The sequence below is a fragment of the Dermochelys coriacea genome, chromosome 7, assembly GCF_009764565.3.
Source record: "Dermochelys coriacea isolate rDerCor1 chromosome 7, rDerCor1.pri.v4, whole genome shotgun sequence".
Classification (NCBI taxonomy): domain Eukaryota; kingdom Metazoa; phylum Chordata; order Testudines; family Dermochelyidae; genus Dermochelys; species Dermochelys coriacea.
In genome coordinates, this window is record NC_050074.1 from 65,325,949 (window position 1) to 65,555,365 (window position 229,417).

General features: G+C 41.5%; 1 protein-coding gene across 2 annotated transcripts; it reads right to left on the minus strand.

The window, feature by feature from the left end:
• Nucleotides 1-5,982: 5,982 nt before the first annotated feature.
• On the minus strand, nt 5,983-191,684 carry DLG5 (discs large MAGUK scaffold protein 5). 2 transcript variants are annotated; one of them, XM_038409298.2, is made up of 33 exons: nt 190,550-191,684; nt 117,670-117,738; nt 93,123-93,288; nt 76,074-76,217; nt 72,214-72,397; nt 65,134-65,393; nt 59,563-59,875; nt 54,604-54,834; nt 51,131-51,315; nt 50,413-50,538; nt 49,198-49,330; nt 48,395-48,522; nt 46,745-46,920; nt 46,174-46,277; nt 45,115-45,207; nt 43,067-44,074; nt 39,222-39,360; nt 36,463-36,607; nt 34,971-35,092; nt 33,694-33,783; nt 32,121-32,289; nt 28,708-28,870; nt 27,681-27,814; nt 26,049-26,213; nt 25,509-25,692; nt 22,650-22,798; nt 22,083-22,253; nt 20,616-20,812; nt 19,997-20,140; nt 19,635-19,762; nt 18,656-18,765; nt 10,433-10,542; nt 5,983-7,615 (listed from the first exon to the last, which is right to left on the minus strand). In XM_038409298.2, the coding sequence occupies exons 1-33, from the start codon at nt 190,863-190,865 to the stop codon at nt 7,512-7,514; spliced, it is 6,060 nt and encodes a 2,019-aa protein (XP_038265226.1). In that variant the 5' UTR covers nt 190,866-191,684; the 3' UTR covers nt 5,983-7,511. The 2 variants fall into 2 exon arrangements, with proteins under 2 accessions (XP_038265226.1, XP_038265229.1); XM_038409301.2 differs by lacking the exon at nt 54,604-54,834 and having other exon boundaries at nt 190,550-191,471.
• Nucleotides 191,685-229,417: the final 37,733 nt, after the last annotated feature.

Consider the following 229,417-nt stretch of genomic DNA (forward strand, 5'->3'; position numbering starts at 1 on the left):
TGAGAGACTAGATACACAGGAGTTTGGGTCTTCACTTCTGCTCCTAGCAAAGTTTGCTCCAAGACTGGTTTGGGCAATTGTTGGTATAGCTGGTTACATCTACTGAGAGGGATTGTGGAGATAGACCTCAAACTGCATGCTGTTGGGGGTTAAAAGTGAGAAATTGAGTCAAGTCCATGCAATTTAGCCTTAATCAATTTTTGCCTTCATACAATTTGTCAGAATTGTCCCATAGTGTCTGAATCCATAAGTATGCCAGACAATAGCAAGACAAAACGGAATTGATAGGGGGCCCAAATTACCACATTCCAGAAAGTTCTTCCACCTTCCATGATCATTGTTGCCTCGTCTGGTCTGGTCCTTCAGCCCCATCCTGCAGTTTCTATTCAGCATTTCTCCAGGGCCCTGTTCACTTGAATTTTTATACATTTCCACATTTTGTATTACTTAAACTTTGCCCACTTTTGCCAGCTTTTAGCACATTACCCATTTATTTTTTATGTAACCTGTATATTACACACGTGCAAGCTTCTGCATTTTTTGTTTCACGTTTCTATGTCATGTCATTTTGTGCCACTCTGGTCCTGGCTTTTCCCAGTAAAAGGCTTCTTGCTGTTGTGTTTTTACTTTAACTTCTAGCACAACACGTTACCTTTGTTCTGTCAGCAATATCATTTTAAGCTAATCAGAATTCTATGTAAAAGAATTGGCAAATTGCACTTATGCCAGCAAGGCCTGGACCTAACAACTTGCCTCATTTAAACTCATTCACTATCCATAAGGTGGGTATATAAATACATATAAAACATAGCTATCAAAGTTTTTACCCTTACCATTAACGATTTTCCATTTGTATATTTCAATGTCATATTCAGTGTGTATAGATCATACCTCCTTAACCTATTTGAGGGGGGAGTTGTGGAAACATGGATGACCCTTTTCTGTCAAGATTTATCATATTTAAACATGGGTTTTCAAAGACCTTTTTCATTCAAAGTCCAGTTTTGTTGGTGAATATTACAAAAAAACATTAGAAATATATGTTGCGTTTTGAGGGATGTCTCAATTTTTGGGCCTTGATATTTAGTTGGTTTTAATGGTACCACAATACCTGCCACACTCACCAGACACCACAAGGAGGTCTTTGTCTGAGATAGCAGGGCTGACAAACACTCGACAGTAAATTTTGATTCCACTGAGAACTTGCCACATAATTGAGGCCAATGTGGACAGTGTGCAAGGGAGCAAGTATTTGTGAATGGATTGATAGTGGATTAAGAAAGGGACACAGTTTAAAATCTAGTCAATTTGGGGCAATGTCTTTAAAGCAGTTTCACAGGTGCTGCTCCTGTCCCAGATTCCCAACCACATTTTTTACAACCACATTTGAAAGTTTTCCTTCTCACCCGTTTTCTGTGTGAAAGGGGGAACTGAGAAACTGACTCAACTCCAACAGCTGCCAACTTCACCATGAAAACAAGCAGGGGAAAAACTGGAATACTTCTCATCTCCAAACTTTTGGTATTATTGTCTGTGCTGCTTTTTAAGTTAAAATGTTTCCAAAAAAAATAATTACCCTTTAAGAAAAATGCAAGCTTTTTTCCATAAGTAGCTTTGAAAAATGGTGAGTACCACTTGTTGCCATCTCAAGTACAAAAGTAAAGAAAATATTTTAAGCCACAAAAGAAACCCAGACCTATCAAGGGTAAAACATGCACTGGTCATTCCCAGAGAAAAAAGATTATGAAAGGAAGAGCATGAAATACAATATACTCCAAACCAATCTGTGTCTACAGAATAGTGGTTAAAGCACAGGATTCTGGTTCTTTTCCTAGCTCTGCTACTGACTCAATGTGACTTTCCAACTTTCTAGAGGAAACTGGTTAGGGAGCAACTAGAAGGGGTCTGATCAAGGTGGACTCCCTCTCCCCCAAAACAGAGGAAGTGTCAGCAGAAATGGGTGTGGAAACATAATCCGGTTTGTAGCACTATTAACTTTGCCTAGGACTACAGGACCAATGGCCAATAGCTGAAGAGCAACCAAGCTGGCTATACTACTCATGCAAGGAGCTGGGAGCCTCACGTACAGAAATATAGATAAACTGTCCAGGGTGCAAGGTAATTAATGTCTTTCTGTCGAGATCTTCTGCCTCTTGATGCTTGTTTGGCATCGTTTTTCTAGGGGAAACTGCAGCAGAACAGCTGTTTAGTGGTAAAGTCTTGTCCAAGTGTCTTTACTCAGAAGAAGATGCAACCTATGACAGCGGGATCTATATGCATCACATCAACAAAATACTATACACTGTAAAATTACTTGGGTATAGAGTTAATACAAGAAAACTGTTCTGCAAACATTTACCTAGTAACATTGGGTGCAGTTCCTGCAGATGCCAATGGCAAATGGTAGATATAAAGGTCTGACTCTGGTATAGGCAGAGCATATTTGGATCCTAGAAATTTCATGTCCACACAACCCAGACTTGCATATGGTACTTGTAATGGTGCAAATTAATTATCCATAACCTTTCTAGGAAAAACTTGAGATGTTTAAGGAGAACTAGACCATACATAATTTTCTTTCCCATATGCAGCTGCATCAGAAAGATAATGCTTGACTATATTGTGAATTATAGTAAGGACTAGTTGAAGTGTTGATGGGGAATTTAGACCCCTCTTTTTGATGTATGAATCATGACAAACTGATCCCAGTTTCTGTGAAAATGTTATTTGTAACTATTTGCCAGATGGGCTGGACAATTTGACTTGACTAGTCACTGTGTTGATGGAATGTGATTGGTTATCCACTATATCATGTGGGATTACGTCTGTGCTCTGGTAGGATGGAACTTTTAACACAAAATGAATAGAAAATACTTTTGCTCACACATGCAACAATCTCCTGAGTCTAGGTGAATAAGGTCACTTGTATGAAGAAAAGTTCTTACCCAAAACATTAGCTCAGTCAAAAACTTGTTCACAAATGGCATAGTAAAGGGTGTGAACAATGCCAAACCAACTTGCAGTTTGGAATCTGGGTGAAAGTTTAAACACTCTTTTGGAATATTCACTTGAGTACAATTCTCTCTCCAGTTTAGTGTAGACTGTCAAGTTCAAAATGATAAACAGGTGAAGATACAATAATCACTTAAATAAAAATTGCTTTTTAGTGTTATGTATGAAACTCAAACTTTTTGATGAACTATTTGAGGGCAGAGAGGCTGCACATCTTACTTTAAAACAATCACACAAATATTCATGTTCGTTTCATGCATCAGAGGGGTTATTTCCAGAACTTGATGAAGCAACAGTAAAAATGACCAGATAAAGCAAAAAGGAATGATTTGTACACTCCATGCTACTGGACTCCATCTGAGAAGGACATCCTACTAACAGCTAAGAAAAGTCTGAAATATAGTAATATTTTGAAAAGGTCACTAGGTAAACTACTGTGCTGTATGACTGACTGCAGGCCTATAGCTGTGCACTCAGGCATAAGATTTTAAGAACTCACTTTCTAACTACTACAGTTTTTAGAACAGGCCTATGTGTGTTATGTAAACACTGGGCCAAATTTATTTTTTCTCTGGAATTACTGGCAAATCTAGCCTTAGTGTGTTGTGTATGGCACTAAGACTCTCTCAAATTAAGCCAAAAAGCCGACAAAGATTTCAGGTTTTGTTTTTTTTTTTTAAACAATCAGAGTACAGGGATAGTGTGCTCTACTGCTCCACAAAAGTTCACTGATTTCTCACATACATAATTCCCTGCTTGATAATAGGACTTTTTCCCCCCCCCTCAGGAACTGTACAATATCATGTAAATTCCTGTATTCTGACCAGGGGCCATAATTAGGTATTCCAAGTATAGGGATGCGATAGGAATTTCCTTACCCATCATGCAGTCTGAGCATGGGAGGCTGAAGTTGGCTGCCTGGCATTTAGAAATTAAGTGACTACTGATGCAGGAATATTCAGATATGATAATCTCTACCCTTTTAGCTTCCAGATAAATCAGTGAACAGAGTAGATTGTGTCTGGCTATAATATAAAAGCTGGGGTACAGAGTTGCATGATGGGGCTCAACCTGATGTTGAACATTCTCATGTGCCATCCTTTCACACTTCCCTCTCTGGCAAGTAGCCATGATAACAGTAATGTTAGCTTGATCTGTAGTGCAATTAAAAGTTCTGTCCATACAGAACCAGTACTGAATTTTTCATGCTGATAAAGTGCTTCTTTGGGCAAACCCAGAATTCATGCCTCAAGTCAACTGCATTACCTAGAAGTCTCATGAAATTGCACTATAAATCTGTTCCAAGCCATTGCACCCAATGGATGCCTGCACAATGCTAAAAATAGACCTAGACAAAACCAAGGCATTCATTCAGCTGATCAAGTTCACTTTGTCCTTTCACATGGCTTTAAAGGTACAAAGTTTTATGTGTTGGATGCACAAGGCAAGATTTTCTTCTGCACTCAGGCCACACTACTTAATTCCTGTTCTCCATGGATTTAACATATCTAGTACCTGAACATCTTGCATGAGGTGTTGCTAGGGGATGGTATTAGGCTAGTTTCCAGATGACTGATGCATGGTATTCATAGGTTCTTTTTGCTTACATTAGTCCAAATGGTTTTGCTGTCCTTGCTATACACTTCTGAAAAATTACCAGTGTATGAACTGGGACACTCACTATGCAGAAGAATATGTTTGTGCCACCCCAAAATTTCCTTTCTTCAAGTAGGAAGGGACACAGATCCTGTGCAAGCTTGGGTAAGGATCACCAATTTGGTAGACATGTGACGGCCTAATGCAGAACATGAAAACTTGGTTAGATTCATTGATGTTTTATGCAGGGCTTGGCTACACTTGCAAGTTAGAGTGCATTAAATCAGCCCCGGATGCCCTAACTCCTGAGGTGTCCACATTGGCAAAGCACTTAAGAGCACCTGGACTCTGCAGCTGGAGCACTCCTGGTAATCCTCCTCCACGAGAAGCATAAAGCTTGCTGTGCCCTGGCTGAAATGCCTGGGTGTCAGTGTGGACAACATGTTGCATTACTGCGCTGTGACTGGCCTGTGGAAATGTCGCATAATCTCCTGAAGGCAAGTGGCCATTCTCCTCGTTGTTTTGAGCTCAGCGGCAGGCATGCAGCTATCCCCTTTCAAAGCTCAATGTCCGACAGCCGGAATGCTTATCTGCTCCGGGACTAAGCAAATCAATACTGTAGAATAATGCTGCTGCCGCCGCCGCCAAGGCAGGAGGTGTGTGTGTGTGAGAGAGGCAGGGGTCTGCTGCTGTCTGAACTTACAAGACAGCATGCTGACACACTCTCTCTCCCCCCCCCCCCACATACACACAACACATTCCCTGTCACTGTCATCCCCCACCCCCCTTTTGAAAAGCATGCTGCAGCCATTTGCACACTGGGACAGCTACCACAATGCATTGCTCTCTGTGGAGTTGCAAGAACTGCTAATGTGGCCATGCCACTGCGCTTGCAGCTGACAGTGTAAAAACATGGCAGCATTTTCCCTGCTTCTGTCTCCGAAAGCTGGTTTAACTCCCAGCGTTCTACATCTGCAAGTGTAGCCAAGCCCTTATAAAAATATAGGTAAGGGACAGTTTATCAGTTATCTCAATTGGCAGGCGCTTCAGAAAGGAATGTATCCTTGAAACATCTATTGACAAGTCTGAATTCTGCCAACACCCTGAAAACCCATAGACCTTAGGTGAAGAAAAAGTGGAGGTAAGTGTACAAATTATGCCTGCAGAATCTATTTTGTAGAGAGCGCCTGTGTGTACAGAGCCCACATGTCAATTTGTCTACAGAATGAAGATGTGTGCAAATGTTATGAGTACAAGAACTAAAATTGGCTCCAGTAAAGTAAAAAGTGAGAATATGCAATGCATAAGTAGTTCTTATGCACAAGTCAAGTTCTAGAAATTGACTTATTTAACACAGTAATCAGCTTCTTTAACTTTTTTTATACAAAGTGACTTTTATTTTTAGTACAGAAAATCCAAGTCAGAACTGTACCTGTCTGTCTCAATTGTACCATTGGAGTCCAACTCTGACCTCAACTTAAAAAAAATATAATTGCTGTCCCTCAACATGTAAAGTATTTTTACCAGTAATTCATCAATATATTTCCTATATTTATTTTTTTTAAGTATTTTGAACTATAAAACAGAACTTAAAATTTAGGACCAAATTTTTCTTTGAAGAGCTGTACAAGAAGAATCCCTTTTTTAATTAAACTGCAAATAAAAGCAAAACTACACACTGTTGGGTAAAACTAAAAAATACTTCTTGCTACATAATGAAATGTTAGGAACAGTCACCGAGAAACAGTTCTACTTCAAAAGAACAACTGAAGTACAGCATCTACAAACATGACATACAGTTAGAGAGACAAAAACAAACTTTGTTAAGAACACAGACTCCGAAGTGCAAAAACAAAAAAGGAACTGATGCAATGGAGTTTGGTACAATGGGCACACAAGTCTTGTAACCAAAACTAAATGATTGCTTATTTGTTGACAGTGACAACACTAACAATTATGGTACCTCCCTACAGGCTTTTAATCAAAGCCCTAAAACTGTGACTGTTCTTATATTAAATAAAAATCTATGTGAATGCTACACACTGAAGTACAATGCTTAAGAATTACCCTGCAAATTGCACCAACATAAGCTTTCAATATTTACAGTCTCTAAAAGTGACAAACACAGCATGCTAGGCCTAGCTATTGACTCTCCCCCTCTCAACTTAATCCAGGCCCAACAACCAAAAATTATTTCTCAACACACTAAGTTCAGATTGATCAGATATATTATGATGTTTAAATATTCGCTCCATGCATAAAAACGAAAAACAGTATCTTTGACAGACAAGCATTTGTATTTTATCATCAGTGGTCTGCCCTGTAGAGGAGTGCACTTCGTTCTGAGCTCACTCCCAAAATGTACCGTTCACAAAACTCGTGTGATTACCAGGTAGTCATGTCAACAGTGTGCTCGGAAATGGTCAGAATTGCAAGGTAGAATCACACTGCCCACAACCATTCATTCATATGTAAAAACATCACTCCATTTTGGAGATATGCCTCATTTAGGGAAAGGAAAAACTTTAAAAAAAACAAAAAAAAACCCAAAAACATTCAAGTAAACATCAACAACCAAATACTTGGAAAAGGATTTTGTAAACTTGTCATTCTAAAGGGTTTTTGTTTCGCAGCATCACTAAATTAATCTTATGAAAAAGTACACCTACGTTATATCCCATCCTGTTTTGTATAAAAGCACACTGTAAAATACAAGTTTTTCTGATAAAGTGATCTCTCTCTCTTCCAGCATACCTTGTGGATGTTTTTTTTAATTCAGTGTATCAATCCCCTTCATGAAAATCAATTTTTATATCTCTAGAGATATAATGGCCAGTGTCCATTGGACAAAAAGAAAAGCCAACTGTTTAGTTACAGCTGTAGAAGAGTTTCACAGCAAGTATCTATAGCGGGCCAGCTGGAATCCACAGGACTTTATTTTGTTCTTGATCAACAGTTGTCATAATCTGAGTGCAAATGCTTGAAAGGGCTCCTCCCTGGACAATACCTACAAAAATAAAAATAAACACCGCAATCACACACATTAGGCACCGGAAAAAGCAATTCTTAGTCAGGTATTTTCCTACATAGTATTTGTCAACAGACCATGCATAAATTAACCACTTGGCTATCTGGCAGATACAAGAATGTGTATAAAACAATAACAAGGATAAATAGAGCTGAGAGGTTAAGTATTTAATATGCAGACTCTCCTGCTAACCCTTAAAATGACAAAGGAAGGTAGTCAGAGCCCTGGCTATAATCAACAAAGACAACTGTTTTGTTAGAGTCCTTTGCTTGCTATTTTCAGAAGCATGTGGCACAATTTGTTCATTATCCCTAAAAATGGCCAGAACCCCATTATATCATAATAAACCCATACTGTTGAGCAAGGGGTGGTCGAGGTTTAATATTTATATAGTAATACACACAGCAACTATAGCTGTAGCAACTAGGTGCTGTTTACAAATATTTAAAACTAATTGTATAGGGCTGAGCTAAATAAAACCACCATTGCTGCTACCACAAATTTATTAAGACAACTATGCGGGGGGGGGGGAGAGAAGAGAAGCAAATAGGCATAAATACACCTTGCATAGTGTTCATAGGCATGCCAAACTCAGACGACGGTGGAATGCCAAGCAGAACAAGTTCAAAAGGCAAAGGCCTTCTTGTTGAGACATCCCTGATATATCTGTCCTGGAGTGCTCAGTTTGAAGAACTAACAGCAGGAGTTTTGCATCATGGTGTTACCCACTAAAATAAACTTTGCCCAGGACCCTCAAACCATTCAAAATAACTAGTGCAGGCAGTTAGGAACAGGAAATGGGACTTAATCAAAATAATAATAATCATCCCCAAAGCTTGGGTCTTGCCTGTACTGACACCGTTCTTAATGTCTGCCTGCTATTCCTTGCTCTAGCAGTTGTTCAGCTGCAACAGCACTCATGTAGGAAAAAAAAAATCAGTGTAAACAAGGGAGAGCAGACCATAGGAGCTTTAAAACATTAGAGTGCCTTTCATATCTTAACAGCTGTGCCTGAAAAAGCCCTTGACCACAGCTAACAATTCTCTCGAGTAATAGGAAAAAATAGCAAGAGGCAGACTTTTTCCTCATCTGAACCGAGAGAATTGAATACCACTTAAACAGAAAGGTATTCTAATGGACACAGCACACTGTGCCGCACCAACACCATGAGAATTTGGAAGTAGAATGCACTGACGCAAAAAAGGACAAAAAGGGGCATTTAAAAGGCAATACAGATCAAACCAAGTGTGCAGTCTCTAAACTGAAGATGGCCTGAACGGGCTATTAGCCAAAAAAGTTGGTTACTGAAGCAGCCCCAGGGTTCAGATCTGTAGGTCTGCTGCACACCAGGGAGAAAAAGCTATTGCGTGCAAGATTATATATCACTCTATGCTTAAAACTACACATTTTTCTCAGAATCCTGCTATGTCAGTTAAGCACTGAATCTTAGCTTGGAATTTTTAGTATGTCAAAAGTATAATTCAGTTTCAACACAGCTGTTTTGGTTCTGTCTGTCTCAGTAGCATCAAATTGGGGCCTGCAAACTGCTAGGCACCGTACAGTGAGTCCATGCCTCAAAGAACTTACACTTTAAGGCCCCTCATCATGCGATGAGTCTCTGGTCACACACGGTTTGTTGCAGGATTGGGCCTCAATTAAGATAACATGCAACAAAGGGGTGCAAAACCCACATACAAGGAGCAGAGGATAGCATGCAGTTATATAAAAAACTAGTTATGTGCACATTTACAAGGTTCATGGTCACTTTGAAAATGGAGTACTTCTCTTATTTAATAAGCTAAAAAACTGCCATTGTTAATGATTTGTGACTTTTCTCAACAAGTAATAGGACCTTCTTATGGAGAGACAGACCTGTCCCTAAAGATACTGTATATTGTGTGTGTATGTAAAACCACTTCTGTAAAAATCGCAGTAGAATTTCTTCTAAATTAAAAGAAACATTAAGGACTATAGCTCTATATAAGGGCAAGGAATTATTAATATTGTTATAAGGACTTCATGCTGTGTTCCTAGGCACTGTTTGTGTAATGTTGGGGCCATTTGCTTCTGTAGTACTGAGATTTCAGCCTGAATGTTATGAGTTTATGCAGAAGAGTTTGGTGCTGAAATGAACTGAAGTATCTTTTAAGTACTGCAGCACTGTCTCGGGTAAAATATGTTTGAAAACATTCCTCAGATGTTCAGTGGCTCATATTATGAATTGTGCCATTAAAACAGACCTCTGATACGATTATGTATAATGGTTCCATTCCAATGACTGTGTACTCGCCTTCTTAAACCTCCCTGTAACATGTCATATCAATATGTATTATTGCAAAGCCATTAAATCCCAGTATAGCTTTCTTATATTAGAACTCTGAAATACACCACACTATGGCAGGAATAATAATAATAAAAAAAATCAGTGCATGTTGTAACATTATGACAGTCACATCATTCCCATCAATAACACTTACACTTGATATAGTTTCACCATAATGCTCCCAATAGTGGATCATTTGTGCCAAGCCATTTTGAAAGATGTCATTATACTATATATAGAAGATACTCTAAATCCTAAAACTAAACATGTTATAGACTAAGCAATTGTGATTTTTTTTTTTTTTAAAAAAAAGTGATACTCTCTTTAAAAAGAATCAGAGCACAAACATGACCAGAACCAAAGGAGAGAAAAAACACAAAAACCCTGCTATGTACGAAAGGCTCTTTTGAAACATAGTTTAGGTGGAACAACCTGAAACTGTGTTCTCACTAAAATGATGATTAAATACTAACCTGTGAAGTACTTGCTATATTCCTGTTCTATTTTTTGTGCTGTCTCAAATTGTTCTTTGGAATGTTTTTGTGTAACTTTGTCCCTCAGAAAGACTGGGTCTTTTTGCTCTCTGTAAGAAAAAAATAAAACGTCTGCTTAACAGTTATTCTTTCAACAGACTCTAGATGAATTACATACAGTTATGGTAATGTCCAAGCCTCTGATTAATTTTCAGGCATACAGAAAGCGCCATCTGGAGATTCAGTGTAATATTACCAGTAATATGAGGATTAAGTGATAGCCAAAGCATATGCTTTGCTGTAATAGGAAACACAGCATAACATTAGCCGAAATTCACTCAGTGAAAGCAAAGGAAAAAACCTCCAACTTCTCCAGTTTTAAAGGATATCTTCAGAAGTCTCAGGTCATCCTACACTTTGGAAAAAAAACACTTCTTTATCAAAAAAACACTAAAGAAATTGCTCTATCAAAGGACTTAAAATGTAAATGCATTTATTAAATTTTACAAATAAACAGAGAATCTTGTGATACAAATTGGGGGGGGAGGGGAGGCAGCTAGGGACAAGCCGTAAAGTCCTCCTCCAGATCAACATTTCTCCAGTACTTGGGAGCATTTAGATCCATGGATTTGGTTCAAGTCCATCTCTACAAAATGCTCTCATAAGTATGAAACCAAGATCCGATGTTTAGCTATCACACTTTGGATACTGTAGCAATTGGGCTAGATAGGTACAGAGCCCTAATGTAAACAGAGGCTCTTTGAAATGGGCCATCCTGATTATCACTATAAAAGTTTTTTTTCTCCTGCTGATAACAGCCCACCTTAATTGATTAGTCTCAGAGTTGGTATGGCAACACCCACGATATCTATATATCGTCCTACAGTATTTTCCACTGAATGCATCTGATGAAGTGAGTTTTTGCCCATGAAAGCTTATGCCCAAATAAATTTGTTAGTCTCTAGGGTGCCACAAGTAGTACTCCTAATTTTGATGAGCATTGAGAAATCAGGACTTCGTGTCAACAGTTCAATCTTTCACAATATTATATTTAAGTCGGTTTTCAAAAACAGTAGCTGTAACAGTGCTCAACAGTAGCAGTTTCTTTATATTTTGAAAATCTAGCCAATAGCTAGTACAGCTTTACAGAGAATATGAAGCGTACAGTGCTCACTTTATATTTTTAATTACAAATATTTGCATTGTAAAAAATGAAAAATAGTATTTCAATTCATCTCATACAAGTACTGAAAGTTGAATTTAGAAATGTAGAATTATGTAAAAAAAATAACGGCATTCAAAAATAAAAATGTAAAACTTTAGAGCCTAGAAAGTCCGCTCAGTCCTACTTTTTGTACAGCCAATTGCTCAGACAAACAAGTTTGTTTACATTTACAGGAGATAATGCTGCCCACTTCTTGTTTACAAAGTCATCTGAAAGTGAGAACAGGCATTTGTATGGCCCTGTTATAGCCAGTGTTGCAAGATATTTATGTATTAAATACGCTAAAGATTCGTATGTCCTGATGCATGTTCATTTTCATCATCTGAGTCAGATGCCACCAGCAGAAGGCTGAATTTCCTTTTTGGTGGTTTGGGTTCTGTAGTTTCTGCATCAGAGTGTTGCGCTTTTAAGACTTCTGAAAGCATGCTCCACAGATTTTGGAAAGCACTTAAGATTCTTAAACCTTGGGTCGAGTGCTGTAGCTATTTTTAGAAATTTCATATTAGTACCTTCTTTGCATTTTCTCAAATCTGCAGTGAAAGTGTTCTTAAAATGAACATATGCTGAGTCATCATCGGAGACTGCTATAACATGAAATATATTGCAGAATGTGGGTAAAACGCCAGGAAATATACAATTCTCCCCCAAGGAGTTTAGCGCTAAATTTAATTAATGCTTTTTTTTTTTTTTAAAACAAGAGTCATCAGAATAGTAGCATGTCCTCTGGACTGGTGGCCGATGCACGAAGGGGCATACAGATAGTTAGCATATCTGGCATGTAAATACCTTGCAATGTCAGCTACAAAAGTGCTGTGTGAAAGCCTGTTCTCACTTTCAGGCCTTGTCTATACTATGAAATTAGGTCAAATTTATAGAAGTTGGTTTTGCAGAAAGCGTTTTGATTCAGTCAATTGTCCCCACACAAATGCTCTAAGTGCATGTAATCAGCGGAGTGTGTTCACAGTACTGAGGCAATCGTCGACTTCTAGAGCGTTGCACTGTGGGTAGCTATCCCACAGTTCCTGCAGTCTCCGCCGCCCATTGGAATTCTGGGTAGAAATCTCAGTGCCTGATGGGGCTAAAACATCATCGCGGGTGGTTCTGGGTACATATTGTCAGGCCTTTCTCTCCCTCCGTGAAAGCAAGGGCAGACTATTGTTTTGCACCTTTTTTCTTGAGTTACCTGTGCAGACACCATACCATGGCAAGCATGGAGCCCGTTCAGCTCACCGTCACCTGAGTGCTGGCAGACGCGGTACTGCATTGCTACACAGCAGCAGTTTATTGCCTTTTGGCAGCAGACAGTACAGTATGACTGGTAGCCGTCATCGACATAGTCCAAGGTGCTCTTTTAACCGACCTCGATGAGATCAGGGCGCCTGACATGGGAGTGGCTCAGCCAGGTCATTTCCCTTTTAAATTTATCTCATGGCGATTCAGTCCTACCGGCAATGCACTGTCTTTTAATCTGCAGCCAGCAGAAGACGATGGCCAGTAGTCATACTGCACCATCTTCTGCCGAGCACCCAGGAGATGATGACGGCTAGCGGTCGTACTGCACAGTCTGCTGCCAGCAAGATGTATAAAGATAGATGAAGTAGCTCAAAACAAGAAATAAACCAGATTTGTTTTGAATTCATTTTCTCCTCCCTCCCTCCGTGAAATCAACGGCCTGCTAAACCCAGTTTTGAGTTCTGTCCTTGAGGGGACCATTCAGTTTCTCACAAAGCCACTCCCTTTGTTGATTTTAATTCCCTGTAAACCAACCCTGTAAGCAATGTTGTCAGTCGCCCCGCCCTCCGCCATAGCAACGGCAAACAATCGTTTCGCGCCCTTTTCCCTGGATTGCCCAAGCAGGAGCAGATGCCATAGCACAGCAAGCATGGAGCCCGTTTAGCTCACCACAGCAGTTATGACCATTGTAAACACCTCACACATTATCGTGCAGTGTATGCAGAACCAGAACCTGAAAAACCAGGCGAGGAGGCCATGGCAGCGCTGTGATGAGGACATGAACACATTTTTCTCTAAAACTGCGTTCCCCCGCAATTTGGAGATCATGGTGTTAATGGGGCAGGCTCATGCCGTGGAACGCCGATTCTGGGACCGGGAAACAAGCACAGAGTGGTGGGACCGCATAGTGTTGCGGGTGTGGGATGATTCCCAGTGGCTCCGAAACTTTCGCATGCGTAAGGGCACTTTCATGGAACTTTGACCTGTTTTCCCCTGCCTTGAAGCGCGAGAATACCAAGATGAGAGCAGCCCTCACAGTTCACAAGTGAGTGGCAATAGCCCTGTGGAAGCTTGCAACGCCAGACAGCTACCCGTCAGTCGGGAATTAATTTGGAGTGGGCAAGTCTACTGTGGGGGTTGCTGTGATGCAAGTAGCCAACGCAATAATTGAGCTGCTGCTATCAAAGGTAGTGACTCTGGGAAATGTGCAGGTCATACTAAATGGCTTTGCTGCAATGTGATTCCATAACTGTGGTGGGGCTATAGACGGAACGCATCTCTCTATCTTCGGACCAGACCACCAGGGCAGCCAGTACATAAACCGCACTGGGTACTTTTCAGTGGCGCTGCAAGCACTGATGGATCACAAGGGACTTTTCACCAACATCAATGTGGGATGGCCAGGAAAGATACATGACGCTCGCACTTTCAGGAACTCTGGTCTGTTTCAACAGCTCCAGCAAGGACTTACTTTCCAGACCAGAAAATAATCATTGGGGATGTTGAAATGCCTATAGTTATCCTTGGGGACCCAGCCTATCCCTTAATGTCATGGCTCATGAAGCCGTACACGGGCACCCTGGACAGTAGTCAGGAGCTGTTTAACTATAGGCTGAGCAAGTGCAGAATGGTGGTAGAGTGCGCATTTGGACGTTTAAAGGGTCACTGGCGCAGTTTAATGACTCGCTTAGATCTCAGCGAAACCAATATTCCCATAGTTATTGCTCCTTGTTGTTTGCTCCACAATCTCTGTGAGAGTAAGGGGGAGATGTTTATGGTGGGGTGGGAGGTTGATGTAAATCACCTGGCCGCTGAATACACGCAGCCAGACACCAGGGCAGTTAGAAGAGCACAGAAGGAAGCGGTGCGCATCAGAGAAGCTTTGAAAACCAGTTTTATGACTGGCCAGGGTACTGTGTGACACTTCTGTTTGTTCTCCTTGATGAAAACCTGCCTGCTTGGTTGACTCTAATTCCCTGTAAGCCACCCACCCTCCCGCCTTCGATCACAGCTTGCTTGCAAAGGAAATAAAGTCACTATCGTTTAAAAAACATGAATTCTTTATTAATTGATTATACAAATAGGGAGAAAGAAAAGGAGTACTTGTGGCACCTTAGAGACTAACAAATTTGAGCATCAGCTTTCGTGAGCTACAGTTTATGCCCAAATTTGTTAGTCTCTAAGGTGCCACAAATACTCCTTTTCTTTTTGCGGATACAGACAAACAGCTGCTACTCTGAAAAATAGGGAGATAACTCACAAGGTAGCCCGGGTGCGGTGTGGGAGGAGGGTAGGAGGGAAGGAAAAGGCCACTTTAAACTTGTTGAATGCCAGCCATCTGTTGCTTGGGCTGTCCACTGGAGTGAAGTGGTTGGGTGCCCGGAGCCTCCTCCCCCCACTGCGTTCTTGGGCATCTGGGTAAGGAGGCTATGGAACTTGGGGGGACGGAGGGCGGTTAAGCAAGGGCTGCAGCGGCAGTCTGTGATCCTGCTGCCGTTCACGAACCTCCACCAGACACCGGAGCATGTCCATTTGATCCCACAGTAGCCCCAGTGTTGCATCAAGCCTCCTCTGATATTCATGGCGCAACCTCTTCATCGGCCACCATCCTGTACTCTGCTATTGTGTCCCTCCACACAGCTCTGTCAGTGCCAGACGACTGCATGAGCTCAGAGAACATTTCATTGCGCATGCGTTTTTTTCGCCGCCTTATCTGAGATAGGGCCTTTGGGACAGAGGAGGGAGGCTTAAAAGATTTGCAGCTGCTGGAGGAAAAAAGGGAGTAAAGTATTTTAAAAGATACATTTTACAGAACAATGGCTATACTCTTTCACAGTGAATAACACTATTCACATTACATAGCACAGCACATGTGATTTTGGTACAAGGTCGCATTTTGCATCTTATATTAAGTGCCTGCGGCTTTGGTGTTAGAGATCACACACTCAGGGCTGGGCAACAGAATTCGGCTTGCAGGCGGCCATTGTAAGCCGTAGTCTTTTGGCTTCTGCAACCTTCATAACAGCAGCCCCCTCCTTTCCCATACCAAGCAAAGCCCGTTGAGTTGGCCATTTAGTGCTGCGGTTTTCCTATTAACGTGCAACAGCAGAAACCAAACTAACCCCCTCCCCCATCCAATTCTCTGGGATGATCGATTTTTCTCTCCCCCCACCACCTGGCTGGTATCAGGGAAGATCACTGCTAGCCTAATGCGAACAGCTCAGCGCCAATGCTCCCATCCCCCACACCGCGTGGCTAACTGCGGGGAGGATTTCTTTTCAGACACAGGCAAACAGCCCAGTACGAACGGGCACCTCTGAATGTCCCCTTAATCAAATTCCCTTATTTCAACCAGGTTACCATGAATGATATCACTCTCCTGAGGATAACACAGAGAGATAAAGAACGAATGTTGCTTGAATGCCAGCAAACACCGGGATCATACGCTGCCAGGCTTTGTCATGCAATGATACCAGATTACTTGCTAGTAGCATGGTGTGGTAAAGTGTCCTACCATGGAGGACAGAATAAGGCTGCTCTCCCCAGAAACCTTCTGCAAAGGCTTTTAGAGTACCTCCAGGAAAGCGTCATGGAGATGTCCCTGGAGGAGTTCTGCTCCATACCCAGATACGTTCACAGATTTTTCCAGTAGCTGTACTGGCCACGAATGCATCCCAAGTCCTCAGGGCTACTTAATCATTAAAAAATGCTTGCTTTTATAACATGTATTATATTTTAAAAGGTACACTCACCAGAGGTCCCTTCTCTGGCTTCGTTGGGTTGGGAGGGTATTTCAGGCAGGGTGATAAAAAGATCCTGGCTGTCGGGGAAAATGGTGTGCTGTGTGCTCTCCCTAAGCTCGTCGTCGTCCTCCTCATCTCCCCCACCTGCAAAATCCTCAGCCATGGCGGAGAGTACCCCATCATCCACGGACGGGGAGGGGTAGTGGTGGCGCCCCCCCCCCCCAGAATTGCATGCAGCTCAGCATAGAAGCGGCATGTCTGGGGCTCTGTCCCGGAGCATCAGTTTGATTCTTTGGTTTTCTGTTATGCTTGTCTGAGCTCCTTAAGTTTCACGCGGCACTGTGTTGTGTCCCTGCTGTAGCCTCTGTCCCTCATGGCTTCAGAGACTTTTTGAAATGTTTTGGCATTTTGTCTTTTGGAACGTAGTTCTCATAGCACAGATTCCTCTCCCCATACAGTGATCAGATCCAGTGCCTCCTGTTCGGTCCGTGCTGGAGCTCTTTTTCGATTCTGGGACTGCATGGTCACCTGTGCTGATAAGCTTGCCTGGCCAAACAGGAAATGAGATTCAAAAGTTCCCGAGACTTTTCCTGTATACCTGGCCAGTGCATCCGAGTTCAGAGTGCTGTCCAGAGCGGTCACAATGGTGCACTGTGGGATAGCTCCCGGAGGCCAATACCTTTGAATTGCATCCACACTAACTCTAATTCGAAATGGCGATGTCGATTTCAGCGCTAATCCCCTCATTGGGGAGGAGTACAGAAATCAGTTTTAAGGGCCCTTTATGTTGAAATAATGGCTTCGTTGGGTGGACGGATGCAGGGTTAATTCAGATTTAACGCTGCTAAATCAGACAAACTCGTAGTGTAGACCAGGCCTTAGGTGATGTAAATAAGAAGTGGGCAGCATTATCTCCCGTAAATGTAAATAAACTTATTTTTCTTACATCAGAGGGGTAGTCGTGTTAGTCTGGATCTGTAAAAGTGGCAAAGAGTCCTGTGGCACCTTATAGGCTAACAGATGTATTGGAGCAAAAAAACTTCAGGACCAGACTTCAAAGAGAAACTGCTGAGCTTCAGTTCATTTGCAAATTTGACACCATCAGCTCAGGATTAAACGAAGACTGTGAATGGCTAGCCAACTACAAAAGCAGTTTCTCCTCCCTTGGTGATCACATCTCAACTGCTAGAAGAGGGCCTCATCCTCCCTGATTGAACTAACCTCGTTATCCCTAGCCTGATTTTTGCTTGTATATTTATACCTGCCTCTGGAAATTTCCACTACATGCATCCGACAAAGTGGGTATTCACCCACGAAAGCTTATGCTCCAATACGTCTGTTAGTCTATAAGGTACCACAGGACTCTTTGCCGCTTTTATTTCTCTTAGCTATTGGCAGAACAAGAAGTAGGCCTGAGTAGACTTGGAGGCTCTAAAGTTTGCTTTGTTTTGGAATGCAGTTGTGTAACAAAAAAGAAAACTACATATGTAAGTTACACTTTCACGCTGAAGAGATCGCACTACAGTACTTGTATGTGGTGAATAGAAAAATACTATTTCTTTTGTTTATCATTTTACAGTGCAAATATTTGTAATAAAAATAATATAAAGTGAGCATGGTACACTTCGTATTCTGTGTTGTAATTGAAATCAATATATTTGAAAATGCAGAAAAAACATCCAAAATATTTAATAAATGGAAATTGGTATTCTATTGTTTAACAGTGTGATTAATCACAATTAATTTTTAAAATCGCAATTAATTGAGTTAATCATGTGAGTTAACTGCGATTAATAAACAGCACTACTTAATATACTTTCTATCAAAATATTATAAGTTACAGAAGTCCCTTCATTTTATCCCTCTGTTGCATGGTGATAAGTCTTCCTGTCTCACAAGAGAGTTGCAAGGCTTAACTGATTCACATTTAAAAAGGTTTTTTGAGATACTACAATGAAACAGGCTATATAAACTATTATTGTATAACAAAACAAGTGGCTGTAAGCTATATTTCTCACTTACTTGATTTGCTTAGCGTTTTTGTACCGAATGAAGATGACAATAGGGTAGATATGAACACTGTGAAGCCGTTCAATGGCATGAGGAGCAATGTCCAACAGACAATGACAGTCCTAAAAACAAATATTGGGGTAGAAAGCATAAGCAAACTTACATTTATATGACAGGCCATTCAGCATATTTTCAAAGCTTTTTACACATAAAATATGTTGTAGCAGTAACTACAAAGTGCATTGTATGTAAAGGATTTATCAATCCTCAGGATGACAAAAATACCTGAAACAATAAACCCTATTTAGAGTACAAAAAAAAAAAATCTATCAATAAGAAAGGCACTTATTTGAGGATATTTATATTAAATTGAAAATTTATCTTAAGACAGATGGAATCAACTAATCTCAAACCTATTGCAATAAAAGATTTAAGTATTCATTTATTTTTATCTTTAAGAACAGATTAATAGTCTTTCATATCTCCTAATGAGACCAAATATGCAGCTCTACTCCTTTAGCGGTAAGAGTATATATATCTGGTTTGACAGAACACATTTTAATTCTGTTAACATCAGTTTAGAGGTTTCTTTTTTGCAGTGTTTATGCACTGGCAATTTTCATGCACTCTGAGCAATGTCAAGAAACAAAGTACTTAACTTTTTATTTTTCAAAATATTTTTAATTCAAACTATGCAATGCACAGAATTTCTATTTTTAACTAATATTAAGATGACTTTAAAAAGAACCACTAACACAAACAATTTCTCTACATCTAGGATTATAAGAGGGTCTTTAAATAGCGACATGATATAACAAGGTAACAGCGTTTATATTAAATTACCTTGTTTTTCTCAATAAGAAAATGCCCTGGGAACAATTCTTTGATAATCTTTTGAAACAGAATACTAGTACAATTTTTTTCAGGAAACACATTATATAATAATTATCTGTACAGTGAACTGGAGAAGATACCATAAAGAGACAATCACCTTCTCTGTTATCTCTTTTATTGAAGCTACTGTTGTCACATCAAAATGTCCACTCCTTCGTTTGTAATCTATAAACAAACAGTCTTTCACTCCCCGTTCGATGGCTTGTTGGGAAGCTTTCATCACTTCTGTTGTTTCAAAGAACAAAAATTGATACTTTGTTCATTTATATTTCTTAACCACAGAACAAGATTTACAGGATATTATATAGAATTTCACGGTCCTGCTTTTTCCTACCCCTCCTAGAAACTTTGTGCTACCCTTTAATCTAGTTGTTAGGCCAGATTGTGTTATTTCTACAAGTACAAATAAACATTACATGGCAAAACACACAAAGTTGCTCTCAATCTTTGTACACTTACCAAGGGGACATCTGCAAAATTTTCCAGGAGATTCTTTGACTAACATGTCCTTCACAGCATCAGGTAATGGTCCTAGAATGAGTACGGGCCTGGGAGAGGTACAATCCACCTTCTGTACACGCTGATAAGCCAGACTCACAGAATCTAAAAACAAAAAAGTCACTTATGCACAATTTAAAATGTTTTTGCAGTATCGTTCAGATAATTAAAGGACACACATCTAATTACAAAAGGTTTGAACATAAATCTTTGGCAATGGACAAAGGGCCTGTAGTCCTGTTATGAGAAGCTGGAATTAAAGGATTTAAACCATGCTGGAGGCATAAATGTCAAAAGGCTCTTGGGGGGGGGGGGAGGGGAACCCTGCTTAAAAGGTTAAATTTAAATATTCATACGTCAGGGGATGGACTTTTTCTTTTTAAATTAATAAATTACAAGCACTAATTTGAGATGATGATCTGGTTTGTTATTTAATGCCTATGTTGGTGCCTGAGGACAATGAGTGTCACAGTACACAGATGATTCTCCAGTGTTTATATGTAGACCAAACAGAAAACCACACTTTTCTCAGGGGTTTTTCCATAGCCTTAAGAAAATTACATATAACAAAGGCACTTGCCATCCAAGAAAGGAATGGAGTCTGTACTGATTGTATCGAGAGCCAGTAAATCTTTTCCATCTTTGGAACCACTTCGCTTGTGTTTATGCTTTCTTCTAAAGAATGATCTTCGAGCTGCTGCTGACAGAGTCTTAGTGGAGCTGTTTTCATCTTTAGCCTCAGACATACTGTGTCTCCTATAGAACTCCTGGTCCATCCTACAGTGAAATGGGTTGAATAATTGTATTAGGTTAGTACCAACACATAGGGATTTTAAGAGCCATTCTTCACAAAAGAAAAGAAAAATATCTAACATCACTAAAGAAAACTTGTATAGGACAATTGCCAAATGATCTCAAGCAGCATCAACAGAATATCCATAATCTGAAAAGCTACCTGAAACTACTATTGATCAACATTGGAAGAATATATCCCATGTATTATATATCTTAAATCTGACTTTCTGGGCTTTTCTTCAGGAACACTAGTATGTGGGTAAACATAATAGCGCTGGAAAGAGATTGACAAGTTCTGGCTGAGAATTTTGGGGAAGATTTTTAAAGGTAATTAGGAACCCAATTCCCAGTGAAAGTCAATCTCCGCCTACATAGTCAGAATGGAAGGTACCACATTTTTGGTTATAAGATGCTGCACATTGTATTGCCATTATTGTTTCTGCAAACTAAGTGATTAGTTTTGTTTGACATTCTAACACAAAATTACTATCAAGCAGTTGTATTTAAAATGGAAGCAAACTTACTGCACACATAACAGGTATCTTTCTGTTTGCAAAGTGGGGTCAGTTCCTTACTTATCTCATAGGAACAATGTGAGGATAATTATGTCTATACTGTGTTTTCAAAATGTTATGTAACAGCTAGCCTACGTATTAGCATAGCTTCTATTGTCAAGAATTGCTTACAAGTTCTTATGAGGGAAGAAGAGAAAGGAAGTGCAGAAATAGCAGTGGTCTTAAAAAGGTGAGACTATTTGCCTGCTGAGTGATACTGAATGTGACTGCATTAAACAGCTGAAAATGTAATGGCTGAATAAAGATTATATTCTGCCCTTGATCTTGGTGAATATTTCCCTTTGGTAATAGTGGATTGTTTTGGGTACATAGTCCCCAATTTACACATATCATAATTCAAAAGGCAGTGACTGTCTAAAAATGTGTCTGACACCCCCAATTTAAATGATATTTCTGTGTAAAGTCACTTAGGTTACTGTCTGAATCTTCTTTCACAGCACAGTACTGTGTGTCCTTTCCACTTTTAGGAGGTTACTATTAGCAGCACTAAAAATGACTTGACAGAACGTCTTATTTAATTAGATGTTATTAAAACATGCCACCCCTAAAATAACCCTTCTAGGAAACTAATACCTCACCGGAATCATAAAGCTTTGAAGACTCAAACCTGGTTCTTTTTAGTTTACAGCTCATCATTCAGGAACTTTAAGAAGCAATTTTTCACTGAGGTCACTTACATATATTTGCTGGGAATCTGTCCTCTCTCTAGCTTTTGAGCATTCTCATCCAGCTGCCAAGCCATCCAGCAACCAAAGTTCCCCTGTGGTAGAGTATCATCAACATACAAAATGTCATCCTTCTTAAAGTTTAAATCCTGCTCCACTTCTGCCAGCCGATCATAAAGTGCTCTGCAAAGAGAGACATAAATAGAGTCTATAACTGAAGCTCCACCATCTCAAGTGAAGCAAGTGATGTAGACATTTAGGAAAAATAAATGACTCTACTGGAGTTGGCCTCTAACATTACTGAGTACATGGGCATTTGGAAAGTATGCAGTTACACTTGGGATACAGGTTGCACACTTTCAGCAATTGCCAAGAATCAAGGGCTAACTGAGATATGGCATTGTGATTTGAATTTCCAAAATACACCAAAAGACTGATTTGCTGCCTCTCTGATCCCTTGCATACAATGGTCAGCATACTATTCTAGCAGATTTGTATGGACCTTTACCTTGAAACTATTTGCAACTACATGTGATTCTTGCTGGCAAAATCTAAGCTATGTAATGGACATGTGAATACCTGATATAGAATCCATCTCCAGGTAACTCTTTAATCTTGTTGAATTCTTCTATTTTGTACTGAGTCTTTACTCTGATATTTTCTCCTGGCTTCAGCATTTCAAGGTAGGCTTCCTCAGCTGTTTTATTTCGCATATCAACAGATCCATACTGTAAAATACAGAAAAACCCAAAACTCATGAGGTCTCAGAGCTGATGCTGTGTCTTAATAGATTGTAGGATTAGACTGGAGCCTGAGGAAGCATGTGAAGTGGGAGTTTGGTTCTCCTAATGGCAGATGTGTGTAAAAGGAAAACTCACCACAGCATGATACAACACTAATATAGGCACCAGTTAAAATGTCCAGTACTGAGAGAGAGAGAAGGATTTAAAAATAATCCCTGAAGAAAACGCAGTGGATATACACAAGAAGGGAAAAAGGCACCATATTCCCTTAGCTGTTCTGGACACAAAAGCAGAAAATCACAAGATTCCAAGGAGATCTTATTTAGGATTCCTAGAGAGAAAAAGTGGGTGAAGTAGGCCTGATCTACACAACAGGGTTAGGTGCACCTTACATCAACCTAGCTATGGAAACATCTTTACTTAAATTTGGCTCCCGCTGACGTCAGCGCATCTCTACGCTGATTGTAACACCACCTACCCAAACAGCAGAGAGTCATGGTTGATGTAATTAGGTCGACACAGTGTCAGTGTATTGCTTATGTCGACTGTTATCGCTTTCAGGAGCCATCCCACAATGCGCTGGATGTATGTGTACAGGTTGACATAATCTTGTAGACAAAGCTGTAATCTCTTTTATTGCACCAACTTCGGTTGGTGAGAGAGACAAGCTTTTGAACCACACAGAGCTCTTCTTCAGGTCTGGGAAAGGTACTCCCAGAGTCGCAGCAAAATGCAGGGTGGAACAGATTGTTAGCATAAGTACAGGTTTCAGAGTGGCAGCCGTGTTAGTCTGTATCCGCAAAAAGAAAAGGAGTACTTGTGGCACCTTAGAGACTAACAAATTTATTTGAGCATAAGTTTTCATGAGCTACAGCTCACTTCATTGGATGCATGCATTTGTTTTAGCATAAGCAGTTAGCACATATTGTAAGGTACTATTCAAGGTTGAGTGACCTGTTAACACCCCTGCAGTCAGAGGACAAAAAGAGGGGGTTAATGGGGTACAGATTATTGTAATAAACCACAAAACCAGTGTTTCTGTTCAGTCGATGATTTTTATTTTAGGATTCCCTAGGCAGATCAAGTGGTCTGAATCAAGGCGTAAACTTAAAAACAAACCCTGCATACCTCCTACATGTGGACCAGTATCAAAGAGTAAGCAGGTACAATGGGAACATCTACCGAAGTACTCACCTGGACTCCATCACAGTAGTAACTAGGCATCTCACAATATATTTATCCTCCCAATACCCCTGTCAAGTAGGGAAATATCCCCATTTCACAGACGGAAAAACAAGGCACTGAAAGATTAAGGGGTTGCCCAAGGTCACCAGGGAAATCTGTGATACAAGACCAACCTTCACTGTAACATGGAACCTCCCTTCTTCTTGCTTCCATCACACGGGGAGAGGGCTTGCAGTCCATAGGGGCTATTGTATCCCATCTACAGAGTCTGGGCTCAAGATTTCCCAACTAGAGCCTACTACCCTCTAGAGCACTAATTCTCAACTCCTAGTACATGTACACCAACACTAGTACTTCAGGCTTGTGTGTGGTTTGTACTCTAAACTCCCTGTCTTTAGCAAAGATAAGCCTCCGTGTAATGCCAGTGATTACCAACTATTTAACTGTGAGAGTTAAAACCAAGGCCTTGAGTCCTCAGTGGTATATTAGGCCCAAGCTAATGGGCAGGGACTCCAGAATCATGGGGTACTCCCTCCCCTCCTCAACAGTCTGTTCCAATCACAACAGAGTTTTGTGCAATTTAGGATTTTCATACTAATCCAATTTTTTGTATGCTGCTGCAGTTGTTACTCTTTCAGCGTGCTGCAAATTTTTGTACTGACAAGGAGTAAGTGCAGAGTAGGTCATGGGACAGTTTTTGTTCTGGGAAGTGGATGACTCTCCTCAGAGCAGTCTAAGGTCTTCTCTGCACTGAGGGTTTGTCCTAATTACAGCCATCTGTGTGGCTGTATCACTGCAAACCCCTCCTGCAGACAGATGAAACTGTGGCTCATAGCAGTTTACCACATCTACACTAGGAATTATACATATGGCTGAAAGAGATTAATTTCCGATAATGGTAATTTCACATTTCCCAGCAACTAGTTGCCCCACAGCACCCTGTCCCAGTTGCCACTCCAGCCAACAATGAAATATAAGCACATTTCTACTAAAATGATCACCTTTGAAATAGTTCCTGTTAGCATTTAAACACTTATGAGACTTACATCTTAACACACCATTGAAATGATGGGGACAGTTCACAGATCTCAGAGCTCTTGTTTCAGACAGACTCAGAGTTCTCATATCATCACTTAGACATTTTTCACACTTGGAAGGGCCATCAGTCTGCACTAGGTTTTCCAGGCTTACTAATACTGGTGAAAATGAACCAGTCTTAGTCGGGGGGGGGGGGGACTTTTACCGAGTACCCCTAGTGTAAGCAAGGCCTAACATGAAGTGGAGAAAAGAATGCTTCAGGATAGAAACATAAAAGCGAACAATGTAGTTCCTACAGGCAACTGCATGTAGCTGTCAAACCTACCAGAAAGTGCCCTCCTGTAAGGAATCTAGTAGCAACAACCAATTTGTTGGACTACCATCAGGCATGCTCTCAAGCTACATGCTTTTTTAAAAATTTGAAAGGTTAGAAGGGAATATGTCTTCTATATTTTGTATCTTCACAGTTTACCTCAAGTATCATGTCTCCTGTTACTAGTCCATCAGGTCCTTTTGCTGGGCTATCATCTTCTATATCAGACACAAATATTCCATGCAGGTTTCCACCACATATCTGGATTCCAAGCTCCACTTGGGATTTTTTAATGACAACATTTCTTGGTTCAGGGGCCCTCTTGTTTGTGTCCACAGGGACCCTTTTTATAGCAATTTGAAAAAATTGTATTAGTTCCTCCATTTACCATTCAAGCGCAACTAGTCATCTGAACAAAAGCAGTCTATTTCCCTCCTTATTACATCTCTAGAGCATAAGCATCCCAGTTTTTAACTTCACCTTCATGCTTCCTATATTGTTTTTAATTAAACTAATCTTGTTGCTACATTTGTATTTGAAGTGCTTCTCAAATAGGTTTGCAAGAAACAAGGAAATTGTTTTATCTCAAGCCATGTGCTCCTGTCTATTGAAAAATGTCAGTGCACTTCAGGAAGCACATTTGATTTCCTGTCTTGTCCTCCCCCAATTTTGGAAAACAGAAAATGACAGACTACTAACCTCATGGAATTCCGGGGACTAGTTGTAGGTGTGGTTTGTTTGGATGGAGGTGTCATTGTTCCTTCATCCTGTTCACTCACAGTATCAATTATGGAATGATTGTCAGGGGTTGCAGCTCCACTGCCTTGAGGAGTGGAATGATTGCTCACTGGTTCTAAGCGAGAACTAAACAGAGAGTGAAAAATACACTGATAAATGTTAACAGTCCAACAAATACCAAACTAACTTCAGATATCAAGGAACATTCATAATTCAGATACTGGTTTTCCCTGGAATCTCAATCTGGGCTAAAATCAAGTTGAAATCAGATGAGAAATCTCAAAATAGTGCAACAGTATAAGCCTTCTAAATTTCTTTCTAGGCAAATTTGCATTACCGTTATAGTTAATGTCTTTGGGTTCTGTTCTGCAAGACTTCTCTGTGCAGATCTCCCAGTTAGGTCCTTGGTTTCTATAGGGAACTATACACCTCACTAGTATATTTTTGCTTTTTATTGCCATTTCTGAATAAGTACCGTATATACTCGTTGATTAGCCCATTTGTTTATAAGCCGGCCCCCCAAGATGGATAGGTAAAAACTGTATGACCCTTTCATAAGCTGACTCTATATTTCAGGGGTTGGCAAACTTTGGCTCCTGGCATATCAGGGTAAGCTGCTGGCGGGTTAGGATGTTTTATTTACCTGCAGTGTCTACAGGCATGGAGTTACCTAGCTAGCATTTATACTGAGGGTTTGTCTACACTTACCAGGGGACCGACGCGTGGTGATCGATGCATTGGTAGTCGGTCTATTTAGCGGGTCTAGTGAAGAGCGTAGTGTGGACCCCACAGTAAGTAGATCTAAGCTACGTCGATTTGAGTTACGCTATTCATGTAACACAAATTGCATGACTTAGATCGACTTCTCCCTGTAGCCTAGACAAGGCCTGAGCTTATCACAGTACGCACCTGCTACAAGCAGAGGACATCAGTAACAACTAAAGCTGACCAAGGAATGTGGCTGCTTAAATATTGAGGGTGTCATTAACTTGTTTTTTCCCTCTTAAGAACACTACAGTTCACCTCTATGAATGTCCAGGTAGTCTCTGCAGAGGGTAGATTTTTTTGCTTGGATCAAAAATCCAAGTGGATTCTTACAGAAACAGTCCCTTATTTTTTGATATATAGTCCGGAATATTTTAGATAAAAGTCCCCTTTTCAAAGGCCAGTAGGTTCTTTCCCCCACAACTCTGAGAAAATTCCTAAAAAAGCCTATATATAATTGCACAGACTTTGCAAAAAACAAAAAACAAACAAAAAAAACCCCAAAAATTTCAGTACTCTTTTGACAAAGTGTCAATGCTACTAGCGCTCCTAAAGCAAACCAATGTGTGATTACTGTGGTAGAAAAGAACACATTTTTTGTTTTTAGATTCATGTTTCTGAAAAGTAAATTTTTCCTTGTTTAGTCTTAAACAAAATAAAACAAATGCCTTGGTTTTAAAATGGATGCTATATACCTTGTTTTGTTTTTTCTAAGCACTCATTTTTTAAATCAAAACATCTTTAATAGTTTCAGTTTAGAATGTTTTTAGTATCTTGATAAATGACATAGACTTGACAATAGCATTTTCAAGGTCTAGCTACTTTTACCTCGATCGTGAGTGATTGCCAAGTTGATACATATGTGGGTTGTACTGAGCCAGAATAGTTATGGTGTCACATTGCTGTCCAATGATCAGTCGAGCCTGCTGCTCTGTAGCATTTCTCAGATTTATTCCATTAAACTAGAATGAATAAATAAGACATTAAACATCCAATTTTCAAAGGAAAACCGGCACAATCATTATAGGACTTACAGCATCCTGATTTGTTGATGCTGTTTTTTGAAATACGAGTCTCTCAATCTGTGGGATTGCTGCAAGATGGTTGTCTGAAGAAGGGGAAGAAAGAGCGGCTATAGAATTATTGGTTTTTCTTTTACTATTTAATTACTCCTTTGGAGGAATCAATACAACTTTAAAATTTGACAACTTGATGACAATCCTGAAATGCTTTTCTTTTTGGATGACAGATAGCATTCTACTGAAGTACTGCAAAGTTGTTTTTTTGTTTGAATATTTTCTAGTTTACATTACACCATGATAAACAGGGTTGCTAACCCGCCAGGACTGGCCTGGAGTCTCCATGAATCAAAGATTAATATTTAATTAAAGATTATGTCATGTGATGAAATCTCCAGGAATATATCCAACCAAAATTGGCAACCCTAATGAGAAATGATTTTAAGTACAGATGGGTTCAAGACACAAACTTTGGATCCAGCTTCGAATTTCGAACACCAGGTTTATGGTTGTTTGGCTCTATGGTTTTGCTTCAGATACATCTATCTTCCACAAACACTGCAGCAGAAGACTTGTCCCTTCTACACAGCCACCTTCAAAGCAGCATTATCCTTTATAAAAAACATACTTAGTAAAGTAAAAACTGATGAATAATTTGTGATGAAACTTCATATAGAATTAAAAAATTGTAATTTATGATCTGGAATATCCCTATTATTGTATCATTTATATTTTGAGAGACAGATTCTCATTCACAAGATATTTTGTATTATTTTTATATTCACACAACTGCATTTGTTTACTAAGTAGTAGAAATGTTAAGCAAACAAAATTACCTCCAGTAACTGATCACCATATTCAAGGCCAGCTTGATGGGCAATGCTCCCACCAGTTACTTTAGACACAAATATCCCACCGTTTTCTCCGCTCACAATGGAAATCCCTAGTGGCTCAGAACCCTTTTGTACTTTAACATGGCGTGGTTCTTCCATATATGGCCTTTAAGAGGAAATTGTTAAAAATTGATTTGGACAAAATGGCACTTGAAGCATAATATTGAAAAGCAACATGCATTATGTATCTGAAGTGGAATATTACGACTGGTTTAAAAAGCTACTAAAAATACTGTAAACGGCCTATGCATTCCTTAAACACCATGCAACGTATAGTGGTGCAACTAAATGTATATCAGACACACAATTATAGATACATGACTGCACAAAAAAAAGTTATGGAAAACGTGAATTATAAATACTAAGATGGTGAAATAGGTAGGAAATAAACCTGCACATTCATATTATATAAAAGTAAACCACTATATATAATATGCAATTTACAAACCATATTCCAGAAAGGTGCCTTTCAGTTTATAAATGCTAGGAATCTTAATATCCAGTGAAAATAAACATTGTAAATAATAAGGTGCTGAACCAAGAGAAGCCAATACACAATATCAGTTTTATACTTGTACACAGGGAAACGGAAATTAGTAATGACAATTAAGCAGTTGCAAACTCAAGCTTTAAGACAGCAGTTTGCATGGTAGCATTACAATTACCATGCAAATTCTCCTTGAGGGAAATTATCCAAACGTAAAATAGCACAAGGTGCACAATGCTGCTTGAGAAGGACAACCTTATATCAGGCCAACCTCAAACTCCTTAGTGATGAGAACCTAGGCCTAGGAGCCAGAGGGATTCTCAGAAAAGACCTATTACGGAACAGATATCTGAAAGATGCAGAAGATTTGAGAAGAAAAGAACACTTAGACACACAATAGTAACAGACACTAATATGTATAATGAGAGAATAGTCTATACACATTATTTTAGAAGGAAAGCCTGGTGCAGTTTCCTCCCCATCATTTCCTCCATTTACAGTACTGTTATCTGATTTGTATGTCTGTTTCTTGTTGAATAGCAGTGTTATAAAATGTTAGGTAAAGTCTTTCTGTGAGTTTCCTAGCAGAATGTGCAATTTCTACTCCTTGCTCCAAAAGGCAGAACAAATCACAACTGCCTGGGACCTATAATTTTTAATATGGTGCCCAATTCTAACCCCTTAAAAATGGCAGATCAAGACACACACTCCTGTACCACTGGGGACTTTCATGGTACATGCAAATAGAAACATTAACCTTCTAGAGAAGCAGTTCTCAACCTGCGGCCTGCTTACGGCCCAATCAGCAGTGTCTGGATACGGCCCCCATAACACAGAGAGCTGCATTTGTGGTCCACAATGGTAAATAGGTTGAGAACCACTGTTCTAGAGAGTGCTTATAAAATGGTGCTGCCGGCTCCCTGGGTAAAATTTTCAAACGCACCCAAGTGACTGACAGATAGCTTTGGAAAGGGGGAGGTTGGAGAACAAGGTGGACCTCTTTCCCCTTTATTATTGTAAAAACAACATTTATGGTTGTATTCTCTCTTTCAACATGTATTATTACAAGCACACTTAATCTACTTGAAACCAAAACCTAAATGTTCTTTTATATGCTGTTATATTAATTGAGATGTGCCAAGTGCCAGAAATCTGAAAATTTTTCCAAGACAGCATTTAAATGTCCACTTCTTTAGGACACTTAATCCATTCTGTAGACAGATGCAGCTTATCTCATATCATATTCTTAGGAATAGGGTGCAAATCACATATAATACGGCAATGCAAAATTTAGTAAATTGGATTCTCCCCCTAAAGCTCCAGTCATATCTTTGGCACCTTTATTTACTACCCCTTAACCTGTTCTCTAACCTGTTACTGCATGTATATATGAATTTCTCCATTGTGTGGGGGAAGGAGTGTTGCTGAAAACATATGGTTTTGCCCAAATTCCATGTTTTAAAATATATTTGGAGTGCATTTTCTTGGAAATGCAATCTGAACACTTCTATTCCAGTAAACAATTTTCAAACAGATAGAACTAGCATTATCTTGGGATTCTACTAAAAGCAGATGGAAATTAATTAGTAATGCACAGCTAGCAAAATATCTATAATAATAATGGAAAAATTATAATGTTTAAAAGTTATCTAACTTGATCAGTAATGTTATTAATCAAATGTAACACTTATTTCTGCTGTAACATTCACTTTATGAGGTTACAAGAATATTTTAAACTGATTGCTTCTTTTTGGTCTGCTTTTAAAAGTTAAATTGTTTTTCGTTAACATCATCGTAAATAACGTTGATATTTTTGATTCGTATTATCTCACCTTGAAAAAGTTACAGCGAGTTAACATTTTTGGGAGATCGGGGAGATGACTAAGTCTTCTAAAGCACACAAAACTTTTAGAAAAGTCCCATTTATTCAGGTCATCAGCTGTCCTCAGTAGGGATGCTTTCATGAACTGGGATCATAACGTGAAAAATAAAAACTGCACCTTCTTACTCCGCAGATCCTTACCCTACGTTTCTGCTTTTTCCACAAGCCCAGCAAAGTCAAAATGGCTAAAAGCGAGCAGGTTTTTACTCTTGCTTGTACATCAACAGAATTCTTTAAATTCCAAGCACTTATACCTGTGTAGCCCCATTAACAGGAATATGAGATTACACAGGTGTCACCGAACATATCATTTGTGCTGCCAAACTACTCTCTCCATTAGGTTATGTGCAAGAAGGGGAAAAACCCAGCTTGATCTTCAGCCCTGCAGGCTTACCATTGAATCTGACCATTAGCAGAAAGCATCTTTTTACTTGAAAACTGAATACAGTTGCGCTAATCCTGAATTTTAACCTTGTTGAAGAGATCTGCTTGGACTGAATCCTGCCAAATCAAATACAAAGCAAATACAAATGATGGTTAGGCCTGGTGGCCAGTCACATTAAAAAGTTTAGTATTAACCACAAACTACTTTTAGGGTCTTCATTTTGTTTTGACTCCTAGTGAAAAGAATCCACCAGGGACTGACATCTGAGCACACCTACCAGGAGGAGGAGCAGTCCATTTTAGGAGCTGTACCTTTTGATGAGGCCATTAATCTAACAGAAAATACCCTACCACACACATCAGTCTCAGTTTCTGGAAGCTTTAACACTACCCTAAAACTTCTGAAGAAAGAGCATGTTACACAAGCTTTTCACAACACATACATAATAATAATAAAAAAAGTAAATATTTAAAGTACACTTCAACACATATAATATACTCCTGATTTTGCACAGCCAATTGTTTACATTTCTTCACTCTAACTATCAAACAAGATGATCTCAGGTATATTTGTATGAAAGATGACGACAACTATCACCTTACCTATCTTTTCTACGTTCCCCAATTGATACTGGGCTAATAGAAATCCTAGGTAACGTAGAAAGGGAGTTCTGTGACTGGCTGCTGGCAAAAGATGATGTTTCCAGGTTCAGTGGTGACTGTGGAGGGGTTATCAGGCTAGGACTGCTACATTCAGAATGAGACAGTGAACCTGTAATAATACAAGAAAGAGATTCAGTTTTTGTATGTAATGCTTATTGTAAATGTCTTGCAATGGAGGAATCTGAAGACACACACACCCACAATACAAATGTGATACACAGTTTACATAAACATGAGAAGATATTTACACATGCAATATCCTTCCAAATGTGAGTTGATTTTACTGCTCTAGAAATTGAGAGCACTGGCTTGAAGCTATATCAGTGAGAACCGGTCACAGGCAAGCTCCTTCAACTGAATATATAAATGCATTTGAGTAATGGAAAGTCCTGACACCATAATGAAAAAGAAAATCGAGGTAAAAATGAAATAAAGATCTGAATGTTAGGGATAGTCTCAAAGGATCTGTATCTACTCTCCTGGGTTCTGGCTATAGAATGCCTTATGAAACGTTTCAAAACAACAACAGAGTGTAAGCAGCACAAGTCCATGCACATAACCTACAGGTCAAATAGTGAAAAAAATTATTTGTGAACATCTACAGTTTTAAATAAAATTTGCTTTGACTATTTTTTCTCCCCAGGAATATTTGACTGAACAAGCTGACCAGCAGATCAATCATTTGCTGCACCAGGGAATGTTGCAGATGGTAAATTTGAAATTAGTAATCACAAAAGAAACTTGTTTATAAGAGCCGTGTTCCTTCAGTCAGGGTACAGTAACATAACACATGACCTATATATGACCAATTAAAGCATCTTTAATATTTAATTATGTATACAAAATACTCAAAGCAATAATGGCAGTCAAGAACTTTCAAGCAATTTACAGGCTGAATTTTACTTGTGTAAAATATTCTCTGAAGAATTAAAATCTGTTCTGCTGTACAGTTCATTACCTAAAAAAAGGGTTAAATGAGAATAAATTGTTTCCTGAAAATAGTTTGAACAATTCTATACATTTCCAATAATTCAATAAATTTGTAAAATGTTTAAGTCCTCTAATGAAGAATGCTTTATGTAAGCAAAATATTAATATGTAAAATCCTTTGAACTGTAAATTCACATCTCGTTTAGAAAGACTTCAATTTGCCAAAGAATACAGTGTTCTAGAGCGAACAAAATTATGCATACATCTTTTATGAGTCATTTCACCGCCATTATAAAATTAGGAAATGACTTCATATGGGCCTAGAACTCTTACAGAGTGCTGTGTTGACACACTTTTATCAGGAGACTTGTGATAATTGATGTTTTCCAAGCTCCTGGAATCAAGTGCTTTCATTTGGAAAAGTTAAAAGGAACTTTCTACTCTTTGTAGTTATGAGAAAATCCTTGAAAAAAATAATTTTAAAATCCGATAATTTTTAAAACCATCTTTTGGAGACCTGACTCATGAATTTTTAATGTTCGGGGTTGGCAACAAATAAAAAGTTAAGAATAGAAGACTTTACCCCTGTCAGAGCCCAGGATGGACCTCGGATACCTTGGGGTTAAAGGGATCTTAATTCTTTCCGTCCTGTATTGCAAGTTGCTGGAAGAACCTATTTTATAACAAGAAAATGTCACAATTTATGACATATGTAAATGCAAATGGATAAAACACATTTAGGCTCTGATTCTTCAAAGACAAGCTAAATGGTCTCTATGTAGATGCAAGAGTCCAGTTCTCCTAGCAGAATCAAGGCATTACCAAAAAAAAAAAAAAAGTCCCTTTATAATCCCATTTTCATGGCTGGCAAGCTTCCGAGTTCACACAGCTAGTACAGCTATGGCATTGCTTAAAATGTACCATTACTGGGTACTACAAAATGACTGAGCTATTTAATACTTATTTGGGCACCAAAGAACGCTTTAAAATATTTTTTGGCCAATTTACATGACTGAGATGCAAGACAGGTCCTGATCATCTGTGGTCATTGAACTTCCACTGGCACATTCTGAAAGAATTTATTTGTATTCCAATTACCTACACTAGTTTCAATGGATAAGATATTTCACTTCCTGTCCTAAACTGACATGTAGTTTTTTGTTGTACTGCTAAACTGCTACCATGTTCTGCCAGAGACGTAGTTGTATTTCAGTGATGGATCATGAGATTCCTGTTTATACAGTTTAAAATATTTCAGAATTAAAAGGTCTATGTAACGTTAAAGACTATTGCCATGAAGTGTGTGTATATATTAGTTTTGCTGGAATAGATACAGACCCATACGTAAATATCAGAACTGTCTAAGGTGGACATAAAACAATTTAATACACTGTTATCTTTCCACAATGTAATACTTTGTTAGGTAAGCCCTACACAAGAATTTGATCAGTGATAACATCTATGCCTTCCTTCTGGAGCTACCTCCTTTCTCTCTTCCCATCTCACTTCCGAATCTCAAAATTATATTTGCGAAATCCTTCTAGCTGCTGACGACAGTCATCACACAACTGCCTTCCATACGGCAACAGCTGAAAGAAGTGTCTTGCACCACTCAGCTGTGACATACTAAGGAAAGGCAGACAGGTTGTAAAAGGGGTTTCACCGAAATCTTCTCAGTGAGGAGAATGGAAGCTTAAATTGTAAGAGCCAGAAACTTGAAACAAGGAAAAACAATGGACCCTTAAGGTTGACAGCTATGACGGATCCCTGAAGGATGCTTTGAGTAGGGTGGCATTTTCTCTGCTTTGTCTTAGATGTAAACAGAGTATTTTGCATGAACAAATTTGAAATGTTAATTACCAAGTCTTGCACTGGATGGTAATGAATTTGAACCATGTGATGCTCTCGTCCGTGAGTTTTCAGAATAATCACTGGAGTGTTTGTGACTTAGGTCCAAACTCAGGCGACCTTGGTGCTGAGCACTGCATCAAAAACAAAGTAGGTTATAGTGTCTTCAAAAAACACTCCCTTCAAAACTAACAGGAAGAAACCCAACCCCGCCGAGCAGTGAAAGACTACCTGAAAAGTGTATCTACAGCAGCACATTGTAGCTCAGTGCCATTGCTACTTTGCTTTAATTCTCTCATACTTATTTGGACAGCAATTTAATCCATTAACTTCACTGCAATATATCCTTAAAATCGCTGAGCCATAGCCAGCTGTATTCTACAAAGTATTCCATAAGAAGCACATTGAAGCACAATAAAGATACTTTTATTATTCAGAGAAAACATTTTGTTTTGAGAAGACATTCATACAGGCCAGTCCCAGACAATACATACCTAGGACTTCCTGACATAACACTGAATAAACGTTTGCCAATGTCAATATCAGCTACCTAGCATATTACTGTACACCACAGACTGCAATCTCCAAAAATTGTTCTTGAGACTGAGTTATGTATATTATGAGAAACATATCTCCTCTTCATGAAATATGCTAATAGATTCTTACTTAGATGGAAGTCAGAGTTCAGTGCTCATATATCAGATTCTTATAAAGACGGTGCACTGACTCTCAGTTCAACAGAAGTAATTTCTGTGGGCTTTAATTCAGCTCCCTATGCTTTCTACAGAATAGGTACTTCATGATAAATTCACTCTTTCTAGTAAGCTTATGGGTACAATTTTAAATATTTGCAAAATATATACTAATATAACCTAACCATGAATAAGGTGTTGGTTTAATAATTCAAGTAGAGAAACAGGAATTGGGTTTGATCTTTGACTTTGCCAACAAGAGCAGAGTTGGGCCCAAAAAATCCACAATAACGGTTAATAACTTTGCTCAATTATAATTCATCATCTTCAAACATAGGTAGGGTTCAAATTTTCAAAGCCATTTAACTATGGAAATTCCAAATGGATCAAAGAGTTGAGCCAGTGGGAGACAACAAAACATCAGTAAACGTTTCTGATCAGGGTAAGTTTTTAATTACCTTTAACTTGAAGAGCTGGCTGAATTTTCTACAGTCTTTGCGGTCACTTTCTCCTTTACTTTCAAAGTAAATCATTTTTAGGCAAAAATGTCCAAGCCAAAGTTGCAGGGCTCTCTCAGGGAAGCCCGTAGTAACATTACATGGGAAGAAGTCATTGCCTTTACATAATGATTGTAAAGTGCTTTGAGATTTTCAGATAAAAGGTACAACAGAACTATTATTTTACATTATGCTCCACTAGTATAGTGTTCTCCTCTGTGGGGACCAAAGTGCACAGCAAGAAGCAGCTTTCTCTTATTGATTTTATTTATAAATAAATTAAAGATCTAAGGTTGTGAAGTTCTGAATATATACCTGGGATGCAGGTGCTGATGGCAGATTTGGCTGGCAACAGATGGGCAATTGTTGGTGTGAACTCTGTGGCTCCAAGCAGTATAAACTGGATTTCTCATGACAGCAGTTACTGCAGGACATGGTGCTAAACTTCTTGGTACAGTACCTATTTTAAAGTGGACAAAATATATGGTACGAGTTTCTCCTAGTTAAATCCATACAAATATTCTAGGCATACTCAAGATGCTGGGATAGTCATTTGCCTGTAACAAATGTATGTTTATGTAAATCCCTAATAAAGTGGGAACCTGAATACCTAGCTCCAAGGCTCAAACCCAGATTGTTTTATTGAACAAAATCTACTTGCCCACCAAAAAGATGTCCTCTCCCTTCTCAAAGTCATGATAGTGTCAAACATGTAACTGAAATAGTTCCATACTTTTAGCTGAATAATAATTAGCAAGAGGTCCAATTTTAGTGTGGCGCACAAAAGATTGATCTCAGCTACAATTGTTCTTTTTCCTCTTCAGTGGGCTTGTGCACTTCCAACTTCTATAGCGTCCTATGACCTTGGACTTTAACAATTCACAACTCTGTGAAACTGATATTTATATGTGAATCTCACTATTTAGGATTTTTATAGAAAGTACACTCATACTTTACTATCAGACAAAATGTTGTTCAACAAAAGTTTTGGTATCATAGTTCACAGTTGCAGAAACATTTTGCAAGACAAAGAATGAATATTTACCGTCAGATATACTTTGATGAGGTTTGTTCTAAAATTAAGGGCACTATTATATAAAAATAAGGAAACTACTTTTTTAGTGAAAATACTTTCCAATAAAGTTGCAGTTATTAATTAATAATAGTTTTATTATTACATTTTACAATACTTTGGATGAGAGATGCTATAGGGATAAAAGAACTCTCAGTTTTACTCATTCATTAAATAATATCCTCATTTACAGGTGGGTACCTTGAGGCACAGAGGTTGAATGAGTTTTCTGCTGTCAGTCAGTAATTCAGTGACCATCAGGATGATAGCCAAAGAGGCTCCAACAAGAACTGTGAACAATATTCAAATTAAACTTCACACCTATTTGAGCTGGACCTTGGCTTTGAGAATTGCTGAATGGACATGCCTCAGACCCTGGCTCACTAAACTCAGGCAAATACGTATTGATACATTTTTTTTCTCCCAGATCCTCTATGCCAGTTCAAATGCAAACCATACTAAACCAGTATTTTGAAAGACACTGGGGAGATATTTCTACCTACCAACGGCCAGGGGGATGCTCCTGCTGGTCACCACATCAGCCAGTACCTCTACAGCAATTCTACAGTGTGGTTTTTGTTATTGTTGTTTTTTAAAAAGATAGGCAATGAAACTCAAATAGCTGCTTTTTAACATTTCCCGCAAGAAAACGCTCATTTTTGCTATTGATTTCACACAGTCGTCTCACACTGTTTTTTTCATAATTAAAGTAAACCTCTCGGATGAGCAGTTTCAATCTGATTGGAGAAGGCAGACAGTATTTATATTAAAATTGCACCCAGAGGCCCCCATGGGCTAGGCAAATATGAGCCGTGAAGACCTTACAGTGTAATTTGTCAGATCAAAGGGTGGGAAGTGAAAGAGGCACAGAAAGTGACTTGCTCAAGGCTATACAGCAAGTTAGTGGCAGTAACAAGATTAGAATCCAGATCTATTAAATGCCCACTCCAGCGCCGTATCCATGAGATTATGCTGCCTCTCCACTTAGCATGAAGACCTTTTCCGAGATCCTTGTCTGAGTCTCTAAATTCATGAGTTCTCTCAAAATAAACTCCGAGGTCTCTGGTTAGGTCTGAACAGTGCAACTTGAATCTTTTGTGATCTTTGGTGTATAGCACCCACCACAATGAAGTGCAGCTTAACGGAATGGCAAGACAGACAGGAATGCCCAAGGGACTGTCTGTGACTCCATGGTAAGACTGTTATAGTGGTTTAGGAGTTCACATTTGTTACTGGATTGGTGAAATCTAATTAAAAATCATACCACTAATTTAGACACCAAAGTGTCTAACCTGCTTTTCAGGCCCTCCCTGATTGAGCTAACCTCATTATCCCTAGCCTGATTCTTGCTTGCATAGTTATACCTGCCTCTGGAAATTTCATAGATTCATAGATACTAAGGTCAGAAGGGACCATTATGATAATTTAGTCTGACCTCCTGCACAACGCAGGCCACAGAATCTCACCCACCCACTCCTACGAAAAACCTCACCTATGTCTGAGCTATTGAAGTCCTCAAATCGTGGTTTAAAGACTTCAAGGAGCAGAGAAGCCTCCCTCGGGTGACCCGTGCCCCATGCTACAGAGGAAGGTGAAAAACCTCCAGGGCCTCTCCAATCTGCCCTGGCGGAAAATTCCTTCCCGACCCCAAATATGGCGATCAGCTAAACCCTGAGCATTTCCACTACATGCATTCGACAAAGTAGGTATTCACCCACGAAAGCTTATGCTCCAATATGTCTGTTAGTCTATAAGGTGCCACAGGACTCTTTGCCCCTTTAACCTAATTTTTGACAGTCTGCCCTGAGGTTGGCACTCATGGTCATGAACCACTCCAGACAGTGTGACAATCATAATGGTCACTTTTGGCCTTCACATCTACAAAGGAATTCTGCTTTGAACACAAAACGAGTAAGTCTAGCTTGCTGTCAGAACATTAAAAATGAAGAAAAATTATCGCTATGACATTACTGACATTACCGTTCAGGTCATAGTCACTAACCTGCCGACATGGCTCCAGTGTACAAGGAGGAAGACACAAAACCATCGCTGTGCCTAGTGGAACGTTTTGGTGAATATGGCGCCCACTCCTGGAGCTCCGGAGAGAGATGTTCTTCACTGGCTGGAGTGTATTTCGGTACCTGTAAGCAAAGTGCAGAATTCAATCTGCAACTAATCCAGAAAGCTTTGTATAAACTAGTACAAAAATAACTTGCTGGCTATCACTTGATGTTGATTATTATGCTTTGATCCCACCACTTCGCTGATATCACTCCCCTCCTTCATTATTCTTCACTGTTCTTTCATGCTGTCTTCATCTTCAAGCTCCTCTCTGCCTACATCTCAGCTCTCATTCTCTCCCATAGGACTCTCCCAATCTGTTACCTATGGCCCTCCAGTCCCTCTTGTGGACTCTTTGTCCTCCTCATGCCTTCTTCCCCCTTTACGGCCTTGATTCAGTAAGGTACTTTGGCATGTGTGTAACTTTGAGCATGTCAACAGGGGTGACTTCAAGGGGCTTGCTCAAACGCTTAAAAGTTATGCTCCTGGCAAATTATGTTGCTGAATTGAGACCTACGTTGGAACTCACTCCCTCTTCATGCATGCAAAACATCTACCCCTCTATTCAAATTCTTTCTTAAAATCCGTTGGTCCGACATGGTTTCAACAATAAACCCCTCCAAAAACAGATGTTTAAAAACAAATTCTACACTTGTTTTTTTCCCCTGGCCATTAGAGCACATGCCTGCCTAAAAAAAAGACTAGTTGCTGGGCCTGAAGGTATAGCACTCAGTCTCAGCTTTCAGGTTCAAGTGGAGCAACTCATTTTCTGGCTGCTTTAACAGGTCAGCTGAAAAAGCTGGTTTGGGCTGTGGATACACATTTCTACATTGTCTGCTTTACAAAGAGTGAACAGGCATGGGCGAGTGAGGAAATCTGATGTGCACTGAGATTTCATTAGCCAAGAATGCCAGTAACTGTAGGCAGCTGCAAGCACAGTTTTTTAAAAAAATGCATAGCCCTCACAATACTATTTTCAAGATAAACAGTACAGCATAAAACCCATGATATTAAAAACATAATATACCGAATGTGAATCACTAAAGGCTACTCGTATTTCTTCATGTGAAAGGAAAGTTGTGTTACATAGTGAGAGAGATGTAACACACACAGTCACACATTCTTACTGCCATGCCCTCCTTGCTGCATCAGCAGCAGACATGACTGTTACCCAACCATGAGAAAAGCCATTTGTTCATCTCTCTCTTTTCTTTTCTTCTCAGTCTTATTAAATTCTCTATTACACTCAGTCACCTTGATACCTGGGCACATTTCACAATAAAAAGCACAACAAATAAATATACCCATAAACTGTGTCACATTGCACACCCTGTATATTTTTTACATAAATTTAACATTAATAGATTCACATTTACATGTAGGGCAAGACTCTGTCTTTCAACTTGAGTAAGGGGTAGTGCATAACCTGCACCAGCATCAACCTAAGAGTAGCTCCAGAAGACATTGTTCTTGGTGACACTCCTTTGCTCACAATGCTTCCCTTGCTCCTTGGCATTTACCAGCTGATCGGTTCAAAGGCTCTGCTCACTTGTGGGGAGGTTGGGGGAGGTAGCTGGCACACAGCATCTGCACAGCTACCTAGTTCAATTTCCAATCTAGCCATCAGAACAGAAAAACATCCTCTACAATACTGCTATTAGCATTACTATGAAAACTAGAACATTTTCATTTCTGATTTTAAGTGTATAAATTTGTAACTTTAATGTAATTTTTTGTATTTTAAATATCTTCATTTTCCACCACTAACCCTTCTCAAAGAGCCCAATTTTAGCTTAAGTACAGCCCCTGCAATTATTTTAGCTATGATAGTGCATAAAAGGCACTGTTGTAAATGCAATTCTTTTTAAAAGACACTACACAAACCCGAATTTAAACCCTGCTCTGAACCTCACAGCTCAATTTACAAAACATTCCAGAGAGAAATGTGTGCACTCTTGCATCTTCAAGCCTGAAATTCTCTGACATGGGCATTACTCATTCAACATGTTCTTTAAGGTTGCAAATGAGTAAGTTGCAAAATTATGCTATGTTTTCATTATCTGAAAAATATTTGTTGGGGGTGCAGAAACTATAGATCTATATCTATATTGTAACTCCTAGACCCCGTGGAAAGTATTAATGACCAACCCTGACATATCCTGATAAGGTTCACCTGTTCCTATCTTGGTTGGTAACAAAGATATTGGCTTTCTATCCAGAAAATGCCCATGTCACAAATGAGAGTCCTTCAAATTTCTTGTATTAGCATAAAGATGACAGGCAACATTTGTTTAGACATTAAGGACAATATAAATGTGCTGCGCTTACAGTGACTGATGACTACCGTTCAAAGAATAAGCATACAAGTAACAGTGCACATGGATCAACTTGACATTCTATTTAAAGCAAATTCCTTGCACTCAAATGTGGAATGGTTTGCTTATATTTTGCTGGGTATGTGCCAAAAGGCAGCAGTAGCCTATATATTAGTGTCTTACAGTGCAATTCTGTTTTGAAAATGGCACCTTCTAACAGGCCACATCTGCTTCCTGTACTTATTCAGTAATAATCTGCTGACTTCAGTTACAACAGTAAGCTGTTATTACTTTTTTAATGCTGTCAGCACTACAGAGTTAGCTGGATTCTATTCGGGTTCAGATAGAATGTTTAATTAAAGGCCCAATACTGAACTCCCACTGAAGTCAAAGTAGGAGCGGAAGGAAGCAAAACTGGCAAAAATTGCTAAATTTTCATTGAGAAAAATTTTAATTAAAGTTTTCCCACCAGCTCTAATACCGAGCACCTTGCAGAATCAGGCCCCAAATCCTGCTCTCACTTATACCTTCTACTCCATTGCCTGCTCTCAGTTACATCTTTGCAAACCCACTGAAGACAGTGGGGCTGTTCATATGTAACGGAGGGAAAATCTGACCCACTGATGTGTAGGCCTTGGGAACACTAACTCTGCGGCCATTTTTACTTTATCTCCCAGTTAACATCCTATCGACCTTAATCAACCACCTGCAATCCTTCTTTTGTCTAGTTTGGTAACAAATTTCCCCAGTATCTCCATGGAGGGATTTTTCATACATGCCTTCTACCACAGCAAAACCAAGTGTTTTCAGGTCCATATCCTCCTAATAAATAGTGTCAACATTTACAGAGTATAACTGCACTTTAACCACTATCAACTTCAGACCATGTTTACAAAGGTAAACATTTAGGCACCTAAAGATGTAGATAGGCACCTAATAAGATTTACAAAACACCAAGTAATTCAGGAGCCCAACTCATTGACTTTCAATTGCTTTTGTGAATCCCACTAGTTGCCTATCTGCATCTTTGGTCACCTAAATACCTTTGTAAATTTGACCATCATAATTCAATTTTTCAATCAACATACACGAGAGAACCTAGAATTATTACTGAGAACATCTGACACTAAAGAGCCTAAACACCACGCAACGTTCATCAAGCGAGACACCGTTATCCCTCTTTGTAACCATCAGTGCCTTTTTGATACTGTAACTCTGAGAATTACTTTTGTAATTCAAGACACAAGAATTTTAATGAAGGCGTCAGGGGCCGATATTTTCATTACTATCAATTTTGGGCACCGAATCTGAGACACCCTGAAGGGCCCTGATTTTCAGAATGTGCCGAGTATCCATCCTCTGAAAATCAGGCCCCTTTGAAGTGTATCAAGCTGGGCATCCAAACTTGAGTCACTTTTGAAAATAATGGCCAGCATCCCTGCTTTGGTGCTTCCGTATGTTTAATTTCTACCTGAAGTGAAGGATTAGGAATGGGCACAGGGGTCAGTTTGTGTCTCAAAGCAGGTGCTGATTTTGGTCTTGGTCTTTTTATCTCTGGCTCTTCAACTCTTTGAAAGCCAATGTCATCTTCACAAGATTTTCTTGAAGATAGATGAGTGCAGTCGATCCCCTCCTCCCTGTAATAATGCCCAGCGTTCCTGCTGCGCCCCTTGTGAGTGTCTGAGTCCTGCTTAAGTGGGGGCTGGGAAGTAGCTGGGCTGGTAGGCGGGGATCCAGTCATAACAGTAGAGTCTGATGCAGAACTCGTCTGCTGTTTATGTTTAAATTTAATAGAGTCACTTCTCTTGGGAGGGGTTGGAGGAGTTGAAGCCACTTCAGCTTTTGAGGGCTGAGGTGAATGCGCTGACACCTGATTAGGGGAGAGATAGTCCATTTTGGGAGGAGTCTGTGGTCTTTTGAAAGTGTCAGGGTCGAAGATGGACTTCCTTTGTTTTGGCTTTTTGTACACAGAGAACTTTTCAGTTTCTGCTGTTGAAATATTGACCATCACTTTAGGCCACGTACCACCACTATGCTTAGCTCCTTGCCCTTTGTCTAGCATGGTCTCAACCATGATGCAGTCAGCTACCATGGGCTCAAACGGCAGCCTCCTGCGGTCCAAGTCAAGCAGTCCATAGCCTCGTTCTCCGAACGTTTCTGGACTGAAGGAACTAAGACTGTGTTCTGAATTACTGTGGTAGCCGTGCACAGCATTCCTGCGAGAGTCTGCCCGTAAAGCACAGCTGGAAGGGGGCTTGTGATCACAGAACGAACCACTCCCCTGGTCATTCTGGTCCTTCTTGCCATCCAGGAGGTCTGGATTGAAAATGTCTGTCTGTGTTGAACTGTTGTGTTTCAAGTTTCTTTTATTCTGAACTTGTATCTCTGATGTATGAACCCTGCAGTTCGATATTTTCTCTGAATCCTTCAGGTTTTCAAATATGTTCTGACCACTCCACGATGAGCTCTGAGGAAAAACCTAGGAGGAGAAAAATATTTAATCAACTCAAGATTGTAGCAGATTTGTGTTATGCACGTGACAGCCTCACTTCCCTCTCCTCCCCCCCAAGCTCCCAATTTACATGGAGATGAACATAAAGGAATAAGCCTATATTCTGGGGAAAACGATGGACAGCGTGTGGGTGGGTGGGGAGATTAAGGGGCAGTTTAACAAAATTTCACAGATTGCTGGTACAGAGAATCAGATTGAATAAAGATTGATAAAACAAACCTTTTCATTCTTTTAAAAATACTTTCACAGAGGCAGCATGGTTTAGTGGATAAGGCCCTGGACCAGGAGTCCAGAGTTCTAGATTCTGGTTCTGGATCTACCACCATGCTGAATGACACCAGGCAAGTCACCTTTATTGTCTCTGTTTTCCCCTCCCACCTTTTGTCTGTCCTGTCTATTTAGCCTGTCAGCTCTCTGGGGCAGGGACTCTTATGGTGTGTATGTGGCACACCTAGCATAATCGGCCCCTAACCTCAGTTGGGGTTTCTAGGAACAACCGCAGTATGAAATATAAATGTTTCTCTACTGACAGCCCTTCAGAATGAAGACTTCTGTTTAATCATTATCTGGGGCAGAGTCTGCTTTCCCACCAGTGACCCTCAGCCCTGACCCAGAGGGGACCCTTTCTGGAGGCAAGAGGACAGTTCAGTTTCCATGTGCATGCAAACTTCCTGCACTTGATGCTAATGAGGGGGCTATATTACCGGTTCGACTGATAGGTTTATTTTTTTATGTGAACAGCAATCTGCTGGGAACTGAACTGAGAGCAACCACTGAATTTCACATACTGTAGAATACCTAACAGCCATCCAAAGGTGGTAACTACCCACAGGGACCAATCACTACTACCTAGGGCAAAGCCATTTCATTTAGTTGAGTTTTCACATTACAGTATTCATTTTATCAATGTGCTCTTCTGTCCTTTACAATTACAAAAATATGTATCAACTGAAAAAAAAACCTCGCAGCTTTTGCTTCACTTCCTCCTTTCCTGTCCCCACACTCACCTTCATCAATGAGAGGGTAAGGGAATCCCTACAGTTTCGTAGCAAAGCTTCACATTCAGTCAGTGATTTATTATCTAGTGCAATGCCATTAATCTGCATAAAAACAAGGGGAAATTAGCAAAACAAACCTAGCAGCATGCAATTGTCTTAGTTTACCTTCTATGAGATAGGCGAATAGTGGTTACACCAACAAAAAAATTAAAGCAAAAAGGAAAATGTCAGTATCCTGGTAAATTGGATCATTTTTTGCATATCAGGGGAATGTGTCTTTTAGAGAGATTTGCTCTAACCAGAACTATAAATACAGACTTCCTAATTCACTGGAGCTGGCATTTAATGTATGATTTCTCCACTGCATACACCTCTATTTATCTTTATATATTTGCATGAATCTACCTTCCCTAAGATCCGTTCCTTTTAAAGATATTATTCAGCAGATCACACACCCCCAGCAGTTACCAGAAGAGATAAGTAGCATCCTGGAGGAGACAAGAATCTAACCAGTTTCTTTAACTTGGTTCTGGAAGAGCAGGTATATCAGAGGGAGAGTCTTCTTAAGTTCAGAGGAAGTCTGAAGGTAAAGACAGGCCTTCATGGGATTTTGCAAATTGCAGAAGCACTTGTAGTTTAATCAACACATCCAGAAATGGAATGGAGACATAGGTCCACTTTTAAAGGAAGAATAGGCATAAGGTCATCCCAGATCATTTCTATTTCTAAACTCTAATGGAGGTGTAAAGAAGATTCCTTGAACTGAAGTCCTCGTATTAAGTCGTCTTACCTATCGTTTATTGTGAAAAGGGAAGGCAGTGAGATTGTCCACAATATGTCTGAAGGATGAGTTACTGTAACCATACTTTCAAAACTTCACCAATGAAACTACTAAACGTGGCCCATATTTTCTATTACTCACCCAACCTACAAACACCAACATGTTTGTTTATTCATTAGATCATTAAATTTAAAACGGAGAAAAACATGTAAAATGAGTCAAATAAAAGGAAATTTCTTTTTCATACTACCTGTGGTATTGAAATTACATTTGTTCTTTAGACTTACGGCAATTATTCTATCTCCCACAGCAAGGGACCCATCTTTGGCAGCAGGGCTACCGGGCACAACAGCAGCAGCAAATACTCCATTTTCTAAACTAATTCCACTATCTGAAATCCATAAAGATAAAACATAAGTTCATTCCTGCAGTTCAAATAATTTAGAACATATCTGACTTACCTGCATGAAAAAGAACCACGTGTAATAAAAATGCAGTTGGAAATAAGTTAGCTTAACTTCTAATAAAGTTTAAAAAAAGACAACACACAAAAACAATGGGAAAAGGGTTACAGATAACGCAAAATTTAATATAGCCTTACAAGCACTTTCTAGTGGAGAAAAAGATTGTAGGGATTTGCAAGCTTATTCAGCTGAACTCCTATAAACTTCCTTATAGAGGACAAACTAGAGGTGAGAAATGATACATTAGCAGTATTCATGCAAGAAATCTATCCTTAAGTCACTACTACTTGTTCAGTTAAAAAAACAGCTAATGAGAACCCTTATCTAGTAAGTCAGAACAATTCAAGTGAGTGAACTAATAGCTTGCCCTGAGCATTCAAATGTAAATAATTACCTTTATGCCCAGCAAGATTGATGTGCAGAGGTGTTATCACTTTCCCGCCTAAGGACTTCCTTCTTCGAACCACCATGTTAATAACGCCTCCTCCATTAAGTACAGCTTTTATAACTTGCTTCTTATCCTTATTAGCTAGATCCACATCATTTATCTTCAGCAACCAATCATTCACTCTGGCAGTTAAAGGCATGGAAGTCCAAGTTATAAGAATACTTTGCTGCACATTGCAAATATGCAATAATTAATTAAAAGGACCATAATACCACTAGCACAACCTTGATATGTCACCCTCAATTGTTTAACAGTCCCCATTTCTGAAAAAGGATGATGTTTCCCAGCATCTCTTACTGACACTGAGTAAGACCCAGGTCTTCCTGGTTCCACTGCCATTGCTTACTCCACTAGCCCTCAGCATCTCCTAGTCAAGTTACTGATCCTTGGACAGCTCGTAACTAAAAATGTGGTGAGTGGCACTGCTGCGCAGATACATTAAGCATTAGCAACTCCATGTTAGAGCTGGTCTAACTAAACAAGATATTTCAAGCAATATTCATAAGAGGTAGGTACTCTTGTAAAGTGAATAACTCATGGTTATTATCTCAATAGTCAGGGATCTAGCACAGATTTTGGCCGTTAAAATTAAATTTGCCGTTCCTCTGTTACCGCAAATATTTCATTGTTCTTGAAAACTGTCTCGTGCATGAGCCAATCTCAAAAATCTACCTATGTTTCAAGTATTCTGATGTAATTTTGTTGGGCAGACATAGCATATCATTAGACACTTTCAAAAAATTTCCAATGGGAGCCCTTTAATATCAGAGAGTATTCCCTTAAGTTAAACAAAAACTTCACAGCGTTCCAGCTTTATTGAGACCTCAACTATAAAAATCTGAAAACGTGAGTTACAAGGTAGGTGAAAGCCAGCCTTATAACAGGACTGTGGCTGCAACTCTAACTATGGAGAAGCTTCTTTCCATAATAAACCCTACATACATCTGCAGAGCCTGGACAATAGCTCTGGTTCTACTGCTTCAAAACACAAGCCTCTACCACATATGCAAAAAGAAGGTCTCTTCTAGCTTTGTGGTACAGACAACACAATTTTCCGTGAGCTTGACCAATCAAGAGAGAGCCAGATGCTTGCATAATCCATGATTCTACTTCCACTTAAGTAAGAGGCAAAAAACTTGAATTGACACTATGGCACCAGGATTGGGTCACAAACTATCCATAATCTTCGCCCCCCCCCCCCCACTCCATGCCACTATAGCTTACCCACAAATTCTCAAGAAGATCTAAATAAATGGAAAGTTTGAAGAGACAAACAGGTTAAGTGTTGGAGGCAGACAAAGCAGCAACAGACAAATGTCTACATTGCAAATTGAGATTTTTTTTTTTTTAACATGACCTGTAAATCAAGCATAGCTAGATTTCCATAATGCTTTGCAGACACCTTATTGCAATTTTCAGATCAAACCAATTTTTCAAGCCTAAGTTATTAGGGAGCTAAAACAGAACCCACCTAAAGTATAAAGAGGTGACCAATCATCCATAATATTTTTAATTTTTTTTTCCTTTTACAACCAAAGCAAATTAAAATAAGTGTTTCCACGTGGCATGCAAATGATTTACCAGTTAACATTGTACCTTAATCGACCATCTGCAATACTTCCTTTGTCTACTTTGGTGACAAAAATCCCACAGTCTCCAGGGAGGTATGGTTCATTCACACCTTCTGCCACATCAAAACCAAGTGCTTTCAAGTCCATATCCTCCTAATAAACATTGTTAATGATACAAGCGATTCAACTGGAATTCAAACTAATTTGCATTTGTATGTACATAGAAATTGTAAACTGAGTGCTTTTACTATGCCCTTATTTTATATCTTTGGTGCTTTAACAATATCTCAGATGTATAAATTATTATACACAGATTTCAGTTCCTCCCCCAAGTATTAAATGTATTAATACAACCTTGTTCACGGTCTTATTATTAAGATTAGCATTAGGAATTAATCTCCTTGTTTTAAAAATTATTATATATATTTTTTGTTTATTTATTTAGATATTCACACACACACACACACACACACACACACACACACCATTTTTTTAATAAAGGTAACAGTTGTGTTGTTTACAAGATATGGCAAAATTATCTATGGTTTGTACTCCACAAAAGGGAGTAGATTTCCTGTAACAATGGTCTATTTTGATAATAGTCTATAGTGCTTTAATATGTTAGCTTTTCATATCTGACTGGTATGATATTTGTTGTAGATACTGCATTTATGGTATGTAACCACAATTAAAATTAATAATGTTTAAAAATACATATTCAACAATCAGCATTATTTTTATAACCCATTGTACAAGGGATGTAATGATGAAATATGAAACAATTCATGCATATAAAACACTAAAGTCTTCAATATATCTTGGGCTTACTCTGTCTTTTTCAAATTCCACCACTTCTGTTTCCCATTCCAGAGAATCTGTGTCTATGGCTGAATCATGAGAACTGTGGGCTATCAACTGCCGAAACCTGGCTTCCTTTTCCAACTGGTTCTCCATCTTCTCTCTATGGAATGAAAGACGTGTATTTATAGGTGATTCAGCAGCTCTCTTGTAAAGAAATGAATGAATGAGATTATGTACTTCACAGTTCCTTCTCCAATTTAGCAATACAATCTCTGCTCAGTCTATCCAATCCCACAATTTAAGTAGAAACCTGAACTTAATAACCTTCATATTGTAATAATCTTCCCTTACATTAACTGTAGGAAACTTACAAACAAAGTTCCATACATGAAGATATAGAAAATGCCTCTCAAGAAAGACAGCAGTAGATTTGTCCCCCCAGATAAGCTGCTCCTAATACTAGGGAAGAAGTGGATGCGATTTCGTACTGATAATAAGATATTCCTACCACTCTGAAAAATTATGTGATGCATGTTTTCTCTTCTTATTTATAATTCAGTGCGAATCTGGATGTAATGAACAAAGCTTTTGTGAAAGCGTGGCTTCAGTGCATTTCAACAGACACATTTAGTATGTAGACATGCTCAGAACATATTACACTTCTGACTGAACAGTCTAATCAGAATGGAGATTTTCTGTTTTCGTATTTCCTGGGGGGTAACATGACGAACCAACCAGCTCCTTTTGGCCTTTGTCAGACATTTTACACAATGCCAATCTATAAATTCATCTACACATGAATCCTGTTGTGTACAATAGATGTTTAAGATCCATTTAATCTTAACGGAAATGATGGGTATATTGCAGGCAAAAGCTTATGATAAGCTGGGGCACATAGTAATTATTTTGAAATCTATCTCACCAGTAGAAAACTTGAAATTCTCTTTTTCTAACTGAATAGCTTTTTTAAAAGCATTAGAACTAATACAGTTTCTTAAACCTCAAACTGCAATAGAGCTTTTGATTACGGTTTAAGCTGAGTAAGTTACTGAAGTTAGCTGAACCAGAACGAGCCCTGCTTTGTGTTGGGGCAGTGCATCTACACTAAGGGGTTTGTGTACTAGGGTTATCTTAGTCACATGAATGCAGACTTCGCTTAAGTAGACAGGCTTGAAGAATCTGTTAATTAAAGGTTTCTAGTATAAAAAGCATTCTATGCAATGAAATCATTTTATGACATACTTTAGTTCCTTCAGTTCACGCACAGCATCATTTTTTTGCTTTCTCATGTCATCGAGATTGCGAAGAGCCTCTGCCAAGTCACTCACAGCTCTGTCTCGCTCTCTCCTCAAGTTGTCACACAAAGTCCTTTGAAAATAACAGACGTTCAGGTAAAACTTTAAAGCTGCAACTTACATTTACTAACTTAAAGAACCCTGAATCCTTATACCCAGTCTTGTCCTTTAGCCACTACAAAATCCTTCCGTTAGAAATTCCAGTTTTGTACTTCGTGTTTATCTAGAACAAAAGAGGTATTAAGTGTTTTAAAGACAGTAAGATGATGACTAGATCCTCTGTAATCAGGCTTCAGATCCCTTGCTTTTTTAGACCATGGGTACTACAGAGTTGGCTACTATGTGTGGAGGAAGAGGTACCCTGTTACTACTCCAACCGCTGTGCTGATGGGCTCTGGAGGGATGTTTACCAGAGAGAAGTTAGTATGGTGATGAAGGGGAAGGTAGTTAAGAAGGATGTTTTGGAAGACCCTACCAAGTTAAAAAGGGGCATCCCTCCTATTACTTAAGTACACTGTGATAAAATCATGCATTGCCGCAAAAAAGTTAAGATGCGCTATCAAAAACTGTCAAACTCTGAAAGAGTCAGCTGCACTACAAGAACACCATTGCCATTTAGCCATTGAGATTATGAAGAGCACTAGCATGTCATCTAACATATTTACCGTATGCTCTCTCTTTCCGCAACTATCTTGTCCCGTTCTTGAAAGGCCCAATCTCTCCGACATTTGGCTACTTCTGCTTCCTGGACGGCTTCCTTTAGCTCCTGTGACATGGCCTCATATTGCTTCCGAAGCATTTCAATTTCTTTGTTAGCTCTTTCTATGTCCAATGAAGCAGAATCTTGTATCTATGAATTCAAATATACAGAAATATTTATTTTATGTACAATTCATAGAATAAATATGCACACTAGGTTTTGTAACCCTAACTGCAGGTTTGTTATACGAAGGGCTCAGTCCTGAAATCCTTCCACAAACTAAACTAGCATTCAGTGAGAATCCCAAAATCTGTGGGAACTTTGCCTGTGTAAAGGGTTCAGGGTTGGCTCCAAGTATTTTAGTCAATAGGAACAGAGGCCAGTCAGAAACTCATAGGACTGTGATATATGGTAGAAGATTCTTCATCTTAGAGCAAAATCAATATACACTTCATATTTCAGTGACACCTTGCTGATTCATTGATCTGTTTTAGCACACAGTCAGAAGATGTATAGGGACAGCTAGAAACAAGATAAACACAGTGAACAATCATGGAACAGACTGGCTGTTTTAGTGTCTACGACTGATCCTGTGACAGGCAGTAAAACCATCAGACATAATGTTTACAGTATGCCTACCCTTGTGATTCATAACCTCCAATGTCCAAAGGAGAATAATGGCTCTCCAAGCAGTTTTTGTTTCAATTCAATGTTTTAGAAAAGGTTTTATTTCTCCTTTAAAAAAAAATAATCCGCACCTCTCTACTGTTGCAGATTTCGAACACCAAATGAAATAATGACAATGACAACACTTCCATGTGTGCACACAAGAGAAACAAGCTTATTTTAACACAACCGCATTTCAAGCCCTAATCTTGCAGATAGTTACAAGTGAGCTTAACTTGACATGTGAGTAGTCCTGATGAACTCAAAGGGACCACTCTCTTGAGTAAAGTTAAGCAACTGTGTGTTGGCAGCAACAGAGACTAAATACACGTAGATGGGTCCTACCAGTGCTAGGAGAGTCAATACACCCAGGACACAATGCTTTTAGGGATGTATGCCTCCCCGAATGGTTTTAATTATAGCCATTCATGCTTAAAACCCCCAGCCACATTCCAATCCACCACTCCAAAAAGTGTAATATTAATTCATGAGAACTAGCAGAAGCCACAAAAATTCACATCTTGCCTTTTATTGTGCTATTTCCCTTCCCGCTCTTCTACCCCACTCCCCACCTCATCCCTCAAAACCCCCAAATCAACCCACAACAACTGAGATTTGACCCTATGTACCATGTATCCATCAATGATATCACAGATCTCCACTCCGCTTGTTCAGGATCCTCCACTCCCCTTCATAAAACAAAGATAGACCTTAAGAAATCACATTTCACTACTCTTGAGGATCTTGTGTTGGAGCCCTACAGTTCCTTCTCTGTGCCCTGGTATACACTTGGGGGGAAGTGGGGGGGGGAGAATCGATCTAAGTTGACTTCAGCTACGTGAATAACGTAGCTGAAGTCAACGTACTTAGATAGACTTACCGTGGTGTCTTCACTGTGGCGAGTCAACTGCTGCCGCTCCCCCGTCGACTCTGCCTGCGCCTCTCGCGGCGCTGGAGTACAGGAGTTGACGGGAGAGCACTCGGGGGTCGATTTATCGCATCTAGACTAGATGCGATAAATCAATCCCTGCTGGATTGATTGCTGCCCGCCAATCTGGCGGGTAGTGAAGACATACCCTAAATCTCCCCTGCTGTACAGGTCCTTAAAATCCGTTGTCACAGCCATCTCTCATTCAGCAGAGGATTTGGTAGGGCTCCTCCTTTGGAGTCCATCAAATGCAACTCTTTACCTATCTGGGAGGTGGGAGCACAGTGCTGAGTGACAGGTCCTGCCGGTCCTGCCTACATGAGGTATTCCCAAACTCACGCTGATCCTCTGAAGAAGGCTGCAAGTCAAGCCAAGGTCTCCCCATATCAGTGGCTTTTGATGTGGGGAGATGGAGGAAAGCTTTCTGCACAACCAGACAGAGGCATGATAGCCAACTGAAAATAAAATGGTTCTGCACAGTCCAGCTGAATTCCTAGTTTTATTGCTTACTCGGATGCTGGTTCAAGATTGACAAATATACATGGCATAGAAAGCTGAGGATGGGGGGAGTTTTTGTGGTAGAAAAAAAAAGTCTATTATGATCAAAGATTGATACTATAATGAAATTAGATAAATTAAAATATGCCTTTCTCACACACAAAAAAACCCTTCTGAAGGATCTTCTCTAATATAAATATTACTGTAAATCCTGTAGTTCTTTCTCAAGAAAGAGAAGCAGGGATAATGTAGGATTTTACATACTACTACATTACAGTATAATTATGTATGTAATGTATTACATACAATAGATCTACAAACACACAACACTGCAAGAATATTTTAACTCTTCTGTATAATCACTAACAGCCACATCTTGATGGACTCCATCCATCCCCTTTAATGATATGTATATCCTAGTGTGATTGAATGTAAAGAATTTATGCAGAACAGAGAATCTTTTTCGTCACACTTCATATTGTTTCATTTATAAATTGCTTTATAAAGGTTTAAATTGTTGGAACATATAATAAGCATGTTACAGACATAAGAAGCTATGTAACAGATATATACGAGCCCACCAGCAGAAGGTATTACAGATTGTTTTAAGTGACTGAGACGGAGCACAGGGGACCCATATCAGCAAAGAAGGGGTTAAGGAGTGCCTTTAGATCCAACTAGCCCCACCCTGTTAGACCTGCAGCCAATCCCAAGACAGGAGGGAGAATAAAAGACTACCACCTGGCTCAGTTCAGGGCTGACAGGCCAACAGCCAGACCCCAAGGAGCGAACAACACTCAAATAAGATACTAGTGGAGGAACCAAGCGCAACGGAAAGGGCCAGGATGCGCCGCCCTACCCTTCTTCCCACCAGAAGATTGTGGGACAGCCTAGTATTTGGGGACTTTTTGTTATTGAACATTTTAGGGTTTGAGCCCCTCAATTCTACCCAGAACTGGAATAAGACTGACAGGAAAACTAGCTGATGGAGCCTGCCTCAAATGGTGTCCTGGAACATCCACAAGAGGGCGATATTCCAGCCACACTACTACTGTAACCTGCTGAACTATTGGGCTATAACAATCCATTAACCCATATATTAAAAACATCTATTAACCCTTTATAAATGAAAACTTAAAAACTGTGACTGATTGATTTATCTTAAACAAGTAGCCTAGTCACTCCCCTCTTAAGGAGTGCATGCACGCATGCATATGAAGCATTCTTCATTGAATTGAGGGGGGGGGGGGAAAGCAGCTTTGTACCAAGACTTTTACAAGCACGCCGAATGGCATTTACTCTCTTCGATCTAAAAAGAAAAAGCTATCTACAAAGACAGCCAGTACCTGACGAGCTTGGTAATATTCCCTTAGCAGATGGTCTCTCTGGATGATAGCTTCTGTTCTCTCTTTCCTGGCAACATCTCTTTCTTCCTTCACTGTCTCTATATCCTTGCAAGCTTGATCAAGTTCCTTCTGGGCCTCAGCCTTGTCCTTCACTTCATGACAGTACTTTTCCAGCAACTCATTCCTCTCACAAATTGCTCGATCTCTTTCCACTAGAGCTGAGTTTAGCTCCTACAACGAGACCCATTGTTTGCAGGGTGTTAGGTACAGAGCAATATTTCTTCTTTCCAGTTGAATACACATAGACACCTTAAAAACTGGGGATATATAACGAACATTCTGCAAAATGGGGAACTGTACAGCTCTGTCTCCATATTAAATACAAAGAAAAAATAGCTAACAACATTCAGCAAAGTGTTAAAACTGCCATACCACCACCTTTAAACACCCTGCTGTCTGAATAATGAAGCACAATCTAGGAACACTCATGGTTCTGAGAAACCTGGAGAGAGCACATTTGTTGCAAGTCCTCAGGAGTCCTGGATAGCCACTCAGATTTAACACAAAACAATCATATTACATATTTTAAACATATTTTTATTCAATGTTGTAATTACATAGTTCTATACAGCTCTCCTTTGCAGAATGTGAGCACAAACCTTTCCCTTTTGTGTTATTTCAAAGCAATGTCCTGAATTATTGCATGGCTGAGATAATGTTTTCCAGCCCAAGTGAATGAGTGCCCTGAAGCTTCACATTCGTTTTAAAGGGACTTGAGAATCTTACAGCGTAAGATACCAATTGTGTGTACATGTACTGTGAAATGTTACAATTATAAATAAGGGTATGATGCGTCATAAAATACTGCAAACAATACATTATATCGAATGTAGCATACGAGTCAACTGCAAGATGTGAACATACTACTTCATGGGCCTGTGCGATACCATGAAGACAGTGTTATTCTTAGGAGACTTTAAATAGAACTGTTAAGATCTTAAAAAAATTCTGCTGTTATATTATACCAGAGATTTTTGTATAGTTGTTAGAGTAGGAGACTTGCATCAGGGCTCCTGGGTTCTATTCCCACCACTCATGCAGTCTGTGTGACTTTGAACAAATCACTTGTCCTAATTTTCTGAGGTGCTGACTTCAGTGGGAGCTGTGGTTGTTTAGAACCTCAGAAAAAAATCAGGCCCAGCACATCAGTTTGTAGCATGGCTTGAATAATTCCTCTGCAGAAAGTGTTTCGAAATCCTTGGATAAAGGTGATATAGAAGTAATAAAGGTTCATCAGTGTTCAACAGAGCCAAAAGGCCAACAAAGCACTGGGGCAGAGGAATAATTCCTGATAAGGTTTTTAAATATTAGAAAATCATACTTTAAAAAACTTTGGAAAAATTAGGCATTGCCATAATTTTCTGAGAGGTGCTCACACTGACATAAAATAAAGCAACTGGCTGATTTAGAACAGACATCTCTTCTCTTTAACAAATAGTACGGCCTGCTCTCCACTTTATTTGTTTTATGTGGTTTAGACGGAACAGCAACCTGACAATACAAGATCAAAACAATACCCGACAGAAAATGCAGCACTCTGGTCTGAAGAATCATTCTGCATGGCCCCAGCACGATGGCTGAATAGGGTAGAAGGGTTAAATTCCACACAATGCTGGGAAAGCAAGACTTCTGGATATAAGTAGGTGAAAACAGAGACTACCAGTGTGGAAGGGAAGATTGCTAACATGGATCACCAGAAAATTCTCTTCTCTTTAGCAAACAGAAATGGATGCTGTAAATATTAAAAAAAAAAAAAAAACTGGAACTTCAGTCCCAAATCCCAGCTGAAGAGTTTATACTATTCTCTTGGTAAACAAGAACTGCCATATTGCAACTATTATTTACAAAAGGTACTGCTACAACTTTTAGTGTGGGACAGTGCTAATAATGATTGGGCAAGTGTTGCTTATTCTTGCTCAATTTGCTACAGCATACAGGTATATAAAACTCAAATTACACTGTTTCATTGTTATATAATCAGATGGAGAATGTAGATAGTTTCCAGGCAGAAAGTGAACTGCTCTTTGCATCTGTGATAAAAACTCTTACTCTTGTAGGAAGTTTTCAAATGTGAATACATTTGTGATGAAGAGCCCTGTAAGATACAAGAGTGAAGACAACTTGTTCGGCAAAGGAAAAAGCCAACTGAATTGCTGAGATAAAGTATCATATACCCAGGTAGTTGCTTGTGCACCCCCATCCTAAAAGTAAAATGGTATGGCAGGCTACCTGAGCCTGCAAAAACAGACAAAAATCCCTTATTGAGAGCTCTGTGTATGGCTTAAATCACTGGGCTCTTGCCTGAAATTGTCCACAATAAGGAAGCTTAATTCAATTTTCCTAATTTTGATTTGTTCTATCACCTGTGTGCGCCATAGATTTCAGAAGTGTCTGGATATGCTTTAATCCATTTGCGTTTGAGCATGTAGGACCCCATGAAGATTTAGAAACTAGGGAGTAGCACTAGATCCGAGAGTTCATGGCTCATTTAATCTTTAAAAGCTACAATTATAAAAAAACAAACCCTAGCTTTGATAGTTTTTACATTTTAGAATAGCACAAAAACTGCATCACTATACACAGATGTACTGCAGAATGAACATTTAAGACAGTTTAAATTGATGCAGTGCTGTTTTAGACAAATAGCTATGACCATAATACATGACCGTCATAACTGCAACATATCACTAGGTGGAGCTACACACAATAGGCAGCAATTGCAGTACGAGATGTAGTCAAACTCGTTGATAGGACAATCCCGTTTACGTGTGATTCTCATGCATGGTACTCCAAGCGGAAGTGTCACTTGATCAATAAACCACCTGTATATCCCTCTCAAATTCCTACCCAGGTACTAGATCCAGTCAGAACTAGATAAATGCAAGTTCAGATGGTCAGCATTACATAACAAAGGAACACCCTGATCAGAGGCAGAATATCCTCATAATTATAAAGAAAAACTGAAGTGCCAACACAGTAATGTTATTTATATTAGTGGTTCTGAATTTTTTTTTTTTTTACTGGTGACCCCTTTCACATAGCAAGACTCCGAGTGAGACCCCCCCCCCATAAATTAAAAACTATTTTTTATATATTTAACACTATTATAAACGCTGGAGACAAAGCGGGGTTTGGGGTGGAGGTTGACCCCTCGCGACCTCCCATGTAATAACCTCATGACCCCGAGGGGTCCCGACCCCCAGTTTGAGAACCCCTGATTTATACAATTAAAAGAGCTGTTCAAGCAAAGGCTACAGCAGCAGCCTCACTATACAGACACAGGAGTTGTATCTGCCCTTAAAACAAAACATTCATAACATTTTATTTTAAAAAAACATGTCAGCAACTAGCATCTTGTTCATCAGGATTATCTCCTTCTTCCTGTCCCTATTCAACTACTCATCCAAGTGCTTTCAAGATTGTGATCTAACTCTCTGGGAATGCTTGTTTATTTTATTTTTAATCCTATGCTTAATAAGCACCCATGCAAATTGCTGTAGGAACTGTGTGGATTGTTAAAACAAATTATGAGCGTTCAGACAACTTTGGGTGAGATTTACAGAAGTTACCCTTACTCTGCTATCACTGACGTTAATGGTAAAACTACGATTGTCTTCAATGGGATCAGAGTTAGGCCAACACTGAGAGCTTCTGAAAACCCCACCTTTTAGCTATGTCTATGGTGCTGCAGCTGTGCCTCTGTAGAGCCGTAATACGGACCCTTCCCGTATCAATGGAAGGGGTTTTTCTATCAATGTAGTTAATCCACCTCTCTGAGTGGCGGTACCTAGGTCAACAGAAGAATCCTTCTATTTACCTCACCATATCCACACTGGGGGTAGGTTGACCTAACTATGGTGCTCAGGGTGCAAACATTTTCACAGCTGAGTGATATAGCTAGGTCAATTATTTATTTTATTTGTTTTTAAGTGTAGGCTAGGCCTTATTGATTTAGGTTCCAGACAGCTAGCACCTACCAAGTTCAACGGTTAGGCCAAAGTTTTTTTTTTAACTTGATTGTTTGAGTGTTGGCTACATAGCTTAACCCATATTTATGTACCTACGTAAGAGAGATCTGGTTTTCAGAAGTGCTGCAGTTAGATCATTTTATGTAAAGGATTATTTGTGATCAATGACAAGCGTGTGAAAGAAAAGCCAAAAAAAAAAAAAAAAAAAGGATTTATGGGCACTAGAAAAATATTTGGTCACATGTGAAACACCTAAGCAAAATATTTGAAAACTGAATGACCAAGTGAATATTATTTTACTATTTAGCAGCACGCTGCATTTGTAAATCCTACTAACAGCACTTGTGTTTTAAACATTAAGAACATATTGCTGAAGTAATACCGGTTTGGGATTAATATGATTTATAAAGCAGTGCCTGCATTTTTGTAAATCACAGTGCCAAATATCCTCTAATTTTGAGAGCTAAACGGAAAAGAACAGGGGGCATAATTGTAGTCTTTGAGCAGATGTTAAAATGAGGCTGAGAGTCTATTTTATAATGCTAGGTTTTTTTTCTTAATAGATAATACCCTAGATGTTTCTCTCTTAGCTACAAGTTAAAAATGAAAGAAAAAAATTATATATCTGAGTTCTATCTATTGTTATACAGTGCATCACTAGCTGGATACAAAAGGTTGGCTTGTTAAAATGAGGAATTTCAAGTGAACTGAACAGAACAAGTCAAGTGCATAACAGATTGCAGCTGACAGGTACTCGACTGTATTCAATAAAGAGTGCCGCCAGGAGAAAGTCAGCCAGGAATTTCCCTTTCACAATGAAGGCACGTTTCCCATGTATCGGGCACACTTTTTTTTTTTTTTGCACAGCTGCAAGAAGGCACTGGTAAAACCGCTTTATCCTCCCACACACAACAAAATGGTCCCTTGGTACCTGTCTTAAAGCTTCCATCTCTTCACTAGCCACTCTTTTCTCTGAGGAAGTGTTTTTCAGTTTGGACTCTGCAAGCTCTAGTTCAGTTTGAAGCTTATCCACCTCTTTGATCACTTGGTCTCTCTCACTCATTATGAGGCGATACTCATTGAAAACAGAGTCTCTCTCTTCCTTGTACTTCTCTGCATCCTTCAATGCCTTCAGCTGCATTGTTTTGAACCGCGTCACTTCTGACTGTAACCGCTCCATCTCTCTCTGCAACTCCTTGTTCTGCGCAGTTGCTTTGCTTAGCTCTTGCTGAATTGACTCAAACCTAAACAACAACAAAAAGAAACAAAGACGCTTCCATCATTCTGCATTTTCCTTTTATAGAGCTGTAGAAATGTAGGGCTGGAAGGGATTCAAGCAGTTATCAAGTCCAGCTCCTGGCACTGAGGCAGGGCCAAGTAAACCTAGATCATCCTTGACAGGTGTTTGTTCAACCTGTTCTTAAAAACTTCCAATGATGGGGACTCCACAACCTCCCTCGGAAGGTTATTCCAGAGTTTAACTACCTTATAATTAAAAAGTTTTTTCTAATGTCTAGCTTACATCTCTCTTGCTGCAGATTAAACCTATTACTTCTTTTCCCACTTTTAGTAGACATGGGGAAGAATTGATTATTATCCGCTTTGTAATAGCCCCTTCACTTATGTGAAGACTTACCAGCTTTTCTTTCTCAGGACTAAACATGACTTTTTTTTTTTAAAACCTTTCTTCATAGGTCTGGTTTTCTAAACCTTTTATCATTTTTGCTTCTCTCTTCTGGATAATCTTATTGTAGTGCGCATCTATACAACTAAATGCTTTCTACATATTCAAGAGTTTCCATTAAACAGTGCAGTAAATAGCAAAACTTTGCAGAACACTTTTTTTTTTTTTTTTTTTTTTTTTAAAGGGCATCCATCCACACTACAAACTTACAGCGGTATAACTGCGTCACTCAGGGTGTGAAAAATCCACACCCACGAGTGACACAATTATATCAACCTCACCCTGGCGTAAACTGTGAACATTGAAGGGAGAGCTTCTCCCATCAGCCTAGCCACTGCCTCTCACAGAGATGGATTAACTTCACCAACGAGAGAAGCTCTCCCATCAGCATAGTAGCATCTTCATTAAAGTGCTATAGCAGTGCTGTACGTGCAGACAAGCCCTTAGTGTACTAGTGCAGTCCTTTTCAACCATTTCTGCCCCAGAAGCACCCCCACCCCCCATCTCCAGAACTCCTGTCCCACCTGGCCAGAACCCATGAGAAGGCTGGGTGGTTGCAACTGAAGATTTGTAATTAAAACAGGAAAAAATGCACTTGATGCACAGAAGCAGTAAAAATAAAGCAAATAATTTTTTATAATGTATATAAAATGTGATCAATAATAATTCTGAAAATACACCATTACAGAAATTGATGATCTGTTTTTGCCTGAAATAATGTGTTCTGTTCTGGGCACTCCATCCTGGAAAGGATATAGCAAAGCCGGGGATGGGGGGAAGAAATGGGCATCAGAAATTACCAGTGCCATTGTTTAGAAAGGAATAAATTAGAGGTGTGGAAAATGTGGGGGATAAGGACAGTAAATTGGATGCTCCCCTTTGCCTTATTCTGATAAGAGAACAAAGGGTCACCAGCTAACTTAAGGACAACGAATTTAAATTTGATTTAAAAAAGTATTTCTTTTTAACATAACATGTAGTTAATATGTGAAGTTTATTGCCACAAGGTATAAGAGGCCAAGAGCTCAGTGAGATTCAGAAAAGACTTAAATGTCCATATGAATAATAAGAGCATCCACAGTTATATTGATAGAATTTATAAAATAATGAAGAATATAAATCCTCATGCTTCAGAGCATAAGCCAACCACTAACTGATGGGAGTTCGGAAGAAACTTCTCCTAGGAGCATATTCTTCCATAATTTTACACAAAGGGATTTCTTTGCACCTTTTTTCCTGAAGCATCTGATTACCACCAATGGCAGAAACAGGGTACCTGCCTTAATGGATCTAGTCTGATCCAGGATGGCAATTCCTATATGCCTCTGGCATATTTTGTATTCTCACACAAACACTTAGTATGATCTAGACATGGTTCTTGTGCAAGCCAGTATACCATGCTTTGACCCTGGAAACCAGAGCTGTAAGCCTGATTGTCAGGCTGTGCCAGGCTTTGGGTCTATCCAGTAAGCAGGGAATACTACCTAAGATACTTAGTTGAGGGCACCTGCAAATTTAAAGCATATCCATGCCATTAATGAGACATCTGTTAGTAATTTGCAAGCATCTCCCCTGCCATTAGTGCAGATTAAAGAATCTCCTTACAGATCACCAGTCTGTAGAGAACAGAAAAATCTACTGTTAAATGCTTTATTTTATTTTATTTTTCTTTTGGAGTTCTGGGCAAACCTGAGGATGAGACTGTACCTTACCAGGCATGGATAACACATTAAAAGCCTGTGAGAGACACATACGTGATATATAACCTTGTGGCCGTTTGCATTCCAAGCACCATTACGGTCACAGAGAAGGGAATGGGGAGAAAAATTAAATCAGCATCTGCCGAACGGAAACAGGGCATCAGCTATGAAGAGGCTACATGATATAAAGATTGTTTTTTTAAGCAGAAAAAAAAAAACTTGAGCCATCAGGAAGTATCTAAATGGGGGGGAGGAAAATCATATCTTCTGTAGAGGATTCTTCTATCTGTTAAACTATTATAATACAGATAGCTGAGTAGATATACAATGAAGTTTCATGTGGAAAACCTGGCTTCACAACTGATCTTGAGCTGACTGCTCTCTGCCTCCAAGGAGAAAAGAGCAAGAGACAGCTGGCATCACACTTTCACAGCTCAGAGGCTTCCTATTCTATCCACAGGTCAGTACTACCAGCCACGTTTTGTTAAACAAAAACAAAATGCAATTTAGACTCTGCTTAAACATGTTTTTAAACCAAACTGCAGTTAAAAAGTGCTGAAGTTTGCAAGTTTTGTAGCGAGTTAGTCCTTAACCTAAACTGCAGGTTTGGCACATTTGATACTCTGAAAAATGATTTTTGAAAAGAGCAATATTTCATCCTTAAAAACAATATACTGACCATGCACAAGGATTATTTTCAAGCTGTTTTTAATTATAAATTTACCATTCAGTTACATATATTTTTGATTGAATAGTTATGAAGAGGGAAAAAGAAGTCACAAGCAAAGAGCTAACAGGTTAAAACCCCATAACTATGCACTCACCAAAAAAAAAAAAACCAACAAAAAAAATCACCCAACAACAACAAGCCCCCCATACAAAATGAATAAAAAACACAATGAAATAAGTTCTTCAGTTCAATTAACTTGCTTTCTCATATGCTTCTGAGAAACAGGACTGCAGGTCCTCAAATTCCCCAGACTTCACATTCCAGTGCTACACTACAATGCCACACAACACAATAGATCTACTAAACAGACTTCATTTCTTCATGGGGACTCTTTCAGTGACTATACAGTACAAGCCTTGAGCAGAGTATTCCATATGCCTCGTTAAGAACCAGTATATTATGCAAATCCCCAAGCAAGTACATTCTAGAATTTAAATAGAAGTCTGCGTATAAAATTTACTTCCTCTCTAAAGAGGAATCCTATAGAACAGGACCATAACATCGGTCACCAAGGCTTTGTCAATACAACCAGAGTTCCCGCACTGCTCACGACCGCACATTAAGCTTTTGCACACTTCCAGAAGTCAACAAAGCAGGTGCAAAACGTTGCCAGTTTAAACTTCTGATGCATCACAGATACATAAATGGCAATGCAAATGTGTCCATGCCGCAGCCCTCATCCCAGCTAAGAGAGAGTTCTGTGTTCACAGGATGATGGGAGGAACTTGGAAAACAGTGAGAGAGAATTTTAGACTTTCAGCTCTGACCCTCATAAGGTTATCCCTAACTTATGGCCAGAAAAACCCACGGCACCCCCAGTGGCGGATTTAGAGTTAGTGTGACCCTGTGCTCAGCTTCATTTTTGGGGCCCCTCCTTGGGACCCAGCCAAGAAGAAGAACATTCTCACATATCTCCCCCCACCCCTGTTTTTCACTCTTTTTTTCTTCATTCTCCTCCTATAAGTAATAGGAAGTAAATGAAAATAAAGTGAGGTACCTTGATTGTTTTTGTAGTCTAACTTATTTTTCCACAGACCACTTGAAAATCACTGAGGGTCTCAGCAAACCACTTAATGATCTTTCCAAATATTGTTTGTACCATTAGCTTAATGATTTTGGAGGGGAGAAATATGTGCTGGGGAGGTGCAGGAGCCCCGCCTTTGCTCTGCCTTGCCCCAATTCTACCCCCTTCCCCAAGGCCCCGTCCCTGCCTCTTCTCTGCCTACTCCCCTGAGCGCATTGCAGCCCTGCTCCTCCCCTTCCCTCCAGGAGCGACCTGAGCACTGGCAAACAGCTGTTTGGCAGCAGGGAATGCACTGGGGGGGCGGTAACATGGCACGCTCAGGGGTGGAAGCGGGAGCTTGGCTGCCCGTGGGGTGGAGCCTGCAACAGGAGCCCCAGGAGCTGGCAGGACCAAGCTTCTGCCCCCACAGAGCCAGGCCCCGTGCCAGGGCACCCTGTGTTTCACTGTAAATCCACCTCTGGGCACCCCCAACTCACCCACACACATCCTTTTCAGGTCTTCTCCACACTTGTACATTTCTTACCCCCTTTTAAGCAGTGGTGTAAGCCATTCAAGATCTAATGTAAGCCATGCGCAGGGTAGAGTTAGATGATATGATGCTAAAAATGCCTGTGCCCACTCTGCTGGCATTTACCCAGCTGGTAGCCCTGCTAAAGAACAGGTCAGAAGTTTCCTTGTGAAGACACACCCTCACTGGCTTCTGTTCAGCAGACTGTAACCCATGATGCCGTCAGGTTGCAGCACCACTGGAGATCAGCATACAGTCTGATACCATACATGGCATACAGCATACCATTACAGCACCATGAAAGTTTTCTCTAGGCATGGGGCCCTCTTCATTAGCTAAAACTCCAGTCCCAGAACAAGAACTCTACCTGGCAGCCTATGTTTATTTTACAATGGATTCATCATCTATTGAGTCAAGTTCATTAAACCTGGCAAACAAAACCCCAAACCTTTCAGGTTTGACAACAACTAATGTACCCTTGAGTGTACATTTGACTCCCCTTAGATAGGAGTCAAGTACCGCTGAGAGGAAAGAATAAACCCCTATGAACCACAAGTTTTCTTAGATGAACTGAAGGACAGTTTTTACAGGATTTTACATAGATAAAAACATAATCCTGGGAAAGGTTGGGCAAGACAATAATTTCCTCTCCATGATTTTTAGTCTCTGAAGTTGTGTGGGTGTATGTGGAGTTCTTTTTGTTTTTTGCATACTCACTAAAGGTGTCTTCCACTGTAGATACACAAATGTTTAGAAAAATACTGGTTTATGTTGCCATCTCTTTAAAATGCCACTAAGCAGCACAACTGGTATCGCCTACACAATGTACATACAAGTCACCAAAAGCTGCCTATACCTTCTAAGAGAGGAGGAATACTGCTGCTGGACATGTATTGCTGTATCCCTCTGTTTCATTAACATGTCAATCTGCTTCTGAAGACGCCTGTTCTCCTCCTCAGTCTGTTCTAGCCGGCTAAGGTCTGTATTGTGGCTTGCTATCTTCTCATTGTACCGTTTCCTTAACGCATCATAATCCTTTTTCACAAATTCTAGCTTGTCCATTGCTGTATCATAGAGTTTATTTAGTATCTCTGAGGATCCATTCTGTTTCATAACCTAAGAAACAAACAAAAAGGATAATTTCAGTAAGAGGTACACATAAGAGACTTTTCCCTTGTTTTTAAATAGTATGAATATCTTAGGAGACCTGTTAATATATGAAAACTACTTAACATTTTTTGCTTACAGCTACTTTTCTCCTCAAACTCAATGTCCATGAAAAACATTTAAGTTGAATTAGGCCATTTTGAAAAGGAGATCTCTACATACAAGATTCTTAGCTTCAGGCTGATAATACTCACAATGAATACATTTAGATGGAAAAACATGACTATATCAATAGTCCTATAAAAATTGTTTTGCTATAGACAAGCAATCTAAATAAAAGGGCAAAAGAGGTACCAATAGTTAGTCTTAACACATGGGTCTTAAAAAAATAAATAAAAAACCACAACATTAGACAAGGAGGTATCTAACTTAGTTTACTATTACTAGTTGAACAAATACCGATAATAACTTTTCCACATTTCAGCTGCCAAATTATAAAGCACTCCCCCAAAACATAACTTTGGAAGCTGCGATAACAGTGATTAATACTTCATTTTACCAGTCTCACTCACAACGACACCTCAAACTCAAATAACTTAAGTTTCAAAAGATGAAAGGCTAGTCTCGGTAAGATTTACCTGCAGTCATGCATTTCAATATTCATCGTTATTCCATCTTAAAAACATCTAGTAAAGAAGCATTTGTTAATGCTACCCATAGTTAGATTGTTTTGCTCCCAAAAACATTGAGTTTTATGTTTAAAAGGGTCAAATCTAGCCTAAAGTTTAGATGCATCTGAGGAGGGTACTAGAGAAACTTAAAAGGAATACTTTCATAAAATACTTCCGGCAGCTCCCATCGGCTGGGAACAGCGAACCATGGCCACTAGGAGCTGCGGGCAGCCGTGTAAATGTAAACAAACTATCTGGTGGCCTGCCGGCAGATTACCCTGACAGGCTATGTGCGACCCCCAGGCTGCAGGTTGCCCACCACTACTCTAAGGAGAGCGTGCTGACAGTTTCATTGCAAGGACCACCAATACAGAGAGAAATCTTGTGGATCATTTCCCCTCCTGTTCATGATCACACAGACTACTAGTTACCATTTGCAATTTCCCAACACTTCCTTGGCAATTATAGTTAAGCTACGATTTAGTCATGAGTATTTTTTAGTAAGAGTCATGGACAGGTCGCAGGCAAAACGCACAAAAATTCACGGCCCTTGACCTGTCCTTAACTTTTACTAAAAATACCCATGACTAAATCTTGGGAAGGGAAGTGTCGCTGCCCAGGGGTGGGCAGTAGCACCAGCTGCCGGGGCTGATGAGTAGTGGCTATTCCAGCTTCCCCTGGGACCGCTGCTTAAGCGGTCCCCAGGGCCAGCTGCCCGGGGCCACCCAAGCAGCAACCGGAGCGGTTGGCTATGGGGCCGCCAGAGCATGTGGCTGCAGAGCTGCTCCAGCAGCAGCCGGTTTGGCTGTCCCTGGAGCCAGCTGCTTGGGAGGCCCTGGGGTCAGCCACACTGGCCGCTGCAGAAGTCACGAAGGCTGCGGAAAGTCACAGTATCCGTGATCTCTGTGACAGACACGGAGCCCTAATTATCATCATTGCTGGCTCCTTAATTCCTGCTGCTTCTACACACACTCAGGCTCTTCTTTACACTGAAAAGCCTAGACACTTGGAGAAGGAGCTGGAAATGAATAGCAGCTACCAACTTTATGTGACTGCCAGTTCTCTATAGATCACCAGTAACCAACAGACTGGATAAAGCTGATCTTATTCATCACAACCACATAGGTCAGAGCAAGGTTCCTAACAGTATGATTTTTATCCTGGACACTGTCCCCTTTAACAAAGCTAGCGGTACAAAAACCCAACTCTGAGCTGTTTGGTTCCAAGTCAACTTGACAATTTGGACATAACAGAGCCCCAGTTTAGCAATGACTTAATCAGGTGCCTAACTTCAAGCTTGTATGTTGTCCCATTCACTTCTGGGGCACTACTCATATGCTTGAAGTAGGCACATGATTCAGTGCCTTGCTGAACTGAGGCCTTAGGATGTGATTCAGGAAATAACATCAGCACGTTCTTTTGTCGATACATATTTAGGGGAGCACGCTTTTTAAATAGCAGACTTCAGCATGTGTTTAAAATTAAGCATGTGCTTAAGTACCATTACTGGGTAGGGATGGGGCCTTGACCATCACTGAACTGTCTAAGAAAAACAAAGTTTACTGAAAAAAAAAAAAAAAAAAAAGAAATGGTACTGAAACCAAACTTAGGAGCTTAATATCTGAAACTCTCAGACAGAAGCAAACATTTTCTCACAGCCTAAAATGTCTGGGGCCCCTTTTCACTGACAGTATCTTGAACAACTATCAGATTAAGTAAACTGAAAGAAAAAAAGACTAGACCAAAGACAGCAGGAGTTTGACTAAGTTTAAAATAAAGGCTCTAAAATGCAAATGGCGTTTGGAGGGAGGAAGGGAAGAAAAGAGAAAATGCCACAAACAGGAAGCATAGTAATAAGGAAAATCTCCCATCCAAATCCCCAATATGAGGAAGAGAAAATAGTCCAAGCTGGACCCAAGGGTACAGCCATGGCAACGAAAACCTCATATGTGAGCAATAGAAACTTAAAGGCCAGTCAGCTGCTGTACAGGAAATCAAGGACAATCCCACACAGTAGGAGTCATTTGATTAACAGTTTTGTTTCTCAAGCAGTTGGGCTACGTGTTTTGCTACAGTCTGGTGATAGCATGACACGTCAGAGACCATCAAAAATAGGTTTAGATTAATCCAGATTCAAAATGACAAAGACTAAGATAAGACTGCTGGCATTACTTCAGGACAACATGATTCACACTGACATACCAAGAAAAGGAGCCACGCACGTTTCTCATTGTCTGAATGTAACAAAATTTCCTTGAAAAGGGTAATGATGAAGTTCGCACAATATTAAATTATTTTGCAAAAACAGATAATAGCAATAACACTGACTTTATGCCTTGCTTCCTCTCAAAGAATCTCCAATTGCTGGACAAACATTAAAGCTGAATAGCATTCAGTGGTAGAAAGAAAACTTGTGGCACCTTAGGTTTCACATCACCATTTTACAGAGTGAGATACTAAGGCACAGAAAGGGTAAGTGACTTGACCAAACTCGCATAGCAAGTCTGTAGTATAGCAGAGCAGGGAATAAAAATCCAAACTTCTGCAGTCCTAGTTGTTTCACATATACAGATGTATAGGAGCACCCCTTCAAGTTAACATATCAGAAGAAATGAGCAAGACAAAATACCAAGTTAATAAAACAAAAACAAAAAACCCAACAAAGAAACAAAACAAAACAAAAACTAAAAACACTGTTAACACCTCAGTCTCTATAGCTTATTTTGACATTTACCCTTCAAGCCTGGCAAGTAATTATTTTTGTTTGTATCGACTTCGCTTCTGAAGCTTAACCATTTTACTTTAAAGGTGTCTCGTGAATCAACCCACAGAGTTAGGCAAACCTACCTATTTGGCCAATCCACATGTTACTGTAACTGTTCCAACTGAATGATCCCTTTTCTGTAAATGAACGGTGGACTCGCTGCCACTTCCAGGTTGTTTTTTTCTGCCAGCCCTCTTGCCTATTTTTATCCCTAGCGTGTGAACTTTATTACAATTAAAACACCAAGCACCTCGGTGTTGAGACTGCTTAATTGTTAGAAATATCCATTCTTTCATCCTTCCAAAGCTTTTTTTTTTAAGTTTGAAGTTTAAAAGCATTAATCAACCTGTAGCATTGTTCTAACTGAATAGTGTCTGTGAACCTAAATAACCAAACTTTGTTGAATCATTCCCCTAACCTTTAAAGGTGTTACTGGGAGAAAGAAAAACTGCCACTCATTTTTTGTGATACTTTCCAAATATAAACACAGGCTGGACTTTTGCATGCCCACAGCTATTCCTGTCCCAAGAAATACCTAAAGATCAAGGGACAAAAGCCATTCTTTTTTCATCATCATAAGCCTTTAAATTAGATTTAGCATGACTAAAAATTATAAATTATCCAGAGTTCTTTCTTCATATTAGGAAAGGGTCAACTCTGAACAATTTTATTTAAAAAAGCGCTCAACTGTATTTTCCACCAAATGCATCCGATGAAGTGAGCTGTAGCTCACGAAAGCTTATGCTCAAATAAATTTGTTAGTCTCTAAGGTGCCACAAGTACTCCTTTTCTTTTTGCGAATACAGACTAACACGGCTGCTACTCTGAAACTTTGTTACTATGAGTATGATGTGATGTTCAAGAACGATGAACAAACAAACAAAACAAACAATCAACAGTTAACTATTAACAATGTGCCCAAAATTATCAAGTCAGTGCAGATATGCTTTGATTCATTGTTTTTCTGGCAGAAAGCAATGCTGTAACTTGTGTTACGTTTTCATTGTAAACCCTTAAATTCAATAAGAAGTCTCTTAAGACTGAAATTTTGCCTAAGGGTTGAAATGAGGTTATGGTAACATTTATATATAAATTCCTATTCCAAAAAAAAAAAAAAAAAACAAAAAAAAAAAAAAAAAAAAAACCCCACACCAGACCAAACCAAAACACCTCCACCCAAAGTACTCATGTAGCCAAAAGTAGTCATATCCATTGTCTTTTCAGGATAGGCTGCAATCAGTATTTCCACTGACTCAAAGGGCTTTGGAACAGATGCACAGAGCTGAGTGCTCAGCAATTCTGAGAATTGGGCCTCTCTTATTTAGGGGCTTAAATACGAATTTAGGAGCCTAAGTTTAAGCACCCATTTTTAAAATATAGAAGTTTTAAAATGACCATGTCTCTTCAATGTATAAATCAGTGTTGAACTCAGACATTTGGGTCTGTTGATGTCAAACTTCCTTCTTTTTTAACAGTTTATGTAATCCCAATTCCTCTCTACGATTAATTGATGCTTCAAAAAAATTTCCTACCACTACAGATAAATTAACAGCCAGTGTTTTTTTAACCAAGATCCTAAGGGACAACTCCCTTTTATTTTACTGGCAAACAAGAAGGGGAACATAGAGAGCAATTATAAACAAGGTAAATCCACAACTCACTGGTAAACAGATTTTACACTGGATTCTAAGGCTACACAAAGAAAGGTACTTGTGAGGGGCATCCAATCTGTAAGAGCAAGGATAGGCTGGTAGGTGCAGACAAACAGGCACTCTGAGTAATGTCTCAAAGGTATATTTAATATATGCCTCTGGCTGACTGAGGGGAATTTAAAAGAATGTGGACTTTTTTTTAAACTGATAATAATCCATATATTCTATGTCTAGATCATCTGTGCATAGGAGAGAAAATATCTATTAAATGAAAAAAATGTCTTGGCAAGTGTTTTCATATGTTCCTTAAGTTGTCCCTCAGTCTAACTTGTCTGTAATGTGTAATAATGGATTCCCTTGCTTTCCTACTCTCCCTATTTCTCTCTTTGCACAGTGTTTTCTTCTTCCTATCCTCACAGTCTCTCCATTACAGAATAAATGCTACGGAGGGAGAGGAGTTAAAGTTAAGTGCCAATGTGGACACAGGAACAAATGGATATAAACTGGCCATCGAGTTTAGGCTGGAAATTAGATTAAGGTTTCTAACCATCAGAGGAGTGAAGTTCTGGAACAGCCTCCAAAGGGGAGCAGTAGGGGCAAAACACCTAACTGGCTTCAAGCCTGAGCTGGATAAGTTTATGGAGGGGATGGTCTGAGGAGACTGCCTACAGTGGCATGTACCAGTCTGCAACTGCTAACAGCAAATATCTTCAATGGCCCGTAATAGAACACTAGATGGGGAGGCTCGGAGTTACTACAGAGAATTCTTTCCCAGGTGTCTGGCTGGTGGGTCTTGCCCACATGCTCAGGATCTAACTGATCGCCAAATTTGGGGTCCGGAAGGAATTTCCCGTGGTCAGACTGGCAGAGATCCTGGGGTTTTGGTTTTTTTACCTCTGCAGCATGGAGCACGGATCACTTACAGGTTTAAAAACTGGTGTAAGTGGTGGATTCTCTGTAACTGAAAGTCTTTAAATCATGATTTGAGGACTTCAGTAGTTCCGCCAGAGGTTAGAGGTCTAATTCAGAAGTGAATGGGTGAGGTTCTGTGGCCTGCAATGTGCAAGTGGTCAGGCTATATGATCACGATGGTCCCTTCTGTCTTTAAAGTCTATGAGCCTATTCATCTCTTCTATTCCTTATTCCCCCTCACACACACACTGTTCTCTCCTTCCCCGCAAATCCACTCGTATATAACCTCAATCCACACCGATCCATACCCTTCCTCCCCCTTGCACGTCCCCTACCAAAATTCCCCCCCCCCACACACAGTCAATCCCAGCTGACGCTGCTAAACTACCGGAAAATAAGTAGTCTCCTTTTTGTTTTTTTGGGAGAGGTAAGTAGTACAACTCCTCATCCTACTAGATGCTGAAAGACATTTCATATTGCAGATCCAAATTTGCGGGGCTAGCAGGTTTTAAAAGTAACGAGACTTTTCTAACTAAAAGACATGAGATCCAGAGAGTCACTAAAACACAAGGAAGAAGGAAGCCCACACAAGGTCAATTTTAGAGTCACTTACCAGAGAACAACAATAATTAAATGCACACACTACCACTGTGTTTTAAATGGCAGTTTTGTGACTTGCACTGTCAGATATATGGTGTATAGGGAACATTACTCCAATTGGTTCAAAGGTAAAAAGAAAGGTAAGTGGTAGGCCAACCATGCAATGCTTTACATTCCATGAAAACATTAAACATTTGCTCATAGCATTCGTGCCAAGAGCTGCAGCCTACCTGCTGTTGCAGACTGCGTAGGTCTGTTATCTCTTTCTGATCCTCATCATGAAGTCGCTTCATTTCCTCACATGATTGCTGGAGATGGTTATGCTCTCGCACCAACTGTGTATTCTTCCTCTTCAAGGTATCCATGTCCTCCTTCAGCTGTGATTGGTCACTCAGCAGTCGACTATGCAAGGTACTAGAATGCCACAAAGAAAGAGCACTTAGATGCAAACTTTCCAGGAAGCCCTCTTCATGCCAATGCACTAATCCATATCAAATCAAAGTTTCAAATTAAAAAAGGCAGATGAAATTAACTGACTCATTTCTTGAGATCTGAATATTCCAAATGCCATGCGCCAGCTAAATCCTACTGAAGAAAGACAAGCAGCACAACCAGAGACCTTCTGGAGTTAAAAGCCCTGTGCAGCATTAAAACAGATATATTATAGATTTATGCAGAACAAGCAGCCCCCGCCCCTTGTAGACCATTTCAACAAGCAAACTGCTCAAGAGACACAGAAATTGTGTCACTGGGCATACAAGATCTTCTAGGCAAAATAAATTAGCAGCATATTTGAACAACACAATACAATAGAAGAAGATATCAATAGAGTAGAAAAAGCTTTCTGCTTGTTTGCTTTTTGTTTGCTTTTGTTTTTTTGTCATAAAGCTACCAGTTGTTATACCAAATTGGGTATATTGCTTGTAATAGTTGACAAGTGTATATTCACATTTAAAATCACAACCAAGTCACATTATTGAGGATATAATTCAAACTCTAATTCAGTGCAGCAGCCCAACTTTAGAGCAGATTGCTGTTGGAGCAGACCAAGAGATATAATTAAATGGTATTAAGTTGCAGTTTAGAGAAAAGAAGGACCATAGAATATGGCCAGGTTTTATTGTTGAAACAAAGTGATTCAGACCTAACTCTCACACCTACCAGGGAACTGTTCAAAGTCCCTGGAATAAAATTGCTGCTGCTTGTAGTTTCTCTTTAAAAAAAAAAAAAAAAAAAAAATTGGAATCAAATTTACAATTTAAAAAAAAAAAATCTGTAGCACTGTTCTATATTATAAGCGCACCTTGTACTCCCACTCCTTTCATAAGAAGTGAGCTACATTTCCTGTACAAAATTATCCAATGGAGAGCTTACAGAAATCAAATTAAAAAAATGTGGAAATAACTTGGGCAAAAAATTAAGCCTTTGGTAAATTATTTTTACAAGACTAAATATATGCAATCCTTACACCTGGGACTGACTGATCTCAGCATCTGCTATTCAGATTTTACTTGGATTGCAAGTTCTTTAGGGCAGGCTTGTTTTTTGTTCCGTATTTATACTCCACCTAGCAATGGGGTCCTGGACCATGACTGCGGCTCTGAGATGCTACCACAATTAATACAATGTTAAAATCAACCCCAACTAGAGAGCTCAACCTACTCTCTTCCAAAATAGCTTCAATAATAATTCATAGGAGAAACATGATTTTATGCATTGGCCTCAAAATTGTGCATCTTGGATTAGACATCCAAAATTACTAGTCACTTGAAAACACACACCAACTTGCATAAATGTTTTGTTGAAACCAGGGTAGTGCCAAACTTTCAAGGTTTTGGTTCAGCATCCAGAACTTGCTAAACTCAAAAGTTTGCAGGATACATACTAAGATAAATTCATAGAGCAGGTGTATCTATACTTGAGTAAGGCTTGGTTCTAAACTCAGTAAATTCCTTGGCAAGCCGTCGTTCCCTGAAACACCTATCCCTAACACCCTAATAACAGGCCTCTAACTCCCCACTAGTCTTCATTCAAACTTAGAGGAACCAGTCAAAAAGTGCTGAAGAGACATGGCAGACAAGATTCCTGCTGGGCCCTAGCTGCCATTGCACCCAAGATGTCTCACATTCCCCACTTGGGAAACACTGCTGAGCACACTCTATCCTGAAGTGTGAGATTTTTAAATGCAAAGAAACCAGGACCCAAAAACACCACAGGATTTGGTGGATCCCACAATTCTTATTCCAGTATTAATATCTTCAAAGGAAGGAGACGTGCAAAGAGGCTGAAGGGAGCAGGAGGAAAAGAGATGAGATGAGATTGCAGAAAACATGCCCAAGGATGTGTTTTTAATTTGAGCTTCTATGCGGGGAGGGAGGGGAAACCCACAGGTCTATTTGAAGTGGCAGGTAAGGAGTCTACTTATCCAAATCTTAATAAAAGTTCATTTTGGGGAAAAGTGGGCTTACCTCTGAGACAATATGAAATGCTGTTTTTTTGCTGGCCAGATAGTCTCACAGAGTACCTAGTCTTATAGAATACTTAGTGCAAGCATAAAAGTTTGCTATTGCCTTGTATTTGTCTTATGTAAAAACCAAAATTGCTGTTCTTCAGAGAAATATTCTTAGTTGCTTGTGTACGTGAGTGCAATTACAATAGAATAATCACTCAACAATCTTTTGCCACCAACAAGTAAAATTTAAATCCTTAAAATCCCTTCATACAGATATAAAACAAAAACACCACAACATTATAATCACACAAATTATACAACTGTGGTTTGTAAATAAGGGAAATAAAACCCTACTATCACTTCAAGGAGTGCAAACATTTTACATTAGCCTTTCACATGCACAGAAAAAGCAGCTACGGGAATCTGACTAAAAATAAAGACATCTGTAGCTTCGTCTAGACTTTATTAGCAGGCAGAACAACTTGGAAAGAGCACTAAGGACAGAGTCTCAGGCTTGTGATCTCGTGGAACTGACATCTAATAAATAAGAAACAAACCACCTCTGAAGGATCCTGAGATAACAACAAAGGTATAAAAGGGTAAAATAGTGTGTTGCAAGGATCTTCTATTGTTCCTCCATAGCAAAATCTAGTGGACAGACAGGATCAACAAATCTCCCCGGCAAATAGCCATGCAGCTCTCTTAGTTTGCACATGGTGAATTTTCTTACTAACATTTTTTTTTTTTCAAATTTTGCCTGCTGATGGTGTAAGAACTACAGTACTAAGCTAGCCAAATCAGACATCATTCCCAGATTGTTACAAACTTGCCAATTGTGCATTGTGCGCCATTAGAGAACAGTAGCCTTAAAGCTACTTCCAATATTATATTTGCCTCATTTTTTTCTCTAAGCTTAATACCTTTCCAATTAATAAAAATTAGACTGGTCTAAGATCACGTACATGTCACATTCATTGTTGCACCAGTACCCAGTTTCAAGTCCAATATCTTGATCATCATCAGAGCTAGAAGCAAATGCTAACAACTTCTCCCCTCAACTTCACCACATTTTCACAAGTACTCATTGATGGTCTAACTCTGCTCTCAAAGTGTTAAAACTCCCACTGACTTCAATGGAAGCAGAGTCAGGCCAATGCAGAACCCATTTAAAAATCCCACCTTTTATTTCTAGACTGGCTGGGTCATGAAATATCCAATCTCAATCACACTTTAGTAACTAGTTTGCCTTGCTCCACACCACTAAACCACAATTCCATCATGGCTTCAGAAGTTGATACTAGAAGATCCCTAAAGATCAAAACCAATGCTTTTCCCCTTCTGAAATCACGGGAACTTAACTTTTCAATGTAGGTGAAATAAAATAATAAAAACCTTTGACTGTAGAAGTTCACAAAATGTTGCAATTAAAACAGAAAGAAAAGCAAGATGGTAACAAGAATGATGTAATTTAAAACTGCCATATTTTAAAAGATCCAATTATCTCATGATCAACCAGAGTGAAACACTTTTGGCAGACCAACACTAATACTTACAGCACTAGTAAACTTGTCTAAGCACCGCTGCTGAACCAGTGAGGAGAAAGAAAGTTTTCACCCCTACCTTTTGTGCGTTACTTACTGATAAAAATCTGCCTCTTTGGCTGCTTCTTCACATCTTTTTAGCGTCTTGGTATGTTGATTCTGTAGAGACTGTAGGTCCGACATGGCTTTCATACACTGGATCTTCAATCGTTCATAATCATGACTTGGTTTTGGACTAGGCCTGCCACGGAAGGGAAAAAAAAAAAGAGACTTCAATTATTACATCAGTGGAGATATTGTGAAGTGACTGTCCAGTTACTATTAGCAAGTAATCACTCCAAATCTTGAGATATTGCTTTAAGAATCTATTACAGCGACAAATCAATTATTCAAGACTGACCCTTGGTCAATATGCTGCAACTGAAAAAATGCAATTCTTCTGCACCATTAATTTCTGCATACAGAATACCATTACATGTTTAGATTTTGAAAGTGTGCTATCAGAAGTCCCTTAGGACATGCACGAAATTTTTTTTTTAATTGAACACAATTACAAATTGATTCAATGCTTCTTGCAGCAGTCACTTCTAAAACCCCACCCAGCCAACCCCCGGCCCTGGAAAAAATTAGGATAGCAACTTACCCTGAAAGCCACCAATTCTAGGGTTTGGTGCACTAGAGGGCGAGGTGTACACTTGGGACTGGAGTGCACCTCAGTTAAAACACCCTCTAGCAGCCCCATGTAAACCAGAGTTCAAATATCTCAAATACTGTGGAAACGTGAGTAAAGAGGCAGCCGCAAGAACGTAGGAAAGAATTAAAACAATTCAAGAAAGCAAGTGGTAGTCAGTATGGATCACAGAGGACAGGTTTAGTGAGCTTGCTATGGAATATCCCACTTAAAAAGCCAACTATCACATTGGCACAAGCTGTATTTTTGGGAAGGTTTATGGTTATAAGGTCCTACGAAGAACCGCAGCAAGATCTGCACCCTAGAAGAAAGAAGGTTCTTAAGTACTTATAATCCCATTTTACCATAATATTTAAACACCTCTCAGTCTTAATTTATTTATCCTCAATACCCCTGTAAGGTAGAAATACTTATCTCGGTTTTACAGATAGGAAATGGAAGCACAGAGATAACAAGGGCTTATGTACACTTACAGGGCTGCAGCTCCCTCAGAGGTGGTAGCTATGACGACAGGAGAAGCTCTTCTATCGACACCATAGCGATATCTACACTGGGAGTTGAGTCGGTAGAATTGCATTGCTCGGGGCATGCATTTTCTACACCCCATAGCGACGTAGTTATACGAACGAAAGTTCATAGTGTAGACCAAGGCCAAGTGACTTGCCCAAAGTCTCACAGGCTCTGTGGCAGAACAGGGACCTGAACTTGGCTCTGTAGAGTCTCAGACTGGCACCCTAACCACTACACAATCTTTCCTCGCTATAAAACAGTGCGAGAGAACGCGCGCACACACACACACACACACACACACAGTAAAGAGATGTAACTATTATAAACAGATTATTTTCTTTAACAAGAACTCAAAGTTATATTAACAACCCAGATACCTCTCCCAGAGACAACAGCATTATTTTACAGAATAAAAAAAACTTTCCTGCTACATAATTCAGTCAGTCACAGTTGACTCTGCTTTCCTGGATTAGCCTGCCAGCCCTGATCTCCTCAGTGAATTTCAAATGGGTAACAAGTGCATGCATCTGTGACAGGATAATTTATTCACTTCATGCTGCTAAATTCAACATCAGTCGAAGTGTTATGATCATATTTTATGATATTACAAATGAAGGATATAAAGATGTCAAAGTCTCAAATTTAAGTGTGTACATCAGATATGCTTCTACTAAATACTCCAGGAGTTTTATCTTATTCACATAAAATATCCACGATTATTTTTAAGAAAAAGACAGTTACCTTCTCCGTAACTGGTGTTTTCGAGATGTGTTGCTCAAGTCTATTCCACAATAGGTGTGCGTGTTCACCACGTGCACCGGTACCGGAAATTTCCCCCCTAGCAGTACCCATAGGGGGAGCACTCCAGCGATCCCTGGAGTGGCACCTCCATGGCGTGGTATAAGGGGAGCTGTATGCTCCCCCCACCCTCAGTTTCTTCTTGCCAGACAACTCCGACAGAGGGGAAGGAGGATGGGATATGGAATAGACATGAGTAACACATCTCAAAGAACACCAGTTATGGAAAAGGTAGCTGTCTTTTCTTCTTCGAGTGATTGCTCACGGGAATTCCACAATAGGTGATTCCAAGCTATATCTGTTGGAGGTGGGAGGAGTTCACAGAACCCCAGGGCCAAGTATGGCTCTGCTGAATCCGGTGTCATCCCTGGTTTGGGAGACAATCGCATAGCTTGAGGTAAACGTGTGAATCGAAGACCAAGAGGCGGCCCTACAAATATCCTGGATAGGGACGTGGGCCACAAAGACAGCCAACAAAGCCTGGGCCTGAGTCGAGTGTGCCTTTACAGTTGATGGCGGGGGAACACCCGCCAGATCATAACCGGTGCGAATGTACGAGGTGATCCAGTGGGAGAGGCACTGGGTGGAAATCGACCGACCCCGCATGTGTTCAGCTGAGGCAACGAACAGTTGAGAGGACTTCCTGAACAGCTTAGTTCGTCCCAGATAGAAGGCCAGCACCCTACACACGTCGAGCTTGGGGAGGCGACGTTCCTCACTGGACATGTGTGGCTTGGTGCAGAGGACAGGCAGAGACCACCTGGCCCAAGTGACAGGCAGAGACCACCTTAGGGAGGAACGCAGGGTGTGGGCGGAGCTGAACCTTATCCTTATGAAAAACTGTGTACAGGGGTTCAGAGGTCAGGGCCCTGAGTTCCGAGACCCGCCTGGCCGACATGATAGCAACCAGGAAGGCCACCTTCCACGAGAGGTGAGACCAGGAGCACATGGCCAGAGTTTCAAACGGGGGCTCTGTGAGACCCCCCCGTGAGACACCCCGTAATACCAAGTTCAGGTCCTACGGCGGGACAGAGGGCCTAACATATGGAAAAAGACGGTCCAATCCCTTAAGGAATCATCCAGTCATAGCAAGGGAGAACACTGTGTCCCTGCACCGGTGGATGGAAGGCTGATATGGCTGCAAGGTGCACCCTGACCAATGAGGGCGCCAGGCCCTAGGCTCTAAGGTGAAGGAGGTAGTCCAGGATAAGCTGGATTGGGGCGGTCACCGGGGAAACCTGCTCGACAGCCCATCTGGAGACCTAGGACCACTTTGCCAAGTAGGCACGGTGTGTGAAGGACCACCTACTTTCCAGAAGGACGCGCTGGACCCTCTCCGAACACATCCACTCATCCCCGCCTAGCCATTGAGCAGCCACACCGTGAGGCGGAGAGCTGCTAGGTTGGGATGGAGGCAGCAGCCCTGTTCCTGGGAGAACAGGTCCGGGCGGAGCAGCAACAGCTGCAGCAGAGCCACTGCCAGGCCCATGAGGGTCCCGTAACAATGCTGCCGCGGCAATCAGAAGAACCCGTGTCTTGTCCATTTTTACTTTCTCCAGGATCCTGCTGATGAGAGGAAATGGGGGGAAAGCATAGAGAAACTGGTCTGACCAGGACAGGAGGAAGGCATTGGAGATAGCGATCTTTCCCAGAACCCCCTGTAGCAGAGCCGGGGGCAGCGCCGGTTCTGTTTCGTTGTGAATAGGTCCACCTGGGGAGCTCCCCACACTCGGAAGAGCTGGTGAGCCACTTCTGGGTAGAGAGTCCACTCATGGTGGGAGGAGAAGGTGGAAGGCCCTCAGAGAGATGTCATGGGTTATGCAGAAGTCCCACAGTCTGAGGGCTTCGTGGCAGAGGGCGGAGGATCGGGCCCCACCTTGCCTGTTGATATAGATCATCATGGCCGTATTGTTCGGGAGGACCCTGACCACCTTGCCCTGCAAGTGCGAGTGGAAGGCCATGCACGCCAGACGCACTGCCCTGAATTCCTTGACATTTATGTGTAGGAATAGCTCCAGGCCGATCACAGCCCTTGGGTCTGAATGGTCCTCACATGGGCCCTTCAACTGAGGTCCAACGCATCGGACACCACCTCCAACGATGGAGCCCTGTCTCGAAAAGGGACCTCTTGGAACACGTTGTTCAGGGTGGACCACCACCGAAGGGAGGAGATCAACAACGGGCACAGTGAGGACCTTGTCCATCCTGTCCCAGGCCTAGAAGAATTCTGAGGCCAGCCAAAGCTGGAGGGGCCTCATTTGTAGCCTGGCGTGGCGGACCATATATGTGGACACCGACATGTGACTCAGGAGCTGGAGGCACGCTCTGGCCATTTTCACAGGGAACTTTGTGACTGTGTCAATGAGCCCTTTTAGGGTCTTGAATCTGTCCAGTGGGAGGGAAACCATGGCTGACGAGGCGTCCAGAAACTTTATGTGCTGGACTGGGACTAACATGGACTTGGTGTCATTTACTAACAGGTCCAAGGCAGCACACATGGATAGTAGAAGCGTCACGTGATCCTGCACCTGCGACCGGGAGCTGCCCTGGACCAACCAATCATCCAGGTAGGGAAAGATCTGGACCCCCCAGGCGCCTGAGGTAGGCTGCTACCACCGACATAAATTTTGTCAACACCCTTCGAGCAGTGGATAGGCCAAATGGGAGGACTGTAAATTGGTAGTGATTCTGTCCCATCAGGAAACGAAGGAAGCAACTGTGCCCCTTGAATACATGGATGTGGAAATAGGCATCCTGCAGATCCAGGGCGGCGTACCAATCCCCTGGATCCAGGGAGGGGATGATGGAGGCCATGAGAAACTTGAGTTTGACCGTAAACTGGTTCAGATCCCACAGGTCCAGGATGGCCTGAGTCCCCCTTTGGCCTTCTGGATAAGGAAATAGCGGGAGCAGAACCCCTTGCCTCTGAACTCCCTGGGACCATTGCCACTACTCCAAGTTCTAGGAACTGCCCAACCTCCTGCTCTAGCAGGGCTTCGTGCGAAGGATTCCCCCAGAAGGAACAAGGCTAGGGGATGGTTGGGCGGGGGTGAAACAAAATGCAGCATGTAGTCCCGGGAGACCATGTTGAGGACCCAGCGGGCCGAGGTTAGTCACGACCACTCTGGGAGGAAAGCACACAACCGATTGCAGAAAGGAAGCTTTATTGAGGGCGGATCCCCTTCAGGAACCGTCAGGGTCGGTCTCTCCCCTCCCCCTCGCAGCATCCCATCAAAACCGCCTTTTCCCCCTCCTGCTTGCCCTTGGAGGACCCAGGCTGCGGGGCAGGCCTTGACTGCTGCTGAGAGCACCTCTTAGCCCTGGTCTACACTACGAGTTTAGGTCGGATTTAGCAGCATTAGATCAGTTTAGCCCTGCACCCATCCACACTACAAAGCCATTTTTTCCGACTTTAAGAGCTCTTAAAAACAGTTTCTGTACTCCTCCCCGACGAGTGGATTAGCATGGAAATCGACCCTTCTGGGTCCAATTTGGGATAGTGTGGACACAATTCAACGGTACTGGCCTCCGGGAGCTATCCCAGAGTGCTCCATTGTGACCGCTCTGGACAACACTCTCTCAACTCAGATGCATTGGCCAGGTAGACAGGAAAAGCCCTGCGAACTTTTGAATTTCATTTCCTGTTTGGCCAGCGTGGCGAGCTGATCAGCACAGGTGACCATGCAGTCCCAGAATCGCAAAAGAGCTCCAGCAAGAACCGAAGGGGAGGTACTGGATCTGGTCACTGTATAGGGAGACGATCCGTGCGATCAGAACTCTGTTCGAAAAGACAAAATGCCAAAATATTTGGAAAAAAAAAAAATCTCCAAGGGCATGAAGTATAGAGGCTATAACAGGGACCTGCAGCAGTGCTGCATGAAAGTTAAGGTGCTCAGGCAAGCCTACAAGAGAGGCCAATGGCCGCTCCAGGTCAGAGCCGCAGACTTGCCGCTTCTATCATGAGCTGCATGCCATTCTAGGCGGTGCCCCTACAACTACCCCAGCCCTGTGTGTGGACTCCATCAATGGACTCTCACACAACAGGGATGCGGATTTTGGGGACGACGAAGAGGAGGTTGAAGCACAGCAAGCAAGCGGAGAAACTGTTTTCCCCAACAGCCAGGAACTGTTTTTCCCCCTGGATCTAGTACCTTCCCAATCCACCGAAGGCAGGCTCCCGGACCTAGAAGGCAGAGAAGGGACCACGGGTGAGTGTACCTTTGTAAATATTACACACGCTTGCTTTTAAACAGTGTATTATGATTAATTTGTCCTGAAGACTTGAGATGCATTCACGGCCAGTACAGCTACTGGAAAAGTCTATTAACGTGTATGGGGATGGAGCAGAAATCCTCCAGGGACATCTCCATGAAGCTCTCCTGAATGTACTCCCAAAGCCTTTGCAAAAGGTTTCTGGGGAGGGCAGCCTTATTCCGTCCTCCATGGTAGGACACTTTACCACGGCAGGCCAGCAGCTCATAGTCTTGAATCACTGCATGACAAAGCATGGCAGCGTATGGTCCCAGTGTTTGCTGGCATTCAAGCAACATCCATTCTTTATCTCACTGTGTTATCCTCAGGAGAGTGATATCATTCATGGTCACCTGGTTGAAATAGGGGAATTTTATTAAGGGGACATTCAGAGGTGGCCATTCCTGCTGGGCTGTTTGCCTGTGACTGAACAGAAACCATCCCCACTGTTAGGCACGCAGTGGGGGGAGGGGTATAGTGATCATCCCAGAGAATTGGGTGTGGGTGTGTGTGCAGGGGGGTAGGGGGGTTACTTGGGTTTGTGCTCCACATTAACCAGAAAACCAGAGCCCCTCCTTTTAAAGGGCCAACCCAAAGGGGGCTTGGTATGTGAAATGAGGGTGCTGCTGTTTGAAACCATTCCCACACGTTAAGAAGGTTAAAGAAGCCAAAAGACTGTGTTTTACCATATCTGCCTGCAAGCCGAATTCTGTTGCCCACCAGCCCTGCGTGTGTGATCTCTCACACCATACCGGCAGGCTCTTGATATAAGAGGCAAAATGCAACCTTCTAAAGAAACTACACATGCTATGTAATGTTAACAGCTTGCTTCACCATGAAAGAGTCTACCCATTGTTTTCCAAAATGTCTCTTTTTAAAGACTAATCTCCCTTTTTTCCCTCCCGCAGCTGCAAATGTTTCATCGCTCCACATATCTCCATCCCAGAGGCTATCAAAGATTAGAAGCCGAAAAAAAACGCACTCGCGATGAAATGTTCTCTGAGCTCATGCAGGCCTCCCATGGTGAAAGAGCCCAGCACAGTGAGTGGAGGGAGACAATGTCGGAGTCCAGGAAAGCACAAAATGAACGTGAGGACAAGAGGGACAAGCGAGAGGAGAGGAGGCATCAGCGTGATGAGAGGAGGCAGGATGCAATGCTGAGACTACTGAAGGATCAAACTGATATGCTCCGGCGTATGGTTGAGGTGCAGGAACGGCAGGAACACAGACCACTGCTGCAGCCCCTGTGTAACCAACTGCCCTCTTCCCCAAGTTCCATAGCCTCCTCACCCAGACGCCCAAGAACGCAGTGAGGGGCCTCCGAGCACCCAACCACTCCACCCCAGAGAGCTGCCCTATCAACAGAAAGCTGGCATTCAATAAGTTTTGAAGTGCAGTGTGGCCTTGTCCTTCCGTCCTCCTCTCCTCCACCACCCCACCTGGTACTTCGCTCCTTCCCCACCCCTCCCAGGCTACCGTGGCAGTTATCCCCCCATTTGTGTGACAAATTAATAAAGAATGCATGAATTTGAAACAACGACTTTATTGCCTATGCAAGCGGTGATCAAAGGTGGGGAAGGAAAGGGAGGGCGGCTGGCTTACAGGGAAGTAGAGTGAACCAAGGGGGCAGGTTTTCATCAAGGAGAAACTAACAGAACTGTCACACAGTAGCCTGGCCAGTCATGAAACTGGTTTTCAAAGCTTCTCTGATGTGCAGCGCGCCCTGCTGTGCTCTTCTAACCGCCCTGGTGTCTGGCTGCATGTAATCAGTGGCAAGGCGATTTGCCTCAACCTCCCACCCTGCCATAAACGTCTTCCCCTTACTCTCACAGAGAGTGTGGAGCACACAACAAGTAGCAATAACCATGGGAATATTGGTTTCACTGAGGTCTAACCGAGTCAGTAAACTGCGCCAGCGCACTCTTAAACATCCAAATGCACATTTTACCACCATTCTGCACTTGCTCAGCCTATGGTTGAACAGCTCTTGACTACTGTCCAGGGTGCCTGTGTATGGCTTCATGAGCCATGGCATTAAGGGGTAGGCTGGGTCCCCAAGGATAACTATAGGCATTTCAACATCCCCAACGGTTATTTTCTGGTCTGGAAAGCAAGTCCCTTCCCACAGACCAGAGTTCCTAAAGATGGGAGAGCCATGTACCTTTCCCGGCCATCCCACGTTGATGTTGATGAAACGTCCCTTGTGATCCACCAGTGCTTGCAGCATGCTTGAAAAGTACCCCTTTCGGTTTATGTACTGGCTGCCTTGTTGGTCCGGTCCCAAGTTAGACGGAACGCATATCCCTATCGCCCCACCACAGTTAGGGAATCCCATTGCAGCAAAGCTATCCACTATGACCTGCACAATTGCCAGAGTCACTACCCTTGATAGCAGCCGGTCAGTAATCAGGTTGGCTACTTGGATCACAGCAGCCCCCACAGTAGATTTGCCCACTCCAAATTGATTCCTGACTGACCGGTAGCTGTCTGGCGTTGCAAGCTTCCAGAGGGCTATCGCCACTCGCTTGTGAACTGTGAGAGCTGCTCTCATCTTGGTATTCTTGTGCTTCAGGGCAGGGAAAAGCAAGTCACAATTTTCCATGAAAGTGCCCTTACATATGTGAAAGTTTTGCAGCCATTGGGAATCATCCCAGACTTGCAACACTATGCGGTTCCACCAGTCTGTGCTTGTTTCCCAGGCCCAAAATCGGCATTCCACGGCATGAGCCTGCCCCATTGCCACCAGGATGGCCAAATTGCCGGGGCCTGTACTTTGAGAGAAGTCTGTATCCATGCCCTCCTCACTTACCTCACTTCGATGCCGTCGCCTACTCGCCTGCTTTTGCGGGTTCTGGTTCTGCATATATTGCTGTATAAAGCACGTGGTGTTTAGAGCAGTCACAACTACTGCAGTGATCTGAGTGGGCTCCATGCTTGCCGTGGTATGGCGTGAGCAGGAGAGCAGAATGCCAGCGGAAGCAGCGGGTGGATGACTATGCTAACAGCAATATGGCGCCGGCATGGAAAAAGGCGCGAAACGATTGTTGGCTGTTGCTTTCACGAAGGAAGGGGGGAGCAAGGGTGGCAAGGCTGGCAGCAGACTGCGCAGTACGACTGCTAGCCGTCGTCATCTCCTGGGTGCTCGCCAGCAGAGAGTGCAGTACGACTCCTAGCTGTCATTGTCTCCTTGGTGCTCGTGGTGCTGCTGGCTGGGAGAGCAGCCTGAGGCAGTGAACCCCACAAGCTGAATTCGTATCTGCCTAGGAGAGCCTGGTGGTTTGCCACCCGCAACTGGAAACTCGAGGATGAATAAACCTTTCTGCCAAAACAGTCCAACCTCCTTGAGTCTTTATTTTTCAGACTGAGGGTTGGTTGGCCCTGCCGCTCCCTGTGGTTGACCGACTTGACCACCAGGGAGTAGGGCGTTGCGTGGGTGTAGAGGTACTCGTGCCCCTTGGTGGGTACAAAGTACTTGCGTTCTGCCTTCTTTGAGATGGGGGCCAGGGAAGCCGGCACTCTGCCCGGTGCCGAAGATGACAGTACAGTGAACAGGGAGTCCAAGGACTCCTCCAGCTCCTCTGCCTGGAGGTGAAGGCTCGATGCCACCCATTTTAAAAGTTCTTGAAGTCTTCCGGCGGGGGGTGAGGGGGCGCGTGCTATCACCTCATCTGGGGAGGGCGAGGAAGCCAGTATAGTGCTCTGGATATCCGCCGGCACTAGAGGGTCCACCACTTGGTCGGTCTCTGGGCACAGTGCAGAGGACATATGTCCCACCAACCCTCTCCTCGGGGGCCTGGAGAGAGAGAGAGAGGCCAACAGCGTCTCTGAGGCTCTGGCTATCAAGCAGGTCCCCACTGGCCTGTGCCGGCCACTGGGCCCGGTGCCTCTGCACCTGCTGTGGCACAGACAGCCCCAGCTGCTTGGCCTGGCCCATGGAAGGGGTGTCGCCCACAGGACCGTGATCTCGACGCGGAGGACGAGTACTGCCTGTAGCTGCTGCTCCGCGATCTGCTCCAACGGGCGGACCCATGACGGCGTTGTGCCGGCGATCGGTTGCAGTAACCCCTGTGAGACGAGGGCCTCTGGCGATATCTGCCTTGGGCCCGTCAGTAATCGCTCCGTGGCGTGGAGTGGTGCCAGGAGTCCCGGTCAGACGGTACCCAACCAGATAGTCTGGTGGGAGTCAAGGATGAGCCATGTGGACTGCGTCCCGAATGGTCACTGGGCGGAGAACCGAATTGGGAACATTCCCACGACCGAGACAGGTGCCGCACCGGGGGCGACTGTGCAGAACCCAGTGGTGGCTTACCTCTGGAGTGGGGGACCGACACCGGCAGCGCTCCTGGTACTGGCATGGTCATGTCATCTCTGGCCGCCTGCAGGACCTCCAGTGTGGATGGCATCTGGACATCCGGGGAGGCCTGGTCCTATGTGGCTGGGCTACTCTGCTCAATGTGAGTTGGAGGCCTAGAGGTCGGAGGGGATCGAGGACTGCCCGACATGAGTCTAGTCTCTGCCCCGGTTTACCTCAGTGCTGCTGCGAAGAAGGCTCTTTCTTAGCCTTCTTATGCCCCATAGACGGGGAACGATGCCGACTAGTCAAAGGCACTGGGAGGTCACTACACACCGATGCCGCAGTGCCTGGTGCCGACTCGGAGCAGCGAACCGGAGCTGGGATCAGCACCGACTCCATGAGAATGGCCCGGAGCCTAATGTCTCTTTCTCTCTTAGTCAGAGGTTTAAATGACTTTCAAATTTTGCAACTATCACTGATATGGGTCTCACCTGAACAGTGTAGACAGTCAGTGTGGATCACTCCTTGGCACAGATCACCTAAAAGCGTCGCATGCCTTAAAACCCAGGGCGTGGGGCATGCCCCAGCCTGGGTACTCTAACTAAATGAACTAACTGTAACAGCTAACTAACTACAGGTACTAGCACTGAACGAACGAAAAAGTTCTGGGGATGAGCTACAGCAAAGCTGGAGCAGCACAGTTCCGATGCACCTTCACTCGGCAGCAAGAAGGAACTGAGAGTGGGGGAAGCACGCAGCTCCCCTTATACCGCACCATGGAAGCGCCACTCCAGAGGTCGCTGGGATGCTCCCCTACAGGTACTGCTGGGGGAAAACCTTCTGGCACCGGTGCACGTGGCGAGCACGCACACCTATTGTGGAATACACGAGTAATCACTCGAAGAACACCACACCACTAATAGCCTTTAATGAGATGTGCAAATTACAAGCCACTCTAAATCAACGATTACTTCAGAGACCGGAATTTAAAATGATATCAGAATGACTAGATAAAAACAACAACAACTAAAAACATCTACCTTGGCTGGCACTTGGACTATTTATCATGAACTCTCACACAACTCATTTACTGAGCTAAGGGGCGATAGGAAGTTTTTGTTAGGAAACCCTCTTGTTGTGTGAAACTACTAATTTTAGTGTTGGTAACAAACCAAACCAGCAGTATTTTGTCCTAATGTGTTTTTGGCCCACTAAACTTCCATAGAAACTCTAAATTAAACTCTTTGCTATCTCTGGATAGCCACAATGTGTTTTTTCAAACTGAGTTTTCTGGTTTCACAATGAAACATTTGATAGTCACATGACCTGTCTCCTGGGTCCCCTAAAAATGAAACTAACCAGACGACCAGCCTTTCCCAAACTGTGTTCCGCGGAACACTGGTATTCCACACCATGTGAATAGGTGTTCCATGAAAAAAATCTAGAATTTAATTTTGACTCTTGCACTTGATTTTTGTACTACTTTATACACGCTTTCCAGTTAGAAATTGTTAGTTCAAATTATTTTAAATTTGTATTTTTGCTTTGTTTTATAAAATAAAATATATTTGAGCATAAATAACGCAATTTTTAATTTGAAAACCAAACGACTACAAAATAATATAAGTGTTCAGTGGCCAAAAAAGTTTGGGAAATGCTGCAATAGGCAATGAAGGGAGCTGAGTGAAACTCACTGATTCTTTTGAACCCATTTAGTCTCCTATCAAATTTGCTCAGTTGCCAGTTTAGAGCACATTTCCCCACCCCTGAAATACCAGCACCGCAAGCTCAGCCTGAAAAGTAATCAGGATTCTTTCTGCTTCAGATATAAACAGCAGTAAGGATTCTGGAACTGAAATTTAGCTGGCAGTTCAATTGATGAGGAAGAATGGAAGTGGTCTTTGCACAGCTGCAGTGGTGAGAGTAGTAAAAATAAAATACTGATCACATAAGGTTCACAGACTAACAAGGAGTATGTGAGCAATACTAACATGCCTTTTTATTTTATTTGTTTATTTAAGGAATAGAGCTATATTTTGACTGAAGAACTCAAAGTGAGCAATTGTGTCTCAGCATCTAACTCCCCTCTCCGAACATGAAACTGGTCTTGGGAACAACCATCTTGCCTGACAAATCAGAACAGCATTTAAAACTCAACTTCACATTACAGATGAACTTCCAGTAACGAAGCCAGACTTTCACAAACACTATTTTTACATGTTCTCCCATCAAGAATGCCAAGCAGCAGAATACCCCTTTATTAATAGTGCTGTATGAGTTATCAGCATTATCAACTGTTAGAGAGTATTTCCTTTTCAAAATGTTAATCCAAGTTACCAAAAATAAAAGTCATTCTACATTTATCCACCACCCTGACAGAAGCATTCAGAACCCAAGTATGACTTAAATGAGGCTTTAGGGTGAAATTATTGAAAGCAGACAACATCTATCCAACAGAGTAATTAAAATGATGTTAATTGAAGCACAGTTTAAACCCCAGTGAATACACTATGCTTATTGAGTCCAACACACACATGCTCATATTAAGCTTGTAATCAGAAATGTACATTCGGCAAAATATTTCAGTGTGAGAGATTCAACAAAAAGGCAACTGATAAGCCTGTCTCAAAGGCAAACAAACATTTTTTTTCTGTAAAGTGAAGAAAGTGTCCAATGTCTCAAACTCCGCTGAAGTTAATATTTAGAATCCTTACCTTATAAAGTCTCAGCTGGAAATAAACACACAAATACTGCAGGTGTACACAATCTAATCTACCTACCCAAAGGTGGCGCTAACCGCAATAAGAAAAGGAGGACTTGTGGCAAATTTGTTAGTCTCTAAAGGTGCCACAAGTCCTCCTTTTCTTTTTGCAGATGCAGACTAACACGGCTGCTACTCTGCTAACTGCAATGATGCTGGTACTTGTATCCTAGATAGTTGGTCCAGATGTAAACAGAAGAATGTTCTATATTGCCATTTTAGAGGTTTAAGCCCCACCAACTGAAGGCAATGTGGAAATGCAGATGGAATTATATTGTAGATCAAAAAATCGAAGATCAAACTGTTACAGCAATACACATCCTTTTAAAACTATACAGCAGTCAGATCAGAGTTCAGATTTGGGCAATTTTACTTTGCCCCAAGTTGCAGAACTATGTTCCCTAGAGCAGAAGATTATTTTAATTAAAGAGATGTGTTATATTTTATAGAAATGTCAGGTTCAAAGAATATAAACAAATCTATAAATCCAAAGTGTAAGAATTACAGGTCAAATCCTGCTTTGACTCATATACAATAGAACCTCAGAGTTACGAACTGACCAGTCAACCACACACCTCATTTGGAACCGGAAGTACACAATCAGGCTGCAGCAGAGACCGGGGGGGGAGGAGGGGGTGCAGAGCAAGTACAGTACAGTACTGTGTTAAAAGTAAAATACTAAAAAAAATAAAGTTTAAAAAAAGATTTGACAAGGTAAGGAAACTGTTTCTGTGCTCGTTTCATTTAAATTAAGATGGTTAAAAGCAGCATTTTTCTTCTGCACAAGTTTCAAAGCTGTATTAAATCGATGTCCCGTTGTAAACTTTGAAAAGAACAGCCATAACATTTTGTTCAGAGTTACGAACATTTTAGAGTTACAAACAACCTCCATTCCCGAGGTGATCATAACTCTTAGGTTCTACTAAATAACCCCCACTGAAACTCCCACTGGATTCCAATTGGATTGCCTTCGGTATACATCACGGCAAGATTGGAATCTGGTCACATTAGCAAGGAAATACAAACTAAATTCAGCTAGCACTCGCTGGCATGGCAGCATGCACCCTACTTTTGAAACGACTCCCCTTTCCCAGCATACTCCACTCTGATAGAAGTGTTTTTAATCCCCCACATCATGACACGCCAGGATCTCAGTTTGTCAATACTACCTGTGTACACCCAGAAACAAAAGGAAAAAGCACAAGCCTTTAAGTATAATAAAAGCTAACAAAAAAAATTTAGAGCTGGGGGAAAGTTTAAGGACAAAACATTTTTTCATCAAACACGCACAGATGTGTTGACCAAAACATTTAAAGAATTTGACAAATTGTTTCTGTAAAAAAAAAAAAAATCTGAAAAATAAAATATTTTGTTTCAACCTTTTCAAAACAAAATGTTTTAACTTTTTCATTTGAAACGTACTTCAAATTTTTTAATAAAATCTAAAAAAAGAGGCTAAACTACAAAAACGCGTCCTTCCGGGTCAAACAAAATGTTATAATTTTTTACTTTTTCTTTTTGGTTTGGGCACCGAAGCCCGGGGGGAGGGGGGGACACGAGAGGAGAGATGTGTATATCTACACAGCTCTACTTACAATACCTGGGCCCAACCCTATGGTCCTACAGAGATCAATGGGGAAGGACTGCAAAATGGAAATTAAAAATAATATGAAAAAGTAATATCAAGGAGTTTATTTTTTAAAGAATGAAAGTGAAGTCAATTCAATCTATTCATTTTCTATTTCTAAAATCCCTCTAATCGTTTGGAAACTATCCCTCTTTAATATAGGCTGTTTAAACATTGGTCAACCACAATATTTATTTTCAAAAAGTTGTTCTTAAAAAACTGTAAAAAGCTTATAAATATATTTTCCATTGCTCACATTTCCTGCAGCAATAGCAGTGGATTGATCTCTTGTTCAAAGAAAAAAACTTGGCACTCTAAAAGCTCACCAGAACCTTATAATAATATCCTGATTTATGTTGCAAGAAATTATTATTATAAAATACTGGTAGCCAAGCAGCCAAATCCTTAAGTCAGGCAAACTCCGTCTGCTTCAAATGGGAGTTCTGCCTAAGTGAAAACTTAACAACTTCAGGATTTGGCCAAATGATGCACAAAAATGCTTCGGAGATCCTTTGATAGAATACGTGACAGAAGTTCAAAGGGTTTAATGCTCATTAAGTAAGTCTCACAGCACCCCTATGAGGTAGGTAGAATGGCTGGCTCAGTGATTGATCATGGCAAACACAGCCTTTCAACTCCAGTTCACTGGTTCAAATCCTGAAAACGTTCAGAGGGTCTGAAAGTTCATAGTTAACAGTCTTGCTTCTAATACTCAGGTTAGCAGAGACCCCATAACAATAGGCACCACTGACAAATGGGGAAACTGAGGTGCAGACCAAGAGTTGCCTCAGGCCTCCCCAGGAAGTCTGTGTTTTGTAAATGCATTTCAGCATCCAGTGGCCGTGGGACTAATTTACTCCGGGGCTCAACATATTTCCCTGACAAGTACTATGCCAACAACTGAGTCTACTAGCATTGGTAGAAAATACCTGTACTAGCATAGCCCCTCAAACCCATGTTTCTATAGGATCACATCCTCACTCCTCCAAAATAAACCAACCCTTTCCCCATCTCCACTCACCTCCCTTGGAGGCCCCCACACTCTGAATTAAAGCTTCCCACCTAACAGATTGCAAGGCAGCCCCTTCTTCAAATTAAAACAATGAATATTGGTGTTGCCCAGGCTTAGTTTATTGGGGGTGGCACTAATTATTTAAATTTGTGGGTGTCCAGCATTACTCAGTGGACAGTTGCACATTAATAGTGTGCAGCCTCCACAATCAGAATATGCTGTATCCCCAGTAAGTTAGTGCTGGGGAGCCCCCTTTTCCTACAAGACATTTTATGCTGGGCCATATCCCTATGCAGGGCTCTATTGCTGCTGCTAGTCCATTTGCTCTGCTCTCGCACAGAAAGCTGTTGGTCTCCTCTCTTATTCCCAAAGAGAAGTAGTTTGGAGCTTCCTCTGCTCCTTGGCTTCCTCTCCTTTGTAAACAGAAGCAGCTCTATCCATTCTGCTGACTGCCTTGCCTTCCCTTCCCTTCCCTTCCCCTCCCCTCCTCAATAACACTAGCCATGGCTTTTCCACCCCTCCTCTCCAAGGAAAGAGCCAATGACTTTCCAGCCCTAAGATACCCATTCACTGTGGGCAAGTGGGTTTTGCAAGTGTTTTATATACTCTCGCACCAGAACTCTTGGAGTGGAAGAGCTGTTCACCTCTCTCTTTCTAATCATTAGCTCAGAAACAATGGGCAGTAATAAGTGGCTCTTAATCCTACATGTGAATTAGTTTCAGTTTCCCCTGCGGATCCCAGGAAGAAGTTAGGAGAACACTGTTCCCCAAAAGACATAGGACCCTGTGATAGGTCTCAATCCCTCCAAAAACTCCAAAGGTAGGAGGAGACTCGGGTCTGCGGAGAATGCACTCATACCCAATGACAAATGAATTTCCATGGACTGGAGTGCTACCAATCCCCATTTGAGCCTAACAGCAAAGTGGGTTTGAAAAATGCTCTACTAAAGGAGACATTTGTCTTCTGTTGAGGTAACACCCAAGAACTACGAAGTTATATCTTATCAAACACATGAGTCAGCAACAAATATTAGTGCCAGGTGTATACATTCTGGGAATGGTATAAACATATTTTGCAATCTACTTGCTAACAGCTTTAGCTATGAGTGGCAATCCATGTAACTCATGAAAACCAAAATACATACAACACTCCTTACCCCTTAAAGACATATTCAAATATAATATAATATATCTATTTTTACCTGCAGTCATCAAAGGTTGATCCAGGAGATGAAAGTGCAAGACGCTTGCGTAACTCATCCCTCTCACGTGTAACCTGGCGGAGCTGGAATAAAATAGTCTCTAGTTTCTCATTCATCTGCCTTGTGTCTAAGACAGGTGGTGGAGATGATGCTTTGCCTGTCGTACCTAATAAGAATATAAATATTTGGATTAGATTGTCAGATAACTTCTCAAGACTTGAACGAATAATATATTTTCATTATAATTAGCCAGGCTAAATGGATAAAAACCATGCATAAGAATTTTGTTTAAAAAAAAAAAAACACCCAAGCTGCAGTCCTGTATGCTGCCTCATGAGGCTCCAATGAATTCACTCAGACTGTGACAGGGTGCAGCGATCTGACAATGCAGACTGGTTTGCAAGATCGAAGCCCTTACATACTTGTCAACCGAGTCAAGGTGCTAGAAGTGGAAGACATTTTATGAGAAATAAGTATCAGCAAATAGAGAGGCCTTTGTCTACACTGGATATTTGTCTCAATTACAGACATTGGTTGCCAGCTGCTACTGTGGCTTCAGTGTTGCAAATCCCTACTATGGGCAAAGCTGTTATTGACAATGGTGGAGCTTATTGCATGGATGAAACTGGAATAAGATCCATCAGTGCACGAAACAGCTTTGCTAGTCTACACCAGGAACAACAATGCAGCTGCTCCAGAATTCCGCCCCTCTTCCCCCAACACACACACACTTAACCTAACTATATACATTCACTGTTTTGCAAAGTATTACAATTGACTCTTTTTAAAATAACTTGACATTTAGTTAACTATTTGCCACCACAGATGATGCAGGATAAGCCCAGAATAAAACATGAAAAGCCTGAGACATTTTAAGACAGTCTCTCAAGCTTCACTAAATCAGCTGCCAGGATAGAATCCATGCCCAAACATTGTGGATCAAGATGGTACAAAAATTCATGAAGACATTAAATATCATGTAACAGCTTTGACATTCAAAAATAATCTGGAATGTAATACCTGTAATGAATGGCAAAACAATTCAATACCCCTTGACACATCACAACAGATCAATCCATTACATTTGAAATATGCCTTTTAAAAAAAAAAAATCAAAGGTACATATGAAAAGCATCTTGCATTACATTTTGAATATTATTTTCTAAAATGAGTTAATCACATTTATCAAGCTGAATTACACAACAGTCTCCTGAATGGGTTGTCACACATGAGGTTTATGTGGCTGAATCACTGTTTTTTAAATTTCAGCAGTGACTGATGGTGCACATTCCCTCAGACAGCTATAAACATCCATTCATCAGGTCACTGTAAGAAGAGGTTAACTTCCAGCCAAGACTTGTTAATTTGAAGTATTTTGTTTCAAAACATCCTGGCATTAAATCCAGTTGTAATTTTAGCTCTGCCAGCTAACTGTCAGATTCTAATCTTAGATGCAGGTCACAGAACAGAAGTTATAATCTAGATCTATGCTGAGATTTGTAATTCTGTAATTTTCTAATGCGGTTTTCCACAAGAAAAACAAAAACTGACAATTTGCCTGAGGTATAATTTTTTAAAACAACAACATAAAGATGAAGGATTTTAAAGTGAAGCCTTGTTAAGACGTGATTTTATTATAATCACACCTGCTTTCATCTAAGGCCCTCAAAGCACACTAACAAGGTAGATAGTTATCTCTATTTTAGGACAGGCAACCTGAGGCACAAGGATAGGTAACCTGAGGTGCAAAAACTTCAAAAATGCTACTGATTTTGGGTGCATTACTTGAGACATTAGATTTCCAAATTTTCAGAATTAACCACACAATTTCAAATGAATCAACTGACTCCCAGTACTTCTGAAAATTAAGCCCTACGTCTCTCAAATAAGGCGCACAAAAACTGAGGTAAGCAAAATCAACGGCAATTTGAAAATGTTGGTTTAGGTCAGTGGTTTTCAAACTGTGGTTCGCAGTGGGTCGTGGTGGATCTAGTCAGCAGTAAGGCAGTGGGTCATGGCAGATCTTGTCAGTATCGCCAACTGTGCCATTTAAAGTCCCGTCAGCAGTGCTGCCTGGCTAAGGCAGGTTAATCCAGCAGCAGGTCCACCTCCTAGGTGAGGACAGCTCCACATGCTTCCCCTGCCCCGAGAACCGGCTCCATACTCCCACTGGCCAGGAACCAGCCAATGGGAGCTAGGGGGGCAGTGCCTGTGGGCAAGAGGTGTGCAGAGATGCTTGCGCGCCTCCATCTAAGAGCCAGACCTGCTGCTGGCCGCTTCCAGGATGCAGCGCAGTCCACAGTGCCAGGACAGGCAGGAAGCCTGCCTTAGCACCCCCACTGCACCGCTGATGGGGAGCTGTCTGAGGTAAACCCATGACCCTATCCCCTGCCCCAGCTCTGAGCACCCCCCCAAACCCAAAGCCCCGGCCTCCATCCCAAACCCCTCATCACCAGCCCTACCCAAGAACCTGCACCCCCAGCTGAGTCCTGACCCCCTCCTGCACCCCAACCCCCTGCCCCAACCCTGAGCCCCCTCCTGCACCCCAAGCCCCTCACCTCCAGCCCCACCGCAGAGCCTGCACTTCCTGTCCAGAGCCCTGCACCCCAACCCCCTGCCCAGAGCCCCCTCCCATACCCTGAGCCCCTCATTCCCGCCCCCACCCTGCAGCCCTCACTCCCACACCCTAACCCTCTATCCAGACCCTGAGCCCCTCCCACACCCCAAACCCCCATCCCCAGCTCCGTTGGGTCGCAGGCATCAACAATTTTCTTCAACTGTGGCGCCAGAAAAAAAAGTTTGAAAACCACTGGCTTGGTGACTTACCCAACACAACATAAGAAACAGTTGAGAGCAGAATCAATACAGGCTTATACATAAAGAACAATCCCTTTTGGTGTTCAGTAAGAAAGCCTGTGCCTACCACAAGATAAACCATTACTTTTAAAAAAAAGTAAGAAGAAATCCAATGCACAGTAGGGTTTTGCTAGGTTAGAGATAATAAGAGGCAGATGTGTTTGGCTCTACATGAACCCACTGTGTCTTCTTTCTCTGATATTTTTAGGTCAGAGAGGCTACATATTCTAAGCCAGGGGTTCTCAAATTTCATTGCACTGCAACCCCCTTCTGAAAACAAAAATTACTACATGACCCCAAAAGGGGGGACCGAAGCCTGAGCCCTGCCACCCTGAGCTGGGGAGAGCCAAAGCCAAAGCCCGAACCCCACTGCCCTGGGCGGGGGGACCAAAGCCAAAACCAATGGCTTCAGTCCCAGGCAGGGGGTCTGTAACCGCTACCCAGGGCTGAAGTCCTCAGGCTTCAGCTTTGGCCCTAAAAGGTGGGGCTCGGGCTTCCGCCTCGGGCCCCAACAAATCTAAGCCAGCCTTGACAACCCCTGTAAAACATGATCATGTCCCACCTTGGGGTTCCAGCCCACAGTTTGAGAACTGCTGCCCTAGGCAAATGGACTGAACTGAATGCATGTCATTGTGGCCCATATTCCTATACTGCTAGGACTTCACCCATTGTCCCTGTGTATTGAGTATCTGATCCCCTTGTCTTTGATTACCAAACAGCTACGTCATGGGGAGTGGCAAAACAAGTAATATGCAAGTAACCGCTACAGAGGTCATTCCAACTAGGTTTTTAAAATATTGTAATAAACCAGTCAACTAATTTCATTGGACTGTGAACTCCCTGAGGTAGAGATCACCCTTCTGCTCTGTGGCGCAGATAGAGAAAGGTACCTAAATACATGTGTGACTTTACTACAGTGTGACAATTTACGCTTTGAGTTACGCATGCAGAAGGAACTTCCTGGATCAGGGCCTATGTTTGTACAGCACCTTGCTCAATCAGGTTCCTGTTATTGCTGATGTGTCTAGATGTTAATGCCGCTGCATGTTTATTAATATACGGCTAGTTCTTCAGTCTAAATATTTCAGGTAACGGTTTAGTATTATCACAACAAAAATGGAAGAACTAGTAACCATGAGAACTGTTCTGAAGTCAATCTAGGGCAGAAACAGATAGTCTAATGAGCATTCAGTTTAGGGGTATCTTCAACCTGATTTGCCAATGAGCTCCTTCACGTCCCTACCTCAACCCATAAGGTTTCCCCGATTCCTCTTCAATAAATTCACACGTCACCACTGAGTAAAATTAACGCCCATCTCCTTGAGATGGTTTTTCCAATCCGATGGAAAGTTCAGCATCATTTTGGTGAAGATAACTATTCATACACAATATTTTTTTTACTGGACCAACTTCTGTTGGTGGAAGGTGCAAGTGTCCAAGCTAAACAGAGCTCTACCTAAAAAGCTTGTACTATCCACCAGCAAAAGTTGGTCCAATAAAAGATATTATCTCACCAACCTTCTCTCTCATATCCTGGGACCAACACGGCTACACCAATATTGCAAACATGTATAAAGTAACAGTTGTAAACTGCATGCACACTGATGATGTGTAATACAAAGAAATGGTGGGGAACAGTATTTCAAGTTGGTGGTTTGCTTTAACTAGCAGCGGATACATAAAATGATCTAGATGGGATAAACAGAGATAAGTAGGAAAGGAGGAAAAAAAAGATCCGGAACTATTTCTTCTTTGTAATTATGTGGACATACGCTGAGAAGCAGCACTGTTTAATGGATAAGCACAGACCTAGAACAAACCTGCATTCTAATCCCATGCTACTGACTTGCTGCATGGTTTTTAGGCAACTCACGCTTTCTACAGCAGTCTACGTATCTGTCTCCACACTTGCACTGGAATATTAGAAGATCTATGGGAACTGTAACAATAATAACGTGACGGTCCTTGAACTGCTTGGTGACAAATGCTTACTCCAGAGGCGAAAAAAGGGAAAACCTGAGTGCTTGATGTTGATGAAAAGCCTGTTGGTCAAGAACAGTCCATTGTTGAGTAAACATTAACCCCTCTCCTACTTCAACAGCCAATTTTTGCTTGGGATATCAACTGTGTAATCTCTGAGCAAGCCCAGGAAGACTGCTCTGGGGACTTAAGCATATGAGATGTTGAGTTCTCTATTTCTTCACCTCATTTTTCTTGCCCCCTTTGTGACACAGCAATCAATGTCCCTGTGCCAGTCTCCTTTGACTAGAAGAATGTCCTTGTGCAGAGTCAAAAATCTAAGCCAAGGAACACAAGTTTCATCTAAGTAATGTGGTATAGTACCTAGCCTTATATGACAAGTTCTCATGATATGCAGCCTCAAAATTGGAAAGCAATTACTAATTTAGTAATTGGTCACTTCTACAAATACCTTCAGAATAAGAGTTTTGATCTCAGTGTTTTAAAATTAAATATACAGAATAAAACTATCCTGTTTTTCACATGGCTCAAATAACATCATTAATTTTGTCACAAGTATTTATAAAATAAAGGAAAAATGATCATAATGGAAAATCTAGATCAAAAATATGTATGCCCTTTGCCTTGGGTAAATGCATATTTATAATGCATACATCCCCTCCCATCCCTACAAAGTAGTAAAAAAACAAACACACACACACACACACACACACACACACCCACCCCTTGTATTTGCCCAATTTACTAACAACTTTACATTTTCAATAATGCTACGAGACCTTTTGTAGTATTATGTGTGACTTGTATATACTTCAAAATAACTCAAGTAAGCCTATAGCTCATAAGAAAAATTCAATACTCTTAATTTCCCTTAAAGGGAACTTTTCTAGCTGAATGCTAAATGTCTTGTATTTCATCCGACATCCTGACGTACTGTAAGGAAAGTGACCTGTGCTTACTGGTCTGTATTCTTTTTCCACCTGGCTGCACGCTTTACACAACAGTGTTTCCTTTCTGTACTTTAGGCAATCAAATTGGTTTTAACATGCACAAGTTTAAAGGCTAAAGCTCTATTATCTAAATAATGTTGCCTTTCAGTAACTTACCTGCTTTTTCAGATTAACCAGATTTGTCAAAAAATATTTATACAATTGCTGCCAAGTGCAACTTGTTTGTCTGCTTACATAAGCCTCACATCTAGCCTCAAGAACCAATGAATATGCTGGTCACCTTTTTTGGCCTATCTCCAGGTAAACTGTATTCCATTCTTACCACTGAAATAGCCATATTGTTCTACTAGGGAATAGTTTGTAAGCAAAATTAATTTTGCTTACGTTATACTACATACATAAAATCTACGTGACACATGAACACTAACACCATCAACATTACATTTTCACAAAACAATCACTCCATATCTGACCTTTCAGTCCTCATCCTCAAAGGAAACCTGCACAACACCTTCAAAAGATGAGCCTGGGAGCTTAAAAGCATAAATTTGTTAGAGACTAAAAATCATGGACTCAGTAAAGACACTGCTGTAATGAGCCATAAATCCAGTCTATCACCCACTTCATCCTACAACTGCAAACATAGCAACTGCACACTTCACATGTTAACATGTGAACTCCTTATGCTAAACAAACTGTTCCACCTTTTATTTAGTTGCGACACCCAAAGAACTCTGTGAATGAGACAAGCTTTCGAGCTTACAAACAGAAGTCGGTCCAATAAAAGATATTACCTCACCCACCTTTTAACATTAATATTTGAGCAGGAAAAGCAAAATTCAGATTTTGCAGGGTATCCTTCATAAATTCTTTTACAAAGAGTTGAAGTACTCACACTGTAAGTAATTAGACATCAAATGTTTGAGTTTACAAAAATCTGCAAAAATCCTTTCCTTTTACATGCAGAACATACAATCCCCAATGATTGATCAAATGACAGTAGTGCATGCTGACCTCAGAACTTTGCTCAAAGTTAGCTCCATAGATTGCATACTTTGATATTTCCTAAAATGACAATCTCTGATCACAGTTTTTAAACAAAAAAGAGGCCAACTGCATGAGTGAAGGATTGGAAAACAAACTGGCCAAGAAACGCCAGTCCTGGATAATTTTGCAGTGCAATTCTGAATGTAATTGATGGGTGAGGAAGAGTAAATCTAAGTGTTCCTGAAAATATATCAACTTATTACAAAATAGGACAAACCAGTCATTCACTCTATGGAGGTTACCTATCTGTATGGCATATTTGTGATATCACGAGGGACTGTGTGATCTAGCTAAAATATAATCTGAGGTCATCTAACAGAATGCACACTTCAGGTTTTACCACAAATTTATTATAAACAAGTGCCAGCTGTTACATGCAGATACCAAAACAAAAACAAAACAAAAAGCCTATTCAGCAAGTTTTACAAATGCTGTGCATCCTCTACTACCTGAATAACCACCAGGGGAACGCAGAATATCAGAATATTCTTATGGTCCTATGAATTATGACTTAGAACATTTCAAAGATTCTTGCCAAATGAAGACAAAAGACAAGAATCAGAAGTTATTAGTAGCCATTTATTTGTATAGTATTTGTTTTAAGAAAATGTTTACAACAAAACAGCAGTTCACTTCAGCAAGAGCGAAAGGAAACTCGGACCATATCCTAAAGACAAAGGACCATTTGAATGCATATATTAGTAGTAGTATAACAAGATGACAGCAGGCAAGCTGTGAGAAATATTCCAATAGAAAACTACTTTGAAGGTAAAGTAAAACATTATTAGTGGCAAGCAACAGTCCGTTAAAAAAAGTGAAAGTAAAAGGTACAATATTGAACTGTAGAGGCCATTTACTGTGACAGGCAGACCATAATGAGCTGTGAAAACAAGGAGGATCACGTAGTTTATGCACAAGACAAAAGAATGTGTGGCACCTGCGTGCTTGTAATGCACAGTGCAATGAACCAACATTACCATTGTGTAAAAAATTCCTTTAAACTCAACTGAAAATAACTAAACTTAACATTTCTGAAAAGCTAAAGGAGGGAGGGGAGGGGCTTTGGAAAGATCCATGCAAAGATAAACACTGTCTAAGCTCACTGACCTCATGCCCACAAAGGCCACGATGAAGAAATAGATCTGTCAGTCAGTCCAGAAAGAATTCCTAGATCCTTGCTAGCTATAATAAGCGGAGTAGAAGCAGGCTGTTTTGGAATGTGTGCAGCTGAAACTGGTGCTTCTGATTCTGTGGGATCTGACCGAAGGGGAAGACAATGCATGGCATTTTCCTGACCCTACAGCCCTGACCATGGGAAAGAAGCAGAGCACATACATAGATATCCCATACGAATTCAAGACCAAAGAGAATCAGTGATTCCTTTTGTAAAGTCTTTGAAACAGGGAGCCATAAAGCAAGAAAGCCCTGGGCACTAAGATAGATTCATCTACAAGAAAACAGCTGACAGCAAGAACGGTCACTAGGCATGTGAATAGTCAAGCTGACGGAGAAGTCTGGGGGAAAGAACTCTTCCAGAAACAACACTAAAGGTGAAAAAGATGGAGACACAAAGACCTTGGATCACTTGCCTTTATTCAAACCAAGGTAGAGAAGTTCTGTCTAGACCTGCAGATTAGACTTTCAGGGACACCAATGATGAGCTGCCAGAGGACACCAAGATACTAAATACGAGAAAGGGAAATGGAGGAACCAGAAAGGGATGAGCAGGGATCCTCGTTTTCCAGGATACAAAAACAAAAATCTACATTTTTCTGTAAATAAAATGAAACGCTGTTTCCCGCAGCTCCCATTGGCCTGGAACAGCGAACTGCACAGGGTCAACATCAGCAAAATGTCTCGCAGCCCGCAATCAGATTACCCTGATGGGCCGCATGCAGCCCACAGGCCGCAGATTGCCCACCACTACTCTATACGCTGGAAGTAGGTTATTGAAGTAGTGTTTTGCAATATAAATTTAAAGCGCATTCAAAAAAAAATCAGCCACAAGAGGGAAAGGTTGCGTGCATTGAGTAAGTGACACTGGTATTTTCAGTAACATTTAGTTAATAGTTAATATGGTTTTTATTTTTTCACAAAATGTAAAAATTAAACATCTGTAAAAACTAAATTCTGCATTTTTCCGTGGCAAATGAATTTCTAGGATCCCTGGTGATGAGACACCAATACTGATTGGAGTATGTTCTGAGACATACACTACAGACATAGATCTGAAATTAATGGGAATATACAAGGGGATAATTGGCACTCAAGGTACTACTTATGTGACAGGCCAAGGCAACTGAATCTGGCCTTTAAGGAACACAGTGGGAATGAGGCCAAGAAATAGAGAACTCATCCCAGAGAGGTCACAATGGTCTGTGACACAGTAGAGATCAAAACACTCCTAGGAGGCTGGGGGAACAGTGTTATTATACAAGTTAAAAAACACTTTTCGGTAAATTAGCCAAGTACCAGAGTGAAAGGCCAACAACCTGATGTTATTGTATTTGGCTATATAAGAAGTATTCTGATGTGGTATACTGTTAGCTTTCTTAATGACTAAATGGTTTCCCCATTCATTTGTGGGCTTTCAACAAGTAATGTAAATTTTAATACATGTTGACAAAGGAGCAAGTGACAAACGTGAGATAGCTTTACCAAATGTACATTTTGTCCTTGTGTTGCCATAAAAGAAAAAGATTCCCAGGGGCTGACCTGGAGAAAGAATGAGGATAGTTATTCTAAAAGCCAGAAACAAAGAACGTTTGCCCTTGATTGAAAAAACAAGTCTTGCAAAGCATGTTTATGGATCTGTTAGCACTAAATGTTCCAATGGATATACACTGGACCCTCACTAGAAAGCGCATCTATATACCGCCAATTCACATGTAACGCGGTCACGGCCATGGATCCCAAATTTAATTACTTTAATTGCAATACATTTTAACGCAGTCCCCGCGTTAATGCGGTACCGCGCATGGATCCCAAATCCCGTGTTCTAGCGAGGGTCCGGTGTAGAAACAAGTCACTCTACTATGCACAGATATAGAAATATTGAGGAAATAAAGTGAAATGAAATTGATTAAAAGATCACTGTTAAAAATAATGCATATAAGAACATAAGTAAGTTGGACACTGATAAATGTAGACTAAGATTGTGAAAAATAAATTATCTGATCTTTATTGGAAATAAAGTATTTATTACTTTGGAGTAACTAAGATTTAAGGGCCCAAAATTAAGCAGCCTCAATGAAAGACTCTCTCAAAGCACATCCTGTGGCAGGCTGGTTAAGTCCACAAAATGGTGGGCAGGGTAGCACTCACGATGGGAATCATGTAGTTTGGACAAGCCTGGTATCAGAAGGGAAAAGTCTTAAAATCATAGTGCCAGTCGTGGTGGTGGTGGTTGTTACAGAGTGGAATGACAATCGTGCTGAGAAAAGCCAGTACAATAAAGAGTGAGGAGAGAGGCACCTGTGGCCAAGGGAAATGGAGCCAGTTGTGAAGAAATTAGAGAATGTGAGCAATATAATGGAATGTAATTAATTGATAGATAAGGATGGCCACACAACAGGAAATGGAATAAAGGAACTGTGACACTATAGACAAGTCAGCATTCAAGATAAAGGAAGGAAGCAAAGATTTAAAATTTTATTAAAGCTAATGTTAAAAAAATTATATAATACATAGGTTGAGAAAAGAGTGTCTGTACATCTGCGTATAGTGCTTAGTTTATCCACAAACAGAGAGTTTGTTTTTGAAAGTCAGATGATGCATAATCAGCAATAACCCAAATTTAGGTCAATAGATTTAACAATACAATTTAGATATTAGAATCTGAATACTCAGGTACATCACTCATGAAAAGTTGTGCAGAGCAAAATATATGTGGAAAGCAAAATATATCAATGAGTGGAGATTGTCCATCAGTAATTGAGAATTAGGTAGGTTGTCCATTTAGAAAATACAATCCATGAGGAAAGTATGTGTTACTTTGACTGCTACTACATCAAGAAGGAATGACAAGGGACCCAGTGGAAGAGTGACAAGGTCAAAGTTGGCATACCATGTAAAGAAAATCTGAAAATAGGAAGAAATGGAGTTAAAAGCATGGGAGAATGTGTTTAATGCCATCATGTTAGAGTTTATTTTTATTCAGAAATCTCTTAAAATACTTACCAGCAGATTATCCTCAGAGTCAGTCACTGCCCTCTCTCTGTACATGAAATGCTGACTTATGTTAACTGGAGCTTCCATACAATGCTATGAAGAGGAGGAAACCAATCTCTCTACGCCCTGAAATACAGCCAAGATAACAGAGCTAGAGGCAGGTTCTGTAGCTATAGCAGGGTAGAATAGAGGAGGGCAGAGGGAAAGAGTGCCGGGCAAGTAAGTTATTGAAGAGTGTAAGGAGTCATAGGCCAGTGACCAGATAAGTCTTGAGACATAATGTGAACTGTCAGAGTTAATTAAGAATGACTATTTCAGAGGGTGTGGGGAGGGCAAAAGATCTACTCTATTTTGGAGAGACAGAAAGACATCTATTTTGGAAAAAGACTGAGAACAAAGTAGAGACTAAAAAGAGGAAAAGTGGGAAGAGAGAGAGTCTGATTATCAGAAGACAAGAAGCCAGTGAAAAATGGAAAACAGAGACACCGTGCTTCTGTTTCCAGAACAGAGAAAGAAGATACAACAGTGGTGGTTTAAAAGTAATGCATCTCAGAACAGGTAATATTTTGACAATGCAGATAGCACAATATAACATCTGATAAGGAGACACGCATATCATAGTATTCCAGGGAGCTACTACAAAGACAGGTTCTGGAATTCCACCTTAAAAAACAAACAAAAAAAACCCCACAACAACTTTGTTAAACCCCATAATTATGGGGGTTATCAAGGCTAGTTGGGGCAGAGGGAGTCCCTTTTGGCCACAGATGTGGTTGCTTCACGTTCTTTTGAATGCACCCCTTTCCTCCTACTTCCAGGTCCAGAATGGTAGCTATTGGGAGAGGAAATACTTTATCCGCAGCCCTTGTTAATGAGTGAAAATTACTAGTATCACATGATCCCAGCTAGCTCCAGAGGTAAAACATTTATCTGCACAAGTGCTGCCCTGTTCTTCCCCAGCAGCTTATTCCAGTTGTCCAGCAGAGGAGGCTAGCAACGTGGGGTGGAAAGCTGGGAGAATAGATAGTACCCCATTAAGGAGCATTCCACGTATGGTAATGGGGGAAGGGGAGAAACACCATGAAATTACTATTTTCAATCCTCTGGATAAGGAGGAAAGCACACATATGGTGATTTAATACCCTGACCCTGTAAACACAACTGTGTGTAACTTTATGCACTGGAGTAGTCCCAGTGAACTCTGTGAAACTGTGATTCTATGTAAAGTTCCTCAAGTGCACATGTGTTTACAGGAGTGGGCCCATGGATGAGTTACCATCCATAAGAGGAGCACCATTCACAAACCTAGTTAATGGTCTCAACATTTAGGACAGACACCAGGTGTCACATGGATTTGAATGGGTCCAGGATTTCACCCCTAGATTTTAGCCTGGCTACACAGATTCACTCAAGATGATCTTAATCTTGAAACTTTCAGATCAAGTTAAAGAGAATTTCCTTTCACTTTATTGAAGTAAGTATTAAAAGGTAAAAAATTCTTAAGTGGATCTCTCAATATGGCAACTTTTTTTTTTTAACTTGACCTTTAAAAATAGCTTTTAAAAATCTTCAGAGGGGTAGCCGTGTTAGTCTGGATCTGTAAAAGCAGCAAAGAGTTCTGTGGCACCTTATAGACTAACAGACATATTAGAGCACGAGCTTCCACTTCGTCAGATGCATCCCACAAAAGCTCATGCTCCAATACATCTGTCAGTCTACAAGGTGCCACAGGACTCTTTGCCGCTTTTAAAAAAATCTGTTTTTTAAAATATGTTCTCTCCCCCCGCCCCACCATATTCCATTCCTTGAACCAGCACCTCCTTTTTAAGTCCTTTTCCAAGTAATTTCTCTGGTCACTGTATCCCTTCCCTTTGGCGTACCTGCACGGGACATCCGCCCCGCATTTACAGAATGAGCTGCAACCTCTAGCCTAACTGCCTTCTCACCTCAATTAAAGCCCTCCCTGAACCCACTGTGGGAAAGGCAAAAAAAAAAAAAAAAAAAAAAAAAAAAACTAGCACCACTCCACCTAGGCCAATCTGGTGGTGAGGGAAAAATTCCCTCCCAGCCCCCTTAGAAAGGAGTGGCCATCACAAAGCCCACAGCAGGTCCTGAACAAACCTGGCATTTTGTCACCTCAAAGGTAAGGAGGGTGGAAAAAAGGACTTCTCATGCCCAAGCGTGCCCCTTTTCAACCCTTCTGTTCCCAATGAGTCAATGTCACAACATAGATCCACACCTCCATTTTTGCAGCAGCTTCTGACCTCTCTGCCTTCCTCCCTGCATCAGCTAAGCACTGTTACCTTTTCTTCTGCAAGTCAGACAAGGTTCTTCCACCCCGCCTTCCTGGCTTAAAAGGTCATTATCTGGACATTAATAAAAAGCATTTTCAGAAAAATTATGCTCTAGGAGTTATTCTTTTAAGAGAAGTTCTCTGGCCTGTGTTATACAAGAAATGAGACTATGTGAGTGGCTCTCAACCTTTCCAGACTATTGTACCCCTTTCAGGAGTCTGACATCTTGTGTACCCCCAAGTTTCACCTCACTTAAAAACGACTTGCTTACAAAATCAGACCTAAAAATACACGTGTCACAGAACACTATTACTGAAAAATATATACTACTTTCTCAGTATTACCTATAATTATAAAAATCAATCAATTGGAATAAAAATATTGTACTTACATTTCAGAGTATACTATATAAAATAGCATAAAAAAGTCATTGTATGACATTTTAGTTTGTACCAACTTTGCTAGTGCTTTTTATGTAGCCTGCTGTAAAGCTAGGCAAATATCTAGGTGAGCTGATGTACCCCCTGGGAGACCTCTGTGTATCCCAAGGGGGAAGCGTACCCCGGTTGAGAACCACTGGAGTACGTGATCACACTGGTGTTTAGCATAAGGAGTTCATATGTTAACATGGCCTTGGAATCTATGATCCTCAGATTGAACACACATTTTAACTATCCAGAATTATATAGAGCTGTAATTACTTCTTGAAAAGTTATCATTAAAATACAGTATTTCTATGAGCTCTCAATTTACTGCTAATCTGAACCAAAAGTTTACAGGTATTTCCTTTTTTCTGGGTTCATGACAATACAACTTAATGTGTCACGTTAGTGAGTTTCACTCTTCATGAAGACTTCCTTGCTTTCTCATTAAGGATCACATGATTTGCTATATTGCTATTTTAAAATATTCATTAACATGTAAATGTATAAATAATTCTTAATTGGCATAATCAGCATCAACACCCAATATAGCAAAATATTCAAAACATTTCAAAATTACATGCAAGAAAAAAACATGCTTAGTCTTTATTTAGTCTTTCATTCAGCTTGCTATGCCACACTATTAGGTCAGCTAAATGTTAACAGAACTTTTTCTTCAAGCATAGAAAGAATCAATTCCATTTAAGACAACCTATACACATATGTATATGAGAGAGAGAGAGAGAGAGACAGACAGACAGACAGACAGACACACACCCACCCACCAGCAGTTTTCATGTGTAAACATCTGCAAACTACTCCTGTAGTTGAAAAATAATCCGATTTGCATGACAAAGTGCTCAAAGCAATTAAATTGTCTAAACAAAATTATTTTAATAATCTGGAGAAACTGCTGCCTACAAGTTTCTAAAATCTTTTATCTGGAGCCTAAAAAAATATGCAGAAAATAGCATTCACTGTGAATACTAAACAATTCCCTCTGAAGTTGCTGGGGGAACTGTTCCCAGAATCAACAACTCCTTCTCCAAGCCATGTATTAACTTTTTGGATTTGATTATTTTCAGGCACTGCTACAAACCATGTACCCATACAGTTCAGTATATAAAACCTCCTGTGGCGAATCAGTAGAGGAAAAAAAAAATATTTAGACTAACATGTTCAAAATGCAATAATGAGAACAAATTTAGGGCTAGCTTTTAATTTTACAACCTGCCCTGAGTAAGGGGAAGCATACAGCTGCACCACCTCAGAAACACACATTCCCTATTAGTTTTCCCTCCACCCCCTTTGCTCTAGGGTTAAAATCTGCTGTGGCTTTCCAAAAGGAGTAGATTACTCACCCTTTTGTGCAGACTCAACTCTGCTAGCTGGCGTAACTGATTACGGGTGCGGAGCCAAGACTCCGACCACTTCTCACCCCTGCATGCCCACCAGTGCAGCAGTAGTGGCATCACAGAGCCTGCTCTGCTCATTGCTCCGGTGTCCACTTAATGGTAGTTCCATTGAGCCCACATTTCTCCAGCTTACTTATCAGAATGTCATGTGGGACTGTGTCAAAAGCCTTGATGACATCCAAGTACATTATGTCCACCACACACCCCTATCCACCAAACCAGTTACCCTGTCAAAGAAGGAAATCAAGCTGGTTTGGCATTATTTGTTATTAAATCTGTGCTGGCTGCTAGTGATTAACCCTTCATTCTGAAGGTATTCGCAAACTGAATGTTTTGTACATTGCTCTAGTAGCTTCCCAAGTACCTATAACAGGCTGACTGGTCTATAGTTCCCCAGCTCCTCCTTTCCCCCACTTTTAAAGATGGGCACTACATTAGCCCTTCTCCGGTCTTCCGGGATCTCTTCTGTCATCCATGAGTTTGCTAATATTATTGCCAGAGGCTCTGAGATTTCTTCAGCACCCTGAGGTGAATAGCATCAGAATTCATTCAAATTGGTCAGAAGATCTCTGATGCGTTCATTACTTATCCTGATCTGCATCCCTTCTCCTTCATTGTCTATGGTAAACTTTGCTAGTTGTACAGTCACATTTTTTGTGAGAAGACTGAAGCAAGTAGTCATTGAGGAGCTCTGCCTTCCTATCATCTTCTGTTACCACCTCACCTTCTTCACGGACCCCACCATCCCTAGTATTTTTTTTTGTCTGACATATTTGAAGAACCCCTTCTTGTTGTCCTCCTTTGCCTTGGCTTTCCCGATTTTGTCCCTACACACTTGCACTATTCCCATATTTACTTCCTTTCTAACATGCCCTTCCTTCCATTCCGTGTGGGTCCTTTTTAGTTTTTAGATAGCTAAAAAGTTCCTTGCGCAGCCACAGTAGCTTCCTGTGGCTCTTCTTATCTTTCCTCCGCATCGGAATAATTTGATACCGAGCCTCTAGTACTACATCTTTTATGAACTGCCATCCCCCTTTGACTCCTGTTCTTCCTAATTGACCTTTCCATGGGACCTTGCCTACCATTTCTCCGAGTTGGTTGAAATCTCCCTTTCTCAAGTCCAGTGTCCTTGTTTTGCTGTTCTCATGTCCTCCTTTCCTTAGGATCTTTAATTATGTCAGTTCATGATCACTTCCTCCCAACTTCCCGACCACCTTCGCGCTCGCAACTAATTCACCCTTGTTAGTGAAAACCTGATCCAAAAATGGGTAGCTTCCTAGTTCAGTGGTCCCCAAACTTTTCATGGTTGCACTCCCTGTTACCCGTTTGCCCCTGCCGCCCTCGGAAGTGGGCCACAGCTCCTGGGGGTGGGGGAACACAGGCAGGGGTAAGGGGGTTGAGGCTGGGGGCCAGGAGCACAGCTGTGGCCAAGAACAGGGAACATGGCTAGGGACAAGGGCTGAGCCAAGGTCGAAGCAGAGCTTGGGACAGAATGGGGCTGGGTGGTGCTCCCACCCCACCTCCTGTGGGGGCTAGCCCAGGCCTCGCAGCACCCCCACCCCTGCAAAGATTCCTTCACTTCACCCTAGGGGTTTTCAAAAGGAGGCTAGATGGTTTAGACCCAACAAATCCTGCATCTTGACAGAGGGTTAGACTACATCACCCTTACAGTTCCTTATAACCCTGTCGTTCCGTTCTATGATTACTATAGTAAAAACTCTGAACATTCAAAATGATATGAGCAAACAGAATTACAGGGCACAATCCAAGAACCATTCCAGAAGGATGCATAGCTTCTACCCAAACAGAAATGCGACATCAAACAGAAAAATATTTAAATCAATACTTCCTTAAAAATTAGTTGTGCCTACTTTGTTTCCTTCCCCCATCACTACTACCTGCCAACAGGAGAGGGTGACCAGAAACTGTTAGCTACATGCTCTGACACTGTTTTCTGCCCAGTTCTTCAGTGACGCAGCATGCTCAGTGCTTGGTGCATAAGCACTTATCTCCATAAAAATTACTCTGATGTCACAGAAGCTGAATTGTGGCTCCTTTGATTGATTCTGCCTGGTATGGGGAGCAGGCAGACGAAGGAACCTTCTATTCACACACAAATATCATTGTGATTAGCAGAGAATACTGAGAAAGGAAATACAGCAGGAGTATGACAGCTTAATGAGGAGTTGTTCTTTGGGGGCAGGGGGGACGGGTTTGAAGCACAGTGGTGGGTGCAGTGAAAAAAACTATTGCAGCTTGTATCACAACTATTCTATGGGTAACAGAGGATTTCTGCCACAAACACTGTCAAAACAACACCTTTCATGTGCACAGCACGAGCTTTATCACAAAAAAACAAAAAGAAAACAAAGAAGAAGAAATAAAATCATCTGCACAGGTTTGGTGTATAATGAGCACTTGTACAGTAAAATGTCTAAGGGATTAGTGACAGTAGCAGAACTACACAAGTAAATTTTGCATATATTTTATTTGCACACACGCACAGCCAGACTGTGACCCTTACTGCACACAGGGGAAGAAAAGGGGCAATAAAGAGCACCCATTCCTCCCCTAAGTATGCTACCCATATTGCTGGTAGCAGCACAGGTGGGAGAAAAGCAGCTGCCCAGTTGCTAATTCCCACTCTGCACAGCTTGGTAGGAGAACATGCAGGCAAGGTGGGGAAGTACACCACTAGAACACGTGTCTATATATAACGCGAATTTGCATATAATGCGGTCGCGGCCATGGATCCCAAATTTAATGACTTTAATTGCAATTCATTTTAACGCGGTACAGCGCATGGATCCCAAATCCCACGTTCTAGCGAGGGTCCGCTAAGGTACCACCAGCACAGGCAAGCCGGCATGGAAGGAAAGGTAATCTGTGCCAAGAAAAGGGCTGAGGCAGCTAATCATGGAGCTAGAGATAGGCAGGCTCTGAATTATTATGAGACACAATTCAGTCTGTACTCTGCTCCAGGGACAGCAGAATGATGTGCAGCCCTTCACTCAGGGAAGACTGTAAAACTGCAATTTAACTCACGCATATATCAATATATAAACATAAGCGAGGGGGGGAAACAATTCTTGAACTATTTCCCAGAAATATTATACATAAACTGGCTCTTTCCAAAGCCCCAGCTATTTATGTGCTTCAGTGGAGAAGCAGAAACCCTGGTACCCATTGACCAAGCTGCTCAGATAAAAGCTCATGTTTTTTGCATTTTACCCTGAAGGCCAGTGATGTCAAAGGCCTATTGCCGAAGGATAGCAGTTATCAAGCATGTGTCTAATCTGGATTAGAGAATTAACATGGAAAAGATCAAGGCAATTTTGACAAATTTCAGAAAATAGTCCAAACCTTGTAAAAAATCAAAATATGAGTACTCGGGTTCCTAGCTTTCTGAATAAGCTAATGTGTATTTACAAGCCAGGCCTATCATTCCCAAACAACAATAGCTACATTGCCTAATTTCATGGTTCACTGATATTTTCATGGTCAGGAGGGTCAGTTTAATTGTCCTGGGCTCCACAGCATTGATGTGCATGGATTTTTCTCACAGGGAGCACCTTGTTTGTACTGTTCTGTGCCCTACAGGCACGCCATTGGTGTAAATGGTCACATTAAGGGCCACGAAAACCCAGGCCAGCATCATCAAAACCTCCCAATGCCTAGAAGAAACCAACAGTTGTGCGAAGAGCAACTGGCTCACGCACAATGTAGGGAAGGAAAAGGTTATGTAGTAGGAAGGGAGGGGTGGGGAAATGAGGCCATTTGCTAATGCTCTATTCCTCACCAATGTTTGTGTCATAAATATAAAGGGAAGGGTAAACGCCTTTAAAATCCCTCCTGGCCAGAGGAAAAACCCTTTCACCTGTAAAGGGTTAAGAATCTAGGATAACCTCGCTGGCACCTGACCACAAATGACCAATGAGAAGACAAGATACTTTCAAAGCTGGAGGGGGGGAGAAACAAAACTTCTCTCGGTCCATGTGAGGCATGTGCCAGGAACAGAAAAGGAATGAAGTCTTAGAACTTAGTAAGTAATCTAGCTAGATATGCGTTAGATTCTGTTTTGTTTAAATGGCTGATAAAATAAGTTGTGCTGAATGGAACGTATATTCCTGTTTTTGTAATTTAAGGTTTTGCCTAGAGGGATTCTCTATGTTTTGAATCTGATTACCCTGTAAGGTATTTACCATCCTGATTTTACAGAGGCGATTCTTTTACTTTTTCTTCAATTAAAATTCTTCTTCTAAGAACCTGATTACTTTTTCATTGTTCTTAAGATCCAAGGGTTTGGTCTGTGTTCACCGATGTAAACTGGTGAAGATTTTTATCAAGCCTTCCCCAGGAAAGAGGGTGTAGGGCTTGGGAGGATTTTGGGGGCAGGGGAAAAGACATTTCCAAGCGGGCTCTTTCCCAGTTACATATTTGTTAGACACTTGGTGGTGGCAGCAATAAAGTCCAGGGGCAAAAGGTAAAATAGTTTGTACATTGGGGAAGTTTTAACCTAAGCTGATAAAAATATTCTTAGGGGGTTTTTCATGCAGGTCCCCACATCTGTACCCTAGAGTTCAGAGTGGGGAAGGAACCTTGACAGCTTGAGAACATCAGACCCCAGATCGTCAAAGGGTTATCGAGCTTTAGGATCATGCTAGACTCATTGCTACTTTTAGACATGCAGACTCCGATAGTGCCAATGACCTAGCCACAGCAATCCCTGCTTTCATCTCCTCCAGGTTAGCTTATTGCAGCTCACTCTACTTGAGGCTGAATACAACCAAAGCAGCTCAAGTTGATAAAGCATGTAATAGTGTGTCTCATAATGTGAATACATAATACCTGTGCATCCTAAACTCCACTGCCTCCAATTCATTCAACTGTGGAATTAAAAATCCTGGTCCCTATCTCCAAAGCCCTTAACAGACTGGGATCTAGCTGCCTCATCCTTCATAACCTTGCAATATAGCTACTCTTTTCACGGACGACACAGCAGGAGACACCCTGGCTAAGTCTACTAGCAACTGAAGGCAGAGCATTCGAGGCAGCAGAACCCAGGCTTTTGGACTCCTTGTCAAAAGAGATCAGTTTAAGTCTATGTTCAGATCAAAGTTCTTTTTCAGTAGACTCTTCCCCAGGAACAATGTCCATAAATAAAAACTAATTAAAAAAAGGCTTGTACATATAAATGCACACATCCCTGTAACCCCAGAGGAATGGATATTTTTTTCTCCTTCAAACTTAGTTCTGCATTTAGATATCAAGGTGACAGGCATCTTATAAATATAGATAATTCTCTTTCTCCTCCAGGTTCTGCTTTTCCTCTGAAAAATCTCACTGAAGACTTCTCCTCTGCTGAGGATTCCCAGAGCCTGGCAGGCTGCTCATGGCCTCGATACAAAGTGACATTGCATGCATCATTATGGAATGGAAAATCATTTAGGGCACCAGGTAGAGCAGAAATAGCCTGTTCTGAATCCCTACAGAGTGCCGCTTCACAGAGTGCCAAATGCCTTCCCCCTCCCCTCAGTTATTGTCCATCCAGAATGCCCATTGTCCTTCCCCAAGTCTCCTGGAAGAAACAAACAGTATTCTCCTCCCTTAAGTAAATTAAAAAAAAAACAAAACAAAACCCAGCTAAGCAACAAACCTGAAATAAAACAGAAATCTGTGGTAGAGGAAAGACATGTTCTCAGTGAAGGGACATCTGCCATGGGTAGGAGAGAACCACCAGGCAGTAACTGCAGATGAATAACTGAGAAGAAAGAGGTGGAAGCTCTTTCAGGAGACATAAAATTGATTTGTAGAGCTTTGCTACCATATTCCTGACAAAAAGGAGGAAGGGTTGAAATTTTCAGTCAGTACTGGTGACCAAGATTGCAGAGTATACACATTTATATACCAAGTTATATTTGGTTCTCTCCCTTCTCCCCACCAAGTATTTCCGGACAATCTGTTCATGCAGTTTGCAGAGAGATACAGCACGACTCAGCAATTACCAGCTCAGTTCCATTTGCACACAGATTGATGCTACTGCAATGCACATAATTAATATTACAATAAACTTCAGCCATCAACCAGGACCATATACTAGTCACTGTATGAACTCTCACCAAAAAAAAGACAATCCCTGCCCCAAAGTGCTTAAGCAGAATATTTATACTATCATCATCATGACTTGTAAAAAAAAAAAAAAAACTAAAATTTTGTAAAATATTGATAGAAACAGGTGGGTCACCTGAGATTATCCACAGGTGAACAAATGAGATGGATCCTAGGTGAACCTCTCTTTCCCACCATGAAAGAGAAACAGGTGGATTGAAGAAACATACAGAGACAGAGAGAGACACAGAGACATCCCCCCCCCCAAACGGATGCCAAAGTGGATCTGTTTGAATATTTACATTTCATCCAGAGGAAATTTCTAACAGATTACTTTTCCCTTTCTTCCATGCAAAAATTGTCAATTTCATTGCACAGAATCTTCTATTAGAGAAAATCTATTTCAGTATACATTTTTGCATGTAATTTCCGAAACATTGTGGCAACTTAGCAAACAGTTTCAGTTGTGATGGCTTGACACTCAACAAATCAGTGTTAAAAGAATCTGGCTGTAGTTGTGAGGTGACTTGCAAACAAAGAGTTTCCCCCCCCCATATGCTGGTTATTAAGAGTCAAAAATATCCACTGTTACTGGGTTCCATAAAAATACAATGAAAATATTAGAAGCCTTATTCTCTGCTTAGAGTGGGGAAAGTGACTGGATACAAATTACAGTTACATAATGAACAGAATGTTGTGCCCTACAGTCTGGCTGCAGAATTAACAAATGTGAGCTTCAAACAACAAAGTGAGTTCATTTACCTGTGCAGGTGCTATATACACTATTACTAAATTATTTCAAGGAAGCTGAACTCTGAAGAATCCTAAAACTACAAATATTGATCATTCAACATCCTTAATAGACCACCTTCAGTCCATGTTAAGAGATGTTCCATCATTGCCAATTCTTAACAGGATCGAGGCATCCCCTGAAGAGGTTTGTGTCCTTTAACTAAATAAACAATTAAAATTATCACAGAACAAAATGGACTTTAGTGTCATAATGAAAGTAGTTTGCAAGAACTCTGCATCAAGACCCTGGATCATATCTTGGACCACTGGATAGGTAAGGAAGATCTTGTCACATTCTGAAGAATTTTCCTCTGGATTTTGCAGAATTTAGGAACAATCCACTGTATTTTTAAAAGTAAGGCTCTGTTCCAAAGTACATTGAATTCAACAGAAAAACTCCCATTGAGTTCGACAGGCTTTGGATTGGGTCCTTAATTATTTATACTGCTGAGCTGTTTTACATATTAGCTTTATTTACCTATTCTTTTTTTAAATTCTTCCACCTAATGACCTCTTTCACTCTCCTTTCCCCCCCAAGATTTACCAGTTCCTACCTAATTCTACTCCCTCCACAGTGGGAGTGTGAACACACAAAATATTTAACAGACAATATGAGTATTTGTATCTAACATTTGCAGCCTCATTCTTGTGAAACTTCCTGTGAAATGTCTTGCAAATGAATCCAACCACATTGGGTAAAACTAAACAGCTGCTTAGTTCTGTTAAAAGCAAGCAAGCAACACAGTGAAATAATTAATATGTTGGCATATGAGATGCCACTATTAAGTTTCAGTGTTAACAATTGAAATGTGGCAGTTCATGACTCAGGACTATTGTTTGTGGTTAATTACAGACTTTAGATGACAGGACTACATTGGTCCATATTCAGCAGAAGTACATCTTTCTATCCAGAAGAGCTAGAAAAAAAAAATAATTTTTGAACATAAGCCTGAGTTCTGCAAAAAATATCGGAAAGACCTGAAGTCTACAGACATTCCCTAAATCTGCACTAAAGCCTGGAATTTCTGCAATGCATTTTAAAAGTGACAGTCAAATCCAAATAAAATGTGTTGAGTCACAACAAGATCACAAAGATCTCTTTACTGTAGGCACTGAGTTAGTGGCTGGAACAGTCATTTCAAAGGAAAACAGCTGTATTTCACAAAACACTTTCATATGATGATTGCCAGGTTTGTATGACAGTATAAACCACAAGATGACAAAATTATTTAGAACGGAAATGAAAAAAGAAAAGAAAAGATGTGGTTGCAGCTGCATCAAGGCCAGTCACACAAGTCTCCCCCCCCTGCATTTTCAGAAAATACGCACCTGACAGACAGGTCATAGGAAAATGGAAGGCACATTATCTATAGCTTTCAGGGATGCACTACTGGAGAAGGAGTGACATAAAATGTTTTTTTATTAAAAGACAACATTTAATCCACTTATCTCTTCTCTATCAATGATCAAAATTGCAAAAATTTAAATTCTATTCCAACCATTTAGTATGTCCATCTACAGTACTAAAAGGTCTCTTTTGCCAAGAAACAGGTTGAATATATGTTTTTCTTTTTAACTATAAACATGTATGCATCTTCCATATGCTGGCAGCCACCATACAAGTTTAGTCTTGAAAAAAATCTGCAGTGTCACATCTTTCCATTATTTCAGCAAATAGTTTTAGTCAAGACTGAAATCTTGTTCTTGCGTGTTGGAGTTAAAGTTCAACCCGATGTCTAAAGACATCCTTTAACAGGCAACTGACTTGTCTTGTGCTGTCAGAGAAATCCACAGATGTCTGATGCAACACTGGAACTTTAAAACGCAGGAGTCCATGACCTCTATTTAAGATTAATCACTTTTATGCAGATTACAAAAATTTTATTTGTATACGTGGAAAGCTGAATAAACTGGTAGCCAAGCTTGCTATTTCAGCTTGTTTTTATTTTAGACCACACCTCACGCCCTCCAACTTCCTAAATATCATCTTCACCCCCACTCTCTTAAAAACATACAAGAAAGTAGAGTAACCAATCTTATTAAGAACAAAAGGAATATTACAAGTCACTCCTGAAGTTCTGCAGCAACTGGACAAAGTTTAGAGTTGGATAAATAAACTATTTTTCATTCTCTTTTTTGGGGTTTTTGTATCTGATTATGACCTACAAGTTAAAATATACAGGTATCATTGTAACAATATTGCTGTTATTATGGTCATTTAATATATATAAACTTAGTTATATCATGTAACTCAGCGCACTTTAAACACAGATTTTATTGGCTGCTCATTGCTAAGCAATTACGTTTAGCCATAAAAATGTTTAGCCCTGCAATACAAATGAACCATATGCTTTATCATTGTGCAGTTCACTCTTATAGTTCAACCTACATTTACATTTGTTACTATGCAAAACCTGGAGGGATCCATTCATCCTTCCAATAGTGACTATTTAAAATGTATACCCCACTGAAAAGTGTACACATTAAACTCTTCAATATAATACTTTACTCACCAATGCTACTGAGAGAACTGCTACTTTCGGAATCAGATGGCATTATGGACAGCACACTGTAAGTGGACCCTGGAATAAAAAAACCCCAAAAAGTTAGTTTTCTTGCTTCGCTGCCCACCCCACAGCTTCCCTTCAATCCCTCAAGAAAGCATCTGTTCCAGTCTCTTAACAGGTCAAAGAGGTACAGAACAGAGGCATCTCTGCTGAGATCTGGAAGACAGTTTGTTATTTACCGAGGCACTTCTACAGCACATCACTAGAATGGTATCACAGTAATCAGAATACCTGTGGTCACTGGCTTCCTTTTTCATTATCCATTCTTATTCAGCTGCATTACCCCTAATCAAACAATTACTTCTCCCAGAACTTACGAGACAGTAATGTCCAGCATAGTTCAAGACTTCCAAAAGGAGGCTTACACTACAGGTACTTTCCTGTTTTTGAGACGCACCAGATCTTCTATCTGGTCATGGCTCTTAATTAGGATATGCTGACCCTCAAGAAGCCATTCCCAAGCTTAAAGGACTAATTTCACTGCCTGGGCTTCAATTAATCCCAGCTTCCATTTGCTTCTTTCAAGCAGCCACTCTTACAAGACGAGAGCCTCAACACTATTTTGCTGATATTGGAAGATACTGAAGGGTGGAATCTTTTATTATTATTATTATTATTATGAAGAAAGTAAGCTAGAATTTATTTACAACAACAGAAAGACAGGTCCTAATTGAAGAGCTGGCTATCAAATAGAACTCCATCTCCACCCCACTCGCCCCCCCAAAAAAAATCCACCACAGAAAAAAGAGTGAGGGAAGGGGGTTATCAATTATCAGATAAGTGGCACAACAAGGGAATTTCCACTGGGATATGAAGCCCATCCTCCAGGAACCTGCCCTTAGGCTGAACATGGCTGTGAAAGACTTCTCTTTTTTTAATTCTCCCAATTCTTTCCTCTCATGCTTTAAGGTTTGTTTCTTCTAGGTTCCTTGGGATTAACAGCTGAAGTACTGGAATCTATGTTTCCAGTACAGGAAGCAAAAAAAAGACTAGGAAATAAGAGAAAGTTGGAAGTCTCTTGCTTTCCATCCTTTCAGATATGTCTCAACCTACCCCCCACTCCACCCAAAAGACCAATTGGTTATTTGAAGGAGGAAAGAGAAGACATATGACAAACAACAGAAGCTTCCTCTGTCACATCTCTGTGCCCCCATCCCCACCTCACAGCACAAAATAAAATTAGTATCAAAAACGGAGGCCCAGATCTTCAGCTGGAATAAATTGGTGTAGCTTCATGGATTTCAATGCAGCTATGCCAATTTACACTAGCTGAGGATCTGGCCCTGAATTTGATAAAACAGGAACAAATGCTACAAAGATGAGAGCAATGTCAGAAAATATGGTGTTGCCACAATCAATCCTTTGAAGCAGACTCTCTAGCTTCAACAACAAAAAAAAAATACACATAAAAGAAACTGGGTTATTTTACCAGACAACTTTTTGCAAAGAAAGTTTCAAAACGCACTGGTTATTGAATAATTCTAATTCTATTATGTCACTTTGATATAATGTTTTCAGAGGACATTAGTTATCTTTTTCCGCCCCCACACACACACTGCAAGTTTTTGATTTGGTAAAATGAGTTTTGTTTTTTGTTACTGCTCATTAAAAGTAAGATGCTCTGAACACCCACTAGAATCAATCAATCAGCGTCTCTCGGCATAAACTTCTTCCACACCTCCATAATGACCTTCAGCGTGTCTTGTAGCTCAGATCTGGGGCATCTGAACAAAAATTGGCCAACACCTTATTACATTAAGTGGGAGCTTTTACAACCGACAATGTATACCAGGGTGAGATCAAACTAACATAGTACTTGAGAAGAATCTGAATGCATGTCTTTAAAAGTGAAAGCTAATCAATCACCTTACAAAATCACCTACCCTCATCACCTGTTTCCTTTTAGGAGTACAAGAAAAAAAAACACTTGTCACAGGCATTGAAAATGGCTTCTGGCCCTTTCCAAGAGTTCCTGATAAATTAAAATCCAGGAGTGCTCCAACTCCTAAAATTCAGATTTTTCTCTAGAAATCATTTCATTGCGGATTTGTAGATAGCTAAATTTACTACTCTACAACGTGTCACAGTGACACAAGGGACTGACTGGTAAGTGGAGAGAAAAGATGTTCTTGTGATTAAGGCTGCTGACTTGGACTCACAAGATCAGGGTTCTGTTCCCAGCTCTAACCATGGCAATCATTTATTTTCTGTAGCTCAATTTCCCAATCTATAAATATACTTCCCCAGGAAGGTTAATAGGATAAGTTAATAGATGATCATGAAGCACTCAGATATTACAATCATGAGCACTGTAGAGAAGTCAAAAAATAATAAAAATTAGCACAGACTTTTCTCCCTGTCACCCCAGTAGGACATCCTATCAACACTCTCACTTAATACTCAGCCTGAAATTTGTAACAGACACCAAAGACACCATGATTGTCCAGAATGTCACTTGTCTTGAGCTTTAAAAAAAAAAGCTGACCCCTTTAGATTTTGGCTGAGATTCAAACACTCCATCTTTCCTAGCTAATGATGGCTGACAGATTCGCATACAATGGATATGCTGTGGGAACATACCTTCAAGCAGCAGTCAAAAAGTGGATTATGGGTATAGCATTTATTATCACTTACATAGTGCTAAAAGCATGTTAGGGAATTTATGAAACGTGATGAGACAGGTCCCTTCCTTAACCAGCTGATAATATAAGGCCCCAAGCCTGCAAATGCACCATGGTACTGCATGTGCATAAGACTCTTCTTTTGCACATGCAGTACCAGGGCTTAAGTAAAGAAAAGAAACCATACATGGGAGAAAATGTTTGTACCCTGGTACATATCTTGCGGGTCCAAGATCATCATCATCATCTCCCGCTCCCCACATGCCCAACCAATATTTTTTCAGCAATAGAAATTTTGTTCTGCATCCCATCCATCTGCTGCAATCTCTCTCTCTAGAAGTGCAATCTTTAAAAGATGGGCATTTTTAAAGAGGTGCCCTTTGGTAGCTGTGGCGGTGCCCCCCATAAGGCTTTATGGAGCTATGTCATATATACATTCATAAGCATAACTAGAATATGTTTTATGCTACATATGCAATGTGACGTATCTCTGTAAAGGTTATGATCTACCGAATCTATTAATCCTATTTGTATGCATGTGTCATTTTTGTATTTGAAGTTCTGAATATTGGCTGTGTACTGGCTTGATTTTTAAGTAACCTTTGTAAAGCATTTGGTCAGCTTCTTGAGAAAGGAATGTGCAAATCAAGAAGTACTTAAAGTACAATGGATCTTAGAATACTCCAATCCACATAAGAAGTCTACTTGAGGACATTCAAGGTAGCATGTGACCCATGGCTGTTACCTGGTAAGAAACTGTGAGTCATGTATGGACATGTGACTTGCCCAGGTGACTCCAGAACTCCATCTTGGAGCTGGACTTTGCATATGAGAGAGGACGGGTCTCCACCCACAAGAGCAAATCTATTTAAGCCCATAGGAAACCCCCTCCATTTTGTCTTCAGGTGGCTAAGGAGATGGCCTCTCCACTCTCAAGGATACCAGTAAGAAACTGGAACAAAAGACAGTAACTACAGGGGGTGAGTGATTGCTGGACCCAGACTAGAAGGAGATTAATCTGTAAAAGGAAGATTACTGGAACTGGTGAGGTTTTGTCTGTATTCAGTTTTATTAGGCATAGGCTTGCAGGTTTTATTTTATTTTGCTTGGTAATTAACTTTGTTCTGGCTGTTACTACTTGGAACTACTTAAATCCTACTTTCTGTATTTAATAAAATCACTTTTTACTTATTAACCCAGAGTATGTATTAATACTGGGGGGGGGGGGGCAAACAGCTGTGCATATCAGTGTTATAGAGGGCAAACAATTTATGAGTTTACCCTGTATAAGCTTTATACAGGGTAAAATGGATTTATTCAGGATTTGGACCCCACCGGGAGTTGGGCATCTGAGTGTCAAAGACAGGAACACTTCTGTAAGCTACTTTCAATTGAGCCTACAGCTGTTAGGGGATGTGGTTCAGACCTGGGTCTGGGTTTGCAGCAGGCTAGCGGGTCTGACTCAAACCAGGCAGGGTGCTGGAGTCCTAAGCTGGCAAGGGCAGAAAAGCAGGAACAGAAGTAGTCTTGGCACATCAAGTGGCAGCTCCCAAGGGAGTTTCTGTGATCCAACCCGTCACAGTAGGTTTTATAGGAATGTACAACTAAACACAAAAGTAAAGCTCTTACTTTTGATATTGTAAGAATGTGACCAAAAAGTGAAAAATTTGGTCTGCTGTTGTTGAACTGATTTTAAACATTTTCAATAAGACAGTACAGGTTGTCTCTCAAAATCCACAGTAGATTCTTCAAGAATGGATAAAATCTCATTTTGTTAGATCACTGTTTTTATTCATCCTCAAAAGAGTTGAATTTGCTCGAAATAAGCAAGCCCAGTATTTAAAAAGGAGGCAAATTCTCTGTAATAGAATTAGAATTTCATTTTGTGAAATACACCAAGATGGTCTAGATAAGTAAAGCGTAACTTCTTCCTAGAGATAGTGGGAAGCTGCAGTATAGCTGCTGGTGAAAATTATAGGGGCAAAAATCTGACAGACGGCATACTGCTACCTGAACACCTACATCCAAGAGGAAGGGATAAGTATCTATTCATTCATAGCTCTCATCACACTGCTCCTCCCCCCCTTGCTTTTCTTCTTCATGACAATACCTAAGGAAAAGAGTTAGGCCTGGTCTACACTACAAACTTAGGTTGACATAAGTCACATTAAGTCTATCTAATAATGTTTGTGCACTACAGAGTCCCTTCCGCCGACCTAAGTGGCCTGTGAAGTGGACTTCTGTACTCCACTTCCACAAGAGGCATAGTGCTTGATTTGACATCCATGGGTCAACATGGGGATAGTGCAGACACTGTGTTGTGTAATTTGGCCTTCAGGAGGTGTCCCACAGTGTTCTCTAGAGTGGTCACAGCAGATCACTTTCAACTCCACTACACATCAGCCAAGTTCACAGGAAATAGCTGCTCCTCTGTTAAAGCCCCTGGGAACTTTTGAATTTTTATTTGCTGTTTGATCAGCACAGAGAGCTCACCAGCACAGCAGATCAGGGAGACAAAGCTGCAAACATGCTCCAGCATGGAGTACACAGGACGCGGTGGATTGGATTGCTGTGTGGGGAGAAAAGTCTGTGCAGGCAGAGCTCCGATCCAGCATAAGAAACACTAGCATCTATCTCAAGATCGTGCAGGGCATGGGGGAGAAGGGCTACTCCAGGGACACCCAGCAGCGCCACGTGAAAATAAAGGAGCTTCGGCAAGCATACCAGAAGACAAAGGGGGCAAACAGTCATTCTGGTTCTGTCCCACAGACATGCCACTTTCATGAAGAGCTGCATGCAATTCTCAGTGTTGACCCCACCATTATCCCTAAATGCTCTGTGGGTACCTGCCAGAAGCCCCTGGTGACCTCAAGCAACAACCAGGAGGACACTGTTGATGAGGAAGAGGAGAAGAATATGAGGCAGGCAAGCGGAGGATCCATTATGCCTGACAGCCAAGAACTAATTTTAACCCTGGAGCCCATCCCTTCAAAAGGCAGCGAAGCGTGATGCCAGGGAAGGCACCTCTGGTGAGTACACATTTGCAATCAAACTGTAGGGGTTACCTGCTGTTACGTTTAATCTGAACAAAAAAAGTAGGGGTAGTGGGTATCAGTGGCCACTCCAGCTACACAGAGAGTGCTCACCAAGAAAAAAAAAAAAAAACCTGTTTATGTGCATGGGGATGGCCCTGGAAGCCTCCATGGAGATCTCTAAGAAGCTTTCATGGAGGTACTCTGCAATCCTTTGCAAAAAGGTTTCTGGGAAGGACTGCCTTATTTCATCCACCACGGTAAGACACTTTCCCGCACCCCTCCAGTATTAACTCTGCTGGTATCATTGCAGCACACAGCATAGCAGCGTAAGGACCAGGTCTGTACCCAGATGCTTGCCGCATCTGCTCCCTTGCTGCCTCCGTTACCCTCAGGAGAGTGATATAGCATAATGTCACCTAGGGGAAATTGGGGAAAGTTTTGAATACTAGCCTTTAAACCGCCAACAATTCAACAAGTAATCCACCCCCCATTTGGGGATTTCTGGGTCACACAACCATGCTTTCCCAAAAGTGCCATGGTTGGAAGAGATCACAGTGTATTACAAGCAGCACTGAAAAAAAGGGGGGGTGGCAACTTCCTCTGTGTCTCCCACACACAACTTGGTGCTGCTTTTGTAAAAAAGAAACTATTTGCGGGGCTTTAAACACTGGTGCCTGTCCTCAAGGACAACCCAGGTTGCTGGGGGAAAAGGAGGCTTTTCTCAAGTTCCAACCTGAAATCCCAAGTATGTCTTCACAAAAGCAGCAACAGCACAAGACCTCTCGTCCATGCCTCGTGGCCTTACCATGGCTGGAGCAGCAAACTGACTCTTGCAATAGCCAGTGGTTGCGATTATGTTGTGGCTTGCAGTGAAGTGTATGGGGGAGGGGGGGAGAGAGGAGGTTATAAAAAAATTAATCTTGCACCAGAAACAATGTATGCACTGTCAATGCTACCCTTGTGCTTTGCATTCCTTGTAGCTGAAACCTTGTCCGTCGGCCCATTCTCTACACCAGGACAGAGATTTTCACAGAGTAGAAGGTGGAAAAAGACGACTGGTGAGCACATGTTCAGTGAGTTGATGCATGCCTCCTAGAGTGACAAGACTGAGATCAGAGCATGGAGTATTACACTGTCCGAGAACCTGGACTGGGAGGAGAGGAGAGCATGCAAGCAACAAGAGAATGTCACGCAGGAAGAGATGCTGCAGATTATGAAGGAGCAACCAGATATGCTGAGGCATCTGGTTGAGGTTCAAGAAAGGAAGCTGGATGCCAGAATCCCTCCACAGCCTATGCTGAACCTGCTGCCATCACCGTCCAGTTCTACATCTGCCTTCCCAAAACACCCTATGAAGGGGTGCAGGAAAGTTCAGTATCCCTTGCACTCAGCACCAGGGGAGGATACAAGGACCAGAAGGCACCCATTCCCACACCTTTGATTGTTACTGCAGTGCATCTGTAAGCAAGCTTTCCTAGTTTCTCCCCCCCACCCCGAGTGTTATCAGCCCTTTTGCCCCAAGTTATTTTATTTTTCTTTGCCGTCTCTGTTTGTGGGCATAATAAAACTTAACGGATTGAGGAGAAAAGGCTCTTTATTCATTCACCACACAATGGTTGATGAGGGTGGAGTTTACAGGGGAGAAAATGCAAAGGAGGGGACAGTTTAGTAAGGAACAACATAGATAAGTGTCACATTATTCTGGCTCATTGCTGAAACTGGTTTTCAGAATCTCATGGAGACACAGAACTCCTTGATGTGCTCTTATTGCCCGGGTGTCTGGCTGCTCAAAATTGGCTGACAGGCAATCTGCCTAAACTCCTCATCCCTGCCGGAAATGTTTCTCCCTTTGTTTCACAGATATTATGGAGCACACAGCAGGCAGCAACAACAATGGGGTTATTGCTTTCACTGAGGTCTAACGTAGTAAGCAAACACCACCAGCGACCTTTAAAACATGCAAAGGCATGTTCCACCACCATTCTGCACTTGCTCGGCCTATGGTTGAACCAGTCTTTACTGCTGTCCAGGCTGCCTGTGTACGGCTTCATGAGCCATGGCAGCAAGGGATATGCTGGATCTCCCAGGATCACGATTGGCATTTCAACATCACCAATGGTTATTTTGCAATCTGGAAAGAAAGTCCCTGCTTGCAGCTTTCTGAACAGACCTGCGTTCCTAAGGATGCATGCTTCATGCACTTTTCCCAACAATCTCACGTTGATGTCGGTGGAATGACCCCTGTGATCCACCAGGGCTTGCATCATCATTGAGAAGTACCCCTTTTGGTATGATTCCAAGATAGGGATGCCCCACATTGCCCCACTGCAGTTAGGGAACCCCATCGTAGCAAAATCATCCACTATGTCCTGCACATTGTGCAGAGTCACTACTCTTCTTAGCAGAAGTCTGTTAATGCCCTGCAAACTTGGATCACAACAGATCCCAATGTAGATTTACCCACTCCAAACTGATGCCCCACTGACCAGTGGCAGACTGGCTTTGCAAGCTTCCACAGAGCTACCACCACTCACTTCTCCACTGTCAGAGCAGCTTTCATTTTAGTGTTGCTGTGCTTCAGGGCAAGGAAAACTCTTTACACAGTTCCTGGGAAGTGGCCTTACACATTTGGAAGTTCTGCATCCACTGCTCATCATCCCATAGCTACATATTAATGCAGTCCCACCAATTCTGCATCCACTGCTTGCCATCCCATAGCTGCATAACAATGCCGTCCCACCAATCACTGCTTGTTCCCAGACCCAGAAAAGACAGTCAGCCGTGTCAAGGTGATGCATGACAGCCATCAACAACTCCTAATTGCTCCACTCTATACGTTTTCCAGCTGGGCTGTTTGCATGGCATTACATTGTTCCACGAGGTGGCTCCTGTATCGGCTGTGTAAATACTGCAAGATAAGGCGCGAGGTGTTTGCAATGCTCATGACAACAGTGTACAATTGAGCGGGGTCCATGCTTATGGTGCTATGACATCCGTTCAAGTAACCCAGGCTTACCAAAAAAAGGCACAAAAAAAAGCTTGGCTTATTTGCCGTTGATTTCAGGGAGGGAGGTAATTGCATCATGGGAAGCTAACTCCATGTTCCCATAACCACCTGCGCCAATATTTTGGTCCCATAAAGCATTGCAAGCCCAACCCCATGCGTACCTGATGGGTTTGGTTTAGTTTTAATGTACTGGAGGGGAAATTAGGCCATTGTCTGGAACTTATGTCATCTTAATATTCAGTATCAAAAATTGCTGGTTTGATAAGTGCTTCATGGTGTTGGAATTACCTCTATACCAGTGTTTACATATTGGCAAAATAGTGTCTTATGTGAAATACTGTACTCCTGTACCACTGCCTGAGACTAGTCAAAGTGATCCAGCGTTTAAGCTATTGTTCTAACCTGTTCCTATTTAATTAGCCTGGGAATAGAGTTGTACTGGAAAGGGGTGGGAAATGTAACAAAAGGCAAAACTACACAAATGCTGAATTTTTTGGCATTTTATCACTACTTCTAACAGATGTTTTGTAAAGTATTTGACAAAAAAGTGGTTCACTTTCCATAGCAAACAATTTCAAAATTACAATTTTCAGATTTTAAAAAATGGAAATGGCCACTTCATCAAATTTCACAGCAAATCTTAAATTAGAGGAACACAAAAGTCACCCAACTGGGAACAGGGAACATTTCATTAAAAAGATCACTACATTTTTCAACAAGTTGGCTCATGCAGTTCCATTTTCACACAGACCGATCAGATGGATGCAAATGCTGTTCTGATTCTTATGAGGAGTTTTGTTTTTTCAATAAAGACAGGAAGGATTATACTAACAAAATTCAAATAGGCACTCAAAATTTTGTTTTGAAAAATCGAATTGACATTTGCACTTTTGGAATCATCAACACGGCAAAAAGGTGGATTATTACCCAGAGCAACTCTGTGGTGTTAAGAGTTAAGTATATAATGTAAAAAAATTAATGAAATAAAGTGGTGATTAAAGAAGTTTATGCTATAATAAAGAAATACTGTACTCCACACTGTTACTTGTCTTTCAACAGGTCATTTTGTTTCCTTGTATTCCAAGATACAGTCCCTTAGTACAAAACTTTGTTACACTTCATTTCAAGCCACTGACTCAGAACAATAACCTTCCCTTTCAACAAATTTCAAGATTACATTTTGATAAACACAGTTCGAAATGAACAGTGACTTTTATATGCACACTCTCTCATGCATCCAATGAAGTGAGCTGTAGCTCATGAAACCTCATGCTCAAATAAATTTGTTAGTCTCTAAGGTACCACAAGTACTCCTTTTCTTTTTGCAGATACAGACTAACATGGCTGTTACTCTGAAATCTCTCACTTGTAGTTTTCGTAGCTGTATAAAGACAAACAAAGATGAAGACAAAATATCAGCCATTTTTTCCTCTGTTACACAGCAGGACTGATATATGGGGCAATTCTTATTTGCTATTCCATGTCATGATTTAGGCCCTAATCCTGCAATATCAGCCTGTACCAGCATTCACTGCACTTCCTATTTTATTAGGAATTTTAAAATGCTCATTTACAACTTGCTCCAATCATCAGATTTCCTTGAACAAATCTTATATTTATTGGTCTGGCAAAGCAGCGACTTAAGTACCTCAAATGCAGCTATGGATTTAGTCCCTGAACTCTGAGCCAACATAGAACAGGATTATACCATGATTTATTATCCTCAAAGAGCAAACCTGCGAGGTAGTGGACTCCCATTTCCTTCCTTCCCCTCCATAAACCTACAACATTGAGCCATTCATTTCCATTTGAGTTTAGTATGACTCGTTCTCCCAGTTTAGGAAAGATAAGGGGGGAGAGGGGAAGAAGAGTAATACATCCAAAGAGAATGCCAACTGTCAAATGCTGCTAATTCCTCATTAACAATGCCAAGTCACAGACCTAGCCACCAGGCAATGCAGTTCAGGCATGCAAGTACTCAGTACAAGCAGCTGATGCCACAAAACTCCATGTGGGAGATCAATGGAGGCAGTTGAAGAGGGTGGGGGGGAAAGACAGGGATGAGATTAGAAGATGGATCCCACAGTAATTAAATGAAAACATTTCTCTTCTTCTGTCTCTCTAACCACAAATCGTCAAGCACCACACAATACTAGGCATCAGCTGCATTTGGAATAGACATTAAAATAAAATAAATGAAAAGAAAGACAAACAAACCAACATTTTGCTGTGCCCAAACAGACATGATTAGATCTTTCAGCAAGAAAGTGAGCATACCGAGCCAAACCAGGGTACCCCTGCAACTGACTGCCAAGTAGCCAGTTGACCAAAAGTCTATCCACATTACACAATTTTGAAATAAGGAGGATTTCAAGGCTACTAGCTCCCCCACACACACATACACACCCGGCCACCTGTCATAACTACAACTCAAACTACCATCTTCACACCCACACACACACCCACACCCACGTCACATTGAACTGGGCCATGCTCACAAGTAGGTGTCTCCATTACACAGACTGGTAACTTAAGATACAGAGAGCTTAAGTAAACTGCCCAAACTCTGTCAATTCTACGTATGCTGCTAATGTCATTACTGTTGAAGGAATTTATTGCCACATGCTTTTTTATAGTCTTAAACATTCGTTCACAAAAGCACATTAAAACTCCAATTAAAATAATAGGTTTAAACCTGTAATTCAATTCAGAACCTCCAAATTAAATTCAAACCACTTATTAACTCTCACCCTCTCCAATTTCCTAAAATCTGCTGTAGCATCTGACAGTTATTTAGAACTTAAGAGGGCAAGCATTCTCAATTAGTAAGCTTTGCTTGATGAAATGAACATTTACTGTGGCATGCTCCTTTAACACAAGAGGTTCTGTTTGAATGAATCAGTTTGCTTCAGATGTAGGAATTTTGAACAACCAGATACGCACAAACATCTTCAGAGCTCTATTTGAACTTCAGAGATTCTAGGGGGTCAATCCTACAAGGTACTGAGCACTCTGGGCCAAGTCCTCCAATCCTTAGGTACACACCTAACTTTAAGCACGTAAGTAGTCTCAGGTTTAAAGTTAAGCATGTGATTAACTGCTTTACTGAATTGAAACCTGAGAGCTTAACACTTTACAGGACTGAGCCCAAAATGAGCAGCTACTTTTCATATACTCCTTTCACTACACTTCTGAACTACAGTGACATCAAGCAACTCTCTTTTCATACCCCCCTGCTGTGAATTTCCATGATTAAACTCCACTTTTCCCTGCACTGTGTCTGCTGCCCAATTCCCCACAGGCACCAGCTAATTCAACTTCTTGTCAGCAAACACTTTCTGACGGAGGCCCAATACGCAGGATGAGAAGGCAGTGTGACAAACATTTGTTTATCCACATCTCAGTGCACAAAACTAAACTGACTTTGGCAGGACTCCCACTTGCTGTGGGGGAGTTAAAAAGTTTGACTGAAACTGGAAATGACCCAGATTACCATGTTCCCTTTGCCTTTCATATTACAGGAAAAACTGACCAAGGAGCTGAAGAATCACATGGATCTGCCATGCTTTATCTCTGAGGCTATTCTTTTCTTAGAAGCCTGTGTGGTAAGGTTTGTCAGAAGCCGTAAAATATATAGTCATTCAAGTGCTAAGTTCTTCTTGTAAGTCATGCAATGCTTACACAAAGCTCTGAATGTACTGCACTAGTTCAACAGGAAGTTGGCTTCTGTCTGTGCCATCTTTATTTCAGGTGTTTCACAATCACTTCACGGCTGACTGGGATTCCTAATAAAAAGGCTAGAACTTGCCAGTGAAGGAAAGAAAAATCAGGTTTAATTATGCAAGTGAAGCTAACTTTCCTCCTCCCTCACCGCTCACACTTTTAAAAACAAACACTTTTACCCAAAATTTTAGTATGTAAAATAATTTCAGATTCCTTAACATTGTGCCTCACAGTATAAAATTCTAACGCAAAATAGAACACTAAATTACTTTATAAAGCACCAAATGACTATAATTACCTTCCAAGTGCTTTACAGACTTTAAACCCTCAGTGTTTCTGCGAGGTTGTTAAGAACATGGATTTCCCTTTTACAAGTTACATTATAATACTATAAAAATATAGGCTAGCTGCTTTCGGGCCGACAACATTCTTTAATTATTGGAGGTTAAAAAGTAAACTTTTCCTGGGGGCAGGAATTTCCATAACTCCAAAGTTTCTTGCACCTTCCTCAGAAATAGTAGAGATTGCTACTGGTGACTTCTGGTCCGATTCAGTATTGCAATTCCTATGTAACCTGGGACATAGAAGGGTTAAGGAATTTGCACAAGGCCAGAGAGATTAGTGCAAGAACCAGGATTCAGATTCTGGAGTTCCTAGCGCCCCATCGTGTACGCAGACACAGCATCTGATTGTGAAATGGTAAAAGGTAAAACACAAACATTTATCTGAGAAAGTGTTAATTTCCTAGTCACTTTTTATTGATGTAGTTGGGTGGAGGATGGGGAGCAATCAATAGACTGAATCAGGCAGGTACAAGGAAAAAAACCCAGGAACCTCTCAACTCTCCACAGCAACAACTGTGCTAGATCTATGGACTCTTCTGAAAGATTCAATTGCTGGTAGTGAGTTATATTGAAAAGATTTTTTACAAAAAAGCTTTCCAGAGGATCTGGGTCACTGGAATATTCTTGAGAATCATCTGAAGACCAGAAGGCAATAAAAAGCAAGGAGAGAGAATAGTAGAGAGAAAAAAATAAGGGGGGGGGGATAAGAGGGGGAAGATCGCTTCCTTTGCCTTTTGTGTAACATGATCTCTGTCATTAGGATACGCTTGCTATTATCCACATATTTTCTTATTATTTGTCCTTGTTTGTTGCATTCAGAACACTGGGCCAAACCATCCCCTTTTCATACAAAAGATGCATGGGGAAATTATGTAAAAAGCTCCACAAGTTAAAATTTACCAAGTTTCTGGCACCTCCTGTCCACAGGGTAGGAGGTTAGTGCCAGTGCTTAGACTGAGAGCATACAAGCAGTTCTGCCATAGCCTTGTTACTTTGTACTCTGGCTTAGATGGGTGGGTGGGAAAATTTTTTGTAAAAAGCTTAAGTTACTATAAATTTTGTAGGTATGCCACCGTTTTACCTACATTCATTTCAACCACCATTCATGCCAGGGGACGGAGTATCTTACATTTATGATCGCTAGACAAACATACATCAAGGCCTCCACACAGCAATGAAGTCCCCAGTGGCCATGATTCTCCACCACTTTTCTTTCCATTCCCTGGACAATTGATAGAATGACTCAGTGATCAGCCTTGTCCTCCGACTGTGTCAGTACTCAGTGCCCCTTGTGATGGGGCTTCACAAAGAGAAAGGGAGAAGTTAGTATTTCAAGCAACAATAACCTACGTAGTTATTACCTGTGCAGAAGAAAAAATCCTGCAACATTCCAAGTTTAGAATGGAGTATAGCACTGAAAAGCAACTACTTTTACCTTTGCCTACTTGCTGTTGGTTTGTGACCTTTTATTGTCTACTTTACTCAGTTCATTTTCTACTTGACAATCCGTAGGACTTTACACTACCATAACATTTCAACAGATGAGATCCTACCTTTATGACAAGACAGCTTTCCATCAGGAGTCTGATTTCCCAAGTGTGGGTGAGCTGACCTTTCTGAAAATCCTTTAAGGCTGGTTCCCAACATGAAAATACTGGCGTACATGCTGTGCTGTAATCTACCACATGTATGGTTGTATAACAAATTCCCGTACGATTTATAGCATGTGCTGCCTTAACTGGGTAATTTCTTACATAAAGAAACCATATTTTACAGGTATAAACTCAAAAGGGAAGAAATTAAGTAAAATTTTCAACCATATCCTAGCCTTTGAATGTTGATTCTTTAACCTTAATGATTGATTAACATGGGGGGGTTCCACTGAAAGCAACATGTATAGGATGTAACATGCGTTATGATTTACAAATGCCATGGACTACAAATTGAGACAGAATGCAATTTATGTAAATGCATATGGAAATTAAGTGTGGTCCTTGGAAAATCACTACTGCCCCTCTGTGCCGCAAAATAGTGCAACATTGGAAGTTAATATATCAGAAAAATATCCAAATCATTCTCCCTGGTGATTCCCTAGTGATTTTGAAGAATAAATTAAGTTTTAAATACTACTAGTCACCTTATTATGGGTAATCTTAATCTCCTGCCTGCTTGTAAAGTGTCTAGCAGGATTTCAGTGCTACATACACTTATCATAATTTTCATCACAGCACCCTTGATTTTCAGTGTTCATTACCACAACCTAAATTGTTTAAGATAATCAATTTTAAGTTTGTCAGCCACCATATTACCAAAAACAGAACATCTGTAGTATTGGTAATTATGGAGGTGGTCTAATGTCACATCAAATGCACTCCCGACTCATTCATGTTTTTAAATTGCTGTAAGTAGCAAGGATCTGACTAAATCAATGTTTAAATAAATGCTAAAATGTCTCAACGATAACCATATTCTAACTTCTTGCATTAAACTGTAGACACAAAGAGGTACGTTACAAAGGATGATATTTTAAACCAGTGTCAGGTCACTCCTCAGACATATGGGGGGATGCTGATTTAAGTTTTGTCTTTATTTTCAAATAAAACTCGGAGTTTATTTAGGGAAAATGTGTTTCACCATGTGAGCTTACAGAACATTACAATGACAAAAAAAAACAACAACAAGTGAGGATTTCTTTGAAAGCTTTCCAATATTCTTAACAGGAAAGCCTCCTTAGCTCCCACAGGAGGCTGGGAAGACTAACCCTCCTAGCATGCTGCAAGAACTGCTCTTAACCCTCTTAACATAAATCACATTGCACTCAATTTACCAGAGTAGCAAACACTGCTTGCCAGGTACATACAAGTAGCGATCATTTTCTGGAAAGCTTAAGAAATGAGGTCTTGTATGATGCAACTCATCAAGAACCATTATGTTTATTTACTGGATAATGCATGATAAGCCAAACCAAAGAAAGTAAATTTTTTTTTTAAACCAGCTTAAAATAGCGTTAAAGTAACTTCTCATGCATTAAGGACCAAAGTAACAGTGATCCCCCTAGGCTTTCAACAAGATGAAAAGTAAAAAGATATTTGCAAGTCAGTTTCTTCGCTACACAGATGAGATAACATACACTGTCAACTCTCTGGGGCAGGGTCTGACGTAAGATCCCTCTAAACTGCGTAGCAGGCTATTAAGGCCAGTGCAGGTGCACAGCAGGGAGAGGCTCCTCTCGCCAGGCACTGGCCCCGGCTCCACCGGAGCTGCTGCGGCTGGTGGAAAGGCTCCTCTTCCCCAGCCCCAGGCTGCTGCGGCGAGAGATGGCTAGAAGAGCCCTCTATCCCTGCCGCAGCCCCAGCCAGCCTGCATCCCAAACTCTTCATCCCTGGCCCCACCCCATAGCCCGCACTCCCAGCCAGAGCCCTCACCCCCCCCCTTGCATCCCAGCCCTGAGCCCCCCCACACTCCGAACCCCTCATCCCTGATCCAACCCCAGAAGCCGAATCCCCCCTGCATTCCAACCCTCTGCCCTAGCCCTGAGCCCCCTCCCATACTTTGAACACCTCAGCCTCACCACCGCCACACATCACCTCCATATTGGTGCACATAACAAAATTCATTCCACATATGGATGTAAAAAATTAAAGGGAAATTGGGTCTGACCCAATTTGTTATTTGTTTGTACAGCATTTGGCACAATGGGGCCCTAATCCTTGACTAAGCTTCCCAGGTACTACTGTTATAATAAATGTAATCCCTGGGAGGCGAGGGAGGGGATCCTTCCGCTCAGTATATTATAAGCAGCTGAAATCCTGGGGCAATGGAGACCCAACCCTTCAACACCCTGTTGTGTTTGTTCTAAACTGGTGGAGCTGGAGACTTAACACGTCCTTTAAATTAATACTGCTAAGTAAAAAGGGACTTCCTCCAAACAGACTCTTGGAGCACCCCTTTCTCTCAAGGTTAGAGGGGGCAAGACTGTACTCGACCTGGCTAATGCCTTTGGGTCCATGCCCCACCACCACATCTTTGCCACATTCCAGGAGTTTGGGATGCCAGAGATCCGAGAGGTGTACGAGGAATACGGCACCACCATTCGCTCGGTCGAAGGGGAGACTGCCGAGATCCCAATCCAGAGCAGAGTTAAGCAGAACTGTCCCCTCAGCCCCATTATCTTTAACCTCATCATGGAGCCGTTGATGCAAGCCATCTCCAATAGCACAGATGGCTTCAACCTCCACGGCGAGAGGGTGAGCATCCTGGCTTACACGGATGACCTGGTCCGGACTGCAGATGACCCAGAGAACCTCCAACGTATGCTAGATGCCACTAGTCGAGCTGCCGACTGGATGGGGCTCTGCTTCAATGCAAAGAAGTGCGCAACTCTCCACATCGACAGCAGCAAAAGGGACTCGGTGCAGATGACAGGTTCCAGATCCAGGGCGAGCCCATCATCTCCCTGGCAGAGGGGCAGGCGTACCAGCACCTCAGCACACTGATGGGTTTCCGTGTCCGGCAGACACCCGAGGACACCATCCAGGAGATCTTGCAGGATGCAGTCCAGATCGACGCCTCCCTGCTAGCACCTGTGGGATTGGTCGACGCTACACACGGCTCATGCGGTGCCTCATGGTCTCGGACACCATCTGATGGTCCAGGGACATCTACTTCGAACACAGCACCAGCCACTGACAGTACCAGGAGGTGTGAGTCGGTACGACATCATGCATCAACTATGGGAAAGAGACTGAGAAACTTTTTCCATTGGACCATATGAACTGGAACCATAAACTCACTGAACATTAAATCCCACCAAATGAGGTAGATCCATCCTCATCATCGTATCCACTCATTATATTCCACACCTGAACATAGCCATTATATGGACAACATACCCCCATATATCTCAATGTCTGTACTTTGCCCCGTTAAACTTTCACCCCCAATCGGGTAGATTGCAGATTATGTATTCCTTTGCCACCCATTCTAAACCAAATTTGGCACCCCTTAAAAATCTGTACCTTATTCCCTGATAACCAGAAACTTCTATGCTTCAACTCTGTACCGTTTTCTTTTTACTTCAACATTATCTTAATAAAATTATTAAAACCAGTGTTCTAGACCTTAACATAAAACCACCTTGGCCAAATGGTCCACACAGGACCTAAGCAAGAGATGCTTTCTGTTGAGGACTTGAATTAAAGCCTACAACCTTCTCAAACCATTGTCAAAGGGAAATCTCTTTTTCCAGTTGAACGCTGAGTTGGGGGAAGAGTTTTCAAATGAGCTCTCTGAGACTAAATGACCAAACCAGCATGCCAAACAGCATGCTCACAGACTTTTCTGCTTAGAGCGACTGGGCCCTGGTCAGTCAATGAAACCAAACATCACACCAAGAGTGCACTTCTTGAAGCAACTACTTGTCAGCTTGATGATTTGGGTATAGGTCATCAGGCCAAAGTGTAGTGTGGAACTGGAAGTTAAGGGACCCACAGTGAACCTTAGAAGCCTCTGGTGTCCTCAATATGCAGATGAACATCCTCAAAAGACAAGTTAGTAAGAAAATTGCCCAAGAAAAATGGCTGCTATCATTACAAGAATGATCTCCATTTCCAACAATAAGCACTTCTAACCCACCAAGGTTCAGCACCAGATTGTATTACAAAGAGGCAGCATCGAATTTCTTCGAGACCTGAATGGGAGGACTTGGGCAGCAGACCCTAAGGAATCACAGATGCAGCTTCTGAACACAGGTTCCTCCTGGGTCATAAGTGAAGGAGTGCAGTGCTCACTATTTTTGGAGCAGGAATGTGGAAATGAAAATTTGACAAGCAGCCTAGCAGTACCAATGAGACAGCATGCTTGTGTACTAACGTTGCCTCATTCCACCTGACCCAAGCCAGTCTCCTCATCTTCATTTCTCCCCACCCAGTAGCAGAAGATGCCAAAGGAACCTGAATCTAATCACTCCTTTGATTTCTGTTGCCAGGCAAGTAATTTATGAGCAAGGGTGCTCTGTCAAGTTGATATGGGTCTAAGACGACACTATGCAGGAAACAAGGATGTTCTCATTGGTTGCCAAGGACACATTTTTGATCACTAAAAGCTATCACCAACCAGAAAACAAGACAACCTCACCACTTGGGCTGCATCTTCTTTATGCAACATGCATTACATACAGCTTCTGCAGAAGCTAAGCTTTCATGTAAAAGAAAAATTAAGTTTCTAGCCTGCATAGTGGTACCGACACACACAAAAGAAAAAAAACCTGCCAAATGTGAACCAATGCAGTAGTTTCTTCCTTAGTTTGTAACGAGCGGCTCTGAGAAGTGTAAACTCTCCCCATTCATCTCACTGGGATGTTAAATTTAAAGTCTAATAATTTAAGTTTAAATATCCGCTTCTGATATTAAGGAGCAACAATATTTTGGCCCTATACATGTATTTTCAATCCACTGACATAAGGTTTAGAAAACATGCAGGTGTAAAAAATTCATAAACCAATATATCTAGATTCACCTACTTAGTTTAATATATGTTCACACCAAACAGTGTTTAATAGTATGTCGCTTCACTGAGAAACTACATTGAGTTAATGAGAACTTCAAATCAAGTAACAAGTTTGCCCTGAATTTCACTTAGTGCTAACTATAAAAATAAAAACATTTAGTTTTAAATCTTAATACAAAAATTAATTAAAGTCATATAGCAGTTTATCCTGTTCGTTGAGTTGCCATGCTACAATGTATAAACTAGATAGACAAACAAACGAAAGAGGCGATCCTGGCATTGAAATTGCAGACACTGACATTCAGGTGCTCAGAACTCTACTACGTAAGCAGAGAAAGTGAGCTTTAATTCCACGAGATTAGCCTTTTAAGGCATCCAGTCCTTTCATTAACTCACTAATGCTTGGAACTGGGCATTTCCCACTGCAAAACACACAAAGGGCATGCCTGTAACTGCTGGTAACAGGAGATTTATCACACATCTATTTTCTAGCAAATCAAAGTCCTTACTGAAGGAAGGAACGTTACAATTCAAACCTTGCCAGGTCACTCACTCAGATGTACATATCAACCAAACAAGTTTCTACATCCACATGTTCTTAGGCACCGTCTACACATACAAGCTATGCTGCTTTAACTATATTGGCACAGTTAAAACAGTACAATCCCCTTTTGTAGGGACAGTTATACACCAGTTTAAAGGGGCTTAATATCGGTACAGTTTATTCCCATACAGGAATGGGACTAAGCAGTACTGGTATAAGGCACATTTATACCAGTATAACTGCATCAACATTAAGGGTTGTTGTATTGCTATAACTTTTTTTTTTTGGACAAACTAATTACACATGTGCCCAATTCAGCCATACCAGTAATGACCAGGTCTGAGTGATCAGAAATAGAGTAGAAACTATTGGTTAACTTCCCAAAGTCCTTGTTAGGATGGCCCAGCATGACTGCATACAAGGAATTTTGGATATATGTTAATACATATGTCAATCGCCATGACCACGCCTTTGATAGACCTATCAGACTTCTATTAATAGCATAAAAACTCATTTGAACAAATAAATTCCCAAGGAAACTGCCTTAATTACACAGCAAATAAAAAACAGCTTCCTTTTGATAAATAGGATTATCTCCTTGCATGGCTGCTCTCCATATGAAACAGGGTGGATAAAAATCAATGATTTAAAAATTTTTTTTAAAAAATCGCGTTTTTTTTATTTAAATCAGATTTTTTTTGATAGAACTTGCCCTCAAAAAGCATTTTATCTAAAGATGGTTTTAATTAAGATACATTATAGCTCAAAGATATCTCATCATGGAATAGGGATTATAAATCCTAGTTCTATAGTATGAGACAATATATTCATGTTTAAGAATGTAATGTTTAAGAAAAAGTTCGTAATGAGATGCCATAGTTCATGGATTAGGGACCTAATTTTATGGAGTTCCAGGGGCTTCTGTATAGATTATTAAATTAATCTTTCTATCTACACAATGGGACTCCGTGCTCGTCTAGAGATACTATCAGAGATGCTTAGTTTTGCAATTCTCAAACTGTGGATTTGTGTCTCCAGAGATAACATGCTCATTAACAGCAAAAATGTTTTAAAATAAACAAACAAACAAACAAATAAATAAATAGAGAGAGAGAGAGATGAGAAATAGCAGACCTCAACTCTATTGTCGCTCTGCAAATTTGTGTACACCAAGTTAATCCCTTACCTCTCTCTAAACGTGCAAAGTTTCAAGAAGTTCAATAAATAGAAGATTGTTGGGGCCCAAATAGATCTGGACATGGAAAAGAAGTCTGGAGACAAATGTGAGAAGGGAGGGACAGGCAGTAGAAACAAAAGTGAAACCGTTTGAACAGCATGTTCCGGAAGTCTTGAGATCTTTCCAAGTGTAGCCTTCATTGATTTGAAATCTACCATACCATACTCTCACTAAAAAGGAAACCTATAATGGCAGGAGGCTATAAGAGAGACCCAGTTTGGCAATATTTTAATGACGTTCCTCTACCTGTGCGTAAGACAGGCATGTGTGCAAAATACAAACAGTGAAACAAAGAAATGCAAGGCCTGGTTGCCCAAATGAAATAACATCATGAGAAGCGTTCCTTCTCAGGAGGAAGCTGCATTGACTATGATGAAAGGAACATGTCTGAACATGCAGGATCTTCAGGTTGGTAAACTTTTTTTATTTCATATTTCTTTCTTAAGGACTGCCCATCTTCCTTGTGGATTATTCTTGAATTCTCATGTTTGAGCAAAAAAATATAGTTGTTACCCTATGGTACTATCACTTTAGTTGCAGTTGTGATAAAAAATAAATAGCTGAAATAGGCAGATCTTCCTTTTACAATTTCACCTTTAAAGTAGTACTACATGTCAATGAATGCAATGAGTAATATTAGATGAACAGTTTGGTAATAATAATTAAATAACTGCATTGACTTATTTTGTTTAGAAGAATCCATCCTCAATATACAAGATTCTGAAGACTATCCACCTTCAAGATCACCATCATTTTCTATAGTTTCAGAGTTACCTGCCAGTGATAGTGTTTCAGTCACATCATGTACCATCACATAGCCACAATACATCACCTGTAGCAAAAAGAAAAAAAAAAAACTCCATCATCCAGAAACAACCCTAGGTAAGTTTAGAGACTAACATATTTATTTGAGCATAAGCTTTCGTGAGCATCCAATGAAGTGAGCTGTAGCTCACGAAAGCTTATGCTCAAATAAATTTGTTAGTCTCTAAGGTGCCACAAGTACTCCTTTTCTTTTTGCGGATACAGACAAACACAGCTGCTACTCTGAAACCATAGATAAGTTTGTGATAAGAACCAGCAGATTACAAAAAGAGGTAATTGATGGGAAAATTGCCTGGTTTGTTTATGCAACAAACTTTCTATATGATCGAGAACCCACACTTCATTAACATGGTTCAGTCATTAAGACCAGAATACAGTCCACCCAACAGAGCAGATGTTGCGGGGGGGCGGCGGGTGAGGGGAGCTTGGCAGGCCACAGGAAATAACTCCATGGACCGCATGCCGCGTGTTTGAGACCCCTGGTCTAGAAGGTGAAATTGTTCACCTGAGTCTTGATGGGTGGAGCAATGTCCACAATGATCCTGTTGTACATGCTTGTGTGACAACAGAAGATGGGAATGTCTTCCTTACAGAAACAATTGATACATCAGGAAATGCACACACAGCAGAATACTTACAAGAAGTAGTAGCAAAGCTATCACAAACGGTGAAAAAAAATTCAAATGTCTAGTACGCAGCTTGGTCACAGACAATGCTGCAAATGAATCCAAGATGAGAAGAAATTATTTAGAAGAGAGTCCCACGCTAATAGCATACAGTTGAAGTACTCATTTGAAGCATCTCCTAGCCAAAGATTTCACTGTTCCAAAAATAAAGGCTAATGTTGTTGAAATTGCAAAATACTTCCATAACAAACACTTTGCAGCAGCTGCTCTGAAAAACGTGGGAGGAACCAAGCTAACTCTCCCACAAGACGTGCGATGGAACTCAGTAGTGGACTGTTTTGAGCACTGTATCAAGAACTGGCCTCTAATTGATTACAGTTGTGAACAAAACCATGAAAAAATTAGATGGCACTCTCACAGCCAAAGTTCTCAACATTGGGCTTAAGAGAAACGTTGAACACATGCTGAGTACCCTGAAGCCTATTTCTGTAGTCTTGAACAAAAGGCAGGGAAAAAGCTGTTTTATTGTTGACATTGTTGAAATTTGGAAAGAACTGAGTGAGATCTTAAAAAGAGAAATATGCAATGACAGAGTTAAATTACAAGCATTAAAAAAAACAAATGGAACAAGCACTATCTCCAGCTCATTTTTTTGCAAATATTCTCAATACTCGGTACCAGACTCAAAACCTTAACTGCTGAAAAAGAGGAGTTGGCTAGGACATGGACATTCAACAACAATCATCCCTCCATAATGCCAACTATAAAACTTCAGAGCGAAGGGTGAACCATTCAAGAACTATATGTTTGCTGATGAGGTTTTAAAGAAAATCATACCAGTGAACTGGTGGAAGTCACAAACTTTTGGATTCAGAGACTGTTGAAGTGATAATCTCACTTTTAACAACAGTAGCTTCTTCTACCAGTGTAGAAAGAATATTTTCTTCCTTTGGACTAATTCATTCCAAATTGAGAAATCGTTTGGGACCTGAAAAAGCAGGAAAGCTTGTTTTTCTTTTCCAGATTATGAACAGGAAAATGAAGGTGAAGATGACTGAGTTAGCTGCAGAAGCCAGTATTTTAAGTTTCTCATGTTGACCTGGCTGATATAGTCTAATTTTTGTTTTTTTAAAATATTTCATTTAACTATTTTAGTTAACACAATCTGAACAAAAACAAACCTGATTTTAAAATACTTGAATGTTTAAATTCAAAAATTCATATGGCTGTTTTGTTAAAATAGTCTATGTTTGCTGTTGAAGAAAAAAATCCAGAATATATAACGTTGTTCTAGTTAAATAAAACAATTTAAATGTCTGTCTGGTGATGTTCTCCTCCTAATACAGCATGGAAAGAAAATCCTCCAAATATTAATGATTAACCTGTTGAATTGGAGATAATCATGAAGTCAATGGGAGGTGAACTATCTGCTTCAATTACCTTTGGTAAATGAAACAACCAAACAATCATTCATTTTGTGATACAGCTGTAAAACTAATCTGAAAAGTTTTCAAAATAAATCACTTTAAAAATGTATAGCGTGTACCTTCTAAAAATGAAACCTACATCTATCTCTGAAGAATATGTATTAAGGTCATAACCAACAAGAACACACTTTTATGTAGAAATCCATGATTAAACCGAGTCTTCCTGACTAGTGATTTAAATCAAATTGATTTAAATCAAGTCCACACTGATATGAAAATGCTACAAATATCAAAAGATCTCATAGGGCTCCCTTTTTACTGAGCTTGGAAACTTTTCTAATAATTTCCTATATGACTTACAAATAATTTCAGTCCCACTGCTCATAAAGACCACTTCAGAAGAGGTAACAATAAAGTCACTAGGTTCAAATTAAGTGGGAGTTAATATTCCAGATACCTCTTTTGAAATTTAAGTGACATGACCAGACTGTACTCTTCTTAAAAACCTACCCTTTCCATCAAAGTCGGCACTTCTGAAAGAAAGTGATTCACATTTCCTGGCATAAAACTGAAGTAATTTCTTTCAGCCTTAAAATGACCTGCAGACGCCATCAACTAAGACCTGATAAAAGAATTCCCTATAGAGTAACATTCAGCCCACTGCATGCTTAAACAGGGAACTATTCCCAGGGATGATCACTTTCATTTAAATACATAAAAGTTGGGCTTTACATTTTATTTTTGTCTACTGATGGTGAGGAAACCTACAGACACAAATAGAGAATATGTACTCTTCCACCTACTAATCCAAATTAATTGAACTAATTTTTTTGAATTAGTAGTATTTAAATTGAACTAGTAACATTATAAAGATTTTGATATAATCCATACCACAGAATTAGTATTTTCCCCCTCTTACTTCTTTTCCCATCACCACCTGAGATTTTTTGCCAGCTCCCCAGGGCCTGTCCTAGGATTTCAGGGCTGGAAAGAGCAGTACTTGAATGTGTGAGTGGGGACTGGAACTGAGGCCTCTGGTTAGATGCTCCTGAGGTGAGTAGAGGCATGTTTGGATTTGAGTCCATTTTCCCCATTGCCTCCCTCCCCCACAGCTTCAGCAAGGATGAGTTTTGCTGAGCAGGGGCTTTAGCCCTAACCCCACATTTCTCCCCTTCTAGTTAGAACTGCGGGGGGAAGAGGGGTGGGCCACAGGAGTTGGGGGTGGGATGGAAGCTAGAGCCCAACTGACCCGCTTTCTTGTCAATTTCATGACACTACGTGACCCTAACTACACCAGCATAAGCCCTACATGGAGTTATGTTGGTGTAGTAGGGCAGTGGTTCTCAACCAGGGGTACACAGAGGTCTTCCAGGGAGTGCATCAATTCATCAAGCACAAACTAGTTTTACAACAGGCTACATAAAACACACTAGCAAAGTCAGTACAAACTAAAATTTCATATAGACAGTAACTTCATACTACTCTATATACTAGACACTGAAATGTAACTACAATATTTATATTCTAATTGATTTATTTTATATGGTAAAAATGAGAAACTAAGCAATTTTTCAGTAACAGCATGCTAACAGTTGTATTTTTAGGTCTGATTTTGTAAGCAACTCGTTTTTAAGTTAAGTGAAACTTGTGGGTACACAAGACAAATCAGACTCCAGAAAGGGGTACAGTAGTCTGGAAAGGTTGAGAGCCACTAGAGTAGGGCACTTACATCTCGGGGACAAGACTGTAATATAGTCACTGACATAACAGTGTAGTATAGACCAGGCCTAAGTAACTCCAGGCTCTGTCATAAAAACAACTGAGACACTTCTTTAAAATTAGACAATTTGGAACCAATTTTGTTAAGTTTTAAGAAACTTTCCAAAAATAGACAAACTTTTCATAAAAGTGACAGTTTTAACCAAACAAGTAAAATCCCCAAACTCAGAGGTAAAGGTAGTAATAGTCATCAACTAGGAACATACTGAAATGTCTGGTATCATGGACCAGAATTTTTCAATCTTGACAGTCAAATGGAGGATGAGACATGGCAGTTATAGCTCAAGTTTAAAGATCTGAAAAGAATATACCTAAGCCCTGATTTAGAGAAGTAGTTAAATGTGTGCCTATGTGCTTTACAGAATCAGGGTCTTACTGCAGAAATCAATCTGTTCATGAAAATTCCACAACAAGAATTTGTGGAAAAGTCTTCAAGGTTGAAAGAGAAAACTGACAAAATCACTGAATCAAGTGAACTCATTGTCTTCCACCACAGCAGAGAAAGTAACATGAATCACTATGTGCCAAAAAACCCCAACACCCTGTCAGCAGTGGGGCATTTACCAGGAACACAAAAACGATTTTCTACACAAACGCTCACTCTGCTCCCTGAGGAGTAACTTTGACAGGGCCTGGAGCAAAGGAGATTCCTTCTGGGATATGGGAGGGTGGATGAAATTTCAACTGGGAGCAGCAAAGGCAATGCGTCATATGCTCCCGTCTTCTCCCTCCCCTTGCCTTCAGGATGTGGGGGCTGATTCTTCCCTTCTCCCTTCCCTTCTTCGTATTCTCAGGGCCTATACAGGTGTTGGCAGGGCAGGGGAGGGGGGAGCACAGGGAAGCGCGTAGGGCTCTGGAGCTTGTCCCTCCCTCTACCACTGAGGCTGGGTGACTTGCTCCTGTTTGGTGATGGCGGAACGTGAGCATGGCTGACCATTTGCTGCCTAGCCACTATGAGATGCAAAAAGGGCATAGACTTCAATTCCAGGTTTACAGTACACTGGGGCAACTGGCTCCCATTGAGATTTGCGCATTCTCCTGGGGGTTACCCCAGTTAGGTGATAGTTTTTAATAAAATTGCAGCCACTGCATTTAACCATAATATGGTATCTGTCTCATTGTTTTCGGGTCTACAACCAAGGTAATGGTACAAATTTCACCTACAAGACTAAATGGATTTCAATTTTGGTTACATTTTTAGTTTTAAATAGGTTTTGGAAATATACTGTTTTTTCTCCTACTGAAGGTGATGTCACTGGGAACAGCTATCTGTTCTTGTATGCATCCCCTTTCACTAGTAGTGGCAACAATGAGCGCGAAGAGGGACAGAGAGAGATGCAGCAAACAGCATGAGCAGAATGCCAGTGCATTAAAAAAAAAATAAAGACATCCATTGTTCCATTCGTATTCATATTGCTGGCAACGCAGTGCAAAATGCTTTAACACAGAATTAAGAACTGATCAAGTTATGTCAAAGCTATGAATCTTCAAATATATGGAGAGAGGTACTTCTCCCCCCCAGAGATGTGGCTGCAGCACTAATGAGTCACAGTATTTCAATTACAAAGTGTGTGAAGTGAGTTTTAACGGAAGACTGAGTTCATCTAAAAAGAAAAGGAGTACTTGTGGCACCTTAGAGACTAACAAATTTATTAGAGCATAAGCTTTCGTGAGCTACAGCTCACTGAGCTGTAGCTCACGAAAGCTTATGCTCTATAAATTTGTTAGTCTCTAAGGTGCCACAAGTACTCCTTTTCTTTTTGCGAATACAGACTAACACGGCTGCTACTCTGAAACCTGAGTTCATCTAGTCAATTATACAGGAAAGGATTTTAAGATGTGCTTGTGTAACTATAACAGTTTAAGATGGATCAGAGTTTAGAAGTGAAAAGTCAAAAATATTCCTTGGCTGTCATGATTTATTTCAATCTCATGTAGTGCTGATCCTTCCTGCATGATAATTTTACTCTTCGTTTACCTTAATGTAGCACTGTATTGATTCCTGTTAATGCCAAAACAAATTTTTTAAACATGCTTCGAGTCTTAAATTTAGTGAAAAATAAATGTTAAAACCTTAAAATTCGCCCAATAACCTTAGCCCCCATCCTACAATATTTATATATGTACTTAACTTTATGCACCATGGTAGTCTCATTGGAAGCAATGGGATTATTCATGTATATAAAGTTATGCATGGGCAAAAGTGTTTGTAGGATCAGGGCCAAAGTCAGAGTGGATCCTACATCTCTGGTTGTTTGAGTTTAGCCTGTGCTGCTTTAACAGAAACCTCTTGGGACAAAATGTACCTTCTCTCTGCTTTCAGAGTGCCTATCAAAAATTTAAATAAAATAATTTGAGTCAGTTGGCTTAGTCAGGAAAAGATTAATGTGGATCTATTTGAAAATTGTGCACATTGCATGACAATCTTACTGCTGCGTTATGAATTTTATAAAAATGTGGTAAATGTGAACATGCATAACTTTTCAAAGAGTTTTTTGAAAATTATCTATTTATTATATTGGTAGGATGCTTCAGAGGCTGAAAGAGACCTCAGAGCAAACAGCCAAAATCATTGGAAAAGTTTTGGTTGAGAATAGGCTGTGTTGAAAAGGGAGCTGGCACAACGTAGGTCTTCTGAATTTTTGCTTCCCCCATGTGTACAGCTTTTTACCTTGCAGGAAAAAAAAAAAATAAAGATTCCCGCTCGTCATCACTAACGCTTTAAAAAAAAAAAAAAACACATCTTACAAGCCACAGAAACAAGATTTGATGTGAAACTAGTAAAATATGCACCAAAGCTATTAAAATTTAGAATAAATGTTGGGGAATTTTTGTGAGAGATTTAATAAATCAGTGCTCGATATGATTCTGTGGAAGTAAAAACTGTCAGTACTAAGGGCTTCTCTACATCAATGATTATTCCACAACAAGCTGGCATGCAAATCCACCCCACACTAGTCTGCTGTGGACTGTTTACATGGAACCTGCTGACGTGCATTAACAGCTCATTAATATATTCTAATTTAGTCCCACAAAGACAGACAATGTAGCTTTACAGCACAGAAAGGAAATAAATGTAAAATCAAGGAAGCAAAACCCAGATACTGGAAGTAAAAGATGAACCCTCACTTCAACAGCAGAAAGAAAAGGAGTACTTGTGGCACCTTAGAGACTAAAATTTATTTGAGCATAAGCTTTCGTGAGCTACAGCTCACTTCATCGGATGCATGAAGCTCACGAAAGCTTATGCTCAAATAAATTTGTTAGTCTCTAAGGTGCCACAAGTACTCCTTTTCTTTTTGCGAATACAGACTAACACAGCTGCTACTCTGAAACTTGTCATTCAACAGCAGAAATATTTTTAATAAGCTTTCAGGTTTCAGAGTAGCAGCCAGGCTAGTCTGTATCTGCAAAAAGAACAGGAGTACTTGTGTTTCCAGAGTTTCTGACCAAGGGAAAAAAGTTTGATAACCCAGTTATCACTGTTTCTCTCTCCCCACCCCCTTCTCTTGGGGGTCATGTTAATGTTACATAAGAGGAGACCTAAGGCACCTGAGATTCTTTTACAATTATTATTTTGAAATCAGCTACATGTTTTCAGTGTTTTACCCTGAGAGATGCAAGTCTGGATACTGTAAATTAGATACAGGGGTCTGAGTTATTTATTTTTCAAAATTATTCAGCACATTTCTCCACATGTCCCTTGGCATATGATCAATGAAAAGGAACTTTACACCTCTAAATTAGTGTATTAAAAATATTAGCACTAAAAATCTAGCCTGCCTAACCAGAGATCTCTACTCAAATCTCCACCTCAAAGCAAAACTGATAAAGTAGAAGAGAAGATGTGTCTGTTAGGCCAAAGGGTGAAAGAGGAGAGTAAACTGAAAATGTCCTGTCATTATCTGTGCACACTCATTAATGGAGTAATTACTCATTACTCACACCTTCTTGTCAACTGTTGGAAATGGGCCATCCTGATTATCACTACAAAAGGTTTTTCTCCTGTTGATAATAGCTCACCTTAATTGATCACTCTCGTTATAGTATGTACGGCAACCCCCATTTTTTCATGTTTTCTGTGTGTAGGTACATTATATACATCTTCCTACTGTATTTTCCACTGCGTGCGTCCGATGAAGTGGGTTTTAGCCCACAAAAGCTTATGCTCAAATAAATTTGTTAGTTTCTAAGGTGTCACAAGTACTCCTTATTCTTTTGTAAGGCATTCAGATATCACAGTAATGAGTAAAGACAATTAACAGGTGGTTTGCCACCAACTCCAGATGTACAGAACACAGACTCACTGCTCAGCTTTTCCAACTGATCTCCAATAAGCTACAAAGAGGGGCAGCCACCACGGCATACAGGACACAAACCATGGAAGGATTCAGAGTTCAAAGCCAACTCTCAAACTGCACTCAGAATGAACGTGGAACCAGTGAGGTCTCTGGAAAACAGGCATCCTGCTCCCTGAAACTCCCCCATGTAAGTGGAGGCCGATGCTCTGTGCTAGCTGAAGTGTGAGTGCTCTTCAAGTGCAGTCCCAACTGAAGTGTTTTCTGGTAACACAATCTGGAGGTGGCAAATTTATGGAAAACGGTGGCATAAAAAGCATCCATTAGAGAAGGCTGTCAAACAAACGAATATAATCTTAGCAACTGGGCCCCTTTGGACAGCTGGAAGCAGCCTAGGGTCCGATAAGACTGCGACACTGCAAACCAGTGTTACCAAAAAGCAGACACACACACACACACACACACACACACACACCCTTGTTAACCAAAGAGAAATATTTTATTTCTGGTTACTTCCAACACCAATATCTTGCAGACTGAGTCTTAGACAGCACTCTTTTCCCTTAGTCCCCATAAGTGCAAATGCTGGAAAGGAACACTGCAGTTTTGGACACCAAATAGGTAAATCTCAATTTTACTAAGTTCTCTGAGGACATGCATGGAAGAAGGATGTGCTTGGAGTTAAGGAGATCTGGGCTACGGTCACAGGTCAGACAGACTTCCTATGTTACCTTGAGCAAGTAATTTACTCTCTTGGTACACACTCGTAAAATCAGGATATTACTTCCCTACCTGAAAGGGTCATCGCAAGGATTAATTCATTAATGACTGAGACACATACCTAGGTGGCAGAAGACTTCTAGCCTGCTAGCATGCCATGGACAATTTGCTACCATTTGAGGGAGTGGACTTGGAAGTCCATGCCTTAATGGCAATTACAGATACATCCCACCTGAAACGGGAAGCAGAGGCAGATTAACAACATCCAAGGAACATAGTCTTGTAAGAACAGCAACTGAATATGAATGCAGACCTGAATAATCTGAGGATGTTCAAAGATGTTCAACAAGAGGCTCTCTGGTTCAAGCAATCAGGCCACCATGTTCTATATAAAACACACAGAACCGCCAGAATTTGCCCTTGTGCTTTGGGAAGCCCTGCAGGTCCGCAATTCAGCAACATCCCACTAGACACTCCGAGCAACTACTTACCTAGCTGGCTAGAAAGTAACAGTTATAGACAGTCCAGGAAAATGTATACAAGTGACCCCTGGCCCAACAGGGAAGTGGATCTCATCTTTGAGGAGAAGGCACCTGACTCTCACCCTCATCAGCCACTGACAAAATTCATTTACCTTCCTCGTAACCAAGTTATCAACCACGCTCAGGAGAGAAGTGAAAGGCTCAGTGAGCCTAACAGCCCTCTATTGTCCAAGACAAATTTTATGCTACCATCATCTGACATCAGGCATAGAGTCTGATTACAGCTCACTGCACAGAACCAAGTCTACTCCTAAGTCAACATTGCCCTGATTCTCCCGCCCTCCAGGTATTTTATTTTGGAATCTGTTTACCTTCCTTACTGCACACAACTTCTCCCCCCCCCCCCGACATCTCTGGAGATTTTAGCATCCAAGAGTAATCATCTGTTGAGATGGGTGTCTTTCAAAACAAAATCCCTTTAACTGCTGTTCTCTGAAAACACACACCTCAAATTCTGAGGCAAGGAGTCCCAGACAAGCCCATATTTGAACCAAAGCAAAGCATGGTAATCTGTTAAGTATGTGCATCTGCAGAAAACAATTATCTTTCATGCAAGAAAGAAATGCTCCATTCCCTAATGCTGTAGTTATGGGTAATACCTTTTATTTTTGGATAAAAGTAATATTACCTGTTCTTGAAAGACACTAATTGAGAAGAACTTTACAACCAGCATTCAAACTGAAACACCAGTTTCAACTAATAAAGACAAGAAATCCTTGCCAACCACCTTAAAATATTCAATTGATCACATCAACTTTCTGGGAAATAACCCATCTAGCAACAGCACTTCGACTCTCTGCTTAGCTCTTGATTTATTTAATACCATCACCCAAGGGCATACAACTCCAGAGAAATAATGGAATTCTTAAAAGATAGTGAGTACTTAAATAACTCATAATTAATGACAGGAGGGTTCTTATTTGATTCAACTTCTGAGAGTGCACTCGATGTCATGAATTAAAAGATTCTATTTAATTCCACATACCTTCATTTTTCTCTAGTAAGGCTCGCGGCAAAACTGCAAAGGTGGCTGAATTAATTTCTTAGTCCCAAAGGTAACACACCTCGGTGTCATTGTTGATTAAACTAAATAGCTCATGTGTGCTTGTTTTCACCATGCCACAGAACAGCCAAATATGATCACTGCCCTCATTCTACGATCTTCTATACACAAATTCAACACTAAGTATAAACAGTAGCCTATATTATATAAAGCACATGTGTGAGAGTGTTTGGTGGTGGGGGGAGAAAATTTCATTTTTCTGAACTCATGGGAAGATTTCTGTGAGCACCCAGTACTGTCCATTCAGTGTGTACCAAGTCTGTTGCCCTTTCCATAAATGAACAATGGAATTTAAGAGGATAGAGTAAACTGTAATTTTAACTATCAGAAAGTTGCATTAAATAGAAATAGGCACCAACAGCTGTTTGGTTACCTGTGCATTTTCCTTTAATATAGTAGGAAATTTGAAATAATGTTCTGGAGAAGGAAGAACACTGGCTGAACAGCAAATAGAAAGCATTCTGCAGCGCATGGCAAACATGGTACCACTGCCATACATGGATGGCATTTCCCTATAGATGATTCTAAGTCTCAAAATCTTCCAGAGACTACCCTTTGCACGTAGAAAATCCCAGAGTGGCCAAGAATGTTTTCTGTCACTACAGGCAGTAGCATAAGAGGTTTTACTCTATCCTTAAAGATGTGAACCTGGCAGCAGCGGGAAATGCTCCAAGGAAGGGACTACCTGCAGCACAGTATACTTAGTGAGAACTCAAGGGACCGTGAAGGAACTCCAGCTCATAAAGACCACCTATTAAGCGGTACCAGTTGAGATGAATGCATCCCCCCTGCCAGTACACGGCTCTCTATACTTGCTTTTCAAAGAGTACCTAATTGGTATCAAGGCCCTGATTTTCCATCATCTTCTAGGACTAGAATAGGATTGACCCCAGTTACCTCAGAGACCACTTATCTCCAGAACCAGGATGTACCACCATAGCTGTGCTCAACACTATGAAACTACCGAAAAAGAGAGCAAAAGGACACATTGTCATGAAAGCTCAGAGCTCTGGAACTCCCTTTGGATCACAGATCTAGCCACCATTCAATCTTCACGTAAAACCCAGCGCTTTGACTTGGCATTTCCACCACAGTGAACAAGTGTAACATGTAATTACCTGTCCATGAGGCACATAGCTTACATGTGCAGGAGGTGCAAGCAACTCGCCCTGCAGAGAGAGAGTACAGGCTCTTGAGGCAAGAGTGGCTGAACTGGAGGAGCAAAGGGAATACAGAGGAGGCTTTCAGGGACACAGTTGTGTGGTCTCACCTCCTATCTGAGAGCCTCTGTGCTGTTGAGGAGAATGAATGCCTCAGGGCAGGAGAGCATCAAGATGGCACAAAGGGCAATGATCCCATAGTTGGAACCCACCTTCCAGGAGAGGTTATGTATCCCCTCACACTGAGGATATTCCTCTGCAGGCGGGCACCTCGGTTATTAGGATAATACAGGCAATAGTAGTGGGAGACAGAAATAGTTTGGCTTGTGATGATGGGGAGCATTGAATGGTGAATTGCCTGCTGGGTGCAAAGGCAACAGATCTCACATATTTAGACAGCCTTACAGGTACTGTTGTGGAGGAGCCAGTGATCATGGTATATGTACATACCAATGACATAGGGAAAGACAGGAGAGGTCCTGGAAGCCAAATTTAGGCTGCAGGATAAGAGATTGAAGACCAGAACCTCCTTGGTAGCATTCTCACATGCAGAACCAGTAAGAAAGGCAGAACTGCAAGATTTCAATGTATGGATAAAGATGATGTAGGAAAGAGGGATTTAAGTTTATTAGGAACTGGGCAACCTTTTGTGGGAAGGAGTGACCTACAGAGGATGGATGGGCTCCACCTAAACCAAACAGAACCAGACTGCTGGCAAGTAAAATTAAAAAGGTCATAGAAGATTTTTTTAAACTATGGGCTAGGGGAGAGCAGACAAGTGCAGATGAGCATGTGGTTAGAGAAGTGACATCCTTTAGGGATGAATTTATTAAAGGAGGAACTCTAACCTAGTAAAGAGGACAGGAAAGAAGTTGGTAAAGTACAACCAGGAGATAGTGACAAGTCAAATGAAATAAAGTCCAATTTAAATAGAACACAGGACGGCAAGCAACTGAATACACTAATAGAGCTGATCTAGAGTGTCTGGCATTAAATGAGGATATTGATATAATAGGCATCGTGGACACTTGGTGGAATGAGGATAAATCAATGGGACACCATCATACTAAGGTACAAATATACAGGAATGACACGATAGGTCGTGCTGGTCCGGGAGTGTCATATGTTAAAGAAAGAATAAAACTCAAATAATGTAAAAATCTTACATGAAACACACCATCATAGAAACTTTATGGATAGAAATTCCATGCTCAAATAAAAAGCGTATAGCAGTAGGTTTATACTACTGACCATCTGACCAAGATGGCGACAGTGACTGCAAAATGCTAGGGGAGTTTAAAGAAGCTATGAAGCAGAAAGCACAATAATGATGGGGGATTTTAACTATCCTCATATTGGCTGGGGTAAATGTCATCTCAAGGAATAATGCAGAGACAAAAGTCCTAGACACCATGACTACTTGGAGAAGCTATTCCTGGAACCAACAAGGGGAGAGGCAATTCTTGTTTTAATCCTTGGTGGAGCACAGGATCTGGTCCAAAAGGTAACTATAGTTGAACCGCTCAGAAATAGTACTCCTGAGAGTTCTACACCAAAAAATTTAACATTCTGTGCACAATATTTTAAAATTCTGCAAATTTCATTGGTCAATAAATAGATGTGGAGGCTCCAGCATGGCAGTGGGGAGCACAGGACACTGGCTGCACCGAGGTGGAAGACTACCCCCCACACCCTCTGAACAGGGACTCAGCAGTGAGACTGCATCCAACCCTGACACAGCTCAAGGGCTGAACCTGTCCCAGAAACACCCCCAGGTCTGCCCCTCCACACACGGAGCACCAGGTGTAGGCAGGCAGGCTCAGTGCAGCAGGATCCAAGCGTGGAGGGACTTAGTGTGGGGTGATCCAGGTGTGAGGGTTCTGGGTGCAGGGGCAAAGACCTCTGCAGGGGAGGATCTATTCTAGGTGAAGGTGGCTGGGGCTCGGCGGCAGGGTTCAGGTGCTGTGAGAGTGGGACTCAGTGGGGTGGGGGTCCAGGTGCATGGGAGGGGATTTGAGTGCTGGAGGCTCAGCAGGGAGTGGTCTCACCAGGGGGCGGGGGGGGTGATCTGGGTGCAAGCAGGTGGGGCTCAGCAGGTTGGGGGTTTGGGTGCAGGGAGGTCCAGATGCACAGGGATTGGGCAGACAGGGGAGCAGCTCCCTGTACAGTGACCCCTCTCCCCACAGCTGAGGAGCAATGGGGGCAGGAAGTGGGGGAAGGGGTGTAGAGCTGGGGGAGGTTTCTGGGGGTGGGTCTGATCCAGCCCAGCCACACCATGCAGAAGAAGTGCACTTCTCCACCACTCCCAGCCCAGCCAGGACTGGCTGTGTGTGTGGGGGGGGGGGGGGAACGACTTATATTTGGAGACTTTTTGCAGGTGTGATTAAGTGACACTGCAGCTGTCGAGTAGAGAGAACATTTTAAAAGAGGAATAAACCTCTGGACTAGAAGAAATCCTAAACAACCATCAGAAGCAAAATTTTAAGAGGCCTGCAGCTTCAGCTTGTAGCTATAATGGTCAGAAAAGCTGCCTGACTTCCCCATTGTTACTTAAAGGCAAATAGCGAAAACAAAATTAGAACAGGCAAACCTGCATACTCATGGCATGCTCTATACCTAGGGAGACAGCTAGTTCAATGTGGCACCCTCTTGGTAATTAAAGAAATGGTAATTAAAGAAATCTTGCCTCTGTTGGCAAGAGGAACGAGCACTGGGTTGGGGGGAAAGAGAATGCTATTAAGAAATTGGAGATTCATACCTCCTCCAAAATTAAGTAAAACCAGTGAGGCCTAATGGGACCAGTAACAACGCAAACTGTAGCTCTACAACTAAACATATCTATGTTAACTGTCTGCAACTGCACTGAGGTTTCAATCATAATTCAGCAGTAATGGAAAAAATATTTTTAAAAGTTATATATATATATATATATACACACACACATATATATATATATATACACACACACACACACACACACACACACACACACCCCCCATGCTACCCCACTCCACAAACACAATTAATTTGGTACACATCAAGAATGAAATCTACTTCACTCATAAAACACAGATCCTGAATAATTAAATACCATGAGTGGTGAACACCATCCCATCCCCAGCACCAACCCGCTCCACTGTCTGACATTATTCCAACCTATGGACTGAAGCAGAGGTTACAGACCCTCCAAGACACTAGCTCTACATACGTGTTGATATCACTGCCCCTCCACTGTCCTCTTCAGTGCCCTCTGCAGGGCTGGCGTAGGCACCCCGTTCATGACACGCAAGTGACGCACAGGCATTACTGACAGGTTTCAGAGTAGCAGCTGTGTTAGTCTGTATTCGCAAAAAGAAAAGGAGTACTTGTGGCACCTTAGAGACTAACAAATTTATTTGAGCATAAGCTTTCGTGAGCTACAGCTCACTTCATCCGATGAATGCATCCGATGAAGTGAGCTGTAGCTCATGAAAGCTTATGCTCTAATAAATTTGTTAGTCTCTAAGGTGCCACAAGTACAGGCATTACTGTCTGCCTGCTTCTCATCCCATTGAGCTTCCTCCCCTCTTCATGCAATACTTAAGCATAGATCGTCTTGCAATCTGGCACTCCACACTACTGGTGAATTTCATCCTAAGTCATTTTTCCCTTTTGGACAGAGAAATGGATATATGCAGGGTGAGATTAAGCATTTTTTTCATGTAGAATAATATTTACTGTAATATTGTGATTTGGCACTTATGGAATCTGTTCTCACTACTTGTACAATATCTACAGTAAATTTCAACTACAGACTGGATTGCTGACTAATAACTATTAATTACATTTAAAAAAAAATTAAAATGATTTAAAAGAACTTCTCTACCTAAATACCTGGTGATGCTAATATAGATGCATAACTCAACGAATTTGAGAAATATATCACTGAAATTTGTTTTTGTATCAAGTTATGTATTTTGTTTATTTATTTAAATATTTTCCAAGACAAGCTCTGCAATGGCATGAGCAGCATGTATTCTAAGCACACCAACATATGCTCTAAAAAATACAACTTTGGCAGCTGCAGCTTTTAATTCCACCTCTGGCTTCATTAATGAGCAAGACAAGCGCCAAAAACAACAAATTCAAGAATGCCCCACTTACACATTCAATTCAGAATTCTAAAAGGTTGAGAAGGGTTTCTCCTGAGCATGTGAATTTACAGACCAATACACACGTGAAAATAGGTTTTTAGAGTTAATATCCCTGTCAAGGTTCCTTCCCCATTCTGAACAGATGTGGGACCTGCATGAAAAACCCCCTAAGCTTATTTTTACCAGCTTAGGTTAAAGCTTCCCCAAGGACAAACTATTTTACCTTTTGCCCTGGACTTTATTGCTGCCACCACCAAGTGTCTAACAATATATAACAAGGAAAGAGCCAGCTTGGAAACATCTTTCACCCAAAAATCCTCCAAACCCTAACCCCCTTTCCTGGGAAGGCTTGATAAAAATCCTCACCAATTTGCATAGGTGAACACAGACCCAACCCTTGGATCTTAAGAACAATGAAAAGCAATCAGGTTCTTAAAAGAAGAATTTTAATTGAAGAAAAAGAATCACCTCTGTAAAATCAGGATGGTAAATACCTTACAGGGTAATCAGATTCAAAACAGAGAATCCCTCTAGGCAAAAACCTTAAGTTACAAAGAGACACAAAAACCGGAATATACATTCCATTCAGCACAGCTTATTTTAATCAGCCATTTAAATAAAACAGAATCTAAAGTATATCTAGCTAGATTACTAACTAAGTTCTAACAAATTTATTTGAGCATAAGCTTTCGTGAACTACATCCGATGAATGCATCACTGTATTTATGCTCAAATAAATTTGTTAGTCTCTAAGGTGCCAAAAGTACTCCTTTTCTTTTTGCGAATACAGACTAACGCGGCTGCTACTCTGTAACTAAGTTCTAAGACTCCATTCCTTTTCTGTTCCCAGCAAAAGCATTACAAAGACCAAGAGAAGCTTTGTTTCTCCCCTCCTCCAGTTTTGAAAGTATCTTGTCTCCTCATTGGTCATTTTGGTCAGGTGCCAGTGAGGTTATCCTGGCTTCTTAACCCTTTACAGGTGAAAAGGTTTTTCCTCTGGCCAGGAGGGATTTTAAAGGTGTTTACCCTTCCCTTTATATTTATGACAATCCCACTAAGAAGAACTAGGAAAAGCTCACATCTCAAGGACATTGTATTGAGCCTACAGACCAGAAACAACTGTGCATCTGTTTAGAACAGGAAGGTTAAACAGACAGAGGATAGGAAAACCAACGCAGACCAAGTTTCACTTGGCTCTGCGTTTGGTCCAAACGATTCCAAAGCCGCAAGCTCAAGACCTCAATCAATCAATCATATCTGAAGTTAGCTGAATACGATATTACCCATGAACGTTTTGTTCTTTTGTATTTCGAAAATGAAAGTGAAAAACTTTTTCTTCATGTCATTAAAGTTCTCATCCATTAGCAAACTTCCCTAACCAGAAAACTCATTCCTGGCTGTGAAGTACATAGGAGGTCAAAATTCAGATTGGTAATAGGTACTCACAGTCTCAGTCTCAACTAAGGAAAGACTACCGTCTCTGCATGAAAAAGCAAGGCAAAGGCTATCACCACAAGAAAAAACAAAAAATCAATACCATGAAAAATTCAACATCAGATCCATGAAGGCCCCATTTATATGTGATTAGCATCACCGGCAGGTGGTTAAAAATTCATGACATGTCTTTTCAATGAGACTTTTTTTTTTTAATTAGCAAATTGTCACTGGAAATCATTTGTAAATTACATGTGATTAATGTAGGAACTAACTATCACCTGAAATAACAGGCTACAGAAGACAGACATATATTAAGCCTGGTAAATGGCCCATTGAAGACAAGATACTCCATAAAAGTACACAGGCAAAGTCATTTATTTTATCCTCATACAATAACTTACTCCTGCAAACAAAAACACCTATCCAACTAATCAGCTCTGTTTCTCTTTGCAAAGCTCTTAAGTAGTCTCTAATCAACCACAGGAAGTCCTTGTGGTTGGGACTTTCACTGAAAGACTCATGTGCCACAGAGCACTATCAAAGGGAAGTGGGTTCGCAGACACATACAATCAAGCCGCAGAAAAGCCTAGTTTTAGCCTTAAAAGGTTTCCACTTCCTCACAATGAAAAAGTCTTGTGACTGAAATGGAATATGTCAACTTGAAAACAGTTAAGTCAGGGGTGGACAAACTTTTTGGCCCAAGGGCCACATCAGGATTGCAAAACTGTGTGGAGGACAGGGTAGGAAAGATAGTGCCTCACCAAACAGCCTGGGCCCTGCCCCCTATCCACCCCCCCACTCCTTGCCCTGACTGCCCCCCTCAGAACCCCTTGCCCCTAACCACCCCCCAGGAGCCCACCCCACATCCAACCCCACTTACTCCCTGTCCCATGACTGCCCCAACCCCTATTCACACATCGATCCCCTGACAGGCCCCTCAGGACTGCCACACCTATCCAACCCCACGTTCCCTGTCCCCTGACTGGCCGCCCTCCAGAACCTCCGCCCCATCCAACCGCCCCCTGCTCCCTGTCCCCTGACTACTCCTGGGACCCCCCAGCCCCTTATCATGCTGGAGCCAACCATGCCACCGCACCACCCGGCAGGAGCGGCGGGCCAGAGTGCTGGCGGCACAACGAGCTACGGCTGTGGGGGAGGGGGAAAATGGGGGGGGGGCTAGCCTCCCCGGTTGGGAGCTCAAGAGCCAGGCAGGATGGGCCGCGGGCCGTAGTTTGCCCACCTCTGAGTTAAATGATTTGCCAATAAAATTTTTTTTCCTCCTTTAATCCAGTTTTAACTACTTACTCAGTTTAGCTTTTACTTTTAAAAAACACTTAGTACTTTTATGGATAAATTATCAGTATTATAGCTGACTGAAGTATTTGAGAGTCAGTTTCTCCAAGATACAGATCAAGTTTAAATCAAAAGCAGGCTACATCAACCCCTTTCGGGAGGAAGGGAGGCAGGGAAGGAGGGGAGAAGCAAGGGGAAAAAATAGAGGAACAGGACCCCAAACTTCCACTTTCTCCATTCTCCCCTCCCAACCTGGGGAAGGAATTAGAAGCCACACAAACGATAGCTGAAAATCACCCCCCACTTTCTAATACCTTTCAAAGCATCTGTAGGACTAATGCATTGTCACTCTTCCCTCGATCTTTTTACTTATGTCATTGCTGTCTGTTGACTCCTGGGCCCACCCCCAAGGCTCTTTGGCTGTCTGTATGGACTGTTTGTCTTACCACCAGCCCCATTCCTCACTGTGACTAAGATTGCCAGGCATCCGGTTTTCACCAGAATGCCTGGTTGAAAAGGGACTCTGGCATCTCTGGTCAGCACTGCTGACTGGACCGCTAAAAGTCCAATTGGAAGCACAGTAGGGCTAAGGCAGGCTCCCTGACTCAACACTGCTCCCTGAAGCAGCCACATGTCCTATGGCTCCTACGTACAGGGACAGTCAGGGGGCTCCACACGCTGTCCCTGCCCCAAGCACCAGCTCTGCAGCTCCCATTGGCTGGGAACTGCAGCCAATGGTGGCGCCTGAGGTCAGAAGCGGCGTGCAGAGACACCTGGCCGTGCTTCTGCCTAGGAGCTGCCAGGAGGGACATGCTGGCCACTCCCCGGGAGCCACCTGAGGTAAGCACCACCCAGAGCCTGCATCCCAACCTCTGCCCCAGCCCTGAGCCCCCCCACCACACCCAATCCTCCCACAACCCACACTCCAACCCCTTGCCCCGCCCTGAGCCCCTCCCAAACTCCCTCCCAAGCCTGCACTTCCTCTTGCACCCCATTCCCCTGTCCCAGCTCTAAGCCTCTTCCCGCACCCAAAACTCCCCCACCAGAGCCCACACCCCCGTCGCACTCTGAACCCCTCCGGCCTCAGCCCTGAGCCCACTCCTGCACCCCGAACTCCTCATCCCCGGCCACATATCAGAGCCCGCATCCCCAACCAGAGCCTCATAATAACCCCCTACGAGAGCTGGGACCCCCTCCCACACTCTGAACCCCCTCATTTTGGCCCCAATGCAAAACCCATACCCCTCTCCTACAGCTCAACCCCCTCCTCAGCTGGGAGCCCGCTCCCCCATTCAGGCCCCATCCCAGATTCCGTAGCCCAGGCACATCAGAGGCCCTCAACCTTCCTCCTCTGGCCCCCCGCACCCCTCCCCACAGCGGGAGCCCCCCTCCAACATCTGAACCCTCACCCTATCCCCCCGCACAGAAGCCTACCTCCGAATCCCCAATCCGCATCCCCAGCCACACCCCACCAGAGCCATATCTTCCCAATCCACCAAGCCTCGCACCCCCAGCCTGGTGAAAAATGAACCAACGAGCAAGTATGGAAAGAGTAAGCGACCAAGGGAAAGGCTGGACTGAGCGGGAGGGATGCCCTCGGAGAAGGGGCGAGCAGGGGGTTCAGGTTTCCTGCATTAGGAAGTGGCAACCTTAACTCTGACAGATATGCAACCGCATGCAGTACTTTGGTGTCCAGTATGTATTAAGTTCTGGGCTAAGGAGTGTGTGTATGACTGTGGTCTACTCATGAGGGGAGGGTTTTACGGCTCCTCCTAGAGCCAAAAACAACACGGAGGGGAGTGATTAAGATTAGTTTTTAAAACACCTCCAGGAAGTACCACCCCTTGGAAGGTTTGCACATACTGGATTTTCTAGAGACCAACAAAGAAAAGGCTATTGGCATAAAAAGGCTGTGGGTTAGATAGACTGAGTCAGGGCCTTCTTTCTGATCCAGCAAGCAGTCAAAGGGAAAGGTTGAAAGACTTTGGCCTAATAGGGCTCCACAAGACTAAGGGGTGACTTGTCGTGTATTTATTGTATGTGTTTTTTGCAATTTTTACTTGAAGAATAAAAGTGCTTGCTTGGAAAGAGCTGTGTAGCAACTCGCGACTGCTGGCAGTTGCAATACATCATTCATAGCTTCCAAGAAAAAAAACAAAGTATAGGTGCTGGCCTTTAAGCAGACTGGCCTGCTAGGGAAGATCACAGTTGAAGGCAAGGAGCTGTGCATCCTTAAAATCCTGGTCAGGATCTCTCCACACGAGAGGGACAGCTGGGAGCCAGAAACCATGAGTGGGTGTCCTTGAGAGACCCTGAGGGGGAATACAGGTGTAGTTACCCTGAAACTGTGACACCACAAACTCTGGTAAGCAAGACTTAGTTGCCACGTTGTCCTTGGCTACCTCATTATAGCTATGCTTTGCACCCTTGTCTGTGACTGGTTGAAGTCACAGAAGTTCAGTTAATAGCCACAGTGACTATGCCCCAGCCTCAGTTTCCTACTGCGCAATTCATAATTTGCAGGATTTCTGCTATGTAATAAAATGTATTTGTTGCATTTCACAAAGAGAAAAATCTATTAATTATGTAACCTACATGGTCCATATGCCTTCTAGTAGTGGCTTCTGGGTGGTTGGGGCAGGAAAGCAAATGTTGACAGGGTGCATTGGACAAACCTTAAACCTGGATTAATATGACCTTCAAATGGACCCACTAAATTAGAAAATAAATATCAGAGAAGCAGCCTGGGGAAAAATAAGAGATGTGGTTTTTAAGGTATCCATACCACTTATCCCCAATGCCCTCTGCAGTTTGGAGCTTATAATACACATTCGGTGTTTCTAGTTTACTTGCTCTTTTCGCAGATTTTAAAAATTGTGAAAGTAATAATATTGGAAAACAATTTTAAAGCTATATTAATTATGCATACCGAGCAATTAAATAGCACTATCCTTGCCTCAACTGCACACTGCATATCCATTAAAATTACAAGAATTCATTAATCAGAATTACTAAGTGACCTCAAGGAGAGCATCTTTGAGCCAATGCAAGTTCAAATGTATTTATCTAGCAGATAAATCCTTAATAAATAACCCTTGCATGCAAATCAGCAGCATTTACATACAAACACCATTTCAAGGAACATATAAAACCAGCATGCTATATTTCTTTGTATAATAAATAATTGCTATAAAATCAAAATATAAGTCTTGGAAATACACAAGAGCTAGAGATTGTCAACAGTTTTCTTTCTAAAAATCAAATATCTTCTCAGTATGTCAGCATTTGTCTGTGCATCTGAAATTATATCTAACAAACCGTATACACAGTTTTATTGCAAAGTGGCTACAATACTAAAAATATTGGACATTAAAACAGCTAACTTACTCATGTAATTTAGTCCTTATTAGGGCTGTCAAGCAACTAAAACAATTAATCGTGATTAATCGCACAAATAAAAATTAATTGCATTGTTAAATAGAATACCATTTATTTAAATATTTTTTGATGTTTTCTACATTTTCAAATATACTGATTTCAGTAACAAATACAAAGTTTACAGTGCTCACCTTATATTTTTATGACAAATATTTGTGCTGTAAAAAACAAAATAGTATTTTTCGATTCACCTCACACAAGTATTGTAATGCAATCTCCATCATAAAAGTTGAATGTACAGATGTAGAATTTTGTATAAAAAATAACTGCATTCAAAAACATAATGTAAAACTTTAGAGCCTACAAGTCCACTCAGTCCTATTTCTTGTTCAGCCAATCACTAAGACAAACAAGGGTTTGTTTACATTTATGGGAGATACTGCTGCTCGCTTCCTATTTACAGTGTCACCTGAAAGTGAGAACAGGTGTTCGCATGGCACTGTTGTAGCCAGCATTGCAAGATATTTACATGCCAGATGTGCTAAAGATTCATACATCCCTTCATGCTTCAACCACCATTCCAGTGGACATGCATCCATGCTGACTGGTTCTCCTCAACAACAATCCAAAGCAGTGCAGACTGACGCACGTTCACTTTCATCATCATGAGTCAGATACCACCAGCCGAAGGTTGATTTTCTTTTTTGGTGGTTTGGGTTCTGTAGTTTCCACATCTGAGTGTTGCTCTTTTAAGACTTCTGAAAGCATGCTCCACACCTTGTCCTTCTCAGATTTTGGAAGGCACTTCAGAGTCTTAAACCTTGGGTCAAGTGCTGTAGCTATCTTTAGAAATCTTACATTGGTACCTTCTTTGCCTTTTGTCAAATCTGCATGAAAGTGTTCTTAAAACGAACATGTGCTGGGCCATCATCGGAGACTGCTATAACATAAAATACATGGCAAAACGCGCATAAAACAGCAGGAGACATACTATTTTCCCCCAAGGAGTTCAGTCAAAATTTAATTAACGCCTTGTTTAAAAAAGAAAAAAAAAAAGCGTCATCAGCATGGAACATGTCCTCTGGAATGGGTGCCGAAGCACGAAGGGGCATATGAATGTTTAGCCTATCTGGCATGTAAATACCTTGCAATACCAGCTACAAAAGTGCCATGCAAACACTTGTTCTCACTTTCAGGGGACATTGTAAATAAGAAGTGGGCAGCATTATCTCCTGTAAATGTAAACAAACTTGTTTGTCTTAGTGATTGACTGAATAAAAAAAAATAGTATATTATTTGTAATAAAAATAATATAAAGTGAGCACTGTACACTTTGTATTCCGTGTTTTAATTTAAATCAATATATTTGAAAAAGTAGAACATCCAAAAATATTTAATTTCACTTGATATTCTATTGTTTAACAGCATGATTAAAATTGTGATTAATATTTTTAATCACAATTTTTGAGTTAATCACATGAATTAACTGTGATTGACAGCCCTAGTCCTTATACAAGTAGTATATCTGAAAGAAGAAAAAGTCAGTACAAACTGCACAAATAAATGCTTGCTTGGTACCACCTCTTGCAAGAAATATTCTTAAAAAGGCACTCAAACATTGGTTTCACACACACACACACACACACACACACACACACACACACACACACACACACAGAAATAGTATACAGAACAATTATTCACTGTTTAAAATCCTCACAATGGATTCTATATATCTACTGTATTTTGTGCTATTAGTGCAGCGTAATACAAACGGCATGATTTATTGAAGCCTAAGTCACTGGGACACTAACTGACAGGTTCTACAATCAGACACAGAAACCTGCTGACAATGCACTTTGGACAGCCAAGCATACAACAAAAGACTGTTGTTCTAAGCTAGCACCAGCTCAGTGGCTCAACCAGTTGGCCCAGTACTGTATGCTGGTCTAAGTTACAACAAAGACTTGCTGTGACCTTACCAGACAATTAGTATGTTGGTGTAGAATTACAAAGTTCTACAAGGTCATTCACAGATAAATTTTAGTCCTGCAATGCAACTAGTGGGGGGGGGGTGGGTTTGTGTGGTGTTTGGTTTTTTTTTTTTGTTTGTTTTTTTTTTTAAAGACTTATGATTAGTTCCTTTACAAAGTAACTTTCAGGACCAAAAAAAAATTCTCAGGAACAAGTTATGCTACACTTGTATGAGCATAAATTATACTTCCTATACCATTTGAATGTCTGACTGATTTTTTAACATTATATAGTAATCATAGTTTACAATAGAGACATAATGGTCCGCACATGACAGCATGCATGTACAATGACAATGAAAAACATGTCCCCATCTCCCACAAATGTCTACCTTAAAGCTGGGGTTAAATTTGTTGGCCAAGCCAATATTAGCAAGGAAGAGTGCGGACAGCGCAGGATGAGAGAAGCAAAGAAAATAAACCCTTAGTTGTCAAAGCTGCTGGGACCACTGGCAATAAAATCTCTCTTTAAACAGGAAGATAAGAAGGGTGAGAATGGGAAACTCATGGGACAGGGAAGGCCCAACAGTCATAGGGCTGAGAGAGGAAGGACTGAAATAAGAAGGAGAACCTGTAAAAAGATTCTTGAACATCCTTAAAAAAAACAAACAAAAAAACCACCACACAGAACTCACACCTCACCTAGCAGAACTACTGTGTAATCACACACAGATTCACCTGCATCAGATGCACCAACAGAAGATTTTTAGGAATTATGATGCTATCTAGCAGACGCTTTACTCTACAATACTGATCCTTCCCAAATGATATATGGTCTCCGGAAGACATCCGATGAAATGAGCTGTAGCTCACAAAAGCTTATGCTCAAATAAATCTGTTAGTCTCTAAGGTGCCACAAGTACTCCTTTTCTTTTTGCGGATACAGACTAACACGGCTGCTACTCTGAAACCAGTCTCAATAATGTTATATTTAAATAGAGAGAAGGTAGGTGAGGCAATATATTTTATTGGACCAACATCTGTTGGTGAGAGATGCAAGCTTTTGGGCTACACAGAGTTCTTCTTCAGATCTGGTAACAGTACTAAGAGTATCACAGCTAAATATAAGATCAAACAGATACTTTAGTTATTACATAGTAAGGTGCACTGGCCTTGAATGGTCCCTTAGAATATGTGCTAACTACTTATGGTAAAGGTTTCAGAGTAGCAGCCGTGTTAGTCTGTATTCGCAAAAAGAAAAGAAGTACTTGTGGCACCTTAGAGACTAAAATTTATTTCGAGCTGTAGCTCACGAAAGCTTATGCTCTAATAAATTTGTTAGTCTCTAAGGTGCCACAAGTACTCCTTTTCTTTTTACTTATGGTAAAGTATCTGTTCCATCTTGTATTTAGCTGTGACTCTCTTAGGCCATTTCCACACTAGAGTTAAGTCAACTTAAGTTATGTCGATGATCTAAGTCACTTTAATAACATCGGTTCTGCATGTCCACACAATCGCCTTGTGTTGGTGAAGCACGTCCACAGCTGTCACTCTTGCATTAACAGAGAGCATTGCATTGTGGGTAGCTATCCCACTGCATAATTCACCACCTGCTGTCACCCTCCACCACTGGGAACAGATCGCAATGCATCATAGGGATGTGCCATGCCATCATTCCATGGGCTTCCTACTTCGATTAATAGGGTTTTTCAACTGCCCTTGTTAACTGTGCGCCTGCCATCTCTGCCTGACAGCATGGATCCTGAGCTGCTGACCAGTCTGGGGATGAGCTATAGGAACACACCTCAGTTGGCCCTCCAGTATTTTATGAGCTGCGAAACAGAGCATGAATCAGTGATGCCCGCCCTGCTGTCTGCCAAACAAATAATTCAAGACTGCTGCTGGCATTCACTGACCAGCTGGCCACGGTAGAGCATCAGTACTGGACTAAGGAAACAAGCACTGAGTGGTGGGATCGCATCGTGAGGCATGTATGGGATGATGAGTAGCGGCCACAGAACTTTTGGATGCAAAGATTCACCTTCATGGAATTGTGTGCAGAGCTCACACCAGCATTGCGGTGCAAGGACACCAGAATGAGACCTGCCTTTACTGTGGAAAAGCAAGTGACAATCACTGTGTGGGAACTGGCAATTCCACATGGCTACCAGTACGTTGAGAATCAGTTTGGGGCTGGAAAGTTCACTGTGGAGATTGCAGTGATGTAAATGTGTAGGGCCATTAATCGCCTCCTGCTACAAAGGACTGTGACTTTTGGTCATGTGCAGGAAATAATTGATGGCTTTGAGGCAATAGGATTCCCCAACTACAGCAGGTGACAGATTTAATTTCTATCCCAATTTTGGCCCCAGACCATCTTGCAACAGCGTACACCAACCAAAAGGGCTACTTCTCCATGGTCTTACAAGCACTGGTGGATCACCAGGGCTGTTTCACTGACATAAATGTAGGGTAGTCAGGGAAGGTGCATGATGCACACATCTTTCGGAACATTGGACTGTACAAAAAGCTGCACACTGGGACTTTCTTTCCAGACCAGAAAATTGCAGTGACAGATGTGCAAATGCCCATAGTGATCCTTGGAGACCCCGCCTACCCCTTTTTCCCTTGGATCATGAAGCCTTACACCGGGAACCTAGACAGCAGCAAGAGCACTTCAACAATAGGCTCAGCACGTGCTGAATGACCACTGAATGTGCCTTTATAGGGGCATAGATGGACAGGCTCCATTGTTAACTTCTGTCCCTTATCCCTCCTCTACCATATAACAAAGCACGAGAGCTCAATCTCCTCTCACTGTGCAGTATCAAAGAAAAATGAGGACTTACCGGAGCTCCCCTCTCCTGCTTCCTGCCAGAGAGTCAGAACGCTGGGATTGGCTAGACCCCTCCAGAGTGGAAAAGAGGTCCTGACTCGCCACACCACAAGATGACCTGCCGTTTGCTCCAAATCATCCTCCAGCTTCACTTCCTCATCAAGTTTGAGTCCGCTGCCTCCAGTCCTCCCTAGGGCTCTTGGAAGTGGAGGCGGAGTCACCACCGAGGATGGCATGCAGATCCTCATAGAAGCAGCACGTCTTCGGCGCCGTATCAAAGCGACTGTTGGCATCTCTTGCCTTCTGGTATGCCTGCCTCCCTCAGCTCCTTGATCTTGACACAGCACTGCTGGGTGTTCCTCTCCTACCCTCTCTCCTAACAATCAGCCCTTAGATATCAAAGTTGCTATCACTAGAGCCAAGCTACAACTACGCAACCTTCTCTCCCCATAGACTCAGAAGATCCAACAGCTCCCGTGTGCTTCATGTGGAGAGCGCCTGGTGCGGAAAGCGGGTATGGTCAGCTGGGAACATGGTGTGTGAATTATGCACACCAAGCAAACAGGAAAAGGAATTTCAAAAATTCCCAGGCCTTTAAATGGCAGAGGAGTGCATACCTGTTTACCTTTAGGAGAGCAGAGTTCAAACTGCTGACCAGAGCAGTCAGGATGGGCACTGTGGGAAACTTCCTGGAGGCCAGTTACAGCAACATAACCAAGCACAGCATCTAGACTGATGTTGCATTGCTCTCACCAAGTCGCAAAAAGCTCTATGCTGCTTGTTGAGGTAGTTTTATTATGTCAGGATAGCAGGGGAGTTACATCAGCAGGAGGAGCACTTCAGTTTGTACATCTCCAATGTTCGGTCGACGAGAGTTCGCTCTAGCTGACAGAACTGTGTAGTGTAGATAAGGCCTTAGTACCCTTCCTAGTCCTGAAGGAGAGCTCTGTGTAGCTCAAAAGCTTGTCTCTCTCACCAACAGAAGTTGGTCCAATAAAACCTTGCACCTTGTCTCTCATCTCCCGAGACCAACACAGCAACATTACCACTGCCTATTTAAACCGGCTGAGTTTCCCCTTTCAACCATCATTTATTAAGGCAACTTTGGAAGCATACTCAACAGTAGGACGAGACATGAAGCAAAGAAATTGGACGAAACCAAACACTAAGATTTTCAAAAGTGTGACAGTCTTAAATCGCAAGGGGGGGAAGTTCCTGATTCATAGGTGATGAGGGTGCACAGCTCATTTTAGATGCCCTAGTTCTCAATTTGCTGCCAGTATCCCTGCAGCGAGTTATTAGAATCATTCACCATATAGTGACTGGGCAAACCAAGTGTCAACCAATCAGAACTTCTATACACCAGTCACAGCATCCTGACAGATAACATTAGGAACAGAGGATCTGCCTTCATGAAACAAATTATTGATCTATCTAATCTGATAGTAGGATTCCATACAGGAGGACCGAGTACCAAATGCTTCATGGAACAGGTGACCTGTGGCCAGTTGTGTAATACTGAAACATAGAAGTAATTTGTTTTTGCCCAGCTAGTAATCAGTTTAAAGCCTGAAGCAAGAAGAGGAATTGGAGAAAGGCTCCCTAATTTTGCCTAATATAACATTGGGGGGGGGAAATGAGAGGGGTGTTATTCTATCCATGCTAAATCTTTGCGGAATATATATAACTCCTTGCCTCCACATGGCAATGATTGCCACAGATGTGTTACATCTTATTTTTTTAATGCAGTGTATGTTAAAGGTTAGAAGTTAAGGATGTTTGCGTGTTTTACAACAAAATTCTAAAATCTAAATATTGTGCTATTTTAATACATTAGAAAATGTAATATACTCCAATTCTTAGGTGCGAAGAATGACCCTACTCTTTCCTACTTTCCTCATCAAGATTTACAGTAGCTTTCAACCACACCATTTATATAGGGGTTTTTTAAAGAATAAATTACAGCAGTATTCCCTCTGACATCTGACTTTTTAAAAACTATGTTATAAATATTATGGGCTTTTGCAGGTACATAATGCTATTTTTTTGTTTTCAATAACTTTTAAAATGAAGTGAGGGTGGCCTATATAATAATATCAACCTTATCATAAGGTTTTGTACCCATTTAAGTTTATATTATTTATTTTGAAATAAGTGACAGTTTTATCCATTTCCTTTCAGTGAGAGCATTTAACTATAGTTTACCTATAATCAAGATTATTATCAGGCCCGTGATAACTTTAAATGCTTTAATAAATTTGCAAAATATATATTTATTTTCCCCCTAATTAGTATGTAAGAGTTGAAGTGGGCTTTGCCCCGCCCATTAACTGAAGTTCTCAATGTGCAGAGAAAAGAATGGCCAAGCTGATTATACAGAAGAAAAGTAATTTAAAATAGAAACAACTCTCATTTGTCAGCTATAACTCCAGTATTACAAACATCTTGCTGCTATACAGCTGTAATAGTTACATATTAAACTCAAGATGAGAAGAAGAGTTAAGCACAGATCAGATTTTCTAATTTTAATGAGCAGGCATCTGCATTTTAAAAAATTTATCAATAGATCACAACAACCACAACTTGCTTTTAAATATTTCACACATTTTTTTAATTATAGGTGGAGCCAATAGCTCTGCCTAAAGTTAAGATTGCCCTACACTTCGCATAATAAGATCCTGTTTTCAGTTAGTTATAACAACTTTGCCAAACTAACTGTTTGGGATGAAATTTTTCCATACCATGTCTGCCTATGGCTGAAATTTTTGGAATGTAGCAGCAAAAATGGTTCAGCCCTTTTGGAGAACGAGTTCATGGAAAAAAAATTTTAACATGGGCAAAATAATGTATTTCAACCATTTCACCAAGAACCTCTAGCACTTCCCTGCTTTGAAAGAGGGAACTGAAATCTGGCCCAGGAGTCACATTAATGTCTGCGATTTGTTTTTCCATTATCCCCTGAGAATTCGCTCAAAGTCTGGACTATTTATAAACGCCTGAAAAAAAAATCTTATTTTTTAAACGGTCCAGAATTGAGTTTGGCAGCTAATTTCCCCCAAAGATTTAATCTGAATAAACTATGCTCCATCCCTACACAGCTCCTCCATGCCAACTGGACTGTGCATGAATTATGTCCACACAGTGACTGAGCATGTTCCATCCCACAGCTCTAGGGGCTAAGCAAGACTTCTCCTGCAATTGATCTTCCCAAGTAGCTAATACCTGGGTAACCTTAAAATTTGGCTCCCTTGTATGCGCGCATCACAATTCAGTCTTCACATGCAAATATTTCACAGATCTGGTACCTCAAACGTAGAAAAGTGTTATTTTATCAACAAAAATCACTGTAGTGAAACTCATCTGCACTAATTTAAGGAAAATAAGCACCTTTTCTAACTTTCAAGCAGTGTTTTTCAAAGGGGAAAGGGTTCAATGATTGAGGCCCAAAACATTGGGGTTTTGTTTAACTAAACTTTTCACAAAACCTGTAATTGTAGAAATATGTTTTCAAAATTTTTCTTAATTCAATGAAAACGTCTGAATTTAAAACCATTTGCCTGTAGAGCTTACCATCCAAACATCAGGCCATAAAACTGGAAGGGTCTATTTTCAATGTGCAAGCTAAAGTGAAAAGACATAGCAAAAATGGTGTAAAGTTAATTTTTTTTTTTCAGTTGTCAATTTTAATAACTGGTTTAACAAGTTTCTTAGGCATATGCCCAATTTTAAGCACATGAGCAGTCCTACAGAAGTCAAAAGAACTACTTGTGCCTTTAAAGTTGGGCACATAAGTACTTTGCTGAACTAGAGCTTTAAAAGGGTTCATTACATACTAAGGAATTCTCTTTGCAGGTGAAGGTATTTTTGAGGGGTGAGGATATATTATTTAAACACATCAGTGTTCTACAAAGTTTGACTTAGTACTTCACTGTACTAAGAACTAAAACCATGTCTGCATTTCGCCCAAAGCATTAGACTTAAGGGACTAAAAATGCTGGTCAGTTTTGCAAACACAGCAATTTTTAAAAAAGATAAATGAACTAAGATACGAAGTACCCATGTCCTTCTCCCACACTTGACCTCTACCACACTTACATTAGATGGAATTTGTGCAAGTTCCAAAAAATTAAAAAATACATAAGCAGGCAATCATTCCTAAGTACACTATATATCCTGAATTTCTTAAATAGGGAAGGAATGATCCCTTTATACATCAAAAATCAAGTTACCATGCCACTGTTTCTAAAAACACTATTTAATCACAGCCAGCCACATACATATATATGCAGATTCAGGACTTGAAGCTTTTTGGTAAAAATGAAAGATATTTTAAAAAGTATCTGCAGTTTAATAATATTAAGTAAAACGCTATGAGCCCAATTCTACAGGCTTTACTCAGGCAGTTTCACCAACATCAGAGTTTTGCCTAGTTAAGAACTGAGAACCAAAACTCAACAGCACATTATTTTCCCCAACATTCAAACCTTTAAAATTTAAACTGCGATCACAGAAATGTAACTTTAATCATCAGAAAGAAGAAAATTGAATGAGAATGATAGGTTTGCAAGATTACAGAAGCTGCTAGCAAGATGAAAAGGGAAATAAGATGCGATGTCAAGTGAATTTTTTTTTAATAAAATTCATTTCTAACTTCTGAAAAATGAAGATCAAAATGTTTTGTTTTGCCCTGTAATCACTGAACTAGGACCCAGATTTTTCAGACATAACTTTCTCTGTAAAAGTAGATTTTACTTTCTAATTAAGATATTGCTATAAGCACCACCTCTGTTTCATACAATTAATTTTAACTCATCTCTCTAGCAGCATAGGATACAGAGGGAGTTAGACAAAGAAGTTTATAATGACCAAGTTTGATAGCAGTATCTCACTAGCAGTGGCTAAAGACTTTCGTGATTAATATTTGCTCTGGATTGTTTTTGTAGAAATTCATTAGGAAGGTTCAGATTATTTGGCAACAGCCCATCAAAACTTTCTGATTTTAGCTTATTTTCTTTATCTTTAAAATCCTTTCACATTAGACCCCTTTTTAAACAAAAACACGTATTGAATTTAAAAACAATGATACAAAACTATACGTTAGAATAAAGAAATGGAACATGCTAACCCATACATGTTTTACAAAGGTAAATTCTGACCTGTTTCACACCCACATTTGCTTCATCATCTCATGTGCACATGCTTTTTACTCTAGATAAATGCATTTTAGAAGAGTTGCTATTATCTTACAATTTTGACTTTGGAAAGTGGGACAAAACTTTTCCACCTAATGATAGCTTTTGGTTGTGCAAAGAAATTATCACCATTGATATATGTGTACACACTTAAGAAAACCTTCTCATTCCCATGTCTGAATAAAAATAATGCAGCACATGTAACTCTGACTCAGCCAGAGTCACAACCTCTTAAGACTGTTAAAGTAGTAACAACATTTAAACAAGCATATCTAATACGAGGACACTTGATATGTTACTTGTGATAAATGATAATATATGGGTAATGTTAATAGTTGGTATGCATACGTAGATATAAATGTGCATATAATATTATGTGTGTATGTATATATGTTTGTACCTTAACCAATTTTTATAGGACATATTTCATTCAACACACCTTACACTCCAACTATAATGAAACGCTTGAGGATACACAAATGAGTTGAAAACCTCAGGATAACCACCAGATAGACTACATTGGCACTGTGGTGTCATTTCTGGCCAGAAATGGGAAGGTGTACTGGTACAAGGTGAACACACCTATATAAAATTTCAGAACATTAAAAATTAAGCACCATTCCTGACACGAGCAAATGTTCAGGAACAATTTTGTTATTTTGGCCAAGGCAGTTCACTCATACTTAATGAAATCCCCCCTGAAACAAGTTAACAAGTTTAGAAGTATTTGTGCTGGTTTCTCCCAAATCTGGTTACAGTTTAAGACAAAAATCTTGTTTTTAAAATGAGTGTTTAAATAAGTTGGGAAAATTTCTAAAATCGCTATTAAACAGTAATTTCAATAAACAGCTCAGACAATTTTATCTTCAAAAAGATACAAGTATATATTTCCCATGATCCTTGCCATATATACTTATGTCAAGCTATTCGAGACCCCTAATAAAAAAAAAACGCTGGGGGAGACAGAGTTAATCCGCCTATATCAGTCATGTTCCTTACATGCTCAAAAACCGAGAATTTCTTTTGCCACAATCAGAAATCCCTTGTCAAAAGAGTGATGCTAAAGATATTTAGGCATTCAACCATTACTTGGCTGGATAATCTTAGTTAGAAAAATGTTTTGTTACAATTTCACAATACATGTGTGACAATCAGCTAGTGAAATTACATCCATTGCTAGTTCAAAGACATTTTACACATAGCGCACAGCTCAATAACTCTATCCTATGACCCGTAAACAACCTTGGCATTAGTGTTTCTTAACACATGCTCCATTTCCTTAGGCATCTCTGAATGTTCAAAACAAATAAATGCCTTTTAAAAAAAAGAAGGTTACGGATGCATGCAAACCTATTTATCCAAAATAATGCAAGAACAGCTACATCTTTCACACTTGTATCATGTTCTATACCTTCGATCCACAAGTCATTAGACTTTTGAAAGTAAACGTCTACTACGGATTTCCCTGTACCATTAATATGTTTCATGACCTAAACCAGGAGATTTACAGATATCGTTAACTAAATATCGTAAAGATATTGAGTGAAACAAAGATATGACCTGCCCTATAAACATTTCCTCATGTACCTTTTAATTTCTCTGCTCCCCACTTTGCAAGATTACTTATCAAGTACAGAAGTAAAGGTTCTGTAGTTTTTAAATTGAAGTCAATTTTTCACACGTTTAATTCAGTTTTTCCTCTGTACTTATTTTACTGTTACTGTAAAGCACTCTGGGGTGTTTGTATAAAGGGTGCCATATAAAATAAGTGCCTAGTAAATACTTTAATCCACTAAGCAACATAAGACTTAGGTACCTGGAGACCCTACTTTAGTCCTTAATGCTAAGTTTTGGGAGGATAAAGGGAAGAGGGTGCTTTTTTCTTAAAACCCTGTAGTTTTGTCCAGAACAAACAAGAAATTTTAAATCACATTTTTGGGTTACAAAAACAAAACTCCATTCCATATTTCTTTTTTAAATTAAACGCAAAAAGCTACAATAGAGGTCTCCTGCCACAAAGGACCCCTAGGGTTCACCTAAGGAAGAACTCTTTGGCAAGTTTGAAGCACTATACCTTTATGGAAATTTAAATCAGGGAAGCTAAGATGACATCTGCACAACAAGCTCACTGCTGCTTGAAAAAGTGATCCTGACATTGTGAAAATAGAGAGGAAAAGCAGAACAAAGTGATTGAGAACCCTTTCAGAAAAAAGAGTGCTTAATTTAAGAACGTAATTAAATCCTACTGACTTCAAATCAGACTTAAAAACATATAGTACTTAAAGTTAAATATGCGTTTAAATGCTTTCCTGAATCGGATCCTGGAAAGGGAATACCAGAAATCTTTAATACTAAAATAAGATTCCTAGTTAGAAATATTGGAATTACCCAACGCCTGATATTAGATAGGATTAAAACAACTGACAAGATTTCATCACTGACTTCCAAGGTTAGAATGGCTGAAGCATCGGTTCTAAAAGATATTTGTGACTACAGCTGAGTGAATAATTTAATTTTTTTGGTTCAGTGGCTGAATGAAAGATCCAAACAAAAACTCAATTTTTTTTGTTTTTTCTCAACAAAATGAAACAAAAAAATTCAGCCAGGTCAATTCAACATTTTCAAAATTAAGTGTCAACATTTCATTTCAAACTCAACATTTCATTTTTAAATGAAACATTTTCTATTGATTTAATTTAGAAAATGTTCAACCCCACCATTTTGACAAAATAATTCCTAATATTTTATTTGGCCAAAGCTATTTGCAGAATTTGACTCAAATTCATTAAATAGTTTTGGTCACCATAAAACTGAATAGTAAATTTGCCAAAAATGCAACCAAAAAATGTTGCCCTGACTATTTGTGACCCAGTATCATAATAATACAGGAAAGTTAACTACTAAGGAATTATTCATATAAAAGTTATTTACATGTTTGTAATACATGTTATAATACATTTTAGTAGGGGAGCACTCCCCTATAGTGTGGAATACACATTCTTTTCTCCTAACCCCTCCCTTTCCCTGGCTTTCTTTACCATCTCTCCACAGGCCAAGCTGACAATCTTAAGGTTGGATCTAGATGGATGATACAAAACTTGAGTTCAGTACATTAGACCATCATGCAGTTTTCAGGCTGCGGGAAGCACTCAAATGCATAAGTCGACAAAACATGACATCCTGGACTAGAAGGCGGCCAACAGTGCAACTTTGAGTAAATACAGAAGATGAGTGAAGAAAACCCTAATACACAAAACTATATGAGCCTGGGCTTTGTGAACTCCTAGACTTTTTCATATCTAGCTACTGCACACTAGTCACTGCAACAAGTACCCAGTTTTCTCATTCTCCTCTGAGATCAACAAACTTGCAGGGGATTGATGCCAAATGGCCGTCATCAAATGGCCATCTTCTGATGTTGATCCCATTCCCATGTAACTCTCTCGCTAGATACACTCACCCAAACAGATTCTGTTAAGGTTCAAAATTAACCTTCCTTTACGCACTATACCTGTTTGCACAGTTCATATTATTCATTTGTGGGAGTTTTCCCCATTAGCCCTCAAAAAACAAAAGCCACCACACAACAAAACCTTCACATTTTTTTCCAACTACTCTGAAACCTGTTTAAAACTGTAATTTCAGCAACCCATTGCCCACAGAGAGAGATGCATGAAAGATGGAAAAAGACTTTTTTGTGAGCAAACAAATGTTTCCATGCAGTTCTGAAAGCTACCTCAATGATGACTTTGCAGTTACTTTGCCAGAAGCTGTGCTAGCAGAGGATGTGGCATACCCTCAGCAATGCTAGGAGAATCAAAAACTTTTGCTGCAGGGTCCTCCTTGTAGCCACATCAATCAAGATTATTTTTTTTTAAATCTGCCAAAAACAAAAAGGTCATTTCTTCTGCAAAACAAGATATCGTGGCTAGCATTGGAGAGCTTGCATGGAGATATCCTCTCTCCACTGCTTATGTGCTAGTCACACCAGCAAGGAACATTGAACCTTAAAAAATCAGATTTTGGCTGGTGAACTGAGAGAAACCAAGTAATCCCAGTTCATGATTTTTCAGAAATACCGTTAAATATTTAAGACGGGTATGAAAGATAAAATTTAACAAACAGGAGATATAAAAACGGGACATTTTGTAAGGAAGCGATTCTGAATTAACACAATATGGTAGCATGGCATCCAAATGAAACCATGTTACATTATGACAGGTTCCAGAGTGGTAGCCGTGTTAGTCTGTATCAGCAAAAACAACAAGGAGTACTTGTGGCACCTTAGAAACTAACAAATTTATTTGAACATAAGCTTTTATGGGCTAAAACCCACTTCATCAGATGTTACATTAATTCATCTCATGTAGACTGCTGCTTTTCCATTGTCATCCTTAATTAGGACAGAATGATTAAAATGCCATTTGCTGAATGAGAGGATCTAGTCTTACTGCTCTTATGAAGCAGATTATGGCCCAAATTTCCAGAAGTGCCAACACCTGACTTGGGCATTAAACTCCCACTGCATAAGCACAAGATGAGAATGTGCATCTACTAGAGCTAGCTGGAAAATGGAGTGTTGTCTCCATCCCCTCTCCCCACAAAAATTTTGATGACAAATTTACATTGAAATTTCCCAGCAGAAAAAAAAATTGGCTTTCCAGTTTCTGATTCACAGAACATTACTGCTTTTCCAAAAATACTTTTCAAGTTAAGTAGTCAAAAACCCAATTTTCTGATGAAAGTAAATGTGAGAAAATTTTTGACTAGCGCTACTATGTGCTCAAACACCAGAGAAGCATATGCACTCAAAACACTGTGCCAAATTGACTACTGTTTTAAAGAGATTTAAATTGCAGTAAATGCATATCAGTGGCCAATAAATAGAACATAAAAACAGCAATATCTGAGGGTTCTCCACTTATTGTTCTAGATTTGTGAATTATACTAATTTTTCTACTAAAACTAAAACACTGAAAAATCTTGAGCGATGACAGCATTTCATTTCATGAGTTATCAAATATGATCTTAAATCACAGTGTACTATACTACGAAGGCTAGCTAGGTATTAGACATCATAGATAACATGACAACTCTTTTCAGTGATCCTCAGGTTTCTACTGCTCTGCTACTCCCATGCAGAATGGGGAATTGGCTATTTGTTCCCATGCAACATTTGGCTTTTCTTTTTTAATTCTCTCTCTTGTGTGTACATGTTTAAGTAACTTCATGGGATATTTTTCAATTATTTGATTAAAAGTTGTTTCTACAGTGTATAAAAATAATCCATTCCATTCCCCCCCCCCAAAAAAAAAGAAGGAATAAGTAAATTAAAATCTCACTTTCAGTGTAAGGACACATTACTTTGAGTCTCTTACTGTCAAACTTTTTTTTTTTTTTAAATATATAAAACCACCCATTTAATGAGGTGGATTCGGAGATCCACTACATCAGCTACTTCAAGCCTCAGATGTGAGCTCACATGCCCATGAGAAATCCAAACATATATTCAATTAAAAAAAAATGTAAACACTGTAGCCTTGTGTTACAGACTTCCAGGAAAATGAAGAGAATTTAACTCTCCCACGCAGTGAATGATACACCCATTCCTATATAACAAATCTCCTTATGAAATAGCATACAATGCGTTCAATACAGCCAGGAAACATTTAAATAATGGTCTTCACAACTCTGCCTTACTGGCATCCCAGTAAAGAAGTAAATAAGGGAGACTTATATGAGTTGAAACCAATTTTATGCTATAATCTTATTTTTCAACATCCTTGCTCTTTTCACAATATCTGGGGAGTGTACTTCTGGATCTATGCTAAACTGGCACTTAACACCTGGATAAAGAGGGGAAGGAGACAGAGCCATCTTGCAAGTGGAATACTGCATAAGTCATTTGCACAAAGCTTTCTCACTTAAATTTACAGGAGGAAAGAGCCACCACAGAAAGATAGGATGAAATTTAAAATATGAATCTAACTATACTCAATACAAAAGAACCGCCGATAAACTTGTTTGCCGAATGAAAGTTTCTCAATATGTAATTACTGAGTTTCATATTAAGTACATATCAGTACCTTCAATACCCTGCTATGCTCTAAAGAATACAAAAGGCCAATGAAGGTCCGCAGTTGAACAAAAAACAAAAAAAAGGAGCAAAGCATTTTAAGCCACATGGATTTAGGGGAAAATCATCTTTAACCTGAAAATGTGACACTGCTTCTTACTATCATCAATCAACATTCTCCCTCTCAGTCAAAACATTGTTGTGTCTGTGTCATTTTAATCTATACCGCAGAACAAAGTACTCCAGACTGCCGTAGAGATCCCAAAAAGTCAAATGAGGTTCGTGAAACAATAGAAGAATAAGCTTGGATTGTGAGACAATGCCATACATCTTTAAAACATTGGCCTAGATATTTTCGAGACCAGTAATTTGGAAAATAAACCACAGCACATAACTTGGGGCTCACTCCTATAATACAGACTCAAGCCAACTTCTCATGGATATTATTGAGATTTTTGCCTAATTAAGGGCTGAAGGAACAGTCCCAGACCCTTAATTTCTGGAATTCTGTTTCTTTGCCAAAAAAAAAAAAAAAAAAAAAAAAAAAAAAAAATTTAATACCCAAATCACCAAAACAGCAATAATTTTGGCCAGACATACTTTATTTTGGGTATCCATCCCCCCTCTGCCACAAACACTCGTCTCAGAAATATGTACGTCCCAGCCAACATCAAGGATGCTTGTGCACAGACAGAGCAACAAAGAAGTTGTAGCACAATAGTAAAGGAACAAAAACAGGTAGGGAATGCTATCTTCAGTCATTGCCAGAAGCATTTTCTTATTTACACACACACACACACACACACACACACACACACACACACAAAATCAAGACTATTTCTTTAAAAATAAAAGACCACAGCTCTTAAAAAGAATCAGTAAAAGGTAAAATAATAGTCTAAAGGTGTTTTCCTTCGTATGTGTCTCTCTCCTCCCAAAGAAAAGACCAATTCAAAAAACAAAAACAAAACAAAAAAAACGAACAAAACACACAAAATTCTGGTCATCTACCCTGTTTACTCTAGTGACTGGAGAATTGGAGTGTGACCCTGTCAGCATCAAGCAGTTGATCAATTGAGAGGGAAATTGTTTTTCCTTTTTCATTCAGACAATAAAAAGCTTTGGGTTTGTTTTTGTATTTTAACCACTCCTATCTAAATCAAATGCCCTATAAGCAGTTGGAAGAGCTAATCTGTTTATTAAAGAGGAAACACGCCCTGCTTCTTCAATTAAGAGTTGAGCAAGCTTCCAAATCACATCATAGTCCTCCCTGAAAATGCCCAGGAGGGAAGACCAACCTGGACATTCCTGATATTTTAAAGGTAAACAAGTGGCTTTACAACAATAAAAACTTCAGGCCGTCTTTAACTCCCAAAGTAAGCAGCAAGAAAAAAAAAAAAAAAAAAAAAAGGATATACAACCCAATTTTCCACACCACCACACACAGACCTTTGCACATCACCTCGGTCATAAATATGAAGGGAAGGCTAACCACCTTTAAATCCCTCCTGACCAGAGGAAAAACCCTTTCACCTGTAAAGGGTTAAGAAGCGAGGATAACCTCACTGGCACCTGACCAAAATGACCAATGAGGAGACAAGATACTTTCAAAGCTGTGGGGGGAGAGAAACAAAGGGCTCTCTCTGTCTGTGTGTTGCTTTTGCCAGGACCAGAGCAGGAATGCAGGTCAGAACTCCTGTAAAGGGCTACTAAGCAATCTAGTTAGATATACATTAGATTCTGTTTTGTTTAAATGGCTTAAATAAGCTGTGCTGAATGGAAAGTATATTCCGGTTTTTGTGTCTCTTTGTAATTTAAGGTTTTGCCTAGAGAGATTCTCTGTGTTTTCAGAGTAGCAGCCGTGTTAGTCTGTATTCGCAAAAAGAAAAGGAGTACTTGTGGCACCTTAGAGACTAACAAATTTATTAGAGCATAAGCTTTCGTGAGCTTCCGATGAAGTGAGCTGTAGCTCACGAAAGCTTATGCTCTAATAAATTTGTTAGTCTCTAAGGTGCCACAAGTACTCCTTTTCTCTGTGTTTTGAAACTGATTACCCTGTAAGGATTTACCATCCTGATTTTACAGAGGTGATTCTTTTACTTTTTCTTCAATTAAAATTCTTCTTTTAAGAACCTGATTGCTTTTTCATTGTTCTTAAGATCCAAGGGTTTGGGTCTGTGTTCACCTATGCAAATTGGTGAGGATTTTTATCAAGCCTTCCCAGGAAAGGGGGTGAAGGGTTTGGGAGGATGGGGGGGGGGGGGGGGAGAAGACGTTTCCAAGCAGGCTCTTTCCTTGTTATATATATTTTTAGACGCTTGATGGTGGCAGCAATAAAGTCCAGGGGCAAAAGGTAAAATAGTTTGTACCTTGGGGAAGTTTTAACCTAAGCTGGTAAAAATAAGCTTAGGGGGGTTTTCATGCAGGTCCCCACATCTGTACCCTAGAGTTCAGAGTGGGGAAGGAACCTTGACAACCTCTAAGACACAGCATTCTGTTCTGTAGGATCTTAGGGCGCGTCTACACTTACCTCCTGAGTGATCAATCCAGCGGGGATCGATTTAGATACATCAACCACTGAGCGCTCTCCCGTCGACTCTGGTGGAGTACCAGACCGAGAAGAGTAAGTGGAGTCGACAGGGGAGTGTCAGCAGTCCACCTACCGCAGTGAAAACACAGCAGTAAGTAGATCTAAGTAAGTCGACTTCAGCTACGTTATTCACGTCGCTGATGTTGCATAACTTAGATTGTACCCCCCCACACCCAGTATAGACCAGGCCTAACTGTTAATTAGTCTTTCTTGAAGACTAATTAACTAGTCTGTGCTTGTTTCATTTAAATTAAGATAGTTAAAAGCAGCATTTTTCTTCTGCACAGTAAAGTTTCAAAGCCTTATTAAGTCAACATTCAGTTGTCAGCTTTTGAAACAACCACCATAATGTTTTGTTCGGAGCTATAAACATTTCAGCATTACAAACAACCTTCATTCCTGAGGTGTTCATAACTGTGAGGTTCTACTGTACTGCAGTCCAAATACATAGCTTCACTACTTGCAATGGTCAAAGGTACAATAGGTGCTTCACTGAAGACACAGCCCATCCCAACAAGCTTACCATCCAGGGACCTGACACTGAAAACACTTGTGCACATGAATAAATTGGAACTACTGACACGAGTGAGGTTAAGTGCATGCATAAGTATCTGCAGGATAAGGGGTTAAGTTTTAGATGAGCCAATAAGCCAGGCTGGTGAACAGGAGAGAGTGGACAGACAGGGTGGGGGAGTGTTAGAGTCTCTCATTCATATGGCTATTCGGATTAACAACTCATGGTGGTTCAGTTAAGGTTTTTATATTAAGTTTGTATAAAAAAAAAAATCACAGACTAATAAATATGGTGAACATTCTCAACTGGCTAACTATGAAAGAGCCAGTTAGAATATGGCTTCAGAAGGCCCATTTGGGGATTTTCTGTTTTTGGTCATCTTACCTATAAAAGAAATCTCTCCCTATAAATCTAACAAGTGGGAATTTACAGCAGGTTTGTCAAAATTTGCCGGAGTAGGACCCTGGAACCTCTCCCTGTGCTGCCCTGCCAACAGAAATCTGTACTGTCTTTACTTTCTCCCCTGCTTTGTTTCCCTAGCTATAGATCTAGTTACATGCATGGAAAGCCTGCTGAATTAGACCATAATGTCTTACGTCAAATTCAGCTCTTTATCACCTGACTTTTTAAAAACAATTCAAGATTTCTAAAACAATCATAATTATCTAGAGGAAGTCAATTATGCTGCACATGAGTGAGTTACAGCAGAAGTCAAGCCTGGGTCCATTTCATTAACTTCTTAAAATATTAAATAATTTAAATGTATAGGGTCTGTTCTTTCCCTCACTCATCAACTGGAAATGAAAAGGGCATTTCAGATGTAATACTTTATCCTTTGCCTACCGTAGCTTAAACATTCATTTACAAGAGACAAAGCCTGCAAGAACTTCCACCCCAATTATTGGCCCCTCCACTCGATAGGCCCCTCTGCAAAAAGCAGCACATCTGTATGGGAGAAGGGTTGCAGGAATAAGAGATGCTGCTGGCTCTGCAGCCTATTGCCAACTGCTTTCCAATTCTGAAAATGTTCCTTTGCTCCCGGCATAGGGTATGACCATGGCCACAATATTGTAAACCATCCCTAGCTTGTGGTAATTCCCATTATGAAGCTGATGCTGAGAAGGGTTAGCAGTAACTAAGATACCACGCTAGGGTGGGACCTGGGATCAGTGTATAGCTGTCATTAGGCTTAGGAAGAGCATTGTACTACCTCAGATGCAGAAGCTCAATGAGCACAAACTTGCTGACTTCTTCTCCCCTGCATCAGAAAGATTCAGGCCTATCATCGAGGGCATTTACCAAAATAACCCCCCCCAACCTGCCAGCTGTATTTTGACTTTGAAAAGTGGGTCACACCTCGTGCTTCCAAATGATTACGATTAGTCATCATGGAAAATCCCAGAGTAGCCTAAAATAATGCTCAATCTTAATGTATTATTGAAGCTTTCATAACTATTTTTAACACGAGTAATCCCCATAGGTTTTATCATCAATACTGCAGAAAATCTGTACAAGGAAAGGATTCATAATAAAGCATACACCGTAATTATCAAGAGAGCATTTAGAGCAAAACTTGGCAATAGACTACTATTGTACTTTAGCAGCCAAAATGTGATACGCACTGTGTGGACATATAGGAAGAGACAAAATCCATGTCCCCAAGCGCTTACAGTATAACAGGTGAAAGAAGGAAAGGGAAAGAGGGATACAACATACAAGCAAATGCTCAGGATTATTGCCACGTCTAGTTAGCTTTTGGGTAAGTTGGGGATTTTTAAGTATGTCATAACAACATCAAGAAGCAAAAACAGAGTGAGGGGAAAGATGAAAATAGGAGCAAGGGAGTAGGAAGATTAATGGCCATAAAGGGAAGACAGAAACCGAAGGGGAACGGAGATTGAGGCTGGATAGTAGCTGAAGAGGTCAGAGCAGACAGCGGAGAGAAAAGAATACTTGGAGTTCAAACTGCAGAACTCAGTCTGCTGACATCCCTTGTACAGCCACTACTCCCAGGGGCTTGTTCTGATCCCATACTGTTCTCCACTAAGTCCAGAAGACCGGGAAAGGGGCTGAAACTATAGTCCGATACCGCTGGAACGAGAGTCGCCTGTCAGAGTCTAGGTCGGGCTGCAGGAGGGGCCACTGCAGCCTTTAATAAGTTTACATGAAAACACAATGTAACCCAGAGGAGTGAAGACATTCTAATATCTACATTATTGACTGAAAACCTAGGAAGGCAATCCTTACTTGCAACACAACCATCACAAATGGTTCCACAGGTGATTCATTTCCCTTACTGATTTGGAGCGTTCTTTTTAGAAACTGTGAATTTTCACTACGCATTCTAGGATGGTCACTGCTGGATAAGAATCACAGCAAATGCCCAGCTGCAAAGAAGCTTTCAACAATCTTATTAAACTTCTTAACTGTATTTTTACTTAGTGGTTCCCTAGGTATTTGTAAACTACTAAGTAGCAAATTTCCTTCTTTGAGCTTGGGAGACCACTTCCAAGCAGCTACAACTTTATATTTCTTTGGGGATACCCCATTTGGACATATTTCTTGCTTCTCTCAAAATATCTGTGTTATCTGAGCAGGCATTCAGAATTTGAGAACAGCAAGAAACCAGAAGGTTGCTACCAAGCTGGCTGGGAGATACCTGGCAAGTCTCACTCACCACTCAATAGAGCAAAGGGTCTCAGTGCCCACCACAAAGCAGTCTTTTCTGAATGCTGCCTAAGCAACTGTAGGAGTAACTGCGTGACTTCTGAGCTATGTAGTTTAAAGAATTCTGCAATAGGGTTTGTGGAGTTTATCTGATACCTACTACCTAGATGGAAAAACACCTGTGCTGCCCCACATATCCCACTCCTTCCATTTCCAGGGAATAAAAACATTATGCATTGTTTATTGTTACACTCAAATGTATTTAATTGCAACATACACTTCTAAACTTTATCTCTTCACTTCTCCACCTCTCTTTATTGTCACAGTGCACGTTTTCATCATCTGATGCTTCTTTCCTTCTCTCAGTCCACCCATCTTATCTCTTCCTCCTCCTTCCCCTACAGTATGTCCTCCACCACTTCCTTTTTGCCTATCCTCCCAAATCTCTCTCTGTCACTCCCTCTCAAATCTTCCACCCACATATTCACTTACCCATTCACTGGTTTCTCTGGTCCCCACTCTCCTTCCGGATAAAGGACGCTGACTTGGGGGTCTATCTCCAGCATCCCTTTGGGGAAGGAGTCAATCACTTCAGAGCTACTCTGTCCTCTCGTTTACCACTACCCTCTGGAGAAGTGGCTCCCAGCCCCTCTGCTCACTAACTCTATTCACAAAGCAGCAAGAGAGTGGAAAGACATTAAAAAAAATTACAGTAATCCACAAAAAGAACACTGGGTGGCTCAGAGTGAGAAGTTATTTTTTTAAATTAACTGCATTAAGTTGACAATGTCCCTCTAAAGCTAAAACAAGAAGTTTCCATTTTACCTCCATTTTTTGTACACTTATAGATTTCTAAATTTTACCTGTTGGATTGGATATTAACACTTGGTTTCTGCCCAAAGATTGTTAAAAAAAATTAATAATTCAACTCTGAGCAACTCTCTTCAGTTGTTTTTTGAATTAGGTTTACAAAATTATCCCCTATCCCATTAGAGGAACTCACAAATTAGTGAATGGTTGAATTTCACCCCAGTCCTGAAAACACTTAAATACATCCTGTCATTAAGCATATGTGTAACTTTACTTACACAACTAGTCCCACTGACTTTCAGTGCTTGCTAGTCTCAAGACTTGTTACATACAGGCCTTAATCAGTAGTATGAAACAGTACTGAAAGTGTGTACTAAAAACTTCCATACGTTATTAGCTGCGTAAACATAAACATAAAGATAGATGCATACACACTTCACCACCTAAAGCAGTTGTTTGGTTAAAAGAATTTACCAGTCCAGCTGCTAAAGGAAAAGGAAACTGTGAACTTGGCAAGCTTAATAGCTTTAAAGCCAGGTGTACTGGGGCTTTTAAATTTTAAATGGAGATTAGGGCACCTTTTAACTCTACAAGCCCATTAACTCAGCAGCAAAGAACTTACAAGCTGAGCAACCTAAATAGTTCTGAACAGTTTCCTTTTTCCCCCCTAGAAAACCATGGAAATGAAGCACAAATAACTGGCATTTATATATCAAGCACTCCAAAGCCAAGGAGTTCCACAAGGTATCCTTTCTCCCTCAGTGCTAACTTAGCAGCTACATTATTTGTAGTGTTTTTATTGCTATTTTGCTCGTTAGACTCAAATTTTCATATACTGTTTGCTATTAACATAAAATACATATGGATGTGTAACATATCCAAGAACATTGTTAAATAAACTTTTTGAAGTTTATCTGATTTCACAACATTAATGTTGTAACATTAATATTGCCCCAATTCACTAAGATACTTAAGCATGCAAGTAGTCTTGCACTTATTAAGCCATTTAATACCCCATTAAAAGGGAGAAAGCTATACTATTAAGATATGCAACTACTACATGATTAAAAGTGCCTTGCCAAGTCAGCTACTTAATTAAAACTCGTAAGTTCATAGAGGCAGATAAGAATGTGCAAAACTAAGGCAGAACAACTGATAAATAGCTTAAAAGAAAGAATTAGCACTCAAAGTTCAGTGTGGTTTTAAAATGAAAAAAAAAACAACACACACTGATTTTCAAATGGACATTTTCAAAAAGTTAACGTAAATAATTTGTTTAGTAACGATCCATCTGCCCAGATCTTTTAATTATCCTCTCCAGTCTTGGGAGGTACATTAAAATGTATAATATAATTTAGAAGCATTAATTGAAATCATTTATTAGCATATCTTAATACTGTAATTTTCTTCCTTTATTATCTTAAATTAATTTCTAAAGGGAGATACCATAAGAACTATATGGTGCCTGTACTATCACTAAGCAAAACAAAATATGTAGCACTGAGTTTGTGTTGATTTTGCTTTGTCAGAATATTATTTCTTGTCAGTTTGCAGTCAGTTTATTAACGTTGTCATGCACAATGCTCTAAAACTAAAACCATGCCCTAATATAACACAATATCACAATACTAAATTTAAAATAATCTGCACAGGGGACTTTTAAAAAAAATTAGAATGACCAATTATCATTCACAACATAAGATGTACATGTGGAACATGTATTCAAATCTTAATAGCTGCTGAGCTAGGAAAAATGCTATAAAGAAAAGCAAGCTCCTTGTAAAGCAAATACATCATGATCCATGTTAAAAGTCCTTTAGCAATTACTAGAACTCCCAATCTCTCCCTAAACCATTCAGAACAGCTATTTACTGGTCTGCAGACTATGTCTAAGGGGTCCACAAAAGGCTGTCGTTACCATAGAATGGTGGTTTTCCATCTGTGGACCTCTGGAGGTCCACAGACCATGCCTAAGATTTCCAAAGGTGTCCACACCTCCATTTGAAATATTTTAGGGTTTCACAAATGAAAAAATGTTGAAAGCCATTGCAATACACCAATAGATTAGTAATCATTGACACCGGGCAAGTGGGACTAGTGCCAGGTTTACAATGGTGCCAGTGGCGCCATGGTACTGGGTCCATGCTCAGAAGTGGCCCCAGACTGGTCCATTTGCACTGCGCCCCGAGATCCCACCAGCCTGCTGGCTCCCCCCAGCTCACCACTTGCTCCACTTGGCCTGCCCACAGGAAGGTCAAGGGCTCTTCTCCACCCCCTGGCCCCACCCGCCAGCTCCTCTCTGCCCCCTGGCTGGACCCAGTGCACCTCCTGCTCCGTGCAGTCTCTGCTTCCCAACGCCTGTGGGGCCCCACCCGTCTCCCTGGAGCTGAGCCATCTGGGACTGATGCAGAAGCCTGGACAGTCTCGGCCAGCTGGGGGGCTGGACAGCGTGGGGACCTTAGCTGGGCCCCTGCAGGCAAGTGGGTCCTGAGGGAGCCTAGCTGGGGCAGGCCTTGGCCTGCCAGATCACGCCACTCGAGGGGCCAGAGCCATCCCCTGCCCCTGGGACCAGCCCTGGCTGCACTGCTAGCTCAGGCTGGAAGACACAGTCACCTCCCAGCTGGTGAGTGTGGCCAAGAGGCAGGGCATGGGGGAGTGGGCTGTGAGGGGGCTGGGAAGATGTATGTGTTGGAGCACCAGGGAGTGGGGGCTCTGTGTGGGGTGCTGGGCTGTTGTGGTGGGGCTATGGGCAGGGGGGCGCTGGGCAGGGGTAGTGCAGGGTGCTGTGCATTTGTGGAGGGGATCTGGCAGGGGCACTGGGCATAGCAGGTCCAGAGGGCTCTGGCCACAGGGTATTGAGGAGGGGCGTTAGTGTTGGGCGGGGGGGGGAAGAGGGCAGCTGTGTGGCATGGCATGGGACCTCCATCCCCAGGTGAAGGGGCATGCTGGCAGCCCAGGTGGGCCGCAATGCGTCTGTCAACTCTCAGTTTGTAAACATTACCCTTGTACTGGGTGGATGGAGCGGGGCTGCCCCTGCCACGTCATGCCATGCCCCATTGCCCCTGGCTAGCCCCTCACTCTGGGGACTGATCTCCCCATGCCATGCTCCATTGCCTTATGGGGGGCCCACAAAAGGTTAATCTGGCCCTGAATGGGACAGATATGTCTAGAACTTCTATCAATATTGATGTACCTTACTTGCTTAAGACCCTCTCCTCACAAAGAAAGAGAATAGACCCCTAAATTTGTTAAGTGTAAGCAGTCTGCTGCATATTACTTTAACCTCCAACAAGCATTCAAGATATATACTGCAGATAAATCTTGTCTCTGCCAAACAAGCCTATAATTTAATTGTGCTTGTCCTAAATTCCTTCATTACCCAAACTCTAAATAGTAACTTCAAAAACTAATTCAGGAAGATGCCTTAGATTAAAATTAAAGGAACACTTAGCTTAGGCCCAGTAATTAGTTTTTACCTTACTTTTAAATATAAGCATTTTACAAAATGGATTAATAGAACTGTTTTCACTAATTACTTCTTAAATTTTGAACACTTTTGTTCAGATATAAACCATGCCTCCTTCAGTATTTGCTACCCAAACAGTGCAGCAACTCAACCTACATAAGAACAAGAAAATGAAACTGACTAGTCTATTTTCATTGTCCACAGCAGCAGAAGTGCAAAAAGTCAACTATGTAAATTGCGAAGTGTGAAGCAGATTCATTTCCAACTTAATATAAAATAAGGATCATATTAAAATTTTAAACACGGGACCAAACATGCCCCTTCCAGGTGGCAGCTATTAAAGATTAACTCCTTTTCTGTAATGTATTCAATATGCAAGTGAAAATTTAGGTCCTGATCCTGCAAAAATGTTTCTAAGCGCTTAACTTTATGCATGAGTTAGTCCCACTGACTCCAATAAGACTCTTCAAACATGCGCAGTTAAGCACACTCCAGGATCAGGACCTTAATCTTTTAACACACACTACAACAGTCTCTGTTAAAGTCACTTTAATAATCTCTTCTGTACTAACTTGTAAAAATGTTAGTTTCAATTAGATGAAAATTTTAATTCAAAAAAGGTATAATCCTTTACCTTCAAAAACTAAAATTTTTGATAAGTGTCTGTCAACCTGAAAATCTCATTTTACATACGAGGCGTACCAGGGGTATATTCTTACTAACATTAGCCTCATGAGTTCACATAGAAAGAAACTAATTACTTTTGCCCATTAATTTCAAATGCCTCCTCCCTTGGGATCTCAGTATTATGAGACTGCCTATATCTTACTTTCAGTTTATTAAGCACAAAGTATCATCACACAGAGTGGATACATCCACTCCATTTTAAAAATTTTGTTTTTAAGTCTAAGGAATTCCAATAGTCCAGTACCAGTTCAGTAAATGCAGCTTCCAAACAAGACCATATTCCTCACATATAATCAAATCATATAAAATATTATGGGTCCTATTCTGCAAAGCACTGCGTGCCCTCAACTCCCACCGATGTCAGACCACACAATATTAGGAGTCCTGAGATCCATTGTTCCTGTGAACAATGATATACATTCATTAGAGGAGACATATTATAATATATAGTGATGTTAAAAAAAGAAATCACATTTTCTATGTTTATAATAAACTCTTATGGCTGACTGAATTAAAAATAAAAGTGCGGTGTATATTATAAAGTGTGACTGTGTATATTGTAAAGGCACATCCATAAATACTTTCCAGGTGAAACAGGCAAGTTTAAAAGTCTGATTTTAAGACAGTTTGCTTCAATTTTCCTAAGAAAGTTATATGGTTTACATGAGCCAGGAAGCACCTCCCACGGATAGTTTCCTCACTGTAAACAGGTAACTCACCCTGGCAAAATCCACCTCTGATGTAAAAAAAGCTTTTCCTTATTGTCAAATGTTAACGACAGCCATTATAAAACAGCCTCAGCATATTACTCTAACAAAAGCATATTCTTTAAAGCAAATCTACAACACAGCCTTGAAATTTAGATAAACTGCAGTAGTGTTAATTTGGAGGAACAGCTGCATTCATAAGGCCTCAATAGTACCAACTTTATCTTTTTTTTCTTTTATTTTTTTGAAAAGAATCTCTGATATAGTCCTACTTGGGTTTTGTTGGTGGCTTTGATAAACTAGGAAGTTTACTCAAAATTCTCATCTCCACCTGGCTGAACAATAAAACTAGTTTTCTCTTTCCTCTCCCCCAACAAATACAAGTTACTATAATATAGACCCAAACTAATCTGTATTCAAATAGGATCACTAGTCAAAATATTTGCCACTCTCTTCAAACAGTAAATACAAAAAAATCTCCATGTTTTATTAGGCCAACACAGTTCAATCAATCTGCAACAGAAACAATTTCACAGCTGCAACTAGTCACAAACTTTAACTGTTTAACAACATTAACTTCAGTGGAGTTTACAAACAACAGACAGCGTACAAAACAACACTATGGAAACAGCTTAGTCTTCACTGATCCCAGGTTTCCAGAGACAAGAATAGTAATAATGAAAGCATGAACGAAATAATTATATAACAGCTTTGGGAAGGTAATGCAAGGTACTGTAAATGCTAACACTGTTACTTGGGAACAAGCAGCTGAAAGATGGGAAAAGAGGTTGGGAACAAAAAGACAGACCAAAATAAACCTTCAAACCTAAAGCCTGAAGAAAATATAAGCAATAAAAGACTAGGACCCAGATGCTCAAAAGGTATTTAGGCACTTAGCTCCCATTGATCCTAACTACCTTTAGTTATCCAGGCTTAGGTGTTTTCACCGTTTAATTAAGAGTGCTCTCTCCAAAAGTGCTCCTTGCAGACCTCCTTCTCCTCCCATTGATTAATCTTAGCAGTGTGGCCTTGTGGCCAAGAATTGGGCCGGGCTTCAGGAGACTTGGGTTTGATTTCCTGCTGTGCCACTGACTTGCTGGGCAAGTCGCTTTATCTCCCTGTCTATTTCCCCATCTGTAAAACGGGGATAAGAACTCCGAGGTCTCCGGATGAAGAGCACCACAGAATTATTACTATTGACTTAAAGGGGTGATAGAACTAGGCCAATACTGGGCATCTGCCTAAATCTCATCCTAAATGTTCTTCCTCCTGCCTTAAGAAAATCAGGATGGTGAAAGACAGAGCCTGGTTTCCACCCAAACCATTCGCCTATCCCCAGCCAAAAAAAATAAAGAAAGAAAAATGGTCATCCAGGTAGCAACCCCCCTCCCCTCCAGCCCTAAGAGGGCATCCAGAAAACACCCCCCCCCCCAAAAGGCACCCAGGCAACAAACCCCTTACCCGCTGGCCCCGAGAAGTACACCTGGGCACCGTCCGGCACACAACATAGGCGGGAAGCTCCGCTCCCTCGCCCTTCGGAAGTGCAGCGAGGCAGCAACCGCTCCCCGGGGCCGATGCCGGTGCCTCTCCCCCACCAGCGGACACTCACCGGCAGTTTCCCCGGGCGGCGCCCCCGCCACCCCGTTCAGGTAGAGGATCGAGAGCAGTTGAGGCTGCGTTTTCTCCAGGGCCACCCGCAGGTCTTGGAAATGATCCCGGTCCTTGGCCAGCAGCAGCTGGATGAGCAGGTCGGCCTTGCTGGCGACCCCCGTTCCCCCTCCGGCGGCTTCCTGCAGCTCGAGCAGGTCGCGGGGGCTCAAGGTGCCAGCAGCCTCCAGCAGCTCGATCACTTTGTCCACCTCGGTCATGGAGCGGGCCAGGCTCTGGCGGCACTGAGCGAGCAGCTCCTTGTGCTTGGGCTCCATGGCCGCTGCGGGCGAGGCAGGGCAGCCAGCCAGCCGCCAAACTTTGTCCTCCCCCCCCGCCCCGAGCTGCCCTCCCCCGCAGCGCAGCGGGCAAAGCCACCCGCGGCTCGGTGCGCCCGGGAAGATGCTGCTGCGGCGGCGGCGGCGGCGCCTCCCCCTTCCTGCCCCGGCGGGCACCCCCTGGGCAGCTCCGCGGCTCCCCCGCCTCTGACCGCTCCGCGGGTTGAGCGCCGGACGCAGGCTGCGGGCTCCTCACCCCCGGGACAGAGCCGGGCTCCCGCTCTTCTTCCCCCCCGCTACAGCTGACCCCCGCAGCGCCGCCCGGCCGCCCAACTTCCCCGCGGCCGCCTCCCTGCTCGCCGCTGGGGATAAAGGCGGCTGCTCCCCTTGCAGTGGCCACCCCCGAGTGTCCCGAGCCGCGGCTCGAACCGCTTCCCCTCCCCGTGACTACAGGCCGGGGGCCGCGGGGCGAGGAGGGGACTGCCGGGGGCCAGGCGGCTTCAGCGCCGAGCGCCTCCTCGCACCCGCAGCCATGTTGGTTGCGCGGGGCCGCTGGCCGCCCCACGGCAAGGCTGCAGCCATGCCTCTCCCCGCTCCCCCCAGCTCAGGCTCCTCGCCTCCCCCGCCGCCGCAGGAGAACGCGCCCCCGGGGCCCGGCCAGGCCAGCGGCGGCTGCTCCCTGCTGCGCTCCTCCCAGCCCGATGCTGGGCTCCCCGGCTAGGTTCCCCCCCCCCTCAGCTCCCCGCAGCCTCCTCCTCCGCCGCCATAGCCCGGCGGCAGCGGCTGCGCTCGCCTCCGCTCCGCGGCCTCCACCCGGCTGTCAATCAGGGGCTCCCCGCCAGGCCATGTACGGGCAGGGGAGGCGGGGCTCTGGCGGCAGCTTCTGCCTCTCCCCGGGGCGGGGCACCGAGCGCGGGGGAAAGGGCGGAGTCCTGCTGCTCACTCCTCTCCTTCCCCACCGCCAGGAGCCCAGATGCTGGGGAGCCTCGCTCCCCGCTGCTGAGAGAGTTCCCCAGCCTCGGGGACGGGAGACATTGAGCTTTCCCCCCCTTTTCCTCCTCTCTGGCTGGGGCATCGGTTCCTGAGGAAGGAGAACTAGACACCTCCCCTCTGGCTGGGAGACCAGCTCACCAGGGAGATTCAAACCTAAGTATTTTCCAGCGAATGCATCCGATGAAGTGAGCTGTAGCTCACGAAAGCTTGTGCTCAAATAAATGTGTTAGTCTCTAAGGTGCCACAAGTCCTCCTGTTCTTTTTGCGAATACAGACTAACACGGCTGCTACTGTGCAATCTATCACTAGGGAGAGAGGATCTGCTCCACAGACACACATGGCACCCCCCTCCCCCGCGCCCTGGGATCTCCTCTCATTGGGAGGAGAGGGGAAAAGCAGTCAGCTGAAGGGAGGGTGGGTTCTCTCTTTATCCCCTTGACCGGAGATGGGGTAGCAGGCATGGCTCACATAAGCAGGGAAGTATCAGGAAGTAGCCCTGTTAGTCTGTATCCACAAAAACAATAAGGAGTCCGGTGGAACCTTAAAGACTAACAGATTTATTTGGGCATAAGCTTTTGTGGGTAAAAGACCCACTTCTTCAGAAGCAGGGAATTCTGTTTCGCTGCCTGAGAGATTGGGGTGGGAGGGCCCTCATATTTTATTGTTTTTCCCCACACTGGAGCTAAATACAAACATGTAAATAATTTTTTTTTTTGTAATATGTATTAGTTAATATCATCTGGACAGATCCACATGGCCAGCTGGGATATTACAGTATGTCTTGGCCACTCAGAACTTCACAGTGACAGAGCAAACTGCTCCAACAGGCTAAGCTCCCCCTTACAATAAAGAAGAAACTCCATTAGCAGCTGACCAGCTCTTACTCTACATAGTAGAGGGGCACATGCCCACCCCTTCATTACAGTATAATTCTTGCTTTTTGTTTGGTCCTTCATTGAGAAGGAATCAGAAAGATTACATTTGGGAGGAGAAAAAAATCTTCCAATTCATTCCCTCCTGTTCCCCATTCCCACACCCCACAAAAAAAAAAAGGATGTAGAGAGAAGGTGGGGGGCAATACCAAAGTAAAAAAGATACAATGAAATAAACTGTCCATATACTTGAGATGAAAGAAAGGATTTGATTTGAAAAAGAAAAGGGAGTGTAGTCCTACATCCTGTAGTGAATACATTTCAAAAACGAATGACAGAGCAAAGCTGATTCAGGCACTCACAGGACAATGTATGAGATTGTGTGGATATGCCACTGCCATCTACTGGAAAGGCTATGTCACACCTGGTCATAGGCACAACTAACCCGATTTATTAGCCTATTTGGTGACACTGTTAATACTGAGAAGTGCAGGAACTGAATGTCTATTGTGAAAGAAATACTGTGATTACAGGATTTGTTGTTGCTCCAAGTCAGAATAAAACCAAAGATTGTTGAAGTTTCCTTGTAAGATAGCATACTCATCACCCATCACGCCCCCTTCTGTCAGCGTGCAATGGGCCCTTGCCTCTGGCACCTCCTGCAGGCCATCTCCCTCCACCTTGTCTTCTGTAGCCTGGCCCTTTGGCCAAGTGATATAAAGTTCCCAGGTAAGAAAAGTTACTTGGAAGTTTCGCTGGGACCTCTTCCACCCTCCTCGGGCTCTACTGCAGTGTTCTTACTGGCCCTCCCTCAGGGGCTCCCCCCAGGAGCCTTGTCTGCTCCTGCAGTTGGGCTTGCATTCTCCTTCCTCGGGCTGGTAGGGGAACCCAGGTCCACCAGCTGCTCTGAATTCTATCCCAGGGTCCCTGATTAAGCAGCTAGGTCTGCTTCTTCAGATGTGGTGCTGTTTGCCTAGGCCACTTCCTATCTCTAAGCCCACTTGTACTGCTTACGTGGAGCCTGTGCTTAACACGGCTTCCTTTTGGTTCTCAGGCCTCTGGCTTCCCCCTTCATCTCTGAACTAAGTAGTCTTCCACCCCTCTCAGGCTCCACGAAAGTGCTTTTATTAGCCCTACCTCAAGGCTTTCCCCACAGGACTCTGACCCCGGTCCCTGTGGGTTTTCCAACTGGCAAAAGAGTCCTTCCTTCTCTGCAATTTCTTTTCCTCTAGATTGAATTCTCCACTTTACTATGTAAGTAGTCCTTCCTGATTCCCAGCAGTTGGATTACTGTTCATCATTAAGTTGTCATATCACTAGGGCCAGTGATGAGCTGCCAAAATCTTAACAACCGGTTCCCTCCTTGCCCCACGAGGGGGTCATTGCCCACCCCCGCCCCCCTGGGACCGCTGCCCCATCAAACCCCCCGTGTTCCTTGACGCCCCCCCAGGACTCCTGCCCCATCCACCCTCCTCCCCTATCCCCTGACTGCCCCCAGAACTGGGCAGGAGGGTCTTGTGGCCCACCCAACCCCTAAGAGCCAGAGGGACCTGCCGGGGGGCGAGGTGGGGAGTCCCGGCAGTGCTTACCTGGGGCAGCTCCCAGGAAGCATCTGGCAGGTCCCTCTGGCTCCTAGGGGTGGGGGAGCATAGCTAGGGGAGGAGCAGGGGGAGCGGCTGCTCCCCCAATGATCACATCAAAAGTGGTGCCTTAGGCACCGACTCCATGGGTGCTCCGGGTCTGCAGCACCCATGGGGAAAATTTGGTGGGTGCAGAGCACCCATCAGCAGCTCCCCACGCCCGGCCCCAGCTTACCTCCGCTCTGCCTCCTCCCCGAATGCACCGCCCTGCTCTGCTTCTCCGCCCCCCCAGCTTTCCACGAATCAGCTGTTCGCACAGGAAGCCTGGGAGGGCTGAGAAGCAGGCGGCGGCTTCGTGCTCAGGCTGAGGGTGGGGGAGGCGAGCTGGGGCGGGGAGCGGTTCTCCTGCATACCCCCTGGGTTACCTGCTGCAGCACGGGTGGCTCTCCTCGCGCCCCCCTACCCCAGTTCACCTCTGGCTCCTTGGGCCTGAGCGCGAAGCCACCACTTGCTTCTCAGCCACCCCCCAGCTTCCCACGTAAACAGCTGATTCACGGGAAGCCAAGGGGGGGCGGCGGAGAAGCAGAGCAGGACGGCGCATTCAGGAGAGGAGGTGGAGCGGAGGTGAGCTGGGGCTGGGAGCTGCCGGTGGGTGCTCTCCACCCACCAAATTTTCTCCTTGGGTACTGCAGCCCCAGAGCACCCATGGAGTCGGCACCTAAGGCACCACTTTTGGCCAGTTGTTAAATTTAGAAGCCCTTTTAGAACTGGTTGTCCCTCATGAAACAACTGGTTCTAAAAGGGCTTCTAAATTTAACAACCGGTTCCAGCAAACTGGTGCGAACCAGCTCCAGCTCACCACTGACTAGGGCCCTACCAAATTCAGGGTTCACTTTGGTTAATTTCACGGTCACAGGATTTTAAAAATCGTAAATTTCATGATTTCAGCTATTTAAATCTGAAATTTCACAGTGTTGTAATCGTAGGGGTCTGGACCCAAAAAGGAGTTGTTGGGGGGGAGGTCACAAAGTTATTGTAGTGGTGGCTGCAGTACTGTTCCTTCAGAGCTGTGCAGCAACGGTGCAGAAATAAGGCTGTCATGATATGGTATTGTCACCCTTACTCCTGTGCTGCTGCTGGCGGGGCACAGCTGCCGCTCTCTAGCTACCCAGCTCTGAAGGCAACACCAAAGTAAGGGTGAAAATATCTCAAATCCCTAAAATAACCTTGCGACCCTCCCCCCTGCAATTCCCTTTTGGGTCAAGACCCCCAATTTGAGAAACACTGATCTCCCCCGTGAAATCTGTATAGTATAGGGTAAAAGCACACAGAAGACCAGATTTCATGATGGGGAACCAGATTTCACAGTCCATGACGCATTTTTCATGGCCGTGAATTTGGTAGGGCCCTACATATTGCCATCAGTTGGGGGCTAGCTGGTAAGCTGAGCCTGGCTTCTCTTAAAGGGCCAGGCTTCCTGTGACCTTCCTGCAAACCAAAATTTTCTATAAAAAGTTAATGTTTGGTCAATCTAAACATTTTGTTTTGGTAACATTGTTCAATTATTTTATTTTTATTTTATTTTATTAATTTTATATTATAGCTTATCATGTAAAATAATTACAACAAAAAGTTGTTTCAAACTGAAGCTCGAAAGGTCTTGTTCAGACCTCACCGATATATTTTTTTTCCAAAATGAAATTTCATTACATTTATGACATTCCTGGGGAGCATTTAGATGTAGGTGAATCTGTATTTTCAAATGGAAAAGCTTTCCATCACAAAATTTTCGACCAGCTCTAATTAATACCTTACATTTACATATTATCTTTCAACCCAATGTTGTTATCAATAACCTCCACATTGCAAGAAAAAAAAAAAAACCTGTGGCAGCAAGTCTCAGAGCCCAGGTCAACAGACTTGGAATCAGGCTACAGGGCTAAAAATAGAACTGTAAACATTTCTGTTTGGGCTCTGAAACCTAGAGAGGGAGGTGAGTCTCACAGCCCGAGCAGGAACACCTACACTGCTATTTTAAATCCTGTAATATGAGCCCAGTTGACCTGGACTCTGAGATTCACTGCTGGGAGAGGGGTTTGCACTGTAGATGTATCCATAGGGATCACTTCAGTCTTCCATAAAATGCTGCTTGCTGTCGGATGAAACAGCAGCTGTGTAACAGCAATAGTACACAGTACTTTAGCCCAAAAGGTGAAGAAATAACAACATCTCCAGTGGAAGTCCGGCAGAATATTATTAGGTTTCAGAGTAGCAGCTATGTTAGTCTGTATTCTCAAAAAGAAAAGGAGTACTTGTGGCACCTTAGAGACTAACAAATTTATTTGAGCATAAGCTTTCGTGAGCTACAGCTCACTCCATCGGATGCATTCAGTGGAAAATACAGTGGGGAGATTTATATACACAGAGAACATGAAACAATGGGTGTTACCATACACACTGTAAGGAGAGTGATCACTTAAGATGAGCTATTACCAGCAGGAGAGCGGGGGGGAGGGGGAAGAAAACCTTTTGTAGTGATAATCAAGGTGGGCCATTTCCAGCAGTTGACAAGAATGTCTGAGGAACAGTGGGGGGCGGGGGGGGAGAATAAACATGGGGAAATAATTTTACTTTGTGTAATGACCCATCCACTCCCAGTCTCTATTCAAGCCTAAGTTAATTGTATCCAGTTTGCAAATTAATTTCAATTCAGCAGTCTCTCATTGGAGTCTGTTTTTGAAGTTTTTTTGTTGAAGAATTGCCACTTTTAGGTCTGTAATCGAGTGACCAGAGAGATTGAAGTGTTCTCTGACTGGTTTTTGAATGTTATAGTTCTTGACGTCTGATTTGTGTCCATTTATTCTTTTACATAGAGACTTCAGTTTGACCAATGTACATGGCAGAGGGACATTGCTGATACATGATGGCATATATCACATTGGTAGATGCGCAAGTGAACGAGCCTCTGATAGTGTGGTTGATGTGATTAGGCCCTATGATGGTGTCCCCTGAATAGATATGTGGACAGAGTTGGCAACGGGCTTTGTTGCAAGGATAGGTTCCTGGGTTAGTGGTTCTGTTGTGTGGTGTGTGGTTGCTGGTGAGTATTTGCTTCAGGTTGGGGGGCTGTCTGTAAGCAAGGACTGGCCTGTCTCCCAAGATCTGTGAGAGTGATGGGTCATCCTTCAGGATAGGTTGTAGATCCTTGATGATGCACTGGAGGGGTTTTAGTTGGGGGCTGAAGGTGATAGCTAGTGGCGTTCTGTTATTTTCTTTGTTGGGCCTGTCCTGTAGTAGGTGACTTCTGGTACTCTTCTGGCTCTGTCAATCTGTTTCTTCACTTCAGCAGGTGGGTATTATAGTTGTAAGAATGCTTGATAGAGATCTTGTAAGTGTTTGTCTCTGTTTGAGGGGTTGGAGCAAATGCGGTTGTATCGTAGAGCTTGGCTGTAGACAGTGGATCCTCTGGTGTGATCTGGGTGAAAGCTGGAGGCACGTAGGTAGGAATAGTGGTCAGTAGGTTTCCGATATAGAGTGGTTTTATGTGACCATCGCTTATTAGCACCATAGTGTCCAGGAAGTGGATCTCTTGTGTGGTCTGGTCCAGGCTGAGGTTGATGGTGGGATGGAAATTTTTGAAATCATGGTGGAATTCCTCAAGGGCTTCTTTTCCATGGGTCCAGATGATGAAGATATCATCAATGTAGTGCAAGTAGAGTAGGGGCATTAGGGGACGAGAGCTGAGGAAGCGTTCTAAGTCAGCCATAAAAATGTTGGCATACTGTGGGGCCATGCGGGTACCCATAGCAATGCCGCTGATTTGAAGGTATGCATTGTCCCCAAATGTGAAATATTTCAGAGTAGCAGCCGTGTTAGTCTGTATTCGCAAAAAGAAAAGGAGTACTTGTGGCACCTTAGAGACTAACACATTTATTTGAGCATAAGCTTTCGTGAGCTACAGCTCACTTCTGAGGACAAAGACACAAAGTTCATCCACCAGGTTTGCCATGACATTACCACACAACACACAACATAACCACTAACCGAGGAACCTATCTTTGCAACAAAGCCCGTTGCCAAGTGTGTCCACATATCTATTCGGGGACACCATCATAGGGCCTAATCACATCAGCCACACTATCAGAGGCTCATTCACCTGCACATCTACCAATGTGATATATGCCATCATGTGCCAGCAATGCCCCTCTCTGCCACGTACATTGGTCAAACTGGACAGTCTCTACATAAAAGAATAAATGGACACAAATCAGACTTCAAGAATTATAACATTCAAAAACCAGTTGGGGAACACTTCAATCTCTCTGGTCACACGATTACAGACCTAAAAGTGGCAATTCTTCAACAAAAAAACTTCAAAAACAGACTCCAACGAGAGACTGCTGAATTGGAATTAATTTGCAAACTGGATACAATTAACTTAGGCTTGAATAGAGACTGGGAGTGGATGGGTCATTACACAAAGTAAAATTATTTCCCCATGTTTATTCCCCCCCTCGCCACCACTATTCCTCAAGCGTTCTTGTCAACTGCTGGAAATGGTCCACCTTGATTATCACACAAAAGGGTTATCATTACCCCGTCCCCCCGCTCTCCTGCTGGTAATAGCTCATCTTAAGTGATCACTCTCCTTACAGTGTGTATGGTAACACCCATTGTTTCAAGTTCTCTGTGGGTGTGTATAAATCTCTCCATTGTATTTTCCACCGAATGCATCCGATGAAGTGAGCTGTAGCTCACGAAAGCTTATGCTCAAATAAATTTGTTAGTCTCTAAGGTGCCACAAGTGCTCCTTTTCTTTTTGAGATTATTAGTTATTTAGGATTAGATTCTGACACCATCACTTGAACTAGTAGTACCTTACTTTGCAAAAGCAGCAAAGAGTCCTGTGGCACATAAAAGACTAACAGACGTATTTGAGCATAAGCTTCCGTGGGTAATACCCACTGCATCTGATGAAGTGGGTATTCACCCACGAAAACTTATGCTCCAATACGTCTGTTAGTCTATAAGGTGCCACAGGACTCTTTGCCGCTTTTACAGATCCAGACTAACACGGCTACCTCTCTGATACTTACTTTGCAAAAAGCTGAAACATGTCATGGGATCTCTAATGACCGTAAGTGGTCATGACCTGAGATTTATATTTTATCTGAAAGACAGCACCTTCCCCAGTGTAGTGCCCCTGACAGCATGCTATGACATTTTATGTAGTTTAGCAAATGGAAGTATTGTCTAATTATATAAAAACGGTATGACTTGTATTGCCCTTTGCTATACTTGAATTTGGGCAGATAGAAATGGATACAGAGATTGTGACATTTGTCTTGACTTAAAAGTGACAATGTAATCTTGCAGTATTTAAAAGGACATCCATGTGCTTTTAAATAGTTTCCATTCATGTTTGCGCCATTGTTTGTAATCTACATTTAGGAGTTTGAAAATAAAATGTTTTTCCTTTTCTGATTTAGTTTTCATTCTTAGCAAACATTTCTATGCTTAGCACATAGAAATGCACATGGTTGATTTTGTTTACTTCCTTGTTTATACTTCAGCATCTTGAATCATCCCTGATAATGGTGTTAATCCCCAAATAAAAAAATCTTTGTTTGCTAACAATTAAGGTTGTGAAGTGCTACTCCAAACATTACACATATTATTTAAAAGAAAACAAAATTAAAAGCTATGGGAAGTTGCCCAATAAGGTTAAACATGCAATTCTGACCCCAAACCTAATAACTGCATTCATTAACACACAAACTGCAAATTTCTATTGGTATAAAAACAAAAACAACATGGAGTCCGGTGGTACCTTAAAGAATAACAGATTTATTTGGGCATAAGCTTCAGAGGAAGTGGGTTTTTACCCACGAAAGCTTATGCCCAAATAAATGTGTTACTCTTTAAGATGCCACCGGACTCCTTGTTGTTTTTGTAGATACAGACTAACACAGCTACCCCCTGCTATAAAAGCAAAATAACCTTAACTCTGTCCCTGTAATGATGCCAGCCTACAAAATATATCCTTCCTTAATCCTTTCATACCTAGGGCCTGACCTTAAAAACAATTCATAATACAATTTAAGTTAGCAAGGTGAGGCACCCATATTGTAAGGTCAGTTACATTTTGATGACAGATTTCTTTTAAAGAGCTGTAAGGCTATAGTTGTGGTCAAATGGCATTTTAAAAAAGTTTTACCACTCCCATGCTTCTATCTCCCTTTCATTAGGAACAGTAGATGAAGCTAAGACATTATCTGTGATGGTTTCGTCTTAAATTTGTTACTCAAATTCTCTAAGTGATATTCATACAGTAAAAAGTTTCTTGATCCATTTGTATAAAAGTTGGACTTTGACCATGGCTAACATGTCTGCTATTACGAGCACACTGTAGAATCTCTCTCTATATATAAATCTCCCCATTGTATTTTCCACAGAATGCATCCGATGAAGTGAGCTGTAGCTCACGAAAGCTTATGCTCTAATAAATTTGTTAGTCTCTAAGGTGCCACAAGTTCTCCTTTTCTTTTTGTAGAATCTCTAATTACCAAAGGAGGTCATGATCTCAGATTTATATCTAATCTAAATCACACATCTTATCTCTCTCATCTCCATGGTGCCATTCAGATAAACTGGTCTCAGTAATGATATGGAAAGAAGACTGCCACTAGGCAGTCCATACTAGGTATGCTTATTGTAGGTCCTGACGTAATATTGTATTATTACTTTCTGATGACAGAGTAGTAGATGAACCACAGAAACTAATAGCCTGATTTTCAGAAGTGCTGGTCACCCACAAATCCAGTTGAAATCAATATGAACTAGAGACGCTCAACAAGTTTGACCACAGCTAATGTTTAGAATCTGGAAAAAACAATCACATTATGATGTTGCATTTGGGGCTTAAATTATTTTGACAGTCTCAAAAAATAAATAGATGTAAAGTCACAGTCATCAGTTGTTCTCACTGGAGAGTATTCTGATGTTAATATTACAAAACAACAATACAAATTAGGGTGAGGATCAGATTCAAATCAAAAAGAAAACTGTTGAGTTCCTGCTAAAAATTTGGGCTGGCTCATCCAGCTGAACCCCTTTTCAAGAGAGAGTATTGTGAGCTGAAAGTTGGCCTAGATATAACTTTGAAAATCACACCTTTTGTAAATGTCAATCAGACCTTTAACATTATTCTATCTATGATGATTAATTTCCTGATGTTTTTCTTTTTGCAATTTATAGAATCTGCCATACTTAGGGTTACTGGAAGACCAAATTTGCCAGGATTGTTTCACCTTAGAAGGGGAATGCCAGTTTCTTGGCCCACCAATCTGGCTGGCACTTAATCTGCAAGGAGGCTACATGCCTTTGGGATTTGCCATGATGATGATGATGCTGTTGTTGAAGATGGAGAGTTCCCAGCCCATTGGATTGAATCTGGTATTCTGTCCACATTTAAGTGAACTCCATGGTGTCTTGTCATTCCAAGGATCACCCACTTGTCTCTTCAATTAGTGCTTGTGCGCATGCCTTACATAATGGCCATCTATAAAACCAGGGAGAGGAGGTTGGCTGATGGAGACTTCTGTGACTGTGGGGCCTATTTCCGATCCTCCATCCGTTCACGCATCCGGGCAGAGTTCCTCTGGGCAGCATCCACTGACTTCCGTGATGCCTTTGAGGAGCAATGGGCACTGTCTGGGGTTCTCTGTTCAGCGTCCCCATCAGGTTCCCTTCGTTTGACCCTTTGACCACACTCCTGTTCCTGTTATTTTATTAGTTGTCCCCCGGAATCATTTGGTTTCCAGGTCCTGTGGATCCTCCCCTTAGGCTGGAAGGGGTTGGGCAGGGGGATCCTTTAGCAGTGGGCGGGCGGAGGATCCCAATAGGATAAGCCTCCAGGCTGCTCATTTACATTGATTACCAGTCACCACTAACTGCATGGAAATCACATCTACTCCTGGCTACAGCAGAAAGGCATAAGCACTGCAGTTAAACCTAGGGTGAAATCCTGGAGCTATTGAAATCAATGGGAGTTTTGCCATTGACTTCTATGAGGCCAAGATTTCAGGAACAGTTTCTTCAACTTTGTGATGTGGCAAGGGGAGTGAGAAGGGGATGGGTGTGAGATCTGGAATAGGAAGAGAGAATGATGGGAAAGGCTTGTTCTGCAGTCCTGGAATGTCCAGCAGTGGCAAGAGAATTTCAGGATGGGGAAGATAACCTTTTCGGAGATTGTGCTGAACTGACCCTTGAGCCACAGTGGCAGAGTACCAACATGTGGTGTCCCATATCCATGGACAAGTGGGTTGCAGTTGCCATCTGGAAGCTAGCCACCCCTGAATGCTGCCATCTGTAGCAAATCAACTTGACATGGGGCAATTGACTATTGAGACTATTGTCATGCAGATGTGTGCTACCATGGAAAAGGTACTGTTGCACTAGGTAATAAAGCTCGATAATACTCAGGATATTACTGATGGCTTTGCACACATGGGGTTGTCAAACTATATTGGGGCAACTGATAAGACCATGTGCCTCTTATTTGCTTCCCGCATCAGGGCTCAGAATTCATAAACAGAAAGGGTTATTTCTCTACAGTGCTCCAATGCTTTGTCAACCACTGTAGCAGACTTACAGACACAAATGCTGGATGGTCTGGAAGGGTCCATGATGCTGGGATCTTTTGGAATTCAGCTCTATTTAATTAGCAGAGAAAGGACTGTTTGCCCCTGGGAAACCAGGGACATTAATAGTGTGGAGATTGCTCCAGAGCTGGAGTATGGGAGGAGAATGACTTCTAGGAGCAGGGGTTACCACAGGGAGGAGTTGCTGTTGTTTGCAGTAGTCTATATTGCCCAGGGACTGCATAACATTGCCGGGGGCTGGTTTGCAGTACGGCATTGCCTGCTGCCCTAATAGCACCATGTGTTGCAACAAGGCATTTTGGCTTTGTACTGGCTCCAGGAGTTGCCTCTGCATTTCCCTGTCTTTTTTCCAAACTGTCTTTGGCCATGGCAATGCTTTCCCAGGCAATGGCCATGCTGTTCTTTGCCATTGCAAGCACCTCCATGGAAAATTCCTTCTCAAATTCCCTCTGTCAGATATTGCCTCCACTTCTCTATATTTTGGGTTTTGGGTTTTTTTGGTTTTTTTTTGAGGGGGCAGGCTGGACTTTAATAATTTCCATGAACATTTTGTCCAAGTTTTCCATTTTCTACCCCGTAGGATAGTCAGCCACTCCGCCATTGAAGGGCCCTGTCCTTGAGGTTCTGGCCAGTGCAGATGTCGTAGCTGTAGGGGGGTATTAAAAAAATTACAAGCAAATATTGTTTATGTTCTAGGAAGGCTGTGATAGCATTTTTGTACATGCATTTCTGCCTTTACCTTCCTGAGATTCTTCCCAGTCTTGGGGGATTCTCGCAGATGGTAAGTGGTGTATACACTGGGGTTTTTGTCTGTGCAGTCTATGTTGTGTGGCTTTTCCATCATACCTTGGAAGCCAGGGGAGATGGTGTTGGGAATTATGTTCCTGATCTGGCTTTGCAGTCTTACTGTGCCTTGGAGGTGCTCATATGGTGTCAGACGGGTTTGGGGTGTGGGGTAAATTTGAGGACAAAGTGGATAGTAATCCCCTCTGCATCTGTGTTAGGCTGTTCTGTTATACTGAGGCTGGTGACTAGGAGGCAAAGAATGGCCTTATTCAACAAGGCAAAGCATGGACCAGCAAGATACACTGTCAAGTAATCCCTCAAGATAATCCTTCCATACGTTCAGCAGGAGTAGAAAGGAGTTAATAGCTACACCGGTGGCAAAAGCCACGCAGCTTGTCCTCATAACCTCCAAACAAAACTGAGCCACTTCTCAACCTTGTATTTTGCTTTATTTCCCCCTCAGCCATGTTGAAAGTGCAGAGAGAAATAGATAAGGGTCTGCAATGATAGCCTGGAGCATTCCCTGTTACCAGTTTTTAAGCGTGCATACTACAGGGAAGCTGTATTCTTTTACAGTCATGCAATTTCCATGTCTCCATGTGTGCAGTGAGAATACCAAACACACTGCTTTTCCCATAACCATTGTCTCGTTAAACTTTTGTACAAAAGAATGTTTTCCTTATTCAAATCTACTGGGGGATGGGGAGGGTAGAGGCCGTGGCTACACCATGTTGCCAACCACCATTCTGAGGTGGTGAACCAGGATTTGGAGTGGGGTCAGGGTGGTGGTGTTTAATGGGCAGGAACAGTGAGGGAAGGGGAAAGGGAAGCACGCAGGCACATGGGCCTGTGCCTGAAAGCAGTTGGCAGCAAGGAGTTTAGTCCATGATTGCCCTGCCGGAGCAGCCACCATTTTGGAAAGGTGTGCGGGGAAGAGAGGGGGCACAAATAGACAGCATGGATCAATGGGAGGAGGAAGGCAGGGACCATGGACTCTGAAAGGTGTCTAGTTCACATCCACCTACAATGTCTGCATTGGGGCAACTGGAACAGAAGGCAGTACAGCATAGGAACAACAAATTAAAACAAACAGCATACTATTAAGCAAATAATAAAATTTACATGTGCAGGGCTGGTTGCTACAGGGCAGGAATTGGGCTTGCTTTCTATCTGGCCAGCATAAGAGTGCTCAGTCCCAAAGAGATCCAAGCTTTCCAGGGATATTTCTTTAGTGGCCTCCTTGTGTTCATCCCCTAATTAGTTTTACAGGTCATCATTTGGGTGTGAGGAATTGGAGGGGAGGGGGGAAGAAAGGCTCCAAGCCCATCTCCACATACCTGACTCAATCTCCTAGCCCAACCAGTCCCAATCTCTTCTGCCACCAACTCCCAATCCTTCTCTCCCCCTGCCAGTTCCAGTCTCCCCCGTCTTGGCTCTTGTCCCCTCTGCTTCCTCCTCCATGCTGCCTGGACCCAGCAGGGGATCATTAAGAGCACAGGAAAGACAGGCTCATTGCTCTCAGTTCTGGTGCCCAGTCTGACCTGGACCCAGCACAACCTGGAGTAGTAAATGCAGGGAAAATCCTGCTAAGCCCCAGGCTGGAACAGGCCCAATGTGAATGGACACTCTGTGGAATTAAACTGCAAAGCTCTAGCAAATCCCAACTGAGCATGTGCAAACTACAATGTGGTTGTATTTTCACAGGGACAACAGAGGCATGTCCCTGACAGAAAGGCCATTCCACATCTGCCAAATTCAGGTCCCTGATTCAAAGCATTGGGGCACTAGAGCTTCTCAAAGAAAAGATCACGAGAATTCTTTTAACATGGACAAAACAACATTTTCCTTAGACTCATTCTTGGAAACAGCTGGATCATTTTGGCTGAAATCCCCCTGTCCTCCTCCCCCTGACCAAAAAAGGAGAGAGCTGATGCAGATACCCAGTATGTAAAATTTCAGCCCAAATGGTTAGAATTTGACAGTCATAAGCATCTGAAAACAAGATCTTATAATAGGAAGTGTCAGGCTCCCTTAATAAAAAGGGGATAATAATCATGGTTTTCTTGTCTCCCTAACAACCTGGAGCAATTTGTGGTGCTCTGGAACAATGATTTTCTTGGGTTGGCTTTTTTCATGTTTTCCTTTTTCAGAAAGAAAAATAAAAGGGTTACACTAATGTTTCTATCTAGGTATTTATGAAGCTCCTCAAACTGTGGTCGCTGGATGTGAAATAAAGGGTTAAGGGATCACAATTAAAAAGAAATTGTGAAGGGCTTTGGGAAAGATTTTCAAAGACATCATTTACAGTTTGAAAATTATTGCAAAGACCCCTAATTACCATTTGTGCCTTTGAAAATACAAAGGGGGGGATTTAACACAGATATTATTGTAGCCTGATTATTAGTTATGCGATTATTTATTGGAGTACAACATGCATTTGTCACAGATGACATGTTCTTTTACAGGCTGCTACTTAGAGTAAATTGAGAAGACGGAGTTTGGTGAAGCACGCACAGAAACTTTATGATCTTTAGTTAATATAGACAAATATGTTTATTCTATTATTTCAATTATAATATACGTAAGTATAAGATCAGTACAGTAAAGTGTTTTCCTGCATTGTGCATATACACAACCTTGCATTGTGCATACGTACAACTTTCTGGAGACCACTGGAAACAAAGATGAAAGGAAAAGTAATTGGAGCCTATCAGAAGCAAGGTCCTGATTCAGTTTAAACCATCTCAGGGACTCAACAAACCTCATCTTTTACATCTCCGGCTTTATGTAACAAGTTAGCTACGCAACCATATTTAATCATCTTCCGTGACCGTAACAGATTATACCTGCCCATCATCCATAAGTGACATTCTGGGGTCCACAGCCACGCCTCTAATAATTAATATCAGTTATTTCTTAATAATTTCAGTAACCAGATTCCTAAAGCCCACTCCAAAAAAAACCACACCCTTTTTTTTTGGAAGAATTCTGCGGTGTACTGTACTGTTTGTAGTTGTTTGTCCAAATGAGAGTGCAGAATTTATGATCTGCAGTTATTTTCTTGGGTCTGCAAGAATTCAACCTTTTAGCACGACCACTCCCACAAGTCCTCATACTGATAAAACAGCCTATTTGCTGTTACAACTTTATAACTTTCATTAATATTTCTATATGCATGTTTAGCAAATAAATTAAATTATATTTTACCCAAAATTATAAATGCTCTGTGATCAGGTTGGAGGGTCAATGGTCAACATTATTGTAAAGTAATTTTTAAGCTCTTGTCCTGCAAAATGCTCTGGGATGATGCATTAAACACCCTATTAAAAATTGGAAGTTTGCAGGATAGAAGTGTCAGGCTCTGATCTTGCAGAATCTTAGGTACATCACGTATGTGCTTAACTATATGCACTATCAGCAGTCCCTTGACTTCAGTGAGACTAATAACAGTTTGCAAAGTTAAGTATATACATAAAGCTTTGCAGAAATTTGAATCTGATGACTCAAGGCCCAATCTTGCTCCTACTGAAATTACTGGGAGCAAAATCAGTCCTCAAGGTAATTGCCGATATGCAAACTTTTTGCTCTGCAACCACTATTGTTCCTGTGTGCACCTGCTCAGCAGAAAATGTTTTGAAATAAGATTCTGTCTCCCATGTTTAACAGATTCTGCTTAAATGCTAGAGATCAAAGGGAAGATTTAAATCTACAAGGCAGATGAAAATGTATAGCCTCACAGTCTATTGATAAAAAAAAATATAGCTGATGTGCAAACCAAGTCCCTTGGCAGTATGTTTTCCTCTCAGTAATTTATATGTTCAAGTCAATATACCAGCATAATTAATTATGATGCTGAAAGATATCCATATATCTAGGGAAAAACAGTACCCAATGCATGTATGGAACACCCACAGTTCACATTCAGAACAGGACATACTGTTCCTTTGAGGCTAGATCTTAAGAAGGTTCAAAACTTGGGCAGGAAGTAAAAATAAAAGCATTTGAACTTCCTTTTTTAATTGCATTAACATCCTAGTATATATTTATTGCCAAAACACAAGGTAATTAAGTCTATATTATAAACTAGTGACTAAGGACACAGCCTACTTGAATTTTTTTATATACGTTGACTTTTTTTTTTTAAACAGGGAACCCTTTAAACAGTATGCCCTGACATTTAAAAAAAAATTCCTTAAAAAAAAAATTATATTTGTTGACCTGCTGTGCTTCGCAGACCCAGAGACTAACTATGGTCCTTCAAGGATATCCTTTTCCTTTGTCAGCCACAGAGTTCCTCCTTTAAGCATTCAGTACTGTCCCCTTCCTGAGAGCAAGGACCCTCACTCCACCCAACCTTGTTACCAGGCTCTTTTGAATGAAGCTGGACCTTTCACTTTAGCATCTTCAGGAGATCACATTCTATGGTGGGCTTGGTTTCTTCCCCACTTGAAATGCAGCTTTCGAAACTCAAAGGGGGTGTTGCTTGAAGTTTGTTATGGGAATGTTTCCAGGCTGACAGGTCTGCTCTGGAGTTGAGCCCAGAGAGGCCATTTATACCAACCATTTGCTCTTACTTCTTTTAGTACTGATGGGAAATAGAAGCAAATGGCTGCCAAACATCTCATGGTGACTACTGGAATAGATACAATAACCAAAGGAGAGTAGTACAAGGCCATGAACGTACTGATAATTTAGGTGAAAGACAGACAAACAGGCACTTGAAAAAGGCAAGTATTTTAGTGGTTAAGATTCCTACCGTAAGCCACTAAATAGGTTTCCCAGAACCCTTACCAAATGGATTATTTTACTTTATGAAAAGGCTCTTTTTTTGGTTTTCATAGCAATATGTGTACTCAAGTTAGATTTAAGTCTAAGGAGTGCTGAAGACACAGATAGTTTATTATTTTTTCCTCAACTCCTTTTCACATTTGAAGTATCGCTCCTGCAAAGACTTAGCCACGTGCTTTCAATTTTACGCACTGTGACTAGTCCACCTGCTCTCCCAGGTAGCAGCAGAATTTATCCCCCTGACTCCAGCTGAACATGTGGGACAGTGGAAGAATGTTGGGCTAGATCCAAAGCCCCTTGAAGTCAATGGCAGTCCTGTCAGTGGTTCTGATAGACTTTGGACTAGGCCCGTAGCACATTATCTATCAGCTTATGAATTTTATTTTACCATTTTAAAAAGATGGATGGAGGATATGTTGTAAAAGAAAAATACAGAGAGAGATAGGGAGGCTGCTTTGATAGAGCATATAATCTTTACTGTTGAGTATAAGACACATAGGTTTGGGGAAAAATTAGGGATGAAAAATATGCAGATTTACAGAAGCACTTGTTTCATGAAATGTGGATGCAAACTCATGAATTTTAAGGCAGCAATTACTTTGCTGTATATTGAGTTGTTTCAGCATTCTGAAATCATACTTTTGTTTTGCTCTGTGTATTTATAAAATAGTATCTTGATTTTGTATGATTTTTACAAATGATGGTGAAAGCCAGATAAATAAATTAGTACTGATGTTAACAATTCTCCTCAATCCTTCACCTCCCGCAAGTCAGTGAGAGCCCTTTCATTGACAACGGGCTTTAGATCAAGCCCCAACTTTGTAATAAAAATGATGCACAACACAACTGAATGATGAAGTCTCCAAGAGTCCTAGGGATAGCTCTATAAAAGAATCAATCCATCTCAGTAGCAAAGCCATACACTCACAAACCATTCATACAAGCAGAGATTTTTTTCCGTCACATCCTCCATGACAGCTTTTCTCTAATACATGATGATAGCAAAGAGCTCCACTGCCAGCTTTGGCCCTGACCTAGTCCGTCTGACATCGATGAAGTCTTGAAAATGACTTCAACAGGCACAGGGTCAGGCTCTATACCTCTTTCTTGGGGAGGGGTAAAAAGAAGAACCACCCAGGACAAATGCTAGTTGCATCATTTATGCACTTTCGGAAGCTGCTCAGCCCATGATGATGGACATGATATAAGAATCTAAAGAAAAAAGGATATGCTCTTATCAATCCTACATGTCATTTATCTTATGTACTCACTTGATGCCAATCGCAAAATATGTGAGCACTCCATAATCTTTACACTAACCGTATGAAGAAGTATTATGATCACCATTTGACAGATGGGGAACTGAGGTACAAAGAGGCTAAGTGACTTTCTCAGGCTCATACAGGAAGTCTCTGGCAAGAGCAGGGACCTGAAGCTTGGTCTCCCAAATCCTAGGCTAGTGCCCTAACCACCAGACTACTCTTCCTTCCTATTGTGCTTAGCTCCTATTGAAATCAGAATTCAGTATGTGAAAGAACTGTAGAATCAGTTAAAGGGAAAGAGCACTGACAAGTAGGGAAGAAAATGTGTGCATTTTGGTAAGAATGAGATACAATCATCAAAGAAGAGAAAAGCAACACAAAAAGTTGACACAAAGTACAAACTCGCTTCTCTGTGTAATCATTATTTCTCCAGAAGTCACTCAAATCTAGAGTTGTAATTTTGATGGCAATAAATTTCCACATCTAGATGTGCCAGTGAAGTGTTTTTTCCTTCAGTGGTTTAATTGCTCTCAGGGGAAGAGTTCAGAGTAGCCTTGCACAGCTGAGTTAAAGCAAGCCAGTGGCACAATATGGTTTATGTAGCCTGTCACAGGGAAGTATTGTGACCACCAGTGACAGTCACTGCAGGCCCAGAGGGTGGAATGTCTATATGAGGAATGAGGACAGGGAGAAGAAACTAAATATAAGAAGAAATCACACAAGATGGGTAGCAGCAGATTCAGACAGAAGGATTAGAACAAATATATCCCGCTCCTTAAAATGAAAGGATTAAGGGCTTCCCATAAACAAAGAAAAAGCAACATTTCTGTAAGCAGCAAATCTCTTTAAGTATGGCTAATGGAAGCAGGGGATGGGGTTGGGGGGGGGATGATACAACCCTAAAGAATGTCCAGATAAAAAACACACAAGCCAAAAGCTTTTGCACTGGAAAGTGTGGGGGGATGCAATGTAGCGTGCCTTTTTCTCCACCCCAGTGCACCTTTGTGTGACAAGGGCACCATACCTAGTATTCCCTTTAGAGACAAGCCATCTTACCTGAACTCTAGTGTTCTATGGATCCAAAGAGATAAAATCAGCCTGCACGACTAGATTTGCCTTAATGCATTCTACTGTAAAAGGTCAGAGAACACTTAAGAGTACAATAGAAATGCTGCTAAGTTTACCTAGGTAAGAGGTTCTTAATCCAAGTCCATGAACTACCAGTAGTTGCACAGCTTTTCAAACTGGCCTGCAGGATGAACTATTTTGAGAAATGAAGAAATTACTATTACAGATGTAACAATATTTTAAAGATATATGTCAGTTCATGCTGCTACACCATGTTTCTCAGACAGCAGCTAGCAAAAGAATGAGAATATCAAAGCAGGACACTAGCATATTTTTAATCTCATTTCTGCTTAATTTTTGTGTTTCCTGGCATTCAGCGAGCTTAACTGTGCAATCCTGAAGTTGCATTTATAAAGCTTTTAGCATTTAATTTCCTTGTCTTTATTTACAGCTTGGTGAAAACTATACAATCAATATGACTTTTTAAAAGCATGTACATGGATAAACTAGCCATCACTAATAAAAGATGCAACAACTAATGGAAACACAAAAAAGAGGAAGGTACAGTTAACAAAAGATCCTTATATTTTGTAAAAAAAAGAGAATAAAATACCTGTATCTAATCAGGTGAGTACCTGAAGGTTGCTAAACAGTTTCCTACTTTTACAGCCAGTGCTGGGGTAGAAGAGATTAACTGAAAAAGCAGCACTGCCCAACCAGTCTCCTAGAGGTTGTCACAGCCAGCAACAGCATCCATTCAAGGGCCCTTGACATTTTTTGCCTCATCATCTTGACATCACTGCTTCCATTCCAGGACCTGATTGAGTACCGCCACCAATCTGCAATTGTCTCTAATGACAACTGTTTTCAAACACACACACACACACACACACACACACACACCCACCTCGCCATGTCATCTTCTTTGTTCTTCTGGTCCTAAGCAATTTTATTTCTATCCCCCTCCACCTTGCCTCCTCTCTCCGCATACCATAACCTCACCTCCCTGCATCCTCTCTGCTCTCACTTTCACTCCCTCCTCCAATCTCATCAGTTCTTTATTCCTGACCAAATATATTGGTGTAGAAACAAACCAGGCCAAAGTGTGCTTTAAAATGCGAAAATATTTTTGCAAGATTGTGAAATATGCACCCTTAACCTTCAAGGCATGAGTACGACTTACCTAAACTTCTTCACGGCCTAGCTCTCTCTCCTCACTTTGTTTGCTCCCCACTGTTTCATAGTGTTTTGTTTAAACTTTAGAATGCAAGTTCTCTCAGGCAGGGACCACGCATTTATATTATTCTGCATGGTACCTAGCACATTTTTGGACATTCAGAGAATAAGCAACAGTACTGTGTTAAAAAAAAAAAACCATGGATCAGCACCTCAAATCACAAGAAGCTTAAAAATCATTTTGGCAAATAATATGTATGGATGTATTTTTTTTTAACCTTCTTCTTTCTGAGCCTTTACAGTGCACTCTGTTCATATTTCAAGCTTTTCTCTGCAACCATGACGGCTAGAAGCTTTTTAAAAAAGCAGCAGCTGAGAGTCTCATGTCATCACATGACTCCAGAGCCTGGGGCTGTAAGAAAAATCATCAGATATCATGAGATTCTGGATGAAATTGCAAGTTGACTGACTAATAATCAACAGTTTGGTGCACAAAATGAAGACTATGTTCAATGTATACCACAGAGGAGGTCTTAGGCCGGAATAATGTATTCACAAGTACTAGAATTTGACTAGGGTTTCAACAAACCTATCCTTAGGATAAGTATTAGAGGGGTCTTTAATGACTGTTAGAGGTCAGGGTCTCATTATAATATCTCAGCCGGAAGATAGCAAATCCAGCAGGGACACCTAATACCATGTGGGGTAACTAAAAGAGAAGAGTGCACCTATTGAATCAATTCCTGCAGCACCTGTGTGCTCCCAGAGATCTGGTATGCAAATATTGAAACCCCTGAGGCCTGCTCACTTTATAAGCTCTGACGGGTTCACAGCACTTGGTGTTATGACTTGCCATCATATATCAGAAACAAAAGATTAGACCTAATTTTTGACTTCTATAAGGAATAGCTTTCTTCTCTTAATGGATTCTTCTTTTAATGGATTCTTGATCTAATCCTAATATGAAATGTTTCAGTTAGGCCTTTTTATTTAATGGGAGATAAATTCTAGCTACCTTATTCTAATTCATGATGGCGTTTCTATATGCTGCCCCAGCAGCAAGATTTACATTAAGATAAAGCTTCCTTGCAGTAAGGATTTTCCAAGATTGCTCATCATTTGTCTGTGCATGTCAACACTAGCAGGCTGCTTCTCAACAGTTGTCTACATTATTCCCCAGCCTCTCATTTAGCAGGTGGAAATGTGGACTGTACTAAAATCCAACAGAAGCAGCAGTTTTTGCCCTGCACTACAGACCGTCAAACATAGCAAATCATTTTTTGTTTTGGTTTTCATACAGCTGGTTGAATAAAGATTACAGACAAATTATTTATTTGATGACAGACGCAAACAATTCAACTCCATTATTCATCAATATTGTTGCATCGCCACCAGAGGCATTGTTTCAGAAAAATTCGGGGGGAGGCCCAGTTGCATCTGCACATAGAACGTTCTCTGACCCCAACAGCATCACCAATGAGAAGAACTAGGCAATTATTGCTTTCCTATTGACTGCGTCCAAAATCTGGGCTGGGGGCAAAAAGTGGAAGCTATAATGGAGCATGTTGACCTATGACAAGTCTGGACGGGGGGGGGGGGGGCAAAGCCAGGTTGGTGAAGGGTATGGACAGCTGACCCCCTTGCCCTATAGCAAATGACATTGATTGCCACCTTGTCACAGCATTTGTGTTTTTAAGAACCAGTGATCAGACCATAATCTCAGAATACTAAGTACCGGTGAGAGTGATCAAATGATAAGAGGAGGGTGCTAGGTATCAGATGCCTGTGTTCCATTCCCAGCTATGCCCCTGCCTCACTGGGACTCTGTAATGGTCCTCACTCGGGGTTTGTTTGGGGAGCATGGCCTAGTGGTAACAGCTGCAACCCCTGACTGCCAAGGGGGTTGTGGGGAGGGGAGTCCACGCCCTCTCACTCTACTGGGCTCCAACCCAGGGCCTTTTGGGCTACCAGTAGTCTGGCAACCAAGGCTGCCCTCTGGGCCAACGCTTAATCCAAGGCCTTCCCGGTGGGAAAATCCAAACCACAATAAGTAAGAGGAAGTTACCAATGTTCAGGATACTTCCCTCTCTGGTTGTCTCTGGGGTGTGTCTCTGAGGGCCTTCAGCCCAGCCCCAGCCCCAGCCCCAGCCCCAGCCCCAGCCCCGCTGGAGCTGCAGAGGTCTGCTCACCTCCAGCTCTGCCACCCAAATGAGCTAATTCTCTGTCTTTTAATTCCTCCAGCAGATGGAGCATTTGCTGCAGGTGTGTGTGTGTGGTGGTGGGGAGCTGGCTGAGCCCAAAATAATCCCTTAGCCCCTTGTTGCCCATTGTGGGGTTTTTACACCCCATCACAGACTCCTTGGGGAAATCACTAATATTCATGCCTCAGGCTACCTGCCTGGAAAGGATGTATTATCATACTTTTACTTACCTCTCTCTCAGGCGTGGCATGAGGCTGAGTTCATTCATATTTGTACATTGCTTTGAGATATTGCACTTCAAGTCTGCTCTAATTCCACACCCATCCCTTGCTTCTTACACTCTTCCCAGTCTTTTCACTAGGGCTGTCAAACTATTAAAAAAAATAATCGCAATTAATTGCGAGATTAAAAAAATAGTCATGATTAATTGCACTTTTAATCTCACTGTTAAACAATAATAGACTACCAATTTAAATGTATTATCAATATTTTTGGATTTTTTTTACCTTTTCAAATCTACTGTTTTCAATTACAACACAGAATACAAAGTATACAGTGCTCACTTTATATTATTTTTATTACAAATATTTGCACTGTAGAAAAGATAAACAAAATAAATACTATTTTTCAACTCATCTCATTCAAATCTCTATCATGAAAATCCAATTTACAATTTTTTTTTAGATAACTGCACTCAACCACAAATCAATGTAAACCTTTCAAACCTTCAAGTTCACTCAGTCCTACCTCTTGTTCAGCCAATCACTACGTCAAACAAGTTTGTTTACATTTATGGGAGGCAATGCTGCCCACTTCTTATTACAATGTCACCTGAAAGTGAGAACAGGCATTCGCATAACACAATTGTAATATAAAATATAGCACTGTACACTTTGTATTCTGTGTTATAATTGAAATAAATATATTTGAAAATGTAGAAAAACATCAAAAAATATTTACAATAAATTTAAATTGGTATTCTATTAACAACAGAGTGATTAAAACTGTGATTAATCTTGACTTTTTAATTGTTAATTTGTTTTGCATTAACTGCAATTAATTGACAGCCCTACTTTTCACTTTACTACTTCTTTTCCACCCTCACAACATAGTTCCCTCAGCAACCCTGCTCCCTCCACCTAGAAAAAAACATCTTATTCTTGTGCAAACCTTCCCCTTTATACTCCCCCACATCTCACTTCTCATGATCAGTTTTATTTTAATAATCTCTCCATCTCTCTGCTGCTAGCCTGTCATCTAGTGTCTCCTCGTATTTGTCTGGTTGAGTTTGGAGGCCAGTACTGAGATGTGGAGCACCCTCAGCAGCCATTGAGTGCAGTGGGAATAGTGGATGCTCAACACCTTGTAGGCTTGGGCCCATAGACTAAACTCTTTGGGGCGGGAAACATCTCTTACCCTGTTTGTTAAGCATTGTGTAAATTTAGTGCATTACATATGGAGATTTCAACATCTTAAACCGTTCCAGTTATGAAAAGCCTTTATCTCGAGCTGCTTTTCCTATCACCTCATCACATTTCTCTACTTCAAACTATACAGACTCTGTTCAAAATCTCAATTTACAAGTTTGACAAGTTGTGTTCATGAGGTAATGGCCTAACACGGTTAAATCTATTCTCAAAAAGAGGTCAGACATAACACAGGCATCTGAACAGATTGTGTTGTTTAACATGAGACGGGATCTGAATCATTCTGAGGTTAAGGTCAATAGTATCCCTGGCCATGATCAGTCAACAAGGGTCCTTCTTCAAAAGAGCACTGTGAAATAAGTGCTTGAAAGGAATTAACTGACTTGCGAGCATTCATTGAACTTGTGTTAGCTTTAAGGCAACCAAGCAGAATTAATCTCTTATTTACTTCTCTGTGTTTTCAGTTGTCTGTACTCACAGAAGACTACCTGCTTCATATTATTTTCAGTCCAAACAGTCAGTCACAGCAACATTGTCTTTAAACATCCATGGCTCTTCTAATCATTACCTTTATGTTACTGAAGCAGCTCAAATATCATGATGGTCACAAATCAGACGTCAAGAATTATAACGTTCAAAAACCAGTCGGAGAACACTTCAATCTCTCCGGTCACTCAATTACAGACCTGAGAGTGGCTATCCTTCAACAAAAAAACTTCAAAAACAGACTCCAACGAGAGACTGCTGAATTGGAATTAACTTGCAAACTGGATACAATTAACTTAGGCTTGAATAGAGACTGGGAGTGGATGAGTCATTACATAAAGTAAAACTATTTCCCCATGTTATTTCTCCCCCCACCCCACCCCCCACTGTTCCTCAGACATTCTTGTTAACTGCTGGAAATGGCCCACCTTGATTATCACCACAAAAGGTTTTCCTTCTTCCCCACCTCCTTCATGCTGGTAATAGCTCATCTTAAGTGATCACACTCCTTACAGTGTGTATGATAAAACCCATTGTTTCATTGTTCTCTGTGTGTGTATATAAATCTCCCCACTGTATTTTCCACCAAATGCATCCGATGAAGTGAGCTGTAGCTCATGAACGCGTACGCTCAAATAAATTTGTTAGTCTCTAAGGTGCCACAAGTACTCCTTTTCTTTTTGCGAATACAGACTAACACGGCTGCTACTCTGAAACCTGTTAAATATCATGATGGTTACTCGGCTGGGTGGCAAAACCTCATGCTTTGGAAAAGCTGTTGGAGCAATTATTTAAGTGCGTGCTACTAAGAATAAGCTAGTTTGTAACTTTCGATTAGCTGGGGGTTGGGGGGCAAGCAGGGGTACTCTACACACACTCTCTTATTTTCTTGGAAATTGGTCTCCCCCTTGTAAAGTATAATCCACTATGGATCCTGGGGAATGACCACATCCCTTCAGTCTTGGAGCCATCTCTTTGCTCACCCTTGCTCCCACCCAGACGGCCATAAAATCAGTGCCAATTTTCTGGCCAGAAGGAACAAGCATATTGTTTCTTCAAGACTCACTGGAGCTGGAGACTTGACACTTCATGATTTGGGTTTTCCCCAAAGTGCTCCCATCATCTTAATATTCTTTGTAATGTGAATAATTTTACCTTGTTATTTTTCTTCTCATAGATACGCTTCTGCTTCGACATTGCAAATGCAATCAAAGGATCATACACACAACAATTCCTCCTATATAACAAAAGATAACTATCCCAATCTTTTTCTTCTAAAAACTGAATGCTGCTCTCTCATGGTAATTGAGTATCTAACCTACTTGTTGTACTAAATGGAGAGCCATCATTAGAGGAATGCTTTTCTTGGGTTCATGAGGATGTATGGCAAAACTTTCTTTAGATCAGTTTGTATTACCACACAAGGTCAATCAGGTGCAGGAGACCTTTGCTTGTTTTCATGAGCATTCCCACAATGGAGTACCGCAGTTCTTTAAAACTGAAGGACAATGTCTATTCTTTCAATTTACCCCTCTAATTTTAAATGTGTGTTCTTCAAGATTAATCCTTAAAGTGGCAAAATCAATGCTGTGGTCACAGCTGAAGAACATGCCTATATATTTGTAGGTTATATAATAGCTTTCTGCATATTTGGCTCAGATGGCTAATGGTTCTAATTGATTCTATTCATGCATTGTACAAATACAAAGTAGCCCACTTAGGAAAGAACAATCAGATGCACATATACAAAATGGGAAATGACTGCCTAGGAAGGAGTACTGTGGAAATAGATCTGGGGGGCGGGAGGGGGTCATCGTGGATCACAAGCTAAATATGAGTCAACAGTGTAACTGTTGCAAAAAACCCCAAACATCATTCTGGGATGAATTAGTAGAAGTGTTGTAAGCAAGACACGAAATAATTCTTCCGCTCTACTCTGCGCTGATTAGGCCTCATCTGGAATATTGTGTCCAGTTCTGGGTGCCACATTTCAGGAAAGATGTGGACAATTTGGAGAAAGTCCAGAGAAGAGCAACAAAAATGATTAAAGGTCTAGAAAACATGACCTATGAGGGATGATTGAAAATATTGGGTTTGTTTAGTCTGGAAAAGAGAAGACTGAGAGGGGACATGATAACAGTTTTCAAGTACATAAAAGGAGGAGAGAGAAAAATGGTTCTCCTTAACCTCTGAGGATAGGACAAGAAGCAATGGGCTTAAATTGCAGCAAGGATGGTTTAGGTTGGACATTAGGAAAAACTTCCTGTCAGGGTGGTTAAACACTGGAATAAATTACCTGGGAAGGCTGTAGAATCTCCATCATTGAAGATTTTTAAGAGCAGGTTAGACAAACATCTGTCAGGGATGGTCTAGATCAGAGGTGGGCAAACTATGGCCCGCGGGCCACATCCGGCCTGCGGGACCAGCCTGGCTGGCCCTTGAGCTCCGGGCTGGGGAGGCTAGCCCCCGGCCCCTCCCCTGCTGTCCCCCTTTTCCCGCTGCCTTAGCTCTCCGTGTTGCCAGCGCTCTGGGCGGTGGGGCTGCAAGCTCCTGCCAGGCAGCACGGCGGCCATCCTGGCGCTCTGAGCAGCATGGTAAGGGGAGGAAGGGAGTTGGATAAGGGGGAGGGGGTCCCAGAGGGCACTCAGGGGACAGGGGGCGATTGTGAGACCTCATCTGGAATATTGTGTGCAGTTCTGGTCTCCCAAGTTTAAGAAGGATGAATTCAAACTGGAACAGGTACAGAAAAGGGCTACTAGGATGATACGAGAAATGGAAAACCTGTCTTATGAAAGGAGACTCAAAGAGCTTGGCTTGTATAGCCTAACCAAAAGAAGGTTGAGGAGAGATAGGATTGCTCTCTATAAATATATCAGAGGGATAAATACCAGGGGAGGGAGAGCAATTATTTAAGATCAGTACCAATGTGGACACAAGAAGAAATGGATATAAACTGGCCACCAGGAAGTTTAGACTTGAAATTAGATTAAGGTTTCTAACCATCAGAGGAGTGAAGTTCTGGAACAGCCTTCCAAGGGGAGCAGTGGGGGCAAAAGTCATATCTGGCTTCAAAACTAAGCTTGATAAATTTATGGAGGGGTTGGTATGATAGGATAGCTTAATTTTGGCAATTAATTGACCTTTGACTATTAGCAGTAAATATGCCCAATGGCCTGTGATGGGATGTTAGATGGGGTGGGATCTGAGTTACTATAGAGAATTCTTTCCTGGGTGTCTGACTGGTGAGTCATGCCCACATGCTCAGGCTTTTAGCTGATTGCCATATTTCAGGTCAGGAAGGAATTTTCCTCCAGGGCAGATTGGCAGAGGACCTGTGGTTTTTTTGCCTTCCTCTGCGGCGTGGGGCATGGGTCATTTGCTGGAGGATTCTCTGCACCTTGAAGTCTTTAAACCACAATTTGAGGACTTCAATAGCTCAGACATAGGTTAGGGGTTTGTTACAGGAGTGGGTGGGTGAGATTCTGTGGCCTGTGTTGTGCAGGAGGTCAGACTAGACAATCATAATGGTCCCTTCTGACCTTAAAGTCTATGATTCTATGATGGGGCGGAAGTTCGGGGAGCGGGGGCAGTCAGAGGACAGGGAATGGAGTGTGGGGGGGGTTGGATAGGCATGGGAGTCCCGGGGGGGCCTATCAGGAGGCGGGGGTGTGGGTAGGGAGCGGGGCAGTCAGGGGACAGGATGGGGGTGGCGTCCCAGGGCGGCTGTTAGGGGCAGGGGGTCTTGGGAGGGGGCGGTCAGGGGACAAGGAGAAGGGGGGTTGGATGGGTCGGGGGGTTCTGAGGGGGCAGTTAGGGGGTGGGAAGTGGCGGATAAGGGACAGGGGCCAAACTGTTTTGGGAAGCACACACACACACAAAAAAAAGCCTTCCCTACCTGGTCCTCCATACAGTTTCAGAACCCCAATGTGGCCCTCAGGCCAAAAAGTTTGCCCACCCTTGGTCTAGATAATACTTAGTCCTGCTTTGAGTGCAGGAGACTGCCTTAAAGACATCTCATGGTCGCTTCCCATCAGAGGCGATGTGTGGGTGGGTGAGGGGTCATGTTCCCCCTTTCCCCCCCCCATTTGCTGTTAGCTTGTGATGAGCATGCTCACACAGACTGAGCATATTCAACAACATTGCTAAAGCCGGCTGCCCTCACTCTGAACCCCCTCCCCACCCCACACCGGCAAGCACAGTTAATCTCTGCTTCCAGTCCTTTGATTCTGATTGTACTGCAGGAATTGAGCAGGTTGGGTTTTCTCTCTACAACTTTACCTACTGGCTACACTCACCAGGAGTTGAATATATAAGACTGTTAGCTAAGTGCTTTGAAGATGGAAATTATTATTTATCAAGTACATGCCAGGTCATTTCATTACAACTTACATGCAAATCCTATACAGAACTGTAGCTCACCCGCTGTAAGTTCTGAGGATGTCCCTGATCATAAGTACATTGCTTCACAATTAGCCATTAAGCTCATGGAAAAAGCATATGGTCTTGCTCCCTTAACTTCATCTTAAAGGTTGATGGGTGCTTGGGAATTGTAAGTAATACCTGGAAAAATCAGGAAATACTTTGCTGTATTTTAATTTGAGGTTGCACATTATAATACAAAAAGAAAAGGAGGACTTGTGGCACCTTAGAGACTAACAAATTTATTTGAGCGTAAGCGTTCGTGAGCTACAGCTCACTTCATCGGATGCAGCTCGCTAACATGGCTGCTACTCTGAAACCTGACATTATAATACAGTATCTGTTTGTTATATTGATTTTGTATTAATTATGAGGAAGATCGTATCATATTACATTAGTTTTCTTTAACTTAATGTAGGCAAGATGACATAGCTCTAGGTTTATTCCCAGCTTTGCCAACTCACTGACATCTCAGAAAAGTCTCTTATGTGCTTTGATTTTTCCATCTGCAAAATGTGAATGATACATTTGTGAAACAATTTCCAGAAAAAAAATGTTTTAAAGATTATACTTATTACATAGCACCTTCCCCGGAAAGTTTGGCTCTCTCTTCTGTAGTTTATTGTGGCACACAAGTTCCTTTTTCTTTGCACAATATTTTCACCCTAAATATTTTTTGTATTAAAAGCACAACTCAGGGAACAGACAGATAAGGCATATTTGTCAAGAATAAAGATTATGAAGTCTTATTCCACTGGTTTAAGTTATGAGCCTCTTCTGTAACCGTGATAATCTTGTCAGGTTTATATACACATCTGTCAGAACTATCTGGGGTACATACATTATTAAAGAAAGTAACGTAATACCGGCTTGCAACACTGTCAGGAACACTCACCAGGCCACCCTTAATACCAAACACCTGCAACCCTGCACACTCCACCCATACAACCACACACACAGGAGATTTAGTCACATCCCTCTGCATATTCTTAGTCCACTCCTTCAGCCCATATGCACAGATGTCATAGCTGCACACCTCACAGCAAGCCCTCAACTCTCCATGCCTACACCACTCTGCTCAGCTCCTCCACTTGACTTGTCCCATCACCCCCTCCACTCAGTCACCCTGCAGCCCCCGCAAGTCACTAACATTCTCCCACCACCACTGGATTCCCTGGCACATCTCTCCTCCCTAATCATCACCAACTCTGAAACTGCTGCTGAGAATAAATAATTACAACGATGGCCTGAGTACCTTCACATCTCTTCAGACCCCAATCTTCTCATCAGCTGCCTTATCTCTCTACTGCATGCAGCCTACTTTTCCAGCCACAGAGGGCCCAGTGATTCTGCTCTACCTAAAGTCCTATCTAAGGAACGGCCCCTAGAGCAGCTGGGGTCTTTGCCCCCTACTGTGTAGGTGATAAAGAAAGTAGGTTTCTTTCCCTAGGGAGGCAGATGGGTGGGGACAGTCTGGGACCGGCTGTGGGAGAACGGGGCAGGATGGCAGAGGAGAGGTACCCCGGGACAGGCCTCTACAATAGAGCAGGTTGGGAAATGTTTTCCCTCCCCGCCTCCCCAAACTTTAAATTAAAATGAATATAATCTTTGTCTAATTTTTCAATGAAACATTGATTTGGAAATCACAGTGCTTCATGCTCCCATTCTCCTCTTTAGGCCGGGCCACTTGTTCAGATTACATCTCCCACTTGCAGCACAGAAGGCATGGACCTGGGGAAGACTGGAAGTGACAGACTTCATGGAAGATGTAGTCTGGATGGGGAGCCCAGCCCACAAGGCAATGGGGACATGAAATAACTCAGCTACAGACCCATGAAGCAGTGTAGCAGGGTTTCCGAAATGAACAATTTGGTTTGACCAAAATGTTTTACGATAAAAAAAAAGAAGAACATTTCTGCAGAACAGACACTTGGTGCAGAAACTTTTAGTCAAAAAACCCAGTTTTCAAAATTTTCAGTTTTAGGCCAAAGGTAAATGATGGGAGAGAAGCCTGACCCAGAAAACGTACAGCCCAGGGCAACTGCTAGTCTTCAGTGTCCCTGTAAACAGGCCCAGAGTAGGGAAGAGTCCAGAAGTGCCAGAGGGGACCATTGCAGCTGCTTCTCCATTTACTCAGTTGCACGGCAAAAGCAGAGGCCCACATGGTTCCAAAGTGTCACCGTTTTACTACAGGTCTTGCAACATTTGGTGTTTTCCTTAATGCCCCAACTCCTGGAGACCGGTCATTACATGGGACTCCGCTTTCCAAGGAAATGTTCTAGTTAGGGTTGTGGAGAATTTTTTTTTTTTTTTGAAAACATGAACCCTAAAGGCTAAAAACTAGAAGGCAAACGTAAGAAACCCTTTTTTTTTTTTAAAGGATTTTAAAGACAGTCTCATGATTTTTAATGGTTGAGGTTGGCAATACTGAGGGAGGAGTTTCCCCTTCAGCCTGACAGTACAACAGCTGCAGTTGCTCTCAATGGCTTGGCTGCAGCAGCGTTGGTTACTTGTATCATATGTGCATCCAATGAAGTGAGCTGTAGCTCACGAAAGCTTATGCTCAAATAAATTTGTTAGTCTCGAAGGTGCCACCAGTCCTCCTTTTCTTTTTGCGAATACAGACTAACATGGCTGCTACTCTGAAAATTGTATCATATTTGAGATTCTTTTGTAATCATAGACCTTAAGTGCTTGTACTCTGCAGAAGCTGGATGCATTGGTCATACATATACAGGAAAGCTTCCTGTGCGTCTCTGGTGAACAAGATTCGCCAAGGCTATATATCTAATGAGCCCCCTGGCTCCGGGGTGGAAGCTATAGTATTGGAGCAATATTTTCACAGGTGTCCTTACTTAATCAGCACATAACCAATTCTGGGGTATTACAAATATACTTGCAATGATACTTTTGTAATCTGAAATGTTATGTTCTGGATTATTTGTTAACCAGGAACTCCTAAAGCTCATATCACAAAAGGAAATAATTTTTGAACGTTTAACTTAATGATCAGATGGTCCCATTGTTGGGACTTTCACTGGACAATTAAGTCAGCATTTGAAACAATTCCTTATTAGCTGGGTCTGATGTAAGTTGAGAAGAAAGAGCCTGCAACATCAACTTGGTTTAAAAAAAATGAAGTGAGAAATATGGATGGAGTCTAATCAGAATCTCATGAAGTATTTTAAATTTAGTTTGGTTTTACTAAATTGACCATTAAAAACTCCCCCAAATAACTGCCTAGGAGCAAAGCCAATACCATTAGCTTTATTTTGTTTACTTGACAAGATAGAAACCTAGTATAAGATTGATTAGCAAGTTTAATATTTTGGATTTTCCTTTGCTATTTTTATTTATATCAACATTCAATATCTTTTGGTTGAACAGATTGTCAAGTACACAGTCTGGTTAGGAGGGGCATTCAACATAAATTTGTGTTTAACTCAGTTTGTATCTGCTTTACAGAGCAGGAAACATCTGGATCTTGCACTACAGATCCACTTTGATCACTGTCTAAACCCAGATTACTTGAGAAGGCTTTCGTAGGGTTAGTTTCTCTTTAGTATTCATGAATTGACTTATAAGTTTTGCGTTGCAGACATGAATTCCCACGGACTGTACTTGCAAGATATCACAGAGAGCTTTGTTCAGTGGCACCTTACAAAAATAAGATGTGATTTTACATTAAAGATTAGCTGCGGAAATGCACTGCAGCAGGTTGAATTTAAAGGCCTGTAGCACCAAAATGTAGTACATTTTTTCCAGCCGTGAATCAATTGCAAGGAGTCATAAGAACATAAGAATGGGCATACTGGGTCAGACCAAAGATCCATCCAGCCCAGTATCCTGTCTACGAACAGTGGCCAATGCCAGAGGCTGTGAACCTAACAGGTAATGATCAAGTGATCTCTCTCCTGCCATTCATCTCCACCCTATGACAAACAGAGGCTAGGGACACCATTCCTTACCCCTCCTGGCTAATATCCATTAATGAACTTAACCTCCATGAATTTATCTAGTTCTCTTTTAAACCCTGTTGTAGTTCTAGCCTTCACAACCTCCTCAGGCAAGGAGTTCCACAGGTTGACTGTGTGCTGTTTGAAGAACTTCCTTTTATTTGTTTTAAACTTACTGCCCATTAATATCATTTGGTGGCCCCTAGTTCTTATATTATGGAAACAAGTAAATAACTTTTTCTTATTCACTTCCTCCACACCACTCATGATTTTATATACCTCTGTCATATTCCCCCTTAGTCTCCTCTTTTCCAAGCTGAAAAGTCCTAGCCTCTTTAATCTCTCCTCATATGGGACCTGTTCCAAACCCCTAATCATTTTAGTTGCTCTTCTCTGAACCTTTTCTAATGCCAGTATATCTTTTTTGAGATGAGGAGACCACATCTGTACCCAGTATCCAAGATGTGGGCATACTATGCATTTATAGAAAGGCAATAAGATATTCTCCGTCTTATTCTCTATCCCTTTTTTAATGATTCCTAACATCCCGTTTGTTTTTTTGACTGCCGCTGCACACTACGTGGACATCTTCAGAGAACTATCCACGATGACTCCAAGATCTTTTTCCTGATTAGTTGTAGCTAAATTAGCCCCCATCATACTGTATGTATAGTACAGTGAGTTGAATGAGTCCATTCATGTTTTCAATGTACGGAGCGCTACATATTCAACATCAACTGTAATTTTTTGTCAATGCAAGTATTTTTCTAGTAGTGAAACATTGTCTTCAAAATGATCCGTTTCCAGTTATTGGAAACCGATTAAAAAATATGAGATAATTCTAAGGCTATGTCTACGCTACAAAATTAGGTCAATTTTATAGAAGTCTATCTTTAGAAAGTGATTTTATACAGTCAATTGTGTATGTCCCCACTAAGCGCATTAAAATGGCGGAGTGCGTCCTCAATACCGTGGCTAGCATTGATTCACGTAATGGTGCACTGTAGGTAGCTATCCCACAGTCCCTGCAGTCTCCACTGCCCATTGGAATTCTGTGTTAAGCTCCCACTGCCTGATAGGGCAAAAATATTGACATGGGTGGTTTTGGGTACATGTCCTCAGTCTCCCCTCCCTCCCTCCATGAAAGCAATGGCAGACAATCATTTCATGCCTTTTATCCTGGGTCACCCGTGCAGAGGCCACGGCACGGAGCCTGCTCAGCTCAGCACTGCTGTTGTGAGCATTGTAAATACCTCGCGCATTATCTGGCAGAACCTGGGTAGGAAACGCCAGCACGAGGATGATTATGAGAGGACATGGAGACTGAAGTTCCTGAACGCATGGGATGTGGCAATTGGGACATCCTGGCAGCAGTAGGGCAGGTTGATACAGCGGAACACCAATTCTGGGCCTGGCAAACAAGCACAGAGACTGGTGGGATCGCATAGTGTTGTGTGTAGGGGATGATTCCCGGTGACCGCAAAACTTTTGCATGCATAAGGCCACTTTCCTGGAACTTTGTGAGTTGCTTTTCCCGGCCTGAAGGGCATGAATACCAAGATGAGAGCTGCCCTGACAGTTGAGAAGCGAGGGGCGATAGTCCTATGGAAGCTTGCAACGCCTGACTGCTACTGGTCAATCGGGAATCCATTTGGAAATAGGGGGAAATGAGCAAAGATACTAGGGGGTGGCTGTGATCCAAGTAGCCAATGCAATCACTGACCTTCTGCTAACAAGGGTAGTGACTCTGGGAAACGTGCAGGTTATAGTGGATGGCTTTGCTGCAATGGAGTTCCCTAACTGTGGTGGGGCAATAGAACGCATATCCCTATCTTGGCACTAGACCACCTGGCCAACCATTACATAAACTGCAAGAGGTACTTCTCAATGATGCTGCAGGCATTGGTGGATCACAAGGGACGTTTCACCGATGTCAACGTGGGATGGCCAGGAAAGGTGCATGATGCTCACATCTTTTGTTTGAACAGCGGCAAGAAGGGACTTACTTCCCAGGCCAGAAAATTACCGTTGGGGATGTTGAAATGCCAATCGTTATCCTTGGAGACCCAGCCTACCCCTTGGTCCTATGGCTCATGAAGCCATACACAGATAACCTGAACAGTAGTAAGGAGCAGTTCAACTGTAGGCTGAGCAAGTGCAGAATGGTGGTAGATGTGCCACTGGATGATTAAAAGCTTGCTGGCATGGTTTGCTGACTAGGTTAGATCTCAGCACAACCAATATTCCCATTGTTATTGCTGCTTGCTGTGTGCTCCATAATATCTGTGAGAGTAAGGGGGAAGACGTTTACGGAAGGGTGGGAGGTTGAGGCAAATTGCCTTGCTGCCGATTTTGAGCAGCCATACACCAGGGTGATTAGAAGAGCACAACTAAGTGCACTGTGCGTCAGAGAAGCTTTGAAAACCAGTTTCATGACTGGCCAGGCTATGGTGTGACAGTTGTCTGTGCTTCTCATTGATACAAAACCGCCCCCTTTCTTGAATTTACTTCCCTGTAAGTCAACCCCCCTCCCGCCTTTGACCACAGCTGCCAAAGGAAAGAAAGTTCCTCATGTTTTGAATACACACATTTTTTTTTTTATTAAATAAAGGGAGATCACTGACAAGGTAGCACGGATGGGGGAAGGGAGGAGGGAAAGACAAGGCCACATTGCTTATTATGGCCACACTAAAATCAAAGGTGTTTGAATGACAGCCTTCTGTTGCTTAGGCCATCCTCTGGAGTGGAATGGCTGGCTGGGTGCCTGGAGCCTCGCCTCCTCTCCCCTCCCCCCCGTCTTTTTGGGCATCTGGGTGAGGAGGATATGGAACTTGGCAAAGAGGGCAGACGGTTGCACAGTGGATGCAGCGGCACTCTGTGCTCTTATTGCCTTTCCTGCAGCTCCACCAGACGCCTGATCATGTCCGCTTGCTCCCCCCTTAGCTGCAGCATCACCTCCTGCTTATTCTGATCACGCTCACTGAATGCTTTCCTGGCCTCGGCCCCTGAATGCCTCCATGCATTCAGTTGTACCCTATCAGTGTAGGAGGACTGAATGAGCTCGGAAAACATGTCATCGCAAGTGCATTTTTTCCGCCTTCTAATCTGCGATAACCTCAGGGACGGAGATGACACAGGGAGCATAGAAACATTTGCACCTGCAGGGGGGATAAAAAGGGAGAGTAAAATGTAAGATGATACATTTCTGAGAACAAAAGAAATTCACAGCAGACAGCACATGTGCTTTAGGTACAAGGTCGCATTTTGCCTTTTACATTGAGCGACTGCAGGTATGGTGACACATCACACATGGCTGGGCAACAGAATTAGTTTCCCGGCAGCCATGGTAAGCCAAAGGGTTGGCTTTTTATGCCTTCATAACACGTAGGCATGGTTTCAAACTGCAGCGCCCTCCTTTGCCGTAGCAAGCAATGCTGGTTAGGTTTGCCATTTAAAAGGAGGGGCTACTGTTTTGGGGTAGATGTGGAGCACACCTCCCCCCTCCCCATTGTATGGCTATTCTCCAGGATGATCCCTTTTAGCCAAGCGCAAACAGCCCAGGATGACCGGGGTCCTTTTACTGTTCCCTTACAAAAATTCCCCTATTTCAACCAGGTGACCATGAATAATATCACTCTCCTGAGACTAACACAGAAAGATAAAGACTGAATGTTGCATGAATACGACCAAAACCCAGGACCATTCGCTGCCATGCTTTGTGCTGCAATGATTCCAGACTTCTTGCTAGTGACTTGGCATGGTAGAGTGTCCTACTGTGGAGGACAAAATAAGGCAGTCGTCCCCAGAAACCTTCTGCAAAGGCTTTCAGAGTACCTCCAGGAGCGCTTCATGGAGATGTCCCTGGAGGATTCCCGCTCCCATCCCCAGACACGTTAACGGACTTTTCCGGTAGCTGTGCTGGCCACAAATGCATCCCAATTATTCCTGGCAAATCAAACATTAAACACAATTGCTTTTAACCCCTGTAGTGTAGTTACAAAAGTGCATTCACCAGAGGTGCCTTCTCTGGTTTCAGGGTCCGGGAACCCGCCTTGGGAGGGTATTGGCTCCAGGGTGATGAAGAGGTCCTGGCTGCCGGGGAGAATGGATTCAGCGCTTGCCTGCTGCTCATTCTCCTCCTTTCCCTCATCCAGAAAATCCTCCTCCGTATTGCGTGAGACTTCCCCCTTGCAGGTATCCATGGTGGGGTAGTGGTAGGGTCCCCCACTGGAATGCCATGCAGCTGATCATAGAAGCGGCATGTATGGGGCTCTGACCCAGAGTGACTGTTTGTCTTTTGGTAGACTTGCCTGAGCTCCTTAACTTTCACACAGCACTACTGTGTTCCGCTGGTGTAGCCTCTCTCCATTGTGCCCTGTGCTATTTTGGCATATATATAATATTTATTAGAAATCTTCTTTTTGATCGGAGTTCTGCTTGCAGATTCTTCTCCCCATACAGCAATCAGATCCACTGTCTCCTGTTCGGTCCATGCTGCAGCTTGTTTGCGATTCTGGGGGAACTGCATGGTCACGTGTGCTGCTGAGCTCACCATGCTGACTAAACAGGAAATGAAATTCAAAAGTTCCCGGGGCTTTTCCTGTGTACCTGGCTAGTGCATCAGAGTTGAAAGTGCTGTCCAGAGCGGTCACATTGGAGCACTCTGTGATAGCTCCTGGAAGCCAATTCCGGCCAATTGCACAATGCTATGTCTGCACTACGACAACTCAGCAAGGTCGATTTTAGCACTACTCCCCTCGCCGGGGAGGAGTACAGCAGTCACTTTTAAGAGTCCTTTAGGTCGACGGAACAGGGTTGGTTGTGTAGACGCATTGCTTATAAAATTGACCTAAAGCGGCTAAATTTGACCTAACT

Excerpts from the sequence above, each read along its gene's own strand:
- DLG5 (XM_038409298.2), bottom strand. The coding sequence starts at position 190,865 with ATGGAGCCCAAGCACAAGGAGCTGCTCGCTCAGTGCCGCCAGAGCCTG. Across the intron at positions 54,835-59,562 it reads AGATGGAAGCTTTAAGACAG|GAGCTAAACTCAGCTCTAGT; the intron begins GTACCAAGGGAC and ends GTCTCGTTGTAG. Across the intron at positions 46,278-46,744 it reads CAATCTTGCTGGGCATAAAG|ATAGTGGAATTAGTTTAGAA; the intron begins GTAATTATTTAC and ends TATGGATTTCAG.